Raw genomic sequence first — 263224 nt, 5'->3', positions numbered from 1 at the left:
CCGGGCATGCAATAATTCATGAAGGCAAGTGGGGTTTAGTTTTGATCTCTTTCCTTATGTAAGCTATGTGGGTCAAATCTTTGTTACTTAAGACTCCTCTTATTTCCTTGTCTACATGCGTTATGATGAGAACAACTGTTTGGAGTAACTAGCAACATGCAGCTCTGTAATAATTATAGCAACTTAAGAATATTACGTATGGTATATGACATAGTTAGTGGTCTTTATGTTGTTGCGCATGCATATGATATGCTAGATGCTGTCACAAATATCATTAATCACTCTTCCTACCGTGCTCCTCCTGGAAATTAGACCGTCAGAGTATATCAAATGACCCATTAAATATCTTGCTTTGTTTCTATCATGTATGGTGTACAAAGACCAAGACATATCAAGAATATCAGCAGATAAGCAACTCGCTTGATGTGATAATGATATATTTGGAAGTCTGTCTGACAGTTAGGCAGTGGCATGGATAACCTGTGTAAAGCAAGCACTCTAGTTTACAAAGCAGTGCACCGCTCTAATTAATAGTATTTTGTATTTCTCTGCAACATGTTGAATGAATGTAAGCAATGGGTGTCACAGCAGTCTTCACAACAACAACAAATTTATTGTTGTTATCATTTTTTTGGAGTGGTGTTGTTGTTATAATTTTATCATAATTGTTATGCCTCCGCAACGAAGTGGCCGGAGGCATTATGTTTTCGGGTCGTCCGTCCGTCCGTCCGTCCGTCCGTACGTCCGTCCGTCCGTACGTCCGTACGTCCGTACGTCTGTACGTCCGTCCGTACGTCCGTCCGTCCCGTTTTGTTTTTGTCGATATCTCAAGAACCGTGCGGTGGTTTTACATCAAACTTGGTATGAGGGTATATCCTTGGGGGATAATACTTTGTGTGGATTTTAGGGTCACAGGGTCAAAGGTCAAAGGTCACAGGTTATTTTGTGAAAAAAAAAATGTGAAATTTCATGTTTTTCTCCATATCTCGCAAATGGTTCAAGGTATCTTCATTGAACTTAGTATATATGCTTGTACCGATGGGCAGTGATTATCTAGGGAAGTTGGGGGTCATGGGTCAAAGGTCAGGGGGGTCAAAGGTCAAGGTCAACTCCTAAAAATATCACTACTTTCCTTAAAATGCAATATGTCTGAAGGTTTTTTTTTTAAACTTGGTGTATGGCATGTATTACCCAATATATATTTTGGGGGAAGTTTCTTGCCAAAAGGTCAAAGGTCAAAAGGTAAAAGGTCAAGTGAAAGTGCTAAATTGCACTTTTTCCTCCATATCTCGAAAGTAACTCAAGGTATCATCATGAAACTTACATATTTATGCATGTTCAACCTAACAGTGATTCTCTTTGGAACTGTGAGGTCAAAGGTCAAAGGCCAGGTTTAGATAATGCTATTTTCCCATTTGATACTGAAATTATACTTTTTCTCAATACCTTGAAAATTACTCAATACATAAACTTATAAAAGGGTCAAAAGTCAAGTAAAAATCATAAGTTCCCCCAAATACCTGCACTCTGACATTTTAATCATTCATCCAATTGAACCTAGTTCTAGGAAAGTGAACATTCAGCACATTTGTGGCAAACCTGTCATTTTAATATTTTGCCAATTGTGTGAAACTGTCATCACACATTGTCAAGACATTGTACTATAGACCTATTAGGAGAACCATGCATTATGGCGGAGGCATATCAGTAGCCGTAGCGATATATCTAGTTATTGTTGTTTTAAATTGTATTTTTTATCTATGTTGGGTTTTCATGAACAAACAAAACATTACTACATCAATAAAACATAATCAAGGCACTGATCTAAGAATGACTTGTTGAGTCATGGTGCTTTGTGTGCACTTGATGAAAGTTTCCAGGAAGAAAAGTAGAGAACTAACTCCTTACATCCATAATGTCTTTCTCCCCCCACCCCCCCCCCCCCCTTGAGAAATGTACCTAGAATGATTACACATTGCAGAGAACTTCTGACAGGTATGCCTTGTTAGTACTGCACACTGTAAAGGCCATTGTTGCACCAGTACATAAAAATATGAAGTTCTGTCTGCTATATACATTCAGCCACTTTTATTTGTTACAGCAGTTGGGAATAATTCATGAAATGAGGAGCTAGAAGTACTTCAGTGGAGATGGTAAAAAGATTAAGGACTGAGCGCACTGATGAATCATTTTTTGCAACTATGTATGAAACTTTCAAAACTTGACAAGTGTTACATACCTCGAAATTCCCACCATGTTTACAATGCCATCCACTGATTGATATCTTTGGTTCATCTTTTTGATAGTGCATGTCCTATTAAAATGTTTGCCTTCAAGATGCGATGTGATTACACTCTGAAGTGAATTCAATCATGATACCCTATTCTTTGACAATGGACACGCCTTCCATGAAATAAGCCGCAAACAACTTCCTGCAGTTATTACCCAGAATATTGATAATTTGAGTGCTAATGACTTGTTCAAAAAGGAAAACACAAGAAAATAGCATTGTTTTCTTCCTGGGTGTTTGGTTTGTGATTTTTTTTTTTTTTTTTGGGGGGGGGGGTAGGGATGGGGGTGATTGGTCAGTTTTATATTTGATTGTGTGAGATCAAGAAGTGCTTGTATGTCTTTTCATTTCTTGGACTGCATGATTGAACACAGAAATTTAATGATTTACATGGTAAGGGTCATGATATCAGACTCCTCCATCATCAGGTTTGAAGATGAGAAAGTGGCAAAGATGGCAATTACTCTGGTATCTCATTTTCTCTAGAGGCTCTTCAAACTCTGAGTGGTCAACGAAAGTGGTTTCGTACTGTAGACTTGAAGAAATGGCCACGCGATATCATATCAGTAAAGCAATGATGTACTGTGGTCATCTTTTTCAATAATGTGTACTTTGGTTATTTTGTGTGCTAAGTTTGACAAGCAGTTACAAATCATTTCACCATTTTGTGTAAAACCAGCAAGTTCATTGTCACCGTGTGTGACTGTCACCTTGATCTGTTGAAACAAGTGGGATTGAGCCTTGATATCAATGTCTGGCATATTTTCAAAGGCTGGCATTATTTGACGTCTGGTGGCAACTCGTGTCATCTCTGTAAAAATTGTATCAAAAGACCAGAGTTACACTGGATGCAAGCTGTGTAAAGCGGATCACACGAGTGCTGCGCTACAAGACTACCGCTACTCATGGCAACCGATTGTCAGAAAAAGAGCAAGATTCCTGCTAAGTTCTACTTTCCCCTGTTTGTATCGCTTATGTAAGCTGTTACCCATTAGAAACTGAACAGCCCAAAAGCGCCAGATTACTCCCTAAAACCGCTCTTCTGCTTTTTTCAGTTTTATGCTTTACCATTTTTATTGTTTTCATATAAAATGCATTTATATAATTACGTAATTTGAAAGAGGTAACAGGTTAACAAAAGTATGTCAGAATTACTTCTGTGACACAACAGTCTCTTGGTAAAGTCTTAATAGGCTTTCAAATAAGAATAACTTATAATGGACAAAAATAAACGTGCAGTGATCTATTTTGCATAATGTAGAAAGTCATCGAAATGAGAGCACATTGTAATATTGATGTACCTTCCAGAGAACAATGGGCCATTATGTATGTAACTAGCAGCACCCGTGGAAATCCACGGGTCTGAGGGGTTTTATTTTTTTTTTCTCATAATACGATTTTGCACATTTTTATTGAAGAAATAAAAAGAAAATTCTTCTCATTCTTTCGTTAATTGTGCTGTCTTCTAAATGACCACCCTTCCCAGAAATTTTATAATACATTTTTGTAGTATATGCCAGGCGATCCGGTCCATTGGTAGGGATCATTCCCGCCACTACTTGGTTTTATTATAGAACTTGAGTTTCGAGGGGTTATTTGCACCCGTTGAAGTCCAACAGTTGTCTTGTTGCCCCTCACCCCTCCCCCCCCCCCTCACGCACACACACATTTCCACCTCCGCAGGGCAAAAAAAAACAAAAAACATTCAGGGAAAAATTACCAAAAACGCAAATGAGATTCCCCGAAAGTTCTGCCCACAGGTTGTTCCCGTCGAAACGGGAAGATATTAACACTATGACTTTGATTACCCCCTGCTCTTGCATCCACGCGGGCACCCGCGGGAATCCACGGCTGGTCTCAAGGCCTCGGTTTGTTTTGTGTGTTTTTTTTTCATGTTTCTTTTCCCCACGTTATGAGAGAAAAATAAGATATTTTCGTCTTCATAATTTTGCTCCCTCCTTTTTGTTTTTAATCACCAAAACTTGGCTTGATATATCATATTAATATAGAACTACATCTGCTTCAGATTGTACATTATCATAATTAATATTAGGCAGGGCTCGACACTAACGGTGGCCCGGTGGCCCGGGGCCACCAAAATTGAAAGTCGGGCCACCAAATTTAAAAAAAGGGCAAATTTGGTGGCCCGCCTCGGGCCACCAAATTTTTTTGAAAAGTACGTCAATTAATTCGTAACTTTTTGCGCCGGAAATTAGCAGTTATATTTGTTTAAAGGATGGATGAAAAGGACTGAATGAGTGCCTGAAAGTGAGTGTTGCGAGTTTGTTGAGGTTTATTTATGAGTAGATGTATGTCCAACTTCCAATTCTTACTATGACTGGATAAAACTTAGATATTTGACTCATTAAAAAAAAAACAGGACTTTTAATGTTTTTTTACTGTTTCTTTTTTCGGGGCCACCAAATTTTTCTCTCGGGCCACCAAAAATTTGAAATTGAGGTTTTTGGTGGCTCCATCGGGCCACCAAACAAAAAAGTTAGTGTCGAGCCCTGTAGGCCTATTAGGCCTACAATTATTGCTCCTATTATTGTTATTATTATATCATTATTATCATTATCATTATTATTATTATCATCATCATCATTGTTATTATTTGGGGAGGGGGAGATCATAGTCATCAGGTTTAATAGGCACCCGTGGGAGTAGGTTCTCACGACCTCGTATTTTTTTTCTTTAATATTTTTCCCATGTTATGGAAGAAAGAAGAATATATACATCACTGCATTCGTCTTCATTTGCTCCCTCTTTTTTTTTTGTCACCAAAACTTGGTTTGATAGACCATAGAACCACACATTCTATTTCCACTTGCAATTTTAAAAATAGGCGGTCGGCAAAGCGAGGTTTTCCTCTACGTCCGCTCATCTTATGAATATGTATGATTACAGCAGCTCTGTGCACAGTAAACGAATGGACACAGCTGCGCGTGTAATCTGATATGTAAGGGTACGATCGGCAAATATATTTAGCCGCGTCCTAAACAGTCTGCGTACAATGACACCGGACTTGAGAGCAAACGGCGAGCAAACTAAATGACGTACCTGAGCTGCATATAGTATTCTGCAGTTGTGCAAAATACAATTACATAACCAACGTTCGTTGTTTTCATTTGGGGACGCCAATAATGGCCAACTGTACGTAAATGCCCTTGTAGTCCATATCACGCACACACAGATTCGTGTAACCATCGTCGCGTCAATACATTCAGTACACGTAACAGGCGGAGGCAAAGGTACATCACAGAACTATATACACACAGTGTAGAGTGTGTATAGAGTTCTGCGAGGTACATTGTGTGTGTGCGTGCGCGTCCGCCGGAAGATGTCAGAGATTTCGCTGCACCATCATCTTTAGTATCCCCCAGTGTCTCTGCAAGCTAAAAGATGGAAGATCGAGAAAGCAGGAGGCCAGCGCAGGTGCCGTGAATATTGAAACGCTCGGCTCTTTCGTCACGCACAAAAATGCATTATGCATGTAGCTAATTAATTTTTCTTTTTCGTCCTCGACGTCGACACGGAGGCGGAGAGGGGACGAAAGCCGCGCCATTCGATGTAGGATACTCTCCTGCGGCCGACGGCACCGGTAGCAACTGCCCGGAGCCGACGGCTCGGGAGGAGATAGAGAAACCAGCAACGCCGAAATAAAACAGGAAATACATAAGGCCGCGACAACAACAACAACTTCGAGTATTATAGTATAGGATCTTCAGTTGCTAAAGGTTCAATAAAGTGATACCATTAAACACTGTGCTTGCCGTGAGAAGAATGCAACCTTAGTTCTTTCCAACTTCTCTTGTGAATCTCCCTCTCTTCGAGGCTCATCTCCTTGCTGAAAAATTATTTTGTATGTCTTTACAAGCGGTAGACCTAAGTTTTTGTTCTGCATGATTTTTTGCCAAATTTTAGCTCCCCTGCTCAGTTTTTACGCTGTGAGTGTTTTTCCTCCTTAGCTCTCACACCCGTGAGGTTAAAACAAGCACTTTCTTTGAACATTTCTGTCCCGCTTATGCAAAGATGCGCGATGACAATTACGTCCACATGATTACATAATCACAAACATGCTGTCCAATACTATCTTTGTCATCAGTTTTGTAGAAATTCCACAGCAGACTATGGATGCCTTCTTGCCTTTTATTACTGTGCGTCGTCATACCGTTATTTTCTTATGTAATTACTCCACTATATCATTAAAAAATTAATTTACCATATCAAATATTTTTAAGTTGTAAGGCTTCTTCTGCTTGCCTTTGTAGGAGCCTCTGTCTGACTACCGCCGCTTGGAAAAGAACACCAGTGGTTAGGGGTTTATCAGAGTACCCATGCAGAATTGATTCACAATTACACGTTTCCAAATATTCCCGCTGCACTTTTCCACGGAGCGGGTTCAATATCATTTCTGTATTCACTCCCGAAGTTCATTGAACAGCGAGACTTTTATGCACAGCCTTGTGTGCCAGACAGGCGGCCGAGCGGCGGCTGCCTCGTGAGTCTTAATGCATTTTCATCCTTTCACAGAGCAAATGCCGGGGTGGAAAGAAGAAAAAGGCAATGAATGGAAAGACTCCCGAGAAATATCGGTATCACAGCCAGGTAATACCGAAAGGGAGAAATTGTGTGGGGCTGTCTGTGTTTGTGGAAAGGGGAGGGGGGATCAGAACAGCAACAACACAGAACATATTAATGCATGTATAAGATTACAAAGCTGCTTAAAGTAGTGGCTTCCTGCTTATAACATTTCAAGAACTTATAGTGAAATGTCAGTATGTCTCTTAATGTAATATGTACCATGTAAATCTGTACTCTTTAATGTGACTGTAATTTTTTCTTTTGTAAATACATGTGTATCTTAATATCAGACTTTCCTCCGTGTACATACAGGAATGTAGTAATACGTGCATTTAGCAGCAGAATGATTGACCAATGGTGAATTGAACTATACATAGATGGAGTATATAATAATAAAACCAAGACAGAGAATCACCATTTGTTGATGTGTTACTATGTCTGCATTGTTTGTGACTGAGATTTCTTGTGTTCTACAGTATGTCCCCCCAAAAATGTACAATCTGATTTCTGCATTGATGACTTTCAATATGATTAAACTGTCTGAATGCTATTTCAGGGTGTAAAAATATAACATCTTACCTATATTTGGCAAAAAACCCCATTCAATTCGGTGAAGTGGTCACAGAGAAATGTGGAATGTTGAAAAGCATTTCATGGGTCTGTTTTTTCCAAGTTTAGCACTTGGATGCTCTTGGAACTGCATTAATATGTGAACACAATGGACAGAACTTAGAGGGAAGGGATTCCTGACATGCTCTGCAAAGATCCTCATTTCTCTTTGACCACTGAAGCAAATCGGATGGGGGTTTTCTGTAAGATTTGAGTAATAAGTTCAACTTTTTTTCAACTTTCAACTTTATTTCCATTTCCATTGAATAAACAGGGAAAATTATACACAATACATTTACAGAACATATTTGTAACAATTTCAAAGAAAACGTACATGTGGTCACGAGTAACAACAGAAATTCCTTTCTAAGGTATATACATATACATAATACAAAGATTAGAATGGAAATGGAGGGTCCCACTAAAAAGCAAAGCTTGTAGGGTATGGGACCCTCTGAAAATACATACGCAAAATCAAAAAAACCAATGTCAACTGACAAAAAATTAACTTAGGAAGGGAAAAAAGAAAAAAAAAGGAAAAAGAAGAAAAAAGGGGAAAATGAGACCATGGTACAACACACGCCATCGTGGACACAAGCACACTGGACTTCATGATATAAGTGCAATGATAAAACGCTCCCTGGGTTAATATTACGAAGGATTGGGTGCATATACTGGTATGAATGCATAGGAACGGATATAAAAAAGAGAAATAGAATAGACACACTGTTGTCTGGTACAATAAAAGTAATATCTGAGGAAAACTTATGTTTGACAGATTATTTCCTTAAAAAGACCATTTCTGTATGATATCTTAATGCTTGTAAAATAGATTACTTGATTAAGACAATAGAACTGAACCTAATTTGGTTGTATATCATAAGATTTCAATAGAAATAATTTTAATTTGTTCTTCAAAGAATTCAAAGTTTGTGCTGATACTGTGTCATTGGGAAGTGAGTTCCAATACTTTGGCTCCTCGTAGATGAAGGTGTGCTGAGCCAGCAAAATCCTAAAAAATGGCAAATGGAATTAATTGGATTGCCTTGTAGGATAATTATGAACGGATTGATTTTTTGCAAACATTGTTTCAAATACATATGGAAGATTATTTTCATTATGATTAAACATAAATTGTCCTAAATTAAACAAATACAAATCTTTAATTTTTAATATTTTATTTTCAAAAGACAACAGATCATTATGAGACAAAAATGCAGTGTGACATACAATACACAGTGACTTCTTTTGTAGCAGAAGTAATTTATCCAAAAGTGTTTGATATGTATTTCCCCATACAAGAATACAAGTTATAGTTTCATACCCTGAAATTGTATTTGGATTGATATACTGTTCTTAAGTTATCATTGCAGAGGATCCATTGTATTTTTTAAGGGTGTATACAGTATATCCTCTATCTTTTCTGCAGCCAGTGTACTTTTAAACATGGATATAATCTTTTAGTTTTCTTTTTGTTTTTCCTTGTTTCCTTTTTTGTATGTTTTGTTTTGTTCTTTTTTCCATTAATATTAATGCTTGACCTGAAATATCAATGCCTGTATTATCACGATATCATTCACAAGATTTGGTCATTAATGATGAATTATGACAGGGTAATATCTGAGTTGGATATTATACATCCATTGAAAGTTTTTTGTTAAATAGTGATAATGATAAAGTATATTTGTAATGTGCTGTATTTATCATTACCGACACTCTCAGCGTATGAGAGCCTGCAAGATGTAACACATACACATACACATAAACAGCTAATGATGCAACCCTTCAAATCCAATCCATATCCAGCATTACATGTATGTGTGTGTGTGTTTTGTTTTTGTTTTTATTTTGGTGGGTTGTCTCTGATAGTGAAGATGAACAGAGGGATAATAATTTTGAGCTGCATGTGTTCACATGATATAGTAAAAGTCAAAGTTTAAATTTTCCTAATTACTCAATTCATTTCAATTCAAATTAATTTATCTCTCCATCATTATGACTGCAAGGTAGAAAGCAAGCGATGATGGTTATACTACCACTACTACTGTTTTACACTACTACTACTACTACTACTACTACTACTACTACTACTACTATACTACTATACTACTACTACTACTACTACTACTACTACTACTACTATGATACTACTATACTACTACTACTACTACTACTACTACTACTACTATACTACTATACTACTACTACTACTACTACTACTACTACTACTACTACTACCACTACTACCTACTACTACTACTACTACTTCTACTACTACTACTATACTACTATACTACTACTACTACTACTACTACTACTACTACTACTACTACTATACTACTATACTACTACTACTACTACTACTACTACTACTATACTACTATACTACTACTACTACTACTACTACTACTATACTACTATACTACTACTACTACTACTACTACTACTACTGCCACTACTACCTACTACTACTACTACTACTACTACTACAAATATAAGAAAATAATGATGATGATTGCAATGATGTTGATGATGATGATAAAGATTACATTGATGATGATGGTAGTGATTGTTATTGCTATCATCATAATTATAATTACTGTAATGATGGCGATGATGATAAAAATAACCAAGACAACACAGTATCACAATAGTTTGCTGTTTATTGTGCAAGGGCGCTGACGGAAGGTTGAGAATTACTACAATACATTTTCATAGCTAGTAGGAAGCATCAACAAATGGCACTCTTAGCTTTTGAAACATTTCGCATGCAGATTATTTCGCGCAATATGCTTGAAATTAGCCTTTAAATGACTTCGGATAGATTTGCAGGTAAGTCTATTAAGTGTTGTGGAGCAACCAGTAGGTTTTGTGATGATACCACTGACGATCAGGTGATTGTTTATGATAGTTACTATGGTTACGACGACCATCACGACGGTCAGAAGACGGTGATAATGGTGGTCATAGCAACCGCGGTGAAGGAAGTAGCAAGAGCAATTTTATTATTACTATTATTTTTTAGGCGATGGCTATGATGATCTTGACGACGACGATGATTTGGAACTTGATCACAACGGCGACGATCTCCATGGTCGCTGGGATGGCTTGGGTTGTGACTATTGCTCGTGATGTGAACAGGTTGTTAAGGACAGAGGCAAGAATAACGTAATCTTCAGCTGCTGCTGCTGCGAATGAAATACTCGCACAATCACAAGTGTGGTAATGACGATGGCAATTACAAACGACGATTTTTGTTGATGTATTACATTCGCACAAGTAAGATGTCTTCACAATAATAATGGTTAATCGCTTTCCGTCGATACGTACGTTTAGCGTCAGCCAAACATTTCAGAATTTGGAAAGGCTCGCATTTCAAATTCTTGCTTTGTATTGTAATGCCAAAAATGCAAATATGAAAAAACTCGAAATTCAAATTGTGTACAGATCCAAGCAGTTTCGACTACCCACCGTGTGATTATCCACTGACATAAGACGAAGAGAACAATTTAGGGGAATAATATTACAAGAACAGATGACGGTACTTGCGACAAAGCCATACTATCCACATGTAGATATCATCCCTATAGATGCAACCATTGCTACACGCCATTTTCCGCACGTTATTGTAAACATTACCCCCGCAGAGAGAAATAAAGTGAGCCAGAAAAGGCAAGAAAATGAAGGCAATTAGCTTTCCTTCTGCCGGGAAATTTAATGCGAATAATTCTGACCTCCGTACTAGGGAGTGTTTACCGCTCTTGGGTGAATCCAGCCGCAGTCCTGGTAAATAGCTGATACACTTTTGATTCGATCGGGATCAGACGGCAAATTTTACATCCCCCCCCCCCCCCTTTAAAAAGAAGAAGAAAAGCGTAAAAACGTAAATCACAGCATGACTGGAAAAGTTGGAGGTCTTCAGCAAATCGTTTTTTTTTTTTCATGCAACTTTTCTTGAGGACCTTATTATCAAAATTTCATCTAAAAGTAGGTGATCTCTTTGGACTAATCACCAACAGTTGCATCTTTCATTTCACTTGCTTCTGCCGGTTCTCATTTCGTAGCAGGACCTACTTTGCCTCGAAATCAGGCAAACTGGGGGGAAATAGCTGTTCCTAATACATGACCTAGTAGGAGTGTTACGAAATGAACGTGGTAATGTGAAGTCCACCTTCTCTTCTCCAACTTCTCGGAATAAGCTGTTTACATGTGTGTGAAAATTCATCAAAATCCCTTTTGATGAGGCTTCACCTGCTAAGGATCTGCAAGCTTCATTTTTTTTCCACAGTTAAAATTCTGATCAGACGAGTCTCTTCAGCGATTTGAGCTACTTATTGTATCATTTTGTTTAAATATATCGATATTTTACTAGACCGCCTCTATTCCTTCATGGCGAACTTTCGGAGTTGTCAAGTATATGCAAGGGCGCTGACGGAAGGTTGAGAATTACTACAATACATTTTCATAGCTAGTAGGAAGCATCAACAAACGGCACTCTTAGCTTTTGAAACATTGGCCTGATATTCATATCAGACATGAGTACATTTATGTTGGTAAAAAGCACTGGTCTGCGAGCTGCAGAGAAAACAACGTTCAATGTCACGCAGAGGTGCCACCATTCCCTTGCGTCTCCTTTTATGCATGACACCTGCTGTACAAGACATAGTATACTGTGAAGGGATGACACATGCTAATTGTAATTATGTTATTTGCAGGTAGAAATTTCATCTAAGTGGCGACGGTATTATTTAAATATGTTATGAGTTTGTTTCAACTTGCTCTGCTGAAATGGAGTGGTATTGAACGGAGAATCGTTCGTGTTTACCAGGGGTGATGTTTCTGTCAAGCAAGAACATACAAATGAACAGCCAGATATTCTGTAAGTTTCTTTTCTTTTTTTTTTCTCTCTTTTAATTATGGGGCTGTGTTTTTGCAGGGTTGGCAGGGACAGTTTGGTTTTTAACACTTGTGAAAGTTCATACAGGTTGGTTTATTCATGATTGGGTTGCATACATGTACACGTGTACGTATGTACATTGTATGTGCATGTGTGGGTACTGAAAAGGATGTGTTTCCATGTTTATAGAATACATGCATGCATAATATGTACATGTCTATGACATTATAGTAGTTTGTTTGGGGTATTTTTCAGGGTTCATTTGGCATGATATGCAAAACAGACACTAGCATTTTGGTAAAAAACATAGGTCTTCGGGCTGCAGAGGTGTAATTGAAAACTGTGTACATTCTAATTGTAAATGTGTCATGCAGAGGTGCCACCATTCCCTTGTCTCGTTTTGTGCATGACACCTGCTGTACAAGTGTACTGTGAAGGGATGACACATGCTAATTGTAATTGTGTTATGCACAGGAAAATATTCATCTAAATGGCGGCGGTATTATTTGTGGTCAGTGTGATCAAGACAATAATGGATGCTGAAGTTAATAGTGATTTTAACATGTTAAGAGTTTGTTTCAATTTGTTCTGCTGATATGGAGTGGTATTGAACGGAGAATTGTTCGTGTTTACCAGGGGTGATGTTTCTGATACAGTATGCATGAACGTGCAAATGAATAGCCAGATATTCCGTTTAAGTTTCCTGTTTTGAATATGGGGCGGTGTTTTTGCATGGTTTGAAAGGACGGTTTGCTTTTGAACACCTGTGAAAGTTCACACAGGTATAGGTTTATTCATGATTGAATTCCAAATATACGTATGTATGTGCATGTGTGGGTACTGAAAAGGATGTGTTTCTATGTTTATAGAATACATGCATGCATTATAAATTTTTGTACATGACATTATTCTAGTTTGTTTGAGGAATTTCTCAGGGTTCATTTGGCCTCATATGCAAAACAGACATTAGCATTTTGGTAAAAAGCATCGGTCTGCGGGCTGCAGAGGTGTAATTGAAAACTGTGTACATTCTAATTGTAATTGTGTCACACAGAGGTGCCACCATTCCCTTTGCGTCTCGTTTTGTGCATGACACCTGCTGTACAAGACTTAGTGTACTGTGAAGGGATGACACATGCTAATTGTAATTATGTTATGCACGGGAAAATATTTCATAAAAATGGCGGCGGTATTATTTGCGGTCAATGTGATCAAGCCAATAATGGATGCATAAGTTAATAGTGATTTTAATATGTTAAAAGTTTGTTTCAATCTGCTCTGCTGATATGGAGTGGTACTGAACGGAGAATTGTTCGTGTTTACCAGGGGTGATGTTTCTGTCATGCATGAAAGTGCAAATGAATAGCCAGATATTCCGTAAGTTTCCTTTTGTTTTTGAATATGGGGCGGTGTTTTTGAACGGTTTCAAAGGACAGTTGGGTTTTCAGCACTAATGCCTCTTGTGAAAGTTCACACAGGTTAGTCTATTATACGTATCTACATGTGTGTGCATGTGTGGGTATGGACAAGGATGTGTTTCTATGTTTATAAAACACACGCACGCATAATGTACATGTATGTGACACTATTGTAGTTTGTTTGAAGCATTTTCAGGATTCACACGGCCTGATATGCATGTAAACAGGCATGAGTATGTAGGTAAAAAACATATATCTGCTGGATGCAGAGGTGTATTTGAAAACTGTGTACATGTACATTCTACATTTGTAATTGTAATTGTGTCACGCAGAGGTGCCGTCATTCCCCTGCGTCTTGGTTTGTGCATGACACCGGTTATACAAGTGTACTGTGAAGGGATGATACATGCTAATTGCAATTGTGTCACGCAGAGGTTGGTATTTCTTTTATGGGTGGATATCACTTGGGGTCAGTGTAATCAAGACAATATGGATGCTAAAGTTAATAGTGATTCTAATATTATGTTAAAGGGATAGTACAGTGTTGGTGGAGTTGAAAATTGGGCTTTTGGCTTTTTGTGAGATACCAGGAAGACTCTTGGGACATAGTACAGAGCGTACCATTTTAGGAGGAATTCGGGGTTTGTTCGGTGGGGATCGGGTTTGGAATGGCTGGGGCATCCAAAAGCAGAGTGAAACACAGCAATCGTAATAAAATGTGGGTCCCACACTTTATTGGAATCGCTCTGTTTTGGATGTCTCGGGCGTTTCGGGGCCGGTTTTCTTCGGATAGACGTTGAATTTCTCATGGAATTACATGCTTTTTCATATTTCATAGGAGGTTTCTCATTATCTCACCAAAAAATGTTGGAAACCTGAAATTGGGTCTCAACCAGAACTGTATAATCCCTTTAAGAGTTAGTTTCAGTTTGCTTTGCTGATATGCAGTGACATTGAACAGAGAATTGTTCGTGTTTACCAAGGGTGATGTTTTTTGACATGCATGAACGTGCAAATGAATAGGCAGATATTCCTCATGTTTTCCTTTTGAATATGGGGCTATGTTTTTGCATGGCGGAAAGGGATAGGTTGGTTTTCAAAACCTGTGAATGCTCACACAGGTTGGTTTATTCATGACTGGGTTGCAAAAGTGTATATCATACATGTATGTGCATGTGTGTGTATGGATATGGATGTGTTATTATACATTATATGTCTATACATACATGTATGCATAATATATACATGTTTATGACATTATATGGTAGTTTTGTTTGAAGTATTTTCAGGGTTCCCTCGACCCGAGATACATGACAGACACGAATACGTTGGTACGAGGCATACGCGGGCTACAGGGGTGTACTAGTATTTGAAAGCAGTGTGTACATGCTAATTTTAATTGTTTCACGCAGAGGTGCCACCATTTCGTGGCATCTCGGTTTGCAAACATTTTTTCTAAGTACTCTGGGGGTAGGTGTTCCCATGGAGCTTCTTTTGGGGTTTTGGGTTTATTTTATCTTTAATTGTTGTTGAGGGGTCGCTTGAGACTCTTCGGGTAAGCAACCGAGTTTTGGTTAGCACGCCCTCTCCCGTGTGTGTTTTGCTATTTGTCTTTTGTAGTCTATTGTGTGTAATTCATTTGAAAACTACTTCCACAGGTTGTCCTTTTGCACGTTTTCTGAAGGTATATTTACCTAATGCAGGATAATGTAAAATTTATTTCGATGAATTGTCGTGGCCTAGCGAATAGCCAAAAAAGGCAAGATGTTTTGTCTTATCTGAAGTCAAAAAAGTATGATGTTTGTTGTATTCAAGACACTCATTTTATACCGAGCACTGAGGCAGAAATCCGTAAGGAATGGAAAGGTGAATGTTTTCTTTCATGTAATACCTCAAACTCAAGAGGTGTCGCCATATTATTTAAAGACACAATCCCAGTAAAAGTTAATAGAGTTATGATAGATAAAACAGGAAACTTTGTGATATTAGATTTGAAATTATATGAATATAATCTGACATTTATATCTCTATATGGTCCGAATACTGATAAACCTGATTTTTTTGTTGACCTTCAAAAGATTATATTAGAATTCGAAAACCCACATACTATCCTTTGTGGTGATTGGAATTTAGTTCAGGATACAACCCTCGATACATATAATTATGTACATGTAAATAACCCTAGGGCCAAAAAACAATTAGACACAATGAAAAATGATTTAAGTTTATGTGATCCATGGAGAATATGTAATCCGGATGAAAGATGTTATACGTGGCGGCAACAAAATCCCTTTAAACAAAGTAGATTAGACTTTTTTTTGATATCCTCCGAATTGCTCTCTTTAGTTTGTAACACTGATATTTCTTCAGGTTACCGTACTGACCATGCTAAAGTTTCTCTTAGTTTAAATCTTAATGAGTTTAAACGGGGACCAGGGTTTTGGAAATTTAATAATATTTTATTGAAAGATGAAATATATGTTCAGAAAATTAAACAAATTATAAAAGATACAATTATATTTTATGCAAAGGGAAATGTCCAGTTTGATCACAGTGACAACGTAATTGGTGAATGTCAGCTGACTGTTAATGATCAGTTATTTTTTGAAACTTTAATGATGATAATACGTGGGGAAACTATTTCTTACGCTTCTTATATTAAAAAGCAAAATATTGATAGAGAAAAGGAATTGGAGAAAAATATAGAAAATTTAGAAGAAAAATTATTACTGTGTAATGATAAAAGTGAAATATTAGATGAAATAAATAAACAGAAAGAAGAATTTGAAATATTACGCTCAAAAGAAAATGAAAGAATCGCAATGAGAAGCAGGATTAAGTGGATGGAATTAGGAGAGAAGCCCTCAAAGTATTTCTTAACCTTGGAAAAACAGAATAATGTTAATAGACAAATTCGTCAGCTCTTTTGTGAAAATGATATTATTATGAATCAGTGCGATATACAGAAAGAAGTGTTTAAGTTTTATTCCAGTTTGTATGAAGAAAAAGAAACCACAGATGTAGATTTAGACTTATTATTGTCATCTTCTGACATACCAAAACTATCACAACAAATGTCGTTATCATTAGAAGGTCCCTTAAATGAAGAAGAGGTATACTCTGTGTTAAAAAATATGAAATGTAATAAATCTCCCGGATTAGACGGTTTTACCGTGGAGTTTTATCGTGTTTTTTGGAAGGAAATAAAATCTTTTTTGTTAAATTCCTTAAATTATGCTTATTTTTCAGGACAAATGTCGGGAGCACAAAAAATGGGAGTAATCACATTAATTCCAAAAGTAAATCAACCCCGACAGTTTCTAAAGAATTGGCGTCCAATTTCTTTATTGAATGTAATATATAAACTGGCATCTGGTTGTATAGCAAACAGATTTAAGACATTTTTATCATATTTGATACATGGAAATCAAACCGGATTTTTGGAAGGTCGATACATTGGTGAAAATATTCGTTTACTGTATGATATACTTTTATATACAGAGTTACATGATATACCAGGTTTGTTATTTTTAATTGACTTCGAAAAGGCTTTTGATTCTGTGTCTCATAAGTTTCTTTTTAAAGTTTTAGATTTTTTTAACTTTGGCCAATCTATGAAAAAATGGGTTCAGTTGTTTTACAACAATGCTACTTCCAGTGTTTTAGTGAACGGTTATTTTACAGATAGATTCAAAATAGAACAGGGCTGTCGACAAGGAGATCCCTTGTCACCCTACCTTTTTCTGTTGGTCAGTGAAATTCTTGGAATTATGATTAGGCACACAAATTCTGTGGTTGGGTTGCAAATTAATGAAAAAAATTTTAAAGTATTACAATACGCAGATGATACACTTTTAACACTTAACGGATCAGATCAAGATCTAAAAGATGCTCTTGAGATTTTTGATACTTTTGCTAACATATCGAATTTAAGAATTAACCCCAGAAAGACTAAAATAATATGGATAGGAAAGAATCGGAATTGTAGAATTAAATTATTGGAAGATTGTAATTTTGACTGGATTTTTCAGGGTAGGTACTTTAGGTACCTGGGAATAGAATTTTCAGTTAAATTATATGAAATGGTTGAACAAAATTATTGTGAAAAAATGAAAGATATTACAAACACAATGACCTCCTGGTCTAAACGATCACTTACTGTTTTAGGAAGAATTACTGTAGTTAAATCATTATTGATGTCAAAATTAAATTATTTGTTGTTATCACTTCCTGAACCAAATTTTAAAACATTGACAGATATAAATCGTTGTTTTTATTCGTTTATATGGGAAAATAAACCTGATAAAATAAATAGAAATCAAATGTGCCAGCTATATTGTCATGGTGGTACTAAAATGATTGATATTTTTATGCATGCTAAATCTCTTAAAATATCCTGGATCAGAAGGTTTATTTGTGATCCGCAGACTGAAAATTATACGTTCCACATGTTCCGTTCTTTCTTGCCCCAACCAGTATCGTTTCATTTATTTATGGGGTCACTGTACTACAAAAAACTTGCCAATGTAATGTCTAATGATTTTTGGAAAGAGGTACTTCTGGCTTTTTCAGAATTTCTACAAATCAATACAAATGATAATTGGGCAAGCCAGCCTCTTTGGAATAATCCTTTGATTAAAATGAATAATAACACTGTATATTTTAAGTCTTGGTGTGAAAAAGGTGTACGTTTTATAAATGACTTGTTAGATAATGATGGAAAATTTCTTTCATATTTTGAATTTCAGAGGAAGTTTGATATACAAACTAACTTTCTTCAGCACGGTGGACTGTGTAATTCTATCCAATCATTTGCAAAAAACCGCATGTCGAAAATAGCAGACCCTTTTATTCCTCATGGTTTAAATGTAATACTGAAACATAAGAAAGGTTGTTCTGATATTTATCAAACGTTGTTAAGACACACGTCAAAACATTGTAACAGTTTTGTTAAGTGGAGTAGCATGTTGGATCTTGATGATGAAACATGGTCTTTATACTGTTTAATTCCTTTTGAATCAACTATTGATATTAATATGAGGTGGTTTCAATTTAAGATTCTCAATAGAATATTATATATGAAAGATGCTCTTTTAAAATTTGGTTTTGTAACAGATAAAAAGTGTACGTTTTGTAATGACAGTGAGGAAACCATAATGCATATATTCTGTTCATGTCCTTATTCAAATAATATATGGAATAAGTTTGAGCGATGGTTACTTTTGAAGATAGATAAACAAATTGTATTTACAAACCAACACAAGTTATTCGGATTATATGGTCTCAATAACAGTGCATTAAACTGTATGATGATTGTTATAAGAAGAGAAATTTTTTCAGCGAAATTAAAAAAGACCGTTCCGTCATTCGAACATATAATATCTGAGATAAAATGTTATTTTGAGATGGAAAAATGTATAAGTCAAATGAATAGTAGAGAAAAAACTTTTGTGAAGAAATGGGCTTTATTTATTAAGTGCTTTTGAATATTAAAATTGCATGATATTCATAGTGTTTTCAGGGTTATTTCTGCCAATAAAATAAAAAAAATGATATAAGTTATATGTTATATGTACAAGTGCAGTAGGCCACTCTTTGTCGATGTTTTGTATTTAAAAAATTATTTGTAAATGTGACTTTCCGAATATGTGTATGAATAAAACACCCTGTGGAAGGGAAAAAAAAAAAAAAAAAAAAAAGTATATGCCTACATAGTCACGCGCATGGGAACTTCAGCTTTGTAAGCTTTCAGGGTCAGGAAATGAATTTGAAAAGTCTGTTGCATTCCCCATCAGCCTTATGTTGTTATTGTTATTCTTATTATTGTTAATGATGATGATGATAATAATAATGATAATGATAATAATAATAATAATAATAATAATAATAATAAGAAGAAGAAGATTATTATTATTATTATCATCATCATCATTATCATTAGTAGTAGTAGTAGTAGTAGTAGTAGTAGTAGTAGTAGTAGAAGTAAAAGCAGTATTATTGCTATTGTATCAGTATTGTCACGGTGATAATAACAATAATGATTAAAGGGATGGTACAGTATTGGTGGAGATGAGAATTGGGCTTTTAACTTTTTGCGAGATACCAAGAAAACAGTTATGAGATAGTACAGAGCATACTATTTTAAGAGGAATTCAAGTTTATTTGATGAAAATCGGGTTTGGAATGACTGAAACATTAAAAAACAGAGTGAAACAAAGCGATCGTAATAAAAGGTGGGTCCCACTCTTTATTAGAATCGCTCTGTTTTGGATATCTCAGCCATTTCAAAACCAATTTTCATCAAATAAACGTTGAATTCCTCATGGAATTACATACTCTCTCATATTTCATAAGAGGTTTCTCATTATCTCACCTAAAAATGTTAGAAACTTGAAATTAGGTCTCAACCAAAACTACACGATCTCTTTAAAATTATTATCATTACTATCATTATCATTATCATTATCATTATCATTATCATCATCATCATCATCATCATCACCGTCATCATAATCATAACAGCGAATAAAAGGAGAAGACGAGGACGATGAAAATGACTTCTGCGCTGTCAAAATCCAGCTATTACAACAAGGCCGTTTTGGCATTACTACCAGGAATTTGTACATTTGTCATACAAAGGTGTATATCTCTATGAGTTGTATACGTCTTCTGTGTGTATGCGCTTCATCTACCTCTGTGGTAGTCATTAAATAGCTCAACAGCTATCTGACTAGATCAACAGCATTCAGCATTTCTATTGTGAACCTTCCCGAGGACGTCTGATAATCATGATTATTAGCCGCTCAGCGAGAAAAATAATGAACCACAATTTTTCTGTATAATTTTGTTAATCTCAGCTACGCCACCTCCCGTTTTCCTTGAAGAACAAAAGCCACTGGCAACTGGGAGCTGATAACCAGCAATGAAGGCGCCTCCGGGTATTTTATCTTGTCTGTGGGCTCGCGAGCAAAGACATGTCTCTTTCATAAACGGCTCAGTACAGCAGAGGTGAACGGACAATGGCGTGAAGACAAACGTTATGTCTCGAAAGAACACATTTTGTCTTATTTCTGTCATTTGTATGTTTGTTCATTTGTTCGTGTGTTTGATTATTGGTTTTCGCCATTTTTAGTATAGTAAATATGTGCCATACTGAAGTTTTGATCAGGAAAATACTTGAATTCCTGCATGACACTCGCGAATAATAAATAAACCAACAGGTAAAGAAGAAGGTAAAAAATATGAGAAGTGAAGTGACCCTCGATGCCTTCAGGGCCAGTGGAGAGCTTGTAATTACTCGGGTAATATTTTCGTGTTTCTCTATGATTCTGGCACCCTATTCTCTCAAGAAATCTTTTGTGTACCTCACTGCATTATCTTTAGAAAACGGCCGTGTGACTTCCGTAATCGGGTTAGTGAAGACAGATTATACATGACCATAACACTTCAAATGATATAAGCAATGCCTTTCAAAATTTTATTTCTGAAAATAAATGCTCTTAAAAAAGTGACTTTTACTGTCGGCTAATACGGTTCCGTGTTATTGGCGTCTTTGCGCCCGGTATCGCATTAAGTTTTTGTTTTTGTTTTTTCAGAAACCTTGCTCTCAAATGACTACTATATTCCACAGTCCTCGAAAATCTAAGGTATATAACCGTGACACTTTCTTTAAAACAGACAAACGCCCTTCACGATATCTATGCCAACATCAGCGCTTTTGTTTTCGTTGTTCAGCGTTTCTGACCTAAACAAGACTTCAATCTTAGTTTGTCCATCAGGGAAAGAATGTCAAAGATACTGCGAGATTTTTTATTCTTTTGGCGCAGTTTGTTTTATCATCATACACTTGCTGTTCAGGTTTCTGCTGTGAGACTGAAGTATGGTACAGTTTACTTTAAATATTATGCAAAGGCTATAGATCATGATAATCATACCTTGTAGTTCCAATACTCCGTCTTGATGAGTAGCTCCTGAGATCCTACATTACTGTCACAATGCTACGTTGAAAAGAAACAGAGTGATGGATAACCTTTGTCTTTCCCTAGCTCTATGTTGTTTTGTGGATTTTTTATTACACTACAGGTTGATGATGTGATTTGCCTCCCTCCCAATCACCTAGACTGTAATGATTGCCAATATGATTCTATGAAGCTCCTATACTCATGGTGGCTTCAGCCTTTATCAGAGATAGACAAGGAAAAAAAACTCATTTTCTCTTCTCTCTTTTTTCTTTCTCTTTTGGTAACGTCTGCCCATCTCTCCTCTTCCCTCAAGCCTTTTGCCTCCCGTTTGTTCATTATCTGAAATTATCATCTGTTGCAAGCTCATTTTAGAAGTAATACAATCATCTTTCAGCATCTCTTGGAGAGAGAGAGAATGTATGTGTGTAGGGAGGGAAGAGCTCTCGAAAACATCACAACTGAGAGGTTACGTAATACTCAGCAAGAGGCTTTAGAATAAATCCATTTCACTATTCGGCTAGAGAGTGCAATTGATGGTAGAAATGATGATAGCAATGTAAGTAGGCGGAAAGACCATTAAAAAAGGAGTGCCGTATAATGAGATCGCGAAAAACGATATGAGGACAACATTTTTTTAAAAAGGCGAAGAATATCTACACATAATAATGCTAGAAAGATTTTAGAGAGGACTTCGCGAGGAGAGAGTCTGGCTATTAAACTACAAGAATACGAATATCAGGGTGATTATTCCGAAGGCTAGTTGATTATTGCAGAAAATGAAAAAAAAAAGTATTTGATATTCCGAAAGTTCGTTATTCTGAAACACAGAAACTCCTTATACCTAGATGTTCGTTAATCCGAATATTTGTATCATTATTCCCAGGGTTCGTTGGTAAACCGAAAAAAGTGGGTACAATTTAATCTTTGGAAATTCGAAACTTATTTCGTATTCAGATTAACGAACCTTCGGAATGAGAACCATGGGAATAAGAAACCTTACTAATATTTCACTTTCGGATAAATGAACCTTCGGAATAACGAACTGGAGCCGAATATCAGCACAAGCATTGGGAATTTTATGCCTGCATTCTACATCTCTCGCAGTTTATTTTATCTCCTATAAAAAGAGACAAACAGATAGAAAGGCAAAGGCAGATACAGTTTTCCAAAATGATAACAATGTGACGTGCAACGTGTTTTTCAGGTTTGTCTTGTTTTGTTTTCTGTAGTTTTGTTGCATTTTTCGGAGTATAATTTGACTGCTCTGGCCAAATTTTCAAGATACCATACAAGTTCACAATGTCATGAGCTCAAAAAAAATATCGTATTCACATGGCAATCTGTACGCGTAGTTTTCCCAAGGTCTCGTTTGGCTTGACATATTATACGCAGGGACCACTGCAAGATAGCAAACAGGGCACAGCCAGGAACAAAACACATCTACACCCAAACACATCGTTACATTCTACTGCTAATTAGGAGATGCCCATCTTTCTCTCTCCCCTCCCCTTTTCTCCTTCCCTTTCCTTCTCTCCCACCCCCCCCCCCTCTCTCTCTCTCCCTTCCTCTGGCAATAATGTCACTTTATTTTTCGAACATATCGTATAAATGGTCGTGATCATTTATGAAGCCAGCGTGTCCTGTTTTTGCCTTAATGATATTTTTCATCTCGTGCACATACGAACATGCCCAAAATACACACACACACACACACACACACACACACACACACACACACACACACACACACACACACACACACACACACACACACTTTACTTTCCGTCCCTACAATTCTTCAAGAGATATATCGGAAATGGGAGGTATTAGAAAACACGCATTTGAAGTCATTTATATTCAGTGATACCGGCGTTGAAGATTCAGTGGTCTTCGAGAGAGCTTATTTTCCAGAAACTCTGCATTAGCATATAGATGACGTGAAGCCTAATCATGATCATCAAGGGGATGATATGATATTCCCAGCAACAAAATTTACAGGGGGATGGAGAAACCGGAGAGAGTGTAAAACATCTCAATGTTTAAAATCATGTACAGCACAGAAGAGATATAGAATGAGGGGGACAGACAAAGACCCGCACAGAAAGATACAGAGATTGCTAGGTACAACGCACATATAGATCTTTACATACGAAAAAAAAAATGAAATAAATAAAGATAGATAGATATATGCATAGATAGAAAGAAATATTGATTCATATAATGTGATAATCAAACGTAATGACACCAACAATGTGGTTTCCCCCGCAGAAGTGGAAGAAAAGAAAATGGAAAATATCAGAGATGCTAATGCAAAAATATATATAAAGTATATAATATATCACAGTAAGATGGAATAGTTTTGTCCTGAAAAAAAAAAATCGTGAGTCAATATTTGTTGGGGAATTGTGGACAAAAAGTTACAGAAAAGGGGTGCCGTAAACAGGTTGGGATCATCGTAACTATAGAGTGAATTTTGTTCATTCTTTATTCTCACTATGCAGTTCGCGGTCCATGTTTTATCAGTAGCTTCATTACAAAGGCCCCTGTTCAACGGACTCAAATGGAAGTTGCAATAGCAGGGTTATACGAATGAAATTTTGGGAACGTTTGTATCAATTACGTTTTCTCTCTCTCAAGCCGGTTTGAGGTGGTTTCTCCGAAGCAATCGTAAGAAGAAATCGTTAATATAAGATTCCTAGCTTTGATTTTTGAATTTACACTGAGAGTGAAGGAAAATTATGAATGTCTTATGATTCCAATCATAGTAACTGTACCATGCATATTACGTCATATTCATGGTATAGTCATCGATGCCGTGTATAAAGTGCTATCGGTATCAGCTTCGTAGACGACTGTGCATAATCACGTCCACTGCATGTACGCTGCACACCGCATTATCGTCTGTGCTGAAGTGTTAAACAACAAAGCTAGAGGAATATCTTTGCAAGCGAAAAAGTCTCGCGCTCTTATTAATATATATATATATATATATCAGGAAATAAACAAATTTATCATGCATTTTTTCGAGCCTCTAGTAAAATAATAGATTCCTCGGTGACAGAAAATAGCATTATTCCTAGCTGCCGAGTGGGGACCAATAATTTCAACTAGCCGCTCTCATTGCATGACAATTACATTTGCTTAATATGATATAATGTAACATAATATGATATATATTAGTGAAAAATTGAGCAAATAAAATGGGGTTCTATCACGATGTATGGAATCTCATTTTCTTTGCTCAAATTTTCACTAACAATTGTATACATTTCTGGTCAGTTTCGTTTTTTTTAAACATAATATGAAATGGTACAATATGATAACATGATTGTATAATTTTTTAAACTTGTGTTAATGAAAAAGTTGCGAAAAACAATTAATGAACTGAAATGAAATAACAGGATGTGCTATATACTGTAAAATATGATGTAACATAATGTGATATAATATGATATAATATAATAATATTATATTATATAATATAATATAACATAACATAAAACAATGTAATGTAATACATCATATAACAAAACATAATATAAAATAACGTGGGATATTGTTTTATGATAAGGATCGAAAATTATCTTGAATTCACGATATTAGATTATGTGCACGTCAAATGCATCGGTATTGGCCCGAGTGCAGTTTTATTTCACCGAGGCTGAAGGTCGAGGTAATAATTATATAATAATATGATACATGCATACAATATAACATGATATAATAACATGATATATATGTTATCTACGTAATCATTATTTTCCTTTGCTCTTCGACCATGCAATAAAATGATTGATATGATGTTATAGACTGATGTGGTATTCAACATTGATAAATTTTTGATTCAAAGCCTCGATGAGTGGCAAACTGCAGCTTTTAAAGGAGGGATTCTCATCAAAATACTATTTCCATTCCATTGCATAATCACATGCAGAGAAGCAGGAGTGGTTCTCAAAACAGTAGAAGGAGCATTTAGCAGTATTTGTAATTACATATATATATATATATATTATACATATTTAAAATATCAAGAACGGTTATGTGTTTTCTTTAATATTAATCATTTGCTTCTTCCTAACTCTTTTTTCTAAGCTCTTCTGCTGATGATGGTACATGTATTGTTTAATATCATTAGATAAGATGACAGAATGTTTTGCGAATAAATAACACCTGATTGGAATTTTTGTGGCTTTATCAAATGCATTTCATACCATCCATCACGACGATATTGTAAATTTATCTTCGCTTCTTATATACTTTATGCAGACGATACATTTTTTTCAATTCTCATAAAAATTTTGAAACTCTTATCACCACACTAAACTTAGAAATATCTAAAGTATTTCCGTGGTGTCTTTTCTATAAATTATCTCACACAATCTTTTTTTTATAATCAAGATCTCATAATTCTTTGAACGTTACATGTAATCATTATCGTATTTATGTTGACAGACATTCAAGAATGTTCAATTGTAAAAAAAAAAGAAGAAGAAATGTACTATATCTTTTCGATGTTATCAGTGATTCAAATTTGTCGTAGAATGATCACATACTCCAGTCTCTATCATTGAGGCATCAGAAGTTTATACCGTCTGAAAAACTTTGTTTCTCAGAAATTCCTGAGAAGTTGGTACAATGACCTATGAAATATCAGTACGTTACCTATACTGTTATAACATTGTGTGGAAAATTACGGTTCAGAGCCCTGCGGTTGATCACAAACTCCCATTATACGTATCTCCCTCCAATCTATTGTTCTATCAATTGAAAACTCTCAAGATTAATGACATTCATACTTTTCAAACAGCGATTTTCATGCATAAATGCACTGTTTTATCAGCTTCCTTCGGTGTCCAATGACTTCTTAATCCATAACTTCATTGTTCATTCCTACCCGACTCGCCGTTTGTGCGAGTATCATTTAGCAAACCCAAGAATTGCAATCAGATATATATTGGAAATGATTAGAAGGAAACTAGACATATGGCTTCAAGCGCAAAATGTACTGACAAACAAGGACATTGTCTTTGGTCGACCACTTTCGACTTCTTATGTAGCTATGGTGTTGTAACTCGTTGTAACTATGTTTTGGTACACGTTCTCTTATCATCATCAGCCTATCATCATGCTGTAATCCTTCGAATATGAATAACGTACTCTCCAAACAAGCATAAATCCAGCGCACAACGTACAATTCGCGCATATTGGACATAAAATGTTTATGTCCGAATGACGACAGTCGTAAAGCTTTTCATTTTTTTTCCTCGTTTTTTTTTTTTTTTTTTTTTTTTTTTTTGTCGTTAAGCACCTTAAACCTCCTTCACCATCATACACGCCAGACGCATAAACAAGCTACACGCTTTTTCAAGACGGTAGGATAAGCAAAACAGTCTTTGGAAGCATTGGATGGGTTTTTCTCTTCCCGTCCAGTACGGTGCAATCATGCAATATGCATGAACATTATTACGGCAAGAAAAGAAAAAACTCCTCAAAATAATCCCTTTTGCATTAAGCAGCGGATGTAGATACCAGGCACTAATTCCTCCATCTCACAATGTCATAATTTAATGTTGACTTGCTCATATATTTCCTCCATATTCATATTGTTAGAGGGTTATTTCTTTTTTTTTCATGAACATGCCCCTTCCATTAATTTCCCTTCTTTTACTTGTCATGATACAGAACACACACCTTGGCTGGATTTACTCTTCCAGTATCTGGAGGAGAGGGTGGATTATCAAAGTGTCAGTACCAGACGAGCGCCACGAGATGACGCTAAGCTACATCCACAGAGGAGGGAGATCTCCTTCTGCATCCAATCGAGGCTTTAGGCATACGTTTTGTCTTTCTTACAATACCTCCTTCCCGCGTTTTTCCCTATATATTCACATTTTCTGGTCTGAAGCTGCCTGAGATGTGGATTATCTCTCCACTTCGTATCTTCCAGAGCTCGATTCGTAATAGAAAGGTCATCATTAGCATCACCTCCTCCGACGTTATCCTATTCTCGTTTATGAATACTGCTGCTTATTAATTTCCCATACGTTGCCGTCTTCTTCGTCCTCCTCCTCTTCCTCCTCCTTCTCTCCCTCCTATGATCACTTCTTTCCTTCATTTCCTTCTCCCACATCAAGGTGATATGCACTATAGTGCACGTACACACACAAACACACACGCACACACACACACACACACACACACACACACACACACACACACACACACACATACGCACAGGTATACTGTACTTCATGGCGTTGTATGGTATCTGCTTCAGTATGGTAAGAGTAACACGCCCGTTAAAATTCATAATATGAATGTATATTAATATGTAGTTATATGATGTCATATATATATATATATATATATGATGTCATATAGATGTATATATATATACATATTTATTTATATGATGTTATATAGATGTATATATATATATATATATATATATACATATACATAATGTATTATACATGTTACTAAGTATCATAATTATGTATGTGTATACCTGTGTATGTATGTGTACACACACACACACACACACACACACACAAACAACGCATCATTTTTTATATAGGAATGTATAATACGCGTGTTTTTTGTGTGTATTTTGTGTTTTTCGATTATGTGTCACTTCTCAAACATAGTGTACACCAAGAGAGAAAAAATAGAGGTAGGAGAATCTGATATACCTGCAATACATGACAAGACAAAAACAAAAACAAAAACAAAAAAAAACCCGAAAAAACATTATGAAATTCCGACTAATGTAGATTAGAAATTGCGGTCCTACAATCTTTCCCCTTTCGCGCGTATTTATCTTGGTTTTTATTTCTTCATTTATTCACTTCCTCTTTTCTACTTTCTATCTTTCTTTCTTTACTCATGCATACAATCATGTACATGTGTCTGTTCATGCAAACACTTTTTATCCCAGCCTCTGTCTCCCCGTATCTCTCTCTCTCTCTCTCTCCCTCTCCCTCTCACTTCTTATCTCTTTGTAACTCTTCTTCCTCCTTCTCTCTGATTCTCACGCCCACTTTCTCATTTCGCACGCCAGTAGAAAGTGTCTTGTGCGAGCACGTATAACAATGCGCACCACCAGACGGCTTCCTCACTAGGTACACCTACCACTTCGCTACCAGCATCTTCGCGACCGCCTCTCACCGTCGACTCAGCACGAAGCACCCCCATCAGGAGTAACTCTGGCCACTTTTTCACCGCTTTCTCACGTCGTCAGATTGTCCTGGCTCGATTCGTCAACAGTCACGATTAACTGATATCCCAGCTACCAGCATCTCTCACCAACGGCACTGTCATCTTCATCAGCATCATCATTACCATCATCATCATCATCATCATCCGATTATCACCATCGTCACACCAACACCACCACTAGAATCATCAGCTTACCAGCCTCTTCATTGCTGAGACATTCCGATCTGAAACTTTTTTTGTAGGTTTCAGCCTGTCTAGAAGACCAAGTGACGGTAAGTTAGACACCATTTTGTTTGTTCTTGCCCTTTTTGCTGTTGTCGTTGAATTGAAAGATGTTGTTCCTTGTGTCCACCACACAATTCATTACGCTACGTTCACATGTTTCTAATAAACAGATCAACAATCTGAGGAATCTCAAAGTTTCCTCCAGCTCACCTCGTCACCCGACCGAAATGTTGCTGTGAATGACTTTAAGTTGTGACAACTTAACATATGGAATACATGGCTGAAAATTTTTATTCAATAAAGCACTAGAAATAGCACAACTTTCCAGGTAATTACAACCAAAGACTGTAACTGAAATGTATACAAGTTAGTGTACTATTTTTTTAACGCTGAATGTATGTATTTTCTTCAATACGTGCACTAACTCGCACTGTCGCACTGATTTTGTCGTTGTTTTCCGTCGGTTTTTTGCATGATGTTATTTTCTTTCGATATGATTTCTTCCAAAGGTGATTCATAATGGTATATTTTGGAGGGATTAACAACCTTTAAGAGTTGCTGTTACGGTGAAGTTACTGCATATACTTTAGTAGCATTATTACAGCGATAAGCTTTCAAGAAAAACGTATAACCTCCTGACCTATACAAGCAACGTGTTGTCGAGTTCTGACACCGTGCACTATCTATTGCAACGGAAGCGACAGGCTTAAATCTCACTCTAACCCCTTTGTAATCACCCAACCAACTTCAATTATTCAAGACGAAAGCACGAAAAACTGGCTGTCTCTAGGTAACCGCGCGTTTTCCCAGTCCTCCTCTATGGCTTCTTGGTTTCGTTGTGGTGTTTGTTGTTTTCACCAAACGAGGAAACGGTGTTTTCTTTTTTTTTGTGCTAATGATCATAATAAATATTCCTTTCTGTATCGTATATGAATATGAAAAGAAAACAAAACAAGCAAACAGGAGAACCGACATTGCAAAACCATGCTTCAGACGTTTTGGATAAATTTCCATTCGCCACGACAATATTTAGGGCAAGTTTTACGGAAGTGAAAACAGTTTTCCTGAGACATCACTCAACAACCATAAATACGGTAAACAATGTATCCAAACCAGAGATCCGTTACTACTTTATAGTTCAAAGAATAGCATGCTCAACACTTTCCCCAGCTTACATGCACTTAATGCGCTAAGTCTATCATCGATTCGTTGTCATCCATTGGCTCTTGATGCAGAAGACAGTTAGTGTCAGAGCAATGTATTGCACGGATGGAAGCACGTATTGACGCCGCGGTGTGTGGCTCAGTCGTCGTCGCAAACCGCTCAGCCTCGGCGCGGCGGCCACACGGAGGAGCTCGGCGTCAAAACGCGTATCTTCTACTGTATATCTGTGGCATGGTGAAACCACTTTCAGCAGAGAACGCGTCGTGATGACATTTTGACTCCATCTCGTACAGAAAATGCACTTCTTTTCGTTACAAATACATGCAAAACGCCCTGATATTCCTCTCATCTGTACTATTTATTTCTCAACACTTCTCCTCTTTCTCTAGCTTCTCCCTCACTCTATCCCTCTCTCGTCTCATGTTGATTAAGACAAGTTAACAAGATGATAGTGTCTGTAGTTGTTTTGTTTGGAGCGTCAGTATAACTAAGCTGTCTAAGGAGAGAAAACTAAAACTATAGTGAAGATTTATGTTACACTTTGACGTTGTGATACATAATTCAAATTCGGTTTCTTTTGTGTTATGTCCCTGAAATTAATCTTTTTTTTTTTTTTTGGGGGGGGGGGGTCACGCAAGACGTTTGGACTTTAATCTCTCCGTCCCATTCTCTGTGTCTTTCTCTCTCCTGGTTAACCGCATATCGAAATTTTCTGATGAAAAACAAATCGCAACAGATTGAAAAATTGCCCTACATCGACGTAAGTAAGCACTGAATTGATCGGAGTTATAGTAGAGCCATGACAAAGAAATCATGCATGTGCATACATACTCGAGCAAGATTCGAATCTATGAGTCGTAGGTTGGTTAATCAGTTGCAATTAAAACAACTCGATGCAAGAATTTCATCATTTTGGAAAAACAAATTGTAGTCATGTTCATTTAATCTTTACGTTGAGTCGGTCTCTGATACCAGTGTTTAACATAAACGGTCCTATATTCTGATATTTTTTCAATTTCTCAACAGAAGTAGAAACGTGAAACACTAGAGAGTCATTCTTTCAAAATATTCATGATTTAGTGATGAATCAGCAGCTTTCGTTTCAAGGTTTGTTCGATTTGTGTTCGTTTACTTGTTTATCGTCTAGAATTCAGCCCTCCACAACATTTTGTATGTGATGGAATATTGAGGGGACTCTGTAGTACAGGTAGGGGTATTGATGATCAGGCAGACAATCTAGGTGTGAGACATTTATATCCAGATCTCCTTATGTTCCGGGCAGTTTCTTTCGATTTCCTCTGATTTCTTTTCACCTACCACTGCTATTCTTCTTCTTTTCCTGGCTGTTTTGTTTCAGTTGTTATTCCTCTTAATCTATATCTCTTCTTCTCCATCCTCAATATATTTTCTTCTAGTTCGTTTCATCCATCTGTTATTAATTAAACATTTTTGTTATTTGTCTACTCCTTTTCGCTTTTCCTTCTTCTCCTTCGTCCCTCCCTGTTATTCTTTCTATTTATTCTCATCCTCTTTGATCTTTCATCTTCTGACTCTTCTTCCTGAACTGTCTATCTCTTTCTCCTTCTTATACTTTCTTTTATTTCGTCTTCTCCTCCTTCCTGGTTTTCATCTTCTTTGTCCACCCTCCCATATTTCAGAGTCTTGTGAGTTTCTATGTTTTGTCACGCTGGTATGCGGCTATTTTTCCCTTATATCCGTAGGATGCTTGACGCCTCTTCGTATATTGTCGTATGACATGGATAAAGCAAGCAAGATAAGTTGGGATAAAGGGTGTAGTGCGAGTGGACACATTATCACCTAAAAAATAGACATATCTTATAGGAATGCTCATAATCAATACTGATATCAGCAAGTGCAGTTCGATTGAATTGCCATTTAAAACCCCACTCACTGATTACCAAGACTGAAATGATACTGGGGCATGTGCACAACAAGATCATTGGTGCTTGAAAACATGGTGCACTCGATGTCGTAACAATTGGAACATCGATAATCTCATGTTCCGGTAACACATTCACTCTCGTGAAACGATTACTAACACCGACCAAAGATTTCTCAATCTTTATGTTCACCATGTTTCTTTCACTGAGCGGTTCATCGAAGATAAATAGGGAGAGAGAGGGAGAGATATAGAATAGAATGCGGAAAGAGAGAGAGAGAGAGAGAGAGAGAGAGAGAGAGAGATGGATTAGGCAAAACGGCGGGAGAAAGAGATAATTCCGGGTCTTTCTGCAGGAAAAGGGAACCTTAACATTTGTATAAAGTCAAACTTTAAAACAATTTTCTACCTTGAGTATATTCATAGCTGCGCATACGTATCAGAGACTCCACTATGTTTACTGGGACATTGAGTTGCCTCTCATCTTATGCCCCTAACCGTGGTCGCTTGCGTCGATAAAGATAAACAGATAAAGAAACAAAAAGACATCAAACAAATTAATGATTCCTTTTCTGTGAATCCGAACACATACAAAAAGTGCGATACAGAGTTCCATGACATGAGAACCACATGAATAATGATAATTAAAAAAAAAACTTAGAGGTGTGTTTCCTTCAGATTTCTTACACGATGTTTGGAGATTTATGACATTTAATTGTTAAAAGTCATGTATTTCTTTTGCAAACGCCACAAAATTTACATGGTAAGGTTGATATCTCCAAACATCGTGTAAGAAATCTTAGGGAAATACACCTTTAATTTAAAGAGAGAGATAGAGAGATGAGAAACTAACCCCATGTAACTCGAGAATACGTTCTCCTTTTGTACCAGATGGATTTTTTTTTCGGGGTCCGGATAAATTCACTGGAAATCTGTAGTACTGTTTTCCCATCCTATCAAAAATCTGAATTACCTAACTTTATACAGTATTATACCAAATTATGAAAGGAATCTAATTTACAGGATTGCAAAATGGACACACGAGTTTTAAAGTCTCGGGATGGGATGTAATACCATTAAGCTCATGAAATGACCAAGTTAAATTCGGATAACAACGTTGAGGAGGAAAGCTCTTCTATACTCTTTCGAAAAAGCAGGTTATAAGATTTAAATTGTTCAAGTTAGAATCAAGTTACGAACTTTCCTACCTTCTTTTCAAACAAGCAAACAAACAAACAATCAATATATCACTATTGTAATGCGTCCATAACTCTGTTAAAACAGCGAACATTATACTAGGTGATAAAGCACCTTTTAATTCATGTACTTGTATACAAAACACATTTGACAATGATAATGAGAATGGTAATTAAATGATGATGATAATAACAATAATGATAGTAATACTACTAATAATAGTAATAATAATGACATTGATAATATCAATAACAATGTTAGCAGTAGTAGTAGTGGTAGTAGTTGAAGTAATAATAATAACAATAATAACAATATTGATGAATGATCTAATCATTTCTACATTTATTAATCTATCCATCTATACCTATATCGAAATAGAATTGGGATTACAAATGTAATAGTATAGGCGACAAGACTCTGGACTTTCAATCGTAAGTTCAGAGTTCGAATCCTGCTAAGTGCCTATGTCCTTCCACAATGTGTTTCTTTACCCATCACTCCACCCAGGTGTAAAAATGGGCAAGTGTAAAAAATAGCAGGAACCTCTGAAAGAGCAGTACTAACAGTGAAGAGACTGCAATGGTTAAGTAAAAGACCATAAATTATATACATTTGGATATATATATCATTCATGATTTGCTATTCATAATTTTGTTATTTAAAAATGTCATTTAAGAGAGATACGGGTATGGTTTCTTTTCATTCGCTTACAAAAATGATACGAGGGTAAATGGATATCTTAAGAATTTGTGATGTCTTCCTGTTTTGACACTTGATGTGTATATATAGGAAAGGCATAGCTCTGAAGTTGATAATCATCTTTTGCAAGGATGGTATATATATATATATATATATATATATATATATATATATATATATATATATAACATATACTTGTATACACCATTCAATATTACGAGTGTGACTATGTTAAATACAACAGAAATAATACATATCTTTGATATTGCAAATGTTGCTCCAAACAATGAGAAGGCTTTTGCCCAACGTAGTAATTTCTACAAATATACGTAAACTGGACTCCAGGTATCAGAATACATTTATTAGTAAAGAGTGAACTGAATTGCTTCACTAGGTTTAGATGGAAAATATCACCAGCCTTGAATTAATAATGAAATTATTCAACGGCCTATCATAGCATTAGAAATTTATTTTCTGAATCTGCTCGAAGATCAATTACAGAAGGAGCGCGCATTTCAAAGGCGCTGTTACTATTCTTTTTCATCCCCCCCCCTTTTTTTTTTTTTGGCGGCAGACTGTGACATCAAATAAACTATGCAACATTCTCTCTTACTTTCTCTTTTATTTATTTATTAATTTTTTTGGACTTTTCAGTGCATTGTATACTGGCTCATGAATGGTGCGTAATGTTCAGAATACAGATGAAAAAAAAATCCACAGGTGAGTTGACAGTCTTCCAGGAAACCGTCGAGTCCAGGGTTATTTCCTCGTGCCGCCACATTCCAGGCAATAGCCAACCGCGGCTCCCATTGTGTGACGGCTTTCAAGACGTCAAAGTCCCCACAGAGAGACAGCGAAGCGTTTGCATTTATTGTTCTACTTCTCTTCCTTGTAAAGATCAAACGATACTATAGTCCCACACGTCAGCGCAGACGTTTGGTAATACACACGCCACAGAATGCTCATGTGTGAAGCTCTTTTCACTTCTCTTCTCCCACCCTCTCCCTCTTTATTCATGTTATTATGTTCATCATAATTTTATTTATGATTATATATATGTCGCCAATACCATGCATTCGTGTATTGAACTTGAAATCAGCTTTCGCATGAGCGGATACTACAGTTGAACAGTAAAATACAAGGAAAATGCATTTACACACGTTGACACGCCCAGGCAAGCACACTTCGATGTGTGAGAGTTATTTCGATTCTTGCGTGTTGTTATTTGAGTTAAGGCGGCTGAAACATCTGACAGAAAGGGGTGGGGGGGGGGGGGGTGGGGGGAGGGAGACAGACATGCAGGCAAGAAGAGGAAATGATGTAAGAGAAAGTTTTTTTTTCTATTCATATGTTTTATTAAATCAAATCAAAATCACATTATTTGCACAAAATTGGCAACAATTTGAAAAGTGACAAGAGAAACATTTGGGGAAAATCACACACATAACAACTCTTAACCTATGAAGACACCAGGGTAAAAACCATTCCATGGTGAACCCATATGACACATAATTATTTAAACTCTTATGAGTTATGAGCATGACATACACTGTATTACATTTTGAGTGCACTGATAGAGAGATAGTACATGTATCAAAGTACTGTCACTAGCAACAAGAATCTTGATAAGTACACTGATCACCAATAAAATTTCAACTACATGTATCAAAAATCAAATCTCCATATTCTAAAATGAATATGAAGCTTATTCCTTTTTTTTTCAAGCCAAATGATATTCTATTTCTTTTTGTTTTTCAACAAATGATCTAAATGCATTAATATTTGGTATGTGAGAGAAAGTTATTGCAACCTGTTTCCTATGATAGGAACCTTCATCTGGGGTTTTTCTTTATTTTCCATATTTGTATTTACTCAAGTTCTTCACTTGTAAATATTGGTCTTGTCTTCTTCTTCTTCAATCACTTTCATTTTCCCACTTTATACCTTCATTCTGTTTTACATAATACAACTATAGTAATAATCACAATGATAATGGTAAAATTATGATTATGATGATGACAATAACGACAAGAAAAAGAAGGTGATGATGAAGGAAGAAAAAGAAGAAAAACGAGAAGTAAAACAAGATAATGATGAAGAAGAAGAAAAAAGTTACGCAGTCGCACACATATTAATGCAGCGATGATGAATGCAATGCTGAACAGTCATACTGATATGCTAGCAAAGAGAGAATACAGACCCACACAAACAATCAAACACACAATCAAAGATTAATATGTCTTCCGATCGCCGTAGATGGGGTAGGTTCAGCCACCTCCGAGTAGCGCAAGCCAATGGGTGTTGATGGGTTGCCAAAAGAGATTCTGGTATTTCGATAGAAGACGTTGCCTCTATGATTCTCATGGCGGCAGATGCTCGTGGAGACGTTTGCGTCGCTCCCTGCACACGAGTACGTCTGAAATAACCAATTCATGTTCCCAGACCAATTACATTGTATGTTGGAATTCACCCCGAATGTGACGACATGGGTATAAACAGGACGCGTTACAGTTCGCCACTTTGTGAATGATGAAGGACTAACCTTCCTCGCTCAGACCCCTCTCTCTCTCTCCCTCACGCATACGCACACCACCACAACCACTGACACATACATTCTCTCGCTCTCCTTTTGTGAAGTTACGCTAGTTTTAAACCTCACTAGTCAGTAGAGTATGAAGTGCCATGAAATGGCTTGAAGAAACGAAGCCTCGCAATGAAAACAGTCTTACGATCCAGAAAGATATGAATGTCTTTGTTTGTAATAAGTTCTTCCAGCAGTGTCCTGGGTTCTTTCTGTTTTAATTTATTGTCCGGATACTCCCTCCTCCTGATTCATCCATCGTCGATGTGACTTAATTCCTTCTATCCTTTAGTCATTCCAGTACCCTTCTTTCCATTTCTCTTCTTTTTTCGGTTTTCAGCTTCAGTTTGTTTCATTTGTCGACCTGTACAGATTAAAAAACGTGATACAGATTAACGACAATTCAGCTATATAGTGCGAAAATAATATAGTGATAACTAAACGTACTCATAGCGTGTGTAGACATACGGGTATATAAAAGAAATGACATATTGTAAACATTTACATATTTTGAGGTACAAGTAGAAGAGACGGTCAATAAGTAGTGTGCTCGACTGAGATGACGGCCTCCCCCCCCCCCCCCATGTATTTTACCAGAATTATCAGAGGTGTCGAACGACATCATCATCATTCTCTCAGTAACCTTCATTATACTCTTCAACGTCAATATCACGCACATTTTCCTCCTAGCATTTTGATCAACGCTGTCGTTGCTGTCATTTTCCTTGTAGCTAACGATATAATTCTTGTCTATTCTGATATTGCCATTTTCGGTACACCGGTCATTAATTGTCATCGTCATCACCACCACCACCACCACCATCACTGTCGTCACCATTATCTTCATTATCATCTCCATCATCGTCATCATCATCTTCTTCTTTTTCATTATTCATCATAATTCTGAGTCTCTCTTTGGGTAGACTAGTCATCACCTATACTTAGGAGTACACTGTATATAGTTTTCGTCCATGTCGTCTTGTCGTCTTATTGATCCAGGGGGTAAGGTGCGCGTGACGCCGTAACAAATATCCCTCGAGACATTTTCCGGGTTTTTTTTAACTTTGTAAGTTTACCCATATCATACACCTTGACCACATAATGACGAACATAATGAACCTCTTCACTTTACCAATAATAATGATAATAGTAATAATAATGGATTGGTAGCTATTACCATTATCATCATTAGAGCAATGAGAATAAGAATGCGACTACTACTACTACTGCTACTACTACTACTACTATTACTACTACTATACTACTACTACTACTACTACTACTACCACTACTACTACTACTACTACTACTACTATACTATACTACTACTACTACTACTACTACTACTACTACTACTACTACTACTACTACTACTATACTACTACTACTACTACTACTACTATTACTACTACTACTACTACTACTACTACTTCTATACTACTACTACTACTACTACTACTACTACTACTACTACTACTACTACTACAAATAAGCATAATATATAAGGGTGTGTACAGTTCTGGTTGAGGTGAGGATTTAGCTTTGTTTTTGCAAGATATTCAGAAACCACTCTATGAGATGTCAAAGAGCATGCAATTCTAAGGGGTATCAAAAGTTTATTTGGGGGAAAATCGGTTTTGAAATGGCTAAGATATCCAAAAACAAGGTGAAACAAAGATATCCTAATAAAAGGCGTGGCCTGTCGCCTTTTATTATTGCCACTTTTTTTGATATCTCATCCATTTGAAAACCGATTTTCATCAAATAAACATTGAATCCTTCTAAAAATTACATGCTCTTTCATATCTTATAAAAGGTTTCTCATTATCTCACTTAGGAATGTTCAAAACATGAATCCCCGCCTCATCCAGTACTGTACAGTCTCTTTAATTGACAACAGTCATATGAATAGTGACTTCGTGGTAAAAAGACTAAAATTTGAATGACATTATGTAATTCATTTTCATGAAGTTAGAGATTCTCATTCAGAAATAAACGCTATTGAGAAACAAAGTTAGGACATGAATAGAACCATTTACTGTCTCTGGTATGTCTGTCTGTCTGTCTGTCTGTCCCCTCTCTTGTACTTTGTTTGTCATTCTTTGTTTAACTTACTGACGCGTTAACAGATGGAAATAAAATTACCACCAACAAATCACTGATTTATTTCGGCGGCAATAGTTATATATTTCCTTCAACACCACATCGTGTCATACCCTAGTAAGGGTATCTGTACGTATTCTAGCTCTCCATTGATGACCGTGTCTTAGCCGAAACTTACCACAATATTAATTGCCTCTCCACTTTCCTCGTTAACTAGATTTCACTTTCATTTTACACAAAAAGAGAAGAGCGGTGTGATTTAGCATGGACTAGCGAGAGACTAAGGTTGCGTACTGGTGTAAATGGATAGCAGGAAATCGGCCCGTTTTCTCACCAATCGGATTGGAAAGCAGCCTTTCTTCGGGCTAGAAGAGGAAGTGATTTTTGTGCTGTGAAGAAAACAAAAGACAAGAAGGACAAGCTAGTTACGTGCTGCGTAAGGGTGCCCAAATATTTTCGAGAGTTGAGAAAATTGATCGATCATATAAAAAACAAACAAAACCCAAGCCTCCCTGACTGACGCAGAATCATTTTCACAAGTGTCTCAGAATATGAGCTGCGCGGGAAGATTGGTGGTCACGTAGTCATCGCCAACTGGACAATTCTCTTGTTCTTTCTGAAGACCGTGATTCCTGCACCTCTTGATCTCCAGACACAAATAGGCTTTGTCTTTTCATATCACTTTTGATATTTGCTGACAAGTGAAGAGAGTGTGGCGGCTGTTTTCTTCCTCGTGACCGATTCTTCGTCTTAGTGAGGACCTAGAGAAGTGGAGACGACGGTCTTGGGTACAGCATTTAGTGATGGCAAGTATTGGAATTATTTGTGCAGAACTTGACACTTTTCGATCTTTCGTTTCGACTACACTGACAAAAAGTACTTGACCTGGCAATGGTTATTTCAACGCTATATAAAAAAAAGAAACCTCACACACATGCCACAATGCATTCCAACTACTCGCGAAAAGGGGATGTTGTCAAGGTCAGTATTACTTAGCTGTCAACGTGCCTCTAAGTTTCATCATTTTGTTTCTTTATTTTTATTAACGTTCTTATAGGATGTAAGGATTATACCTCTCTCGTTTTCTTTCGTTCCCTTCTATATAATTCATTGTGTGCTGACATAAAAGCGCGGGGAGAAATGCCCCTTTCAAATAGAGAAATCAAGAAACGAATCAACCCTTCGATATCGTTTTTTTTTTCCTTCATATCTTTTAGAGCTGGCATGGGAGTTCGCTGACTGAATCCACCGTGTAGGGACGCGAACAATGCACCGCGAAAATCAATTCCGTCTCAGCGCGCATGCTTGATACCGTCAACGGCGCTATCCATCCCACTCGATTCCGCCTCTTTTCACAAATCAAATGCAAAGATTTCAGACTATTTCTAGCGCGAGACTTTCCTCTTCCCCTCTCCCTCTCCTTCTATACGTCGCTACTACCCTCTCTTTCCATTGCACTGCTTGTCAACCTTGCTGGACTTCAAGTTAATAATCACTAATATTTGGCCTGAACGATCGTGCATGGTGTGCATCGCATTGTTGAGGAGGGCTTAGGGAGCAAATAAGGGGAGCTACCCCTCGTGATATCGGAGGGTCTCCGCCCGGGCGGTGGAGGCCGCCCGGTGCGAAGCGAAAGACGAGTGAACACTCCCGCAAGCATTTTTTTCCTTCTTCTTCTTCTTTTCAGTCTTTAGTGCTACATGCATTATTTACAGGCGAAAATTTGACAGAATTTCATTTAGGCGCTCGCCTGGGTTGACGTTTCCCCGTTGCAACCTAATCAAATGAGGGTGACTTGTGTAGCTTCAGAAGCACGACGGTGGAACAGAGGCTGCCCCACCGCTTGAAGTGCATGATCCTCGCGAAAAAAAAAAGAAGTCACATGAAATACAATAGTATTCCATGACACTTGCAGTGTCCTCACCAGATCAATATTCTCGGCATAGCCTCGATAACCGTCTTTGCTGTCATTTCTTCACTCTCGATATTACTTTGATCTTGTTTAATGTGATACGAGCACACTTAATGTGGTAGGCTTCAGTAATTCATACTTAATCTGTGCTGGACGAGAAACTTTGCAAAATCGAAGTTCAAGGCATGTTCATTCGATGATGTACAACATTCTTCACGATTTATGGCATCTACTTACCTGCGAGATAAATTCACTTATAAAACCATCGGTTTAGGCCTATATACTCTTAAGCGAGAAATCAACCTTACCGAAACCTAATTCACAAAACTGCAAACGTTTCATTACAATTCTGTATTATGGCAACAATTTATACAATAATCTGCCTGTGTCTCTTAGACAGTCCTGTAGCCTGACTGATTTTAACGAACGAATCAAAGAGTTGTATGCTGATTTTGAACTGTGTACAATGCACTTGTATAAGGTACAATTAGGAGTAGAATTATTCAGAATCAATTACCTATTTTGTGAACATCAGGGGGGTGTTTCATCAACGTTTGTCAGCGCTAAAAGTTGTCATCGCTGACAATCACCATAGTAACAGTCAGTGACCAGAGCATCTCATCCAATCAAAACCAAGGATTTTGCTGAAATTGTCAGCGCTGACAAACGTTGATGAAACACCCCCCAGCTTTATACCTCGTATTATCAGAGGCCTACTATGAGCACCTTTAAGGGAAGGGGGAGGGGGTTGTCTTTAGTATTCTCTTGAAAGTGGGCATTGCGTGAATGTGATTGTAAAATATGTTTTTGTTAGTTAGATTGAAAGATATATTAATTGCTATAGGCTTATAGAAATCATGGACCCCTTGAAAGAATAGATCTATCATGTAGTAGATCTGAAATGGGCTATCCGCGGTTACAAATAATTCACCTTTGATTCATGTTTCTATTATGTCATGTTCACTAGCTATTCTTTATGATTTTACTGTTTCGGAAATACAAACAAACAAACAAACAAAAAGGCTGTCTTGATATAAAAGCACACTGTACACAAACCATTACTCGAATTTCCGAGCGTTCGTTCTCATATCCTTTTGAAAAACCCTCCTTTACAAACATTTTACAATCTTGCTTCACCTTAATTCTGAAATCACATTTGTTCACAAGCAAAACACCAAATACTCTCTAATTTCCACCTGTGTACATTATGATCGTTATATTATTATCGACTAGATAACGCCCAGAAAATCTTGTATCTAACTTAATCATTCGTACGACGGTATTATGCACATAATTAAATCGCTTTTTTCCCGAAATCAATACATAAATCATGCGAAATGTGAAATAGATGTGAGATCGATGTCATAGGCATAGGTAAACACCTCTCTTGATTCATTTGTAACGTGAATTGTTTCTTGAATGAGAGACTAAACAGAGATCTCTACAGCGTCGAGCGAGTAAATTTTCAATGTTGCCTGATATGACATATCGAAAATTGAAAATGAGCAGTCACAAATATAATGATTTATGAACTTTGAAGAAAGAAATTGCACAAGTAGACACGAATGGAACAAAGAGAGAAGGAAGATATGGTTCAGATTGTAAGCGACATGAATACATTATTTCTAAAGTGTACCGGTAAATAAATCTCCGTTACATAATGACTGCAACAGCCCTGCTGTGTAATACTGAAACGGTCATACGCACATGGGCAGGTTTGGGGACCACTTTCCCGCGGCAGTCGCCGGACATGTATACCCTTTGCAGGGTGGCAATCTGCAAGCGAGGAGAGGCATATGAATTAGACAGTTGTATCATCATCTATACTAGCTAGCTGTCTTTACTGTTGCAACATCCTTGATGTAAATTTAGACGCTATCTTTATGTCAAGAGTACGGGGCAAACGCATTAGATCGCGCTTCATGGGTCTCTGTCACCATCGCTTGTCTGTCGTATACATGACTCTTTATCGGTAACTGACAAATACTAAAAACAAGACCGCGAGAATAAAATTTGAAGGAATGAACTACATTTGGTTAGACATGCGGTTCCTTCACAACATGAAAATAAATTCCCTACACTGCTAAGGGTATTTTAAGCATTTCTAGTTTGAGGGCCACTCAAATTTTCTGAAATTATTCAAAATATCATTACTATAATATTTATGTTATGTTATATACCATTTTGAAGAAGATAAATTGAAATCATTCATCAATAAGATTTCATTTTGATAAACTCCACTTATCATTACAACATTTCATGCCCAATGTAAAATTTCGTATTTGAAATATACAAACCTGTACATAATTTTTGAAGAAAAATATGACAAATAATGATAATTTTCTAATTTTACTCTTAGGCTTTTCCAAATTTTACATCTGATTGTGTAAACTGATATTGTAGGAAGCCAATACAGAAATGTCTAGATATTCATCTCTTTTCATTTCTAAGATATTTGAATAATTGTGAAGCATGTCTGCAATGTCCTTGTACATAGCCCATATGGTCCCTTTTCTGTGGTAACCCTACTTTGTGCAAAAACGCATATTCTGACATCATTTTTTACCTGTGGAATTGCATTTTATGATTAAACTCATTATTTTTTTTTCTGCATAGCTGTGATGAACATAGATATGCTCCACTGAATGTATCATGAGTTTTCGCCAAAATAGCAGCTGATATTATCAAAAAAGGTACAAAATGTACCGTTTCAGCCACTGAAGTGGCCGACAGCATGTTTAACATCTTGCAATGATGTTCTTCTAGCAGTCGCAATGGCAGGTGAGGGGTGGGGAGGGGGCACGAACATGACAGCACGAATGTATATCAAAGTGGTTGCTAGAAGACCCTATTCAGAAAAACCATGCATCCATCCACCCATCATTGCGCATAGACTGGTCTATGAATATAGATAAATAGCAGGCCTATATAGAGTTGTCATTTACTGACAGTCAAGTCAGGACAAGTTCAGTGTATGTATAGCAATGTAATGTGGCCAGTCTGCGAGAAATAGAGATAGATTAATGCATAATTGTATAGACAAATAGATGAATAGACAGACAGACAGACAGACAGAGGAGAAAGGGAGAGAGCAACGAAAAAGATAGATCAACTCCCCTGAACAAAGAACCACACAACTGCCATCCCTCGTGACCAATTATGGAAGCGAAACCGGGGAATTTGAGCGTGGATATAGGCTAAAGACGCGTAGCCTTTGTCGTTCGAGAGTGAAAATTCTGATGGCCGAACAAAATGAATGAAAGATAAAATCTATACCTGCGAAACTGGTTAATCACGCATTGTCTTGCATAGACTTAGACAAATAGTTGGGAATATAGCAGGCTTTCTCTCGGGTACCAATCTGCTGCATATTTTGAATTGAACAAATTCTGTAAAGTTTCGGAGTCTTTGTTACACCAGATAAGATTCACCAAAAGTGAGAAGAAAAGGAAAACGCACTGGGAAAGAACAGAATAACCAGATCATCTCTTCTCACCAAGAACACTGTCCTTTGGAGATGGAAGTTGCTAATTTTCCCTCTCTCCTTACAAAACCTGATTTTGGGGCGAAAATGTAAAAAGGGAAGGAAAAGATACATAACACGAATAAAGTGCTTGTGGATAATAAACCTGCTAAAAATTCGTGTCGTTTTTGCCTTTGTTTTCTTTTTCTTTTACACGCAGTTACCCAACACAACGTCTGTCGCACATACCACTTCTTATACTCTAAAAGTGATCCCGTAAACGTGAGTGAACGTTGCAAGCCACAGGAACGCACACACGGTTCAATACTTAACGAGGAATTTACTACTCGCAAATTGTGAATTCAGTGAATGCAGAAAGTGAATATCATTAATACACAGTAGTGTATAATTCATTAGTAATATTATATTTATGAAAATTACACATCTTGCATTCGAAATGTTACGCACAAGACATCTTTTAAGGGTAATAATTTCCTCCGTCTTCTAAAAAAAGTAAGTCAAGCTCTCTTTTACCATGCTATGAAAATGAAAATAATGTTGAATTTTCTTTATATCATTATCGTTGCCCTACTGTGACACCCCCGAAAAGGAGAATGGATGAGTGAAAACAAAGAAAAGAAAGTTCACACACAGACACATACATGCACCTTCGTATACACATATCATATAATTTACAAACAAAATTACATCCGAGCAACAAGGAAAATAGAGAGAATCTAAAAACCACTGACAGATTGATGGCTTAGAAAGTTGTTTATCAACGTGGCTAACCCACCATTTTTCTATTTTTACAGCTATTTCCGTTCTTAACTTCCAGAACATGAATAAAAAGATGGCAGACCAATTCTAGGCTCCTTAGCATTGTAAAGACGACAAGTCTTAGAGCGTTGACGACAATGAGGAAACTATGTCAACATTATTTTAGAGTACTTTTTTTTCATTTTTTCTCTACCCAAATGATGCTATTCATGCAACTTCATTTTCTGTTATCATTATTGCTCTTAGAATGAGCATGAGAAAAATAATAAACTTAGAGATTCTGCTAGATAAGGATGCAAATGACTTTATTACGCATACAAAGATCGGAGCGCCAAGGATACTAAAGATTCATTTGGAGAAGACATCTTTTAATATGACTGCATATTTTTGATTTCCAATTTCCACTTATCTTTAAGGGGGAATTTTGATACACTAATATCGCTGAATTTATACCCTCACCCGGCAAGTGCCCGGCAAAGTTCATACAAGAAATGCACTACTACAGGAAAAGCAATTTAGAATGATATCCAATTTGAAATAATCCAATCGAAAGCAATAGAATATACCAAAAGAAAAAAAAAGAAGGTGAAATTGTCTTACGCATAAAACGCACAAAAAGCCAAACTTCTGTGGCGACAGAAAAAAAAAGTGTAAAAGCAACTATAAAAACGACAATAGTTCTCAGCAATTTTGATACTGCATTGGTGCAAAGTTTGGCATTAATAATTGCACGTGAGATTCTGGGAATGGGTGTTCATGAATTATAAATCAAGGTGTGTTTTCTCAGTAAGATTGACAAATGAATTGATAACTCGAAGAGAATGTGTTGTTTTCATCGGTTTGAAATAGTAAGACTCATTCCTACCACAGCATACGAAAAACATAGCAAACAAAAGCAATAGGTCATTGAGAACTGACACAAATCAGACCACAAACAGGCAAACCAGAGTTGTGACGATTTACATACTAACATCTGATATGTTGCTGCAAGATCTTAACGAAGTGTCTACGGAAACACTAGAAGGAGATATAAGTAGGCCTATACATTGAAGTTATAGATAATAATCAAAGCTCGCGGGCATGCTTGGGGTTTGGGATCGGAGTGTAGTTTGTATTGGTTTTCAGAAAGAATGTGTACGGTAAATGATAAATACAATGTCTTAAAACAGTTGTGAGCGGCTGACTCTTTGCTATGTGTTATCCATGCTGGATACTTGCCGTGCTAAGTAGCATGACTCCCCTTTATGTATTTACCTGCTGTAAACGTATTTCTTTGTTTCCGTTATAGCATACGTTCGTTTGTCTTCCTTCGTTTTGCTGTGTGATCCTACTAGCACGATATCTTTCAAGTCATTATGGTGTGGGCTCTAATGTGTACTCTTCCCAGAACAGTCCGTTCGGTCCCTTGCAAATCCGCCGTTATAGGGCTCACACCTGTAAATAAAATGGAATGTCCCAGACCCCTTCACAAATTCGTACCAAAGATACCAAAATAAATGAAGATAAAAATTAATTAAAAATCAGTGATGCAGTTTGGCAAAAAACTAAATAGCTGTAGATATTGAGTATGAATTCCTCAACAAACTGTATTTTTGTTGGAAGATGAAAGCTTTTCTAATGGAATTTAAGGGGACTATATTTCACTGGCTGCATGTACCGAAAATAGGTGATTTTTTGAGTGACAAGAACTCGTAGTCTGGCTTTGCGGACCCTTGGACAGAGTTTGAACCGAAGAACCTGCCTTGAAAATTTGATGGATGAAAGGACATATCTCACTTATACAGGTTAGTGAATATGAAACACCTCATTTCTCCCAGCTATTTTACAATTTTTTTTTTGAAATTTGAATTTTAACATACGTCTCTATGGGGAATTATTTACCCGTGTGAGCCCTTTAGAGAGAGAGCTGCGTGATACCGCGACGCAGTGCAAGGACTTCAATGCTTCTGCCGTTGAGGGGGCAAATTCAATTAGAGACTCGTTGATGGCAGAGCAGAGCTGAGGAATATATTGTGCATCAGTTTGGCTATTTACACCTGCGTGAGCTTACTCTCAAGCAGGGGACTGCTTTGCTCATATAATTTTGTTCTTTCGTCTAATGCTTATTCCGCCTTGTTGCAACTGGGTCTACTCTCACATTTTGACGTATTTGGTTTGAGGTTTGTTTGTTCGTTGTTTATTCTTACCGCGCCTTCACAGATGTATTATATCAAATTTGTTTGATGCCCCTTTTCTGTTCATTCGAGCTGATGTCATACCACGTTTCATTTCCTTCAGATATCGTTGTACATTACTTTGATTTATGAGTTCCTTGCCTTGCATTTCTCCTCGAAAACGCATAATAGCCTTTACATACTTCAACCGAGCTTTGTTTATAGTTGGTTCATATTATATAGGCATCAGCTGGTGTTTTTCTTTGTGTTTAGTCATTTCGTCTTTTATTCACCTTTCTAGCAAGTTGCACTTTTTATAATAGTGAACCTGATGAAGTGCACTTCTTAATTGTAGCTGCAATTGCAGTTATGCTTCAAGAGTGATCGACATTTGATTAAATCAGAATATTCTTTGATTGAGCATTCAGCCATATTCTCATTGAATACGAAACTGCCAAGCGCCAAAATTTTGTCAGCAGAGATATCGCCCCTATTTTTACTCCCTCTAAAATGACATTTCAAATAAAAGAATGTATGGAGCAATGCAGGATTATCTAAAAAAAAAAAAAGTGGCATGAGATATTTGCGAAAACAAAGAAGTTGATAGATACGATATAACGGTGACATTTGCAATGCATTAATGGCTAGCTAGTTAACCTCTGCTAAAATTCGACTGAAACGCCTGGAATGGAGAATACCATCTTTTCAGATTACCCTGACAAGCCATCTAGTTCGTTGCTCAATTAGACAAGTGATTCCGTAGAATTCCTTCGAGACCCAGATGTACTTGCTGATTGCGTAGAGTCAAACCACAATATCATACTCTAACGAAAGACATTAACAATCACCATCGCTTGTGTAATTTTAGTATAAATGCGTCTACTATTTAATCAATTTATTATTATCATGTGATCGGACATCAAAATGTTGGACGGGAATCATTCTTCAAGCAAGTGATCGCCTCGACTCCAGTTCGAGAGCGCCAGATAGAAGACAAAATGCCCTTGTGACCTTGAGATGATCTCGCTTGCCCTGAGAAGAGTTCGCTGACTCACACGATTGCTCATCTACCGCGTCGATTCTGCTTTCCACCTCTTGTCCTCGTATCCTAGCAACGCCTCATCTTTCACACGCTCGCCGCGTCGCCATCGCCGAGTTTCGCGTAACCGTATCTCATCGCTCGCTTCGTTATTTGTCCATTATGAGGATTGCCAAGGGGCTTGGGAAATTTGGACCGAAACATGACTACAAATTTAGAATAACAGAGAGAGATCGAGAGAGAGAGATCGAGAGAGGGAGAGATGATGATGATGATGAAAAAGAAGAAGAAGAAGAAGAAGAATCAAAGAAGAAAGAGAGGTGTTGTGTGCATTTGTCGAAGCAGATTGAGCTTGCCCCAAGAGGAATGTGGATGAGGGAATCAAGGCATCCTTCTTGATCACTTCCTCATTGCATAACGCATCTAATCTCATTCTTCCTCGTAGTCAACTTAAACGGCACGATTACCCCTGGTCTTTAGGCAAACAAAAGCGATTGTATTTACACCGTCAACCTGTGAATCTCGGCCGCTCGTCCTTAAAGAGCTTAGAGTGTGTCAGCGATTGATGGTACTGGAAACTAAAAGTCTTCGGCTCAAACCAAACCAATTGGACACACTCGGAATCATGTTAGAACCCTTAATATTGATAATCATTTATTCAGTTTTCTCTGTTTTCACTTCCGGTGATTTTAAACAACATAGTTGCGACTCAACCCTCATTGTTTCTATATTGATATTAAATGATATTTTGCAGTAGGGTGAGAGAAAGAGAGAGAGAAAGGAACGATCCTCTTTAAACAGTTAAGTAGAAATCTCTTAGCAGATGCAAAATAATTAGGGAAGACATTTTGTTTGTTCCATCGTGTCTTTGTTTGCTGTGTCTTTAATTGTCAAAGTGTAAATTCCCCGTTTTAGAGTTCTCTTTCGTCACGCTACTCCCATTGTTCTATTTTGTCTCTGTTTTAGTCTTGTATTATGAAAGTGTGCTTTTTTTTCCTGGCTGCTACCTTCTACTCTCTCATTGTATTGATATCCCATTTCATAGATCATTCCACCCCTTCCTGTAGAGCGCTATACTCACTGGTCCAAGATAGTGACCTTACGGTTTCCTTCCCAGGCGTTGCCCTAATTTTAGGGCATCAGGGCAAAAAGAATTAAAGTCAAGATAATGTCGACGTAATATTGTTTGATTCATTTTGATAATGGCGTTATCAAATGGTGGAGGGTATGAGCTGAGAGTTGAACCCGGATGGGACGTGGAAATGCTTGCCGAGTGTATAAGGCGGCTAATACATGATTCAACTTATCAAGCTCTTAAACCATGAACAACCACAGCAGCAAACAATGATACCATGGATACAGAAAACCAAATATTATCTGATGTATTTAACCAAGGTGTATCCGAATTAAAAATAAAGAATCTGCCATGTGTCACCCATCTCAATCACAACCTGAAAATAACAACAACAAAATAAACGGAAAGAACGGACGACTCGGAACCACAGTGGCATCGCCGTTTGTCAATGGCGATCTCAGGGAATGAGAAATTTTTGATAATGTTTTGTCTACTACGGCGATTTGTTTATAAGGATGATCGCGATACAGTTAATTTTCCTATAGCTCGAGAAAGATGATCCTCTCTAGGTCCCGGTAGTTTTGTCTCATGCATACAAAAAGTTGAAACATGATTCTAAGTCTGGTTGATATCGGCAGCAAATGATATTATCAGAAAAGGTGAAACAAGTATATGCAAGGGAGAAGCGGGGTCACTGAAATGATAAAGAGAGGATAAGACAAAAACAAATAAAAAGGAAGATAATATGGTGTTATATTGTAATTGTGGATGTTATATATAGTAGTTGTAGAAGTAATAGTAATAGTAGAAATAGTAGAGTAGTAGTAGTAATACTGTAGTAGTGTTCAAGTAGTAGTAGTAGTAGTAGTAGTAGTAGTAGTAGTAGCAGAAGTAGTAGTAGTAGTAGTAGCAGTAGTAGTATTAGTAGTAGTAGCAGTAGTAGTAGTAGTAGTAGTAGTAGCAGTAGTAGCAGTAGTAGCAGTAGTTGTAGTAGTGGTAGTAGTAGTAGTAGTAGTAGTGGTAGTAGCGGTAGTAGTAGTAGTGGTAGTAGTAGTAGTATAGTAGTATAGTAGTAGTAGCAGTAGTAGTAGTAGTAGTAGTAGCAGTAGTAGTAGTAGTAGTGGTATAGATTAGTAGAAAACAGTGAGAAGGATCTGGAGAAGAAGAAACGAAGAGGATGATGATGATGCATAATGTCGAGGGGAAAAAGCAGACAAGGAATCCTAAGAAAGAAGGTTTGCATCAGTGTCTTCGACTAGAATACAATTTTGTCGTCTTCATGAGAAGTTGCTCTATCATACTTGATCTGATGCTTTTACATGAATGATTTCACCCAAACTTCTTGTTTTGTTTTGTGTTTTTTTATTCCGTAATTGATTTCACTTTTGGGTGGATTACCGTAGAAAGACAGCTGCATAAGGATGTCTGACAGTGAGAAAGAATATATGGCTACTTATACACGCTTGCTCCACGAGTACCCACGCAATTTGTACATGGATGCGCATATCATGAGCGAGCGGGGGAGTTAAACAAGCTTAGTATGTCTATTTTAAAATCTAAGGGGATAAAAGGCATAAACCCGGAAACGATTGAAAACAAAAATGTAATAGGCATTACACATAAGGAAATGAGGAAATGCTTTACACGTGTTATTGTCATCGTGTGTGAGCGTAATCCTCCCTCTCGCTTTGTTTGGGGTGGGGTGGGGTGGGGGTGTGAAAGGTAAGCGTATAGCGAGATGATGCGGTGATCCAATGTACATACATTATGTCCGAAACGTCGACGTTGCGATGATCTTTACGTTTTCTCCGTAATCTTGTCTCTTAAAAGGCACGTGGAGATATCAAAATGGGGGCGAGGTGGTGGGGGACTTTTCAGAGCCTCCCCACCTCCTTCCACTACCTCTTCTTTCGGGATTCCGCTCCGCGGGGCGGAGAGGGAGTAATTAACAGGATTTAAATATTGCAAAGACGACTAAGCCACATCTTTAACATTCATTTATTCACTCGTTTATTATTTTTTCATCTCCAACAGAACATATAAGTTGTACAGAAGTGTATAAATTGACATTAGAATGTACAATAAACTAAACAAACTATGAAATTGATACGGAAAGGAAAAAATTTAATGGGCACATGAAAATGCTGAAATTGAGGGGGGGGGGTGAAAATGAAGGTGCACTCATCCGTAATACAAATTACCCAGTCGATTAGATACATACATAAAATGTGGAATTATAAAAACTCATTTACATGAACTTAGTAGGAATAGAAACATATCTAGCCCTTAACAAATATTCCGGACAAATCCAAACAAACACCCTCTGCCATGCAGAAAAGAAGGGAGGGAGAGGGAGAGAGGGAGAGAGAGAGAGGGGGGGGGGGGGGAGGAGAGAGAAAACTAATGACGTGGTGTGACAGTGAAAAGGACGATGTCTATATGTAATGGGGATATAAGACAATGTGTATATAGTGGATGATCGGAGCCACTGAGCAAACGCCTGGTGCTCTTTAAAAGTAGATAAAAATTAGATGTTTCTGCCCTTTTGCAAGCATAAACCAGTCAGTAAGGTTTAACAATTTTAGAGTACACACAATTAACAACAAAATAGTCATACCCCTGGGAAATTTTTAGTTTTGAGCAGATTTCTTCCAAGTATAAAAGGATGGAGTGATGGTGACTGGGTGTTATATCTCAACATTTCTAGATATTGTTTTGCAAATGAGGTGAACTGGAATTAATGTCAATTCATAGAGGACAAATAAGGGTAAAAAGTTAACACCCAATCACCAGCACTCCATCCTTTACTTGTAAAATAATCTCCGCAAAACTAATTATTTCTCAGGGGTATGAATAATTTTGTTATTAACTGTATGTATGAAGTGTTAGAGTAATATCAGTCCCCTTCGTGAATGGTATCTTGCTTCGGGTGATGCTCGTTATTCCGAAGGTTCTTTAGTCCGAAAATGGAACAAGGTGCTTCCTTCTTTCCGAAACACACATATTCCGTATACCTATATCGATATCTTAATGTGGTTAGTTGTTAATGTGAACATTTGTGGCGTTATTCCGAAGGCTCGTTAGTCCGAAAATGAAATAAGGCTTATTAGTCCGAAGGTTCGTTGACCTGAAAATCAAATAAGAATTGTTTTTTCCTCCGAAGGTTCGTTAATCTGAAAAAGGGGGTTACTTACGAACCTTATTTCGATTGCGGATTAACAAACATTCGGAATTGGCAACTTTTTTTTATTTTCGGATTAATGAAACTTTGAAATAACGAAACTTATTTAGACTATTTTCAAATGCAACTTTTTGAATATCGGTTCTTACTCCATTTTCAAAATAACGAACCTTCGGAATAACGAACATCATCCAAAGTTATATATCTATCTAAAACACATACATGATTGCATGGTGCAGAAAAGTAAGAACATGATAATTGCTATTTTTGACGAGTGATCTTTCTTTCTTTATGTTGTTCACTTTCGACAAACGTATACCACAGTCTGTTATAAGATTGTGAGTTTGATTCTTGATTGATTTGAAATCGCTACACTTGTTAGCTGTTCAAGTAAAAATAGAAAGAGAAACAAAAAATGGAAGAAAAAAAAATCTTAAAGAGTGAATACGATTTCATGACTTTTATGCCAATAATGTCATCAAGGACGCTGACGTTCATCCTGAGTCTACGTCATAAACGTTTGATTACGTTGATCGCGGTTTCATTGTGGGTGGGAGAAAAACCGCCGCGACATTTAGCACAGGTCTCAATGAGGGGTACTCTGGAATCAATAAGTCTCGGGTGAGCATCTACCCGGGCGCCGTCCTCCACTTAGTGCGTACATGCGAACGCCATCACAAGCCACAGACTTTACAAAAGCTCCATTTCATGTGCGTGTAAATGATCCATTAAATTAGTGTTCAGCGCGGAGCAAAGCAATTCTGTGAAGTGTTAAGATCATTTTCGAGAAGAAAACAGAAGTCACGAAAGTATGCGCCGTCATATGCTGATTATGCGTTCGAATTCGCGCTCCCGGAAAGGCGATGTTAGAAGAACTATTGATGCGAGTGAATGAAAATCGCAAAGAACATGCTATAGGCACCTCCTTTCCATAATACCATCACGAGTGGCACAAGCAACCATTTAGCCATAATGCGGAGTGGAGAAATTTACTCACATAAAGAATGACCAAGCCATTTGGGGGAGTCATTTTGGGGTCGACATCTTGTCGCGGCTGTCCTTGTCTGTTGGGAATATTGCTGTAATATAGGATCACTTACCAGTCTTTGCGATCTCATGGAAGCCTCCGTAATATACCAGGACAAAGACCCTGAAAAAAAGTAAACAGAAATAGACAACAACACAAAACAGCAACAACAACAAAACTTAACAACTGAAATGATCATATACTGACAAGCTATTCGGTACAAGGAAGACATCAAGGCACTGCATTTGGTGCGATATTACACATGTCGTCATCGCCTGGTATTAGTACGTTGTAATATGCTTCTTAGACTTGTGAGCACTCTTCCAGCTGGGGGCAACGACATGTTCATGGTTATTATCTTCTGCCGACTTTCACTACGCCCTAATCAGAAGCATTGACATAAATATTACGAGCAAATGATGTAACATTAACTATGTTAAAAGCATCATATATTTCTATTCAGCTTTTCACCCCTAGAAAAGGAACTCCGTTTACCCCGTTCCTTTCCGAGTAAAAATATCGTGCTACGCACTGCAAGGATAAAAAGTGATATAAGTGGTTATTGAGAAAGTTGCTGTCATGCGTAGATGTAGATGTATGTCAGTAACCAGCTTCCTGCGATTTATGTTTGATACTGTACAATCTCTATCTCTCTCTTTCCCCGTATCTTTCTTTACCCAGCACCAACATGATCATGCACACGCACGCACACTCACACACACACACACACACACACACACACACACACACACACACACACACACACAACACACACTCACACACTAATATCCTGTGCGTTACGTGCGTTTAAGTATCCGCGGTCACACTGGTAAAAGATCGAGAAGTTTAGACCTCTATCTCTAAAATCTCGAAGTTTTGCCAGGGTGACCGCTAAAAACTAAAACTTTGCGATCTTAAGCTTCTCGATGTTTTGCCATTGTGACCGCGCCTAGTTACATTATCGTTGTCGAGTTCGTCCTCCAAAGTGATATGACTGTGTGGTCGATTACAGGGATTGACGAGTGAAAAAAAAAATGACAACATATATTCATAACGCACGTTGCCGCACGGGGGATGGCGCACTGCCACAGAGTGAAATAAAAATTTGTCGAATGTGAAATTAATGTTTATGCCCGTGCGAGAGACTTCAAACACACCATGCATGAGCTTAATGGTTTGTCCTTATTATTAGAGATTGTTAAATGATAACTTGATTTACTAATTCAGCTTCAATCTACACTTTAGAGCGTTGAGGTTCATGTATGTTCGTTGCATAAAATCAGAGAGGTGGGAGGAGACCTCCCTGATAAAACTGTCTGTGCATATCGCATACAAAGTTTTAATGGACCCTTATCATGCTTGCTTACAGCGTGAAAGATACACACGTGAGAGACAGCCATTTGCGCCTGAAAATAATCAAAGTTGCATAATGATGCTACGTAACGCATCCTGTTAAAGTGTATTAAAAGTAGATAGTCCACTTTTATATGACCAAAACAACGGAAAAAAAAAATAAAAAAAAACAGAAAAGGCTAGAGCAAACGCTTTCTGAACGCTGTCACGTTAGATTAAACCGAAAAGTGAGTAATGCAAATATAGTTTCTTATAGATAGTGAGAAGCAAGATACAGTGAGACCATTAGGTTATGCGAAGTCATATCATACTTTTTTTTTTATCGCATCTACTATCACGCTGATGTTATGGAGGTCGCCGGGTATCCGCGTTTCCATGGTGACACACGTTCACTGCCCCCATCTCAGAGCACTGACAATGGTGTTTCGACAATAAAATGCGGCTCTTACGCACTTTGAAATCAGAAACCTCTTACAAGGGGCAGGCCGGGTCATCTGAGTGAGCCATTAGTCAAGAGAGTCTCAGTCCGAGTCACAGCGGGGGGCGATTAAGACCTATCAGCCCCATGTCCGAACTGATCTATATAGTATCGACCGTAGGCGGCGACAACGCGAATCGATGGCGCGTTCATGTCGCAGTGTGAAAATAGAAATCAATGAGAGGAGAGGACAACAGTAAAAATAAAAATATGATTCCTCCACACAATCAAGTACATCTTCACCCCCTCAGTTACGTTTTTGATTGGTTCAGATTTCTCCCTCGCATTTCTATTTGTAGCACATGAGAGAGGGAGAGAACATAGGGGAAGAGGAAGAGAAAAAATGGAGAGAGATGTAATAAAGGACAAAGATAGATATCGAGAGAGAATAAAAGGAGACCTCCGGATGATTTTCAGATTTTTACATTTGAACAACTCTAAATTAGTTATACTAAGGACAGAGTTTCAGAATTTGTGATAATCGGGATGAAGAATAAGGATATTTTCAAAATTTATAACAAATTGCAATGAACAAGGATGATGACATGGCAGAGTCACCATAAGAATGCATGAGTCGGGGCACAAGGAAGCAGAACAAAAGAAGAAGGCATGCATAGATTATACACAGGTGAACTCGCAAGCAAGCGGTATTGTAATGGAATTGCACTGCTACAATTCTGAAATATGTGAACCTCCTATGTCATCATCCTTGTGCAGTGTAATTTGTTTAAGGTTTTTCAAACTATTGTTTCTCTGCTCAAGAACCACAATAAATTCCACAAATCTATGTATGGAGTTGTCGATTTATGTACTACATGATGTGAAATTATGAAAATCGTCTGGAATGTCCCTTTAAAGGGATGGAGACTTGACGTATATTTATAGAGGATAAACCCATGGATGTGTATGGCAGAATGTAGGACAGATCGCGCAAAAGTAGCAACAACAGCGACGACAACATAGAAGACACTGGAAATGAGTATAGGGATCATTTTTGTTTTTGCCACTGCAAAATTGCAATTCTTTAACACAAAAACGGCGCTGCAGCACACTGAGGCACGGAAACTGCACGCGTATTTCGCGGTCGCTGTCGCTTTTGAGCCGTCTGCGCACACGACGTAGAGCATTGAATTCACCGGCGCGTTCTTTCTTTTGTCCGATTCCAGTATAACTTAATTACTTTTGCTCGCGCTCTCTCTCTGCGACGATATTATTCGAAAATGATTGCTTAGCTCTGGGAGACATGTATTCCATCACATATAGTAGCTGGAGCGCTGTGTGGTCTTAAAACAAATTCTTTGATTCTATTACGAGTTGTGAGCGCTCCAACGAGACGGAATTGTCCTCCCACGTGCATGCTATCACCACGACGCCTTTCGACAAGTTACCCAGAAAATTCACAGGGTGAAATAATCGTTCATGTTTGCGAATAATTATCGGTGCAGTACTTTTTTGGCACGGAAATTCTATTCGCGACACGTTATAGACCGCTCTGTATGTATGTCGACCAATACTGTTTAGCAGGGAGAAAGACACAATATGAATTCTTATGTTACATTCTGCGTTATGTTATGTTATGTTATGTTATGTTATGTTATGTTATGTTATGTCATGTTTTGTTGTTTTATGTATTATTATTTTTAGTTTGTCATGTGATGATGTGTCATGTATAGATAACTTCTATTTTCAAGAAAAGGATGCCTGAGCACTAACAAATCCGCCTCCGGGGAAGCAAAAACAAAACAAAACAAAACAAAACAGGATAATTATAATCAAATCAATTGAATTGACATACATGTTTTCCTCTTCTTTTAATCCATTGATCCATTGATACTCTGAATTATAGATCATGGAATCCACGATGGGATTGTTGCCGAAATACCTCCGGGTATTACATTAGTCGCACAATCTCCCTTTCCTGTATGACAACGTACCTGTCTCTGCTTTAGCTGAAGCACCTTTTCCCTCACCTCCCCCTTTCATGCACGACGCTACGGAGACCGTGATAAAAACACGCTTTACCTAACCTATAAATGTCAACCCGTGAAAATGAGACTAATTTCATACTGAAAACAACAATCAAACAGACAAATAGACCGACAAACAAACAAACACAACAAAAACACATAAACTATATAGGCGAGATTAATCCAAAGCTATACTTTAAAGGGAGCGGATAGTTTTGGTTGAAACCTAATTGCAGGTTTCTGATATTTTTTGGTAACATAATGAGAAATCTCTCATGAAATATGAAAGAGCATGTAATTCCAAGAGGGATTCAACATTTATTTGATGAAAATCGGTTTTAAAATGGCTGAGATATAAAAAAAAAAGCGCTATCCTAATAAAAAGCGGGACCCACCTTTTATTAGGATCGTTTTGTTTTACTTTGTTTTTGGATGTCTCAGCGATTCCAAAACCAATTGTCATCTGATAAACTTTGAATTCCTCTTAAAATGGTATGCTCTGAACTATTTCTTGAGTGGTTTCTTGGTATCTCACAAAAAGTTAAAAGCCTAATTCTCATCCCCACCAATACTATATATTCCCTTAAACGCACATGATTCTGGCAAATGCATGAAAAAGCCTTCTGAACATATAGTTTTAGGCAATATTTCAATTACAGGTAAGAATTGACACCATGCTGAGCCCTTATCTGTTTCAATGTGACTGGGACATGTCTCAAACAGATATACGATATCTAATGATTGGACAAAACATCTCTCACAAAAATACCTTATAGAAACTTTAACATGACATATGTTACCTTATTGCAATCACGATATGACAAAATGTTATCATCACTGACATTTACTATAAAATAAATGTATTGGGCTGGCTTGAGGTCCGTGGCGAACCAAATTTTTCTAGATCATATATCGTAGATATTTAACTGTGACAGCATCGAGGCGTCTTTCGTTGTATACGCACCGCCATTACGAGACCAAAGCTGAAAGTGTTTTCGCCAAACCAAAGAATCCTTGTATAGCGCCATCTCAGGCAGGTACTAACCCTACGGCAGGATCTCACAACTTGTTCTCTGTGCATCACAGAAAGCGTAGCACTGAATCATCATGCATATGGCGGGCTCACATACTTCATACTCGCGCATCCGCATATGATACTCAGATACCTTTACACATACACACGCACAAAGTACATAAGTACAAACAGACATACAAACATAGAGTGTCATGTAAACATAGCATTTGTGCATTCACAGGACCAGTGCACTCATGCATCTTTTTTTTTAATACTTTTATATCCATGTCGTCTGAACAGCCATCAAGCATGCAAAATGCATTAGTGCAATATACTTGGATCACAAAAGTATATCGTAATAAACAGATGGACCAATGAAAACACGTTTTTCTCTCTTTTCTTTCCTGTTAGTAAGATTAAAATTTCACACACCTGAAAGAGTTCATGTTCATCACACTGCGTTGCTGTTTTGTTGCAATAAAGTGGTGTAACACATAAGTACTATCAAAGCCAGCATTTTTAACATTTTAAAAAACATTTATTCATTTCGCAGTTTAATGACTTTTAATCGGACAAAGAACAGTGGACATGATCTCACTTTGAAAAAGAGATCTTAATAATGTCGTGGCCATTTGCATTGACGCTCTTTTTTCTTTTCTTAATTACTCTCTTTCACTCTCTCTGGCAAAATAAAAGCCATGCAGGTGCAGGTTTAAAGTTGTTTCGATGTACTTCCCTTGAAACTGTCGTCATGGGATATGTAAGCCTATATATATATATATATATATATATATATATATATATACTTACACATATACATTTACATATAGCATGCGTTCCCACGCATTGAGTGCTACATCAAACACGCTTAGCAGACTATGCATAGTGAAGGACTGACATCATTACAAGTGTGTGGAAGATGTGTTTCGAAACGACCTCACACGCTACTGTCATTATTTCTCTAGACCTGGGGGCTATCAACACGATTATAACGGCAGTCTGCTTCTATAAGATGGAAGCCAAATTTCATGGTGCCATAGTAAACCGCCTTGACGCTTTGATGCTTATCGCAAATTGCCCCGCATAAATTTTCACGATCGTCCAGAAAGAGAAGAGAACTGCAAACACAGAGTGACAGAAGCTGCAGTTAAAAAAAAAACACCAAAAAACAACAACAACAACACACAAATGTCTTAAAACCAACGATAAAAAACCAAATACTAATGAGAGGAGGTTGTGATGATTTCCAGCAGTCAAAAAGAGGCGCTAACCAACTTTATTTTAAAAGACATAACATAATAAATCAACAATATTCCTACTTCTTTTACTTCTACTACTGATATCATTTGACATTCTCAAAGAAGTGTTATCACAATACTATTGTGACTTTATTTTAGAATGAGCTTAGTTCATTTTCGATTTTTTTTTCATATAAACCTCAAATATATTTCAATTTACATCTCTAGTTTAGCAAGAGATGGAAAGAACAGTTCTCCACCTGAAAAAAAAATTTCAGTGAATTTTTTCTATTATCATTGTTTTTTAGAGAGAAAAATGAACATCGACACAATATGTCATCTAGGCGGAGGTATCGTGTCGCAATGCTTTCTTATTATTTCGAAAGCTGTACTTTCATTGGTACGAATACCGATACATGCAAAATATAATTTCGTTTAAAGGAGATCTTGGGGGATTTCCCATTTCATGAACACTGTATTGCAGCGGAGGTGTACATGCCTGTGTTCAACGCAGTTTGGCGATACGGAAACATTTAAAACACACAGCGAAAATATGTCTGGCGAAATCATGAACGGCTGATGAGAAGCAAAAAAATCACAATCTAATTTTCGTCGAGAGAAAAATTACCTCGTTTTCACCGATGAGTGCGCCGTCTGCAAGGTAACTCCGTCTAACCTGCCCTGTTTCGACGGGCATAACTATGACGTCATGATGAAAACTCAAGCTTGCTTGTACTGGAAACAAAGCATACGTATGTCTCTCAATCGAACTGAACGCATAGCGCAAGATAGGCACTCAACAGGCTCGACGAGCAATCCGCAGATTCAAAACCGTTCATTCACGCACTCGTAAATTATTGTCGAGCCCCGATGTGAACCGCCTGGCGCACGGCGCACGCTTTTCATCTGTAGCTCTCTCACACATCGCACCCTCGCACACAAACACACACACACACAAACACACATCGAAACACGCGTGCAACGCACATGACAGAAGCTGAGCCTCTTAGCGTACCGTACCGGTACTCCGGCCGCCACAGACGACGTTTAACTTTCTCCGTGTGTGTAGTGTGCTCCGCACCGCATCATAGCAGTAGATATGAGCACATAGCAAAAGCACAGGCATTTCTTTTTTGTTTGTTTTTATTAATTTTTGACATTTCTCACCGATAAGAATGCCGCAAGAATGATGCACGCATGTTTGCTTCACACGTCTCAACGCCCAGTGCTTCTTTTGACTGAACGGTATTTCAGCAGTCACAACCGGGAAAATTTCCCGATGGTGTGACCACAGAACCCTGTTTCAGGAGCACAAAGCGCACTCGGACAGATTATTTTGTTTCCTAAAAGAGCACAAACTCGCCAGCACCGCATGCACTTCATGAGAAAAGCTCACAATCCGTGATATTTTTAGTCTGGATGCAGTATTATGATGAATCGTGAAATGGTAACTCCGAAAATCAACTTTCGATGACCCGTTCTCGTTACATTCCTCCGCAGACGAACCTCTAAAAGACGCCGAGCGCAGAGCGGATACAAGCCCGGACTTACTGGCGTATCTAACCTGCTGTTCCATATTGGCTCCACGCGCAGTCTTCACTTCGAGAAACTCAATTCATTTCAAACCATAGAGTCAGCTGCTTGTCGTGTTTGCAAGGTTGTGAGAACTGCTGTCAGCTACTGTAAGTAGACGACAGCAACGACTTCGCTTTCAATCATTCCGCCAACTGCAGCAGGAAAACTGAAGCGGGATCACCGAGACCCCGGGACCGCGCTCCTGCCGTCTGCCCTTACGCACCGCCTGGACGCAGCCACCGTGGGCAGCTACGCCGAGTTGGAGGCAGGGGACCCTCAGGTCTTGGACGAGCCCAGTAGGAAGCGACTTAAGATGTCCACCGTTAGCATGGATTCGGGCAGCACCACGGGTGAAGAAGAGGTAAGATGCAAACTTTAACTCTCATTATTTCAGTCATTGCTCAGTTTTCTTGTTTGACCCTCTTTAAAGAACATCTCAATCGAATGATTACATTTCCAGGAGAAAATTAATGGAAGATACTGGTATACCGTATTTAACTTTCTTCTTTTCATGTGTGTGTGTGTGTGTGTATGTGTGTATATGTATGTATGTGTGTGTGTGTGTGTGTGTGTGTGTGTGTGTGTTATTTCTTTGTTTTCAGTGTTGTTTGCTGTTTATTAAACCTATAGTGGATTTGGGGGCCTTTTTCGTCTGTATCAAGTTTGATGTTTTCCGTTGTGGATCTCGACCTTTAAGGCAGGAGTTTCATGTTGAAACAATATAGTTAGGCCCCCTACTTTCAATCAACTTTAATTCTCTCAAGTACCCATTGGATTCAACTTAGATTGTCTATTCTGATGTTTTTTTAGTAGCACCTGCTCTACTTGGACAAGTTTAAATTGCTAACGTGAATTTATTTTGCCGTTTTGGTATCTCCGTCTTAATTCATCCCCGTGCTTTTAGAGGAATACGAATAAAATCACAGCTAGAAAACAAATAGACAATAACCAGGTAGAATCAAAGAGCCGTGCAGGTAAAAGTGACATGCAACCCAGCGGTATTTACATCAGTAATGGTTCCCTCGAAAAAAAAAAGCCACACACACAAAAAGGTTTTAACGCACGCCACCCACACCCTGCCGCCAAAATTAATCTAAGCGTGTGGATGTTGCTTAATTCAAAGTGCCTTAAAAACTTACAAGAAGGTCACGTGGAGATACAAGAGAGGGATTTTTCACAGTCATGACAGTCAGCCACGTGGTGGAAAATCTATTATTATCATCATACTATTAATATCATAATTTTCAAACCACTGCAAATCATTTCAGTCCCAGTCATTGTACAACGAAGCAATAACGATCATACTCCACAATTTGTAGTACAATTTGTATTGTAATTATTCTATATCATATTACATGATTATACTTGTCAATGTGCCATTAGTACCGGTAATACACAGATAGGTATTGTTATCGTGTGTGTGTGTATGTGTGTGTGTGTGTGTGTGTGTGTGTGTGTGTGTGTGTGTGTGGTTGAGATGGTCGTTGTCATTAGCGTAGCGCTTCTCTTCCTACTGAAACGATCGCGTGGACACAGAAAACAACACTTGTCGAACATCACGGTGATTGAAATCCACTTCGCCAAATTGAATGGATTTTCTCCGAGTATATCGCGTATCATGAATAATTCCGTCGGACACATCGCGTTGTGCAAGTTGATGATTATCAGCTGGCCAAGTGAGCCGTGTTTTGGCGGCATCATGTGAAGCAAAGTCCGGAGATTGTTTCATGCACCTGTAGCGCAGAGCCGGCTGGTATCGTATTCAAGACGCGACAAATATTTGCCCATTGATACAAGCTCTTTCTCTCAGTTTCAATCCCGTTTATTTCCCAACAAAACTGCAATATTCTAGCTATATTACTATCTTTTCAAAGAACACGGAACTGCTTTAGTAGCTCGTTCGCTTGACGAGGAGCCGGTTGCCTTGATAAAGTTTTTGGTATAATAAGCGAGCATTTTGATATTAAGTTTTCATGATATATCTGAGTGAAACACAACACTGTCAAGGGCGAGAATGCACGACACAATCAATATGGAATGTTTATATTTCAATTACATTTTTTTTAACCGCCCCTCCAACAAACACTGATATCAGCTTCGTTTCATTTTGTTATGAAAATCACATCACTTCTTTTGCCAGTATAGGTACATCACGACTTTATTTCACGGCTTTATAGTTTATACTTTTGTTTACTGGATGTTTACTACCACAAGCTTTTTATTCACTTGTTAAATATATATATTTTTTTCTGAGTGTGTATCTCATTCCACTGTATTTTGTACATCACGGGAATTGTGATACATTCTGCATTCATTTCAGTGGTTGTAAACTTAGAATCTTATGGATGATCTTCATCAATTTCTGCGTATATACATGTATTATTTCCTAATCGAATTTTTGACCGTAAGATGGCAGCAAAATCATTTGAACCAGTGAATTATTTAGTGATACAGAATGATAATTATTTATTATTGTTGAAAACTGGAAAACTTTTTGAATTTACATCTGCTTTACCTTGGAAGTTCACATGGTAAAGTTGGTCCACGTTTTGTACGTATAATTTACAAGGATAACCCGCTCACTCATCGATTCGAGTGCTGTTATAGAGGAGAGAGAGTTACGTAAGCCGTCCTTTTGTTCGTATATAATTCGCGCAACAATTGTGGCATTGAGCCTTATACGATCCTCTTTTTCGTGTAAGCGCAAAGGCATTCGTCACACTCACGGTCTCCGAAAAAAAAAAAACACCCAACTTAGATCCTCCATCTTTTTGTTCTTTCCTACCAGAGTTGTCTGCCCATAAAGAATATACGCCTCTCTCTCGTCTTTACGGCTACACGGAACTACATCTCGCGAAGTTCTGTTACGGCGACGCTAAAATCGTCACATATTGGATACTGTTATGAGGAGGAAGTTTGATATTTCACCTAACTGCAGGGTTTCGATTCCCTTGGACATTGCACCATGAATCACCCGCATTTGCTTTTGTGGTATTCACGTGAAGCCTTGCGTCATTAGGATTTTCCGTGTTTCGGACTTTTGTTCAGAATGTTAGGAGCCTCTTGGAACACGCTGCGATTCAGCGCTCCCGAGTCGAGGATGCGCCGTGTTGCCCAGCCATTGTTGTGGGGCCAATGAAGCGCTCAAGTCTTAGCCGATTAGCGAGGGGTTTAGGGGACGCAGGAAGGGGATTGCCACTACTCAGACCGGCGTGAGTGAAACCATTCGGTAGGCGAACCTCTTCCCCATGCAACAATCCGAATTCGAGGGTCGATCTTCAGCACAATCCTGCGGGGGATCACGGTGATTAGGACGTGGTAGAATCGAGTCTTTCGCGCAAAGAATTAATGATCAAAAGGTCTTACCGGTAACGGTACATTTGTCGAAAATAGTGGTGATGTGGGGAGGAGGGGCTAAGAGTGGGGACTTTTTTTTCACCTGATGCAAAAAAAGAAGAGTTTTTCAACTGCATATATCGCTTCCCCTTTCAACAGCATCCTTCGCTAGGAAGCCCCGTAACAAGCCCCTCTTGTATATCTTTTCATGAAGTCGCTTGTCACCTAGGAGATAAGCGGAAGTAATTAGGTTAATGACACGGTTTAATTGGTGCTCTCGGGATTTATGCAAGAGGCGCTCATTGGACTAAAATCTCTTTGTTCTGGGCGCAGCGTCCGCTTCCAAACATCCTGATAGTTTAACAACTCAAATTTCGTGACAATTCTTGAAGTGGTGAATTTTTCTCTTTATTTTTTATGGATTTCATTTGTAGCTTAACGATTATGACGAGTGAAAACAATCGTCCAAAAGGAAAGAAAAAGAAAGAAAGGTCAAAGGAAGAACGACTCAAATTATAGTTAGCCATAAAACGAGATTATGTGAAATTACGATCAGAATACTAAGAACATGTCGCAAAATTATATCTGTTAGAGATGCCATCGGGTTTCTTGTTAATGACTGAATACATTTCATGTAGTCATCCGTCAATATGAGTTTATACTCGCGTGCAATGAATAACGAATATGAGGTGAACCCAAGGATTTTCGCGAACTCTGGATTCCTGCGTTTCATATCTTATGCAGAAGGGTGCTAATGGTGATAAGGAGGTAACGATGATAATGGTGACAATTACTAATGCATTTAATGTTATAAGTTGCATTTTTATGAAAACACTATTCATGGCGATTTCTATTATCATTAAATCAAGAATATTTGCTTTTAAAACTCCTATTTTGGCTGATTGTCATGTCATCACCATCATTATCTTCATTTTGTAGTAGTGTAGGTCGCATAACCCGAGTAGCATAGTCCCCCCCCCCCCCCCCCCCCCCCACCCCTCTTCCGAGCAAAGTTTGCCTCGGGCGTCGCAGGCTGTCCGTGTTTGATTGACTCGTCAGACCGTGCAAGCCAACGCATAACTCCTAATTCTTAGTCGTTTCTCGGGAAGTTGCATGAGCGTTCGCGTATTAGTTCTCGTCTCGATCACTTTACTGAGGATCGAAGCCAAACAAATCCCATGCAGTTGTCGACACTTCATTTTGCCGTTATTTGTAGATACCGTAAAACGGGGCATTCCCGCAGATTTGCATCAAGCTTTACGTGTCAAAAAGGTTGGCCCCTCTGTATAAGACTACTGGAAGCTGCAGAGGCGCGTTGATATCGCGCAACACGCAATGTTATAACTTGCGTATTTCTACGACCAAACGAGGCGGTTTCTTTTCTTCTTCTTCTCTTTTTTTTCGGTGAAAGCATGGATGCGCTGTAATCGCGTACGGAAATGGGAGGCCCGCCGACTTCCGCATTAGATGAACATGGATGCAAAGCAGACGCCATTCTTCTATGGCGCCTCGCCCCTCTGTTCGGGTGGTGTTTCCAAGTCAGCGCAAAACATCACCCTAGGGCCATGAACTAGCGGGTCTATTTTTGGCAGTTAACAGGTGAACCTTTCAAACTTTTCGTGCGTGAGAACTGTGCAACCAGTACCGGAGGAACAAGTGTTTGCGTTGCTATACCTTTCCTGGAATGTCAAAACAACATACTTAAGACAAACATGTAGACTCAAATCAACACCAAATGACAATCAGATACAAAAAAATCCTCCTCAATTTGGTCAGATGCACAGATATTGTATCTGTGATTAAAAAGAAAAATGAAATAGTAGTTATGCTCTTTAAGTGAAAGAGCCTCACATTATTTGAATGTGGAAATTACATTTGTCTGACTGTCTTCTTTAATTTGGCTATTTTATTTTTCTTTACATCAACTACCAAGAACTTAACCTTGAGCATAAGGAGGTTGGATCCACCATTAACAATCTTTATCCTAGTTTTGTGAGGGTTTGGATAAGAGTAAAAATTAGTAAATGAATGTATTTGTATAGTTGCATCTTTCAGAGCAGCATTCATCTGTTATAAATCTGAAAAAAATATTTGTTTTGTCTTATTTTTTATTGTGTTTTGTTAGCCTTTTTTTAGGGGGGAAGTGTGACAAACCTTTATTACCCTACATTATTCAGACAGCACCAAGAGGACTCAAGTCTGTACAGGGATATTTCTGACGTGCAAAGAGCAATGTACTCTCTGACAAGGGATGGAGAAAGGAAGAGAGAGAGGAGGAGAGGGGAAGAGGAGCAGGCAAGCATAAACTTGTCCATCTTCATTTATCTTCCCCCTGTTTATACTTCTACTTCCATGCACATTTCTCCAGGTACCGTTAAAGGAGACAGAACATATTTGAAAGTCTAATGTGTGTGTTTTGTCAGCAATCTTACACGCATGGACACCCAGATTTACATGTTGGCAAGCAAGTCTCACCGTCGCTGGTGTCTGTCGACTTTTATGGTGAATAATTTACAGTTGATGTGACTCCTGGGAATGGCTTCCAAATATTTTTTTTTCTCTTTGAAGCGACCATAGATAAATGGAAGAAAGTTATTGTTTGCTTGTACATTGAGTGCCATTTTGGCGCTTTGGTTTTGTGAATGTTGTGCTTTGTGTAACATTTCAATTGAATTTTGATAAAGTAAGGGATATTTTCTTTGATTTTCCACAAAGTTCAGATGTAGAAAAGATGTGGCCCCCCATTCAAACTTTTAAGTAGCTATCTCAAAGATCGTCAATAGTTAACTGTAGTTAATTAAATTGAATCTGATATCAAAACAATTAATTGTGGTGTTCCACAAGGATCGATTTTAGGCCCTCTTCTTTTTCTTATATATATAAATGATTTATCTTTATAAACTCAACATTTAAGTTATGTTTTATTTGCTGATGATACAAGTGTATTTTGTAAAGGCTCAGATCCATGTAAACTGTTTGATATTGTTAATAGACAATTGCATAATATTAGTGATTGGATGGAAGCCAATAAGTTGATTTTGAATATAGATAAAGCTCATTATATTTCATTTGGTATGCAAATTATAACAGACCACAATTTGCAATTGTATTTTAAGAATATGAAAATAGATAGAGTTGTAAGCACAAAATTCTTAGGAGTAATTATAGATGAAAGATTATCTTGGAATTATCATATTGATTACATAGCCAGTATTTTATCAAGAAACATAGGGGTTTTGTATGAATTACAGTATCTTCCTAGAAATGCCCTTAAAATGTTATACCATGCTTTGATTTCAATACATATTAATTACTGCAATATTGTGTGGGGATTCACTTTTAATAAGAATATTGATCGAATACATAAATTACAAAAACGGGGAGTGCGTTTAATAACCAATTCAACATATGCTCACCCCAGTTTACCTCTGTTTTTAGAAACTCAAATATTACCCATTTAAGATTTAATTTCATTAGAGTCTGCAATATTCATGTTTAAACTTAATAATAGTTTTCTCCCTGATGTATTCTCTAATTATTTTACCCTCAATAGTTCAATTCATGATTATGATACCAGAAATGCTCAGAGTATTCATCCCCCATTAAATCGCACACCTTGTACGCAGTCGTCAATATTTTACAAAGGTACTATTTTATGGAATAATTTGAATATCGTTTTCATGATCAGTAAGAACGTAAGACAATTTAAAAGATTATATAAACAACATCTTTTTGATGCAATTAAGTTACAAGTTGACGAATAGTTAAATATGGAGTTTTCTTCTTTTCTTCTCTACTTTCATATCTACACGTATCCATTTTTTTTATTGATTTAAGTTGTAAATCTTATCGTATTTTGCATTCATGTTTGTTTCAATTCAGTTACAAACCAATGATTATATATATTTACATCACAATATTTCTTAAGGGATCATTTTCAATAAGCCTACTTTGTGCTTCTCATGATTCCGCCACTATCATATTTGACACCATGTATTTTTGTTTGTTTGTTTGTTTGTTTTTAATGCAAAGTTTGTAAACCAATTATGAAAGTGGAAATAAATGAAATGAAATGAAATGAAATGTGTGGACTGCTCTGAAGGGCAGTAGTTAGATAATTTATATCATTCCATCCATTGAGGACATATTTTTATTCTTATTATTATCATAATATATTGGTTATAATAATAATAATAATAATAATAATAATAATAATAATAATAATAATAATAATGATAATGATAATAATAATAATAATAATAATAATAATAATAAATAATGATAACAGTAATAATGATAATAAAAATAAAATAGTAATGATAATAAGTAATATTGTATATTTAGTATAAACTAGCCTGGGCAATTTTCTTTTCAAAGTCAGTGGCTTTCAAAATCTAATCTGCTCTGTTCTTTGAAATATTGCAACTTTATTTTGCTGTAAAACCAGCTTGTGAGCATCCATTCCACAGATGAAATTGACTCCTCATTACGTTGTCTTGCACACTGTGATGTCTGGTCGCAAATGTTGTATTCACCAGGTGCAAGCATCCTCGGGAACAGGCATGAACAATGTATGTAGGATGAGATGTGCGGCATTCATGGAGCCCATTGTCTAACACAGCGGTTAGTCCTCCAACATCTTGCCATCTTCTCTACCTTTTAATCCAATGGTGCCGTGAAAGGCGAGCTTGCTTGAGAGGCTTCCTAAGAGGATCAGTGGAGAATGGAGGAGAGAGGCAGAGTGGGAACTAATGCAAGATTAGGAAGGGTTTCAGACTACAAAAAAATGTGCCTGTCTGTAATCATGTTTCTGAAACACAATAGAAAAAAAAAAATCATGTTCAGAGTTACAACCCAGTCAGACACTGAAACAAGTCTTCTTGCTGACGGTTAACTGCATGCAACATCTCATACACATACTCTTTGGCCTGTCAATAAAACATGAACCTCTAAATACGCTGACGCAAAAAGAGTCGGCACAAATATCGGACACATTATAGCGAAAGTGAATACACATAAAATCTTGAGGTATACCCAGCCCCCTCAATTATGTTGTAGAGGACAAACAATTTATACTTCGTTTATAAATATGCACATGTGAAAGTAGGGAAAGATTAATTTCAAAAAATGCCTCTGGCCCACAAATTGCCAAATGTAATCAGTGGAATATGTTTATACAAAAACATGATTTGTGTATGTACAGTTCTACAGTTGCAAAAACAAAACATGATTACCATGAAACATGTTTTTGAATACATCCTTTAAATGAATCTTTTTGAGTTGGAAATTGCTCTAGGATAGTTTGACTTTGGGAAGAATGAGGTTGAGAGAGAAAGACAGATACATCGTAAGTAAGATAGACAAATAGATAGAGAAAGAGAGAGAGAGGGAGAGAGGAAATATATGACTAAGAACAGAGAGCTGTATGGGCGATCTTATTAGAGATGAACCCATTTGTTTTGTAAGGAGATTTACACAATGATTTATAGCTTAAAGGAGGTCGTTGGCACCACTGGAAGGGACAGTTTGACTGAAGAAAAATTAGTCCAGCTGAGCAGAGTATCAGACTTAAGATTGTGATAAAAGAAGGAAAGAGAATTGGAGAGAGAAGTTTGAGTGTGGGAGAGAGAGGAAGAGATGTGATGTGAATTTTGCATGTTGCATGCACTGCCAGGCTGCTCTCTGCTCACAGCAATAAGGTGGCTTGCAACTTGTAGAACAGACAAGAGCATCTGTCCCTGGATGTGAAAATGAGGATTTTCTCGCCATTCTGGCTGGAAAGAGAGAGTTGCACACTGTAATTTCTTCCCGTCCTTTTCAAAGTGTTTTCATATTCTTTGCCTCAGATGGATTTTCTCCATCAGTGGATGCCTCTCAGTTTGTGATGTTTGCACATAGATTTGAAAACATGGTGGGTTCATTGATTCCACGTTATTTGAGTTTGAATACTTCTACATTGCAAGGCAGCATGTGGGACTAGTGAAATCTTCTTAAGATTGGTATAAGAATAAACGATGACATGATTGACATTTTCCGCCACAGGACTGTTTTTGCACAATCTCACAAAATTCCCATAAAAAATGTTTGGAATTAGAACACTCCATGCAGTCTCATTGAGCAAGTATACAGTCTGTAATCTTGATTGAATGGATGACATTAGGTCGGAATATGATAATTAATTCTTTCAAGTCTATGGAGACTTTGTATAAGAAAAAGATAGTATTGATTTCCACATGCTTCATTCTATCATGAACACAGCTTTCACAAAGAGGAGAAGAAAAAAAAACCGAAGAGAAATCATACACTCATGCTCAATACTATTTATTGCAATATGTTTATGCACATCGATCTTCCTAAAGAAAAGGAAATTATGATGATGATAAAAAAAAGAAACAAGGGTTGGCTTCATTTAGGGATAAGATGTTCTTTCAAAGAAAATGTGTTGAGTATGATTTATTTTACACTGGTTGTACATTCAAAATGCATGATGCTGGACGTTAGCTAAGATATTTTGATTTGATGCAATCTTATTCAAACATGCAGAACTACCTTTTTTTTTTCCTAGAAGCTTTGAAAATCTAACACAGATACCTCAATTTTATTCTGTGCATTGCAATAGAGATGTTTTGAAGAGGTAATGCCTATCCATTTCTTTTCACATCAATGGTTAAACCCTCCTTACAGGCTGGTTGTTGCTTACAAGCTGCTTACCTGCCACATATTGTAGTGGATCATCAAACACGTATGCAGCCAACATAGTAATGTATGCCTGGGACTGGATGATTTGTTCGACAGCCTTATGGCAGTTATGATTTTGCATTTCTCAAGTTACAGTCTAGCTCAGTGTTATTGGCTCTGGCCACTGAATGTCTCCTGCCTAGAGGAGCTCACTCCAAACAGGAAATGAGAATTTTTGAAAGGCGAGACTGAAGGCCTGAGTGGCTGGTATAAAGGAACTCTCAGTATCGTAGCTAATTGCGACCAAATCTCTTTACCAAACTGTAGCACACCATGTGTATGATGCTGCAAAGCCAGCCATGCTCTGATACCTTTAGAGCAAAAATAAAAAAAGATTGAAAAAGAAAAAGATGGTTTGAACAAAGTCAATGAAACTGGAGATGGTGTATCTACTGTGTGAGGTGTGCAGTTTTATAAACTAAAGCTCCATAACTGTTTTTCTCAAGATGTAAGTCTTTAGACCTTGCATACTTTATGCAAGTGCGCATGGAATAGTGCATGTAGACATAAACCTAGAATAATGTATTGCTTAACCTTCATGAATGATAGGAAAGCAAACATTTACCTTTACATCTGAGAAAAAGAAGTACATGGACCAATATTTAACAGTATTTAATGCTCAAGGGTATCATTGCAGCATGTATTCCAAATTCAGAGGGTTGCTTATCAAGGTTTTTTTTTTTGTGTGTGTAGCACTACTCACAGATGATCAAATTGGACAATGAGAAACAGAGCTTTTGTTATGGTGAACATTGATTTCTAATTTCCTCTTTATCATTCAGATAAGTCAAAGGATCAAGGTGTGATAAGCTTGGATTTAATATTCTCTTTTGCTGTGTACAAAATAACATTTGATGAGAGTTATGTTGCCCAAAAAATAAGAGGAGAAGACAGTACTGCTAATGCCTGTAGCAATGTCATAAAGTCAAGTTTACTCTTTGCCCTCCTTTAAGGAGGTTTGAGTATAGCTGATCGAGCTTTGCTTTCACCAGAGCAAGGCAAGAGTATCATATGAACTATTGAAAGAAGATCGACACAGGTGTAAAGAAGGTGGTTGTTCTGCAGGAGGCGCTGTCTTTTCGCAATCTGTCGCAGTGTAAACACATTCAATGGGGTTACTCCTCTGTTCAACAAGTGAAGCAGTAGCTGCTCTGCCATACCCTTCTCAAATCTCCTTAGCGCTAATCCACATTAGGAGAGTGCTGCAATGAATATGTTTACACTTGCACTGAGCTCACTCTTCCGTGAGCATTATTCTGCTACAGAGAGAATTGGACGGCAGCTGTGGTGTTGAGGCATGCAGTGTACTGTGCCGCCGCACCGAATGCGTGATGAGCAGGCAGCCACGTGAATGAGGCATCTCTGTGTTTACACAGCATAAACACTGTATCAATAGCATACTTTCTTCCAAGTCCTCACAGCTAACACAGTACTGAAAGCTGTATGTATACAAAGTGAGTTTAATAGAGTATCTTGTTTCACACGTTTGCTCCTTATTTAGGAATCTGCTCTTCCATACTCTGTGCACCCCTCTTATTCCCTGTCCCCTAGAGAAGGGGATACTGCAAGTCCACACTGACATTTCTTATTGTTTCTTCATGTGTACTGAATGCACATCGCCTGGGGGCCCGGGAGATTTGCAATGAGCAAACTAAATCAGGTTACGCACAATTGTCTTGAATACATAGTCTTGTGAGAACATGATGTCATCAATGCCTTTTTGTTGATGTAATTTTACAGATTACTGCATATCCACAAATACCCTATTCATGCCCCAAAACTCACACCACTTTACTGTGTCTAAACTGCATTTTTTTGCTGCCATGATTGCTGCTACACTTCTGTGATTGCCTTTACAACAATTGCTACTCTTTATTGCTATAGTACTTTTACTCTCTCTCTCTCTCTCTCTCTCTCTCTAGGCAGCCTATACATATGTATATTTACATATATATATATATATATATATATATATATATTTACATATATATACATACGTATATATATATATATATATATATATATATGTATATATATATATATATATATATATATATATATGTATATATATATATATATATATATATGTATATATATATATATATATACACCTAAATACACACGTATATATATATATATATACATATATATATATATATATATATATATATATATATATATATAGGCCGATATGCACATACTCACGACTTTTACCACCACTGCTTTATGATACTACCTATATACACTGCTGCCAGTACCAACAACCAGTGCTGCTGTTGCTGCTTCAACCTGGCTTTGGGTTCCTGTGTCCTCTCTCCTCGTCTGATTTACCAATGCCCATCAGTCTCCTTGCCCCAACATCCTCGCTCATCTTCTACTCCACTCTGAGCTAGAAGCAAGAGTCTACTGATTGTGATCCCTATTATGATAGTTTCTCCCTTAACTCTATCAAATTTTGCTTCTTCAGTATGGAGCAGGGGTCAATTGGGTGTCACTTTGATATATTTTATCTGGGATGTTTTCTTTTCTAAGTTTTGAAGACACTTTTGCAACATTTCTTTTAGGTTTTTGCATGATTTTAGGGAACTGTGAACAATCAGTAGAGATTTTGTCATAGTTTGATAATCATGGTGTCATGGTAATCAATAGATTTTTTTGTTGGTTTTGCTCATGATGTGCTTTTCGTATATGTGTGTATGTTTAAGTGTATATATATATATACACACACACACATAATGTGCTTTTCATGTACGTGTGTATTTAGGTGTATATATATATATATATATATATATATATATATATAAAGGATATATGCAAAGCACTGAGCATATCAAGGTAACTGCTGAAATGAACACATAATTTTCATTTCCACCAGCATGGTATGATTGAGTAATACTAGTTCGACTACTTCCTTCAGGCTTGTTTTAGACATGTATCTTTAAGTCTTTGTAGTGTGCAATGCTGCACGTGTGCATGAATAGCATATTTAATCGTGGAAATGAGCGAATTTGCAACAATAGCAAGTCAACCATTTGGTGTTTTTTCTTTCACAAGTGCTTGTTTCCCTTCGACATGAAACTAATCTTGGGTATTTCCTGTGCTCTTGTTGGAAGATGAGGAAAGATGATCGAAGAATGGAAGAGATAGTGAGAGAGATAGAGAGAAAGAGAGACAGAAAAAGACACAGAATAAAAGAGACAGTGATTTCAGATGGAAGGGGATGGGGTATGGGGAGGAGACAGCAGAAAAAATAATAAAAAATGAAGAGGAAATGAAGTGAGCTGAGATGGTTGGAGAATTGTTCATTTCATGTGCTACGTGGGATGAAGTGTATGCTGGAGATGAAGATACTTGATATGGTGTCTGTTTTCTGTGTATACAAATCTCATTAATAGACAATACATCTTGTTCTCAGAAGATTGTTTGAATTGATGATGAAAGTGAAGTGAAGGGGTTTACTCAGGTTACCTTACACAAGGTAGAAAAAGATCCATTGTTTAACTGCTGCCGTGTGGATCAGATTGCCACGGCTGGAGAGCGAGTATACGCAAATTTTGGACAGAAATCAAGCTTATGATATGCTGTAATGTCTTTTTGTTATTGTCAATGGGATGATACTGCAGATGTCGGATTTTAGCACAGTTGATCAAATTCTTTTTTTTTTATATTATAGTTGCTTTAATCTTGTCTGCATGTTCAAAGTGGATTTAATAATTGTAAAAGAGTAAACATGTCCAATTGAGTAAAATTTGTAGCATTCTTAGTGTTTTATTTTGATCTACATATTGAATGAGATTCTTATAACTCCCCCAATTTTACTAACTGACAATTGACAGAGCAAAGACCATTGCTAGCTAAAACCAATACATATCCTTACAGTGATTTGACTTATATTATGACATATATTACATAATATGTATATATCAGATATCCCTTCAGATAGTGTTATTTGCCCCTTGAGAATTCTTGATAATAGCGTGTAATAGGATGGGATGGTGTCATTTTTTCATTTAATATCAGATACAAACTTTACGTGGACAAATTCGATATGTCAACAAAGTCCTGAACCCCCCCTCTCCCCCCTCGCCCCTCCCCCAACCAAAAAAAAAAAAAAAAAAAAAAAAAATGAAATAGAAAAACAAACAAACAAACATTGACGTAGACATTATGCAGTGGCCAGTGAGACATTTGCCACCAAATACAGTAAAAATGCTCTGTGGCTATTCCGGCAAGAATGAGTTATGCCGAGATAGGCAGAGTGAATGATTTGATTACGAAAACAACAGGTCGATCTAAAATGGCATTATATTTGCATGCCCGTCGCGCGCGAGCACACGGACATGTGGGGGAAGTGGCTGAGCTGATGGGATGAAAACAGAAAGAGCACATATTCCAGTGCAAACAGTGACGCAGACACTCTGCCATATTCCACAGTCCCACACCTATTCAGTTTCCATTCACACAAAGAAATTACGAACAAAGGAGACGGAGTGCATTACACATTATTCTCGGATGTATCGGGTAACACATTTTGCTTCCAGAGCTTGTCTTCGAGCTTTACACTTATTGCTCACCAGCATTACAAAAAAGAAAGGAAACGGAAAAAAAAAAACACACACACACATGGAGAGAAGGAGCCTCCCAATTTTAGTTAACAACATTGCCCAGATGTAGAAAGGCATAATATGCTGATGCTAGGTATAAATGTGTGTGTGTGTGTGTGTGTGTGTGTGTGTGTGTGTGTGTGTGTGTGTATTTATACATAAGAACATACATGGCTGTGTGCAGTATAAATGTTTACCTTGAATGCAAGTGAAGTTTGCCGGGGCGGGGAAGGAGAAGCGTGGACGGATGGATGGAGGGGGCGGTATTAATATTCATATGGGTGCAGAACTTGTACCTCCCGCAGGGCTTAGGGAAACTTGAGTGGAGTAGAATCCTCTTGAATAAGAGGACCCTGGAGGCGTGCTGCAAGGTGCCAGGGGTGTGTGGTTAAAGGCTGGGCACCCCTCATTTGCAACCGCTCCCAATTTCCATGTGATTTCACTTCGGTTGCTGTGCTTGTGGAAAACCTTTCATCACACATTGTGACCATGAAAAAAAAAATCTCAACTTTTTTTTTCCTTAAATTTAAAGCAATATTGTTGTATAGCTCTAAAATAGATATTTGTTTATCACATGATAGCATCATTAAAAGACTTTGACCATAATTCACATTTTAATGAATTGCTAAAATTATTACAAAAGTTATTAGTCTTCTCATTTTCTGACAAGTTTACTAAATACTACATATTTTGGAGAATCATAAATGGGAAAGGAGAAGTAGTCATACCAAAGTGTATCTATCTGTCTGGAGAAGTGCATGTTAAAGTTAACTTCTGCAAAGACATGTTATCTAAACCCTTATTTATTTCATCTGTTATAAGATTGAATTTGCACAATTCCTCTGGTACAATTCCACGTTGGTAGCAAATGTGTGAAAATTTAATCGTAAGTGCTGAATGTGATTGTTTCACATTGTAGCCGCTGTATGTTCTTCCTCTGCTTATATGAAAAAATGGAAAGGTAATGCACTTCACATATGAATACTGGATATTCCCATCTCTCTCCCTGTCTCTGTATTTGTATACATGTGTGTTTGTGTGTTTGTGTGTGTGCCTCTCCCTATATATATATATATATATATATATATATATATATATATATATATTATGTGTGTGTGTTTTTGTTACTCTCTCTCTCTCTCTCTCTATCTATATATATATATATATCTTGGAATTTTCCATATGTTGGACTTGACTTCAAATGTTAATATTATAAGAAGGAGTCTCAAATACGCCATCACTACACTGACGAAGGCCCTAGGTGGGTTGAAAATTTTGTGAATAAAAAACCTTCTTGTTGGATCTACAGATGGTGTACGATTTTGAGACGCATTCTTCTTACATATATATATGTGTGTGTGTGTGTGTGTGTGTGTGTGTGTGTGTGTGTGTGTGTGTGTGTGTGTTATGATGAATATCCTTCCAGTCGACTACATGTTGCCACATCATAATAACTCAATTAAGCTTAGGTAGTGTTCTCTTAATTTATCCCAAAATAAAATCAGCAAAACAGAACTTAAGAGTAAGGCTGTGGTTTGCCAGGAAAACATAAAGCATTCTGCAGCTGAAATGTAAATGTCAAAGTTTGAACCCTCATTCTCTGCTAAGCTCCCATTCATCATGACATCATTGTAATTTTTCAACAGCTATACATCTTCTTTTACAGTGCATCCAAATGCCTTTATCACAGTGACTTTCTATACCATCAATAGTGAATGCTAAAATCCTTTGAAATGATGTAAGTACTGCACACTCAGTCAATGTCATGTGCCAGAGGAGGATGTGAAAAGGGAAATGATATTCAGAAGTAGCTTGTGCTGGCTTTATATACATTGTTCAGAATTAATGGACGTAGATGACAGCATGGACTACACTGGGGTGTTTTTTTTTTTATCATTACGGCAAGAATCTGAAGCTTTCTTAAGGGAAATGATGATTTTCTGTTTTAAATTCTACTTTAGTCATCTGAATGAGGAAAACATTTCTAGCCTACATGTCAAGATGAGGAATAGGTCTAAGATTTGGTCCAATATTTCTGTTACTACAATATCACTATTGAGAATAATTGCAATTTTGCAGGCTCTCCATTTGTCAAGCTTTTCAAAAGTGATATCACATCTACCCCTGCTGTTTTGTTTTCCTTAAAAGTGATCCATGTAGATTAGGGCATACATCTTTAATCTGTCACCCAAAATGGGGCTGTCGGCATTTTGAAAGGAATGGTAATGAATGAACGAAATGAGTAGATGAATTCATATGTTTCCATATTGTTCTATTTGAGATGTCCGATGGACAGATGATATTTCTCAGGACACAGTGTGCTATATGCCTCACATCACACTCTAGAGTGTTTTGTTTATGGACTAGTTTCTCAATCAAGAGGAAGAAGATTTGATTATCATTTGTCTATATTGCCTGTTCTCCTTCACTGCCGGCAATGCAGAAGAGGAAATGCAGCGGGAAAAACAACAAACACAGAAGAAAACAAAGAAATATTATCAAGAGAGGCTGCTGGCTAAATTTGCTGGAATTTCTGCCCTACAAGGAGAATGAAAAAAAAAATTAGGGCAGTATGATGAAAATAATTAGAGAATGAAAAAAAATTGTTCCCCCAGTATGATATAATTTGAGGGACCAACAAAAAAAAACGAAACCCAGTAGATATGTGATTAGATTAGGGTTGATGTGAAAGAAGCCACAAGCAGTTCAGGTGTGGTTCTGTGGTGCCCTCAAGAATGGCTCTCTTGGGTCTGTGTGGAAGTCATCAAATATCAGCCACTTTTGCGATCATGGTGATGAGGTACACTCACCACTGATCTTTCATGGTTGTGTATCCTTAAAAAAAAACCAAGGCAATAATCATCTATCGGACTCAAGTACGTACCAAGATACATCCTTAATGTCTGTCAGTGCAAATACACATCTCTCTCTCTCTTACTCTGAAAAAAAATCACATTGACATGAATAAATATGTGATGACAATATCTTTGTTTTTCTTTGATTCATCTTCAGTATGAATTCATTTTTTTTTTTTCTCAAATGAAACTTCAGACTTTTAATATCAAGTGTTTGTGGATGGTACGATACACTAATTGCTATAAATAGACTGATTTCCCTTCCAAAAGATTTCAACACATCTTCTTTAATTTCTTTTTATTTTGTTAGTAGAAGAACTGATGTCTATGAACACTTAAATGTAAAGTATCTGGCAGCTATTTTGAAGTGATGTAGACTCTGGGAGGTAATGACATGGGGTGTAGCTTGGATTTGAGAATCAAATTTTCACCACCCGAGAGCTGCCATAAAAAATCAGTGTGCTTGCCCTATTCCTTCCTCCCTCTTTTCCCAACCTCCTCATCAGAGAAGAAAAGAGGATTTGTGCCACCTAACCAGTGGTTGCCATGGCAACCAGTGCAAGGACGACAGCCATTCAGACCCAGTGGTTTACATAGGGGCATGTGGGTTTTCTCTTTTCCGTGTCGTGTTGGTGGATGAGTTCAGACTGGTGAAATGGAGGAAAGCACTAAATAAGTCTGAAGAGTCCATTTCAAGCAGTTGTCCACTGCAGAATGCTTTACCATTTTGAACTCAACTAGTGTCTGGCTGTGTGTGAGTATTGGAAAATTGAGTCAACTAGTTATTGTCCACAATTAAGGGTTCTTCTATGTTGATTTACACCAGCTATGATTGTGGGGTTTGGATGAGGTTGGTTACTAGTTGTGATTAATTTGCACTATCAGCTTTTGTAACTTAAATGCTAATGAATGCAAATACAGAATTGCTTGTTGAAGTGCTTGTTGTTTAATGGTATAAAAAAGTTTTATTCTAGTAGTTGAAATGATATAGAAAGTTTTATTCTGAATAATTGAAAAGAACTTTCAGATTACAGCAGCAAGTTTAATCAACTTTGATACAATAAGAACAATCAAGGTGTTCATATTTTGTGTTCATCACAAACTCTCTGCCACCAAGTCAATTTACAACTGGATGAATGTTCTCCACTTTCATTTGGATACCATCCGCTTTAAACCAATCTCTTCATCTTGGTGATCAGAATAACCCAGCGGGTGTGAATGCACCCCCTCCCTCACTCCATTGTTGAAGTAGTGCAAATTGAGCCATTTGTCAAACCTATTTAGCATTTGATCCCTGATGTGCACAGCATTCTCCTGTGGCCCAATTCTCATTTTCTTTTTGGGGTGAAGTTACAGCATATCTCAGGGCCCAAATCCTTTCTTTTCTGGTGAACAGTTAAAGGGACACGTACCCACTGCTACACATGGTGCTTTAAGTTTGTATTACAGCCCCACAATTGTGAAATCCATTAGGCCCTATATTGTTAATGGTGTAAGAGCTGAAATACTGTAAAATCCAAATATGATGTATGAGTGTGACCATGATGCAAGACTTGCTGACATGCTTTTTGTTGTTGTTTTTTGATATATGCTTGGTTTTGATTCGACAACAACATTCAAAATCATCTTGACAAAGCCAGAAGGAAACTAGCTATTTGAAGTAGGTACGAACCCTTTCAGTTTTCAACTGGCAAGCTAAATATTGCAATGTAACTGCTACTCCTTTCTGATGTAAGTTTTGCTTTGATCTGCTGTGTAATGAGACAAAGAAGAAGGCAGAAGAAAACAGACGGACAGAGAGACAGGAAGAAAAGAAATACTAACCAATCTTGAGCGAGGTGGGGGTGGCCTTTAACACTTGGGGTTGCATGGGTAATTATCCGAGGAAGGAAATGGAATATGCCATCTTGTCATTTGTGAGTATTATCTCTGTTGGACGTCTTATTGTTTAGAGCCTCCCAGAGAGAGAGGGTAGCTGAGAAGGGGGAATGGGAATCAGGAGTGGCTGTAATGGAAAAGTTATTTTCAGTAGGAAATGGAGGATTTTTATCTTCTTTTTTTTTTTCTCAATTCCCACAATAGTTTAAAATCACAGTTTGGATCGAGAGTTCATGACGAAAACAACGAAAATAATAATGTCTTGCTCTCCACAAGGAAGTTAACACAAAGTGCTCTCATCAGGTTTCACCGTGCAGGACGCATTCTCGATCACTTAGATTGAAATTCATAAACACATGTTGTGGATGGGTAACAAGAGAATGTCCTTGAATTCACAATCAATGCATTTTTCCCCTTTCCCCCAATGAAATCATATGTTGATATCATGTTCAAATCAATGTCCAAGTGCACTACAAAGTAATTCTATTTTGAGATGTTTGAGGTCAGTTTTGTCCAGGAAGTTCTCTTTCACACCACAAAGCAAAATTTTTTTCGAGCAAAAAAAAAAATAAAAAAATAAGATAAAGCGAGTGAACTTCATGTAAAATTTGTGTTAACTGCACTTTTTTATGTGTTTTATCTTATGTCACAAGAATTAAGATAAGGAGCATTCTTTTGTCTTCAAATATGTATTCATGATAGCCTAGCATTAAGTAGGAGCTTATGGTTTTACTGCTAATACACAATTTCTTTATTGAGTTCACTTAAAATCTCTCTGTGGGCACCCTCGTTTGATACTTTCACTGAGCTGAAAAATTCCCTTTTAACTCATTCCAGACTGAGAGAAAGTATAGATGCTCAATCAAAAGAAAGAATGATTTTTGAATTTAAAGGGAGAAGATGTAATTTAATTGATTAGATGAAGAAAGATGAAAAGCCTTCTGTCATGTGAACACAATGTTGTGGCTGTTTAGAATTGCTGTCATCTATTGGATGTGCTTTCTACCGCCCGGTCAGTGATTCAAATAATGATGATGTTTGCTAATTTGACTTGGGACTGTCAAACAAGGAGTGCACTGCATCATGGATCGTCGTTGTCTGCAGCTGCAGGCCAGTCTTTGTGTGGATAATGAAGTCTGATAATTGCTGGGAGGTGATGATGAGGGTGATGAAGATGTTGAGAGGGATGGGGGGGGGGGGGGGGGGGGGGGGGCTCTACCCCAACCTTTGGGAGGCAGGAGAAAGGAGGAAGGGATGTTGTCAGACCAGATAGTTATCTGTGCATCATCTAGCATAGCATCATTTGGATAGCTAGTGCTTTCATATTGAGAGAATTTTTGCCAGTATTAAACAACCAGGATATGTCACATATATTTTGTCTGATTTGATAGAAAGCAGAGAGTACATTTGACCTTTTTGATGTAAAATTCAATGCATTATGTCTGTGGCTTATTGGCATAGAATGTAAGCAATTATGATGGGCTCACATGATTACATCAAATAATTCAAAAGCATGAGAAAGTACTTCTGAACATCACTCAAAATAAATGGGAACACAGACTCAATGATTTTTAGATGTCTTTCCAGTATCATGGTTTGCGTATCTTCTCAGGACTGCATGTTACACTGAGTGCATTGCCCTTCTGTAGAACAACACAGACATACAAACTAATGTCTCAGAAGAAATGCAAGCAATCTGTGGATGGGCTTGAGTGATTACTCAGTATGGGATATCAAACTATGCACCCTTGATTGATGGAGGATAATACTCCACACTGTGTCACTGGGTGCTAATTGCGTCATCTGGTTTCAGAGCTCGTGGGGCACCCTCACAAAGTTGTACCATTATCCTTGCTGACAAGTCAGAGACCAGCCGTGATAATGGCCTACAACTAACCCCCTTCCCTCCCACCCCCCCTTTTTCTTGCTTCTCAGCACACTATTTTGCTGGGACTATTGTTGTTAATATCTATGCTCTGTTGCACTTTATAGGTGTCACTGTCTTGATAAAGAATGCGGCATGCGAATCACACATGCAGATGTTTGTTAGCAGCTCACAAATTTCTGACAGCTATTCTTTTCCCTTGAAAAAATGATAACTGACCAAACAATTTTAAAGTGATGCAATATATTATTTTATCTTTTTGATATCATGTTGACCTGTCATGTAGGGCCTGTGGCTGCCAAAAATAAAACATGGGTATTCTTTGATAGCCTGTTATAATCTTGGGTGCCTCACCAGACTGTATCTTTTACTGCATCACTTTGCACATTGTTACCATGGCAACTAAAGCTGCATGACTTCACGCTGCATATATATAGATATATAGAAGAGCAGGTTGCATGCGGGGCTTCATCCTTTCACTTGTTGCTGACAGATGATACAGTTGCCATGGTCGCCCAAACCGTGCGATGATAGAAAGCATGCCAATATATATATCATATATATATTCCACTGCTGCATCTGTCACCGGCACCCCTCCTCATCTTTGCTTGCTCTTCCTGGATGCGGAGCACAGTCCATCTTGTTTGGAGAAGGATATTGCTTTCTGGGGGTAACTGCGCTCTTTCAAGGGGAAGGGGACAATGGCGTGCGCGATGGTCGGTCCTTCCATTTGCATGCAGATGGAATTCTTGATCTTGTCCTGAAGTTTGTGGGCAGTTTGTTCCACTTGAGGAGGAATGTTAATCAATCCCGCCATCATTTGTGTGGAGATCTGTGGTATTCTTTAATCAGATTTGGTTTGAGGTCAGGTGTAGGACAGAAAGACCCCCCCCCCCAAAAAAAAAAAAAAAAAAAAAGAAAAAGAAAAAAAGACTGTCAGTGAAAAGAGAGAGAGAGAGATTCAGTAATTATTTGATTTCAAGACTACAGTGGGGAAAAAAATAAAAAAGATGAAAAGACAACAATGCAGTGATGAAATGTCACACCATTGATAATGTTTCTGTAAACATGTGGGATCATCTATGATGTGTATTTTCACATCAAATGAATATAAGTGAAGTGTGACATAGGATTATAATGACAACAAATCTCTGGAAACATTGCAATATGTGAATATATCTTGCAGCTGCTAACTATATGCCAAATAAATACAAGAAAATATGTCATGTCAGTATGTAATGAAAAGTGATAGATACATCAAGCATTTAAGTGGGAGACATACAGTATATTTATGCTAATAAAAGTGTTCAACCAATTCTAATTTGCGAAGAAGGACAGGTTTTTTTTTTTCATTAAGTCTGTTACTTTTAATGAAGATATGACATTGCACGAAGATGTAAGACTGGAATTTATGTAATGAGTATATTTTGTCATATTGTATTATATCATACAAAGCAAGTTATAAATGACTGAAGAAAAAGGAAGATAATAGCACTGGGAGTCAACTTTTCTATGTCTGTCTGAAATATGTCTTAACCTTCCTGAAGCAAGATGGCAGGATGGAAGACATTCTGCAGAGAGCCATGGAGTGTCATCAATGGCGGAGACTGCGGAAAGTGTGGAAAGTGTGAGATATTAGCCTTCTGCTTTTCAACTTATAATGAGAAAGGTGAAAGAGGATACAGGCATGTGTTTGTGATGGAACATGAGTGAGAGTGAAGAAAAAAAAAGACTGGAAGAGAGAGGGAGAGATGATGAAATTGAGGAAAAGCTATAGGGGAAAACTGACAGACTGATTGTGCAGTAGGGAGGCAACTGTGAAAATGGGCAATAGATTGGACTTGAGCCTGGTGCGAAGTTCAACATTTTTCAGGGGGAGAGAGAGTGTGTTGTGTGAGAAGGCAAGGAGATCGTTGTTTGGATCAGTTGAGGTATAGGGAAAGGGATTGGAGGGGGGGGGGGGGGGGTCTTGTGGCATTTAGAGGAGCCAGCATTGGGACCCATTTGTGGTTGATAGATTGATCAATTACCAGCTGATTTACACTGACTGCTGCCAACGAGCTATCCAGATGCTGGACAGAGAAAGAGAGACTTGCAAACAGACGGACAGACAGACAAACAGTCCAACACATCATCACGTCATTGTGAACTTCACATTTGCATGGTGTGTACATTCCAAGATCCACTGTATACATTCCCACACATGAGCCTTGCCTGCAATGTTCTCAGGAATGAGAAAATCATCAGATCAGATTTTGCCTTTCACGTCAGCAGTATTTTACATGTTTTCTGTCATTGTCCCCATTACTGGCAGAAATCGGCTTATTTGATAGTGAAAATAGACATCAAGATTTAACAAGTGTTTATTTTTATTGTGGAGTTCATGAACATTGAACTACATAGGTCTTCACTGCTAAATTGATTGAGAATGTGACCAAATGCGTATGAGGAAATTAGACAATGGAAACGATGGAATTTTTGCAGCCAGATGAGAGTATTAAAGGTATTGTTTACCATTGGGAGCAGTGATTTAAAAAAAAAATGAGATATCACATTTGATGCATATGTGCAGGTCAGTTGTGTCACAAAACATCCTACCATATAAGAATTTTGCAACAAAGCCTAGAATATAATGAGATTTCACTATTTTTCTTAATAAACCAAAACTGTAGATGGTTTAGTCTAGAAACTTTTTTTGTTACATCTATTTTTCACAGTTTGTATATTTCACAATACTTACCACTGATTATACTGATTCAAATTTTGACATTGGTTGTTTCCATCCCTAACTTACGTTTAAGAACTATTTTGAAGCACTAAAGAGTGGTTTTTGTTTCATCTGCAAATGGGAAATAATGCCTTTAAAATCTGAACTTCAGTGAGAGTATTAAAGAGACTGGGTCTGCAAACAAAAGATGATTCTCTTTTCATTTTGATTCTCTCATGGAATTCTTGTCCGGGCTTTCATTTTCAACAAGTGTTGTTTTATGGCGAGTGTGCCCTTCATGAAGTATGATGGCGCAGTAGAAGATTTCACATAGGGGAAAGCGTTACTTCGTTTGCAAAAATAGAGTTTGCTTCTTCCCTTCCTCAGGCTTCGAGGGTTTTCTGTTGTGTCAAGTTACTCAATTTGATTCATTTCCAAGTGCTGCTGCATCTGATTCCGTGACATGTACAGCTTTCGCTGAGTAGAGTTGAAATTCAATGTGCTCTATGATTTCTATTCCCATGTTGATCAAGGGGACATCAAATATTGTTCCTTTGTTCCTTTTGCTCGCATAAAGTGTCTGGCTTTGAGTAGGTATTTCGCAGAGTATGATAAGTTTTGGATTACTTTGATAGTGTCAGGCCATTTCCGTGTATTTTGAGAGTGATGGTCTAATGAAATTTTCTGGATAAAATGAGAAACATTTCATTGCATGTAACCACAACTGTAGTTGTGTTTGTGTTCTAGATATTTCTCTGATTTTAGGCAGTGATAACCAATGTTGTTAAAAAAGGGTCTTTGTCAATAACAAGACAGGCTTTTCCATGGAACCTAGGGTCCATGGTTTTTCTAAGCGTGGAATTATGATTAATCTTAGACTACAACTTAAGAAAATGTCAAGAGGCATTGAGTGTAGATTGTGTCATGTACATTTTAAGACAAAGAAGGTACTACCTATCATGTCATGAATGCATAGATCTGCACCAATGATAGCCACATTCAAATCTCTTGAGAGATGTACAGGCTATCATTGGGATGTAATGCAAAACGTAGCTTCTTTTTCCTTCGTTTTTCTCCTCCCCCTCCCCGCCATTCTCCTAAATACCCCGTTGGCTTTTGGAATAACTTCAGTCGTGGATGACAGGAAAGGCTTTGTGTCTGAGGAGACAAAAATTGCAAGTATGCCATCCCCGGCGCAGCCAAGATTGTGTGTTTTTGACATCAGGCAAGGGCCAAGCGGCTGTTACTGGACTGATGATTATTAATGAGTGCCATCCTTAGCTGTGTCAGGTCAACAGAGAGCCACTGCCGCCGCCGCCGCTGCCTTGCGCTATGTTGCCTGCCCGCCGTCGTCGAGATCCAACGCCATGAGTAAGGGAATAATTCTGCATCCACACACACACCAAGGCTAGCTGTGTGTTGACACTGTGTGCTCCAGTGCAGTCTTTGAGGGCATTCTCTGTTTTTGGCGCTTATTTGTTTACGGTGATCTTTAGATATCTTCCCTCTCATTTGAATAGTTCCATTTCTTCTCATTTTTTATTGTTAAGACACATGCACTACACATAGCATGCAGTGTTTGACATTATTTTGGCAACATGCATAGATGATGGGAGAAAAATATCTAACATAGGAGGTGTTTTTCTTAAAGAAAAACAACAAAAAAGCAAAATAATTGCCAAAATATGCAAAATCAGTGTAATATCTAAAAAAAATAGAATGATCTCTAATTGCTGTAATCTCTAACATGCATCCCCAAAAGCTGCAGTTTCATAATATAGGGACACTACAGCTTCATCTTTTTCACAATATTTTCAAAGATATTGTCCAGATGCTTCGTTGAGTATAAACTTTATAGTGGACATTGCTGCCCAAATTTGCTTCTTTTATATGTTCTGTTATTGCCTACCTTTTTAATTTTTTTTTCTTGTCTGAGAATGCAAATGCAAAAATTTTCCAAGATTTCATCTTAGTCTGATATCTAGAAGAAGGTTATTGATCCTTTCAGCCCCACACAGTTTAGTTAAATTCTGTTTGCAGTTGTCTAGTTTGCGGTCAGTGATCCTGCTCTGTTCTGCAGTGGGAGGAATTTTAAATCCCTCATCACAGCCAACGCCAAGTCCTTGCAATTTTGGACACTATTTCTGCCAGATACGCATGCAGGCCTGTGAGTACATTGATTTGAAACCCACACACGCCTACACACGCATACGATATCGTGGTCCATACTAATGACAAGTTAAGATTTACGCATGGTCAACCCCCTTACCCCCCCCCCCCCCTTCTTCCCCCAATCTGATCTGAATTGGGGAAAAAAAGAAAGAAAAAAAGGTGGAATCATCATAGGGTATGTGCATTTATCAACTCATTTCTGGTGCAGAATTACAGTTTTCTAATAATTTTTTAGGAGTTTGGGGCAGTTGAATAATGCAAAGCTGTTTTGATTATGGGGTTACAAATGCATTTCTGAAATGCCAGCCCCCCAGAAAAAAGGGTGATGGCAAATGCGTTTGTACCAGAAATTCATTTCTGTAGAGTTGGTAAACACAAAGTCGTTTTGAAATATGCTTTTAGCTCACACCTACCCACACCAACCACTGCCTGCTACACATCTCCGCTCATCAGGTCAAACTGCGCAATGAAGCTGCACAGCGACAAGACCTCCAAATCTACTCTAGACAGAGTTGATAAATGCATCAAATCAATAAACGCGATCCAGAAGGCATCTAAAAATGCGTTTTGATAGTGGGTATTGAAACACATTTCGAAAACGGCAAAGTTGATTAATGCAGCCAAGATATGCCAGTCAAATCATTGCTCCCATGACAAGAGTCATTCAGATCCCAATGGGACTGTTAATTGGCTAGCCAAGGCTTCTTTGACCCTCCCTCTCATTTGTTTCACATCAATGAGCACCTGCTGAGTGTCGGTGGAACCATGGACGTAGGTCCATGGTGGAACACCCTTCCCTGCTCTGCTCCATCCATCTGACTTCATCTTAACTTCCAGTGGATTGTATAGACCTCTTGTAGGTACTTAACAGAAGGGGGTAAGGGTGATTAGATACAAAGACTGCAGTGATTAAAAGATGTGCTAATCTTCCCATACAGGGATGGTCTTACAAATGAATCCCTTGTGATGAATTGAAGGGTGTGAATGAGAAAGAGAGAAAGGGAGAGCTACTTTGGGTAGAATCACATTGTCATGGGAACAAAACAGCTAGTTGAAGACTCTAATTGGTCTGGGGGTGGCATTTCTAGGAACTTGCAAGTCAGCTGTTACATCTCATTGTTTTGTCTCAAATGTACATATATACATGCATCTCTGACATTGACATGTGTTGTCAGTAGTCATCACTGAGTGTAGCGTTGGATCATTGTATGAAACATATTGTGAAAGATGTGAACAAACTGGCAAATTATGCAATTATGTCATGAGCTGAAGGCATTACATTACTATGTGCCCCCCAAAATGCTCATGATTTATTTGATATCTACCCAGTGGAACTGGCACAAAAACTACTTCCTTTGAGTTGTGTTTCAAGAGAAGAGGTTATCTTATAGATCTGTTAGATTTGGATCTGTTTTTTTATATAGTAATGTCTATTGCAGCCTGGGGGGGGGGGGGGGGGGAGCTTCACTATGTCCAACAATAGTTGATTTATGCAGTGACAAAGCGATGCACCCGACTCATTGCATAACCCAATGAACCATCTTTTCTTCTCATCTTAGAAGCCACCCAGTTAATGGTGACATTGAATTACAATGTTTTATAGCCAAATAGGTCTATAGATACTTGCAACAGGTGATACAGACATTAAATTTTTATTGTATGTATATAATCGAGAGCTGACATAGTTGAACTGACATACTAATTACAAACCCACAGTGAAGTAGGCTGAGGATTATCATAAGTGGTTTTTTTTTTTTTAGCTGTACTTTCTCTCAGCTTGTGTTATTCCATGTCTCCCAATGAAAATGTAAACATCATATGCAAGGGATTTTGTCAAAGACTCCTGATGTATTATCGTGATGTCAAAAAAGAATTGAAGAGTTTGTTCGCAAAAACCGATAAGTCCGTTTTTGAAGATTTTGAAGTACGGTCTCTGTCATAAAGTACAAAATAATACCTTTTGAATTATATATTGGTCACTACATATAAAGGTACATTTTTGAAGTTATGGTCAAAAGAAGCAAAAATTTTCTTCTTATTCTCTTTATTTTTCTTGACCTTTAATCACAAATATCTCCATTTGGCAAATATGGACTTATCGGTTTTTGTGAACAAACTCTTCATTTCTTGCCCCATGTATGTTTGTTGAAGTGAATGTCTTCCAGCCAAGAGAGAAGAAAAAAATTGGTCATGATTATCTCCCATTTCTTTTCTTATTTAATCTATCATTTTTTTTTAATGTACAGAGGAGAAAAAAAAAGAAACTTGTTTGGTAGCGATCACATTATAGAATATACTGATACGAAAAAAGAAGAAGAAGCAGAAGGAAGAATTCATGAATGCTTCAAGGTAATATGAGATCCTTGTGCTCCCTGGGGTAAGTGGGGCACAAGTTATTTCCTTGTGACAAGGAGCTCAGACGACTGGACGAACCGATATGATTGCATCCATAATGTCCATCTCCACAAACATCTTTTTCCCCATTTGTCATTAAGGTAAGGTTGTTAGTCTGTTACTAGACATAGATTGGTTTGGGGCTGATTTGGCGTGAGGATATATTTGCGGCGCAAAGTCGCTGGATGTAGGTTTCTCATTATCCGCTAATGAGGAACGTACTTTGCAGCTGCGAGTAACCGGTGCATGAGCTAGATTGCACAAGGCGGTGGGTGGGGGGAGGGGGGGGGGGTAAAGGAAGGAGATTGAAAGTGTTACAGAGAAAAATAGTGATGGCTCAAGACTGCCATGATATTGATGACAGTTTGATGATTCTTCTTGCATAATTTATCAAGATGTAACACTTGACACTACAGGTATGTCAGTGATTTTTTTTACATGAATATACAATGATAGCAAATGGTGGTATATGGAATGGGTGTATACATTATATAGATGAAAGTATTATCAGTAATGTCATGATGTTATAACTCATTTGTGTTAAAGATGATGGACAGTATTCAAAAACCAGTTTTCAATATTGATCGTTATTCATGATTCAAAGGTGCTGAGAAAAATTGATGAAATAATGTTAGAATGCAGATCAATGTATCCTCAATGATGAAGGCACTTGCATGTGCTTAAGTGTGCGGATACCTCATAAATGTTTGTATGTGTGTATTATATGTCACATATGTGTGTGTCTTAATATCATTCAATGCAGCCATCACAAGAAAAAAAAATCTGTCTGCATCAATGGGCAGTGTTGTCGGTTGTATATATCCTTATATTCAAACTAGGTTGTGAAATATCTGAGAATATATGTGGGGGGGGGGGGAAGGAGGGGTGGGGGAGGGGTGGGTGGAGGGGAGGTTAGCTCTGCAGCGGAAGTGAAGGAGAATGCTTTCCCTTCCCTTCCCATCACTGCCAGCCCTTCAGCATGTACGACTTACACGCTTGCATTCGGGATTGGATTTGTTCTCTGTTCAGTCACATGTTCGTGCAGTCGGTAATGAAGTGGTCGGCTGCATTCCCCCCGCCTGCCGTCATCTCCGGGCTTATCACTACCTGTGGATTTCTTCCAGACTGCTAACCATGAAAAGGTCAAGACTGTCCTCCCTCTCCGCACGGAGAAGAGAGAAAAGTTAAAAAAGAAAGGAATGAAAAATTACCAAACCCTCAGAGAACAAATTTTTCTCATCATTTCTCCTACTGACTACATGGTTCATTGAACTGGCCCCCGCATTTAGAAATTGCACAAAGAAAACCAACAACCCAAAGGTTTGTGGGCAAATGTTTATTTCTGTTGATTCTGTGGGCAAAGAGGTTGTTTTGATCAATCCTATCTTAAAGGTCCAGTGCAAAAGGGTTAAACCTAAAAAAAAAATGTCTTGCCAATTGCAAATTGCCATAGTATTGCTTGTAAAGATTATTTGTCGTAATGCAAAGAAAAATTGTGAAGTAAGCACTGCTTTCTTTATTATTGTGATATGACACCAGCCACCTAGTTCTTTAGGGCAAGTTTCAAGAGTCAATACTGGAGTACAACAATTGTATTCCTGCTATTTCAGGGAGCACTGTACATTTACATCAGGGTACTACAAATTGGGAAATGGCTTGCCAGGGGCAAAAAGAAAACAAGAAATAAAATTTACTTTTTGAAGGTAAAATGAATAGGCTCTTGGCCTATATGTATAGTAGGAATTCAAACCCATAAGTCCAATTGGCAATTTGGAGAGATATATTTTTATGATGTCCTATATATGTATTATGCATACATACATATATGTACAAGATGAATATATCTTACTGTATATCAATTTAAATGAGTGCACACAAGCAATAATCAAATCTCTATGCAATAGATAAAAGGGCCGACTGTCTCAAAACCAAATTTTGTTCTTTTGTGTTCTTTTTCAATGTATAGGCATGACATCCTCATGCATACACCTGCCAACATGGATAAGTAGGAAGTAACACATGCATTACTCTGTGACCTTTAGTGCTAATTGCTGGCGTAGCAGGGCTGTGCATGCAAATGATAGCATCACATCAAACATAATGACTTCATGCTGTCGTTGACAAGTATTTATCTCTCCATTTCGCTCATGTTCTACAGGAATTCAAGGATGATGGTCAAGGAAGGGATGTAGGAATATCTCTACACTGGTGTTATTTTTCTTTTTAAGCATGTGATGCATGGAAATGGTAAACAAAAAATGCAGAATCTTTCGAATGCAAGCAAAGAGCAGATAATTTATGGTGATATATGAAGACAGGGGCTTACTAATATTTTTGTGGTTGTTTAATAGCATGATGTCATTCAACCTTACACCCTTCCCAAGAACTGAAAGGAGGGAAAGTAATTGTTATTCACGCCATTGTGCAGCCTGTGTGATGAAGTTTCTTCATGTGGGCACATTATACGATGAAGTGTGTTATTTCTGCCAAGACTAATGCATCAAAGAGATGTTCTAATGGAGGATGTAACAGCTTGACATTATCTCCACACGATGCCCAGAAAACATATGAACTGCAGAGCAATGACTCGCCCACCCAGTGTATGTACGACACTCATTGACAGTGCGATTCTGTGTAGCCTGTTGTCGTTGTTATAGATGATTGTGTAAAGTGTAGCGTTTGCAGACAATTGTCTTGAGTTGTGGGACACACAGGCATATATAGCTGTCAGACGGTATTACTTCAAATCTACCCCTGATGTGTCTGTAGCGCGTCCTGAGTACAAGTGTCGACTGTCTCTCCGTCCCTTCACCTCTTCTTCTTCTGCTTCCAACTCTTGCTCTATCTTGATCTCTCTCTCTTTCTAGTTCAAATGCAAGGTCACATGCACATGTCGTCCGGCCGTCTTGGTAAGGGCATCAGACTGTCTTCAGGATGTCCTCATATCATTATCAAAGTCAGTCTCGTTTACTCCCTTCGGTAGTCCCTGCCGCCAAGGCAATGCTGAATTCTCTCATTCACGCGCCCCTCTGCAGATTTATGCCTCCGCCCCGACATTCAGAGGTTCTGCTTATTTTTTCATATTCTCTCCTTTTGAGTAGGGCTGTTAATGTTGCATGCGATGCAGCGCATCAATGGATGATGATAGTGTTGAGTGTTGATGCGCTGACGCGAGTACGCTGCAAGATAAAAAACTGTTAAATCGGCTGACATATGTGTGTGGAATGCCATTAAGGATGTTTTACGAGGTATGGAGGTAACTTGTAGATTTATGGCATTAGGTAGTCTGAGGATCAGCTTCATATTCTACCCACTTATCAGCATTGCTACAGATTAAAAAAAAAAGGTTTCATTTTGATTACTATTCTCCTACTTTTGCAGACATAAGAATATGAAGTGTAAATATTATCAGAAGCTCATGGTTGGCTTCATCTAAAATAATTTTTACATGAAATTTTTGATTGAAAGAGAGGTTACATATTTGATGGCATGACATACAAAAGTACTCAGAAAATGATTACCCGGTATGCAGAGACCGCACATGCACAGCAGCAAATAAATTGCGTGAAATTGCAAAAAGGCAGATACACATGCAAAAATACAGGATGAACCAGTTTACTGGCGAGTTCAGATCGCTGACTGTTCCCGGCTGTAGTGACCTGTGATGAGCTGGATTTTGTGCTGTGCTGGATCTCTGAGCTCATTTCTTACACAGAAACATCGCTGTGCCTCCTTTAGTTGCAGCTGGGTCAAATGTGTTATACGGTCAGAATGTGTCAGCTTGTTTAGGGAGTACACGTGATATATGTGTTTGTGTGTATGTGAGTACATCACAATAACCATTAGTTCTTGCTGTAGCTCATATGACAGACACTTTGAGATATTGTGCATTGTGGCTTGGGAGTTGGGACATTGATCGGCATATCCGCAGGTGAACATGCAGCATTTAATGAATAGTAAACATTGTGTTGCCATGTGAGGCAAGTGTTATGTTTACTTTGTTTGTCCTGCAGTGAGTTGTGATCACTCCCAACAAATGGACAAGACAATTTGGAGCACCCTTTGCTGTTTTTATGTAAAGAAATTATTGTACCAAGAATTTTATTATGTTTTGTCATAAACATATAATGTCGATAGATTTTACTTTAAGCCGTTGAGGACGAGTCCCCAGCATACTTGGGCAAGCATTTATGGGAATTGCGTGTTGTAGCATAATCAGCCCATCCTCAACGGGTTAAAGGATGATGCTCATGGCAATGTCCTATTATTCTTAGTCTCTGAAACTGAAGGAAATTCAAAAGCAATATTTTCATTTTGTAGTGATAAGAGATAGAGGCATGTATATCTTTGTGAACATTTCCTGTTAGGTGTTGAATATCACATATGATAAGGAAATTTACTGACCAGATTTGCCTTCTCCTACCTGTGGGATTCTCATTCACTATGTCTAAATCTACTGTAGATAGGTCTTAGTCCCACCCACCTTTCTTTCCACCTGTCGAGTCAATAAAGTTGCAGGCCTCAACAGGGCTTACATAGACTGCTTAAGGGGATCTGACATGCTTCATTAAAACACACACACACACACACACACACACACACACACACACAAGTCAGTTGATAGAGGGAGAGATGGATAGAGAGAATGAGAGATAGAGATGGAGAGAAATTGGATGGAGAAAGAGAGAGAGAGAGAGAAGAGTGAAAGTGACTTAATATTCAGTCCTTTCTTTTGAATATATTCATAGTTGTTTCTCATTACTATTCTTTAAAAAAATGTTTGAAGATGGGCTATAGTAGTGTTGACAATATTAACTGTGCCCCATTTGAGATAGGGAAGAGGGAACGAGGCTAGTATATTTGGGAAGCGGTGAATATGTTTACGGTAGATTTTTTATTTCAAAATGTCTATGCCCTGCTATTATCAATGTTATGAATGAAGGTTCAGGGAAGAGTTGTGATATTCTTTGACTGCTGTTGCTGCTGCCCTTACTGCTGCTTGGCACACTTTCAAGATGGCGTTTTCTCTCAGGAAATATGAAATGCGAGCAACATACAAGAGTTGAGACATGGCAAGAGGACCTCAGTGTGATCGCCGGCAACTGGAAACAAATCGGTATCATATTGCGGATCGTCCCCAGCAGATGGGGCTGCTAATGATGCAAGGTCACATGGTGCTTACTAACTGCCGCATCTGTTCTAGTGCCCGACAATGTTCGCTGGCTGTGAAGGCAGAAGACCCAGCTACTTACATGATGAGGCAATTGTACTCTCAGCTCAAGATGCACTTAGTCCCATGTATGCATGGCTGTGTGCAGAACCATTGTATGTCTTCGAGATGAATTCTTCTATGTGGGACAAGGAAAAATTCAGGCCATAGGCATTACTGTGAGAAAGATATCAATGTCAGTGTGTTAAGATGACAATCACCTGCATTTGTATCACACACACCTTTGGCTAAATTCAGCCTATATTTTTTTAATCTTCAAGAACCACACATGAGCTGACGAGTAGAGCAGCCTTCATAGTGTACAATATCTCTGAATCTAAAAGCTCTTCTTCCTCTCACAGAAAGCCTTTGAAGTAATGCTTAGATCAGTCACAGCGTCAACGGCAGGTGTTTTTCGACGCCAGAGTGCGAGAGTTTCTGCAAAAATTCTCTGCACACTAACTTGAGCAGGAATATGTAGTCGTGAGTTGACTTGGGCAGCAATCCGGAGGGAAAATGTGTGTGAGAGCAGAATCAGATCATTTAGGAATGGGTAGGGAAAAGAAAACAACAACTTCAGCTTCATACACATGCTTGCACAATTGGATATTTACGCATGATTGATGTGACAAACGCACTGTACGGATGCTTTATGACTTGAGGATGGTTTAATTGGCCTGTGCTCCAAACTTTATCATATTTCAATCACGTAGTCATGTTTTTGGATTATCTGAATGGGGTGTTTATGTATATTTGCATATCAAGATGTTATCAACTAGTGTAAATGTTATTTGAAATGAAGCAAACACTTTGTTTTCACATAGAAAGTATGTCAAATTATGGTAATTAGTGGTATTGTACAAAAAGATGAATATATTTGTTTACAAGTTAACATGATTAAAAAAAGGTTAGGTCAAATGTCGGATGAATTTTCGCATTTTTAGGACTAAGAGATAGCATGATACTTTGGCCCTGGTTAGTTCAGTAGTTTTGAGCATTGTTCTTAAAGATTGCTGAGTCTTGCATGAAGACTATCCCATAGACAGCTGTTCGACATAGTAAATGAATTATGTGGGTATGATCCGCCGGAGTTATACCCACATAAATAAAGAGGAAAGGCGGCCTGCTTCAGGAGTATAGCTTGTGTGCTGCTGTAATATAGGAAAGCCATTACGGCAAGACGAGATTGCCCAGTGTGCCATTTTGCAGCATCCCTTTCTGAACACAGAAGGGTGTTATTAAGGGAATCAGCATAATCCGCTGATGGACTTTTATAAATCACTGCCAGTGATTTTTTTTTCTTCTTTTTTTTTTTAAGGGGAGAGGGTAAAGGGGGAGAAAGTTGATGCAGGATGCTGCTGAAATATGCAGTTAAACACCCGAGCCTTGATCTATACAGTATAAGAGCCTAATTGTGAGGTGTGTTGGGAAGAAACGGGCCTCATATGTCCTTGGAGAGTGAGTGTTGTCTGTGTGTGTGCGTTTTTGTGTGTCTGTGTGCATTTCTCAACACACAAGAAATGAGCAAGATTTCATGAGGTCATCTTACACACAGACAGCCATGTGCTTCGGGTACTTATTAGAGAAGGCATGCTAACGGTGAACCGGCAGCTATAGAACACTCTTTCTATCCTGGTAATGTGTATGTTTCTTGGAGGAGTTTCTTTCGCCCGCCTTAAACGTTGGCATCAGATCATCTTTCTCAAACTGCTGACAGGAGCATTGATATCCTAATGACAGCCATGTGCAAAAGCTTTGTAGAGGAGTAGTTCTGCCTGCCATGTCTGCATATATCTATCTATCTATCTATTTTTGAAATACATGTATTTATATATTTGTATGTGAATGTGTGTAAATATATTTGCACACATTCACATACAAATATAAATATGTATATATACATATATCACTCGTGGCAATTAAAGGATTACCTCAACCTCAATTGTGTGATCTTCAGGCATATCATGCTCTTCAAGTTTGTGAATTGACCTCTTCCATTGTTTCGTTTTCTGTCAATCATGCCTCAATATGCATACATCATGATAGTGTATGTTTTCATTGTTGTTTTTGTGTGCTTTTTTTCAGTGCAATGCGTGAGACTATTGATCATCTCTTTCAGTGTTTGTTTAGTCTTGAACGTTGGCAATCTGTTGTTGCCGGGGATAGTTTGGTCTGCAACCACCACCTCCTCCAGTCCACCCTCTTAGCATTTCGGTCACCTCCTCAAGAGTCTCTTAATTACTCCACCCTAGGTGGGACAAGAGAGTTATGCCGGCTATGTGGCCCGGCTCAAGATCCGTACAGGGAGTGACACAGCTGTGATGGGATGCTGATTAGGGGAGATGAACCAACGAGTGTGATTTTTATGTCCGTAGGAGTGTATGTGTGTTTGTGTATGTGTGTGTTTGTGTGTGTGTGTGTGTGTGTGTGTGCGTGTGTGTGTGTGTGTGTGTGTGTGTGTGTGTGTGTGTGTGTGTGTGTGAGTGTCTGTTGGTTGTGGGCCTATGATATTCTCTAACTCAATTACCCCCATATTCTGACTGCCCTGTGATAACAAACAAATAGATGAATGAATGACTGCGTCACAAACTATCAAATGCATTGCTTCTCCGTGTCAAACCATTAAGCATTAGTGTTTCTGGTCTGCCACTTTTCATCTGTAGGCCTAATGGCATGATGATTGTTGCTATCCTGTCAATGCAAAGACTTCATTGTCAGTGACTTTAAATGATATTCCTTGTATGCATTATGACATTTTTTATCAATGGATGGAATACCAGCAATATCTTTTCCTTAGCTCTATGAATTGGACAGGAAGGTATCTAAATAAATTGATGTAGGAGTCAAAGATACAAGTTTTTCATATGATATTTCTTTTTCTGTTTGTAAGCAACTTGATGTGTACTTTACTTTCATGTACTTGTATTCTGATCTTATCAATGCTAGTTAACAGAGCTGGAGAAATATAGCTAACTTGTACACTCTCAAATAAGAATGAATCAGTATTACTGATGTACATTATCATGATTTTCATGATCAAAAGCATCTCATATTTCTCTTCTTGTTGGATAACTTTTAATGCAAAAACAATGTGCAAGGCATTCCTAAGATAATGTCAATACCCCTGTTATTGAAGTCAGCCATATATGTCAATTCAGGAAAGAATGATATTACTGTCAGTAATTCCAGTGCAGCAGTAAAGGCATGCACTGTAATTGCCATATATTTCATGGTGTTTTTATTTTCCTGAATCTCATGAGTAGGGTACTATTCACAAATTTAAAAGCACGCAAAAATATTGATATATTAATCAATTTATTAATTTGTCTTAACATAGTATTTGTAATTTTATACGCAATTTAGCCCCTTGGCTACAAGGTACGGGGTTTTTGTATGATACGAAAAAATAAACCTTTCTTTCTTTTCTTTTCTTTTCTTAATTCTGATGCCAACATGATTGTGACATGCTTTGGTACATAAACTAATACCCAGTACACAGTACATTAATAAGGTAATTAATTCTGTATTCCATTATTGCAAATTTAAACACTTGCCAAATTATCAGGAAGTCCTGATATGTAAAAACTTATAATTTTACACTTTAATACACTTGGTAGGGAGTAAAATATGAAGTATTTAATCATTTTTAAAAAAGTGACAAAATTTTCACTACTGTATTTTCCACAGTCACATGCAGTCTGTAGTGACATATTGTGTATTTTCCATCATTTCACAAATTACTAGCCAAAGTGCACTGAATGAATTGCGTACACGTTAAATGATTATGGGGAAAAAATATGTCAATCCAATTTCTTTTTTTAGCTTGTCCCTAAATATCCAGAAGGTTATATATACATTGCGAATTTAATCTTGTTATTAATTGGCTATGACTAATAGCAAACACATAATAGCACGCAGAATTGCATCCATTCCCCAAACTACATTAGCGCTCATCCTTAAGTACCTGTAGCTGTGCTGGGTTTTCACTGCAACCGATTGCAGTGTATGATAGAGCCTATTCATCCATCCGCCAATAAACATCAACACTTTCTGCAACCACCTCAGAGCAAGATGAATTTAGCTCTCCAGTCTCTGGAAACTCTCAAGAGGCCTTTTGTTGTACTCATTTGCTTTCCCCCATCATTTTTAAAGGGTGCAAGAAGCGGTACCAAAGAGGTCTTTTTTTCTTTAAAGAAGGAACTAGAGTAGTATCCAATTTCAAGCTAAACAAAGACAACTAACAGAAAATTCCATGATTTATAAAGCGCAATATTTACTTAACCCCATCAATTCCATGGCAACCTCTTTGTATACAATATCAGTGATAAGTAGACTGTGGTGGTTGTGCAAGGGTTAAGTTAGCCTTTGTGATCTTTCTCAGTGGCTGAGAGATCTTCAGGGCTTCTGATGATATTCTGGGTCAGTTTTGTGTGTTGCATTAAGCTTTACCTGAAAAAAAAAAAGAGAGGTCAGTTAGAAAATATGATATCTCTACCTTTAACCTGCCCCCCTCAGACCGTGAGATACGACAAATTTAATCTAGCTAATTGAGTTGCTGGAATGACATCGCTCTAGTGGCAATAAAGAGGATGTGAACTTCAAATCAAGCCCCAACAGATTTGAATGGATGGGACTGAGTACAATGTTAAATGTTTCACAATTCACTGGAGAAATTTCATATGGAATTTTTGTTTTGTTTGTTTTTTTGCCTGTGGTTGCTAAAGAGCACTTGTCCAAATTTATTTCCCGTTTAGGTAAAATTGAGACCATCAGTGCTGCTTAGGAGATAATGAATAGTCCTGTAGTCATACAACTGCCGTAACAGTTTGGCAAAATTAAAGCCGCCTGAGGGGGGAAAAATGTAACTGCTGCAACAATGTAACATGGTCTTCAGATGCGTTTCCCTTCCCACAGGCCTTTTAAATGACATTTAGTGATGTGAAAGATGGGAGCTATCACTGATGAATTAAATTGCGCTCTCTCCGCATTAACATACCATCATGCCGAGGAAGACAGTGTGAGATCCTGGCTGCATGCATGCGGAACTTATATAGAGTAGGTTGCAATAAAGCTATGATACTTGTGAACATCTTGGCAGCCATGCAGCAGTGCAGGGTGATATGATCAGAATAGATATGCTGTGATCATTCTGACACAACACTTGCAGTAAGTTGTTGATGAAAAATAATGATGCAGAAATGATGATGACCTGGCTGAAAAATCAACTTAGTACCAATGTGACCTTCATAGGAGTAATGCTAATGACAGATGATGACGACGATGATGATGATGATTATAGTGATGGCAATGAAGATGATGATGATGATGATGATGATGATGATGATTATTATTATTATTATCATTACACTGATGGTAATGATGATGATGATGATGATGATAATGATAATTATGATGATGATAATGAGATGACAAGAACATTTCAGCAAAGTGAAAATTATCTGCTGCCTAGTAGAAGTGAGCTGATACTACTGGTTGAATGCTGTAATCCACTGATTCATACAACATCTGTGGAATATAATAAAAATAAATTATATAATGCACTACATTTCTGAAGATATTCGAATTTGGGATACTAATTAAACTGAGTGAGAGTAATGGTGGAACCAGGGATGATGAGAATAAGGGTAGGTGAAAACATCATTGTGATAAGATATAGGTGATGGGTAATGATGGCTGAGTTATGATTAATAGTGCTAATGTGTTTTTGATTACTCATATGACTTTTTCATGCTTGTGCCATTACAGGGACATTTTCTTCCCGCCGCACTTATCTCCCTTCTACTTGTATGCACAGTTAGACCCCATTGTTGGGCTTTGTACATGTATATCCTCTGGCGTGGGACAAGCTCGATCATGATGGCGAAGATTAATTGTGTTGCTGACAGTCAAAAATTGGATGGCAAAGCAAATAAGGCCTGAGGGAACATGTGTAAGAACAGTACATGTATACATTTACCTTTCCTGGGATTAACAGAAGAAAAAAATAAGAAGAAGAAGAAGATAAAAACACACACCAGTGTTTTGAATGCGATAACCAATCCGGCTGTAGCATCACAAATTATTGGAATGGAGGAATGCCCAAACACTACTCAGCTACAGTATAATGACAGCTGTCAAGAGTCTGCATTCATTGACATTTAAGGTGATGCACAGTGTTATTCTGAGCGAAATCTTTGCTACTGTCCTACTGCTTCTGCAAGGCTACTCATACGCAGTAAGTCGGGGGGGGGGGTAGGACAACTATTATGAAGGAAACAGAAATGCAGTTTTCAAGTCTTCATATGTCATTTGACTGTCGGTCATAAGATATCACATTGCGTACCTGTGGAAGTATCATGTCACAAAAAAATGACCCCTTTTTGTATGTTTTTGTTTGTATTGTTTTTTAAAAGGCAGATGATTTCAAAGTAGGCTGTCTTGCTCCAAAGTGAAATCTCATCACGCGTCACCTGGCCGAGGTTGTTGACACAATTGATATTCGAGTCAGGCGTGAGTCTGGCTCTAGCTGAGCAGCCATTTTAGCCAGATTTTAGCTGGCTGAGCGGTAATTTCTGCTCATCAGTATTCTACAGGCAAGGTGCGGGGTATTTGTCTCAGTTCAAACTTGTGGTCTTAGCATGGCAACACTTTTCACGTCCGTGCAAATCAGGCCGTTGCCATCAGGGGATTTTCTGGTCAGAAGAAAACTGATTGAAGAGAACACCAGAAAGTTTATGCAAACTTGCCTGTTACATATCCCACGCAACCCCTCCACAGATGACGAGTCCAGTCATTCCCGATACTCCAATTGTTGTGACAAGTGTATTGCGTTTTCGATTGTTGCACAGAATAATTGATGCGTCACTACCTACGTCTTTCATTTAATGTATGGGTCCAATTCCTTTCACTGAATTAACTAATTTTCTCTTATTTCTTTCATTTCTTCTATGTGCTGCCAATATTCATCGTGGTCTCTTCATCACTACTGTAGGTAAGTCACATTTTATTTCTCGTGCTTCAAAATTGAGATGAACTTGGTAGGGTTACATACCTTTAAGTTATGCTACGTTAGCTGGAGGTTATTGAAATATCAAAAGTTTATGTTAAAGCATTTAAAAGGATACATTTAGTGTTCAAAGTTTTGCTAGAAATTATATATATTATATGTATTCGGGCAGGAATGATCTCTCGCAATATATATATATATATATATATATATATATATATATATATATATATATATATATATAACGTATATACATTATGCTGTTATTACAAGATAGAAACAAATGAGTACTTTAATTATGACATGTGTTGTGGAATGTAATGGCACTTGATTAGACATTATTTATACGAGCAAAGCCTTTTTTGTTAACATGGAGAAAGAAAGTGAAATTACTTCCTTGAAGCTGAGTCCTGTTGTCACTCCTTATGGTCAAGTTATGGGTCAAGTTATGGCACAAAAATGAGAAGCAGAAGGGTCATTTCTGTTGTAGCACATAGGCCTATCTGATTTCAACAATGGGCTTTCCTTGCTGGATTTGAATACTGTTGTTATCCATGCTAATGGTAAGATTTCCCTGCCAGCAACACAAAGAGCCATTCTCAGAACTCCCAATTAGAGAGTCCCTTTGGGTTTCGATACCATGTTTGTTCACGAAACATCATGGACGAGCTTCCTGTGTGGACTCGTTATGTTAACGATGTGTGAAATATTAATGAATTTTTTTTCCCTTTATACAGAGTACAGCACTGATGCAAATGAGAACAAAACTAACTCTAATGTGGAAAAAAAATAACCTGTTAATATGAAGCCTATATAAAAGCATTGACATTATATTTCATACTCATATTGGGTTTCAAGGGAAGTTGGCACATATTTTTCAGCTTCACAATTTCGATACAATATTTCTCTGCATTCTGTATGAAGGGAAATTACGTAGTGCAAAGAAAGCACTGTATACCATTTGCTTCTGAGTGAAATTGAAGTGATATTCAAGTTCTCAGTCACTTGGGATAAGGGCCTTGTTTTGTCACTTTTAAATAGGGCATCAACAACACTTATATTCTAGGTGTACCTTGCAGTTTGCACCACGATGTGGTTTACAAAACAGCATATTTGCAAGCATATTGCATGAACTAGAATATTTATGTGTGCGTATACAGTTACTTGTACTATCGCGACACGATATCCTGATTCCCAGACTACTATACAATTCATGATTTTAGAAAACCACAGCAGACCGCATGATGAGGGTTCTCGTTGCATCTCCTGCCTTCATACATACTTGTACATCCCCAAGAATGCACCGCAATGGGTGATTTATTTGGAGCTACGTATAACATGCCGACAAAATGAATGTAACCCGGCTATTACAGTGTCCTTTGCAATCATCGTGTAGTCTTGCATATCTAGACAGGAACTAATGCAGAGATGCCGACTACACAGCTTTCTTTGAGATTCACGTAATTGATCATGTTGAGCTTATACTGCGTGGTGAATTACCCTCAACAAAATACCAGTATACCTGTAGCTTATGAATGATGATAACTTGAGAGGGTGCATGCCTGCTCCCCTAGTTGAGACCAGATGAGTCTGTCCATCCTCAATACCATCTCAATTGCTGCTATAATGTCATATCATTCCAAGTAGGGACTATACAAGCTCGAGGTTAGTGAGAGAATATCATATCTGTCTCTTTTATTGATATTATACCATTCAGCAAAAGCAGTCATTCTAAAGATAGAGTTTCAGTGAAGCATATTATGGTCATGAATACAGTGACATCTCTACAAATGTGATTAAAGGGGATGGCTAGGAACTGATCAGTGGGAATCAGTGGGAATGCTGGAGGATGATTGTTCCAATCCTTGTGGGATTCATTTAAAAGTACATTATATATCTATTCTTGTGTGAAAATTATTTGCTTCAGAATGGTCTCATATTCAAGTAATGTGCAGTTTAATGTTTCCAGGTAAGCGTCCCTGGTCAGTGACGGGGCATTAATCTGCACATTACTTGAATATGAGACCGTTCTGAAGCAAATAATTTTCACACAACAGTAGATATATAATGTACTCTTAAATGAATCCCACAAGGATTGGAACAATCATCCCTCAGCATTCCCACTGATTCCCACTGATCGGTTACTAGCCATCCCCTTTAAGGGCATAGTAATCATGGGATTGGTACTTGCTTCAAATTATAGTATCAGCACACTTGGGGGGAATAAAGAGATAGAGAAAATATATGGTTCTATATATTTCTTTCTGATCATCCCAACAGTGTAGGTTACTTAACTAGGAGTTAATAAATGCTACTGTAGCTGTCACTACGCAAAATGTGCATCTGCCAATGAAAAATGTTGGATGTGGGAATGCCTGTGAATGTAAGCTTTTTACATCTGGTGTGCAGTTATCACGTACTCTTTGAACTTTGTTGGCTGGCTGTATATTGCAAATGCCTCATGTTGAGGGTATATTGAGAGACCAAATCTTTCTGTTCCACCTTTAAATCCATTGAGGAAATGCATCACACAAAGAAATTATGGTTTATGGTGTACAGTAGATAATGCTTATACAGGGGTACATCGGTCAGACTTGCATATTGACCTTAAAAAAGACCCCCCCCAAAAAAAAAAAAAAAAGAAAGAAAGAAAGAAGAGAAGTAGCATTCCGAAAGTCACTGAATTTAATCATAAAGCATGTATGTCATTATTGTTGTTGTCCTGACAATTTTGCAGAATGTGAAGTGATGCTTTGCTTTACAGAGCATCATTATTAGTGTTATGAATACTGATATTATCTTGGCAAATACATGTATGATTTATTTACATCTTTCAAGATGATAATGTTGATGGACAGTGTGCATTGGCACACATTAATTATGTACATGTATGGTTGTTTGGGAATCTATCAAATTTTCGGAGCATGAGCACACATACAATACACATAATAGGATAAGCAAATGCACTAGCTATATCAGTGCATGCCCAGGAAAGTCTGTATTGACATTTGCTGTTTCATGGTGCTATGCTGTCTTCTTTCTATCCAACATTATTTTATGTGTGTGTGTATGTTTGTGGAAGGGGGGAATGCAGATGATTATTGATGCTTTTTTTTTGGAATAATGTGGTTGTCACAATCACAACCTCATCCTTTTGAATCATTCAAGGAAAAAGGTGTGCACACCATTTACTAATGGACTTATGCCCTTTTGTGTACAGCCTTCACTCTTAGAAGGATTGCTGATATGTCCTCAGCATTCAGCATATAACTCCCTATTAGTCCTGATGAACCCCACATGAAATTAAGCACACCGCATCTTGGCTGAGTAATGTGAGACGCATTTACGGTCAACATCTCTCGCTGTGGAATCTTTACGACAACGCAAGGATTTCTTCATTTTGTCACAAATGTGAGTGGGCAAAGAGATGCTCCAGAACGATTTAGGTACTCAACCTCTTCCATGCGTGTGTTTCCAAGACTGGTGTCTTCGGAAATGGTCATCAGCAGAGTGACAGCCAATGTGATGTTGCTCCATGGGTACAGATGAAGCTTGAAGTCCAGATGTAGAGGGCAATTTGGCCAGAAATGGTACTTATACCACATCACTTTTTCACTCTGGTGATATTACAATTTTCACCATCACGTCAGGTGCTGCAACAAAATGAGAGATGGAAATAGGCATCAAATTTATTATTTCTATATTATATAAAGAATATTTTACTCCGTAAAGAGAGAATGTGATACATCTTAGTGCCTTTTCCCCCCAGATTCAAAATTGCCAGCAAAAGCATATTATTGTAGTGCCAGCTAGCCATTCACCAGAGGGTTTGTGGATGGTTCTATCCAACTGAGACATTAACAAGAAATGCCTTTCATATGATTATTAAAGATAGTGTGAGGCATATTCTTAATGTGTGGTGGCAGGTGTCTTGTTGTGACACTTGTCAGTGAGTGGAATCTGTTCTTGAATGGTGATTTGGTTAAATAAAGGGATAAAGAGGGGGCAGGACAGGGACAATGACAGGAAATTCATGAAAATCTTTACTTGCTGTCAGGTCAGAATCATCTCTGGATTTAAATGATTTTGCTCAGATTTGATCAGTTTTACGGCTTGTGATAAGATATTTGAAAGACTTGCCCAATGAAGAGAAAATGCATATACACTTGCATCAAGTTATAAATGTGTTGGCAATAACTTTGTATCTAAGCCATGCTATCATCCTTACTAGTGAGTAATTCTTGAGACAGTGAATGTCAATAGTATTTTTAACTCTACAGGTGTTTGCAAGCTAAAAATAAATATCAGTCTGAAAAGACCCCCAATATGCAGTGTTTCCAAAGTGAGCATGGAAAACAAAAGTTTACTGACCCAGAATCATCATCTCCACACATGTTAGGCATGCTGCATTCAGAATGTATGGAAATCATGTTTGGTGTTGAAACGTTAAAATGCTGACCTGGGCTGGCCCGATATCCCTTTGTCCAGAAATGTCTCTCTTGCATAATGGACGAGCGAGAAAGATGCAGCGATTGCATGCATATTCAGGTTGCATGTCGCGGCAAAGGTATAGATGGGAGAATTTGTTTTGGTCTTGGCAGAGCAGGTTGCTCGTATCAATTGCACGCAACGTCCCTTCAGGGTCAAGTATTGTGTGGCTGTCTCGCGAGCTTATCATTTTCCGCCCCCTCCGTCAAACAAGAAAAATCATCTGAATTAGGCGTCGTGCGATTGCACCCGGAACTGCAGGGCAGGTGGTTATCTTGGGTGGTTATCATGAGCTCAATGTCAATAACATACATGTGATCCTGCTCTCTCGTGGTTCTTGATCCCTCTCCCAGATACTAGTATATGGTTTATCACGACGTCCAACATGCTGTAGAGCTCAAGTAGGTGCAATCAGTGGCATTCCAACGAATGAAATTGCATTGAAAATGTAACAATTCAACCCACCAATTGATTTTGTGCAGTGCCTTTGTTTTGAGATTATGTTGCAATTTGAAATCAAGATTAAAAACCTGAAGATAAAAGTGAGATTTTTGTGTTTCTGGGTTTCTTGAGCTCACTCAAATTGTTATACCGGTACATGAATAGTCTCACGTATTCAAACTTATATGAAAAAAAAGCTTACATAATTCAATCTTTTTTTTAGCATTGAGATGAAGGTGCTATCTTATACTTTTTCACTCTTCACATGTGCCTGTGAGTAGGGACATCTGTTCCTAATGTAACATGTATAATCAGCAATTTACAATGTATCTTAACTTAAAAGCTTACGAGAATCAGAATTTTAAGCGTATTGTAGTGTATGAATGCATTGGTATCTGCAGATGTAACATATTTTCATCACCATTGTGGAAGGGTTATAACCATGATGAACTGGCTTAATATGAGTGTAGTTGTGTGCATTTGCAGTAGTTTCTTCTCATAAGAATTAAACCTTGAAACCTTTGCATGTATGCCATGTTCAGGAACTTGTGTGCGCTGTATGCATATCACTACACAAAGCAGGCGAAACACATCAATACTACTAATTCCTTTATTGAAAGCAGAGGACTGGTAGAGTGTCCGTGCAAGTGAAAGCGAGTCTGTGACTCTGTCGACTATTCTATTTTATCACGGAGCTTAGAGAAATGCTGACCAAGCGTCTATTTAGCTTTCAAAGGCAAGGGCAGAAAATCAATAGTGCTATTATTCGGTTTGGTGCTATATACGCGGGAGGTGCACCACAGCACCGTGGCCACCCCGCACAGAAACGCATGGAACAGTTGTATTTGCGGCCCTTCCTCATTCCCCCCTTGGTAAATGGACGGCCATGATTTTTTTTTTCCCCTGTGCTTCTTCATCTCTGAATGGAGGCCTGGCGACATGTGGTCAGATCCCGACAAGACGTCAGAGGCCCCACCGACTGACTGAGCTGGATCTTGCTATGGGAGTCGCACATACATGCAGATGAGAGCACCCTCTGGGCAATGCTTAATCCTCAAATTATATCTGCGGGTATTCTTGCCACAGTGGCATTGGAAGAAACTCATTGATTGCGGACACAACAAATTATGTCAAAAGTCTTCCCCATAGTCATCAATGACAACATCACAACAGGTCCAAACCACCAAGAGCAGATATAAAACCTGAAATTTAGACACAATATACAGTAAAAATATATTTGTTTAATCTGATTTTCAGAAAATATTGCAGGTGAAGTTTTTGTCATTTAGATAATATGTGTAGAACAGACTAGGAAAAAGGACAACAAAAGCTTTCATAGCTTTATGCTTGAAAGGAGCTTTTTGCAACAAAAACCAGCATATATACATGTACAGTCAGAAATCGTTGAGGCCATTGTCACTACTGCGATATATGGTACTGATGATAATTTTGATAATGATAATGATGAAGACAATGTGACCATGAAAACATGGGGAATGATCGTAAACATGGAATTCATGATCTCAGTTTTTGAAACTGAAGAATATCACACAAAAATCTGTATCATTATCATAATCATAGCCATCGTTCAAATCGTCTGTAGATCATGGGGTACATCACCCTTTAAGTCTGACAATTATGAATGGTCAAACTATTGACCAAAACTGTGGACATGCAGGAGCTGTTGAATATACTGCCACCATTCAGTTACTATGGCAATGGAGGTGAGGTTGCCCCACTGACCTGTCTCTGGCATCAGTTTACTTTGATGATGCCAGGTGATCCAGGAAAATAATATCCAGTTGCCAAATTCCACAATCCACACATATCAAGTCGGTTTGATACAAGGGTGCCATGAATGGCATGCTTACCGTAACACACAAGTTGGAGTGAGGAGATTTAAGTCTTCCTGTTCTCTTCAATCTCTTGAGGGTGAATCTCAAGTATGCTTGAGCAAGTGTCTATGGGAAATGCATGTTGTAGCAAAATCAGTCCGTCCTCAATGGCTTTAGGCTGTAGAAGTTATAATGCATAACATCCTATGAGCAGAGCATTATGGGAAATTTTTACATCTGCTTGAACTACTACTGAAACTGAAAGCTTGTGCAATAAATAGATCTCAACATTCACTTCGCAATATAAAACACTAACCTGACAAATTGAAGATATACTGTCATTTCTTCTTCTTACAGTCTTTTTTTCTTTTTAAATTTTAGATGATATCATTAATACTTACCAGTTTGATACGTTATTTCTCTTTACCAAGTGATTCTTCTTTTTATGTTGAAAATTTTGCCCTTTTTTTTCATTGGTATGAAACACACCTAATAGCAAGGAGCAGTTTATAATGAATACATTCATAACGTGTCATGAATACTGACACCACAAATTTGGTCTTCAAAATTGATGATGTTGGTAAATGATGATGACATGCGTAACCTCATCAATGAGTTTAGACAATTTCCCCCATCTGGGCTCTGCATAGTGAACCTGAATGAAGTGCATATCTTTCCCAACAATGCACAATTTGTTTTTGCCTGTGCATGCTGAATTTGAAAAATGGAACAATTATTTCTGCACTTATGATTTGGCATTGTTAAATGATGTGCCTACTGCATTGTGTCAGAGAGTTCTCAAATGTACATAGATTTTTTTTTTTTTAAATAATATAAGTCCTACCCCATCCCCTCGAACCTCCCTCCCACTATTCATCCAAGTTTCATCTGGCAAAGCATTAAAAGTCAGAACGGCTAATAGATCATCAAATTCACAACAGCTTCAAACACATGGAAACAGAAGTGAAGCTCGCTTGGTTATCAACATTCAGGGAATGTTTTGGAGTTGGTATAGAAAAACAAACTAACTTCAATTCAGTATTAAAAGATGAAATGACAAAATGTCAATGATTATATGTATAAAATATGTGATATATACGGTATATGTTGGTGTATGTTTGTATGAAAATAGGTTTGAATGTATTACATCTCTATCTGTCTATATCTATCTATCTGCATTCATGTATGTATATATCATATATATATATATATATATATATATATATATATATATATGCACATATATCATTTTATTGATCAGTTTTAATGATCATGATAAAGAAACAACTATCTTCCCTTTTCCCCCTCCTTTCTCCTCTTTTGCATATAACTGTAGGCCACTGCCATTAGCGCAAAAGGTCTCAGGGCTACGATTCCCTAGCTCCTAAAAAGGTTTGATGGGGGGGGGGGGGGGTGGGGGGGGTGGGGGGGAGAGAAGTGCTAACTCACAAAAAAAAGGAAGCTTTTCACCCTTCATGTGATGCTTCCATTGTGTACAGGAAATATGCTTGCAAGTGAGGATTGTTCAAGTGTCGGCATACCCATGACAAAAAAGTAAGTAATACACACCTCGCCACATGCATTTCTTAAAGTGAAATGCACTTTGCCGGTCATCTTTTGGATGCAGACTGGCCGTCCAGTCATTTGGTCAGATTGTCTAGTGCATTCTGTTTGTGGCCGCAGAACTTTCTTCTCTCTCCCCTCCCTCTCCATACTAAGTGACAAGTCAGCCGCAAGATTCTGTTTTCTCTACATTTTTTATGATGAGATCAGATTTCGTCGATTGCATAGCCTGTTGTCATGGATACCGCCACACTTGCAATAGTGAGAGCTCACAGTGGTCGTGTTGAGGGGGGGGGGCATGGTGGAGGGGGGGGGAGACAACCTGAGTCTCCAATCTTTTTCTTTCTCTCTCTTTCTTTCACCCTAGCTTCCTTGATCAAAGGCCAGTGAATAAGAAGTGGCAGCTAGTGTTGCTATTTTATTTAGAAATGTGTTTCACATTCCCACTGTTGCTCCTGACACTTTACCCCAGTGATGCGCTCCTTGGAGGAGCAACATGTTTCCACAGGAGAAATCATCTCAACACAAGGCTGTACTGGAAATACACCATCTGCTTACACTCCCCATACTCTTCCTTTTGATTCTTACAGGATACTACACACTTTCATCAAAGTCTTGTTTTCACAGAGCCTTTCAAACCAGAGTTTCCCTGACAAAAGTCCATGTAATCTTTTTTTTTTTAACCTGCCTGTTGAAACTGTCTCCACAAGATGTTGCTCAGACGTTGTGGCAGTAACGTTTGACAAATTCTACCCTAGCCAACTAGGGTAACTGCCCCCAACATTACCCTGACAAAACTTAAAAGGCTCTCATGGTTACATTCCTTTGATACACTCAACACACATGCCCAAAAGTCCAAACAGAATGACACACCGCTCCTGATCATGTGCATGGATAGTTACCACATCCCCTTCGCGCATATGAATCGTAGGCTCTTATGGAAACCTACCCGAAGAAGGTTTTCAGTGTGTGTCTGTTGAAACGTACTTGCTCTCTTCTGTGGTTTTATTGCCCAATTTATGTCAAGGAATTTTGTTCTCCGGATGCTGTCCCGAAGTTGTCAGGGTAAGGTCTGTTCAGACAGGGCTTTAGACTTGCAGATGAATGTATCACATATATTATCTCCAGACATCTGCATTTACATTTAATATTCACTTCATGATGCACAAATGAAGAAGCTGTTGCTGCAGTAAGGCATAATGTTGAATAGTGCAAGTGTAGGCCAACTGTACCATTCTAGAAATATTCAGGATAAAGAGATAACTACAGCACATCTGTCTGAATGACAATATATGTTATTGAGAAACTAGTGAGAAGTGCAAATGACCCATATCATTTTCCCAGTAAATGTTTACTAAAATCATGAACTCAACATTTGTTTTACTAGTTAAATTCTAGTAAAACTTCAACTCAATCCACAAGTGCATCTGACTTTTCAGTTCTTGTATATGAGATATATATATATATATATATATATATATATATATATATATATATTCATGTCTGTGAAGGAAATGAGAGAGAAATCGGATGATACTTCATTATAAGTTGTCATCACAGAGTATAATACCAGTCGATATAGATAACTACACACTAAGTCTGATGGCAATCACCAACTTTGGATGTCAGTGGGCTGTCTTCCGTGAGGAGACTAGTTTACCGCTGACGATTCCTACCCTCCCCCCTCGCCCCCCAAATTAGCACGCATGTCTTCAGAGGGCATATGCCTCTTATCCTCTCATAGCAATGCCAGGTGCATCTCATGATATGGCCAGGAGGCATATAAGTATGCAATTTCACCCCAAAAAAGTCAGGATACTCAGGATTTGCCGGCCGATGATCGGTCGCTGAGAAGGTCACGGGAGTCAATCATCTAGCTTATTTTTGACCCAAACTTCTTTTAAAAAAAGCATAACATCCTGCTTGTCCTATCTCTTCCTATACTGTGGTTGGCATCTTTGGAAATGGCAAACAGAATTGATGGAAGTGTAGCGGAAGGTGATGGAGTCTGCGTGCCGCAAGTGAGCATTTTTTGGCCCCCTAAGGCAGAGAGTGATTACCAATATTGAATCATTAACTTTGGGGGATGGAGAACCGTGGAGAAAGAGAGTGAGATGGGAAAATTACAGAGTATTCTGGTAGTAAGTCACAGCTTTTGGTAAAAAAAAGTATAAAAAAGTATGTACATAGAGAGTAAGGTTTGATTAAATCCCAAGTGTTAAAATCCATGGTTGAGATGCAGAATGCTTATCATTATATAATGGTTTTGGGACAGGTTTTTTGTGTATTTTTTGTTTTAAATGAAAATGTTATGTATGAGGTCAACAAGTGTTATTTTAAGGAAGCATTTTGAAGAAGCAGTTTCATCATATGTAGTGGGAAGTAACTTATGACTATACTGCAAAAATCAGGAAATTCCAAGTTTCACCCATTTCATCTTATTTCCCATGGCTTATGCAGTATCTATCCTTACTTTCTCATCATTAGACAGAAGCTGATTGTCTGTGTGAATAAGATATGAATGCTCTATTTTCACATACTGAAATAGTTGATGCAACTATGCTGTAGCCACATATCTTGTATTTCATGCATCAATGGGCAACAAATTGACAAAATTACATCCTTGTGTGAAAGCCTCGTGTACTAATGTTCTTGAAAGCCATGTGTTCATACAGATATAATATTTATATATATTTTCAGATATCTGTTGAAAAATTATTTCAGTCCTTTTATCACCTTTTTTTTATGCATTGAAAATTGAAGCAAAATGTAAAAATTCTTAGAAGTCTTAATAATAGAAAACAAAAAACCATATTAGAACAAACTCCAAATCTCGTCCAGACCTCTGTGATTGACGTTAAAACCTGCACATACGGTACGCGATTTGCAGCAATCTGTGACCCCGTTTACAGTGCGAGGCGAGGCCGCGGCTGAGCCGTGGCCGAGCCCACCTTCATTTCAGTGTAAACGCGCAAAAGGCCAAATGCAAGGCCAAAATTGGCCGCGCATTTGGCCAAGCTCTGGAGGTGGTCTCGGCCGAGCCACGGCCGAGCCCGGCCTTTTCTCAGTGTAAACGCAAACTGGGCCAAATGCGAGGCCAATTTTAATCTGGCTTCCAAACCCCCTGCCTGTACTATTTTGCTATTCAGGATATTAACCCGCTCAACCTCGAAAACTAGTATAATTTAAGGTGGCTTTGTCCTGCAAAGGATTTTTTCTTTTGGAAAAGGCCTTTGCCCGAACGGCGACTTTGTCGCCACGGAATTCAGTTGGCAAAGGGTCTGAAAACCAGACGATACCAAATTGCATTTGTTTACAAGCAGAGCGCCACTACGACAAAATATTGAAAGGTTTGAATCAAAAGCGCGGCCGAACCCCGCACTGTAAACGGACAAAATTGCGGGGCTCGGCCTCGCAATTGAGGTTGGGCTCGGCCATGGCTCGGCCGCGGCTCGGCCCAGCCCCGCACTGTAAACAGGGTCTGTGTGCTGGATATGACGTTGCGTCACAAGATGCAGTCCTGATAGGACAATACAAAGAATTTTCATCACTATGCTCTCTCTCTCTCAACAGTATCTTCAGGGCCAATTTCATCTCATGCTCGTTATGTTATAAAACATTTAACCCTGATTTTCCCATTGAAGGATTTATGTGCCTGCAAACTGTCCGGAGGGAGAGAGTAGTTTCAGCCACATCAAACCTATTCCCAACTTGATTGATGAATTGTGCAGAGAATCTGCTCATGATTAATGGTACAAGCTATTGCTGCTGAAGTGCTCTTGTTTGCCGAATCAATTAGTGGGGGGAAATATTTGCAGTGAAAGTTGTTTCAATCTCATGTTAATTACTAAGACAATACTGTTGGTCAAACAAGAATTGATCAGTACCCACATCTTGTGCTGGAGAGCAAACATTGTCTTGAGAGGGAAGGCTTTGAAGACAAATGGAGAAATCGTCATGTTCATGTCAAGTGCATGTTGTAATGTGTGAGACAGTTTACCTAGGGAGGTGAATTGTTTCACCTCTCTGGTTTACAAAGGAAATGAAATAGCGGTTTCGCACTTAGTAAATTTTACATTTTTTTTTTGAGGCATCTACATGTTTGTAAATTATGTCTTTGCAATGTCATTCAACAAGTAATTCAATATTGACAGTCTGTTATAGCCCATTACACATACCAGAACGTGAATAAGGATCTGTGCTATTCGTGGCATGCTAGTTGGCTGCAGTGGACACGTCTATTTTAAAGTGTCGATGGATGCCTTTAATCCCGTGATGTTTGCCATTCTTGTGAGAGCAGTCTCTTTGTTGGAGACTGAAGAGGTTTTCAGTGTTTACGACTTTAGGTCACTAAGGAACCATGGTCTAGTTTCATGTAAGTTAACACACATAAACTTCCAACCTGGAAAAACGTTGTTTTACTTTAGTGTGATAGTACAGTTGCTGAAGTTTGATACACTTTATGATTGCTGCATCATTTACTGTGTCTGTGTTCTTATTTTCATTACGAGTGAGAAAAACTGTGTGAATAGACTTTGGGTAATCAATTGACATTTTTAGGGAATGATCTTTCACACTTGGAGGTGGGACGGAGAAAGGGCTGGCTCTCTTGTGGAGCCATGAAGCGCTCACTCAATCCTACAGCTTAGTGGCCTAGTGCCTCTTTCCGAGACCGTTCCCACTGGGAAAGCTTTTTGCCATGGTTGCCCCCTCTTCTCTCTCTTTTCTCTCTGGTAACCTCACCAACCCATGGCTTCTACTGCAAACATTTTGAATGGAAATCAATATTGAGGTAATGAAACCCGTTGAAGTATGCAGGAAGCGCCGGCGCGGATCAATGAATTCTGTTTAACCCTTGGCGCAAAGACAATCTGGAGACGTAGAACCAGCAAGGGATTATTGATTATCGGAGGGGAGGATGAGTGGGAGCTGAGGGTGTGAACTGGAACTGGTACAGCATTTTCAGGATTTTCTTTTTGTGTAAATGTGACAAATTTGTGACACGTTCGATGAGCGCAATGAGGCAATCTTTTTTCCCAGCTCTGCAGGGCTGAACTTGCTCTTAAAGAGGAAACTCCAATCCAGGTACAAGTTTGATGTTAGTAAATAGAATTAAGTGAAAAAAAAAACCAACAACAACTTAACAGTGAATGTGTCATATAAACTGGACAAATGATTGGAAGGTTCTAACATTCTTCAGCTTCACTTATTTTCACCAAACAGTCACTTTCATCACAGTCTTATGTGCAAATCAAGATGAAGTTAGGATCGTATCATCTCAGTAGTCTTTTAATTGCTTTAATACACATGAATCTTCACTAAACTTCCTTTAAAAAAAAGTTCAAGCCAATGATTCAAAATATATCTACAGTATCAAATGACTTTTAATTCTGCACCATTATGAATTCACAGGAATAGTATCCAAGTAAATGTACCACAGTGTTGGTGTAAAAAAAAATGACATAAGATCAGAGATCAGAGTCACACTTTGTTTAATTAGTGGCCTTCAACTTTTCTTACAGAAGAGAGATACATTAGCCATATTACTGCAGCTATTAGCAAAATGACTTTCATTGCTGCTAGTAAATAAAAAAAGGGTGTGCATGACATACTTCTGCTCAGTGACATACTTTCGCTCCACTCGAATGTCAAGGACATTTTTAGAAGGATTTAAACTCTGAAATATGACTGTAAGCCTGACAAAGTACTCCAAGCCTTTTCAAGGTACATTTAACCAGCGATATTTCTTTCCTCCAAGATGTACTTGAGGAAAGAAAAAAATAATGTATCTATTTACCTTTTTTTTGTTGGCAATGAATAAAAATGGCACAAGGCTGGAATGGATAATATCCAGTGCATTATGGCATGCTTTACCTCGGCTGGACAATTGGTTGTGATAGTGGTCTAATGGAGACATCGCAGGGAGATATGTGAGTGAAATAACCTCATACGACAGAGCAAATTTAGCGTTGCATTCATTAGCTCGTGAAAGTCTTGCAACGTGGCATAGTGAATAAGCGCAAATTATTCTGATCTTCTTTATGCCTGGATCTTTTGCCTCCCTTCTCTCCTCCACACACTCTCTCTCATCTCCTCTGTAGACTCTTAGTCCCTGTCATCAGATAATAGAACAATGTATGATAGAAGAGTCAGCTCTTTGTAAGTTACTTTGGACATAATTCATGAAACCTCTGATGATATCACAGGAAATGGCATATGATGAGCAATTCCGAGGAGGCGTTTACTGGAAGTGCATGTCGTGCAAAAACTGCTCTCAAAGTTACTGAAAAAAAATCATTGAAATTTCCAGATCTTCATGAAAAAGTGTTGTTTTAAGAATAGGCAATGATTTAAATTTCTTTCTCAGTCATTATCTTGCATCATTTTATTCTAAGTTTCTTTATCATATCTCTTGTCTTTCAGTTTCAGCACATCTTTTGCTTTTGTTTTGTTGCTACTCATTTTTTTTAATAAATGAGACTGTTTTACAAGCATGTATTACGAAGCCTTAAAATGTGTTGATTTCTTTGTTCGAATGTTTATTTTTTATTGTTTGGGGTAGATCGTTTAAGCTTTATGTTTTCAAAATTATTTCAATTGCTTGGTTACGTGATTTTTAGCTTTTGTTCAGAACTGCAAAATACGAAATAAAGGTAAACATTAAAGCTTAGGTATGGAATTGCAGAAGAAATTTCAGAGCTTTTTTTTTGTGTGTGTGAGACAGACTGAGTAAGACTTTAGACCTGTTTTGTATGACAAGGTATGTGTTTGCTTTGCTGTCCAAACTGTGTAGTAATTTCACATCTCACCTAGATAGAAGCTGTAGTCCCATCCACAGTTGTGTAGGCTGTAGTCCCATCCACAGGCTAACAAGCTGCACCTGTATCGTCCACATGTTCTCATCACTCTGCTGCTTACCCCCTGCTGAGATGCACTGCAGACACGGGGCATGTCGGGCACAGTCGATTTAGCAGCTTCTAATGGGAGTTATGGAATAACAGTCTTTACAATACCCAAAGGGGCAACCGTGGGATTGGGCATGGGGCAGAAAAGAGGGGGAGAAGCTGAGGAGGATGATGGGGGGGGGGGGAGGACAGGGGTATGGGGTGGTGCTTCTAATTCAATTGGCTGGTAATGCAATTCAGGATTGTTTACTCATTTGTCAGGAATGTCAATAGCATTGGCTTTGGCGGGGGAGGTAAACATGAGTATTGATTGAGCCTGTTAGCTGACACAGATTCGGGCCAACTGCACTTGGGATGAGTGAAAACAGCAAGCATGTGGTATTTGCTGGAAAATTGAGTCGTTGGCTTTGAATCCTGCAGAGTCGCTAATCTCAGTGTATATGAAACACTAATCATACTGTTGTCCCAGAAAATGAATGGTATTAAGTGTTTTGCTGTTCTTGTAAGGTAATCCCTCAGGGTAACCAGTCACCACTATTCGCTGCCCTTGTGATCAAAGGCACAAGAACTGTAAAATTTGTTCTTTTTTTACAAATGAATGTTAAAGGTAAAGAATTTGTTTCTGTCTAGTAGAAACTGTGTATCCTTGGCTAATGAGATGGAATGTGTCAAAATGGCAAATAAACACTATATTTTGTGCATTTTTGCATGAGCATACTTGAGTTTGCAACTGATCTGGTATTATGTATGTTTTTAGCAGAAAATGTCAGTGGCAAATTGGCAGCTGGTGATATAGACCAATCTGTAGTCATTGTAAACAGTTTCTGTGCATTCTGTTAGTGTTGCTGTGAGTAATGTACATACACAAGCATATTATGAATGAGGATTCAGATCTCTATGATCTTTGTCTACATGTTTTGTTCTTGAAAATGCTTGGGAATTGTCAAGAATCCTGAGTCTTCGGGTGTACAGTAGACAGTCAATCTGTCTTAACTAAAAACAAAGTAAATACTGTGGAATATAAAGATTAGAGGTTGACAACAAAAAAGGGGAATGTGTTCATAAGTGACGTTTCATTTTACAGTCCTGGTTTGTTTGTTTCTTCTTTTTTTTTTTGCCAGTGTATACTCCTTAAGGATTATGTCTCCTCAGTGATCGAGAGATGGAAAGATAGACAACTGGATGGATAGATGGGAGAGGGATGGGGAAAAGAGAGAAGCCATTTGCCTCCGCATAAAGAGCAGATAGATAAGGTCAGGTGGGAAGTGGCAAGAATATAATGCACTGAGGCAGAAAACAGGGGCATTGAAATACCTAAATTGGAAATGGCATTGAAGATGAAAGGGGGAAAAAATGGCAAGAATCTTAATATTTCTTCCCTTCCCTGTTTCTTTTGCCCATGTCTGGCATATAATCTCATTTCCATTTCAGCCCTACCCCTCCTCCAGCTTGCGCCCTATGCATCTGTTCAATTTGAAAAGGCCAAAATTCAGTTAGCTCCGCCGGGTACAATGCCAGTTTTGATAGTTCCCCCTCGTCACTGCCCACCCCTAGCACGGCGCGGGTTTTCTAATTGGCGATGCTAATGTAGGAATGACTTTAATGCTCACCGAGGCAGAAGCAGAATATATGCCCCACAAGCATATTCCACTGAAAAGATGGTTTTTTACCAAGAGCTCTGCATTCTAGAAGGTCTTTCTCTTTTTTCCCTTTTTTTGTGGCAGAGAAGAGGGAGGGAAGAAATTGCAAGGGAGAGAGAGAACAGACGGGGGGGGGGGGGGGGGACTGAGGGGCAAGGTCATGCAGTCATTTCTAAGAACTTTTAGATGAAAGCTGAAACAGAAGTAGAAGTAGAATGAGAAAGAGAGAAAAGATGGATAGAAAGGCAGATCATTCATTGAATCAAAGAACTTTCAGATTGGAGAGAGACATGGACATTCTTAGAGAAAGAGGGAGCTGTTAGTCATTCCTTTATTCAGAAGAACTTTTAGGAGGGGAAAACCAAGAAGAAAAGAGCATCATTTGCTTCAGAAGCTGAGGAAAAAATGTTCTTTGTACGTCAGGAATTCAACCAACCGCTAAAATCAACCTTCTGCTGTCAAGCTTTTCTCCCCGGCTCCAGCTCTCCTGAGCTTTGTTGCAGGCAGACCTGTGCAGAGTTTGCCTTTTTTCTGTGTAGAATTACTTTGCTGCCTCGACCTCAGGGAAATACAGACATAGGCTGTAAAGTAAAGAGAAAGAATGAAGATGAAAAAAAAAAAATAAGTGAGATACTTCCTTTCTGAACATGGTGTTGGTGTAATGCCTTATTTTTGGATTTTTTTTTTAAATTCTATATCTTATACTCATTTTCCAAGGTTTTTTCCTGTTTATTTTGGTGGTCATATATTTCATCGATTTTTAAGCATGCCTTGTCATGTGACTTTGGCAAGCCCAGCTATGTACAGTAGGCAAAAATGAGAGTAAATGGAGTGGCTACCTAGTTGGCCATTTCTCTCCTGTATGGTGTGCTCCATTTCAGGTTGTTAAAGCCACCAAAGGATAGAAAAAAGGCATGACTGACCACAGGTTCATGGGGAGACATCATATTTCAAAGCCAGCTAGTCAAAGTTTGCGGATGCCGCACTGACATTACGGGAGTATCATCAACTCTATGCCAATATTCACTCTGTTTGTATAGCCTGGATTGGGAAAATGCTAAAAAGAGATCTTTTGCAACATCAGCCTCTTTTTAGCAAGGATATTCTGACAGGTTGTCAGAGGAGAAGTGGTTAATGTAATTTCTAAACAGCAACAAGAAAAATTGTACAAAAGGTAAATATCTGGCAACATGGTGTCACATTTGCAAGACAAACTACAATTGTAGAGTAGTTACATTAAGGTAACAGCAGTATGCTGTAATCATTGTAGAAATATGGATTTGTAAAATATGAACACAATTCTTTTGATGAGTAGTACTTTAAAATCTTAGATATGGCCAAGATGCTTTGCTGCAAACTTGCCATCTTTAGAAAACAATGAATTGAAATGTAGAATAATGGTTAGAATAAGGTTAATTTGCTGTGAAAACAGAGAGCATATATCATTTTATCAAGTGATTAGATGCCAGTCTCATTCTTTTTTATATATCCACTGAGTTTTGAATATGAAGAGTTTTATTCTCCAAGAAGAAGAGTTTTATTGCAAAATGAGCAAAGTGCAGTTTTTAAACATTTCAAAATAAGTCCATCATCAGATAGAGCAAAATTATACCTTTCATGTAATATTTCCTCACTTGTGACACAACAAGGAATATTCTAGAAGTTATGATTATAAATATCCTGTATTTTCTAACTATTTTCCTTGTATTTTAGCAGCTTTAATCACAATTATCTCAACTTAACAAGAATGGAGTTAGCTTGTTTTGCGATAAAACTCTTTATATTATCTCAATGGAGGATAGCTCTTGCTGTAATCTTTCATATATCATGCTGTTCATTTGTGTGCATTGTGTTAGCCCATGGCCTATGGAAACATCTTTAGGTATGTACAAAGCTAATGGAAATATACAATAAGATTTTTTTTTTAATGGAAAGGAATAGATACCAGTAATTTTCCCTGGATGTGTGCGATTCTAATTACAAGATAGGAGTGCCAAGATGGAGTAGTTGAACTGCCCATGACAGCTGTGTGATTGAGTAAAATAAAAATACGACTTGAAGCAAAAGAGGTGTGTTGATTCATTGACACTATTCACAAATATACATTCAATGCATACAGAAATAAGAGCATCCGAGAGAGAAAGAGAGAAGGAGAGAGAAAGATAGATAGAGAAAGAGAGAGAGAGAGATAGAGAGAGAGATGGGAGGGGAGAAGGAGGAGGTGAAAGATGATATCAAGTAGATGGAGGTATGATTAAAGATAAAAAGTCACAAAGTAAGCTTTGCGTTTGATGAATGCTTATTGGGGATTGATCCAGATAAAATTTAGAGCAGTCAAGCTAAATTGTCTCAGTGGGTAAATGGACCTTTCTTGTTACAGAAAGAAAAAAAGTGTCAGCAGTGTTCAGGGCAATCTCAAGAAACAAAGAGATGGGAGAGGAAGATGGGGGGGGGTAGGGGAGGGAGAGAGAGAGATAGAGAAAGAGAGAGAAGATAAGAGACTCAGAGAGAGTATTAGGATGGAGAACATGAGGCACAAGTTTATTTTATGAGTTCTGGATGTTGAATGACTGATCATCGGTTAAATATTTTGTCATTATCCTTCCCCTCAAATAATCATGAGTGGGGGAAAAAAATCCAAATATTTGTCCCAGATTGCTAAATCAGTCTTGATGAATCCAATGTTTGGTGCAAAGTCACGTTTGAGCTGGCTAGGTCAAGTCTGGGTAATTGTGCAAGCGTGGGGGTAAAAACAATGAGGACTGGATTGGGTGGGGGGGGGGGGAGACTGGGCGGGTGGTGGAAAGTGAGTAAAAATACCTTGAAAATGATATGAAACTAATCAATGAACATATTATTTGCATTACTGTGGTATTTGTGGAAAGCAGATGCCAGCTGATGATTCCAGCTGGAAGCTCACGCAGATATAATTCGGCCAAATAGCCGTGACCTTTTGCGGAGTTGTCACAGAGTCATGCTCACTGCATTGGGCCACATTCCGCAGGAAATTTCATCAATTGGATAAGTGAGTCGCAGATGATAGCACAGTGGTGTCGGAACGGGATAAGCTGTGATCAATTTGGGGGAACGCAACAATGTAGCGATGTGCCTTTACCAGCATCAGAGGTGGATGGATGTAAGAGGCATGTGCGAGAGTGAGGGAGAGATAATTACATTACAGCAAATATATGATGATTTATTAGCTCGATAGAATCGCTTGGCAGAGCACATCAAGAATTGTTAGTGGAGGTGCCAAAATTGACACCTATAGTGTACAGTCCTTCTCCCCCTCCCCCCCCCCCCCCCCCCAAAAAAAAAAAGTCACACACACACATTCATGAATACATATAAAATTATGGCAAGGAAGCTCCCCCATGCTTGGATAATGTGGCCAAGATGGGATTGAAAATTGTAAGTGGTTATACAATGTTTAGCATCAGCAGAATTTTTGCAGTGGCACTATAAACTGTCCCCATATGGTTTCAAACATCTTTGATTTAAAATTTTAAATGCTGTTGGTGCAACAAATAAAGGAAAACCAGAAGGAATTCATGTGTAACTTTAGTAAATCTGCAGTTTATGGGCATAAAAATTATTTCTTGTAATACATTTTTTCTTTCGTAACTTCTACCAAAGAAAAAACAAACCTTTAATCCCAACATCATGATTAAAATTTCTCATGTCTTTACTGTTTAACAGCTTTCTAAGTAATAAAATAATGCAAATAATGCAGCTTAGGTAGAGCATATTTATGATATTTCAATATTGTCCAAAAGGACAATGAGATTATGACAAATAGCCACAGTGTGATCTGATTCCTAAAGATACTAATTATTTAATTTAATTGAATCTATTTACATATCATGGAGTGGAACACTTTCCTCTGCAAAGCCGGTTTCCATATGGGTGCACAATTCTATATGATGCCTTATAGAATACCCAAGTAGATGCCAATCGAGATGGGTGTGTGGAGAAAGGGCAGTGATAAGTCAAGGAAATGCAGAATATATATGAGATATTTTGCCTGCAAGGCAAAATGGCTGCCATATGAAACGAATGCTATGAAATTAGTCAATACGGACTGAAGTCCTCTCTCGTTTTAAAAACGAGATAGAACAACATCTTTCGGCCTAACTCTGGAATCACGTTTCTTTCTTTGAGGCTCGATTCGTTGCCTCACTCCGGAGAAGGATGCCTGCTATTGTAATAGGCAGAGCTGATCTGTGTATATCCAGTCCAGTGCATTCCAACAAATCAAGGCATATCCACTCCTGAGCTGATCACAGATAGAAATGACCCAAAATGGCAGCAGACTTAATTAAAAGGTAGCTGCACGACCTGGATAAAAAAAAAAAGAAGAAGAGAAAGACAAGGAGATGGCTTTCCCGCGTGTCATTTTTTTTTTTAAGGTTAACCTACTTCGTGTGAGCCTCCAAGATGGGTATTACACCACATCGCTTTCCCAGACTGCCGGCCTAAAACCCACTGGCTTTCTGCTCCATTAAAAAGGAGCGGGCTGAAAGTGCAGTGTTTAATGTCACAGAGATGATATTACCAAAGTGACGTTGCATGAAACAGGAAGCAAAAATTTGATCTGCACGTGCCAGATTTCAAATAAAACGAACTTCACACATTTGCGCAATCTTTGCGCATTTCAACAAGTATGATCGCTGACTTACAAAACCAAGAGGATGAAGACCTTCCTCAAGTCTCTGAGACACCGACCAAAGTGCATTTTGATCTGAAGAAATTCAATATAGTGAGGTTTAGTTACCTGCATGAAACTTTTTTTTTATCAGATAAAAAGTTAAAGATGCATAATGTGACCATAAATTGTCAGTGCTTAAGCAATGTTAGCTTAAGAGAGAAAATGTTAAAAATGTGAAATGACTGTGAATTGGCAGTACTAAAACAAGGCTTGCTTTAAAATTAATATGTGATTAAAAATCATATTTGCATTTTCATTCGTGCAAAATCTGTTGGTGCAAGTGACAGAAAAAGGAACATAGACTAAATGCCTATTTTTGTGCAACTTTTACTGCGATATGCAGATATTCAAAAGTCATGCCTGAGTTATGTCCCCCCCCCTCCTCCCGAGTTTACTTGCTATTTCTCTGATCTACTGTCTTTATTCCATTGCAGACATTCAAGTATATTTTGCTCTTGGCTTATTTTCCTCTAGGGAATGAATGACTTCCTATTGTGTGGATTACTGTGGTATTGTATGATGTCTGTACTGTGATTTCAACAAACTTTAAAATGATGTCAACTTGACTTGAAATTTGTCAGGCCTGGGATAGGACCTTTACACGCAACTCGTGCAACTGCTGTTGGCAAATCTTTTGTTCTGCCTTGACGGCATCGACAGGAAGTTGATCAAATAAAATGCGAATCGCCTCGGCAACGACATCTCCAGGATTGAATTTCAAGCCTGGTGCATCGTCTCCAAACCCCCAATGCTCTTGTGTGCCCCGGACAGATGAAATTGCACTGCGAAAAATGTTATCATGGGCCTAATGACTTCACAGCTTTCCCTGACTGTGTATCTTGAGTAATTTGAGTCCCTGGCTTCTATTTATCGCTGTTACGATACCTAGCTACCACCCTCTCCCTGAAGTCACCCCTTCTTCTCAAACCCTTCTTTCTCCACCCCCCCCCCCCCTCCCGTTTTATACTTGTACTTGATGTGGTCTGTCAAGTAAGAAATTCAACGTATGTGGAATGAAGATGTATGGGTAAAAATGCATGCTGCCATAATTTTGTGATTCCTCCCTCCCCCACCCCACCCCACCCCCCACTCGCAAGTCTACATCAAGTTCCCTATTGCTCACTTGGCATATTACATTTCTGTTCATAATTATGTTTGCTATCTGTGTGTGCCTTGGTTTGAGCACGGAGGTTCTAGTGAGAGGCTGCGCCCCATCTCTCGCTGCCATACGTAGGTGTGAATGCCGTGTTTGGTTTGCTAACATTACATTTACAGCTTAGGCGGTGTGCTGCCATCCGTCGGGGCACTCTTTTCTATCCCTACTCCGCTTTTAAAGGCAGGTGTAAATCTCTCCTTTGCCTAACAGCTCACTTGTTCCATTTTTTTTCTTTGCACACCATCCTTTGGATGAGACTGACATGTGACAAAATGACATCGTATGTCGTAATGATTCTACATCTTCCTTAGATCCCTACAATGTAATCTCCCCCCCCCCCCAACAAGCAAGTAAATTTAACTACATGAATGTGAAGGTGTCCACTCCTTCAGTATCACCACCAACAACAACAAAACAAACTGACAAACATACAAACAGCAACAACAACATAGTTGCATTTTTAGATTAACCAACAGCGTAGAGATTTGCCTCTATAATTGTAAAATGCTTTAACTACTTGTTGCCTGCAGACAGACACTAGGCAAGTCTTGTTTTATAATAGTTGCATTTAATAGACAATTGCCCATGACAGTTGTGGAATATGATCTGGCTACCGTCAGGACTAACTTAATCCTATCGGGGCAAATCCTGTGTCATTATGTGCTATAACAATGGAATTTTGGAACGATTGATCAAATGAGGGTTGAATTTCCTGCTTCATGGCTACTTTGTGTGTTTATTGGCTAGTTGGTCACCTCTTACAAAGGGGGAGTTTTCCTTTCACCAGCATTCACTGAAAAGCAGTATGTGTCTGGGAGGAAAAAAAAGCCAGACAGAAGATGGAGAAAAAAGTGAAACAATCTGTCTAAAAGCAACAAGAGTGCACCAGTGTTTCCCAATGAGAGATATACCTTTTGTGTTCCCTTTTAACAATCTAGTTGTAGGAATGTACCTCCTTACGTGATGTACCCATCATAGGGGAGCAATGTGTTACCCCTTTTCATACAAATCTTCCTTTCCTGTGCCTCCCCCTTTCTACGCTCTGTAGCAGGGCAGTGCGCATCTGTGCATTTGTAATATGGAGTAGGGTGTCCGATGTTACCCTTCCAAGGAACTTCTTGCCATCCCCTCGGAATCTAGATCGGCAATCGTGAAATGTACACTTGCAACAGCCCCAGCAACAATCGCAATGCTAGACTCTCCAGGCTAAACAGCCATTTTTTTTTTTTTTTTTTTTGGGGGGGGGGGAGGGTCTGCAATGCAGAGAGCACATTTATGTTGTCTTTTTGACAATATTTATCTTATATCCTCTATCTCTGTAATTTGTCTGAATTATTGCTGTACTTCAGAAGTCTCAGAAGAAATGCCTTCCCTCATAGCAGTTCTTGTCATTTGTTTAATATGAACACTGTATGTGTGTGCTGGCATCTTAAAATGTGAATATTCTGCTGCATCATTTTTAACTGTTTGAGACCAAAGGCCACCATCTACAGTGTATATTAACTGGCTTAATAATAGAATCCAATATGTGAGAGACACATTTTGCTGCAGTACTTGGCCCATACATCTTTAAATTGCACAAGCTCATTTTTGATACTAGGAAAGAGTAGTCACGACTCCTATACTGTCTGATATCCTTCTTGCCTTATTCTTGATAATTCCAAGAATTTCTGAGGCACTGTACAGAGACATCTATGTGATATAGCACCAATGCATTAGCAGAATAAGTTTGCCCAATAGAGATTTGTGTGCAAGTGGAAATGTGTTATTCCTTACTGATGAGACAAATTTAATCATGTACGAGATCATTTGCTATCTCATATTCAACCAGATAAAGAATGCTGCCTTTTGGGAGAACATCATGAAACTGGGGAAAGAAGAAAATGAGCAGGGGGGGGGAGGAGGAAGGAGTGAGATGAGAAATACATCGAGATCCTTACAACCACACGCACTGAATATGCACATCAATTTATGCAGCGCGGTTGCCGTGGAAACCGAGACTGCAACAATGGCTGCGTGCCTCGGCGATGGCAGAGTGGCCTCTTGACTGCGGGTATCACCTGGAGATTGGGAGAATGGATGTCTTGATACGAAGGCACGAGAGGAGCCAGAGGGCGAGGAGCTAACGGTGTCGGTGATGTTTTGTGCTGGTATTGGATAGCCACTGTGTCCTCCTGGGCAAGGATGTTGTGGGTGGATCGGACAAAACAGTCCAATATTTGTCCCCCCTTCCATGCTTCCGTCGAGTCGTTGCAAAGGCTTTACGGAGATGCAGGTTTCCACCATGTCTCGGCCAACAAAAGCCCACCTCGATAGTTTGCATCCAAGCTTCTTTTTTTTTCTTCCATATATACAAACTTTAAATATCAAGAACATAACTGAACTATTAAGCTGATGAAAGGGACCTTTAATTTTTTTCTTTAAGACTAGTGTAGCTGGAATTAAACTTTTGAGAACTGATTTCTTAGTATATACAATTAAGAATACTCTGCATTTAGCAAATAGTGTTTGCGTTGGTGTTATGGCCATTTTGGCCATTTGATTAAACTTTCAGATTCTGGGACAATGAGGGTTAATCTTAAGCTTCCTGTCTCGCAAACAAAATTCCAAGATGCTTATCTGATTTTCTGGAATGGGGCATGAGCTATACACCCACATATTATATGCCCCACTCCTTGCCCCCTTCTTATTTCTGCAAAGTGTACAATCGACTGCCCCCAGACAATTTGGGTGCTAAATTTGTCTTGTTGGGGCCAGCAAAGCAGGTCACATTCAAATGTCAAACAGCAGTTTGTAAGCAAAATGTCACTTTCCCATACGCCTTGATGATTCCTCCTCTTCAGGCAAAGGTCCCTTTACAGTTGATGAACTGGGCAGCATCGAACACCAAAACAAAAAAGGAATAAAAAAAAGAGATAGTCATCATAGGACACTAATGCGTAATGCTGATGATGCTAATCTATTCAATTGTAGGGATGATGTTGGCTTTGGAGATGCTTTTGTGCTGTGCTGTGTGTGTGTATGTGTGTGTGTGTGTGTGTATGTGTGTGTGTGTGTATGTGAGTGGGATGAAGTGTAATATATTGGTGGAATGTAGGATTGCACTCATGCTTTTAGTGTAATGAATTTCTCAGTGGGACAACATATCAAGCGCTCATTGATGTTGTAATAAGAAGGACCCAACGGGGTGAAGTGACCTATAGGAATGGTAAATCATGTCTTTTGCTAAACATAATGCATGTGGACAGACTGATGCACAATGCCATATAATGCCCATATAATGCCCATCTTGTGCTATATAACCCCCATCCACAACCCCCCCCCCCATATTCAGCACCACCAGATATGGTTACATCTCAATCAGCTCCAGGGTGCAATTAGAGTATAACTTGGTCTTCTAAAAACATCTTATTTAATTGTGGTGAAATTAGTGGTCTTTATTTCTCTACATCTTAGCTTTACAAATTCACTATCCTGCAAGATGTACTGTAGCCTCCACCCCCCCCCCCCCCGAAAAAAAAAGGATGGATAAAGATATGATGAAAATATCAAGAAATCCATTCTCCATGATGCCATGGAATATTTTCCCCACATTTAACTTGCATTCAAGCCAACTCCTTGGTCTTTTGACACATGAGAATGATGTTCACTTATTCTTCATTGATGATTACTTACCGATAATCAGTCAATGTTTTAAATTCTGAATGATGTACAATGTTTGAGTTACCTCTTACTTCAATATCCCAAATATCCCAAAAGAAAATCAAGAATTCAAGTCATAATGCACCATTCAGATTCTTATATCCCTCACTAGTGTTATAAATGTTAGCAAACATCAAATTATTTTGTAGGCAAAATGTATTGTAGCTGTTATTTTTTCGTTGTTTACATTAGGTGCAGTGAACTTTCCCTTTACTTTATCTCTTATACCATGGTACTGTATCTGACTACTAGAGGAATACATAAGGCTTTTAGGATTCATTTTTTTTCTCACTCGGCCAAGTGAGTGGTTACAACAAGTAACAAAAATGACAGTCCTGCTTTCTTACAAATCCTAGCTCTAGCCCATATTCCGCTACAGACATTAACGCTGGTCGAATAAAGGCAGGACCTAGATATTTATTTACAAGCACTCTCAAAGTCCCAGAGTGATCCTGTCAAAATCATGTGCACCAAAGCAAACCCTTTGTGTTTGCACTTAAGCGACACAGAAAGGCACCCTTCCAAGAGTCTTAGGGATAACGAGAGAAGGGGAACCCCGGCGTATATATGGGACTGAGCTGACGGTGGTGAAGTGTTTACCCTCAGCCGTGGTGTTGACACAGGGGTAATAAATTGAGATTTACATAGATGAGGTTTGTAGGACGGGGGTGGGACATTAATGAGGAGGTTGCCACTTCAGTGTTGCTAACTGCCTCTCACGCGTGCCGACCCGAGAGTGCCTCAAATTTTCAAACGAGGCGATCAAAGTGACATCACATTTGAGCATCTCCCCATGTCCTTGGCTAGTTTTTTTCCTCCTCCCCCTCCCCCCCCCCCCACCCATCAGACTGTCTTGAATGGTACCATGGTGTAAAAATGCTAATTGCTTGTATTTTTCTTTCTCCCCCTTCTCTCTCTTCTGCTCTCCATGTGATCATCTGGAATCTGCCATCTTTCTCACGGTCATGATCGGCTCCTCACAGGTAAGACAAAGATGAATCGTCATACTTTTCATCGTCAAATGAATATTCATATTTTGGTGTTTCCTTACTTAAACAGAAGTAAAGTAATAAATATAGATATAAGACAAGGCCACACTCTTTTCCATATCAATTCCATTGTTTCATTGTGTTCCAGACAAAATTTTATCTGTGTGGTCCTACTTGCTGCAAATGTCTCTGATGTGGTGTGAGCATGCAGTGCTATAAGAGAGTGCTGTCTCAAAACCATCATTCAGTGCATCAGAAAAGTGAAAACCCTTGAGTGACCTGACAAAACCTATTCAATCTTTCTACAGACAGAAGTAATAGAATGAATCATCTTTAAATTGAAAAAAAGAATTACTTACATAGGAATGTTTGCTGATAGATTTCTTGACAGTGTGATGTGATTATCAACATTTTTAATCATGCTTGTATGTTTTTTAAGCATTTAAATATAAAGTCACTTCAGTGTTCAATAATTTCAGGAATATAGTTAAAATCAGTATTAAATCAGTGTCTAGTGCTGTGCCCATTCATTACATAATGATTTTTCTCTAAACATTTCAGTGATCACAATTTTTTCTGCAGATATATTGTTCCCAAATTCTTTATTCATTCCATATTTATAAAAAGAAATCAGTATGTCATGATCAGCATACTGACATTGTTTTAATTGAACCCTCTGCTGTAATGCGGAATTTGATTCCAACCCTTCCCCTACCTCCCCCCTCAGCTTCCAAGAGAGCGCCACAAAGTCCCCCAAAGTGGCCTGTCTCTGCCACAAAGGCGACCAAGTGATCAAAGAATTGAATTAGCCACAGATGTGGAATCAATGGAAGTATGGCAAGCCATTAGTGTATTGAAGTAGTAGCTAATTATATTGATTGAAGTACGGTGCCTCTCCCCTTTCCCAACCAAGACAAACTGGACTGCTTTGATTTTGGACAATACTGCATTCATAGATTTTAAATGGAAGATTCTTCTCTCTCTCTCTTTTTTTAGAGTACATATATGTAATTGTGTATGAATTTTGTTTACTGTGAGGAGAATTTCCTTATGAGGACACAAAACATGAATGCTTGACTTCATCCTGGCTGAAATGATTTGAGAATATGGTTCAAAACAGGTTTGCCATATTGCATGTTGACATTTTCATGACTATTAATTGGAATTGAAGTCTGTTTCCATTTGTCATTGTGATTCTGGACATGAGAGATAGAGAGAAAGACAGAAAGAGTGAGAGAACGATACAGACAGAGGTATATATCTCATCAAGGTTCCCACTGAATGGCTAGCTATTTGAAGGTTTCTGTAAACCATTAAGAATATGACAGAGTGGAAGAAATTTGTGATGCATCCTGGGTGAAGGTAAATCAAGGTTTTGTCTTGCAGGCATCTGTGCTCCCATGCATACATTGTGAGTGTATTTCTGTCTGCCATAGCAGTAGCATTAGGACTTGGTAACCAGCTCTAAGGGTGTAACTTCATGCAAAAAGGTTTTATGAAAATGGAATTTCCCATATCCTTATGAAAGATGATCTTCAGTAGTGTATATTACATTTTCAATGAACATATTTGACTTCTAAAAGAAAGGGGTTTTTCCTCAATGGGCATGCTATGCATATCTAGGTCAATGTTTCTTGTTTTGTGGGGATTGAATTAATGCTCCCAGCTTTTGGATGAAACCTAATTAGGCCATTTTAACCTTTTGAAGTCAAGCTGCCTTTTGCTACAACACACATATCCCATAGACACTTGCTCAAGTTTACTTGGGACTCATCCTCAATGGGTTAATGAACTCAGTGTAAAACATAGCCCTTAGTCTTTAGTTGAAAGTATAAATTCCTCAAAACAAAATAAAAAACCCACAAAATCATCTGTTGTTGAAGGATCTTATGTACCATCATGTCTGTGCAGTATAAAAAATAATTAACAAAATATTCCTAAAGATCTACTAAAAATTCCACTGCATTAGACAGACCAATGCTGGTAATTAGTACCTTTAATTTCGATGGTCCCCTATACAGTCTGGCCACCCCTGCAGCCAGCCGCTATCAGATCATTGCATAGACAATCCATGTCTCCCAGCTGTATTTGTGTGTTCTTAGGGAATGTTGTGCACACCCTGGGTCTTCCCCACTCCTACAGAGACTGTAAATATAAATAAACAGAGCGACCCAGTTGTCTCATCTTCTGCCTGCATTCAGTAGCCAGTGGCACACCGTAGGCAGAGTTGAGTTGTTCGGTGAGATATAGAGATAGATATGTAGATAGAAGGAGATAAAGAGTGAGAGAGAGAGAAATTAGAGAGATGAATATTACTCTTTTGTGTTTGCGTATATGTGGGATAAATATATATGTGGGCCAATCTAGAGAGAGAGGGGGAGAGAGAGAATAATGGTATGATTAATGTAAAGTGTGTGTACATTGTATATCTGTGTGTGAATGTGTGTGTACATTTGTATGTGTGTGAATGAGTGTATATGTGAGACTGAGACAAAATGGGAGAGAAGGGGTAGATAGGAGGAGAGAGAGGGAGAGAGTGGGAGAGATAGTGAGAGATAGTGAGAGATAGTGAGAGATAGTGAGAGATAGTGAGAGACTGAGGTCAGATGATGATTAAGGTGAATCAATTAAATGGAGCTCATTCTGGAGAATGGCTGGGGCTTGGGCTAAATTGATTCCACAAATGAATTTGCACAAATGGTATTGACATGAAGTGTCCCCTCTGTGCACTTGTACGTATGCTGTTATAACATGCCTGGCATTCCAACAATGTGCACATTGTGAGATGAATGCATGGATATTTTTTCCCCCACTCCAAACACGATATAATTTGAAGTGTCAGTCTTCCGTTTCCTCTCAGAGAATGGCAGATCTGCATTCAACGAGGCACTTGTCTCCTTTATTTTGGGATTTAAAATAGCGGCTTTAATCCCTTCCGTTACTGACTCTGATGAAAGCACTTTGCCAAACTGGAACGTTCGAGGAAGAAGCACCTCCGCAGTTCTCCAGCGTTGCTTCAGAAGTGCTGCTCGAATCAGGAGGTGCCGTGTGTGTCGCGCAGAGACGTGAAAGAAGATTATGCGAACGGATGAAGTAGATATATAAACAAGATTCCGTCCAACAGATGTATGTCATGGGGTCGAACCCACAACTAATTAGCGTGGGATATTTGCTTTCGAGGTACCCAGGGAATGAGAGATGGCTGACGCGAATCCTCGGGGGGGGGGGGGGGGGGAATGTAAAATAGAAATGGGTTAAAGAAGTGTTTATCCCCCAGCATTTGGTTTGTAGCATGTGAAGCTATGACACTTTCAGCAAAAACAGTTTTTGTTTCCATGACAGTTAATCCACTTTAAATTCTTTATTAGTTTCATTGCAAATGTCAGGAATCCATAACAGGAAATCAGTCAGCTTAATGCTGTTAAGTTTGCAATAGTCTACATTTTAGATAGAACAAAAAATATTCTAGCTGTACCAGAAAGGCAACACATAAATATTGTGCTAATGCAATGTCACCCTATGTCAGTATTACTTGAAATGTGTATCAATGTATTACCTGGCATCATTGCATATCTGAAAGAAGTCTGCATGTATATTATACACATTGATATAATGCTTTCTGTACTTTCCTATCACACACACACACACACACACACACACACACACACACACGCACACAGGATATCAAAATATTGCATTGTATCAAAATATTGTATAGTTGACATGTCTAAAAGCTCTCTCCAAATGTACTCCAGGGTGATGTTGATGGGATGCTCTGAGGATGTCGATGAGATGATTAAAGTGGGAAGGATGCATTCCCACAGGCCCCCATCCACCCCACTATGCAAAGGTACACGATGCAAGAGCACCTTATCGAAAGCGCCCATCTTGCGAGGTGTTGAAAGCAGGCTGGCATGCTATGCCATGCCATGCCATACCATGCCATGGCTGTCTTTCTGGATGCAGAGAGGTTTCAGCATCTCCTCCACACCTCGGTTCCCTGGTATGCTCTGCCAGAGGAGGCAGCATCCTACCAGGGGAGGAGGTAGGGGAAGATTTGACCGTGAGATAGAGAAGTGCTCCTAGCATGTTTCTTTCTGTGCTGTTTGTGTATTTTGCTCATCACTTCTCTTCTTTTCTTGCTCTCCTTGAAAAGACAGAGAGAAAGAGGGAGAATTAAATAAAACAAAAATGACAAAATGTTGGCGAATGGTGAGAGCCGTAGCCATGAAGAGAAGCTGCCTGAATGACAAGTTCACGTGCTCTTGACAATAACCAGTTATTTCTTTCTAGAAACGAGAGAAACGTCTGGAATAAATTCTGACAGAAAAAAAACCCCACCAAACTATAGATGCAGAAGTAATAGAGAAAAGGGGGGGGGGGGGGGAGCAGGATATTAGGTACCATCTATTATTGGCAGACTGAAATATTTTTGTGAGTTTACAGAATTATTGGTTGACGTAGGACCAAATCAATAATCAAGTAAAACAGAATGAGAGACATCAGACTGTAAATTTAGAAATAAAAGGTATGTTATCCATAGACATGGAAAAGTCTAGAATGCCCTTTTGGTTCCAAGATGATGAACTCTCAGAGGGTCATAAACTCCTGGTCTATCAAGTGAACTGATTTGCATCTGTTAATTCTTCGGATAGTCGGCATGACATCCACCAGATGACTGCAACCTCCGAGAATGAATTAACATCTGAGAGATCAAGAGTAAAACAAGAGAGGGCTCCAAGGTCGCTGTGCGCACACAATCTTGATGAATTATGGGATTGCTGTAAGCCGACTCTCTTTCCAGGTTCCTTGTCGCTCATTCAAGCTACACATCAGTCAATCTGTTGAGCTCGGGAGGACGCATGGCGTAATCTCCTCTATCTTCTCCCGCAAACACTTGTAACTTTATCAGCATCCTTGGAGGGAAGAGCCCAGTTCCCCGGCCCAGCTTTACCCGTTGCCCCTGCTCCAGCCCACCCCATCCCATCTCATGCCATCCCATCTTCCCCCTCATCACTGCATGGGAGTCTGAAACAAAAAGTCCAACACAAGGTCAAACCCATATGTGCATAAACATGTAACCGCAGAAGTTTCCCCTCTTCAGACATCGGTGCTGTACTGTCGCATTCAGATCAAGATATCAGTCCGCACTTTGGGCTCTGTTTGCCTACGCACATGGTAAAATGGTGTCCCATCTCAGTAAGCTGCCACCACGGGGAGATGCAGTGAATGGTTTCTGACAGCAGAGAGCATGCACTGAAAGCACAGAATGAAGAGGATGTCAAGCGCGAATGTGTCCCCTCTTGCGCAAAAAGCGTCCCCGCAGAGTGCTGGCGTGCAGCATGAAATTTGCAAAACGTCAGCGCAGGGGTACCCTCCCCGGTGCAGTCAGCAAATACTCCCACCGCAGAAAGGTAAAGGGCTTTGTTGACACTGAGCAGTACGCTCTTTGCTTCTTGGTCAGTTTGCATCCCCCCTTTTTTGCGCCCTTCGTAATTCTCACACCTCTTCTCTATTCCTGTTGCATCTGATTTCTAGAGGCTTTCTTTCTTAAGGTCAGGCCAAGGACACATCCAACGAACCGTTTCTGCAGAGATCTACTGACTTCTTGAGTTGAGGCTGACCAATGTAGATATAAAAACTGTCCTCATATCTGTTTAATTCTCCTTAACCCATTAGTCACTGAAATGCCGTAACTGCCCATCTTTATTAATCCCTAAAACACCCAAAACTAGTGGTCCTTTTTTTTAAAAATAGTTTTATGCTTTACAATTTTTTTCTTTTTACAATTTTTTGAAAAAGGTCAAAGGTCAACAAATGTATGTCAGAATTACCTCTGTGACACACCATTCTCTTGACCATTCTCTTGGTGTAAAGTCTGAGGCTGAAACATGCAGTGAGCTATTCATATCATTTAGAACATTGTCAACATGAGAGTAATATTGCTGTTCCTTAAAGTGAACCATAGGTCATTATGTACAGAATATTCAGTGGCTAAAGGGTTAAACCACCAGCACAAATTTTCCATCGACATTGCACACAAATAGGGCTGTTAGAGGAAATGAAAGATTTAGTTGAGAAGGAGGGAAGTGAGGTTATGATAAAAGTCTTCTGTAGTGAATGTCGGGCTTGCAAATACTCCTCTAGGGTCTGACAGAAGGCAGATAGTGAAGAGGGGGGGGGTATATTTGCATATTCTTCATTTTATGTTGCATTTCTTAAAGCATATACACCTATGCCAAGAAATGTAATTTAGATACTCATGCACACTTTTTTTCCAGCTTCCTTTAAAGTGATTGGCACAATTCTTTCATCATTTAGACTTAAGTAAAAATGACATTGATTGATTACAATAAATCAGCTCCTTACAATTGGTATAAGACTGAAATAGACCAAAAAAAAAAGACTTCATAATGAAAAGGAGAATAAGTGTGATGCAGTTGTTATTTTTTTTGTGTGTGTTGGGGTTCCAAATGATAGATCTGTAGCTAATTTTTGGCAGCAAATAAAAGTGTGGCAGTGTGCCGTGATGTGTCCTTCTCTGATGGTCAGCTGGATTGATTATGGTTTTGCCTTGAAAAAAAAATGAAGAGATTGCCTTCCCCCACCAAATGGCTCGGAAAAATGCTTTCTGAGAATTCTCCTGATCTGTGATGTCATCAGAGCCAACAGACTACATGTTACGGAGCTCTCTGTGTTACTTCACAACATATAGGCCTATATTCCTTGTTTGCTTAGAGGATGTCATCACACAATGCACTCATAAGCTTTCAGAGGCAAGTGACACGTATATCCTGTCTTTGCGATCATGACCACTCGTGTTAGTGAATATCAAAACATTATGCAGGATGACAAAGTAACTATCATATTATTTGCCAAAATGACATTTTTACTGGCCTCATTTTCTTCTAGAATATGTGAGACAGTAAAGATCCATTTTGTGGCCTTGTTAAGGAAGCACAGCTGCGATAATATGACAGTAATAACAATAATTGATACATACACACACATACATACTATTCATGCATTCATTTATTTATTATACACACACATATAAATCTGAGATAGATTCTTGAAAAAAATCACAGAATGGAGAAAAAGAGGGTTTTAATCCCAAAGTGTAGAAAATGTTATGTAAAGTAGAGTTCTCTACATGTACAGGTCATTGTAAGTATACTGCTAGTAGGTTATTTGTCAGCAAGAGGAATATTGTGAATTATATTGGCCAAGCTATCTTTCCAAGATATCTTATGGAGATTTCTTTTATGGGGAAAACCAATAATAAAGAGTATACAAGAATAAAAACAATATTTGAGCAGTCATTGAGTATTGTATGATCCATTTGTTTGAAAATGAAATGAATTGTTATATTGGGTGCTTGCTTATCAAGTATTTGCACAGCAAATAAGCTTTATCAGCAAATAATCTGTGCCATGTACATGAGAGCAAATTGCGTATGAAATCACTCGTGTTAGAAAAAAAAAAATCTCCTTTCAGCCTTGGCAAATTCTTGTACCTTGAAATGTGAGTATGTTGCTCTTGGCATAAATGCTAAACCTTCGCACAACTTTAGTTGAGACATCATTTGCTTTTTTGTTGTTTATTTTAGTGGCAAGCAGACAAAATATTCCCCCTCCCCTCTAAAAAAGAAAGGGAAAAGAAAAAGAGAGAGGAAAAAGTGAGATGACAGATTACAGCAAACAGGAATTTGCTGCTCAGTTAAGCATGATATGAGCCAGCCCCTTACATGCAAACTCTGTTGACTTTGACTTGGCCCATGATGCGTGATTGCCAGTGTGACCCTGGACATCGTCGTCGTCGGCACACACACACACACACAGAAGTGTCGCCTGTTTGTCTTTGGTGTGACAGACAGCGCCAGACTTCACGCTTCACACCCCATTAGCAGCGCCGATCCTTAAGCTGAATCGTAAACTCTATCTATCCACACTCCTAGTCAGGTCTCTCACTTTCTGTGTCAATGTATTTGTAAAACACTAATCACCTTCTGTATTTCATTCATGCATGTCTCTTTTTTGTCTTTGTTAACATATACTTCCATAATACTATCAACTTTGGTATCTCACCACCATTGCACCCTGGTTTTTTTTTTTATTCCAGCTATATATTTGTTTCTTATTCCTGCATTCTTACGCATACTCTGTTCCCTCAAATCTGTATACATGGGAGTTTAGCTATATCTGTAACTTGGATAAGAAAACTCCTCATCTTTGTTCTTTTTCTTCTATTTTCTTGTTTATTCCTTGCTTCTAAATCTGACCATGGAGTTATGCTTTGTGTCAATTTTATCTTTCTTCATCTACCGCTGCCTCCATTTAGGTTCTCTCTGTACAATGTTGTGTGCTTTCACGTGTCTCGTCTATCCATATCAAATTGGGTATTCCTCGTATTTTGTGCCATGAAACAAAAAAAAAACTAATTGATCATGATATGCATGTAGAAAGGAAAATGCAATTTTGGTGCAAGAGAAGACAGATGCCACTTCATAGATGGAATTTCCCTGAGGGCAATTAAAGCTTCATTCAATGTAATATTGACATCAAAGAGAATTACATGTTGAACACTTGTTGACAGAGTCTTCATTGCATCCTAGCTGCACATTCATGCTGTCTGGTCTTGTTGATAATATATCTGGACTCCATTCCATATTATATTACTGTACTACTTCTTCCACATCTTTGTGAGATAGCAATGTATGACACACACACACACACACACACACACACACACGCACACACACACACACACTCACACTCACACTCACACTCACACTCACACTCACACTCACACTCACACTCACACACTCACACACACACACATACACACACACACACACACACACACATATGCACAAAGATTTACAGCTAATGCTATCATACATAGCACAAGGATAATAATTTGATGTGATTACTTGTACTACTTTGAATACTGTTCATCTAACTTAGATATCCCTCTCATCACTCACCCCCCCCCCCCCCCCCCCCCCGTTTGTCCCGCTGTTTAAGAGTACATCACCTATCATCACCTGTTAGATTGCTTTAATGCCATACAACAAAGGTCAAATTAAAATAGCATTTAAATCTCTAGAATTTGATGCATCCCCCCTCCCTGAAATAAACTCACTAAATACAGATGTATTTGAATCTTGAGGTATTGTAAAGCAAGCAAAAATTGGAGTGATATGGGCATATGTTACTAAAGTTGTCTTATCTGCCTCACCATATGAAACTCGTGCCATCTTTACAAAGATGACCTTCTTTCTTGTGTATTCCTTCAAAGCCGGATCTGAAGGGGTCAAGTATGTAGGTGTATGAATAAATTATTCTTGTCTCTTGTCTCCTAATCCATACTTGACCCCCCCCCCCCCTCCCCATTTAACCTGTCGAGGATGGGCTGATTTTGCTACAACACGCATTTCCCGTAGACCCCTGCCTGGGTATCCTCGGGACTCGTCCTCAATGGGTTAAAGATGTACTTTCAGTTAATCATTTCTCCCCTGCAACTACAAACATACCACCACTGTTTGCATTATAAGTCCATTTCTCACCGCAGGTGCTCCACGTGCTGTTGTCCAAAAACACCTTCATTGCAGAACACGACCACAATTGTGACATTTCAGGAGAAGGGCATGCAGAATCGCCCGAGGGCTGAGGGGAGAGAAGTGGTGTTAATCATCTGAAACAATCACCAGGAATGCATCATCTGTGATGGATGCTGCAAATGGAAGGTGTGGACAATATGTGGATCTGACGGGGCCAGAGATGGATGAAGACATCAATGAGCAACCTGAGATGAAAAATGTTTTCAATTTCTCTTTGAAATCGAGTAACAAGTTGAAATAACTTTATGGTGTCATCAAGTTCTCAGTGTGTAGTGCTTGAATAAATAAGTAGATATATAGGTAGATAGATAAATAAATGAATAAACCAAATAAATAAATAGATAAACAAATAAATGAATAGATAAATACAATAATTGAATGATAGAATAAATAGATAGACAGATAAATAAATGGTTGGACAAAAAACCAATTAAGTAACTAACTAACTAACTAAATGAATAAATACCATCCCTGCAAACATTATCAAGTCTCTGTTTTAATGTAGGTCTTTGTAATAGTAGGCAATAAGTTGAAACTTACAACAAGTTTATGTCAAGCTGTTCTCCTACAGTTATTTCATCTGCCAGTAAAAGTGGTGACCCAATGTACTGTCTCCATGTAATATTATCCCATGTCTGATTGTCCCGGCTCCAATTAGCCCTGGCTCGTATTTCATCCTCCGTGACCCTCTGTTCGATTCATCACATCCGAATGAGACACAGCTCATATTTTTTCTCTCCCTCTGTACTCCTTTGGAACTGTTAGGAGTTGTTGGATGTACTGAGAAGGGTGACAGAATGTTTGCACCACGGATGACCTCTCAGCTCATCTCGTGATCATCATCGGTTGCCTCTGCTCCTCGTCAATATCGTATCTCTCTGCATCACATTCCGTATCCATACCAACATGGATGCTACGGGATGCCCTCCTCGAATATATGGTTGAGGTGATATGCTGTGACTGCGAGGAATGAAAGCGTAGTAGAGTCTCCATCAAATCACACTTCATATCCCTTAGATCAGTGAACTCTGACCTTGTGGCAGTCCTGTCTTAGCTTTCTCCAAGTTCTACTCATTTCAGTCAGAGATGCAATACGAGATAGCAGGTAACTCTTGTGTGATTAGAGTGAAAATGGTTGTCACTTCTGACTTCTTTTTTTTTTTGGGGGGGGGGGGCAGTTGCCACAAAACCACCATAGAGGAACGTGTCAGATTACTCTGGAAGTGACTTCAATAAGAAGTCTTTTGCACCTACTCCTCCACATTGCTAACACCAGCAAGGCATGGTGTCCTCTAGTATTTGCTTCCCAATAGTGTTCAATCTACCTGCACTTTTTATGTTTTAACCCATTGAGGATGAGTCCCGAGTATACTCGGGCAGGTGTCTATGGGAAATGCGTGTTGTAGCAAAATCAGTCAGTCCTCAATGGGTTAATGAGGAGTACACAGTTCATCATTCATTATGTTTAAGCTTTTGCTAAATACGGGTGTACTCTTCATTCCCCCACCCCCACCCCCACCTCCACACCTCTCAATTGTTCTATGTCCACACTCTTCAGTTTTGGACAATTCAACATCCACCATTCTGAATAGCTATAATCTTGCTATATCCAAGTACCTTATAAATGATTCCTACCTAGACTCTTAATGTTTCAAAAACACATTACACCCATTCCTCTTAATGTCTAGATATTTTGTGCTGTATCCAAGATCAGCTCCAATCCTTGCCCCACCCTCCCTCTCTCTCTCACCCCCTCTCTCATCTCTTCCCCTACCCCCACCCCACCCCACCCCACCCCCTGTGGGGCACGGTTTGATTCATGGCTGGCCATCAAAGGGCCATGCGACAGACACAGAGCTGGAGGTGCGATCCATCAAGCCAGCAGCTTTAGGATGTCCGCATCACCTGCAGGACTCCCTCAGTGACATTGAACCCACCGGAAGAAATCCACAACCACGAGAGGAGTCAAGGGAGAGAGAGAGAGAGAAACGAGGGCCGGTAAAACGAAAGAAAAAAAATGATGAAAGTCAATCTATTCTAGACTGACCTTTTTCTCTTTGGCCAGGGTGACATTTGTAGCACATCTCCAGTTTGGTAGAGAAATTGGGAGGAAGCGATTCATAAGGTATCATGCCGTTAGGACTATGAAGCCTACATATCGAAAACAAATGAAGAAAAGTTCATTATTGGGTGATTTAAATGTTTTCATTTTTTTGGAGAGTTAGTTATGGCCCTATATCAATGACTGATGGTCAAAGGAATAGTAGTGGTGTAAAAACTAGCAAACTGCTGTCCTCAAATTGTGGCTGGCTTTATTGACTGTAAATGTCTGTGCCTTGATGGATGTTGGGTGGAAATGCTATTGAAATTTCCGCAACAATATCACTATTTGCAGTAGGGACATGACAATTAAATGGAGTTTTATGTGTGTTGTGGGTTTTCCTCTCTCTCTATGAATATGCCATAGTTAATTTGTCAAAAAGATATGTGGTGTTGGTTTCTTGCAGTTGTAAAATGATTTATTGACATTTTATTTTGTGCTTGATTACAATCAGTTTACAGCGATTCAAAGACATAACGATATTATTGGACGCTGCGGTTTCTCTTCCAAATGGACCACTTCCTCTCAATATAACAGATTGTTTGAAAGATGGAAAGTTGGGTTTCGTAAGGATGGAGGGTACTTTTAGATTATTCTGTACTTTAAAGCCATAATCATTGACTAGTTGTATGTTGGTATGTGAACAAACAAATGAATATAAACTGAATCATATGGATTTCTGTCCAAGACACTTGGAATGAATAAAGACACAAACTACAAAACATGTACCACAATGACAAAGACAAAGTGAGACAGGGCAAGTGAGAGTTCCAGTGAACTTTGCCCTCATCCCCAAATCAAGTTTTGAGAAGCACTGACAGCAAAAACTTAGGTGCATAAAAAAAGTTGACAGGGAGTAGTGCTGATCAGAGATAATCTTCGGACATCAACCTTTTCAGGAAGCATTGCACAAGGACTCTTGACAACACTTCAATGTACCTGCATGTGAGATGCACAAGGCTTGGCTCCGCTTCCAAGTCACTTCTAAAGAATGTGAGCTGAAGTTTCTGTCTATATCATCCGTTAGCATCTCAAACAATGATGTGTCAAGTGTTTGTATCGCCATGGCCAACATTGATCACATTGGAATTCCTCCTCCCCCCCCCCCCCACCCGCCCTGTGTTCGAACAAGATTTGGAGGTGCTCCGCAGCCCACAGTGGGCTTGGTGTTAATGAAACACGTCAATGCTGCCGCCGTCCTGGGTGCTTTGTAGGCATCATCACCATCACCTGACGCCCCGCTGCGTATTGTGGGAGAGCTGATGAAATCTACTCTCTATTTAGCCGGGCCGAAGCTGGAGCTGGGCTAAGAGCCGACTAATCACCGGTCTGCCAGATGGCTTTGCCACCACAACACCCCAGCATCCACCACCCAGGAAACGGGATAAAAAGCACATACCTCTCATCTTCTCTTCTCTCGCTTGTCCTCATCTCTTCCTCGCACAATCATCTGCACTTACAACAAGTGGACAACTTCTAAAACTATTGCTTTACACTTATCATATTTGAACATCTTTTGGCCTGTCAGTTTATTTTTGTTACGACTGCCGCAGAGAATACAGTATCATTCACAAGAGACGTGATGAATACTCTTTTGCTTGTTATTTCCCAGCAAAACATCTTTTGTCTGTACTCAGCTCTGATTAAAATCCATTTGGAGTCCAAGTGTTATTTCCCTCACCATCACTATCCAGATCTCTATTTACTCTTTAAATTGTTTCATTTTCTTATTTTTCTTTTTTTGCCATGCTGCTTATCTCATTTTTTTTCTAACACCTCTTTGTGTTCATAGAAATCCATTATGATTTCTGATATTCTTTTTGTGTTTTATTTCCTTCCCCTCTCCCTCATCCCTACTCTTGATTCTTTCTTCTGATATTCTCTAGAGAGTGCACAATATCTTTACCTCTGTATTTGTCCGGTCATCAGTCTACTCGTCCATCTTTTCAATCATCTCTGCTGCACACATTTTTTTTTTGGTCAACCTCTGACATTTTTCTTGTCTTTCTCAAGTATCCATTGTACAATTTCCATCCCTGACAGAGATTGTAAAGTTGTATATTTCTCCCTCTCTTTCTCTCTCTCATGCTCTTTTTCTCCCATTGCTCTTCATCCTTCTCCTCCCCCGCTGTCCTCCGATTTCATCCTTCTCCGCGCCCCTCTCCTCCTGACCAGACCAGCTTTCGGAAGGCCCTCAGTCATCCAAACAGCTTAATTAAACACCCCCAACCTGCACTGAGGGTCACAATAAAGTGCAGATTGTATTGTGATTTACACCATAGTCCCTTTAAAATGCTGCCAGATATCGCACCAAGCACATTTGGCCCAGTGTTATTGCAACCCCAAAGGCAGGTTGGAAATTTCATTAGGCTTCAACACGCATGGATAGCTTGTTTATTCTCCCTCCCTCTCTCTCTTCAATGTCTGTAAAAGTCAGGAGTGTCTTCATTTGCTGATATGTCGTACAGTATGTGCAAATGAATTATTGGTTTAATATGGTGACTCCACTCCTATGATACCGTTTTTTTATTTTGATTTGTTAACTTTTGAATCCATCTCAGAATAAAAGACCATGAGAGTGAGAGAAAAAAATACTGTTGATAAGATTAACCTATTCCCTGCTAAATGTGAAATCTCCTTAGACTTATTTGTCAAAGACCAAGAGATAATTTGTTTGTTGTGGGTTAATTTCCTAGAATATGTTCACATCAAGAAAGCATTCCGATATTATAGAGTTTCTATCATGTTCTTTACAGTCCAATGTACTGTATAATCTGTTATTTTTGTTGATTTTGCGAATCACTGTTGGACTGCAAATTTAACAACACATGAAAATGTCACAATGCACTAAAGTAATAGTGCACTTACAATAGCCTGAGTGTCAATTTTGGAAAACAACATCTCAATGAAAATGTCTGTAATCTCTTTTGTGAAAACGTCTGTACGCAAAAATTACAGCTTACACTGTAGCATCATCTTTCACAATTTCTTTTGTTTTACCCAGCCATTATTAGATGTTTCTTGTTCATGCTCCGATACTCTCCATCTCATGCTATCTCTCCATCCCGTACTGTACATAAACATGTCCATGTAGAACTCTGGAGATTGAATAACACATATGCTAGGCTCCAAGAAAAACTTCTGCATTATAAGTGTCTTTAGACCCATTCATCATATTTAATAATTATGGTTTTTTGGAACATGATGCTAAAATTGATTTTGTTTGCTGTTGTTCACATGTGGCAAAAAAATCACACTTGGCTGCAAAAGAAATACTTCAAATCTCTGAACAGCACATGCCTAAACAAGGACTAGAACAGTACATTCAGTAACTAGTGTGGAAAGTTGCATCATGCGGTTGGAAAAAAAATATAGAACCGATTTTTCCTCTATGCTTTTCAAACTGCACAGAGCTCATTAGTGTGAGAATGTGAAATAAATATTGAGATGTACTGATTTTTGCATTACATTGCAGACCATGATAGTTTGCAAGTTTTGTAGTTTCAAAACACTAGACTCATTGGTTTTTTCAATTATTGCAGAAATCTGTTGTTAAAATACATTAGTTTCAGGTGTGTGTGAACTATCCTCTTGTTGCAGGAAGGCACTTTCCCTTCAGGCATCTCTTCCTACTTCTAATAGGGAAGCATGACAATTTGTTGTACAAAGTGGAGCATCTTAACAGCCTTTCCCCTTTACACTACACAAATTCAGGGATTATTCAGGGTATTAGTGTCTGAAGTCTAATCTCACTAAGACTCTTAATCCATTTTAATCCTCTTGTACCAACATAATCTCTTACAATCTCACAAGAATCAAATACCTAGTGATACTTGTCATTTCCTTTAAGGGAGAGAGAGAGAGAGAAAAAGGAGGGTTTTTATCTTTGAGTAAAGAGGGAGAGAGGGATGGAAAGCTTTAAGACACTTTTTGAATAGCAAACTGCTTTCTTCATTTTGTGTGGCATTGATGGAGAACTGGCCAACTTGGTTTTAAAGAGATGGGCTTCTATGGTTTAGCACTGTTCAAAGGCAAATTGATGTCCTTGTGTAGTCAACTTTTTACAAAGTGCTTTAATAGTAATAATGCTCATAGGCTAACCTATTCCAGATAGATCTAATACCTTCAGATCACTTTATCTTCTTATATTCCCGAGTATTTTACTCATCAAAACTTTAGTTAAAGTAAATGCCACGTGAAGTTCTTTCAAAATGACTCCCAGGAAATGTAACTTGACATACATCGTGAACAATCCCTCTAATTCAGTGCTTCTAAAGGATTTGCCAATATTTGTATATCTATTTGTTGCATTGTTAACCCGTTGAGGACAGACTGATTTTGCTACAACATGCAATTCCCATAGACCCCTGCCCGAGTATACTCAGGACTCGTCTTCAACGGGTTAAATGGTAAGAGAGGTGTCTACTTACTCAAAAGTACGAAATAGGCCTGCAAGACATTTGCCCGACATTTTGTCATCATTCAAATTTTCTTTAATCAATAATGCCAAGATCTATATTGTCCCCATTCTCTTACCATTCTTCTATGATTGTATCGATGTCCCGTCAGCGGTGCCAATGCATGACAAAAGATAGCTTACCGCTTTGAGCATATGTTTGCAAACAATGGCTTTTGTGTCGCAGTTGATATAAGTGCGGTTTGAAGTCGATCTCATGGTAGATTCGTTCCATGATAGGTGCATGCATACTGAGCTCATTAACATGATGGCATTGATATTTTGTTGTATCTATTTAGTTATTTCATGAAACTCGTGTCTGTTATATAATGTTACACATATTTCCACTCCTACATTTCAAAAGTAGAATTTTCTCATCTTCCCCTTTGCTGCAACGTTACAATAACTGGAAGAGATTAAAATTATTCAAAGGAAATTAATGACATTTTTCAGCACAGATTCTTTGTAAAGAGTTAAATTAGATCATGAGGAGTGCCACTGCTTTGTTGTGCCCTATCTAGAAATGTTACTTTTTACCCGGAAGAGATAGTTTTTGTTACCATCTTATCTTACTGGGTACTGGAAAGGTTCTGGTACAAAGTTCTGAATGGGCCGATGATGTGTTGGGGCCAAAAGTAGAGGAAGGCTACTGTCCTTGGGGCTTACAGGTACGTGGGGGCGGACTGGAGTCAAATTCTTGCAGAGTCTTAGCTACAGAATCCATCGATCCGTTTATATGATACCGTCCCAGTCCTCCTTTGTGTGCCATTGTCAACTCTCTGACCAAGAGAGTCTGGAATATTGAATTTTCCTTTGTTGACGGTGGGAAGGGGTTCCTTGCGACCATCAGGTGAGGTCTTCATTGAATTTTAAGCTCTTTTGTTCATAAGCCAGCATTTTAGTTTAGGAGTGGGGGGGGGGGGGGGTAGGGTGGTGTGGGTGTTGCCCGCTATAACCACCTACAGCAGGTATGTGCATTCAGACTGTTTAACTTAAGGGATGTAAGAAAAACATGGGGTGGGGGACATTGGACAGACAATAGTAACATTGCCATGTCCTGTGTCTAAAGAAATATAAGTAATCAATAAACATTGATAAACAATGGCCCTTTGTTCTTGATGGAGACACACAGTGACCTGGTGCCGTATTGTTTTTGTCATTTCAAAGCAAAAGAACATCAGATGACCTTGATTGTCCATGTAATGCTAGCAACAGATGCATTGCAGGAAAAGTTGTCGATGACACCTGTTGTTGTTTTTTTTTATTTATCTTTTTGGCTTGCTCTGGTAATGTTAACAAAACTTAACGTTGTTGTTTTCATCATTCCTTTTTAAAGTCCTTGATTCCTTAAGTGAAAAAAAAAAACAATTAAAGAAAGTGATACTGTTGCTGATGTGTTTATTTTCTTTTTTTAGTTTTACAATACTTACAGTAATATGCAAGTTACTGCATTATGTCCAATGCATGCTATTGCAGTGCATTACAGACTATTAGAGTTTTAGCTGTCTGTGACAATATACCATTGGAGGCTAAAGAAAGTTAGTGGGTGCTTGCCTGGACATGCATGAACTACTGGTAGAGTCTTTACATTAGAGTATTTTCAACACAAATTGTGGACACTCGGCTGCTTTTCTTGATAGGTAGAAAATTTTATGGCTTCTTTTCAGTTTTGCTTGTTTGTTGTGTATTCTGCATCTTTGAAAACACCCTGTGACATGCTACAACGCTTTTGCTTTGATTCTGCGCATCTCAGCTTAATGCTGCAGAGCATATGTATCTCTGAACGACTGCACTGGATAAGTGTAGATTGGAAGATTTTCGGGAATACGAATATGGCAAAGATGAGCAAATAGCTCTCATTTTTCACTGGTGCGTGCAAAGAGTGTCTTTTCTCCTCCTTTCTCGCGTTCACCGGCAACCCATCTCAGCAGCTAGCACCACTCAGCGTGATGGCACTGGAGCGAGCTGCCACACATGGACTCACACTGCCTCCATTACCACCGCAAAGCCGGTGATGCCCTCCAGTCGTTTCCATGGCGACCAGGAAGTCAGAAATATAACCTGGAGGGTTTTCTCTCTTCCTCCCCAGTCACAGGCATTGACATCAAGATGATGTCTGTGTATATATGTCAGTTTATGTGTGCGAGTGTATGTGTGTGTATTGGATGGACCTCCACATCTGTTTCTTTTTTTCTTTGTTGGGGGGGGGGGGAGGGGGAGGTTTTTGATTCATAAAAGAGCTAAATGGTTTCCAGAAGGGTTTGTGGAAAGTAGGTTGGTTGATGGTTGCCATTTTGTTCATGTGATTGAGATCAAGAAATATTGTGCAGATGTAATGGCTAGAATGGATGTACATTTTTAGTTATGCTGATTACGCAGTAGCATTTTATTTCCAATACCAAGAATGAATATGTAACAGTGGAAGGAAAAGACAGTAAAGTCTCTTTTGCTCTCTATCTCTGACATCAGTCATCTTAAAGACTTCAGCATTAAACCTGGTAATGGAACTGATGAAATACTCTATAGGGAGTAGCTGGATGAATGGGTTACCACTTGCTTGCCAAGTATGGAATCTTATGGCAGGAGAATAGGTTGAAAAGCATGGAATGGAGGAATACAAAAATAAGGGGATTTCAATGGAATAAGAAAGTTGGGGAGAGGGAGATACACAGAGTGAGGGAGAATGTAGCAGAGAGAGGATAAAAGTGCTACAAAGCCATCTCAGCCTTTCTAATGATAGGAACACAGTACAGTCTCTTCTTTGTATACAGCTGCGTATGTTTGTGACCATGATGGGTTTATAAGTGATGATAAAGTGGTATCATCTGGTGCATGATAAAATGACACAACTAAAATGTGCATTACTCAATATAGTTTGGACAATAATGAAAAGGTTCACAACTCAAGTTGTTTTGACTATGCCCCAAAGTGATAACAATGATAGATTTATACTTACCAAAGTCATGATATTATCTAATGATGAAATAATGTTCATGTAATTTTACATAATCTCTGTAAGTTAAAAAATGACACTAACTTACCACTATTTACTATGCTTAAAGTTAAACTGTAAATGTGTTGGTTTTTAAGGAGGACTTAAATACTACCTGTATAACTTATTGCGTGATAGATTTTCAGTATTTCAAACACTTGCTTGCATGTTATCTTGAGCTTGGATTATCACTCCATCCATTTCTTATATTCTCTCACTCTTTTTCTCTCTCTCTCTTTCTATCTATCACTATGTTTATCTAATTTCTTTCCATACATGTATGTGTGTATGTATACAAACATACACATATGTATGTGTGTATTTGTGTGTATATGTGTGTGTGTGTATGTGTAAACATATATATCTACCCAGATAAATTTATGGAAGTTTATGGGTCTTCAGAAAATATTGTGTGTGCATATGGGTATGCACACATGCATTGAATACATCAGCATAAGATGCCTATCTTTTATGAAATGAAACTCACTGAATATTTCATGTTGACCTACCCTCCTCTCAGTGAACAAGAGAGAGGAGGAGGGAGAGAGAAAAAGGGGAGAAAGGAGAGAGAGAGAGAGAGAGAGAGAGGGAGAGGGAGAGAAACTCTAATCAAATATTGAGCCAAGAGCTCCATGGATCGTGAGAACATCTGACCCATGAGCCACGTCTTAGCTCTCAGAGAGTGGCGCAAAATCCTGCTAAAGTACACTGATTGCTGCATAATGTATGATTATAACTCCCTCGCATGATTCTAGTCAGGTGGAGCCATGCTCACAATCTGTCAAAATGCAGAGAGAAAAAAAAAGGAGATTTTACTCCAGTTTTTTTTTTCTTCTGCACATCAATTTTTAGATCAGTAATCTATGATGATTTTTATATGCAATGAGTACTCTGATCACAGAAAACTTTAAGTTGTTTGGGGAAAGATTTATCACAACCAAACATTGCCATCTATTGATAGTTACATTCAGATGGTGATCCTTAACTTCAAGGATAAGCTTGTAATTAAGTATGGGCAACAAGTGTTTCATCGTCTTTGTGAGGAAATTGTTTATTCGTTATGACAAGTGACAACGTAAATTTCGTCACGAAACTATTAATTTTGTCTACGAAATAATAATTTCGTTGAAGAAAATAGCAATTTTGTAATGAAATTGTCATTTCATGATGAAAGAGACACATGCAAAACTTGGCACCCCATACATAATTATGAGCTTATCCCTGAAGTTAGCTTATCCTATCCTCTTAGTTAAGGAACACCGTCTGAATGTAACTTTCTTGCTTCACTGATCCCAGAGCATCACCAGACATGCAGTGAAGGCATGAAAAGAACCTATACTGCTCGAAAAAGTCCACAGTAGTGGACGACGATAGCTGGGGATATAATAGTTGGTTGAAGCTTAATATTTTTTTTTCTTGGTTGTTGTGAAATGAGTGAATGCTCTTGTTTTTCAGAGAATGCATTGCCAATTATCTTTTCTCATTTGTACACCAATTTGGTCTTCTTTATATTCCTGGTTATGTGTTTGACCTCTATTTGCAGTCTTTGAGATTCAAATCTTGCCACATTGTTTGATATGATTCAGGTGGGCACAGTAGTCTCAGATGGAAATTATGTACAAACATCCTCTTGTCCATACCTCCTCAGTTTTCTCCTTCATCGTGTCAGCCCACCTTAACATAATACTAATCTTGGCAGTTGTTGTAAAAATGATTACATGAATCCTTTTGTATATTTAAGTGAAGCATCTAATCTTCTTGTATGCAAAGTGATAACTTTCTCCCATTAGGTATTGATCGTTTGAGTGGCGCCAACTCATTTAAACTTTGTCTGGTGCCATTGTCCGACCCCCACAAACAACCCCTACCCCGTCCCAAACTCATGACCCTTGCCCCCCTACTAGTCAATGACTGAGTGTATAGTGTAGCCTCTATATTCAGACCTTTATAACTGCTGCTGCATGTATAAACTGGGGAAAGAGTTAACAATATGTGACATTGAAGAAAAGGCAATTAGTACACTGAGCTGGTTTTATGAAATGAAACTGCTTCTTCATCATCTCCACATTTCTTTGTCTTTTGGGCAGAACTGGAAGCAACAAGCATGATTCTGTCTGTTCACGGCAATGAAGTTAAGATTTGAGTCACACTGGGGTTGCTGCTTGTTTGAACCAAGGTCTTGGTGTCAAAGACTAGTTGTGGGTGGAGGGATTTGTCAATGCATTATTCATTAATCCCTCAACCATTAGGGGTCAAGATGAATAATTAATGAGGTCATTGAATGGACGACGGTCTGAAGTGAAAGGAGAAAGAAGTTTGTGCGGCCATGCAAGCTACAGTCTTTTAAGCACAGGTATTGGAAGGGGAGGGGGTAAGGGGAGTCTGTGATCTTATTACGCCTCCTCTCTTCTTCCCCCTGGTCCTAGTTGTAGTTGGTACCATTGATGCCTTGTGAAAGCAGCAGGTGGATGTTAGAGATGAGCCACTCCATTATGCAATGACAACAACAACAGCAGTGCTATATGTACTCATGAACAGATTCCAATGGATCTCATCACCTCGTATCAACCAATTTGATAAGCTGTTCATATTTATGAACACTTCCCCCCTCCCTTTTTTAGTGTACTCAGGAGTACCTGGTAACAAGCTGCATTTCATGAAATTTCTTCCTGACATATAATCTGTGACTCCTTTACTCCAGTTTGCATACATCAATTACTTCTTGCTATGACCAGCATTCTTCGATCCAGCCTCAGGCAAGCTTTTTGAATGCCAGGAACAACTTTTATTTAATACAAGAAGGATTATTTTCAGCATAATATGTTTGTTTCTCAATCAGCATATTTCTCTAACATTCTAAAAGACATATAAGTTCGTGTTTTGTCAATCTACAATTTTGCATCAAGCCTTGGTGTCAATACATCTTATTCGAGTTGTTTCATGATCAGTTTCTTGGAATGAGTGGACCAGGTTTAGAGAGAGAAAATGAAGGAAAGAGAGAGAAATAGGGAGATAATTTAAAGTTGAAGGAGAGCTTTTCTAGTGGAAGTAACCAAAGTAGCACACTTCAGATCAATGAGGGATTTTCCCCTTTTTTAACTTACTGCAACCTTGTGCCCTGCATGAAATTAGAATAGGAAACTTGCACCCAGAAAATTAGCATTATTTAAAAATCCCTCCTTCCAACATAGATCCACAGTGTGTGTTTGCTTGTTTTATTTTCAATTGAGAAGGCATATTGAGAATATTTATTAACCTCTAGAAGTAGCTCACAGTGATGACATTTGACCTAGTTTTGTTCGGTCGTTATATTTAATACAATTTAAGGAGAGGAATCCCCCTGTAGGTATGAACATTGAGTAACATAATCTTAATTCTCTGTTTGTGGTATTTTATACCTGTATCTTGTCCTCGTCTGTTGCGCTGCTCATTTTTTTTTTAATCTTACGTATCAGGACTATCCTGATATTGCAACGTGATGATGTTAATGTGATGATATTTCCTGATGCCCTAAGGGGAGAAAATGGCTTTTTTTCCCTTGCTTGTAAGCATCGGAAGGATGGTCTGTCTCTCAGAGATGCTTTTAATCTGACAAGTTTGGAGAAAAGATACCTTTTTGTACTATATGAAAAAGCATTACACAGGCAGAAAGAAATACGCATGAGATCTTTTCCAGCTTCTTTGCTTTGAGATACCTGTATGACTTGATTTTTCTTTTTTGTTTTGCATCCAACCTTCTACTTGGTCCAGCCATGTGTCCTGAATTAGGGTCATCCCAGACTGAGCAGATTCTTGCCAGTCCTTGGGGCCGCGTTAAGTGCAGTCCCGTGTCCCGGCCGCCGCAGAAACGCAACGCTTGTGTGCAATATGTGACGGGAGTGCAATCAAATACCCGTGGCATAGTCGGGACAGTGATTGACAGCATGCATGGGGTTACGAGCCAGGCACTTAAAGGAGCTCATCAAAGTTTCACACTTCTCTAGGGGGCTTGAATACTTTGAGCATGTGAGTGTCATTTCACAGGATAGAGAGTGACACTTTTTTTACTTCCCAAATCATGTCTTTCAAAATTTTGGGAATAGCAAGTGTGAGGCATTAATCTGATGTATAGCTAGGTATGCTGACAAATGATGATTGTTAAAAAAACACACAAAGAAAAAGACAATATTAAGCCTTTGATGCAGTGTTTGAAATAGAAAACTACCAATGACACATTTCTGAAAATGTTTGTACGAAATCCAAGATTAAAGGTCAACAGCAGGCAATGTTCAAAGGTCCAAGCTGTTGTTTGGTAGAATTTAATTGATTTGAATCAAACTGAACTGTTTTCAATGCAATGCAGAGATATCAAACAGATTGTTTGTACTATGCACTTAACATGCAGATTAAAAACAGCTTAAAGGCATCTGAGGATTTTTTTTATACACTTAAGCTGTTGATCCAGCGCAGTGAAAACCTGAAATAGGTGATCTTTAGTAGATATTAACAAAGCGTGCTGTAGCTGTTATTAACATGCTGGTGTGGATATGCATTTTTGAGTTTGTAAAAACTGCTATATCTCATTCTGCTATTATGTATTGCCATGTTGCAATTCAGTGCATGCGGTATACTTTCCACTGCTGCCCTTTTTCCATGCTAGCGCACACAGGATGCATGCTTACACATTCTCATGAAAAAAAAAGGGAAGAAAAGAAGGATAGGCACTTCTAAAAAAAGGGGTACATTTCCAAAATATCACCCCATAAAATCAATCATAGAAAATGTCATGGGTGGTGGTGTTTACCCGTGGTGTCTGGTCCCACACTGTTTGTATGAATTATTCAGAGCAGTGACAAGCGGGAGCGGGGTAGTGGTCGAGCTGTGACCGTCTCCCGTGGGAGAGGTGTAAGAAAATGCCCCAGGATATTCAGGGATAGGTTTCGGAAGAAGGGGTGCCCAGTAGTGGGACATGGTCGGGGGGGGGGGGGGGGGGGGGGGCAAAGAGAGGAGGAGGGAGAACGAGGGAAGAAAGAAATTGAGAAATTGCTCTGTAATGGTTTCCTTCCTCTTTGACTGCTAGTATACTCTCCAGAATAAATTGTCAGTGTATGTGAAATAGCATTTTGTAAAAACCTTGAAATGTAGGAAGTGCAGTGCTGGTCATAAAGGGGGCATGCTCATAAAGTGTCTTTGCAGAAGAGTTTTCTTTGCCATGGGATGTGTGCTATATCAATGTGCTCATAGCTTGGAGTAGAGTTGACACATATATTTTGGTGTGCAAAAAAAAAAAAAAATCATCTGTTGCTCGATTAGTGGCTGTCAGTAACTAAGTTCTGTATTCTTAGAACTTTGTGTGACCCTTTTGTCCCTCTCTTCCTCTCGCACTCTCAGGATTACCCCCCCCCCCCATCCGTACCTGTGCCAACTATGTGATGACAAGTTTTAGATCATATGTATTTATATCAATATCTTGGTAATGGTCACCAGCTATGAACCCTTAAGGTCTGTACATTCTTGAACCTTGTGTTTCTGGATGTGCTCTTAGGGTGAACAGTGAGAAAAGGGACATCGATTTCCCCGCAGCCTCGGCACTTAAAAAGTTTGGTAGTATTGGCCAACATCATCCCTCATATGTCCCGGCAGACACAATGGGGAGTTGGAGCATGCAGCACATTTGAATGATAAAAGGCTGGGTATCCAGTAGAGTGCAGTGCCTTACACAGTGTCACTATGGATTGGTTGCTCCATGGAAGAAAAGGCCTATTTACCATATATTGACTTGGTGCACCAGGATGGAATGGAGGACCTTGATACAAGAGGGTGGAGATCGATAATATATGGTGGAGAGGGGCAGGGCGCGGTCTGCTTCCCTGACAGTGTACTACAACCGGGTGGAGCTCTTTCCATAGTCTGGCACCTTGAGGACTGAAATATGACTCACAGAAATAAGAACTCTTGAATCTATGCGGAGAGTGTAAATGGCGCCCTCTTTCTTCTCTATATATCATTCTCTTTCTCTCTTTCAGTTATTCATTCATTATATATGGATTGATGGATAGACAGATAAGTGTAAATGAATACTGTAAAACGAGGAAATTTCACGTGCATTTTAATTTCATGAATTTCGCGAGCGCCAAAATTTGTGAAATTAAAATGCACGCAAAAGTTTTTGTCTACACTACATGCATTGAACTTCAGTGGCAATTCGTGAAAATTTCATGCCACGAAAAAGGCCGTTGGCTCCAATTCGCGAAAATTTCGTGCCGCGAATATATCATGTTTTACAGTAAATAGATTATGTCTTTGTGACGTCATGATATTCAGCATCAGAATGAAAATGGAGTTTTTCAGTTTTAGTGTACTGGTGTGCTGGCTGTTTCAAATACCTCAAAAGTTTGGTGTAGAATTGATAATCACAGTCTGTCTTCCTTTTAAATTTAGTGCATCTCATGGATATTGAGAAACTATATCTCTCCCTGGGAGATGTAAGTCGAACCGCTGTCCCAACATGATGAGTGAATGTTTTGAATAGATTTGAGTACCCGGTATAATATCCCATCGTGCTTATTCTAGGATGATATATCATATCAAACCATCAGCAGATTTCCACACTCATTCATAATATGCTCTCGTGCCTGTGTCTATGAACTTACAAAGTACTCTGGGTTCACACCGACCAACAACATACCACATTCAACCCATGCTGCCTGCTCCCATCCCACAAGACATAATATAGATCATGTATCGCAACGGAAAATGGCTCGCATCATTCCATCTGATATGTGTCATTTGAGACGCATCACTTGCCTTATGTTGCTAAGAGCTATCACTGTGTAAATGCTTAAAAAAAAATCTTCACACACACACACACATTCACACACATCATCATCATCATCATCATCGTCGTCGTCTTCAACAAAACACACACACTTACACACACACACACACACACACACACACACACACACACTTAATATCTATTTCACACTATAGAGTTCTGCCCTTTGTCTTACTATCTCTTATGCCCCGCTGTTCTCTCTCATAACCTATATCGTGTCTCACAAGCATCATATCCTTGATTAAGTAAAAAATGTAGCTATCTTTGTCTTGGGTTAGATATTATCGTCACAAACAAAAACATAATAAGTTAAAAAGATCATACAAATATCGCAAACAGGTATATACTTAGTAGACAGGGGCATGTCTGTATTGTCACATGGGTTTTTGAAAAGAATACTGTTTAATCTGAGTGTATGTTTGTTTACACTTAAAAACAACCCACTGCAATTAAAGGTTTCCATGCAGTTCACACACATGTGTAGAAATATGCCATATTTTGATATATCTATTGTATCACAATATATTATAATTGCTAATGTTTTGGACATATAACAGACTCAGGATGAATCAACAAAAATGCAAAATACACTTAAATGCATACAATGATTTGAAGTCTGGAGAAAGAGAGGTATTTTTGTTTTTAAAGTCCACATTATGAATGTAAAATAACTTTAAGTTGCTGCTCCATGGAGTGGTCAAGGACTTCTTACCTTTTTTTCCTTATCCACTATAAGACTATTTCCCTGAACACACACACACACACAAAACAACAACTGTGTTTTCTATTGAAATATATACAGGAGCACTTTTTATGAGGTAGTGCGGCAAGCTAGGCATATTAAGCCCTGGGATGCATTTATCTGGTTGCCATGGAAACATAGGAGGCCCTGAGACATTCTTGCCACGCGAAGAGTAATGAAGTGTAAGACCGGGATGCCTTTTAGCATCGTAATGCTTGCATTCAGCACCCCATTTGCAGGCAGCTTCTTGACTGTTTTCTATTTGGAGGCGGCATTAAGGTGGGATGGGAATGAACGGGAGGATTACGATGGCGCTGTATCCACATCGTAAATTTCCCTTAGAAATAGTTGCAGCAAGTGACAGTTATGATGTTTTTGTGCTAGGAGGGAAACAATGGGAGGAAAAAAAGTATTTTGATGACATTTTGCTAGTGAGTGACCGACCAAGTCAAGTAATTTTTTTTTTCACTGACTGATGTTTATCATTGTTATTGTCATTGTATCTATCTTGCATGACGATTGAACAGCTTTGTTTATTTATATCTATTTAGCTTATTTCAAATCTTGTGTTAGGGAATGACCAATTACTGGACTATGAAATCCAAAATGTTGCATACCATTTGTAGAAAATCAGTTTGTCACAGTTGTCAGCTGGCCATGGACATATAAAATTACAGGTCTACGCTATTTCAAATTTCCAATTGATTCTACTCATATATATTTGCAGAACTCATGAGTAGGGTCAGCCAGGTATTTGCACTTTAAACTAAATTATACTCCTTTCATTTGGTTTCTGCATTTGTTGTGACGGATCTAGTCTTTCCCTTTATGTCCATTGCCTTCCGCTGTGCACCCTACACCACCGTGGAAGTGTGTCTAAAAACGCCCCAGATCCCCCGCTGCGGAAAATGTGACTTGATTAATTCTTGCCCCGTCGAGAATACCTGGTTCGCTGCTCAGCTGGTTCTGTTGACAGGAGAGAACAAAAGTAAATCAAATCAACCCAAGTGTGATTTTCCTTTCACATTAATGATTCAATTACATAGGAAGGAGCTGATGGTTTGAGAGAGGGGGTGGGGGCAGGGAGACATTTTGCATATAATGATGCCTTTGCTTCAGAGCCTGAGGTCTGTGCATTGTATGTACATGTACCCTCCTTGGTGGCCCTTAATTTAATTTCTCCCCTCCACTTCGTATCCCATTCTTGCCGATCTGTACCTCCATCAAACACACATTACACAACTGGGCTTGAATTTGAACAATCAAGTTTGAGATGACGTATCTCTCAAGGGTTCACCAACGTACACAGCTGGTGAGAAAACAAGAGACGGAGAAAATACGATCTGAAGTCATTATGCCCTGAGAATGTATTGTTTTCCAAATGAAATTTTGCATCTACATTGCAGATGCTGGTATTGGAAGTGGGGCATGAGACCTACAGACACCAGTAGAAACGAGATGGAGATATGGCGAGCGAGAGAGAGGGAGAGGAAGAAGTGGTTATCTTTAGATCATCTTCCTCATTTCCATTGCGTCTGTTTCTATCTATTTCCCCTATTCACTGATCTCCTGACTGCGATGAATGCAAATATCTGACAGCCAACTGTTTTCATTTTCTGTCTGTTGCTATGGAATTTTTGAGTGTTTGTCCTTTTGAATGATATGTTTCCTTTATATATATCTCTCTCTCTCTGTCTATTTTTGCCACTAGGTGCGAACCCTGTTTGTTAGCGGCCTACCCATGGATGCCAAGCCGAGGGAACTCTACCTCTTATTCAGAGCCTACCAGGTGAGCCTTAACCCGTACTGTGCCATTGAATCCAATGTGCACAACTCTCACACACAAACCTATGGGCAGGTAATGTGATGTGGAATTCAGATGGTTAATAAAGGAGAAGTCCAGACAATTTTCATAGTTTCACATCATGTACTGGATAAGCTGTTATTTTCGTGAGGGTTTAATTTTCGCGAATTTTGCGAATCACAGTTGGATCGCGACTTTAACAGACACGAAAATGTCTTTATGCCTAGGGTAATAGTGCATCTACATTAGCATCGGCATTTGTTTGTGAAAACTACATCTTGTGAAAATGTCTATTACCTCCTCATTCTCGAAAATATCTGTATGCGAAAATAACAGCATATACAGTAGTACATATATTGACAGCTCCATGTATAGATTTGTGGAATTCATTTTGGTCCTTGAGCAGAGCAACCAATGCTCTGAAGCACCCAAAGCAACTTTCACTGAACAAGGATGATGACATAGGAGGCTCACATATTTCAGAAATGTAGCAACGTAATTCCATTACAATACCGCTTGCTTAACAAGTTCACCTGTGTAGAATGTATGCATGCTTTCCTCTGTTGTTCTGCTTCCTCGAGCCCCCAATCAGGCATTTTTATGTTGAAGCTGCCATGTCATCATCCTTGTTCATTGTAATTTGTTATTACTGGTAATCTTGTTAACATCCTTATTCCTCATCCCAGTTTCTATAGATTCTCAAACTCTGTACCCAGTATAATCAATTTATAGATGGTCAAATATGTAAGTCTGAAGATCATTTGGAGATCTCCTTCAACCCTCTGTTTCTCAAACTCTGGTAATTCCTGTAGGCTGTCATGCTTTGTGGACCAGTGTCCAGTAAGCAGTAGGTTAAGTAATCTTCTTATCAATTTGAGAACCAGACAGTCTACATTTGACCAGAATTAAGGTCCTTCTGCCTCTCACCTTATGCATTTTGAGATATTAAAGTCTTTCTGCTCTTAAGCCAGCAGTTTTGGTAGAACTTTTGAGATTAAAGTCTTTCTGCTTTTAAGCCAGTAGTTTTGATAAAACAAGGACTGGAAAGAAAATGTTAGAAAGATACAAAAAAATACATCCCAAATCATCAAGTCTGTATACAGGCTTCTATGCCAATCTCTGCTCAGTATTGCTTTGGAGTAGAAGGCTTTTATAGTCAGTTGCTTTATATTGATTGATTATATCAAATGTTGCTCGGTGTCAAACAGTATGTTCTGACAGCTTGATCGCCTGATTTATGTCTGAATTTTATGTCTGAAATATGTTCCCGCTTGCAAGAAAGGAATTTTCATTAAAAATTTTGATATGTGCAGAGGTGTTGTGTGATTGTATGTGTGTATCCATCCATGTGTGTGCATGGGTATATGAGTGTACACATATATGTGTATTGATGCATGTGTTGATATGTTAGTGTATTTACGTACATTTATGTACAAATTTATCAATATCTGTTTATAGTTTGCTCGTGTGTTTTCTCTTTTCTAAGGGTAGACAAACACTTAAAAGAGCCCTGCAGTAAATGCTTAACCCATTGAAGATGGACTGCTTTTCCTTCAGCACGCTTTTCTAATTCACCCTAGCCTGGGAATACTCGTTACTAGTCTTCGACGGGTTAATATTTATACAAGGTAATACTGTAATGCTGCGTCTCCCCCACAGCATGGTGCTCTATGCCCTCACAATGTGTAGAGCACAGGTTGCGAAAACATTTTATTTTTCTTGTGTAAATCTTATGGATGGTTCAGCCATTCCAACTAGCGTACGTGGTGTTAGCTGTAGATGCTTTGCATCAATTATATATTCATCTTTGCCACTGCCCGCTTGTTGCGACACGAGCGAGTGGAGTGTATCTCTTTGAGGCTGCATGCATGGGTTTGGTTGAATGGTGTGTAACTTGGGGAGAAGGTTCCCAAATGTCTTTGAGGTTGACATTCCTTGGGGATTTGGGATGCATACCAGGAAGTCTGTATGGTATGAGTCCATCTAGCCATCTCAGAAACCATCCTTTTTTTTAACTCTGTGATCGCGCTCCCCCCCCCCCATCTTATTTTTTTTTCGTGGGTTGAAGAATATTGGTGGGAGCCGTACATTGTTGTGTTAATACTTTAACCCAGATTAGACGGGAGCAGGTCTTTTGAGTCTCTGATGGTTGACATGCATTAGGAGATGGAGGAAGCAGGGAGCATCTCCCCCTTTGATGCGCATTCCTAGCAACAGGATGGCATCAAAAGCCCTCTCATCCGCGGTCCGATCAATGGAGCCTTCCTCCTTTTGTTGCACTCTGAGAGGAAGTGCTTACATTGTATTCAGGAAAGAGAAGTAGAGGATGGGGGAGGGGGTAAGAAGGATAGGGAGAGAGAGAGAGAGAGAGAGGTAATCGAGAGGAGAGAGTGGGAGTGAGGTGAAAGAAGAGGTATGAATGGAAGGGGGAGGTGGGAATGGTAAAAGGAAAGAAAAAGACTCTCATAGAGATAAGGCTTTCATCTTACAACTATGCATTGGGCATGATACTTCCATGTATCAATATTTCTATGTCTGGAAAAAAGTGTGGCATGTACTGATATAAGGTTCACCTTTGCCATTGGCATCTCAAACAAATAATATTGATCAATTCATCTCTGCTCCTGGTGTATCTGAAAAATATGTGCACACTAGAAGGCACTTAATTCTTTGGTTTTCTTTTTCCTACTCAAAATTTGTTTTGAAGAAGCATTTGCGATGAGGCTTATGCTTCTGTGCTGACTAAGTTCATTGCACACAAAAATGGGAGCTAAATATTATGGTGTTCTTCTGTTGGCTCACTGCTGTTGCAAAAAAAAAAAGAAATGAAAAAAAAAAGATGGCATGGAAAAAAAGATGGCATGGAAAAAAATATGGCATTGAAAACTCTCACATCCTCATTTGCCTGGCTTGTGAATGCAAGCAACCTATAGGAGTTTGAATGATGCCCTAATCAGACATTTACAGTCATAAAGACCGGAGCCAAAGGCATGACGTAGCTGTGACATTTAAGTGCAAGTAAGCTGCATTATGCTCCCAACCAGCATTGAGATAGAAGAGTGATGAGAGGAAGAGAAAGAGATAGATAGAGAGATAGAGAGATAGATAAATATATATATATATATAGAGAGAGAGAGAGAGAGAACTATCAGAGAGCTGCCAAAACTTTCTACTGCTGCTGTTGCTTAGTATTTATCAGTTGTTAGAGCGATGCATTTGCGTCAATTTATATTTTGAGTGATGTCAGACAGATGCATGGTGCATTAAAGCCCACTTGATAATAGCACATGGAGGAAATAGCATTAAATGTAATCATTCTCACATGAAATTGACAGATCCTAGTTGACATTTAGCGGTAGTGATATTTCTTAATGAAAATTTGAATGCAGACTTACGGCGGCGAGAATTGTACCTACACCAGGGAAGAAGTATTGAATGCACCAATTAGCTGCATGGGAGACGTTTGAATGATAATGTGAACTTCACAAGAAATTCTTCCCTCAGGCAGTTGCACATTATATACGTGATATGAGATTTTTTTTTTCTTCTTTTTTTTTTATCTACCACTGAATTTGTAGAAACATGTAAAGTCAATTCTGAGTTGTGCTTAGTGCTCTTCCAAAGTACAGGTAAACCTGCTATTGAGAAAGGGGAAAAAAGAACAATGCCATGGAAATAAATAGACAAAATGATTGAAAAATAACAGGAAAAGGCTCTGGAGAACGATGGAAATAAGATTAGAAAGAGGGGAGAAATTTGATTTTATTTTTCGGGGGGGGGGGGGGGTTGGAAGGAATGTTGATACTTGCAAATTGCATGAGAGGCAGAAGCACTGGGTCAGGTTATTTTGCCACGTGTGAAAGTTGCCTTTAGAGAAAGAATAAACATGGAGGAAATGGAGTGTGGTAGGCGTTGACATAGTCAAATCACTTTTATCTTCTTTTTTTTCTTACTTTAGAAAGGTTTGCGAGTATCTTGAACTTTTTTCCCATTAATCTTGTGTTGATTTACAAATGAAAATGCAAACAATACCTTGATTGAATGGGTGCTGCCGTGGACTACGTCGCGTGGCAGAAGCAGCGAGCAAGAGGCCAGAGTAGAGAGCAGAGCCTCGCGCAGAAAGCCCTCTCGGGCGAGCTGTAATTCCTCGGTTGCCATGACAACTGGCTACCTTAGGAGGCGTGATGTGGTGTGATTATTGGAACCAAGGGAGCAAGGGGAAGGGGAATGTATATTCTCGGTGGACTGCAATTACATGTGTCTACAGCAATATAGCGAGGCAAACTCCACAGTTTTTCCCCTCCCCACCCTTCCTCTTTGTTTGGGGGCGGGGGGGGGGGGGGGGGGAGCAGGGTGTTAAGGTAGAAGAAAAATATGTATTGACTCTCTTTGTCAGATGTTATTGTATTCATTGCATTGGTAAGAAAGATTTTTTTTTTCTAAGAGGCAATATTTAGACACTGAGATTGTATGAGTTTTGGTTCAAGATTTTCAGTTTGAGATGAGTTTGATATTTCCAGGAACCGACTAACAAACCAACCACTTCAATTATAAGTTGGCACATCAGTCAGAAAAAAAAAATCACACGTTGATACTTAATAATTCATAACATAACATGGCATGCCAATGCCATGTGTGTGTATAGCACATTTTCATTGATAGTTGCTAAGCGCCTTGCATAGGCAGAAATACACACATTTGCAGCAAATATTTGCCTTTCACATCAAGCATGTCGCAACAACCTATTTCTTTTTTTTTAAAGGTATTGTAGATGCATGACAAACCCAGTGCCTGATTCGAAGTGCCAGTTCCTATCTTTATAGATTGATGCAGAGGGCAAGCATTAGGTGACCTGTGGTAAGACTAAGTGAAAGAGCGGGGAGGGATTGTCAAAAGTTGGGCATTTATCAACTTCCCCCTGTTTGCAACGCATCTTGATACCCACTATCAAAACAAGTTTGCAAACACCTTTCGGGTTGCATTTAACGAGTTGTTGCACGTTCATTATCACTGTTGGGAGTCAATTGGGAGGTATTGCCACTGTGCAGCTCCACTGCGCAGTTTGACCCAAGGAGCAGAGATGTATAGCTGGCAGTGTTTGGTGTGGGCTGGTAACAGCTATAGACATGTTTCAAAACAACTTTGCATTTATCAACTACAGAAATGCATTTCTGGCTCAAACACATTAAATTCGCGATCACACTTCCTTCAGGGTTTCAGAAAGGCATTTCTAACTTCATTTAGTAATCAAAACAGCTTTGCATCTATCAACTGCCCAATCCTCTCTGAAAGCTGTTTGGAATCCTTTATTCTGTACCAGAAGTGAGTTGATAAATACACCAATTGAGAATTATCATTATGATCCTGATGAGAAGATGCTATAGAGAACTCTGTCATTCCAATTTGAACTTCAGAAATCCCTTGGTTTCTCCTGCGGTGTCCATATCTAGTTTGAGATTCAATATATTGCGCATTTGGTTTGGATGCATCGTGCAATCTGTAGTGCTCTAGATGTCCTAATTCTAAGACTTAAGTCGCCCCCATGCAAATGTCATCGTACAAGCTTAATGGTAGTCGTAAAGCACAGAACAGTGTTTCCATAACCGAGATCACATGATGGGCGAAATGTTTTGTCTCCGCCTCCTGCATCGAAGCAAAATATTGAAGCACCTGATCCACAGGTTGAGCCACAGACTGATGATAACAACGATAATGGTGGTGGTGGGAAGGAAGGTTTGTGGTTATCTGCAGGCAGGTGGATCGGGTTTCTTCTCCCCTGGTCTAAAGTGTCCTCCGAGGGGAAGTTTGTAATAGGAAAACGGGCACACCGATAGCCAGCAACCACAAGAGTGTATAAATGCATATCATATAGGAGAACTACACTGAGAGAAATTTATTCATTGCCTCGGAAAGGGACATGCTCATTCTTGTCAATGAATATGGTGAATTTTCTCAATTTTCATTTTCTCAATAATTAACCACTGATGCATGTAGGTATAAATTATATTTTGCAGTCTCCTGTGCCCAAGTGTTTTATATATCCCATCAAATATTTACCACACTGTATGACATATATGTATACATATATTTTTTTTCTTATAAAATAGCTAGCGGATTTCAAGCATGGTAATTGGTCAAAACGCGTCACGTGGCATTCAACTTGATAGTGATATACCACGCTCGTGATATTGCGTTGAGTTTTGTGTATCATTCATCGTGTATTTGATCTAACGTAACTGGCATGCAACACTTGCGATGCTAATTCCCATCGTATCGCAAGCATCACAGTGTGAGGCGGCCTTTGACTGCCGTTACCTGGCGTTATCACGTTGAAATTTGTCTATCATTCATCATGTATAATGCCATTTCTATTTCTTTTTTGGGGGGGTTTTCAGAGGCGGCACCTATCTAAAGAAACCTCGCGTTCACTGCACTTACACTATTGCACTCAGTGCCGTGCGCTATTTCTATAATAATGTATTAAATCTAGTTCTTTGCAGTTGTCATATGTCATGTAGAGTAAATATGTAACGTTTTTGCTATCCAAAAATCTGTATAACTGTGCTTTATTTTGCAAAAATACCTGTACTGTTAATGGTCACAAAGAAATCAAGTGTGAATACATGCATCTATGTCTAGTGTGTGCAAATGGATAGTGTGAGGTGTGTTTCATTAAAAAGAAAAACCTCTACGATTGCACTTGTCTCTTTGGAAATGTGCGGTGCATACCTGTCCGTGCTCATGTTTGCATTAGATATTCATCAGAGTGCTTCATTCTCACTAATGGGGGCTTACAGCTTGGTGAAATGCAGAGACAAATTCAGCCAGAGGCAGAAAGGCATGTCATCTGTGTCCTTACTAGTCAGAGCATACGATATTGACTCGATCTCATATCTCCAAATAGTTGTAATTTCCATGTGTACACAGTCCCCCATTATCAAATATGATAAATAACCACATCAAAGTTCTCCTGCTTCATTGTCTACATACAGTGATATCACAGAATGGCCAAATTTACATGTGATTCTAATTCAGTCATTTCATGAATTTGTGTCACTGTGCTAATATTCTTGTCCCCTTTCATTCGGTCGGCAAGCTCCCCAAATGGGGGAAAATAATGCAAAATGTAATTATCGAATAATGCCTGACTACCCATATCTACACTTATGTCATATTTAGTATCACTGCCTTTTTTTTCATCTGGATTGTTACCAATACCTATCTTCACTACGATTCGTATCACTGCGATCATCTCGGGGGTAAAAAATCATGGCCTATACTCCCTATACAGGGCACAATCGCTGGTGTCATTGCCACCTCAATGTTTTGTTTTCTCAGTTCCCCATCACTTAATCTGAAACCTTGATACTGAGCTTACGATAGTGCATTTTGTTTAAGCTTGCCCCGTTCTTCCTCTCTTGATCCCCTCAAGTACCCTCCCGCTTTTCGCCACCCTACCCCTTAGAACCGACACTGCTGTTGACAGCGTGATATGAGGTAATCCGTGGGGGTGATTATGATTCCAATGTTGGTAATCATCCGTCCTCCGATGACAGTGGGGGGGGGGAGGGAGGCCTGATATCCGAGGCAGGACCCATCTTCCATATCCCCTCCCTCACCCCTTCCACCATCACCACCGTCCTCACACTGCTCATATTACCAAGTAGATAACCCTTGTCTGGACTTGGTACTGGTGAAGAGATGTTTCAGTAGAAGGATGCTCTTACATCAGAAAGCTCTGTGAGAGGTTAAGAAGTCCATCAGCAAGCATCTCTTCTCTGTCTTTTTTTCTTCCAAAGTTCAGTTAGTACAAAGGAACATTGATGTGTTCAAAGAGAGTTGACGTCATGACAGGCATGAAATTAATAACGGGGTGCTCACGTCACACTCCTGTAGTGGTGCAACTAGTGCTCAGAAAGTGGCAGAGAGTGTGTATTGCAAACATCCCTGTTGCTTGTAAGATAAGATTTAGGTACTGATGACACTCTTATATGACATGCATCCAAACAGCCAGCTTATACAGTATCTAGTTGCTTTGTTAAGAGTCCCCTCAGCGTTTTGATGATGATGTGATTAGATAGGAAACTGCCTGAATTCTTGTTTTGTTCTGTTTTATTTTGTTTTTTGCTAACACAAATTTAAGGGGAATCTTTAGTTGTAGTGAGTGCTAATCATATCATTCAGGTCAAAGCTGTGTTGGAATCTGATCTACATATTGTAGTGTTAAGTCATCTGGGAATAATACAGGGAGGCTATAGACGGGTTTTGTAATGTATTCAGATTTTATGCATACTTTGTGCGCAAAAGTTGCCTTTAACAACCGCAAAGCTTGCTGTAGGTTTGCCAAACCTATTAATAACTACTGTAAAACATGATATTTTAGCGACATGAAATTTTCACGAATTAGAGCCGACGGCTTTTTCGGGCATGAAATTTTCACAAAGTGTCTTTGGCATTCAGTGCCTATAGTGTAGACAAGAGCCTTCGTGTGCATTTTATTTTTGCGAATCTTGGCTCTAGCGAAATTTGCAAATTTAAAAAGCACGCAAACATTCCTCGTTTTACCAGTATGAATAGCAAAGTGAATTCCTGCCTTTGGAACTTCATGGGAGGGAGCAGGTGAATGAAATTCTTTTTTGCTAGACTTTAGGAAAAGAAGCATCTATGAATTGTGATAAATTACAGGAAATGGTTGATTGGAAGATGTCCTTGCCTGCAAAAAAAAAAACAGTCTCATCTCAGGATCAGATTGCAAAAAAAAAAGAAGATATATTGTGATTGTGTGTATATCCCCCAAATTATTGATCTTGGTAAATAGATGCTTAACAGAGTGTTGGCAGAGCTATGATGCAAGTGATTTTTACGTTTGTGAAATGGTAATTGCCTGGGTGTCAAAGTACAGGTGCAGCACTGAATGACTTGTCCATTTATGTATACCAGCTAGCATTTATCTCTTTTATCACTGAAATGATGTATGTCACAGAAGTTCCAGTTGGCCTTATGAACATCTGGAAGTATATTATTTTGGATTTTTGTTGGCGGTTTTTGAAGTGTCATGTTGCTCAGGCTTGTCTTTTGAATGCATGCCAAAGAAAGGGAGCCAGATACTATATAGATCTGTGGCAAAAACTGGGTTTCATGTTTGCAGGTAAAAAGAGGATGAACTTGGGTGACCACCTCCCCATCCCCCCCCCCCCACCCCTGCAGAAGACTAGTGGAGCTTCTACAATGGTTTAATATCGTATTCCTACTTGTTGTTTTACTTGTGTCTATACAAAGTGCTGAAATAAGAGAACAACTTTTCTAAAACTCGATTGGCACTTCTTCAGTATTGGGAATGAACACCACTAATCTGACTGCTTTGGTAATAGTCTTACTCGATAGGTAGACTTCTGTCAGTAGGAATGCAACGTGAATGATTAGCTGTATGCTGCCATGATGTGGTGTTCACATGTTGCGCACACAGAATGTTTTTGTCATCTTTTCTGACGTTTCTTTTGCACGTTTCTCTCTGTCTATCTTTTCAGGGATACGAAGGCTCATTACTGAAAGTCACCAGTAAACCGGGAAAGAACCAATCGGTAAGGACAAATCTGCATTGATTCCTTTCGCACACACACTCAACTGAACGAGGTAGTGAGAGCGTTGACAGTGTCGAATCTGATGGAGGCAACAGCCGTAGCATGCTTGCGACCTAGATTAATTTTGCGTCATTTTAGGACGGATGGCACTCTTGATTGCAATCTTCAAAATAGAATCGAGTCATGTCCCAGATTTATATCGGTCGCAACCTCCCTACTCTTTCCATACTATTGATGAGAGAAAAAAAGGGGGTAAATAGGAAACCAACATGCTACGCATTTTGTCTCCGAGAAGAGTTAATCAGCGTGCTCTCACTATATTTGTTACACCTTTCCACTATATCGCACATGCTCTCTGAAAAGCACTGTATCCTTCCTGTTTTGCTCGTCCTTGCCTCCTTAAATGCCAACAGAGGATACAGGTTTTTATGCAAGTTAGTACTTGATACACCCTTTGCAAGAGATTATGTCTGTTGCTTCAAAAGTGTGAGTAGGATGCTCTGCTGAAGTATTGTGTCCCATTTGCTCACACACGCACGAGACATTTCTTTTTTCCTGAAAGCCTGCAAGGCTGCAGCTTTCACGTAGCACATTTTCTCAGCATGGTGATGATAAAGGTACATGCTTGAATCTAAAATTCTGATAACTTTATCTTAACTAAAACCAAAGTCTCAAAGAACTTAACTTTTCCAGAATACTTCCTTTCTGCCAAAATACAAAATCTTTCCAGAATAGACTTGTCTGAAAAAATGGCAATATTTATTTGCACAAATCAGACAATTTGGAACCAAAGAGCTATGTAGCATTGCATTTTGAACTTGTCTGTTCATGACATTGGGTCATAATTTATCATTGAGAAAACGTTTGAATGAGCAAATCAATTTTAAGGTGAAAGTCTGGATCAAAAGGCAATGCTGTTAATTTTCCATGAATTAACTGTAAAGTTTGAATCCTATATGAACCTAGATTGTATGAAAGAGAATGATATCAAATATTTTGAGAATAATATAAAGTTTTTAAGCTTCATCTTCATTTGAGTGGGGTGATGAAAATGGAAGTATTGATAGAATACTAAGAGAGGTCCCTTTAATCTATATGTCTGAGTGATAATAAATTCTACATGTTTCCTACCCCATGAATTACACAATAACACCCCAAAAAAGATGTCTTTTTTCCAATTTTATGATCGATGTAATAATTATCATACTTTCCTATATAGGTGATGTTTGACCAGAGTCAAAATGACATTTGAAGCAACCCTAGTAAAAATTAATTTGATCGCAAAATGTTCAATGAAAACCTGTTGTCAGTGCCAAATGAAATACTGAAACAGCTTTAACAAAACTCAAGAGAGGTTGTGCACAACTTTTTTGGAAAATCAATTTTACGTACTGCAGTGGAGAATGTGTGGCATCAAAAAAAAAAAAGAAAAAAATTCTTAGCAGAAATAAATCTGGTCTGGTAGTGTTGCACAATCCTCATCCCCTAAAACTTCAGAAATGAGCTTTGATCCCCTGCATATGAACTGGGTACCACTGCACTTTTCCCCCTCGTGCACTGCACCAAGATACCTGGCATACCGCACAAGGGTCGTAAGTGGCCGTAACACGAGTGACACAATTATTAGTCGGCATACCTGGGATTCCTCGCAGACAGAGGGCAGTGTTTGGCTCAAAGCTGCTCCTGTCTTCTGTTTACGAGCTTTCTTGCTGCCTCGGACCCTGTTCTCATCCGAACACTAGCGGCTCTGATTATCTGACTTTGTTCACACAACTTGGAATACCGTGGTAAAATTATTTCTATGTATGTGAACAATACGGGGATAAAAGAGTAGTGTAGTAATAAATTTGTCTCTGGTTTTTTCTGATTTGACTGATTATGCTTTCACCTAGCTTGCAATCAAATAATTTGAGTCCTCAGATATATGCCCGAGATTGAAAATGTAAAATTATGAATTGCCAATAAAGATCTAATTGCTGAATATCTTCTTCTTCTTTTTTGCAAGCTAAAAAGATTTTGTGTTTCATGACACTGAAATCTTATATGTTTTTCACCTTGAACTTTGGCTGAAAGTTATTATTTACTTGACTGTGCTGGCATGTTACATTTGATGTCAGCTTTTACATTAGTATTCTGTCAAAGGCTAGATTCAGAATAGTGCAAAAGTTCTGTTACATTCCTTAAAGTCACATATATCTGGCAGTCAAAGGAGCTGGTGACCAATTCTTTAGCCTTATGTCTACCATAACACTCGTGAATCACTCACTGTGGTACTTGAAAAGGGGTCGGCAGTCAGGCTGTCTGGTTTGGAGACACATGGTTAGAAGTGCGTGTGAAATACACAAGAGTGAATGCAGCCTGAACCAAAGTAGAAACCAATCCTGTTTCATTGTTGACTCGAGCCGTGCAGCCAAGCTACAGCTCATCAACCACACTAGCCTTATTGTTTTTTAACGCAGTGCACAAACAGTCTTAATTCTCAAAACAGTTCCCCCATGATAGATTCCTCTGTAGAAATACTACTGTGCCCTCCATTTTCCTTTTCCCATCCAATTATAAGGACAGAAAGAAACAACAAACAAGTCATTCATAGTTTATCCTGTTGTCAGTAAAAACATTGCCCCTTTTTGGCTGCATAACATAAAGAGAAGTTGCAAAACATCAAGAAAAAGACGTTGTAGATGTCAGTACTTGATTTAGTGATATATCTGACATATTAACTTTATAGTTTCAAATGTATCACATAATACATGTTTGTTAAAATATCATCATAAAGATGTTATAAAACATATAATGAACAATTCTCTCATATAACTTAATGCCGCGTACAGGGTTCTGTATGCAAGAGAGGCTTGCAAAAACTCCTAAACTGAAGAGAATTCCACAAGTTTAGCACTAATGATCTCTGGAAGGTGATCTTATCAACCGAAGGTTCTCATACAGTGAATGTAGTTCAACATCTAACCAAGATAGCATTGGATGGCATTGACGCTGTAATTGTGATCTCAGGTTGACATCTGCCACTCACATTTCTCCTGTCATGCAGGAATTTGAATATATATGGACTTGTCCTCTGGTTTCATGATTAATGATGGTCATCTCATTTTTTCCCCCCATTTCATTCTCTCTTTCATCTCTCCCCTCTGTATATCTTCATTAATGGTTCTCTTCCATTATCCTTTCAACTTTTATAATGCCTGCTTAATTTTTTCCTTTCCTAACACTGCCTTGGCTATTTTTTTCTGTTCATTTGGCATCTTTTCTCCATCGATTTCTACGTTGAGGACTGAACTCCATTCTTCCTCCTCTTCTTCTTATTGTGATAATCTGTCTGTCTGTCTGTCTGTTTTTATGTTTTCCTTTTTGCTCTCTGTTCTTTTATTTACTAATATCTGCATCTATTTCTCTCTCTATATCTCTGCATTATGTTTTTTTCTCTTCCAATCTTACTTCTCTCTCTCTCTCTCCATCTTTTATATCTGTCTGTCTGTCTGTCTGTCTGTCTGTCTGTCTGTCTGTCTGTTTCTCTCCTTCAATCATCTGCTCCCATACTTCCTCTCTCTTTCTATTTCTTTCCATCTTCAATCTTTCCGCTCCCCTCAATCTTCCACCCTCAGCCTGTGGGATTCGTCACGTTTGAATCGCGGGCAGGTGCAGAGGCAGCGAAGCAGGCACTTCAGGTGAGTAATTGTCGCCCCCTATAGGCAACGCTTTTTTAATAACAGGTTGTTGCACGTGACAAGGCGTGATGCCCCGTCCTTGTTTCAGTGCAAGCCTGATATACTCGACAGTTAGAACCAGTAAAGAAAAAAAAATTGAAAAAATGAATAAATATATATGGGGTTGCCTAGTGTGACATGCCCACTAGTATTTGATATACTCCTCATAATTTTCACAGTGCCTTTATTAAGGGTGGTTGATATTACCATCTTGCCCTCTGGGGGCATTTCCATATTTGTTCGGAGAATAGCTGTTTGTCCTCCAATCTGATATTGGATGCGGGGAGAGAAATCTCAGGTAAGGGGAGCCTCTGAAAGCCATCTCACAAGAAGGCAAATTGCTGTCAGAGGCTGTCTTCAGAGACCTTTAATCATGAATGTTTGCCGAGGTCCGCCTCTGTGAGCGGCCTTTCTCGTTCCCGCCGGGCATCATTTTTTTCCCCCCATTTCCCCGGTCGTATGTTCCCAATGACTTTTGAAGGCAGCGTTAACCGCCAAGGGATGACCATGAGATCTGTGATGGGTGTATCTATTTCTCAGATGAGTAGCTCTCTGTCCCTTCCTAGCTCCCTCTGAGAAATCAGCCTTTGTCTAACAAAAAAAGAAGGGAGAATAAAAAAAGGAAACAAAACAAACTCCACTTCCTGGATCTTGATTCCATCGTTGCAGATGGTTGTGTAAGCTGATGCTCCGTGTTCCGTCAGCCAGAAAAACACTGACACAATTGGCAAATATCATCCCACCCCTTGATTGAATGGTCGGGGGTCTCTATTGACTCTTTGGCTCTCAGTGCAATATGTAGCAGTAGTGGCTAGTCTGCATGTGGTATCTCCTCATCAGACAAGCTCAAGGGAGCACCTTGATAAGCTAATTCAGAGAAGTTAACTCATTATGGCTCTCCCCTCACGTTTTCTCACACTGAAGTGACTTATTACTGGTATAATCGACGTGACTGAAATCATCTAACATCAATCAATTATTTGTTAAAAGCGTGTAAATAACACCTATTTAAGTACAATTGTCCCATGTGACCTAATCCACTTTTCAGCTGGAGTGGTCGAACAATCTTATGTAGGGGTCAGAGATGCCAGTGCAAAGAAGGTGGAGGAAGAACATTTTTTGCAACTTAGAGCACATCATCGGAGAGAAAGTTTGAGAATATATCAAATACAGTTATGTGGCATCTTGTCTGTATGTTATAGTATATAAATGCAAACAAATTGAAGCTTACCAGAAATGTATATTATCTTTATAAGTGAAAAATTAAGCAAAGAAAACAGGATTCCATCATGATGAAACTTCTAAAATGAGATATATTCATAACTTATTCATCCACTGTTCAGTGTTTATGTCAAACAACTACTTTATTGTGTTTTGCAGTATAAGTAGATAAAACTGGTAATGGCTAATTTTGTTCAAATGCCAGGTTTTTTTTTACTCCAAAGTTGTGATGACCAAATCCTTTACCCCAAAGTTGTGATGACCAATATCTTTTCAAGTGGGATATATCCTTTGTTTTGTATATTTTATCACTGCTGGTGAAGCAATTTGTAGGAATTTGAATTGATGCTGATTTTAAATGTCAGTGCATGAATTCAAACAAAGTCAACTACTTTTCAGGTTGGTGAAATTTGCATTGCTAAGTACCAAGTATTACTCATATCCATTACAACATTGTAACAGGGAGTGCGCTTTGACCCGGAGCTACCGCAGACGATACGGCTCGAGTTTGCCAAATCCAACACCAAAGTGACCAAACCTAAACAGACATCGCCTTTACCTGCCATCAACCCAGTGGTGGGACCCCCTCTCACACCCAGAGATCCTTGTAAGTACTGAGCAGCTCCGCCCATTTTCAATTTTCTCCATCCGTTTCATTTCCGTTCATGAAAAGAAAGACAAGATAAAAAAATCCACGTTTCCTTACTTCATTTGCTCTGATGCCCTGTTGTTGAAAGTAATGTTGGCAATGTCTTCTTGGAGTGGCTGCTGGTCTAACATTATTGGCAATACCAGTTAAGACTGAAAGCATCACTTACCGTTCACTTAACTTAATGCAATATTACTCTTTCAACAAGATAAAGACATCTCTCGAGCCACTCTCACTCCTCCCCACCCACCTGCTGTGTGGGTGTATTATGGAACAGAAATAGCTTGTGAAGCAGCCAACATAGAATCATTGCCTTTTAATGTGGCCATTTTCACTTTGCGATTACCATTCATGCAGCATTTGTCTGCAAGGAAATTAGCATATGTGCACATTTGAGGGCAGTTAGCTAAAAGCTACTGATGTACTTTGGCTGGTATATCCTTTTGAGAAATGAATGTCATAAAGTCATTGAAGATTTTGTTGTGACACAAAGAAGAGGACAAAGAGAGAGAGAAAGAGAGGGAGAGAGAATTCAAATGATCATAACTTTACGCAGCAGCAACCCATATTTCAAGAAGTAAATGGACAAGCAAGAAACTGATCATTAACTGACATGCCACCCGTAGCCTTTTATATCCTGCCTGTAATTTCTTCCTTTTTTTCCTTCTCAACTCATATCAAGAGCAGAGCTATTTACCATTAAAATAACATATTAAAACAGATGTTTCCATAGCAACCAGAGTTCCTGTAACCTTGGTTACTGATGTCTTGTAAACAGGCCCGTGTTCATTGGAAAATGTGTCATTACCAGACAGAGAACAACCAAGCCCTCTGCTACCATGAAAGGAGAAAGCATTGTTCAAATTTCTTACCTGGAATCATATTGCTGTTAAGGTTTTAAAGCCTCAAAGGGGAAATACAAACAAAATTCATTCCAGGTGTTTTTTTGGCATTGTTTCTTTATATATAGGGGCCTAAGTAATAATGAAGCATTTTACCGGTACGGAGGAGCTAGAGACTCAGTACTGCGGAGAGATACATACCCACGATCATAATATTCATGGAATGTCATGTTTTGAAGCCTTTTTCCACGATTAGTCATAGTTGTAATGATAGATCGGCTAATGACTCGTGCAGAGATGGTGACAAGCAACAGCTGTTATCCGCTCCAGATTGACTGACTGTCGAATGTTTTTGTGGGTGGTTGCAAGCATGATGCATGTCTAAGTGTCCTTGTTCTCTTCCTAACTCTGTCATTGCAGATGATATTGGAACCGTTTTCCTACCTGGTGCACCGGAAAATTGGGCTCATCATCCGTAAGTCAGCTGATATTTTTGTCTCTTGGACACCGCGATGTGTACTCGTTATTCAAAATGAAGCCAATTAGGCAGTGAATTTAATTTTACCTGATGTTTGTGTTTTTGTCCATGCAAAGATTGACATAACAATGCTGGAATGTTAGATGTATACAGTATATAATAACACCCTAAGGGCCTATTGGATATATTATGTCAAATAAATGTGTTTGTGCAATGAAGTTATTTGTTCTAAAATGGCAAACATCACATTCTTTGATCGTACTCCCCAAATGAAATCACAGCACGAGAGTTTGTTTTTCAGATATTACTCATCATATTGACGAGGGGGTGAAGACATGTAACAGAATGGCACAACAAATCTATCTCAGACATATTGTTGTCATGACCTTTGCAGTGACACGGTACAAGATTCCTCAAAGCATGAAGGGACTTTGTAGTGCCGTCTGCACACCTGTTTCTTGCCAATAACTATGTGATAAGTAGGAAATGGCAGGTGCATGGTACATTATGAATACAATATGGGTAGGTCATGTAAGCTGGAATGCCATTTTGTGTGAAGTCCATATTCCTCAAGAGATGGGTCAAGATTTCCATGGACCAATTTCATGTGGAAGTGAAAAAGAAATTTCTGTTGTCATACCTGAAATAGATCAAGAACTGTATGTGTGATCTCAAAACATGGTTTAAGTTTTGACATCCCACAGCAACCTGTCTGTGTATAATGTTACTGGCAATGTGAAGTTGTGGTGCTAAAAGGGGTATAGAGCTTTTAGGCAAGAGTTGGGGGGGGGGGGGGACAGGTGGTGGTGTTCCCATTTTAAGTTTGCATAAACTGTTCTAGCTCTAGCGCTATACACATTCATGATGTTCCTGCAAATACAATGTATGTTGACACCTGAAATTCCCTTTTGTAACTTTCTTCATGGAAGTTGAGAAAAATAAAAACATGCAAATGGAAATGAAGATCTGAGAATTATTTTAAAATGGAAGAACAAGAAAGAAAACTACAACCAGGTTTGTGCAACCCAGCAAAATAATGACCAGTCTGCTGAGCTTGTGTTGCCATGTTTGGACTGTGCAACCAGGCAGTTCCTATTGACACACAAGAGAGTTGTAGGAGACATGCATCCTTTCCTAAACATTTATCAGAAATGCATCTCTGTCGACACCATGATCTGCTGGGGCAGGCGGCTTGACAAGAGGCTGGTTACACAGGCTTATAGAGCTCTCTCATTCTATTTGTCAGCCCACTCGAGCATGTGAGTGCGATGGCCATGAATGTGGAGTCTGACTTGCTCGGAGTGAAGTTAGTTAAGTAGAAAACGGGAACATGATAAGAACAATCAGACGGAACATTTACCTCCCCCGTTTCTACTTGTGGTCTTCCGATTTGTTCGGTGTATTTCTTTTGCCACTTCCCCCCGTCTGCGGTCGTGGCGCCGAAGGTTGCTTGTGGAATCCAATTGAGCCCTCGCTGCCACGAATATGGCTCGTTGCCCAAATCGGCATGGAGTGATGTAGCAGTTCGCGTCAGAAGCCGCGGAATGCTTCACTTGTAGATGTGCTGAGTGCCAAATCAGCGGCAATGGTGTGACAGCCATGACAGTAATGTTCCATCTGCAAACAAACCACGGAGACAAATTGAACTATCTCTTTCCCTCTCCCTCTCTCTCCCTCTCTCTCTCTCTCTCTCTGTCTTTCTATCTCCCTCCCTCTCTTTTTTCTCCCTCTCTCGTATTAGATTCTCTCTTTCTCCTTATAACTTTGCTTCTTTTTTTTCTCACTCTTTCTTCTTTTTCTAAGGAGAGCTTGAGGAGGGTACAGAAAAAGGGAAGGAATAAGATTCATCTATGAGGAGATTAAGGTTTTCTGTGGACACTAGGGAGAGATCACTTACCAAGTGCCAAGAAATGATGGGCATGGCAAATGAGTGTTTGAAGCAAAGACAGGTCATTTCACCCATTGTCCCTATCTCTGCCACCAATGGTGTGGCAGTGAACTTCATGAACAGGACAATGCACTTAATCCCGTGGGGGGGGGGGGGGGGGTGGAAGGAGGGGGACTGGCAATGCTTGGGCAAATCACTGTCTAAACCGTACTGTTAAGATTCCTTGCATTGAAGGACATGGTAAGTTGTATGACGACAGTTGTTAACCACACCCCAGCTCAAATGACACCTCGCTCTCTGCTTCCCTCTGCCTATCCATCTGGTTATCAACCCTGGGTGTGCTTTGCTAGTGATGGGTACTATAATAATGTCCTCTGGCATATGTTTTGTTAAAAGCTGATTCTGCACAGATATCCGGAATATTGCTTGATTATTATGGGATCAACTTATCTGTGTTGTCTCTACAGTGTGGCAGTAGCCTTTGTGTGGGAGTGTAGCATATGTGACCCGCGACAACGGTTTCAGGCAAAAGTCGGGTATTTTGAAAATTCATGTTTTCACTGAATCACATTGCCCATTTCCTAAGCTTTGCATTGATATAAAACACTTTTATTCTTCGGCACCATAAGTTGGCATGGAAAGCGAAATAAAATGCACTTTTTAAGTTGTTAGCCAGACAAAATTGCGAGAAAACGGGCTTTGAAGTTTCACCTCTTACTCAAAGACAATGTCCGAGCGGCGATGCGAGGTGAGAATCACCCATCCGTACGATGGTGCCAATCGATGTTAAGCTCCGCCTCTAGCAACCACATCGCCTTCTGATTGGCTCACTGAGAGAGTCAAATTTCCCGGGCACCCTTCCTAGTAGCTCAGCGTGAGCCGAAAAACAATGCGGTTCGCTCGGGTTTGTAGATACCAGTACGTCTTTCAAGATGGCGGATACGATAATTTCACGTATTGTGTACATTGTGTATGGTATACGCATGACGCAATGGTCCACACGCCATGACCATGTGCATGTAAACGGGAGCGGGTGGCGAATCCACACATTTACAAATCGCGTTTTCATTGTTGTTGACTTGACTTTATCATTGACGACCCTTTTGAAGGCAGAAAAATGCCAGTGCTGGCAAGGGTCATGATTCTTGTTTGTTTTGCTTTTACAAACAGTGCATATTTTGCCTTGTTCGGTGGTGTTGATTATATCAAAACAAACAAACAAACACGTACGACTCGTTTGGTGCGATCTTGATTTGAATATAACTGGTTACATGTGACCTCTCCTTTCCTCTCATCATCCTTCCCTTGAGTCAGTCTGCTGTCATAATTCTTACTACATGTACAAGTAGACTATTTTTTTTTCTTTTCACACGATTATGTTGTGCTACATGATTTTTGTTTCACTTCCGTTGTCGAACAATGCGGTAGAATAGTTTGGATAGAAAGCCAAACGAAGAGCACGCACTATGACAGAGCGAGCGTATAAACCACTATAACAAGAACAATGGAGCATGTAATCATGCACGCGTGGACAAAGCACTCCCAAAACGCTGCAACTGGTGTCTCCGAAGGCCGAATTATGTAAATGTGTGCGACGCACCAGCCAATCGCATGCGAGACCATGCGCCGTAGCAACGCTGCGGATATTGGCGCGGCGTTCGAAAGAAGCTCGAAACTGACGAGTGCGATCCAACATAGGGTGCTTAAAATTCCATTTTCGATAGGAAAAATGTAGTCTTATGCTATGAAATTTAGTGTAGATGTAGAAAACATATCAAAGATTCGATTTCTGCAAAAAACCAAAATCGACAAAAATAATGGTAAATATCTTTGTACCCCGCCTAGGAGGGAATTTGCTCTTGCGACTTTTGCCTGAAACCGTTGTCGCGGGTCACATATGCTTCATCTTCACTAGAGAAAATTTGGTGCTCACTTGATTTGGAGGAATCAATCTCATGATGTCGTCTGTGGCAAGTTTTGATCAAGTGCACGGACATGTACATGGTTAAGCTTCTTTGGGCACCTCTATGATGTGAATTGAAGAATTTGATAGTTGGACCATGCAGCAAATTTTGTCAACATTTGCAAGTGTTGCTTGAAAAAATGCAAAATGGAAAAGGGCTACCTTAAGTTAGGAGCCTGATTACTGTCTTTCCACGCTGAAGTTATTCACTGAGTAGATGTTCAGCAGAGGGGAACTTTACTTTAAGTTTAGAGAGTCCTACATGTACCTCTCATGTGAAGATTACAATGGTATGTACATCAGATGTCTAAAAGTTTTCGGTGTCTGCTTACATTCCACCAATCAAATCTCATGTTTACTTTCCCCTCAGGTTGTCCTACACGGAGTTGACACCCTCGACGGGCACAGTGCACCACCCCATGCTGGGTCAACCGGCCATCCACGCCCAGCTCCCCATCACGGATGGTGCCCGGCTCACCTACGTCCTGGTAAGGAACCAGCCCCATTACTCTTCAGCTCCCACCAAAGGACCTCACCATAACTGACTCCCCCTCACTCTCTCTATATCTAACATCACTTTGTGTGGGTTCATCATGTTTACCGCGTTTCCATTTTTTTTTCAGGAACACTATAGAGTCCTTTGACTCGCATCCCTAGCCCCTGCAGTTATTAGTTTAATTTGACTCTTTAAAGACACCATAGCAATGATTCTACCTCATCTATAGTTCCAATATTGAAGAGCACTACTTTTGCAGAGAAATATCAATAATTAAAGGCTTTTCTGCTTCCCAGCTGATCATCTTATTTCACACATAATGTCCAATAAATGTAGGCTTAGCTTAGCTTCACAATGGCCAGGAATATGCACTAAATGCCTGTAGTTGATTATAAAGTTTGGTCAGCACATCACAAAATCCTGGAAGTTCAAATAGATAGAGTCTGATTAATCTTTGTTAATGTCGCAAAATGCTATGTAGGTGTGACCAGATATCAGCTTGGAATTTAACTTTTAGTCAGCTTTCCAAGTTTCAAGAAGGGAATTTTAGGGGCTCCATGATACAGATTTGCAAAAGGTAGGCTACAATTCAAGAACCAAATCATGACAAAACACCCTTGTTATTGGATAAGTAGTGATATTGTATCATAATTTTTCTGCAAACATGCACAAGCAGATATGATAGCTCATGACACATGCCTCCTGTGATGCTAATGTCTGTCGATACATGGTTGGGGAGTTGCTTCAACATTGCAGAATATTTTCGTGACTATTCAAAGATGATCAATATCAGAAGTGTTACCACAGGACTTAAAGGAATATAGCCAAAATCTGACAAATACTTGATGTGAAAGTGGCATAAGGGTGATGAACTTAGATATCAACTGTATGCATTTCCATTTATGAAACATGCTGTTGTCATGGTGATTAGTGCAAAAGCTAAATAGAGTTGACATGGATGTGGAAACTAGGTTTCAACTGAAAAGATATATGTTTCTTGAAACAATACAATATGCTGATAATTCAGTGGATGTTTGGATAGCTAGACAGATATCTGTAAGAACTAGGCACATGCAATGATTTTATTGTACCAGAGATTAATGACATGTAATATGAGATGTAAAAAAAAATAAAAGATTTTTTCTTTCCTTCCTCTGTCAATGTAAAATACACATTGTATGCGTGTAAATCGTTCTTTTGGTACTTATGTGCAGCATGTGATGCGTGGATAATGAGTTTTCTTTGAAAGTATTCTTGACTAGGCAAAGTAAGGCTGGGTTGTTCCTCTGAAGGGTTTTATTTACTCCTTTAAGTACTGCAATATTTCAGGTAGACCTATTCATGTCTTGTTTTTGCTGATATCTTTGTTTTCATTGTTATTGTTAGAATAATTATTATATTTTTTCATTACTGTTTTAATAATGATTATCATAATCATCATCCTTATTATTATCATTATTAGCATTATGATATGTGGGGAGGAATGCACACTATCTTGTTCTCCATCAATGTCAAATGACATAATGAAATGATATGATTGGGATCTTTAGTACAGATGCCTCATGTCAAGTTACCTTGAAAATCCTTTGAATCAGCTGGTTAACTGTCAGCAGGAGATTGCATAACTGGATGAAATCTGCTGATATACTGATTTACTTTTTTGCATTCAATAAAGAAATGGGTTAAACAAATGAAAAGGACAGAAAATAGAAAAGAGTTGACCACTTTGCAATTCAAGCAATTATCACGTACACACACATACACTGTAAACACCAACACTGACACAAAGCATGTGATTACATGGACACAGCTCATGCACTTTGCCCTACTTTGTTAGAAAAAATATATATATACTTCCAATTCAGTCTCCGCCTCCCCCCCCCCTTTAATTCTCTCAGATCAGATTCCTTGCATTTGGTTGTCAAACAGTAAGATTTCTGGCTCTGTTACTTTCACGTCAGTTTGGAAAATGGAAGAGGAGACACATCATTATTCTATTTGTGTTGTGAGAGCTTCCCTCTTTGTTTTTCTTTTTCTTTTTACAAAAATCACCTACTGTCACTGCATTTCAAATTACCAAACTTCAAAGTCTCATAAAATGTTACATATTCTACTTACGTTGATGCCCAGAAGAGTCTTATATTTTCTTCGCATCTTATTTCTATTTTTATTTCAGAATGAAGCAAAAATGGACATAGTTTTGATGGTGAAGGCAAATCTTTAAATCTTAAAACATTTACAGCATGCCTGCATATAATGTAGGCATAAATGTAGGCTTAATGCAAATTGTCAAAGAGAGATTTCCCCTCTTCAATAGTGGCATAGAACTTACTCTCTATGTGCAAGGTGTTCTATTTGATGAATACTTCAATTTCTCTTATGTTGCCCCATTTCTTAATTCCTCCAAGTTACCTATATTTATGCATAGCTGTGTATGAGCAAGGTGTCAGATGATAGTACACAAAATACATAAAGTGTATTAACTGTTTAAAAAAAGGTGTATTTTCCCTCATTTTTCCCAGTTTATTCTGAATTTTGACTGTCCACATATTTTTAGTGTCTATCACTTTTGATTTATTGCTCTATATTAGATCAAGTTAGTATGCTTTGTCATTAATGTTAAAATATCAGGAGTGCAAGATGAGTTTGATGTCAAGAATTCTGGAGGGACTTTAATCCACTATAGCTTAGTTTTAGCAATGATACCCTCAATATGTTAGGATATTAGTTCTGTCAGTTGATAATCTGAGGTAATTTCTGCAGATATGAATCGTCAAATTTTGACTTGTTTCATTCTTGCTGACCAATGATGCAATGCTTATGATGAATATTGCTTTGGAACAATTTTTTTTTTCACACTTTATTTGTGAATGTAGATGTGCTAATGTGAATCACTCCGGCACCCACATTTTAAGATGTTGTGCATCACTTGCAACCTCTTTGGTAACCATGGAAACACTGCAGTGCCAAATGTGTAATCCCACACAGGTCTCCTTTCTAAATGTGAATCTACCTGTATTAAGCTGGATGAATGGGATTAGCTTCATTCTATGCTCATCATCACCTTAACTCATTGCTTGCAAAGTGTTCTGTAATACTTTTTTTTTCCTTTCACCACTTTAATGGTATCGTTGTTTCAAAGTTTTGAAATGTTTAGTGTTAAACCAAGTCAGCCACTTTCATGGGCACACGGGGTTTGTTCCAAACTTATCAAACTCGAGTATGACATAGCCTAATTTTTAAATTCCTCCCCGTATCTCTTGGATGTCTGTTTGTTTGTCTCCACATATTTGCAGCCTCACCACACCCCCCAAGCCGTCGCACCTACCCCCACGCCACACACACCCCTCCCCCACCAAACCGCCATCCCAATCAGTATGGCCAACGCAGCCACAATGGTTGCCATGGCGAATTCAGGGGCGGCCTGCTCGACACTGTTTCTGGCCAACCTCGGGACGAGCACAACCGAGCAGGAATTACGCGACACACTCAGGTGGTGAGTTCTCCGATCACACTCTCTTGGGTCCCTTCTGCGGTAGAGCAGCAGCACCAGCCCCTCCCCACCTCCTTCCGAGGATCACTCGACTCTTCTTTAATTCTGTCATACAAATGCATCACGAGCAAAAGCCACAGCCAAAGAATAAAGACTGAAATATTCACCTTAGGTGTTTGGCCAAAGAGCCCAGGGTACATTTCCAGATGGAACTTATTCTCTCTTGTATCATTATGTTAGAATTGGCTTAAAACACTTTCTGTCTGGATGAGTGTATTCCCATGTAGAATCTTTGGGTCACTTTCATTGTCACTATGAATTAAGAACCACCTGCAAGCAGCGCTTAGCAACAAAAATAAAAAAAGGATAAAGATAAAGACAAAGTAGGGGCAACTACCTCTTTCCACTTTGATTTTGCCGCTTAAAGCTGTAAGTACTTCTACTTTCTAACCAGGGTATATGAGGAAACAAAATGACACAGGCTATATGAGCACAAAGAATATAATGTTCAGCAAGGCTCTCAGTATCTTTGCTCTAAAATTTGCTTATATTTGCTCATGAATTGTTAACTGGAAGAAGAACGGCTCCATATGAGAGAGAGGCCAAATGTCAAGGTATGTAGTGTCTAGTCCGATGAGGAATGCTGCATTCAGGGGGCCCCAAAGCTGAGGATGTGTATGATGCTCACCCCAATCCTAAAAGAAACCAACAATGCCAGCAGGTGCATGTTGCTCTACTGATAGAAGGTTCATATGCCAACACAACTACAAATTTTACCACTGGTATCTTACTCATAGTAAGTTATTTATCTCTTCTTTCTTTTCTTTCCTTTTTTTTTTCAATTTCAATTTCTAATGCCATGAATAAATAGGGTCTAAAAGGCTGCCTCCTTTTATTGTCACTCTCCAAAAGACATAGCAAGCTTGTGCCGCACATCTTGCCTGAGGGATTCATGAATGTGGATGAATGTCATTTGTCATGATCACTTGTAGTCAAGCAGAAAGGGGTTGCTTTCTTTTTTGGTTTTTATTTTTGTAACAAAATGTCTCCCCCGCTGACAGATAGGAAAAGGTATGACATTCTGTCTTCCATAACCTCCGAGGATCTTAGGTATAATCTGTATATTGTACAGGTCAGTGTCCCTGGCTATAACATTGAAACCCTTTCTGTGGAAAAGAATGTAATGATGAAGAAAACAGGAGGGATATTCTTCTGTCAACTACAGATAGATATAGATGTGAAGGATATGTAAAAATACTTGTCTGTAGAGCATAAAATATGAAAAAGATTTATCTTTGGGTCTCATGTCTTGACAATTTTGCATTTTTACACTGTACACAGTTTGGGACATTGTGAACAAAAAAACGAAGAAGAAATGTTTGTTATGACAGTTTCCAGTGTTTTGAAAAAATGTGCTGAGATCTCTTGGTTTTTGCCTGGGATTAAGGACGATTAGAAAAAGCAACATTTTCATTCGCACTCATGGACTGATTAAATGCTGGTGATGATGTAAATACAGGACCTCTTCCCATTTTGGCAGTCACATATTTTGTCACAGCAAAAAAGACACTAACTGTTACTGACCCATGCATCCTGTTGTAACCACTTCACCTAGTTTGGGAGAGTTTGCAATTATTTGCTGACAGCAACTCTATTATTCCGTTGCAAGAAGTGTAACTGTAACACGCACACTACCACATGACCATCATGGGCACAAATTCATTTATTTATTTTTTCTTCTTTATTTCTTATTTTGAAATTCAATATTTCTAACTCTAGAATGCAAGCCTCATTTGTTACCTTCGGTCATTTCTTGATTTTGCTGAAGCGCAACTTAATAGAGCCCGCTTTGATTGACTGATATTCCACCATGCACGTCACTTGTACTGTCGTGGCACCAATAGACAGACATCATCACAAGCCATTCTGCCAATCTTCTTCTACTCCATTGTCTGAGGATGAAATTCATCAACCTCCCTTTCCAAGGCACCACAGTGAATTGCCCCGAAACAAACCCACCAAAACAAAGCAAATAAAACAAACAAAAAAGGACAGCTCTCTGTATGATATATGAAGCAGTGTTGCCATTATACTGTTTCTGTCTTATATCATCATGCTTGAATGACAGACATTGTGCAGAAGAGGGATGTAACTTCTGTGTACTGCTTCAGGTATTTTATCACCCGCTGTCAGGAAAACTATGGAGCTTGTACATTTTGTCTTCTTTCTTTCATCTAAACTTGCATAGATAGTTAAATATGAAGAGGTTATTACAGATCAATACAGTTATGATTAATGTTCCTGAAGAGATATTCTCCCCAAAGCGTGCAGCGCTTGGGAATAATATTGTCTGGCAGGGGAAAACATAACTTACAAGGCACTGTCTAAATAAGTGTCATATCACGACAGACAAAGCAATATTTTTTATACCATATGGTCTACACAAATACACATTTCATTCTCTCAATATTCATGTTTTCAAAAGCAGGAGAGCTTGTCACTTCCTGCAATGTCCAACTTCTGGGGGGGGGGGGGGGGGGAACTAGACAAACATCTGCTCAAATCTTGCGATGAAATGGCAATTTGGCCAGTACACTGGCTCTAAGATTTCATGTGTACACTGCTCTAGGAGGAGAAGGCAGACACAGTCTTCCAGTGACTGCACTACAAACATGTATGTCTCCCTCACAGTGAGTTGTGGGAGGTCCTTTAGGATGACTAGATGATGATGATCAATGAGACTGAGTGATGCTCTTCTCCGATGAACTCGCCTTTCCTGGAAGAGATTCCGCATCAAAACAAGATCAAGACGTCAGCGGCCCACCCTACAAGGCCTGTCCACAGACATCAAATCATCCCGCTGCTGTGGCTACGCAGAAGATGCCGAAATGAATGACTAAATAAACGGCGCCAGATGCTTCACAGCTGGTCTCCTCCTGATGCCCACTTTTGACGGACAATGGTCGAGCTCGACCTTTCCCCAGAAAGTACAAGATCATCTTACAACTTTGAATATAATGGTCACTGAGCACAACTGTGCACATCCCCCTCCCCATTAAACATTAAGATAACCAAACTGTGCACACAGATTCATTATTTGCTGACAAGACAACTTAAAACAAAGAAGGTTAGCCTCATACGACAGCCAGGGAGACAGATGTAGAGCAAACCAAAATAAACAGAGACGGGTAGAGAGTACTAGACCTTCGCAAATGAGTTCCTCAACTGCCTCTGTGCAGTGTTTTGTCATTACCCTCCATTCTTGGATCTCTGCCTCTGAATTTTCCACTCTCATGTATAGTCAACTCTTACACAGGCCAAAGTCAAACATGGTAAAAATTTTGCTCTAGGTGAAGTAACTTTCCAGACTAAATTCTGGGGAAAAAGAGTGTTTTAAATGTCCACAGTACATCAAAATCCATCTGAAGTCATAATTCATTCTCCAGCCCAAATAGATTTGACTAAATGCAGAGTTAAACATACAATTCATTTATAAGTTTGTGAGGAAAAGACCTGATTATACTGCAACCCACCGTGTAAAAGAAATACTGGTAGCTCACACGCTAATTACTTTTGCTGCATGACATTACTATGGTAAACGGCGCATGACTTTAATATCCACACGCTCATTATCCAAGCTGAATAATGTTGGCGTAATTAATTAAAGCTAACAGGAATGTTAGTCAGGAATCTCATCATGTGTTTTTTTTTCCTTCTCTAAACACAAAATAATATGGAACAGGTTTATCTAATGATCATCAGCAGTTCTATTCTCATATTTACTACTAATTATCATTCTTACAATCTGACAATCATTTTGTCTATAACTGCACCACCATGTCAGGCCAGTGATAAAACTCATCATTACCCAGAGATACTTAATTCACCTGTATGGAATCTGAAAGCCACTCTTTACCATGAGGAGTAGTGATTACAAAATGTATGAGCTATCACATTTGATGTGTATGCTAGTTCAGTTGTATCATAAAACATTTTACCATATAAAAGACTTACAATAAAGCCACAAATACACAAAGATATCAATAATTTTCTCAATAAACCATAACTGTATATGGTTTATTCTAGAAACGATTTTAATAAAAAAATTTAATAAAACTATTGTTCACATTTTGTATATTTAACATTAATTATACTGATGAACATTTTTACATTGGTTGTTTCTATCCCTACCTAACATTTTAGAACCATTTTGAAGCAATAAAAGCTGTTTTCTTTTTTATCTGCAAGTGATAAATAGTGGCTTTGCTAGTTTTTCATCAACAGCACGGCTGTCTACACATATTTGTAACAAACTCTTGGGAAACCCCACTGAAACCAACATAGAATCTGAAACAACCAAATCCACAACTGCAGCATTCATCCTTCCTGTGACAAATGAACATACGGAGACTATAAAACAAACTGTCTGGATCATTTATAACAATGCTGCAGAGATATAAACAAATCAACTAACAAGCCCAATCAATATTAAAAGAAAGCAAACAAACCCATCACTGCAACATTGATAATCATTCCTGAAGCAAACAAACGAGACTAGAAATACACAAACTCAATGCAGTCATACAAACAGTCATAACTCTTGTGGATTCAATACTCATGAACCAGACGTACATATCATAGGTACAACAATCTGTGAAAATTCAAAACGTAGTTCAAATCTCTTCTTCTCAGACATCATACTAAGTTTAACTGGGAATTATTACTGCTTGAATGGCATGGGACACATTTGAGACACCTTCTTACATACAGCATGGTAACATTCATATAATTTTAAAGAATTCAAGAAAGAATTCCCAAAAATTATAGACTGAATATTGGCAGTGCCCTGGACTTCTTTTACTACTACTACAGCTCAAAACAAATCTGAGGGTTTGTAGCATTTTCCGCCAGGGTAAACTTGCAAAAAAAGTTTTGTCAAAGTTGAAAGAAAACAAATGTAAGCTTGATAGGTGCAGTAAAACTTCAGACAAACATATCCATGGCTTTGAATAACTCAAAGGGCTCCTCTTGGTCCACACTTTTTCAAACAGGATGGTTCTTAGGCAAACTGGATTGCCCCAGGCCAGGTATGGTATGACGTCACGCCAGGCGGGAGAATGGGGGTGTAATTGCATTAGGGGTCGCGAATGCTGGAACTGGCCGGGGGAACAGCGCGCTGGCTTGGCAAAGGGCCCTGCATGCAAGTATGTTTCGCCGCAAAAATGTGGCCGTTAACGAGATGTACTAATCCTGGGTAAACCAATTTAGTCTCCCTGCAGACGCGTTCCGTTGAGACCGGGTCAAGCAGATTACGGGGTAATTACCACTCAGAAAGACCTCCCTTTAGGTGACAAGGGGGTTATTTGCACCAATATATGAACTTACATGTGAAATAGAAAAAAAGACAAAAGCATTGTGTGAAAGTAAAGAGAGGTCAAACTTGATAAGATATCGATATATAACAAAGGATTACAAAACATTTAAACAAATGTAAAACAATTTGGAAATGCCAAAAAAAAGTTCACATTCTAGAATCACAAAACTGGGTCAAATATGTGTGCAAGGTAACTTTGACACATGGATGGAAGCAGTCACAGAAAAGTTGGCCAGATGTTTATTTTTTGGGATATAGATGTTTTTCCTCATTTCAGAAATGTGCTTCTCACCCCATAATCAAGACAACTTTGCGTTTATCAACTGCCCAAAACTCCAGGGCTGCAAATTGTTTGGAAACCTTAATTCCGCACCATAAGTGAGTTGATAAATGCACCAAGTGTCAGAATCACCTGCTACAACCTACACTACAGTGAGGGGAAAATGCCTTTAAAGGGTGAGTACAGTTCTGGTCGAGGTGAAGATTTAGCTTTTAACGTTTAACGAGATATTCAGAAACCACTCTATGAGATGTCAAGAGCATGCAGTTCTCAGGGGTATCAAAAGTTTATTCGATGAAAATCAGTTTTGAAATGGCTGAGATATCCAAAAACAAGGTGAAACAAAGAGATCCTAATAAAGTTGTGGCATGTCGCCTTTTATTATTAGCACTTTTTGGGATATTTCAGCCATTTGAAAAACAATTTTCATCAAATAAACGTTGAATCCTTCTTAAAATTACATGCTCTTTCATATTTCATAAGAGGCTTTTCATTATCTCACTTAGGAATGTTCAAAACATGAATCCCTACCTCAACCAGTACTGTACAGTCCCTTTAACCTTTTGTGTGCTTTACTCAAAATGGCACAGAAAACCTCATAAGAGTTGTACACATTGTCCAAAGTCCCTGGTACAGAAAGGATTAAAGAGGCAGAGGGTGAGGTTGATTGAGCAGACCATCTCTGAGACTGACCTTGAAGTTTCTTGAGGACAGCCACCTCCATCTTGAGCACCTGTTTGGGCTGGAGGGCAGACTCCAGTTTGACGGCGACCAGCTCGTCCAGGACCTGGTCCAGGGCTTCGTAGATCTCACCTGTCGGCAGGGGAAAGATGGGATGGTCATGTGACTGTCGTGCAACTGCTACGATCAGCCAGCTGTTTGAAACAGATTGAGCACATCGCTGTTCCATCTTCATTCACAGCAGACTAAGTAACCAACGACAAGCTCATTGCTCGTTTAAAGGCCCTGAACTATTTTGAGAAAAACCACCAATGGTTCTCCTTATACTGCAGAAGAGGTGATTTAACTACCGGTACATATTATTCATCATATACATGAGGGATGGTACCAACAAATTTTCCTCCATAGGAAGAATAAATATGTGTTGATAAACACATCATTGATTCAGGTATATAAGGTATGATCTCACTAGCAGTTTATCAAAATCATGTTTGTGAGTTTCACGCATATGGTCTTCATTTCAAAAGACAATGAATAGTTCTCAAAATTTTGTACGACATTCATGTACTAGCCCACCACTCACTTAAGTTTGCAGTGTCTACTAAACTCGACACCTATGTGGTTTTCAATCACTCTGCCCACATTGAGAAAACTGCACTGTCTTGAAGTGGTGGGACGTGAGCCATCTGCGGCCAGGTGAATCTCGAAGGCAAAGGTTGCAACTCTATTACTGTGGGGGCGCTTCACACGACTAATTAGTCCTCCCAGGAATACTATCAAGGCTTGGGTCTTGAGTGGAGGCTAAACTGTGCTCGCAGTCAGCCGAGAGACTGACGTGATTGGGCGACTAATGACTTGAGCAGTTGTTATTCTTTGACTTAATGAGAAGATGAGGATAAACTAGGTCTTGGGATGCTCTGATGCTCTTTGTAAAAAAAATAAAACATTTTTAATATCTCTTCTCCAGACCCTGACTAGACTACATCCTTTTAGCAACTCTCCTACAACAAATATTGTAGGCAACAAATTGCCAGTGATAAATAACCAGGTCAGGAGCTGGTATAGTTTTTTTTTTTAATCTTTTTAGCTCAAAAGACTAGACAAATATCAATATATGCATTTAGGATTCATATCACATTCAGAAAGCACAAACACAAAGTCATCTAACTTACCGAAGCCACCACCGCCAACTTTTCTGGTCTAATAGATGAAAGGAAAAGAGGAAAGAGACAAAAAGGGTGCCATTAGTTGTGTACATCTAAACAGACTAAAAAACACACATTGCTGGTGTGTACTCTAATTGTACCAGATGAGATGAAAAGCTGTTCTATGTGAGATATTTGCAAACTAGAATACATCGTACATTGATTGGGTTCATCTTTGAATTGATTGTACAAGGCTTACAGTTTGTACAAGGCTCTGAACTTACTGATCCAAACTGTCATATCAATATTTTTGTTGTATTCCTATTAAACTGCAGGCTGCTGCCTCAATCCTTTGACTCTTTATGAAACATCTACTACATGTAAGTAAATCTGAACAAATATTCTCTAGGCAGGCAATCCAGTATACTCTTCATGAACACAAATATTAACCCTTTAAAATTATAAAATTACTAAAGAGTTTCCCTATGAATCAAACTGCTGTTACTATAACTGTACGCAACAACTTTGGGAAGATCACAGTAGATAATTTGTTGCGAATGTTGATCACATGAAATGTTCTGCTGATAACATTTATAAAATGCATAAAAACAGTCACAAGTCCTTTTATGGGTTGTCTTCTTTGCAACGATTGTAAGGATATCACACTGCTTAATGAGTGCTTCTTGAGTTCTTAAGTGTACACTAGTACTATTCTGAACACGGTTTGTGAATAAACAGAAGGTACTACATGTAGCAGTACTTCAAAGCACATCACAGCTGAGCTTTGCTATGGGAAACTTCACTTGCCGTCCATCTAACATTTAGTGTACATGAACATGACATTTTTGATGCATTTCAGAGTAAATTATTTGTCATACACCAAGCTGTTAACTTAACGACAGAAATTCATGTGTCACGCATCCTGTGAGTGAATTTGTTATGCCAAGATGAACACATGTTTTCTGTTTTAACCGCAGGATGCTACTCTTCTGGGAGCTGCAACTTTAAAGTGATATACAATGTATATTCAACTTCATCACATGTTCAAGCTGGCTATGATAAAGATGGCAAAATATGAAAACACAAAGAATGGTACATGTTTAACTGAATGGAACATAAACATAATCATGGAACTGATTTTTATTTCATGAAAATGTGCTGTACATAACCCAGCTATGATGGCCATTTGGGGAAATTAGGTAGTCATTGCTGAATAATTGGCCAAAATCATGATTTTCACAATATCTATAAGTACAAACAGATTGGAGAGTTTCAAGGTTATGGCATCACACCTCATATTTTCTTGACCTCAATGATTTGTAAAGACGTACCCACATATAATTTCTCACATTTTAAAAATAAAGAATTGACATGATTTAAAATTTTCCTCGCTGCAAAGGAACTCAACTGCACATTCGGCGTATGTAGGTACTACAAAGACGGTGGGAGCTGTATGCCTTATTTTATACAAGTTGTGTATGCCTACTATTACCCACTGGGGAAATAGTAACGTCAATGTCTTCCAGCATGGGGCATACAGTGTAGCATAGCCTTATTTCTATGCCATGTGCTACAATATATTCTCTCTTTGGATCTCCCTCCCCAGTACATCTGCTGACATTTACATAGTGCTGTGTAATGTTCATGGCCACTGTTGATCGTTCTAGCCCTTCCTATGACCCCTGTGTGTTAGACTGATTCAATCCTCACTCTCTCTACCAATCCAATCTATACACAGAGTACATCAAAGTCATCCACTGAAATAGGGCTTGCCTTACATAGCTTAGCAGTACTATCAAATCAACAATACCCCCCATAAAAAATGAATTAAATAAAAACCTCGCAAAGACAGATACAATGTAAGTTGTAATCTGCTAGCAGACGAATATAGAGGGATACATACACTAATTCCACACATAATACAAACCTATTTCCGACACCATCTTAAAAAGAGCACTATTTGTCTACAACATATCAAATCAGAAAATTGTCAAACAAATCCCCCCCCCCTTCCCACGGAAAAAAACCCCAAAACAAACAAAAACAAAAACAAACAAAAAACAAAAACCAGACTAAAGGAATAGGTTTGGATGCAGAAAAAACATGAAGAATACCAACAGCAATAAAAATTGCAGCACAGGGTGAATGGTTTGTGGACAGGTACAGAATGATACCCTACTGTCCCTAAAACTACTGTCAATTAAATGTACAATATATTCATTCTTTCCATCTCTGATTGAAAGGATGACAGCTCCGATTATGACTGAACATCAAAGATTCCATTAAATACACTAAAAACTTACACTAAATAATACTACTCTCCAAAAATAGACAAATAAACATGATATATACGGGATGAACTTGACATGTGCATTGGATTTATGCAGACACTTTCCCCTTCTCCCCATCCTCTCGCTATGTTCATCCAATGTTAATACGGCTGAAAGAAAAGAAAGGTCGATTAATCTCTCTACCCTTCTAATTAAAGCAGAAACAATTTAAACCTGAAGATGTCATTAAAAAAACCCCAGCAGACTGATTACTTGTTTTTTGGTCATTCTGATTTTTATCTAGAGCTGTCTTTAGTATGCATATCCTCTACTGAGCAAGTACTTGTGAAATAAGGTCGGAGTCAAGCGTGCCATCCTCAACCATCGCTCCTTGAATATTCGGGAGGTTTGCATTTGCACTGCCAATAACACGGCAGGCATACAAAATGTACTGGATGAGGTAACTGTACTGGTTATCACGGGCGCACGCATCTTCACATAGGATCTGGCTGCCTTGAACGTTTGATGCACCCTCCTTCATAAACAACCGACTTTATCTCAACTGACAGATTCTGAATGTAGTCTCCTATCGACATTCACCCATCCTACACTGTCTACAGTCTGCAGATTATATTCAGCAGAGAGGTGTATCTACAGGATACATGGTGAGGTCGACCACACCACCATATTGTTATCATCTGAATCATGTAACACAGAAGAACAACATTCTACTCTGTGATAGTGTAAATGTACTGTACTCTTACAAACTGCAGGACACTACAAAAGTTTAATGGCACAATAAAAGATATAAAAAGTAAAGATTAGGCCTATCTGTTTTTGTGGCTATGTCCCCCACATCTGCCTCAGGCAGTGTGCATATTTAGAAATAACATGCAGTGTTGTGATATACCAAGGGCAATCTCACATATGAAGTGGCTGATACACCATGGAAAAAGTCAAGTGCATCCCTTTATTTGTCAACCTGGTTCAACCCCCTCCCTACCCCTCCCTTCCCTCTCTTGTTCACACAGATCATGACCTATCGTTAACATGAGCATCTAGAAACTAGTCTAGCCTGCAAGACTTCCTTCTGCACTGAGTTATTAACCTCATGCCTTTATGGCTTGTCATCCACCCATAAACAATTATAGCTCTCAGTGCTGGTACATGACGAATTTATCAGCCCTGGGGTGACAAGACCTCGTTCCTCAAAATCATGAATTTTCAGGAGAGCAAAGAAAACTTTTTATTTTCACAACATTCTTGAAAAATAGCATCAATGCTGCTGTCACATAATGTAATAAAAAATGGTAATGGATTACATAAATACAAGTATAGGGTAATTATGTTTTGTTTGAAGAGTCAAATCAATATTTTTTATATGATATTCAAAATTGGATCAGAATTTTTTTTTTTTAAAGAGATATTATGCCATTTGAAATATGAGGTCTTTAACCTGAGGGATGTTAAGAACTACTGTATGCAGAGTAGGGTCAAGACTCTTCCATACTGTGGTTGGGTGTGATCATCTTTCAAAAACAAACGTCCCAGGAGTGGCCTTGTACGTCAACAAGTTGAAAGAAAGAAAGAATCTCCTAGAAATTTTCTACGCAGAAAGGTTTTTACAACATCCAAACTTGGAAAGGTCTTACGACATCTAAACTCATGCATATACATGTATATAATAGGAGAGTAAAGTGCAGAGGCCGCGGTCTTAATTCAATCCCGAGCCCAGATGGGGCTGGAGATTGCGTCGTCACAAACTGGCTGTGTGCTCACACTCTCACTCTTTCTACATCGCCCAGAGCTCTGCCACGCAGAGCCAGACTATCTGTGTCTTATGAGTCATGCAATTAAAATCTGATGTACGTGCTTATTGACTCTCTGTGTGGCCTTTTGTCTGTGGGACCCCTTATTAAACAGCTCATCACTACATACCGGTACTTCGTGATTATCATGGTCCGTACTTGAGCCATGTTTCTTCCTTAAACATGATTACTGTCTGAACTTAAATATCATGTGTGGGAGGAGGGTTACACTGGCTGTCCCCTTTTCTAGAATTGCACGACTTCAAAATCAAATGTTCACTCAAAGGTGCAGCCTTTTATATGAGATGATTCTCAACAGAAAATCACGATGGTAAACACATTATGGTGAAAATATGCTCATCATTGAGAAATGGTGGAGTTGAAAATGACCAAAGTTCATCATTACATTTCCAACATCATTCCGATCTAAAGAAATTCAGTTAAACCCTCACCATAGAATATTGCAGAAAATGTTCAGCAAAACATTTACAATGAAATGTCTGAAAAGGAGACTAAGATAGCTGCCCATCCTCAGGCCATTTTTGTCTGATATACGTTTGCTAGTTACCAGTATCCCCTGGGTCTGGAGACAATCCAATAAGTGTGCACAACTAATGTTTGAAGATTGTGAAAGACCAAATGTTTAGTATGACATTAGAACATAACATGCACATATATACTGGTAGTAAATATGCACGTGAGCACTAGACAGAGTCGATGGTCTCCATGTGTATAGTGCTGAAGTTTCCAGTAAACCGGATGTACACAGTGTCGGGACAATAGAGGGCTTCTCAGTATATTGAATGAGAAGCATATAAATACTGTACATACACTCATGTTATGCTTTGTTGTGCATCAGATGGGTAATCTTACATGTATGTTCATGTTTACTTTAATAGCAATGTGTGACTGCACTCTGCACTCTAATGTCTAACCCCACCTGGGGCTCTGTGATCATTGACTGCACATTGGTTTCCAATTATATCTGGTTGTCATGGTAGCAGAAGTAATTGGGCTGCAAAACCTGAACCAGTTTCTTGATACATTGTGAAATATTCCTCCTCGAACTGCAACACTGTAGACATCTGCTGACAATGGATGTGATTTCTCATGAGAAGCACAGTATCTTTTTTCCTTTTATAATATTTTTGTAAATTCATCACTGAACATCTCCGTAAATGATCAATTTATTTGCGTTACACATCCCTCTGTCCTGTATGTGATCACATATAGTACACTGTCCAGAAAGGAAACTCTATTAGGCTATGCTTAAAAACACAGCACTACCCAACTATTTCTGATTTGCATAACATGTTCACAATAAATGACCACAAAAGAAATCATGTCACAGTACAGCATAGCTGATGAGTACTCAGTAAAATAAATATTTTACATACTTTGTATGTGATGCAGGAAATTTCTTTTCTGTGAAGAGAACTGTTGCATATTACATTATATGCAGTATCCACGGTCACAACTGAAATGCTCTCAGATGATGATTGGTTCTTGCATGGCTGTTGCCATAGTAACTAAAAATAACGCACAACTGTACCTTGCAACATCAACAAAGCTCTTCATAAAGATGATCCCAAGATGTGATTCAAACTTGCCCTAACACACAATTCTAAACTTTATTTGTCTACAGACAACCTGATAAGGTACCACTTTCTGTCACATACTCGTATTCATACTGCACAAGGCATGATTTAAAGGTACAGTTTACTTTTGGGAGCAGTGATATTAAAAATGTTCGAGATATCACATTTGATGCATATTTGTAGATCAGTTGTATCACAAAACATCCTATCATGTAAAAATTTTGCAATAAAGCCTAAAATATAAGGAGATATCACTATTTTTCTCAATAAACCATAATTGTAGATGGTTTAGTCCAGAAACATTAATATCATAATCGTTGTTCACATTTTGTACTGTATACAATACTTAACATCAATTATACTGATTCAAATTTTTACATCGGTTGTTTCTATCCCTAACTCACATTTTAGAACTATTTTGAAGCACTAAAGCTGGATTTTTGTTTCATCTGCAAATGGTAAATTATGCCTTTAAGCAAACTCTGCTCCATCTCTCATTGACTCTGGGGTAAGTTTGACCTCATTGCTGTTCTTCGGCCTGATAGTTCTCTTTAAGAGTCTCGCTGCGATGCAAGGCCAGGCGCTGGAAAATTTCTGCCGCGCTGATAATGTGTGACATTTGTCGTGAGCGCCACAGATGTGCGGGAGAGAAGTGCCAAGTGTAACAGGGCTCGGAGCAGGCCACAAATAGACATGCATCTCCGTGCATGGATGATTGCAATAGCACCTCGCAGAATGTGAGTTCAAAAGCATGTTGTCATGGCAACTTAAAGGTGGTCCTGACCCTCACAGAATATCATTTTGAATATAATGCCGTAACGTGGAAGAAGCAGATCAGTGACATGCGGGAAAAGATGGAACACACATTGTATGAAAGAGCTGACCAGCCTATAGTTAGTACATTGTGTACCCAGTATATGTCATCCAACTTGGCTATGGGCATCTTGAAATGACCATTCTGTTCTTGTCACAATAGCAATTCCTTACATTTTTTTTTTTTTTTTTTTTTTTTTTTTTTAGGGGGAGGGGTTCTTTTATTGGCATACACATATATCATACAATTTTTCTGAAATCAAGGGGAAAGGTATAACCTTCCTACATTTGGAAATATTTATTATTGTATATCTTTGGAAAAATCATCAAGAAGTTGCTTGTTTTTCATTTTGTACTCTTTGTACCAATAATGAAGTTGAAAGGTTTCTCCCACCCTGTTCTGATGTTGACTGCTCGACAAATTGTCAAGACAACATACAAACAAAATGTTACACCTGACATATCAGTGGCTGCACATCATGCATAATACTAAGAAAGTAGGGCAAAATATTACATAGTCTTCAGAGCTTTATTGCTACATATCATAAACTACAAGCAAACAGTACGGATGTGAGTAACATCGATAAGGACTTTAGGAGTGAGAACGGTAAGGGTGGTGTTTGGGGGTACTGTAAAAAAATTACAGTCAACCTCGCGTAAGTCGACATAATCGGGACTGAGAAAAACACGTCGACTTACGCGAAAGTCGACTTACGCGTAAGTCGACATTTTGTCGACTTATAAATGAACACAAATTTCCCCTATACAGAGTGAGATTACGATGCGGATCGCTACCCAAATCTTACTCCTTTTGCCGCCAAAACATACCTACTGACATTAACAATTATGTTTTATATCATGCATAAATCTCGCGTGGATTAGTAACGACAACGCACAATTCCAAAATCTTTAGAGAGATTTTGAGAGAGCAGGATCGGAAACCTGGGCCCGTTTCTAGACACTGCACGTTTTAAATTTGATTTGAAAAATCAAACGCATATCCCCCAAATTGCATGCAACTTTTCGATTTAAATTCAAATGCGTTGCTGCGAAGATATGCGTGTGAATTCTGTCGAGATAACTTTTCAGTGCCGACTGAGTTGAAATATGATGTGTGATTTTCCATCCCTACGTCGCCATATTTGTTTTGCTTAAATTTCTATTGCCATACTCTGAAAATGAATTGTTCTCGCACTCCGATTCGCAACATTACCGTTCTGTATGGCGTATGCCAGTCTGAAATAAAAAGAAGAAGAAAAAGTTTGACAAAAAACGACATCTTTCGGATTACTAACCTTCGTAAAAACAAATCACTTCCCAACGTCGGACTAATTTAACTTTGGTCTGAGATTCAAACCTTCGGCATAGCGAACTGTAACAATAATTTGCTACAACATTCATTGACATTTCGTGAAGCAGCATGCGTTTCGGTAGTTTGAAACATGTAAATGTTGCGATGTCTTTCCCCTGCTAGTGCAGACTAAGTTCAGTCATGGCGAAAGTTCCGTTACGAAACAAAAAATAATGCAAGTCTTTTCAACAATAACGCACTTCCGTAGAGATTTTTATGCGTTTAAACGCAGTTTCTAGTTTCGTCAAAAAACCGCAAGTCTTTTCTGCAACCCTCTTGCGTTTTAAATACAGCGTTGCTTGTGATTAATGATGGACTTGCATTTGATTTTTAGAATTGCGTTGAAACGCAATTGAGTTTAAGTTTCTTACAATTTTCTAGTTTCATATGATTATCAAACGCAAGTCTTTTCAGCGTTCCGTGTGATTTGATGGACTTGCATTTGATTTCCGGGGTTGCTTTCAATTTTTAATTTTGCGTATATGAAATAAAATGATGCAAATCTTTTCAATAATAACGCACTTGCGTAGATGTTTAGAGATGCGTTTAAACGCAGTTTCTTATAGTTTCGTACAAAAACTGCAAGTCTTCTCTGCAACGCTCTTGCGTTTAAACACAGCGTTGCGTGTGATTTGATGGACTTGCATTTGATTTTTAGAATCGCGTTTAAACGCAATTGAGTTTAAGTTTCTTACAATTTTCTAGTTTCGTATGATTATTAAACGCAAGTCTTTTCAGCGTTCCGTGTGATATGTGTATTTGATTTTCAGAGTTGCGTTTAATTTGTAATTTTGCGTACGAAATAAAAAATAATGCAAAACTTTTCAACAATGACGCATCTCCTTGGATGTTAAGAGAAGCTTTTAGACGCAGTTTCTAGTTTCTTACGAAAACCGCAAGTCTTCTCTGCAATGCTCTTGCGTTTGAATACAGCGTTGCGCGTGATTTGATGGACTTCATTTTGATTTTTAAAGTTGCTTTTCAGCAACGCAATTGCGTTTATGTGCAATGTTGCACGTGATTTGATACACCTGCGTTTGATTTTTAGTTGGATTTAGTTACATGTAGTTGCATTTTAATTTATTTTCTAAAAATGGGCCCAGGTTTCTAATACGGTTTCGATATACATGTAATCAACGTAAGAATATTCGGATAAACGGAAACACCTATTTTATGTTCTGATAATGATTCTCTACTAGGACCTATAGGTTTACAAAATTTGTGCATTTTGAGAATAACGAGAAGGAGAAAAGGGGGAGAGTGAACTACTTTCGGTACCACATGTAATTCTCCAATGTATAGACTAGTAAATGAGTGTATGCCCTTTCTATTTTGGCGTACAAGACAATGGACGCGTGGCGCGAACGCTACCGCGCCGTACACTAGCAAATTACCGAGTAGAAATGCTGCGAATCGGAGCGGGAAAACAATTCTTTTTCAGAGAATGGCGATAATATTTTGAGCGAAAAAATTATGTCGACTTAGACGAGGGAATTAACACGTATTTTAGCTCAGTTGGCACTCAAAAATCAGGTCGACTTACGCGAGTTGTCGACTTATAAATGTCGACTAAGACGAAGAAATTTTCAAGGAATAACAAAGGCAAAAATCGGGACTTTTTTATTGTGTCGACTTAAGCGAGTTGTCGACTTATGCGATGTCGACTTACGCGAGGTTGACTGTATATCATTTTGTGTTCATGTACAGTAGAGTGTATCCCTTTGTAACGTTCACTCTGTTTTTTGTTTCATGTTTGTAAGGTTTATGATCTGTATCTTATGCTCCTTACCTGGTCGAATAAATAATAATACTAATAATACATTGTAAATGTGGAAATTCTCGCAGTAATTTTTTTTTGCGCTCGCCTGGATACGATGAATTTTGTGTTTTTAATTTCATGGATGGTCAAGACAATTGAATGAGCACTTCAAAGAGCTCACAGCTGCCACAGCGGTTAAAGGTTTTGGCGAGACATACTTCAGTAGAAAGTACATAACTAGTCCGCATTACGAATGCAAATTCACACGTATTACAGGACTGGCAAATGTGCAGAAACCTACAAATAACATATCGATGATACCCCTTCAATGTATCTATGTTGATATCAAAGATTTTAAAACTACAAATAACATATTAAGTTATACCCCTACAATGTACCCACCTTGAAATTGAAGATATGAAATAACATCACGCATATAACAAGCAAAAAATGTGCACGCTTTAATTTTTGTGCTAGTTTCATGTTGCAAGAAATGTATGTAATTTTCCACCCCGTGAAAATGTCCACTTTACAGAAATTGAAGTGTATTGGGTTTAGTAATATTTGTGGATGCACAGATTCAAAACCTGCTATTTACTGATAACAGTTAATAGGTTGGATAGCTTGTGATGAATCTTCACTACACACTGGATAAAAAGTTTAAAAGAATGAGGTACAGGTAGTAATCTAAGCTTGATCCAGTAGGGCTTTTCACTGGATGAGGTGCAAGCGGTGAGGACTCGGTTACTCACAACTTTCCATCGATCTTTCACGATGGCCCCCGGATGCAGCAGGTCCTCAGCCATGGCGACCGCCGCTTGGTATCCAGGTGATGGGGGAAGTTACTGCTACGTATGGTCCTCACCCCACTCCTCTCTCTGCATCCTGGAAGGAGACGGAATCAGGTGGACCAAAAAATGAGGATTAGATGGGCATTCATGACATGTACTCAAAGTTTGACAATATTTCAGCAGACTGGACACGTTTCTGCATCACAGTATGGTTCATCTTAAAACAGTCCATTCCTTTACGCCTATTCCTTTAAGGCGATTACTGCAAACAGCTGATCTATCGTGTAGAGAAACTACATTATACTCAGCTATGAGACACTGATAAGGTTTGACTTAAACAAAAAATATTATGCTCCTTAAAGCTAATGGCACAAAACATAACTTATCAAGGACTAGGGTCCCATTTCATAAAAGATGTTAGGATGGCAATTTTTGCTGGAATGGCAACTTCCCATAGCAACTAGGATGCTGAATTCTTATCATTACCATGACAATTGCCATTCCAGCAACTTTTTATGAAATGGGGCCCAGGTACCTTCATGAAATAAGACAAATTAATGCAAAAATCCAAGGTCTCATTATTTGGTTTTCTTTATATTCACCATCTTGAGTATGCCTACTACATTACCTAAATATGCATACACTACGAAATGTAATGTCATAGTGTGTACAATCATGTGCAATTACACATGTATTTGATATAATAAAAGGCTTAATCTGGTTACACATTTCATGCATTCATAAATCAGTGATACACAATAGTCCAGACATTATCCTCAAAATGAAGATCCCTCATCAGAGGCAGTTGAGGAAACCATTTCAAAATCAATGCTACAGTTGTATCAGAAAACTAGAAATGTCGCTATGGCGACTGATGCCTCTGCCATAATGCATGATTCTCCCAATAGGCGTACAGTACAATGTCTTCACATGTGTGATCCATGACAGTTTCACATAACTGGCAAAATATTGATATGACAGGTTTGTCAGAAATGACTTGAATATTCACTTTCCTTGAACTGGGTTTGCTATAATTTTCGAAGAGTGCAGGTGCACATATTTGGGGAATTGAGAATTTTTACTTGAATTCTGACAGACCCTATAAGTTTATGCATTGAGTAATTTCCAAGGTATGAAGAAAGAGTTAATTACAGTACAAAATAGATTTTTTTTTTTTTTTTTTTTTTTTTGGGGGGGGACGCATGGAAACCTGGCCTTTGACCCTTAACCTCTGACCTTTGACATTCTGGCTGGAAATTTCCTGGAGAATCTCCATTAGGTAATGCATGTATATATTAAGTTTGAAAACTAATAATGCAAGCATTTCATATATTAGTGTATGAGGGAAACAGTAAAATATTGAGGAGTTGACCTTGACCTTTGACCCCATGACTATTGACCTACGACCCCTAAATTCCCTAGATAATCTCTGCCAGTCAGTACATGTGTATGTACCAAGTTCTATGAAGATACATTGAACCATTTGTGAGAAAAGTGATATTACAACATTTTCACCTAACCTTCGACCTTTTGACCTTTGACCTTATGACATGAAACTCTCTCTGGAGAATCTATATGCAGTAGTACATGTCTGCACCAAGTTTCAAGAAAATACCTTAGGGCATTGCATAGATATTGGGGAAATAGCAACATTTTTAGCATTTGACCTTGACCTTTTGACCTTTGACCTCTTGCCAATGTCACTAAAATCTACTCAACTAATTGTCCCATCATACATCATCCTTGGACCAAGTTTGGTGAAAGCTGCTTCATCCAGTTTGAGTTATCACGTAAACAGATAAATTTCAGGATTTGACCTTGATCTTTGACCTTTGACCTCAGTCCGATTTCACTAAAAAACTAATCAAGTAATTGTCCCATCATACATCATCCTCCGACGAAGTTTGGTGAAATTTGCTCGATCCAGTCTTGAGTTATCGCGTAAACAGATACAATTTCATGATTTGACCTTGACCTTTGACCTTTGACCTTTGGCGGATTTCACCCAAAATCTAATCAACTAATTGCCCCATCATACTTTATACTTGGACCAAGTTTGGTAGAATTCAAGTCAATATTACTCAAGTTATCGCGTAAACGAAAGCGGACGGACGTACGGACGTACGGACGTACGGACGTACAGACGTACGGACGTACGTACGGACGGACGGACAACCCGAAAACATAATGCCTCCGGCACCACTTCGTGGCGGAGGCATAAAAAAAAAATCGGAGAAAATTGAAAATTCTAACGTCCTATTACAATGATATCAGTGATGAGAGAAAAGATAACCATGAAATATAAATATGAATAAAATGTACCTCAGATTCTATGCATGCCCTGACTGTTTGCAGCTTGAATTGCAACACACTTCACTACATTCCAAAATGATGCTTTTCAAAGCATTGCTCAAGAATGAGTGCCTTTTGCACAACTTGACCCACACCCTGTGTTCTGTCACTTTAAGTCTCTTCCTGACATTAATTATAATCCATCGGACAAACACGGCTCATCTTTGGGCGGTACGTTGTCTCGGGCCTACAGTGATGTAATCTCACTGAGGCTGATGTATGAAGAGGCTTATCAACTTTTTTGACGTCAAGTAATCGGAAGAGAAAATAACGTGTCTATATGTTCATTCCCGCTAGAGTACATCTGATCCGTTCATAAATGTCGACGGCAGCTGTCTCCTTTACTCACAGATGTTGAAGACACGAAGCAGCCAGCGGAGATTTGTCTTTCAGAAGATAAAGATGTGCGTTTTTGAATTCCAAAGGGCAATATTTCATCATACACATGCTATAACAAGGACAAAGGGAGGCTTGAATTGCATATTCACCGCAGCGTTTTCACTTTGGCTGGCTTGAATTGCATATTCACCACAGCGTTTTCACTTTGGCTTTGAAGTTTGAAGTACAACTTATATGCATCGTAATGATGTGACCTATAAAGTGGGAAAAATAATGTCAGTTCCACCATAAAATATGAGCATTTTAATGCAAATTTACATTTACACTACATAAAAGAGTAATCTGGCGTTGAATTTGTGAAGATCAATTTACATAATGGTAGGTTGTAGCTCAGCATTGAATGAACCTCAATACAGTAACCAAATCACTGTATGTTTGTTGAACTACACGACACACGTCGACAAATACAATAAAGTAAGTTGGTAAACAAATAGTATGTGTGCTTTCCAACTGGTCAGGATAATGATCACCAGGAGTGGTCAGCCTCTGGTCATCTTCTCCAAGGTGGACAGGCAACCACAGAGGCAGTGGACTAGAAATCTGCTTCCTGATAGAGTAAAATATCCCGTTTGCGGCAGTTTAAGCATTGTTTAGGGTTTTTCCAACTTGTAAACAAATCAGGCAAATTATTTTCAACCATTTCATGTATCATAGACAAGATTATTCATTAACGCAATTGTTTTCATAAAAGAAATTTACAATTGACCAACGCAGTTTTCATGATTTACCAGGGCAAAACCCGGCACAATTTTCGCCGATAAGGGCGATATGCGACGTAGTATTTCTGCTTGCGGCACGATGTACAATCCCTATGCAATACGCGCGTGCTCCGCGATCTTTAGCTGCACGCCTTCACATGTCTCGCGAACAATTGCGTAAGCGCCAATTCCCATTGCGAAAGCACATGAAAATAGCGGGCGCATATGCATTGGCCGCAAACAAGATCGCAATTCTGGCGGTGTTGTTGATGTCTTTCTCGTGTTTTTATCATTTTTTTTCGATGGTAACATCCACTTTCCGAAAAAAATGGCGGCCCACATCGGCTCGCGAAAGTTCTATTTTACGTGAGGATATGTTTTCAAAATCCATGAACATCGAGAAAACGACAAAAAATCAAGTTTCTTGGACCATTGTTTCTTAACTGTTATGTTAAGAAGTACCGAAAATTTCATTTTGGATGCGATATGTTGTCATTTAGGTGAGAAAATTTCACTTTCGTCAGAGATCGTGCCCATTTTATCGGTTGGTTTTTGTTGATTGCTAGTGTGTTAGTATATGTGTAGTGTGCATGTAACAGTGCAATGCAGTGTTTAGCGGTATATAACCGTGTATGTTGTACCTGCCGCGAACGGCTGCACGGCCGCTTACTGACGCAGTTACTCTATTATTAGGTACCATGTATGTTGTACCTGCCGCGAACGGCTGCACGGCCGCTTACTGACGCAGTTACTCTAGTTCTAATTCACTTGGGACCATGGGATGTCCAGTGCTTGATTACTCCTAATCTGCCACAGATCTGACATCTACTATATTGTAGAATGTGACATCCATTGTATCCACATGTTTGCCACAAATTCATTGCAGCTGTTTTAGTTCAGTTGGACTTTTCCTCTTTTGGGAAGGGAAATTACCAGTAATACTTTGTTCCTTTCTTGCAATGATTAATAAACAGGTTACTTAAGGCGGAAGAAAGCTGAAGCTATTAATTTCGGCGACTTTGTAGATTGCTGTCCTGTTCATCATGGCAGGATAGATATAACAGATGAGGCATAACAAAAACTAAGATGAGAATAAGAGTGATGTGAAATGAGAGCAATCTTTTGTGTGAAAAACTTGCCAAGATTGCAACATTAGATCCCTCAAGTCGCATCAAACAGTCCAGCTTCCTAATTAAATATGATTGAGTGAACAGGCTTCAGCCGTGGAAGTCGCTATTTCCAGTTTTATGTGAGTGTTTGTCAGAAAGGAAGAAGCCGCGTGGAGAGGGGAGGCACGAGGAATCGTACTGTTGGTTTGTTTGGAAGGAAGGCATCCATAGAATTCTTGGGCCATATGTCTGCCATCGGCCACGCAGGACTCACATAAACAACATGTCTGGCTGACTGGAAGCCTTCAGCCTCTCACACCAGGGCCAAGTTAGGCTGAGAAGGGCAATTAATATAGAATTCGTACTAAACATACCAAGCATTTGATGACTTCCTACAATTGGTGTTTGATGTCCCAACTGAATAAACCTTTGCAAGTCAACATCAAAGCCTCCCACCTCTTAAAGTATAAACAAAAGCTAGGACAGAGACCTCTTTTCAGACACAACGGTACAAATGCATCTACAGTATGTCCCCCCAAAAAAATTACAATAAGATTTTTGCATTGATAACTTCCAATATGATAAAACCAAGGAGGTACTAGTCTTGCCCAGTACCTCCTTGATTAAACCGTCTAAATGCTACTTCTGGATTTTACATCATAGCTATATTATGCAGAAAATCCCATTCAATTTGGTTAAGTGTTCACAGAAAAATGTGGATCATTGTAATGCATGTCATGGGTCTGATTCTTCCAAGTTTAGCACTTGGATGCTCTTGGAAAGTCTGCATGACACATGCATGTGAACACAATGGCCAGAACTTGGAGGGAAGGGATTCCTGACATGCTCCACAAAACACCTTATTTCTCTCTGACCACTCAAGCAAACTGGATGGGGATTTCTGTAAGATGTGGGCAATGAGTTATAGTTTCATACCCTGAAATTGTATTTGGATTGATTCGCTATTTTTACAGTTATCGTTGCGATGGGTCCCGTTGTAATGTTGTATTTTGGGGTTTTTTTGACATACGGTACAGTGAAAACTCAGTGTGGCATACACATTGTAAAGTGTGACTTTTATCATGGAATTTGATGTTCTTTCTGTGCATTTATAATGATGTGATGTTTATTCGAAAATACATGAATTCAGACACTCGTGTCATTTATGTCTAATGCTATGTGACTCACATATGATAGCCTACGGATCGTCAGAAGACAATCCTTAGAGTTGTTGAGACAGAAGTCAAACGACACAATGGCATCTACACACAGTGTGGCAACTTTCTCATGGAATCCAATATTCTTGCTGTGCATGCAATGATGTAACGTTTACTAACTTGTACCACGACTGTCAATTGCTATGTAATGCACATTGATAAAGCTTATATAAGGATCATCAGAAGGCAATCCTTATAATTGTTGAGACAGAATTCAATCAAAGGAGGATGAGGGAACACTGAGAGTCAAACAAGAAATGAGGGTGGACCGTAGGCAGTGAGGGTGTTGGCTTTCATCTCCTCAGCTGGTAGGATCCTGCCGTAAGGGATCCATGTGATGATATGGGTCACTATCATCACATCATTACCCTGGTTACCTACGGGGGCCAACGGCACTGCTGGATCACACAAAATCCATTGGATGCCTGCCACATACGTCCACACCAATCAAGATCTCCGAGTCGCTGAAAGCACATCGCTCATCGCCCTCTCTAGGCTTACTGTGGTGAGCACTGTCTCCAGACCTTTCTTCGTGTTTTCTGCTCATCAGATACATGTATCTCATTATGACTGACAATATTTACCAGCATATTTTAATGCTGAGTACTTCATAGCAGCATCGTATGATATCAGAAGTAATACACAAAGAAATTGGTGAAACACTCCCAGGTGCTACATAAAGAATGCTTGCCTGAATCGGGCAAGCACAAGTGATAATGACTGTTTAATGATGCAATGCACTTCAATTTTATTTCAACAATTTTCCAACACTCATGTAAAGAAACCCCAATGCAATGCAACACCAACATTCAATAAGACCAAGTTTATTACTTCACTGTGTTAAAGCGTGTGAATCAATGTGTGCTGTTTATTTAAATGAGTGCATGCATTTTATCAAGCCCTTGACTAAAAAGAGATTTTCCTGTATTTTTGGACTTTCTTTTCGGGCAAGTAAAATTCACGTTCGGGCAAGTGCTCTGCAACAATTTGAAAATCTGCTTGCCCGACGGGGCAAGTGCCCCCCCCCCCCCCCCCCCCCCCAAAAAAAAAAAAAGGAAAAAAAAAAAGAAAAAAAAAGTTATGTAGCAACGTGCACTATTAGAGATCACAAGGCTATGACTTTGAGACAGTCATCTGACCTTTTTAGGAGGTCACTGTCTTCAGTAGGGCAGCCAAAATGGTCATCATCAATGGTCACTGCCAATGGTCAATGACTTGTGTCAAAAGTCCTCAAGCTTTCAATCATCATGATTGGGGTTAAAATTTCAAGGACGCTTCTACATACTCCAGTCTTCCAGTGGAGTAAGGTATCTACCCCCAGTCAGAAGAAAATTATGATGCCCCAACACAGAACTCCTTCTGATGATCTCTCAGTCCAGTTGGTTTATGAGACGGAAAAGAGGAATGCTTTGTTGGACTGCAAATCAACATTTCTGCATAATTAGCCAAACATATTCACAGCTCACCAGATTTCACCTCTACTAGTCTAAAGGGATTTTGACCAGCCTATCATCATCTGATTACAGATTTGCCAATGGGCGGCAGACTGCTATGTGATTCAAATTCTGTAAAATGCCAGTGTAAAAGAAGAAAAGATAGCTGAAAACAACATCGTGGCTTGTCTGACTTAACAACTAAAACACAACATAACAAGGAGAACTTTAACAGGGCTAGAATCACAACTCAGCATCTATGTGTGATGACTTTCTGGGATTGTTTCAAAGTTGTACAATTTTGACTTAGAAACTATCTAAAAGAATTTGAATAAATTTAATTGATGTGAATAATTGCATGTGCATAGAATTAGCGAGAGGTAATTGACCTCTGCATGTTTGTGCAATCGATGATGGGGTTTAGCTATGCCGGTGACATATGACAGACTTGCCAGAGAGAACACAGAGGTATTTTACTAGTGTTACACTTCCACAGGCGTGACAATTGGCAAATGATTTACGGCTCTCATAAATACACTGTGTGGAGGAGCGAACACCAGCCTTGCTACTGTAGGTACTGACGTACTTTGCTGATCCACATTGCTCCCTACATCATGTGTACCTACGACAGAGCATTCTCATTCTATTGTGGAAGTTACATATGTTTACATTAAGCATCATTCTGATGTTCAACCTATATCAATCAATGTTAAACCTTCAGCCATTCTCAAATTAATTTCTGTCTGAGCAAGAAATGAATTTGCATCAAAAGATCAAACAAGGTTGGTAGTAGCATTCTGAATATTTTGAATTCTGCAAGTATAATCATCCAACTGAATATATGACAAATGAAGGACATGTTTCTATGCTTGCATGAATAATAACATGCCAAATACCGATGTACACAGCTCAGTCACCAACAAAGACAACTTTTGGTACTTCTTCAAAAGATGATTTACTATCCAAGGATAATATTGAGACATATTATCCAAATGATCTTACTTTCTTGTTGTTTTTTTATGGCTGTACAACAGGGCTGCCAACCTTGAGTGAGAGTTTGGCGTGAGACACTGCGAGGGAGCGGAGCGACCTCCTGGCTAGCGCCTGGCAGCCTGCTGTGCGGCCGTACGTACGTACGTACTACGTACACAGTCAGTGTATGTAAAGCGATGTCAAGCACACGTCATAGCCATACATTTAATGTAATTTGCCAAAAGTACAAGCTACGCTCATGTGGTATAGGTAGAAACAAATCGTAATCCAATAGCTTGTCTTTGCGCATGAACCGAAAACGATTATTATTGGTTAAGCTTTACACCCGCGCGGGAAAATCTCGAAATTTTGGGCTTGGGCATATCGATATTCGGAATATCAGAGAATTTAGAGAGATATTTATTTTTGTAGTCATGTACATTCCATTTTGGGGGTTGAGCGTGAGATTTCGTTTATCAGAGTGAGACAGTCAAAACTGGTTGAAATGCGTGAGTCTCACGCTCAATGCGTGAGAGTTGGCAGCCCTGCTGTACAAACACAATTCTTCTGCTCGAGGCAAACTGCAATCTACATGTACATCTATAGATAATTTGCAAGACACAAACATTTCATGAAAATGAGCCTCGAAATTGAGGCCCAGAGAGCGATCAGTCGATGCAAGGTGAAACTAGCTTCAGTAGATTACGACTTAGTGGGACTGGAGAAGTCCTTTGTTGCTCCAGCTCCATGCATAAGCATAGGTTATCGCAGCCCCCACCACCAACTGTCTGCTATTCAACACACATGGTGCCTGTGCCTGCTGCTTACTGGAGGTATAATGACACCCAAGGTCAAATGGCATAACATCTGGGCATTTGATTTCTGCCCAGTATAACATGTACAGTATGTCTGCATATTTGGCTGTGCAGACAGCCAGACAGACTACAGTATTCACTCTATCTATGGTCAGGGGGAAAATAAAAGGACCATCTGTGCCTAAATGGCACGAATGGGTTAGTCAAAACAAAAAGAGGATGTAGAACCGCGTATCTTCTCTCATTGAAATCTTGTAAAATTCACAGCAAAATGCTCACTGTGTAATATGAGATCTATTATGAAATCAACCTATAATATCCACAATTACCTTTGATAGACAGCTCTGTCGATATAAGTTCTATGGATTTCTGTTTGTTGGCATAGTAACTGCAATGAGCCTTCATTCAGAAAACCACCTTTGCATTTTGTACACTAGCAACCAGAGGAGTATTTTTTATAATTTACTCCCACTTAGCTTGTTTTCCTCTATATGAGTATATTTTTCCTGAAGTACCTGGTGTTTCTAAATCTTCTCGCAAGATATAACTGGAAAAATCTTTTTATGTTAATAATTCACAAAAGATAACACAGGTGTTGACCTAAGAGTTTACATTCGAGTGAATCTAGTATTCAGCTGACATTTCAAAGGAAAGAAGGTTTTTATCATGTGCCCCCATTCATTAAGATATCTGTAGATGAGATTTATACTGAGTAATATTAATGTCCTTGCTTCCTCCATAATGTACTCTCACTTTTCCAATTAACTGATTGTGAAAGTAAATGCATACTAGTGTGTATGACACTGACACATTCACTGAACAATCTTTCACTTAGTTATTCATTTACATGTACTGTAAAACTGTATCTCTCTGTCTTCATCTTTTTATATTACAGCATTGGTTGAATTAGGGGATTTTTTTTTTTTCTCAGAGCTGCATTGTTCTCTACACTTCATGCTCTTGTTATTAATCCACAACATTACTGTATAAGCTGTTATTTTCAGAAAGATTGGATTTCTGTGAATTTTGCGAATCACTGCAAGGCTGCGAATTTAACAACACGCTAAAAATTTTGCCATGCAATAAGGTAATAGTGCACTTATGATAGTCTGGTTGTCAATTCACAGAAATATCTCACAAAAATGTCCATGACCTCCTCATTCGCGAAAATATCTGTATGCGAAAATAGCAGCTTATATACGCATTCATTCTGCTCAATGACTTCCAAAGCGAGCACTTCCCCCAACTAGTATCGTACCTTCACAAAATATCATCGCTCAACAACAAATGATGCAAAGATTTCATCTGATAAAATGAAAGTTTCGGACAATACTGTATATGCCGCATATTTCATGAGGTTTTTGTTATTGAGAATTCTGAGTGTTGAGTACTCTTTGTGAATTCAACAACACATGAAATTATTTACTCTGTTCTGTACAGTGTTCTTGAATACCAAATGAGTGATAATCCATTCACGGGAGAAAACTGATAAGAGTTGTATCAGTAAATTACCATGTACAGACTGTGATTTTTTTTTTTTTTTTGGTAATCTTTCCAGATGTAAAGAATTCAATGTTTCCTGAACAATATATGATTAATAAATTCTTCATCATTCAAACCCCTCTGAAGATATGACATCCTCTTGAAGAAAGGGGTACCTTTTTACATTTTATCATCATCTAAAACAATTTGTAATTAATGATAGAGCAATCTCTTTTAAAATGCACTGTATCTAATGACAAATTATTTTGTTTACGATGAACAATTCCTTCTGAAACTGCCTGGATGGAGGAACTACAGCATCTAGAGAGCTTTCTCATCTCATATGACATCAACATAAACATGACTAACCTTACAAGTATTTACATCAGACAAAATTAGATCACATCCCTCATAAATGTCTATGAAGAATTACGATGTTGACAACATCTTGGACAAAGTGTCAGTATGAATTCTTGGCTCCGGACAGATGTCCCCATTTACAGCAGTCACAAATTGCTTAATTTTCTAGCACTTATCTGTCATAAGCCTTCCCTCGCTGGGATCCCTGATTGCATAAAACATGGTATTCATTGGAGTGCATCATGGCATGTGCACATCATAATTGGCAGCCTCAACAGTGAACTTACAGATATAGTGTAGTGGCATGTATACATTGCATGTGTCAGTATTCATTCCATACAGCGTGGGGATATCAACATGGAAGGAAGCATCATGCACAAGACAAACATGACATATAACAGACACAACCACAACCACACACACACACACACACATACACACACACACATACACACACACACACACTTTTTTTTCAGTAATCTTTATTTGATTTCTGTAATTTCACAAACAAAAACATTCATCTTGAATGTATAAACACAATGTATAAACAGCAATATTTAAAAAACAAACAAAAAACAAAAAACAGACACAGACATAGACACAGACACAGACATAGACACAGACACAGACATACACACGCACACACACACACGCATACATTGTGACGGGATCTAGACAGGCAGGCTTGCAAGGAAAGGAAACATACATCAGAACATTATCAACCAAATAACTATATTTAGCCCAAGTAGGAAGCAGACCTAACACGGACGATTAGATTGACATTGAGGTTTGAAACATGGTGAAAATTCATCATTAGCAGCTCAAGAGCATAGAATAAGCAGAGGAAAGTATCTAAAATATCTAGTGTGTGAATACAAGATGGAGGGCAAAGGTGAGAGGTTAAATGTGTTCACAGAGATTTAACACTGTGGAAGAGTATATCATCAACTACACGAGGAGACAGAACGCAGTGTGTGTCTCAGCATAAAAGGCATCTATTTTCAAATCTAGAGAGAAGATAATGAATACAGCTACAGCAGACAATGTACTTTGGGAAGATACAGACTTGAAAGAAGAGGTCCATACAGAAATAGAGAGTAAAGAGAGCTCATAGATAGAAAGAAATAGAGATAGAGGGAACGAGAGAGATGGAGGGACTGAGAAGTAGATGGAAGGAAAGAGGGAGAGATGGAGAGATGGAGATTGCTGTGGAAGAATGAGAGCAACTCTCGCTACACTGGGCCTCCAATAGAAAGTCACATAGCTGGCATACCATTGGACTGTGTTGTCTTGTCCTACACCACACGGTTCATGTAGCGTCGCGTCTCGTCGCTGGATGAAACTTCACAAATATTACAACCCGACACACAGCACTATACTCTGAGGTGATATTATAAGCAATGACCAGTAGAACAGTTCCTATACAGCTGTGTGACATTCCCCTACATGTATCACACACACTCCTTTTCAGAATCTTGTGTATACTCAGAGTGGTATTCAATCTAAAAGGAGAGTCTGCACTCCTAACTATGTTTGTAAGTTTCAGCACTGTATAGATGTGATTTCGATATTACAAATGTATCTTGCATTCACTTTCATATCCACAACTATAAATCATATTAATGGTATAACAAACTGCAACAAAATACCGGAGAGCTCTACAATGTACATGTGTTGCCAAAATAACAAGTGAAACTGAAGGTTGGAACACCTTTAATTCAGTGTTAAATTATGTTTTAGTCAGTTTAAGGGCATTAAAACTCTTCAATTTTGCATTAGTCTCAGGAATGTATTCTCCTTTGAGGTTGCCTCCTTTGCACATTGATACAAATACATCCTTCCCATATGCTCAAATTTAACGAAATTATCATTTCGTGGACGAAATGTTCATTTAGTTGCAAAATGTTGTCATTTCGTTACAAAATAATCATTTCATTGACGAAATGACTGATTTCGTAACGAAATATTCCATGTGACACTTGGCGCTCCATGATTTTTGTCCATGGTTTAAACCATGGTTTCATTTGTACCACCTTCGTGAATTCGGGCCATTATGTTTAAAACTATGAAATCATGACATGAGACAACAGCATCCAACTTGGGGGGGGGGGGGGGGGGGGGGGGGGAGAGGGAGGGGAAGGGGAGGAGGAGGGACAACTTGCACAGTGAATTGCCAGGGACTGTAGAGTACACACAATCAAATGATATGGGATTATGGGAATGTGTCTTCAGAGATTTCTTAAACAGGAGCCGAGGCATGCTGCAGATTCTTTGTTGGGCAGAGGAAGATTATTTCATGATCAATTTTATTCACTGAATGCAGCTGCAGTAAAGGTTCTGCAGTACAATGTATGTGTTTTTGTGCCATTTAGGAGGAGACAGTGACTAGAAGGCAATGACCAGGAGATCTGTGATGTCTGTTGGGTGTGTATACAGTTTAATAAAGCAATGATCTAATAAAGCAGTGTTTTGACAAACACCTGACTTTTCTGGAACTGAGCTATTGAGTATGAATGCACATGTATGTATGTACGTGTGCCAATAGGTTTAAAAATTGTATGTATCGCGAGGCAATCATCATTGATTATCAATTGTATTTAATTTGTATTTGTGTGTACGTAGAGTTTCCAAAGCTGTTATTTTATATTTGCTTGTGTGTACACTGTGCATGTATTCAATTATTGTTCATATTCTCATTTGTATAGTGATCCTTTCAGTCCTTTACTAGGTACTGCCGATCAGTTTTTTTTTTTATACAGCAATGAATAAATAAATGAATAAATAAAATAAATAAATAAGTAATTTAAAAAAATGCACTGTGGATAGGACTAGATGCTGCTCCAGTATGATTTGATTAACTTTATTTGTTGTCAACAAAATTAAATTCTAAGACTTTACCCACAGTGACCCAACACTGTCAAAATATTTGGGGTTCTTGCCCTATAGATATTAAACCTTTTCACATGATGTTAATTGGTTTCTTCTCTAATGGAGTTGTAAATAAAAGCAGCTTCACTACACTTTCTCCTGGTGGCTCCCCCAAGCTTAACTTGGCATTTAATGCTCCAACATCGCTCTTAGTAATGAAATTCTGTGAACCAAGACCTTACTAAATTATGCACCAACAGTTTTATGTCTAACTTCCCACGCACTTTCAGTCAAGTGAACTAATGCAACAAATAACAGACTAAAACAAACTTAGTTAAAATCAGATATAGGATGCTACTGCATACCGACATCCATAAGAATATACGGGACTGGTCTGATTATGAATGAGACATTGATGAAATCAGCAACTTTCATAACTGTCACAACTTTGGTCTCACCTGGAGCAAATTTACAGCAAAAAACAAATACTTCTTATGACATCTGCTCTCAGAAAATGGCTAATGTAAGATAAGGCAGACCTTAATGGGAAAAAACCCCAAGAGTACACATTTTAACACTTTCTTTTTTGGTCAACAACGCCACAAATTGGAAAATTCATCAGTAGCAAGCACTCAAATACCATTGTTATTTTCATATGAATTCAATAAAGCACCCGTGGGGATAAATATACCCTTGCTTGTTTAATGACTCCAGTAGAGGTGTATGGAGGCACTCCAGTGGGCACTAACATTCTCTCAACCCGCTGGATAGCCGATTTCAAAAGGTCACAGCTATATTTGAAGTCTGAAGGCCAAGGGACAACTTGTAATAGAATGCAATTATGCCTTTTCAAGCCTACATGTACCATGTTATTGTATACTCAACATACACCTGTAGGTAGCATATCACTGTCACGGTTAACCCATACCTTTTTAAGATTTCTGTATGTAGGTCATTCACGGGTGATTCCAAACATTACAGCGTGTACATATGATGGCCCATATACATGGATGGGTTAAATATTCTTTCCTGATTTCTTCATTTTCCTTAAATTTTTTGTTAAAATGATTTAGATTTTATATACAAAGTTTACTGCACACTTAAAAATGGATATTTCATGTCACTTCAGCGTAAAGTCACTCATAAACAGAAACTACGAATGTACACATTGTATATACATATTGTATTTAAAGCATTTCAACAGTTTTAGGTTGCTGCAATACTGTATAGCATAGTTACATTGTAAGGCATACCAGTAGGTCCAAACAATCATGTGATATAGATACTGTAGTTGAATGGCTAATTATTTCATTTGCACAAATACTACGACAAAATTCATTTTCGTTTTTACTTTTTATTACATCATCCCATAAATGGAAACGTATAAAAAGTCAAAGCGAAGTAAACATATCCCGACCAAAAATTGCTTTAATTCTGCAAGCATCAACAACTGAAAGATGAATGTATATATTTTTTTCAATCATCAAATTGTACTAGGCAAAAAGGGTTCTCCACCTACATAATACATGTACATCTCCATCCTTGACACATTACATGTGAAAACTGTAATGTGACTGATTTACTGCCACAACAAAGGCATGCTTTCCAATTTCCATTTTTAAGTCCTCTAAAAATGTCTGTGATCCTGGTTTCAGTTTGGAAATGTATGCAATCAAAGCTGTCAGCAGTTGAAACTAGGTTAAAGTCCCAATAATCATTTCTGAGGAGCCCATTAGGATTGATTGCATTTGTCTGCTTTGAGAGAAAAACTTAGCAAAGTTGATTTCATAATTCCGGCATACCCATTAAATTATGGCCTTGCAAAGGTAATGACCAATAGTAATGTGGAAATATAGAGAGTGTTCTTGGAACTTAAACACAAATACTGAATGAAATGAGTGAATGCACAATATAAAATGGCAATGTGGCTGAAATTCTGTCTTTAAAGGGATAGTACAGTTTTGGTGGAGATGAGAATTGGGTTTTTAACTTTTTGCGAGATACCAAGAAACCACTTATGATATAGTACAGAACATACCATTTTAAGAGGAATTCAAAGTTTATTTGACGAAGATCGGGTTTGGAATGACTGAAACATCTAAAAACAAAGTAAAACAAAGCGATCGTAATAAAGTGTGGGTCCCACACTTTATTAGAATCGCTCTTTTTTGATATCTCAGCCATTTCAAAACCAATTTTCATCAAATAAACGTTGAATTCCTCATAGAATTACATGCTCTTTCACATTTTATAAGAGGTTTCTCATTATCTCACCAAAAAATGTTAGAAACCTGAAATTAGGTCTCAACCATAACTGTACAATCCCTTTAATTCATTTTCTAGAACTTTTGCATTATGTACTAATGTACTTGGATTATGTTATTTATTTTACACACAACTTTGTACAAACAAATGTGAGGATAGTAAATTAGACTCTTTGTTTTGGTGACTTTTATTCATTACAATATACCGTACAATACCCGGTATGTTCTAGGACTTAAAGTTTTCATGCCTGAGCTCCTTTCATTCTGCCAGCTCTCTCATTCAAATGAACAGCATGCTTGTGTGCCAATTGGCAACAGATAGTATGTGTCCAAGATAATCTTAAAAAAAAAAAAAATGTTCTTGATGATGAATAATATTTCCTGTTGATGAAAATGCTAATATCACCATAAATTTAATGTAAAACCGTTTTCCCAATGGGCTTTTGCTCCAGTGTATGTAATCTATCATTATATTTTTGGTTGAGAAGTCTACAACAGACAAGCAAATAAACATACTTGTACACGGAATAAAATTTTTTTGCAGACATTAATATGGTATCTTGCAAAGAAACAATGTTTAAATGTCAACAGGCCAGGACATTCTCATCACAACTGATATCATGCTGTGTAGGCCTACATATCAGTTAAGTAGCATCTCTATTCACTCCTCATGAATGTCCATACTTCAACATAGAGGGCATGTCACCTGTCCTATGTCATACGACATGACTATGTGAAATATTTCCGCAGTTTCAGAGGCACACAGAAAACGTGTTGTGCACTTGCCTCGGCTCAGGGCAATGTTTATGTATGGGATCCAATTACTGCGACGGTCAGAGTCGCTAGATACAGGAATCTCCCCTTAGAATACAGAAAACCATTAATCAAGGGATCCATATCTCAAAGGCCTAATTAAGGGAGTACACCATGAATACAAGATGAGAATTGTATTGCATTTGGCACAGAATAAGAAAGAAATAAGACATTGAATACACTGGCAGGATTTAGATGCTCTATATTTCAATATTCTCCTCCCTTAGGAGTGGCTTTCTACGTTTACAGTATATCCAGGCCAACACCAGATTCTTTCCAAACTTTCCGAACTGCTGCGGTGTCATATTTCTCGTCATATTTCATATCCCTTGGCTTGCATTCTGCCCGCCACACATGCCATTCCATCCACGGACAAGCTGACTCTCTCACTGAAGAAGAATCACTGGAATTTGATGGACAAGTTCTGACTACCCTACCTAGAGTTTTATCTGCATTTAAACAGACTCGACAGATACAATATGAACGTATTTCAAAACTCTCACTCTGATAACGAATATCCTCTCTCAACTCACTATAAACTCCTATATAAAGTGTCTACAGGTAAGCTAGACTTTACAAATAACTGTCTTAATTTCACAAGACTCACAATCTACATGTATGAGTCTACATAGCATATCATTATGGGGTAAAGTAAACCAGAAAGCAAAGCATTAACCTATGACCTCAGGGGATAAATGTATGTAAGAAATCAATAAATGGATGTAGAGTGGAAAACAGTGAGCCAGCTGGGTCATGCCAATAGCATGCATTCCCTGCTCACAGAATCTTCATTTGGTGTGTAGTTTGTGGGTGAATTACTGTAGATAATGTCTAAAATTACACAAACAAGCTTCATTCAAGGCTCACAAAAAAGGGAAAGGTATTCCAGTTACATAACTGGAGTATAGGCCTTGGTTTTCATTCTTATTTTCTTTTTGCATTGTTGTCATTCTTCTATTAATGTATCTTGTGAACATCCGATGCCATTGTGCAGGTATGTGACTGAGTTGTGGTGTGCTTTCAGAATCAATGTTAAAATGGAAGGCATTTCCTAGGAAATGGAAAACAGATAACAAGCAATGATAATGCTGATAATAATGTAAAAATGATAAAGCTAGTAGAGGGCTATCAACACAATGTACGTAGACAGTTCCATTGCCACTGTGTAAAAAAAAAAGTAGAGACATCTTGCAGTGTTGATGCTGCTATAAAGAGAGAGTTTCTGTGGCACTATCTCTGAAGTGAATAACCAGGAAGTGTGTACCGTTAAACTGTGTGTGTGTGTTTTTTTTAAAGCTGTCAGAATTCAACATAATGTACAAATGTATAATACTTCTGGGGTGTTTCAGAGTGAAGATACATGTGTGGCATTGAAAATTTCCATTAGCTGGCAACAAATGGGACAGATACTAAGTTGCCTGGGCCCTGTTTTATGAAGAGTTAAAATTGATTATAAACTTGATGTCAACTGTAAGTTTATGGCAGACTGTGTGGTAAGGAAATTTAAAATCGATTTTATCTTTTGATAAAACAGGGTCCTTGTCATTATCAGCTTTCCTTCACACATACATATGTACATGTACATGAACACAAATCTATTCTAAAACCGGGCAGAGAGATATACGGAAATAGACAAGTAGAAAGTGACATTGTCTCTCTACTTCCTGCATACTTCCTGAACATTCCAAAGAATATGTTCCAAATGTCTCAATATGGATTCAAGATCAATTGGATTATCTCATCTTTTGAACTGCTGGACTCCAAACAACCTCCAGACACCAGGCATTAAAGGAGGGTTTATACAGTTTAAAAACTCAGGCCTATAACTTTGACATGATAGTAATATTATCAAATCACCTCAGAGTAAACTTCAATATTTGCTAGTAGCCTTAGCATCAGGATATTTCACAGCACAAGTTGTATCCTGCTGTAAAGGGCTTTGTAGGGTTTAAATTTTGTCGTTGATGTCCAACGTGTTGTTATCACTTCACACATTTCTCTACCTGTACATGGTAACATTTTTCTGTACATTATTCATAATGGTTTTGGGAATGTATATCACATACTATGCTCTTTAGCTTCCCTCAATTTCAAAATTTTCAACATTATTTAATAAATATCATGCATCTAGGTTTCAAAATTTGTTGCACATTTATTTCATATTTTGATATGTAGAATATGTATTAATTGATTTTTTTCTTCACTTGTTTTGTACACTTACAATGTGTATATTCTTGGTTGAAAATCAAAGTAAATGAAATGAAATGAAATGAAATGAAATGAAATAAAATAAAGTGAAATTCATGAAATATCTCCAATCAACAGAGCATTCAGATGGGGTTATTTTGTGCACTATAGTGTGCATATTAACTCTGGTTTTAGTTTCTGAAAAGAGACTGAAGAATAATCAATTAGTGGAATGCACACTTGATACATAGACAAGACTCACAGTATAAAAGTACTGTGCATCGCATGTACAATGTATCAAACTAACCTTCGGCTCTGTAGTAGTCTACAACCGTACAAGGCTACGGAAGTCTATGAACAAAAGCAGCATCTGTACCAAAACTACAAGAACCCGACGCTGTTTCCATACACAAAATCATTCTTTCTGCGATTCCCCTGTGAACATATGGCATCTCAATCTCCGCAGCCTGCAATCGTACAAAGATAGTCAGAATCTCCCGATAACCATATGGGCTCACAGAATGATCGCAGAACTATACTCTGCACATGATTAAAGGTATAGAAATGTGTTAAAGGTCTGGTAGAGGTTGAATATCATGCCAAAGGATTACACTACACGCCTACTCGCAATGAATGCAAATCATATTGAATTCGAGGAAAAGTTCATTCATAGTCAATCCTTCCAACCTTTCATATATTTTACATATTGAATTATACAAAATAGTTCCTTTGACAAGAACTGGAAAACAAAGAAGTTCCAAAGTATGATTACATTATAAGAATATGAGATAATCATATTCAATGACTGATGATGTGTCAATATTTAACTGTGTTACATATTGTATTAATCTTTACTTACATGTACTGCAACTTTTGTTCCTTTTTATTTTATTCTGTCAATGTGTTGTATATCATTTTGTAGGATACTATTGTATTAACTTATCTGTTATAATCATGTACTACTGTACAACCTTGCTGAAAAAACAACAGCCATTTGTTGAAAGCAATTATTTACATGCTTAGGATAATAAAAAAAAAACGAATAATGAAATCACAAAATAAAATCGAGAAATCAATGCAATCAGACATATACTGTTTTGTATTTAGAACATTGCAGCCATTTACACTGTAAATCTCAGTACAGCAACAGCCATTGTATCCAATGGACATTTGAAATACCTGTCGTGGCAAAAAAAAAATTAATTTCTCTCACACACATTACTTGTTTTCAATGTGTATTTTTACAATGCAGATAGAATCAATGCTCTTTCTTTAAAAATACAAACAACAAAGGATTCATGGATCTAGATACATGAAAGATATTGCCTTAAAACACAACAGTTTTACTTTGTATGTAAAAGCAAGGAGCGTAAGAGCAAGAAAATCCTTATTGTTTATTCTTGGTCAATTTAGGTACAAAGCCAATTCAATGTATTTTGGAAAAGGTGTCCAACATGTGATAATTAACAAACAATGAAACAACTCACAGGACAGCACACTGGACAAAGTCCTGTCATTCAAATGGTCAGAACTTTCTCATCATTGGTCATAATTTGCTCTGATTTTCACTAATCTGCAACTTTTACTGTTTGATATCAAGATAAAATCTTTAAATGGTCTGGGGAGTGATATCATACTGTAATTTCAGTAAATACATTGTATGAAATGATCACCTGCTGTTCTTGCTCATAAAGACAGATAACCAAACACAAACCGCATACGACAGTAGGATAAGGCCAAGTAAAAAAAGAAAGTAGTTTCTCGTCCGGGTTTTTTGAGCAAGGCGATGAGGGAGGTCCTTACTATTTGATATCTTACTATTTTTTCAAGGATCGTCAAAATGAAAGTAATATGTGTTTCTCGTCCGGTAATTCTGAGAAAGGTAACGAGAGAGGGCTTTACAATTTCCTATATTCAATTTATGAAATGAAACATCACTCTGGTAGCTGTGTTATGAGACCAGGTCCCAAGTGTACGTCTTGCCTGCACTCTGTGCATTTTCAAACAAATAGATATATGTGCCATACTTGAAATGAAACTTCATGCATGCAGAAATACATTTGCTTTTTCTTTCCACTACAGATGTCAAGGGAAAATGACCATCTTAATACTGGTATTTAGTGTTGTAATGGCTTTTCTGATACCAGTGTACTTGCAATTCTGATGTATTGTGCTATTAATTGAAACAGGTATAAAACATGTCTTTCAACAAATGTACGACTGAAATAAATTCCATGATATTCAAAACACTAGCTTTATTTATTGGTGTTTGTGACTTTTTGTGTCCACACAGCTGGTATGTATATCTGCAGTTCTTCACAGTACAATTGTAGCACATTCAACTGGAAACTGGCTTGTACAATTGCAGATGGATGTCAAAATGATACTGATATGGCATTCTAGCATTAAACGTTTAAAGATGTTTCTTCATGTTCTAAAAAGACATTTGATAATCACTCATTATTTGGATGATGAATGATTGTATAACAGTACACACTACAGATGATACCACTCACGGCTGTGTCCGTGAATTTACATCGTGAAGAAAAGTATCCCGCAGAAATACGAGACAAACCAGAATCCGTGGAAAAGTTATTTATTTTGTAGATACACCCATTTAATAATTCTACATTTGCTGGAAAAGCGCATTCATTTTCTCTGCAAAATAGAATGTATCGCCGTGACAGACCAGGGGATGGGGACCCTGGACAGCTACAAAACACGCACACTTTGCCGATATACGGTGCGGCACGGCCACTGCACTGGCACCAGGGAGGTGTGGACCTCCCTGCTGGCACCGTACCTTCCGACACTGCACACACATGCACATAGTCACAATGACATGAAAATGTATACAAACTCGATACCGTACAATCCTCACAAGCATTTGTACAGTACAATTCATCCGCTTAGAATATCAGAAACGGGGAAAAATACGAACAACGCGCGAAATATGCGTGGAATAACAGCGATTGTTCGCAAAAATGTTGCCGCTATCGCGTTCACGACGTACCGAGTGCGCTGTACATCACAGCCCAGTAGGCCGGTCCGCCGCGCCGCCCATCCAACTACACACAGTGCAGTTCGACTGCTTTGTGGGTCATTCCTTCTTGCCGATCGGCCGAGCTCGCAGTGTGAAATGCATGCGTTATTACATACGCACTACACACAGAAGCTACAGCTGTACTACAGTCTACAGCTAAGTAGAGGACGCAAGGCGTAAAAATTAGAAATGAGACGTCACGATTGGTAGGTGAATATTGTCGATCTTCTTTTTTTTTTCGGCGGCCGAAAAAATAGTAAATATCAAAAAAGTCGATGCGGCAACTGAAAATCGATGCGGGCGGGGAGCGGGCTGGGACGAGAATTATGAATTTCTTGGTATTTTCAGCGCCATTTTGAAAATAGTAAATAGTAAAAAAATCGATGCGGCGGCCAAAATCGATGCGCGCGAGGACGAGAAACTGGTTTCTTTTTTGACTCGGCCTAATATCCTAAAATTCAGCAAACAACCCCCTCAAAAAACACACAACACAAAACACATACACACACACACACACACACACACACACACACACACAACACACACACACACACACACACACACACACACACACACACAGAGATAAGAAAGAAATGAAAATATGGACCTTTTTGCACTTCTGCATGACATTGATCCTTCAACATGAAATTCATCAAATACTTCTCATTTCTTCTTGCTCAAGCCATAAGAATTTCAGCTGTTTAAGATGTCTTCCTTTTCCTAGTAGATACGTCTTTACCTAAAGGAAACTTTGCAACCGCCCTCTTCATAGTACATGTTTTGCTGGTGAATCCTTGATTGATTTGGATTGTGACGTCCAAAGCTAGGCAGTGGATGAATGTAGATGCCTCAGTAATCACACCCTGAGATATGTGCACAGCAATGACAGGGAGAATATAAATACGGCCCTATCACCATGACAACGAGCTTATCTGTCGAGAAGTCAGTGGAAGCTAGTGAACATGAGTTAATAATGGGAAGAAAACAATAACAATTGTTAGGGATTGAATCACCTGCACATCACTTGCACATCTTATCAAATACACAGAGGTAAAAAAAGTGAAAGTGAGACTGTACCTCGTCGAAAGCTGCCAATTACAAGCACGATTAACACTGGGATTAATGGCCAGTCGACCGCTCCAACGCTTTATGTGTGTATAATCCAATAAATCCTTGTAATTCCGCAGTCTGCTGGAATGATTGATATGCGAGCACACGCCTCACGCTTTCTCTCTTATTTCCTTGTTCACCAAGAATCTTTGATCTCCCGCGAGACAGAAAAAAATAGATAAATATATACACAGACGGGGGAAAGAGGGGGGAGAAGAAAAGAAGCTATTGACATCTATCCCTACAAGCAACTGCAACACGGAGATGAAGAGGAGGTTGAGATGTTGAACGAGATGGACAAAGGCGATGTTGCGCCACTTCTCCCAGACACTACCAACTGTCTACTAAGAGAGGAGAGGAGAGACTGGGGTATTCGTCTCCCGGTGTTGGGAGGAGAGCATCCCGCGCTCCCACGAGCCAGATGTAGCGCGGGAAGATATTAACTGCAAGCACAGTTTTAAAAGAGTTCTGCCCCCCCCCCTCACTTCATCCTCATCATCTCCTCTCCCTGGAAACTTATACCATCAACCTCTGTGACCTTCGAGGAGACATTAGATCTGACGCAAGGACTTCTGCTGATAGTCAAAGAAGACCCCACTCACACAGATGCCATCTTCTACACAGTGTCACATGGGAGCAGGGAGGACATTCATAAGTGTCAAACACAGTTAAAACCCTTCTAGAGTGAGTCAAACAGTATCTATAAATAATACGCATCACATGTAGAATCAATGCAAAAGCTATAGGTCACCAACCAGCTGACGCATTTTTACAACAAGCCTTACGATCTCAAAATAGCTCAGATTAAGAATCCATTTGAACACAATATAATATACAAATGTAGTGTCCAACACATATTTGATTTGACCTTTCTACAGCTCAATTTTATTTCTCTTTAACAATAATGGCTAATCAAGGCATGAATTCAAAGTGACAGGAACAAATTCTATTAAGCTCAATCTTACCAGCTGAAAAAAACAAAAACATTAAAATGCTGTCTTAACTGCATCTTGCTATCACATCTGAGCATCTGTCATTTTGTTTTTATTGATTTAAGATGAACACCTTATCTCAAATACAAACATGTTTGCTTGTGTGTCTCGTGAGTTTCCTGCAAAAAGCCATAACCAAGTTTCCAATACAGAGGTACTCAAAGAATATCAGAAGGTAGCAGCCCTTCAGCTGCATGCCTTAAAGGACAAGCTCACCTTCATAGACATGTAAATTGAGGGAATACAGCAATAACTGAACATATCGGCAAGATTTTGAGGAAAATCGGACAATCCATTTAAAAGTTAATCTAAATGTTTGAAGTTTCTGCTTAGTCACTGCTGCATGAGAAGACTACTACATGTACAGCTTGTGATGTCACAAGTGTACAACAATAAAATCCACATGTATTATGAAGGTGGACTTGTCCTTTCATGGTGGAGGGGGGAGGAACAGAAACATAAGGTTGGACTGAATCTTGGCTAAGGAAATTGAACAACAAAAGACAAATTCCAGCTACAACAAGAAGGAAGGACTTTGCAATGGGGAGTACTGATCATTTAAAGTCTTCCTGCAATCTGTGAATATTCTGAAGAGTTTCCCAATCATCTCCAAGTAAAGCAACTGTTCTCAACTACAAGTGTACAGCTGTACCACGAATATTGACTATTCACCACAAACTTGCATCACTGTACATCTTGATCGTGTATGATTGCACTTGGCTCGTAATCCCTGTTATGAATTGCACAATTTTTACGCAGCAAAGTTGCAGCCGAAGAATCTTGCTTGCGCGAAGTTGACCATTACCAATGAGCATACGCTTCAGCGTACATATTCACTGATGGGCATTTCTATTCGAGCAGGCCTTTGCCAATCATGGTTTACGAATAATGACAGTGGGGGCAGCAACCTCCACGCATATGCAAAGATCATTTCAATCACAGAACCATCATATCTGACAACTGACTCTCTTTAAATCAATTTATCCTCATTGCTGTCAGTCATTTGTTTTATGATCCAACTAAGTCTAGCATTGGAAGAAGTGACCGTCGGTCAATCTGTAAGAACAAAAATGGTGACTACCTTGTCGCCCAGGCCCCAAATATCAAATTTATAGTATACATGTATGCCACAGATATACTTGCTTAGGTCTATGGACAGCGTCAATATCTTCATTGAGGTTTACACATATTCACATACTAGTAATGTTCAAAGTGCCCCATAATCCTCCAAGCCATAAATGAGGAACAGAAATATGAACAGATGGGACTACAGCATGGTAGAATACACAGTTCAGAGCTATGCAACATTCGCCCATCCATTATTGATGATGAAGCAACATAACTTATTGTCTTCTTTCCTAAACATCATATCTACAATGTACCGGTAATTATATTTTGTATATCTAACAGAAATTAGTTTGCATCACAGCATAAAACTTCTGAAACTTGAGCACTCTTGACAGCAATAGACATTGTTATTTTTCCAATTAATGTGAACACAAAATTGTGGCCATCTACAAAATTGTAGCAAATATTATAATCACTGATGGACCAAATGTATACATGTATCTGTTTGATCTCGCAAGAAAATTGCTTTTTATCATGATGTAAACTTGAGATCACAAAATGATGTGACATAAAAGGTGGTCAGACTTGTTGATGACACAGTTTCCTTTACTTTCTATCAATTCATGAAATAAATTAAGCACATATTAAGTACACAAATGTCCGATTTTCTTTTTTTTCATAAGGTAAAGTCAAGACTATTTTGCAACAGCTGTAAACAAGTCCAGTATTGTGTTGCAGTTAAAAAAGTAATATGAATGGAGTCCCTTGACTGAGACTAGCATCAACATCACTCTCCTCCTGCTTACACGTAGATGTATAAATATACCAGGAAGAGGCCCGTCTCCCATACCATATGATGCCATCCTTCCCTCCATCCACTGGTATGCATAGTTAATGAGCCAAGCCCAGCTCTAGCAGGACTGGAGCCAGGGTCTTTGTGCAGGATGAAAGATGCTGTCTTTACACTTGGTATGCAAGTGAAAAAAATATACCTAACAATATGTAAGTGAAGGAAACAAACACAAAAAAAAAATGACAACAGAACTGGTATTGTCTGCTTCTGAATTTCTAGTAGCCCTATCATCATGAAGACAATGCTGGTCCTGAAATTAGTAAGTTTGTTTCAAGTACATACTTTCAAAAACTTGTGATGATATTTAACAAATCTTTACATTACCCTGATGTATTTATTTGACAGACTGAAAACAGTCCCCATCCATACACACATCATTTTCTCTCCCTCTAACATACATGCACACGGACACACACACACACACACACATACACACGCACATACTCCCTCACATTAATGAAAGTATTTCAAAGCACTTCACCAGACCTAAAAGATCATTTCAGTTTCACTGGAAATTTTGAAGGCATCAAAACCAGACAGGCCATCATGGTATAAATATAGATTTGTAAATCACCAGCATGGAATCCATCCTGGTTGGCTTGCCATGAAATCTTTTCTGTCGTCAGATGCTATCTGCTACTAAATTGATGATGAGGATCCATTCCAAGTGCCCATCATATGCTCAACTCACTATAAAGACACATTTTGAGACATCCGCACGCAAGAATGTGTTTTGTTTTAGCACATTATATATCTTTCTTTGCTAATTCCTTTTTTCTTTCCAAGATCTGGGTCCTGTTACATAAAACTTGCTTATCAGTGACAACTGCTACATTTCTATGACAAATTTGCTCTCAGCCAATCAGATGCAAAGATTTCAGTAGCTTGTGACAACTATCACAACTTATCACTGATAGCAAGTTTTATGAAATGGGGACCCAGGTCACTAATCTCTTCTTCAATGTATAGTTCTAATCTCATTTATTTTCCTTTAATTTCCATGTCTTCATCTCCCTCACACGATTCTCTCCACTTACATCGTACCTATTACGATTTCCGATGTCCCTTTTCTCCTCCCCCACCCACTACCAACTTCCCCCGATTAAAAGATACATGTACAAACTCACATGTCATTATCATAATGTGAGCCATCAACTAAGTAATATACACTTTGTATATCATATTTAACACATCCTTGAAAGCTACATTCCCCTTATCTTGCTACCTACATTGGATTGTCTCGCACACAAAATATCCTAGCAATGACTTTTATGAACTGAGCACACAGTCACATTTCATGCCAAGTGCACAACATATCAAACCACTTCATCTGTGCTATCCCTATAGTGATCAGAAGCAGCAATGTATCATTAGATCACTAAAATGAATGGACAAAAAAAAAAACTTAGGGAAAAAAAGCAGAGTTCCAAGAGTTGATATGATTCCTATTTATGAATAAAAGTTATGGGGTATATATAATGAAAAAGAAAATATCAAATTCTATCACCTGTGCCAAGTGTTGAAATGGAACAGTTGTGACCTTTTGAACGATCATGAGTTTTGGACAGAAACTATTCTAGCAGTCCCTGAGACTACAACTAAACCTTTATCAATGGCTTTAACACCAACTGCCATTCATGCACTGATCTGTCATAGACATTCAGACTGAAGCAAGACACACTATGAGACCACTGATCTGAGATCTAACCATTTATTTTACAACCACACCTCTTTTTGTCAGGTTATATTCTTGTTTTAGATTATATCTGTATCACGTACACTCATATGTGCAATGTAGTTATTGTAAGATGACTCAGTCTGATTTAATCAAACACTTGACATACAGGATATGAAAGGTACTGTTTTAGTTTGTATTTCAAGTCTGTAATTATGGATATAATGTATGTTTTCTTGTTCATCAGTATTTCATGGACACTTATAGAAACAACGAACAATTCTTAGGGAGGATAAAAAAATGAGCAACTTTAAGTGTTTAGGTCCTGAGTACTTGGGCTAGATTTTCTGTGTATATCAATGAGCACTGTAGTTTAGTATGATCATAAAATGATACTTTTATTGCATAGTTAGGACATTTAAGGGATAAAACCACAAATTTATGAAATAAAGGAAGATTAAACTAAGCACAACAAAATGCTTATCCTTACCTAACTTCATACTGTTTTCTAAATTAGCTGCAGACATACAAATGTACAGCTGTACAGTATGAATGCAAACAAAGGCCCGAATTCACGAAGGTGGTACAAATGAAACCATGGACAAAAACCATGGTTTAAACCATGGACAAAAACCATGGAGCGCTAAGTGTCGTATGGAATATTTCATTACGAAATCAGTCATTTCGTCTATGAAATTATTATTTTGTAACGAAATGACAACATTTTGTAACTACATGTACATGTAAATGAACATTTCGTCCATGAAATGATAATGTTGTTTACGAAACGGTCATTTTGTCGACGAAATGACCAATTTTGTAACGAAATATTTCGTGCGACACTTGGCGCTCCATGGTTTTTGTCCATGGTTTAAACCATAATTTCATTTGTACCACCTTCATGAATTCGGGCCAATATGTTTACAATCAAAGCTATAAACCTTCACTGTACAAAATGTAGAATACAGAATATGTCAACAGGATATCTGTAATAATGTACATTTTTTCCAAGCAGGTCAATCTTATCTTCAAAACAAATAAGTTCATGCATGTGGAACGCAGAATGATGTGCTTATGGAATGTGATGATTTCAAAATATCATCAGAACCAACAGGTATGAACATTTTTTCTTTTAACAACTATGGATGTAACATAAATTTGAATACTCAAAATGCTATTAGTGCACTTCATGAACGCTGGACATGTTCTACGAAATTCCTATAACACAAACAATTTAGAACTTCAAAAGAAAGAAAGACATGTTGATGTTGCAGAAAGAAAGAAAGAAGTCTCCTCTGAGATTTATCACAGACATTTATAGGCATTACCAGGAGTGCTGAAACTCCAACTGGACACACTGTGACTATCTTACAGACTGTACATCTAAACACAAATTCTAACAGGCAAGACAGACACTCAAGAGTATTTCATTGTACCAGGTAGTCACTCTAGAGGGCAGCATACCATTAATAATTTAGTCTATGGCATCAAAGGGGCAGGCCCTAAACATTTGCATAGGTTGAAAGTTATCGCATAATGTATCTGAAACTTCACCTACAGTATGACAGCCCTTTGTGGTTCGTCCCAGGCGATGAGCCAAAGTCAGAAAAATATGATATCAACCAGGCACAGAATGCCACCTGAGTAACAGAAGACTCAGATGCTGACCCAGGGCTCAGCTCAAAATAAGATTTTTGAAGGTCACAGCCATTTCTAAACGGGCACTTTCAGCTTGGGTCAAAGTGGCCTTGGATACCCCAAAATTTCTAGGAGCATCTAAGGCCATTATAAAGGGCATTAAGTCTACTTTTGAAGGGCAGCTAATTCTGGTCAAAAAGGCATCAAGGCTATTTTTTCTTCTAAAATGACAAGTAGCACAATGTAAGGCACTTCGGTACCAGAGAATTGCAATATAACACACAGACACACACACACAATATATCTCACATACAAATGTACATACATATTACTGGTGATACCACATTGATTTAAGTCTGAATAAATTCACTGGCCTTTCGATTTGCATGATATGACGGAGCAACAACGGCCAAGAGAAAAGAGGCATGAAGACCAAATAAAAAAGGGCAGGTAAATTCATGGCCTGGAGAATAATTTTTCGGGGGGGGGGGGGGGGGGGGGGGGGGGGGGGCATCACAGCCAACCAAAGAGGCATCGACAGCCATGATGGCCATTGATTAATTTGGGCCCTGCTGACCAGTCCTAAATCATTTACAATCATGCGTACAGATACCAACATAAGTAATGCTCTGAGTATGTTGTTCATAAAAATACCTTTCAAGGGAAACTACAGGTGCTCACTGTCACATTTTGGCCATGATGTTGTAACTCTACTCTGATATGATAATTCTTGCATTAAATTTTTTGGTACAAATCTGCAAAATACTGTACACTGTCAACAAATTTGACTCTAAAACAATGTTGTTTTGGGTATAACCATTTTTTGTATAATACATTTCAGTTTTAAAATGAGAAAATATCTACCATCTCTATGGTGGTAGATCTACAATGTAGTAAGTATCCTTACTCTACAGTTTACTCATCTGAGTATTGCTGCTTTTGGCAGGGTGTGACAGGTTGGATTGTGGCTTTGTGACACACTTACTGTATCCATTTTTCTATTGGTTAAGAAGTTAGAACAAGCAATCATTTTAAGTCTATACTCCACACAAGCAGAAAACAGGACTAATGGCATTGACAACAATAAACTGAAGACTAAAATATCATCAGTATGTGCTTGGTATTGCTGTTTTTGTAGTCATCATCTTTACTCCACAAATGACTGTTGCATGTGCCACTCACTGGTGTTCTTTTACTGCCCATATATACAATGCAGATGTAGACAATGGTACATTTGCATAATTTACATAAATTCATTGACTATGATATGGCTACATATACTGCAATGCAAATGGAACCCCATCCCTACATCATCTTACTGTATCTCTCTCAATTATTCATCTGTATAAACGTATACCTTGTATCCTCTGTTCAGGTGTGATGAACTACAGCATTGTGCCTCTGTATGTACTTGTACACAGACTACAGTGTTTGTACACGTATGGAAGGAGAGATTGCAAATTTGATCAGAGAAGCAGTGCAGTGGTCATGACCACAGAAATTATAAGTAGAAATCTACAATTTACAAAATCATCATGCATTAATTCCCACATGACAGGTCACACGGACATGCTGTTTTGTTTTATTTTTTAAATCTAAGACAAAGTTATCGGTTATTCATGTTTGTAGCTAGACAGAAAGATCCATCTGTCCGGAGGAGTCTTTTATTTTTTTGACATTATCACTCTCCTCCCCGGGTATATATAGGAGGGGATCTGTGAAGCCAGAAGCAATCTCCGCGGAACATATCCCTGCCGACGACCAGATACAGACTGATCGATGATCTTTTCGGTCAACTTTGCGGCATACATTACATAATTACATAGATGTACATAAATTGTATGTTCATCAGGTCAGACACTGTTCATATCATGTCATTGTTGCAATGTACAATGATGTTGCAGTCTGTTCCCCATTTTGGAGGCCTACAGCTGAGTGACAATGTTCAGATCTCGATCGGAATCACTTCTGCCGACATTTAGGCCCCATCTGTTTGGACGTGTGATTCAATGTACACGTACGCGTGTGTGTTGAACACGTAACGTTAGGACGTAGACCATCGGTTATTGCCCGCGGTACCCAGAAATTACAGGATGAATTTACAGGGTAAATCGACTCTATAAAACATTCATTTAGTAGAATGACGCTGAAAACACAGCAGTTAGTCAAATCTTTGCTATACGATTGGAATGGGAGGGCCGAGTCGCTCAGCCACACAGGCGGATACACACGTCAACATGTGACCGCACACTGCTCCATTTACTAGCGGGGCGCACCCCGGTGTATGTTGAGGCGTATACCGCAAGCAGCAGCGATGGCATACGTTGCCAGATCTTTCACGACAAGCAACGTAGATACGACTCAATACCTCACCAATTATGAGCGTAAAATCAAATTGATGTAAATCCTGAACCCATCTAATATCATATCATGACTTGATACATACCTGCTTTCTCTTAGGTAATCGCAGAGAGCAGGAAATAGTATCCAATGTCGTCTTTCCGATCAATCACAGAACAGCGACGAAGACTACAAACACAACATCAGCGATATATCCCAGGATGCTTTGTACACAAAATGATCGTAATCAACGAGAATTTGATAGTCTTTTATTGAGCCCCACTAAAGCAAACGCTGTGTGGTGACTACAGGGCCCCATTTCATACAATTAAAAAGTTGATATGATAGCAACTCTTGCTGGAATGGCAATTGTCATGGTAACGACAAGAATCCAGCTTCCTGATTGGTTGTTCCTATGGGAAGTTGCCATTCCAGGAAGAGTTGCTAACCTAACATCTTTTATGAAATGGCGCCCAAAAGGTGCATACTTTCTAGCTTTGTTCTTCATCAACTTTTTGACCCCAGTTCTATATACCTATTAAAATTCAAATTTAAAGTAACTTGTATGTCCTCCAGTACCAAATAATTACAATGAAAATTTGCGTACAGTGACATTTTATGTACATTGAAGCAGGCGTGGCATACCCCCCCCCCCCAAAAAAAAAAAACCACACACACACACACACGCCAAAACACACACACAACTGTACCGGCCTACAGATGAACGACAAAATAATAATGATGATAATGATATTAGTAGTAGTAGTAGTAGTAGTAATAATAATAATAATAATAACGATGATGATGATGATAATAATAATAACAATAATGATAATGATAATAATAATAACAACAACAACAATAACAATAATAATAACAATAAATTAGTGCAGGATTATATGTATATTGTTATAGGCTATATAATACATGTAAACAATACATGGAAATATCAGCTACAAGCTGCATTCACGCATTGTAGAATTCTTTTATAGTTTTCAAATAATTTCGAGATGTTAGTAATAATGACTAGGACATTGCTGTGGTGGTTCATCACGGGCATCATTTGGCATGTGTAAAGAGAACATGATTTTCAGGCAAAAAAAAAAAAAAAAATATTGTGAACCAAAGCCAAGATCACCTCATTGAAAATCTCTTCATCTCTTCATTTAGCAACTTTGCCAATCCAGTTTTGTGTGGTGTAATTTTCGTGTTGAATCGTGTGACGGTGTATCATACTTTTGCAATTTAAATTATCTTTTTTTTTCTCTTGCTAATCCTCGGGATTTCACAATGAATGCAAATAAAGGGATAACTGTCTTGCAAAAGTACTTTAGAGTACAACTTATTTTGAAATAATTTGCAAACTCAATTCCAATTTAATATCTTTGCGTCTGTAGAGATCTACATGGCATTGTCCGCAGTGTCATAAGGGTAGTGTACTAGTAATATTTGTATTTCAACAACTTGTCTGGCTGAATGGTGATAATAATCATTTACTTGTCTACGTATTTGTAACATGAAAACATTAGTTCGATCTCATATTCTCTCTGTGTTCGCAACCGTGAGAATGAATATGAAATCATAAGCCTGTCTCGTGTGCCACTGACCGTATTATTTCAGTGAATTTGTTTATCGGGTCTGTTTCAGAGACTAGATAGAAAAATGAGTCTCGGACTTCCCAGCATCCTTTGCAGCACAAAATGGCCTCCTCCATGCGACAGACCACGATGTATGTAGTGTGTTGTGTGTGCGAATGATTGCTTGCCTCCCACAACGTGCACGATCACGAATAATCGTGAAAATAGCAAATCTCTTTATTTCTGAATAGATGCGATCAACAGTCATTAGAGCAATGAAGCTCATCACGCACAATATGCTGACATCACACGTGAAAGGTGTCAAAAATGGTTATCCACTAAAAATCGAGGTGAGTAACAATAGATCTAGATCTACTTCAATAAATTGAAGTTTTACTTGGACAACAATAACATATCCAAAATTTGGCAAAAAACATAAAATTTTAACACGTTACGTTACCTTGGATGTGGGCACGGGCATATAGTTAAACACAGCTTATTTGCCCCTCGGTGTCGTCATTAGATGACATAGATAACTTTTTGTCGGGCGCTGTGCAGAAATTGTGTAGGCCTACATCATCATATGGACAAAGAACCCTTCGAAGTTCGAGCCATCTAACTTAGTTCGGGCTACCCGGGCTGTATTTGTTCTTGTCATGACTCCAGAACCTCTCTAAGTTAGACTTGAAACTGTTTACAGATGGGCTGTCAACTACAAATGGTGGCAACTTATTCCACTCGCTAATTAACTCTTTGAGAGAAAGAGCACTGTCTCACTTTGGACTTTACATAACGCTACATGTTTCGGTACTTCAGTAGAAAATGTTCTATCTTGAATTTAGCTCACCCTCGATTTTCGAGGGCGAGTTGTCTTGGGTCCGAGGGCGAGTTGTCTCAAGTGGCGAAGGAATATACCCCAAATGATTGATTTAATTTCAGACAAAATAAAAGCTGCTTCAAAATAATATTGTATTTATCTCCCTAAGTTGAATATCAGAATGTACACAGTTTCTATTTTCTCCGATTAAAATCATTGTTAAGATGAAAATTATGGCATTCTGAATCGCATTTTCCCTGCCCTGAGATCACAAGAATTGCCGAATCGTCCATGCCCGATCTCCTGATCTCCATGCTCGCCTCCTGATTCCCATCGGCAAACTGCAGTAGATTGTTTTACTTTGAATGCACCTCTTAGACTTCATTTATGATTCAGGTTTGTATTATTGATTAATGATGCTATATAGTAGGTTAAATTCGATTAATATTTTACTGTCTTTGTTTATTCAGCAGAAGAAGAAGTAGAGTCGATCTCGCCCTCGCCCCTTTTTCTCCGGCTAGCGCGGCGTGCATTGTGGGCTGCATTGTGCTCCCGTAACCGCTCCCGTTATGCAGCCCACACAATGCACTCCGCGCTAGCCGGAGAAAAAGGGGCGAGGGCGAGATCGACTCTACTTCTTCTTCTGCTGAATAAACAAAGACAGTGAAATATTAATCGAATTTAAACCACTATCTAGTATCATTAATCAATAATACAAACCTGAATCATAAATGAAGTCTAAGAGGTGCATTCAAAGTCAAAAAATTTATTGCAGTTTGCCGATGGGAATCAGAAGGCGAGCTCAGATCGGGCATGGACGATTCGGCAATTCTTGCGATCTCAGGGCTGGGAAAATGCGATTACAGAATGCCATAAGTTTCATCTTAACAATGACTTTAATCAGAGAAAATAGAAACTGTGTGCATTCTGATATTTAACTTAGGCAGATAAATGCAAAATTATTTTGAAGCAGCTTTTATTTTGTCTGAAATTAAATCAATCATTTGGGGTATATTCCTTCGCCACTTGAGACAACTCGCCCTCGGACCCAAGACAACTCGCCCTCAAAAATCGAGGGCGAGCTGTCTTCGGGGTGACTTGTCTCGAGGGCGAGTTGTCTGGCGCCCTTGAATTTATGACCACGCGTCCTTCCTCCAGATTATGAGAACTCAAAAAACTCTGAAGACTTCATACATGTATCATCGATCCCATTCACAATCTTAAAAATCTGTATCATATCGGCTCTATGCCGTCTGTATGCCAATGAAGACAATTTAATAACAGATTTGAGTCCATGTAAATTTTATTGTACAAATTTGTCTCTAACAATGGTTTCCATTAACTTGCAAATATTACTAGTCAAAGTACAACTCGCCATCCGATAATTATTTGGTTTCTTCCTATCTCCTTGACCTTGCTTGTAAATTGGAGAAACATTAATTAGCATTCTTCCATGCCTTTGGAAGTTCACCTTTTGACATTGACATAGTAAGTAAATCTGTGAGTGGTTTCGAAACGCAATCTACAATTTCTTTCAAAATACGATTCTGCACATTATCTGGACCGGGGGATTTTGTTTGGTCAAGTTTCAATATAACTTCTTTCACAAGTTGTTCTGTAAAAATGACTGCATCTAATAATTGTACATCATGAATCGTGGGATCCAGAACTGGAACATTTGATAAGTCTTTGTCAAGTTGTGTGTAAAAACAGAGGCAAAAAAGTTGTTCAGTGTTTCTGCCTTTTCTGCATAGTTTACTGCTATACCTCCATCTGGTTTCTCCAAAATTCTTTAAAAGGGTTTAAATTTGGTTTTGCTTTGCACATACCTCCAAAAACTCATGGGGTTACAACTCAATTCAGATATCAGTTTGCATTCAAAGTCCCTTTTTGCTCCAGATACCACTCTAGTTACTTCATTTCTAGCTTTTCTGTAGCAGTCTCTGTCTTTCTGACTTCTTGTCTTTTGATAACAATTCAAAGCTTTATGTTTTTTGACAATTGCTTGCTTAACAGAACTATTCAGCCATAGAGGTTTCTCCTTCACTCTTGGTTTAACTTTTGGTACAAACTTATCAGTAATCATTCCAATTACTTTCACAAAAACATCATTTGAAGTGTCCTTCTGTATCCAACACATCAAAAATGTCATACCCGGTACCATCATAATCTCCTCTAAAAAATTCATAACGTTCAGGTTTCTCAGTAGATAAATAGCAACCTGGCAAATAAAGTTCAAATTCGAGGACTAAATGGTCACTCTTGTCTACTGGGGAAGATGTGTGTAAGGACTCTACCATATTTTAGGAATCTACGCGTACAGTAGATGTCTACAACTTGTAGATCTAGATGTGTCTATGTATTTACATCATTGTACATTGCATTGTACTACCATATGCGGTACGCTATGAGATGGATGCGAGATGGATGCATATGGTATGCATGATTGAATGTCATAGATGGCATAGCATAGCCTATAATTTATATAGAACTTAGGCCCATTTAAAATGAAATTACATGAAATGTATAGCATGGTACCAGTACATGTGAGTCTACAGTCAGTCTAACTAAAATTAGCCTGTTTGTAGATCTGTGTAGTATGTAGACAGATAGACTCTAAATTTTGACATGTTTTATGATGTGAAATTGCCAGGGTCCGTGGAAGGATACCATTTGTACATGCTGATACGCGTGTGGCTGGATGGTAAAGAGTTAAGACACATGCGTGTGGCTGTATACGCTGCCTTGATATAGACATGCACCATCATCATCACAATTTAGTAGTCAATTTGAATTACACATATGTACTTTTCATCATTGTGCAACAGGCTGAGAGCACCAGAACCCTGGAGGTGGAATTCAATCCAGACTTTGTAGCCAGAATGATCCCAAGGATTGAATGGGCTGTACTATACGATGCTGTCAGCAGCGTGAGTGTATTCAAGTGGTCTGTCACTGTCAGACAGATTTATACATATTCTTCCAACTGTACTTTGGTAAAAGTATCAAATATATGTCATATTCTAAGATAATAAAAATGCTTGCTGTCAGTGGCATACAAATTGCATGTACCTACACGTAGTAGTATTAAGCGCTGTGCAGCTGTACAGTACATTTATGAGGTAGAAAGTCTCAAATCAAGAATTGTCTGCATAAGTTTCCTTTCACTGCCTAATTTGTAATTCTTGCCATTCTCTATGATTTCTCACATTATAAAGAAAATAAAATTAACATGTTGAATTGTGGACAGTTGAACAGATTAAATATGTGCACTTAACTGAGCAAAAATGTGTGCTGAACTGTTGATCCCTCTGCATGGCACAATGTTGCTAATGGACACTCCTGTCTCAACAGAACTCATCAGACTTATTATAAAATCCACAAAGTTTCTGTGATGACTCTTAAGGGGTTAGAGTTAATAAATTTGTGTATTTGAGGATTATGTAGAATTGAACCCAGCCAGTCTGTCTATGAATCAAAGGGGATCAGCAGATCTGGAAGAATTATCTGATTCAGTCAGTAAAAATTACAGGAAAAAGGGACGATACATTCAAAACTCAAATGAAATTAATTAAAAAATTGCAGGTAAATATTATTGCCCTCCCTGTATGGAGCAGCTCTACGACAATTTGGGATGTCACTGTGTTAGAAATATGAAATGAATGTCCTAAGTATTGGGGTCATTAATGGAAAGTACACAATCCTTTGACCTGTTACTGAAATACTCTATGTGGAGGCAAAAATTAACTCGCCATGCCCTCTGAAGCAGCGTAGTAAAGGCTGCTTTACTGTCCAAGAAAAATGAACTCTGTTTTGGTTGATAAATCCCCACAAATGTTTGGGGAAATGTTCAGTCTAGTGTGAAATGTGCTCTTTTATGCTTCATTCTATAGCTCAACATGACGGGGAGTCTGCCAGCTCAACCTGTGGAAAACTATGAGAGTGATGAAGAGTTCTTGAAGGAAGCACATAGAGCTATGTTGGAGGTGAGATCTCACATGGGAGTGTTCTGGAGCTTACACACTCTCAGTCAATCAATCTAGGTGCGATGTCAGATCCTGACATTTGCTGCAATCATGTCTTCCTCTCTATTCTTGCTGCACTTGATGAGCTCGAGAGGGGTAATACCAGTAGCCTTATTGATACTATCCCTAGGCATTGCCGTCCATGTGATCTTCAGTCTTAGTTTCCTGTGTGGGCCTTTTGTCCTCAAGCTTTTCTTTTTTTTCAAAACATTTCCAAGATAATAAATCCTTCTTGTAATGATAGTGTTGATGAGCTGTCTGTTCATTTATTATTCTATCGGTCCGAGATATCCTAAACATTCTTCTTGGAACCACATCTCGGCAGCTTGAATACAATCCTTCAGGATCTTGCCGATTATCCAACTTTCGGCTCCATAAAGCATCTCACTGACCATATGTAGCACTTTAGGCTCAACAGCCCCTTAGAATTGGCACAAGTACTCTCAACTGGCTCAATAGGATATTCAAATTTCCTGGATGCCCTCACAATTTAATGAGGATACTCTGCTGTGGAAGTGTAGAATTTAATTCTACCTCGAGTTGACTTTAAGTTGCACCTCAACACTGTTCAAGTTGGCATTTATGAATATAGTTGTACAGTTGTAGTAAACTTTAAAGAACAGAATGATGGAAGTTCCCTCAAATTAAACAAAATGCAGGGTTTTTTTCAGAATCGGACTGGAAATTAGATAAGGAAATTCAGATATTGTGTACACTGTATTTTAATGAAATGGTAATATGTTGTATTAGTAACAAGTGTTTAGATCAGATGGTCATGTGATTGCTTCACAAGTCTCACACACAAAGTTCACTTTTTTTTTCTCCTTTGACATCAAAAAGAAAGATTGGTGTCCTTCAACAAATCAATTTTAAGTTATTGCAGTAAAAAGGCAATACTGGCTTTTAAAGATAGAGAGTTGTAGTAGCTAAATTATGTCCAAAAATAGTTTTTATTACCTCCGCCAAGGGAGGAGGTTATGTTTTCGTTACCGTTGATTTGTTTGTTCGTTTGTTCGTTTGTTAGTTAGTTTGTCGGTGTGCAAAAATAACTCAAAAAGTAGTCAACGGATTGGGATGAAACTTGCAGGAAAGTTGAGAATGACACAAGTAACAAACGATTAACTTTTGGTAGTGATCCGAGAAATTTTTGGGAATGTATGAAGGATTTTTGATATTTTGGCAGGTAGGGTCAATGAACTTGGGAGTTCAGGCTGCGAGTATTTGAGGTTTGCATTAGTGCACTAAAGTGCGTGCTCTAGTTTCTGCTAGGGCGAGGTGCACCGTGCAGCTGAGGGTTTATGGCGTAACAAAGGCTTCTATATTGGGAAATCGGGCGGCTTTCAGCACACAATGCTATAAGTACATAAGGGTAGAAATCACTGATATCTCTATGGAAGAACAAGATCAGTGGTGGAAATGAGCTGCATGCTTTGCGGAGGTCTGTGCTCTCAAAGTGCTTCTCTAGTTTATTTATTTATTTATTTAGTTTTGTGAACAAACCAATTTGAGAGTTTTGAGTTTACAATGTCATCGCCTCTTCTAATGTGTGGTTGACACCAATGTCACTATTTGACGAAAGTATGTCAAAGGGTAAAATTCCATTACTTTGTAATCCATTCATTCACTCACTCACTCTTTCAATAATTCATTCAGTGATGTTTCACGTATTCATTTTTGCATTTATCCATTCATCCATTTATTTTCTCATCCATTCATTTTCTCATCCATTATTTTGACCCGTTGAGGACGAACTGATTTTGCTATAACATACATTTTCCATAAACACCTGCTCGGGTTTTCCTGAGACTAGTCTTCAACATATTAATCATTCATTCATACACTCACTCATTTGCTCACTTCTGTATTTATTATATCAATTATTTAGTTATTAATTCATTCACCTTTTCATTAAAATTCCAGGAGGCTCATTTTGCCTCATCTGCCCTGTTACAATGTCCAGGCTCTATACTGTGTTATGGGTAGAGATTGTATTGTGTGCAAAATATGGAGGGAGCCCTCTTGAGTTCTCTGCAAGGTCATGGGCTAACAATCCCACATGTGTACTGAAGTGTTGTTTACAATGAAGTGAATACTCATGTTTTGAACATCCACCAAATAACCAAAAACCATTGTGAAAATGGTAACCCCTTGAAAATATCGTGCTGCAACACATCAGCTATCATCTGTCAATTCTTCGTTTGCTAAAATGCATACTACAGTAGTACCCTCTATGAATATCAACCAAATATTTTGATCAGTTTTTCCTATTGTCAGAGTGATAGAGTGGGAGGAATAAAGTGCATTTGTTGTGTCAAGATAAATTTAGAATTACAATTACATGCATTTTGTCACCTGCTTTGCATTTTGTGTGTTTTTCTCTTCAGATTGAAATAGTGGAGGGAAATCTTGTATGTCCTGAGTCTGGAAGAAAGTTTCCCATTAAGAATGGCATTCCAAACATGCTGCTGAATGAAGATGAAGTATGACGAGGTAAGCCCATTACATTGGTGTCTGTTCATCTTTCTATTTGTTTATTTGATTTTCATGCAAACTTCTAATGTTTCAAACAGTTTCCCCTGCTTTTGCACTCTTCTTGTAACCTCAGAATGTTTTTAATTCTCAGAATAGACATTAAACTTATCTAATTTTGCAGCCCTTCTGAAAGTCCTGATAGATGTTGTACCAAATATTACATTCATTACTTTGTTTCCTTACTCAATTTAAATACAGTATTTGCAGTTTTATGCCCCTGCACACCCATGCTTTCAGAGCTGATTAGGTTTAGGATTGCCTTTCTACCCTTTCATCATCCATAATCATTTCTTGTCTCCATGATAAGTTTGAGAATAGCTTGTGGTATCTAAATGGCAGAATAGCCACGGATTTCATGTTTTGTTGATGCATTGTTACAGTAGCTTTTTCCTGCTGATAAATGTGTAAAATTTAGCTTCAGGATATGCGATGATATTCTCTTCGATACTTTACATCAAACATGAGAGCTAAATAGCTGTGGAAATGTCATTTCGTTTGCTGCAGAATTGTCAACAGAGACTACTGTGGAAAAGTCCAGCATCACTCCCAAGAAATTCTTTGTGGACATGATGAATACTGGACAGGGTCTTTGTGATTCAAGTCGTGAAAATGTGGACTTATGAAAATTGTCAAGAGGAGTCATCATGTGTCCTTTATAACTGCACTGAATGTCTCGACTGGTAGCATTGCCACTGTGTTTATTTGGTGTAAAACACTCTCATTCACATACATTAGACATGTGTGTTTTTTGATACAATGTGTACTGCACACTCTCAAGCCCGATTCACACTCGTAGGATGAGTGTGTTTTATTCAAGGGGATGTGGGAACTCAGTTTCACTCCAGCTATTACTCCCTCCCCACCCACTTTTTTTTCCTGGTTTAATTACCATTGGCACTATACAGGTACAACTCTCCATTCTGCTTGGTGAAGTGGTCAATGTACAATAGGCAGGCCTGCTCTGATGTGAGCAATGAATATTGATACATTCTCTCCTTCTGTCATATTTCTTATGGAAATTTAAGCTGGTAATTAGCAGTGTGATTTGACTAGAACGGTTGCAAGAAACACTGAATGCCTGTCAGTGCATGTGAATGCACTAATCGTGTTTGAGAAACCAGAAGGTACTAACTCCATGGACTGTGTGCATTGTTACATCCCTTCTTGTTCTCAGCTGATGTAATTACCAATGTAAGCACTAATTGAGAAGCAGAAGGACATTACCATCAAATGCATACAAAGAGTTGATACTGCCCATCTAGTACTCAACTATTCTGTATCTTGTTTAAAAGTGGATGATGGCCATGAACAGAAATGCGTAACTACACTGTAGTCAGAGTGTTTTGATCTTGGAAAAGAACATTAATATTATGAAAATACTGGTACATTTCCACTGTTTGCATATCCATCCAATAGAGTTGTCAGCCCCGCTATACAATGTATTTGACAGCTCCTGCTCTTATCTCCTGTCTGCAAATATGAGTTATTTGTCAGTGCTGGCATCTTAAAAATCCATGCGCTGAACTTTGTTCAAGAGAGACATATGATATCATAGTTCTTACAATAAGTTTTATGACATTCAGTGGCAGTTCATGTTATTTATTATTTATGTACCTAGAAAGAGATCATTACTGTGGTTTTTTTTTTTTTTTTTTTTTTTTTTTTTTTGCTGTAAAGGGTATGAAAATCAAATGCCTGTTTGTCTGAAGTTTTATGTCTTGTGCAGCCCACTGGATCTTTATCCACTGCAACAGCGTAAAGCTTTGCTTTAATTTTGTGATATATTGTGTACATATGTTTAAAGGACATGCATACAATCGTAAATACAAATTTTGTACTGTAGTCAGGAGGGATCTACTGGAAAGGATCTCACAATTATGTGTATGACTTTGTGTGCTTGTCTTTGATGATGTGATCACATACAAACACAGAAGATTTAATATTGTCAGATCACATTTTATGAAGCTTTCATATCTATCATGTGCTTTATGACAAGATATGTTGTATATATATGTCAAGATTAATCTTTTGAGCATTCTTTAATCTTAGAATGACGGCTTAGTTGTGAGTTTAGTTAAAATTGCCATGATACCAAACAAATACTGAGATGGAGGTACTATACAGTGAAAACACTGCTAGGTTTGACAGGTACACAAAATTTCATTGCTTTGTACTTGCCATTGCTTTTTGGAATAATTTTATGCTATTCAGGCTATTGTATAGACATTGTGTGTATTGATAGAATGTCTGAAATACAAAATGTACATGCAGTATGCAACATTATCTGTATATGTGACAAGGAACTGAGTTGTTTCAAGAAATTTTTAGACTCATGCAAATGATACTTGAATTCTTCTACATAGATTTGTGATAAATCTGACAAGAGCTAAGTATATTGTATATAAAAACATGTATTTTGGGGATTGTTGAAATTGTCCTCTCCAGTTGCATTTAGGACGTACACCGTAATTATACATTTTATATGCATTTATATGCATGTTCTTTTCCTGAGACTGAAGATGAGGGGATTTGCAAAAGAAGTGAAATGTTGATTACTACATTGTGCACTTTAAATGTAACATTGTTCTTCAGATTACACTTTCTCTTTAAAAAAAAAAAATCAAATCCTGAGTATCTTTGTTAACTGTATACTTGTGTTTATGTCATATGATACTATAGAATCTTCTGTTCATATACAGAGTATTCTTTTATTCAACACAGTGTATTATTTGCTCAGTATAACCTCTCCCACTTTATTTTCTCATTTCCGTCTTTTTATTTCATTTTCGTATTCTGTCCTTGTCCGTTACTCCGACTGGTCAAACAAGGTCTCAAATATCTGTGTAGTTATGTTTTGACTGATAACAAAATAAATGTCAGAGTATATTTCTTTGTTCAAATTATTAGGTGTATGTACTTCGTATTTCCATGTACAATGCAGTGTGCAGTTGGTACAAAATTTAATGTGTACACCCAAATTCCCTCTGGATTCTTATCTGAGCACAAGGCAAAACTTTTGCAGGATGAAGAATACTTTAGTATAAATTGGATACATCATAAAGAGACTTAGTAGAGTTTCATTAATGACAAGTACATGACACCACTTATACCAGTATACTTGTATTTCACAATAAGACATTTTCCAGAAAGATATTTCATGAATTTATTTACAAATGCACCAAACAGAAAAAGGTATTTACACACAATTGTTTTACTTGGCTGAGCCACACAACTGAAATCGACTACCGAAAGACAAGTCTGACTTGAATTTCATGTACATAACATGAATTTAACATGTACATATTGTACTTTTACAAAAAGACTTGGTAAACACACATAGATAGTATACAGCTGAATAAATACATGCTGCTGTTTTTTTCAAAGGAGAGAACGGCTCGTGACGAGAGGGAAAAAAATCATTAAATGATTGGAATCATCTCCTTAAGACAGTTTTCCCCTGTATACATCAAGGTCAAGGATGCTTCTAGGGGTAGTAGGTCACTGAGTCTCCTATTGCACCAAGATAGATCACAATGATTGCAGAGGAAACTTTGTATTCTCAAAAGAGATAAATCAGGGTTCACATGCAAAGAAAAAACATCTACAATTGTATAAAAATGTATAATAAATCACCACCACCGATATCTGGGCGCTTGAGTTGAATTCCTAAAACGACGATATGCAGAGCTAAATTTCTACAAAGTTCACATGCCCCGGAGGAATAAATCTGAGTAATCATCACCTTACTGCGCTGCATGAACGAATCTGAGTATCTACTACTTTTTATCAAAACAACGGCAAGAAAGCCGAGTTCTATTAATACTGAGTGTGTATTCATATCTCAACAGAACTAATCATGGATCACCAATGTTATCTTTAGTGTACAAGACCTTGAGGCACCTGCAAACATCATTGCTTGGGATATTCTCCATTTTATTAAGACGCGTGGATCGCACGCGTTTACAATGATTATACGTACTGGCAGGTAATGATAGTAAAAGGAAAAAAAAAACCAAAAAACGAGATAACAATAATCATTCTTATGAAAATAGAGATTTCTTTTGCATAACATTCAACTTGGGAAGTGTCGAATGTGTTTTGGTTGAAATACCGAAAATTAATACAGTGTAAACCCAATTTTCCCGGTTCTCTTCGATATCGAGAGTGACGGTGACAAACGTTACTCTCGGAACTCCAGCTGAACCAATAAAAACACGAAAGTAATTCTAGATACAGACAATACATGTAGGCCTACTGTATCACCTACATGCATGTTTCACCTATATGAGCTCTTATTCTATTTAGCCAAGTACACTGTACAAGTCAACAGTTAATGATTTAAGGCTAACGTGATGCCTAAATACCAGTCTTAATAAGTGTTACGATTGATATTATTCAAGGACACTGCAGGTGCGTACAGAGATCCATTATATATGATTGAAATGCATGAATCCCAACCAGACAAAATTGCCATACTATATTCCTTTTTTGACAAAACAAGAGAAAAATTGCCAGAGGAGGCAAATCTGTTATCACAGGAGTGAAAGATGAATATTCAAGGCAGATATCATTAAATGACAGCCAATGTTTAGTATTTCAGTCTTTTCTAAGGAAGATAAGAGAAGGATTGGCAAAATTCAAGCATATAAAAGAGATTAAAAGACTCTTTGGTCGCCAGACTCGGAGAAGATACCCTCGCCTTCCCAGGTCTTTTTGAATTTGACACATTCTTTTATCATAGCTGTCGCAATGATACAGTATCTTATCGAAGTTGAAAGAGATTCCAATAGATTTTGTACTGCCTTGATAAATAGCAGCGAAGAAAAATATTTTTTCTCAATGACAGAAGCAGCAAGCAGGTTTAAGTTAAATCACATGATCATATGAATAAAGTATTTTGCTGTGTTTTATGTTTTACTTCCACTTTTTTCCCGTTGGCTTCGCTAAACAAACATACAAACAAACAAACAAACAAACGCAATGCTGGAATAGATTTCCCCTTCTAAGTACAACATACACACAAGTTCTTGACACTTAACACTTCATAAATAAAAGAGTGTCAACGTCGTCGGATGTGGAAAATGCAAAATTGTAAGATCGAATTCATCTGTGGCCACCGATCTCACGCTAATAAATAAATTGATGGACATCTTCAAACGTCCTGCTAAAGTTAAATAAGGCAACTACCAGCCATGGAATGAACGAGATATGATTGTAATTTGGCAAGCTATATAATAATAATGTACTTTACATGATGCTATGACTGTGTTACATTTGGACTGTCTCCCGTAACGTGTCATAATATTTTTTAAAAAGCCAAATTTTGAATGAACGTCGTCATCAATGAAACTGAACAATTTTCAAAGCGAGCAAAATAATTCTCTTACAGTCAGACATTCAAAAAATAGACGGCAAAGTTAAGCAATGAAAGCTACGACACAGTCGATCATACAAATTGAACATAAATATGACTTATGATCTTATTGGGTACAGCGATGACATAGTACAGATGTCATGGCACGGCGAATTGTGGAGCTGTGCAATTAGTAAGGACTACTCCAATGTACAAATTGACTTAATAGAACGATGAAAGAAGGTACTGTCGGTGCCTTAGTACGGTATATAAATAACTGAAATGTAATTGCGTGTGTGTCAAGATGATGTGGGTGGGTTGATATCGTTTCCCGCTTTGTGATGGGAATTTGATACGAGGTTACCATGGCAGCCGATTTGTTCACTCTGAACTGGAGCCTCGTATGTAGCGCCCTCTGCGGTGAAACTCTCACTCGCAAACGGGCGACTATCGAACAATTCAAGGTCTATTGCACTTGTTCCTGGCGATGGTACATCAGAGTTTTCTATGATGACCCAGTCTTCTGGGGACGAGACACCCAAAAGAGCTGAGAAGGAGAGCGTCAATGGGGCCTCCTCTGGCTCGTCAGAAATTTCACCACCGAAGCCGCGGCTGAGATCGGTGCTCACCCCAGTCGACTCCCCGAGTGATCTTCCTTGTATTGGTTCCTCAATCTGAGGAGTGCCCGAGGTCTGGTTAGGGATGTGAATGTCGTGACAGTCGGCAACCGGAAAAGAAAGATCGCCAGGTCCGATATCACCGTCGCCGAGGTATTGCTTCACAAACGACGACGAGAGAGGATCCTCGTCGTCATCCATTTCGGGAGTGGGAGGAACCAAAGGAGGGAATACAGCCTGAAAGACATCGGTGGTGACGTCCGTCGTGTCGACGCTAATCGATGATGCCATGCAACTGGCGACGTCATCGGAAGCGTCTAACGTGGGTATGTCCATGGACGTCATTGAGGTGCAAGGATGGGGGAATATTGGTGCGTCGTTCAAGCTCGTGGGTGTTAGCAAAGCTGGCGTCGACGGCTCCGTACTGCTCTGACTCCACGTCGTGGACGGCGTGGGGGACACATGCGATACCGAAGCATATCCCGATGACGATGCTGTGCTGGCCGTAGACGTTCTCGCTATCGTATCGCTCGCGACAGCTTTCGTTGACGTAGACAGACGAGTTCTCTTCGCGTCGGATGCCTCGACATCCAGTGACGTTGTCATCGCGGATTGCTTAAGGCAGTTTGGCGAGTGCATGTCGAGGAGGAACTGAAGCTTCGTACGCTCCGCTTCCAAACTTTTCATCTCACTGCGGAGCTGGGCGTTGGCCGTTTCAAGCTCCTGAGCTTCCTGGACAATTCAACAAAAATCAACCAAAATGAAGGATTTGCCGGAAGATCGGGACAACAATAGCAGACATCAATCTAATTACGTTTGAAATGGTCTCAATTGAAAGATTGTTTTAATTCTCCAGACTTATTCATGCTGTCAATTGACTATCTCGCACAATCGTGGTTGCATAGGTGTACTAAAAAAAAATAATTCGCATTGAATTCGCTGAATAAATTTTTGATGCGGAGTAAAACATATCCAGACTAATGAGACACAATGCACACTCTCACCATGATCATAATCTGTGTTAATGTTGTAAGTAAAATATCGTCGTCTTAAACAAGGACACAATCATCTCCCATGGTAGCATTATTCGTCTTTTTTTTTTTCTGTCATCAAACAGCAAGAGAACAAAACATTTCATATCCAGCCTTTTTAAATACTAAGATTGGAGAAATGCTGCATCCTTCCTTTCATTCTACGACTTAGAATATTGGTTGAACTTTCAAAAATTTTGTCACAATCAATTGCAAATTACCTGTTCTTGCAACTGATTGTGACAAAATGAACTTTCAACCAGTTGATATTCCAATCAGATGAATCTTTTGGTGACTTAGAATATCACGATACGCCATGAAGGCATGATATAAGCAGTGTTCTTGTCGCAGTTTGAGCAGTGATTCCAGTCAAGCCTTTGTCAATTCAAAAACAGAAAATCTTCTACAACATAGACAGCCAATAAAAAGTCGGTGCTAAGTACTTTTCAAGTGACATCACAACTATGAAAAGGACATGTTAAGAGGTCCAACAGACGCCATATTTGACGATGTACTGGCAAGTTATCCTACAACTGAGATCCCTGCTCCATCACTAGTGCACCGATTTTGTTTCAGTGCTTGCTTGTTTGGGTTTCGTTTGTTTTTACGTGAATGACTTGGTGAGTAAAAAGAAGTTCTCGAACCTATGGCTATGTCTAAAAATACGTACTTCAACCAGCCTCTCCACAGCATGTCGTTTCTTGCTCCGGCACTTGGCAGCCGCCGATCGATTTCTTTCCTTCTGCTGTTCTCTTCTCGTCTCTTCCTCTGGGGTCAACTGTGTGCAGAGGGAACAAGAAAAAAAAACAACAAAAAATAGATAATAAATTGGTGAACTCATGATGGTAATCAATGGGGGAATTCCCTGATTTTGTGTTGTTTGTTTGTCTGTTTGTTTGTTTGTTTGTTTGTTTTGCGATAGGACATGCATGGAAAGTGCTATCGTGTTGTAGTTGATGACAGAACGTCGTAAATGACAACTACCAAAGGTTTAGGCCAACATGGGGAGATATAAAACTTTGATTATCATGGCAATACCGTGAGTAAGTGCCACGATTTTATATGTCATGTACTGCCTACGGAGGCATCGCTTGTCCAGATATCCTAGATTATAGAAATGCAAATCGCCGCAGTTTACGTCGAGTATGAAAGATATCTTATTGTTCATATCAACATTATATGCATGTTATATAGGGCGACCCTTTCTGTGAAAAGGTGCTGCTCATAATATATTTAATGGCTAAAATATAACGAGCTTTTGAAACAAATCAAGTTAGGATAAATGTATCAACCAGTGATACACAATAATGCCCAGTTTTCTTCCTGTCATTCTTATCCTTCTTAACATGCAGCTGATTATTTTGCGTTGCCTCATTAGAAATCTCAAACTAAGCTTATTCCTGATTTTGAGAGTCCTGCATTTCCGGTTAACTTTAATGGGTGCAATCATTAGGCCTACTTAGCTTTAACCTGATTCTTCATTCTACGTAATATTATAAGAGGACACGTTTGCTTCCATTGACATAAATGTGATTGATTCAGATGCACAGCGTCGGATAACACCTCACGACACTCATTGACACCACCGAGACACTATGCACCATGACATCAATATCGTGGTATTACACCGGTGTCAGTTCACTTAACACCACAACACCATTTTATGGTACACCAATTTCTACACCTGTGTGGATACAGTGATCACTATAATGACTACAATGTCGGTGCTGATAAAAAGGTGCAACATGCCTACACACATTATGGCACACACACCATGTCACTGGTTCCAGCCCACCATGTACCTCGACAACGCACTCGTCTTTCGCACACACCGGTCAGTCTATGGTGTTTGGTGACAACACTGCACGGTGTAAAATAACAGCAAAATCTTTGAACCACCAGGATAGAGTGTTTCGTCATGATCACTGTCATCATAATAGTCATCTATTTTTTTACATTCTTCTGAACTGCTGTCAACACACCTCCCTCAGTTTTTGTCTGTCTATCCATTTGCATCTCTCCCCCTGTAGATCCCCCTAGATCCCCCTCTCTCTATCTTTCTCTCTTTCACACTCTGTTGAAGGTATTGTTTACCATTTTGAACAGTGATTTAAAAAAAATGTTCGAGTTATCACATTTGATGCATATGTCGGTCAGTTGTGTCACAAAACATCCTACAATACAAGAATTTCGCAATAAAGCCAAAAATGTAAGGAGACGTCACTGTTTTTCTCACTAAACCATTTAGTCAAGAAACATTTTTATTAAAACCACTGTTCACATTTTGTATATTTAACAATACTTAACATTAATTATACTGATTCAAATTTTTACATCGGTTGTTTCTATCCCTTACTCACATTTTAGAACTATTTTGAATCACTAAAGCTGTGTTTTTGTTTCATCTACAAAAGTCATCCTCTATACCATTTGCCGCCAGGCACATGTTGACCTAGCCCGACCAGACGCCGTGCGCAGCACGGCGCGACTTGCCGTGCACCGACAAGGTTGTGTATAGTTAGTGTAGATGCAGTCCGTTGATCACCTCTCTGTTCATCCATTTACCATCTCTCTTTTCCAGTAACAATTAGTTCCGTAAATATAAGTGCATATATTTTTTTAATACATTGTATTGTTTTTTTTTTGAATCTGTATTGATAACAAACATGTGTTATTAGAAATGAAATTTCATCTGATTTGAATTGAATTGGTATGTATTATTTCAGATTCATTCAGATTCAGATTCAGATCATATTGTCTCTCCAGTTTGATAGTACAAGCTATATTCTGAATGTTCACATGGTGGAACTGACAGTATTGTTTCAGAAACAACTGAGGATAAAGTTTAATTCATCCGGAGCAATCCGAACCTTTTCCCACCTGATTTTCGACTCTCGCAGTTATAACACGGCAATTGCAGATTTTTTAATTCTAATCTCTGTATATCATTCTATTCTCCATTTTACTGTATTTAGATGAATTATATGTATAAATGAAGAAACAAACTGGTAATGTATTTTTGGCCAATAAAGCATGAGTTTATTCGACTCAAATCTCAAGTCTTGACAAGACTCCTGAAGAAGGCGTAGGACGCCGAAAATTTGCATCGAATAAACTCATTCTTTATTGGCCAAAAATGCATTACCAGTTTGTTTCTTCATTTCTTCGTGGAGCCAATACGTGATATCTCAATATATATATGTATATATATATATATATATATATATATATATGCACATAATATGTGCATAATTGTATAATTGTTTATGAATATTTGCATATTGCACATGCTATTTCTTTCTTTTCTTCTTTTTTTTTGTTCTGTAACCCCCTTACCCATGAGTCACCTGGTCTATAAAAATATTTCCGGTATCAGTCCATCGGAATTAGGACCAAGAGTTTCTGAAAATAGAAAGTAGAAGTAGGCCATGGGAACGAATTCCTCTTATTGGGCTCAAAACAGACTGAGAATGCATTCGTTACCCAAGACACTGCTAATACTGTTTATTCTCTATTGAAACGGCTCCTCCGCAAGCGACTGCAAACAATAGGTACATGGTGGTGATACATTTCGGTTTGACGTCACCCTTTTGTCGGCGTTTTTGACGAAACCTGTGCTAGCCCTCGAAGAGTGGTGTGGTCTTACGTAACAGTACAATACCGCTCGATCAACTTGTCGTCACATCTATAGATTGAACTGTCTGTCAGTTGGACTCTAACAGCAAACTGCTGATATCCAACTACAATAGCTAGCTACCGGTAACTGGTATGCGCCAATACATGACCTGAAAATTGGAATACATTTATTGATTGTGCAGAGCATGACAGAGTGTAACGGGACTGCTTTATTTTTAGCAGTCGGCAATGATTTCAGATTATACAGTGGCCACATAAAAATCATCTGCATATAGAACAACGATTGTCAGTCATCTCTGGATACAGTTAAAAGCATTATTTACCATTTGCAGATTAAACAAAGACCCAGCTTTAATGCTTCAAAATAGTTCTAAAACGTGAGTTGGGGTTGGAAATAATCAATGTAAAAATGTTAATCAGTATAATCAATGTTAAGTATTGTTATATATACAAAATGTGAACAATAGTTATAATGAAATTGTTTCTAGACTAAACCATCTATACAGATATGGTTTATTGAGAAAAACAGCGATATCTCCGTACATTTTAGGCTTTAGTGCGAAATTTTTATATGGCAGGATGTTTTGTGATACAACAGACCTACACATATATGCATCAAATGTGATAACTCGAACATTTTTTAATCACTGCTCCCAATAATAAACACTACCTTTAATCTTCGTTTCCTGTTCTGGTGAATGAATTGAGAGACACGCCTTCTTTTTAGTCTCCTCATACCTGCACTGTTAATGGTCTTCATGTACCTCACTGGTTTAGATTAACTTATCCAATATTAGTCGCGATCCAATAAGTGTTGTGTCCTCTGCATAACTTTTTTCTCTCTCCTATTAACAATTTGATGGCAGGAAAATTACAGAACATCATTCTGTCCTAAATGTCCATAACGGTCGAAGGCTCCTTGCTTGATAATCAAAACGCATTTTCGGTAGGTAATTTTTGAGAGTACTGTCTTTTTATGACACATAGGACATCATTATCTCATCCCATCGTGCATTTCAATATGGCCTTCCTTCAATTTGACTGGATTTTGCCTTTGTTTCTGCTTTTTGTGAAAGCTGCCTCGTATGAAAGTTGTCACATTACATTAACAGCAAAAGAAAAAAATGCACACACACACACACACACACACACACACACAGTGATGACGTCACAATCTCCGGGTCATGTCTACTATTGTCATAGGTTTGGAAGACGTAATCTTTAGTTAGTACTGTTACCAGACATTCATTAAAATTCTTGATATCTTAACTATGATGCATGTATCTAATTTCGTAGTTTCGTCAATAAATATCCGGAAAATCCTTGCGTAATACACTCAGCAAAAAAATAAAGTAAACACTTTTTCGAGGTCATATTTTTCATAGAAGGTTTTGATGAAAATCAATGTATTATATACCATATTAAAGGTAATTTAATTGGCTATTAAGCTCATAGGTTAATTAAAAGGGAAACTTTACGCATGAGTGAGCACGTTCGTTTTTGTCCTCCAAGGCACAAAATTAAAAATTGCAAAAATTGACATGTTCTCTTTCATTCGCAAATGACCTTCACGATATAACATTGACAACAAAAGACCAGTTTAACACAATGAGAGACATGAATGAAATAGGAAAAATAAATTTTTGTTCTCTTTATTTCTTTATTAACACTAAGAAAAACAATCTGGGAAACTAAAGGGGAAAAACAAGAATTTTCTGTCAAGTCAAACTTCAAATGACATAGGGAATAAAAAGCATAAAGATGATTAGATGAGCAGAATTTCTTTATTTATTTTATTTTAGTCTAGTGATTTAAAATCCATGTGACAATTTCAAGAACCAAACATTATTTACAATTTCCTAATTTGAAAAAAGGCTCAAATTTCTACCATTTTTGTTAATTTAAACTTCTTCTCTTATTTCATTTGAATTTAGATTTGACATAAGAAGCGTTATTTTCCTCCATTATTTTTAGCCTTCATTAGTCTTTTGGGCTTTAAAGATATCATAGAGATCAAAGGTTTGTTTTTTGCAACTTAATTCATGTTTCTTTTTTCGTGAAATTTGTTGTTTGTTCTTATTGTTTCATGGAAGAGCACATACGCATGAATGGCAACTTGTTCAGTTTTGCAATTTTTACTTTTGTGCCCCGGAAGAGAAAAACGATGGTGCTCACTCATGCGTTAAGTTTCCCTTTTTGTTGACCTACCAGGTTGATAGCCAATTAAATTACCTTCAATATGGTATATAATACTTTAGCTTTCAGCGAAATATTCTATGAGAAATCCAAACTTGAAAAAGCGTTTACTTTCTTTTTTTTGCTGAGTGTATAATTCATTTCCTGTGTATTTAGACTTCGTTTGAATCGAGAAACGTCATGAATTTTAGCACAGCCAGTAAGATAGCATACTCTGCAACGTGTTGTCTTTACTTATTTTCAACACCCCAAGCTTAAGTTCGTGTGTCCCTTTTGTAACCCTGAAAATTAGATTCCTTTCACAAGCTGGTATATTGCAGAGGTAGGTGAGTCAGACCTTTCCTCAGAATAATAAAACCGGAAACTCCTTTATGATGGAGGGGAGAGCACCACTATTAGTCTATAGATTTCCAGTGAATTTATTCGGACCCCCCCCCCCCCCCCCCCCCCCAAAAAAAAAAAAAAAAAATCCAACCGTTATTCTTGGTACAAAAAGGGAGGGTATTCTCGAGTGGCAGGGGATTAAACTGTTTTATATTTCTTCAAAAAAGAAGGGGGAAAAAACCAACTCGAAGGTGCATTACCATCAAATTTCATACATGATATTGGGAGACATCATTTTTTTTCAACCATGCAAAATGTCATGACGCTTCCAAAAAGGATATGCGACCTTTGAATGTCAATGCATGTAATAGAATAGAGCTGGAGACATATCTTAAAAAAGCTTTTGACTAATCTGAGCAAACACGTGCATCATTCTGTATCCTATTGTGACCTCATCTTTTACATGATATTGTATAATCACCTCACTGTCTTTCTCTCTCTACCTATCTATCCACCAGTCTACACGTCTATTAATCTCTGAATTCTTTTGATCGTTTTATAATCTAACCTGGCTAGGTGGTTTTGGCTCAAAGTCAATTCGCACGTCTGGTAGTCCGTGTGTCTTTCTCCTCGACACGATAGCCTGCTTCAGCTCTTCCTTCACCAGCGGGCTGATGTCGAAGTTAGCCCAGTCCGACCCGCTGCAAACTGAAGCAGAGTCGCTCTGCTGGTCCGATGCAGAATCCGATTGTGTGAGGACTGACGACTGCGAATCGCTCTCCGTCAACGAGGGCATGCGCGTCCGGTACGGGCCGGGGTTGGTTGGAGTGATGGGAGGGCCGAGGAACGAGGTGGGGGTGTGGGGAGTTCCTGGAGTTATGGGTGTGGCAGGGGTCTGTGGAGCATCAGGTGTGGTCGGAGTATGGGCGTTGCTGGTGCTTTGGACATGATCGGCAGCCTGAGATTGGCTTAGACGCCCATCACTTCTTATCATGTCTTCAAACTCTATGGAGAAACGATGAGATCGGAAAGAAGAGTACAATATTTAGATGTCTTGTTTCTCCTTAAAACACGATGTAAAACAAACAAGCTTTATCCAGGCAACTCTTTTAATCTCGTGGAGGCCTGCTCATACACAAGATCAATAGGATTTTAGGATGTTGGGTATGAGTGCCTTAAATGAAAAAAAAAAATTAATGGACTAAGACCTTAACCAATGTTACTAAAAGTTTGAATAGTGCAAATATATCGCTCTTTATCTGTTTCCTTCAATTATTCTGTCGCTTGCAATTTCGCTCCCTCACCCCCCCCCCATATCTCATCTCCAATTTGGTATTCACGTAGGCCTATATTATATCCGCCCTATCAATGAATAAAATGTGACAGAATTCAGAGGGCGAGTTCTTAGTGGGAGAAACGAGTGTAACGCTTTGCAACCACAATTCTTTCTTTCTTTCTTTTTTTTTGTCATCAATCATAACTTATGAAATGAAATGGTCCATCCATGGTTTCGTTTGCTTTCTTCAGACTCTCCTGCTAACGGGCTTGTCCCCTTTATCTGACCTCCGACCTCCCTTTCTCATACTCAAAGCAAGCTTCAAAGCGCAAACAAATGGACGAGTTGCCGGAAGTCGGCGAGTCGACTACAAGGGAAACCGTCGAGTCGATAAATTGGGAACTGCAGTATCGGAACTATTTCTTTTTTATCCCCATTTTCTCCAGTTGATGAAGTGGACAAATACTCTACCAATTTTATTACATCTTTAAAAAAAAAGATCCCATCTGTATACTCTGAATAAAAGTAAAATTAGACCCCATGGTTTTGATAGAGTAATATTAAGCAAACTAAAAAAAAAAAGAAGAAGAAAGAATCGAATTGGGCATGAATAAGTACGATGTTTCACAAAGTCAAAAGTGTTCACAGGACTATACGGTCACAATTACATTGTGCAAACTAGTTGATATCATCGACCATTTCTTTTGTTGACATGTAAACAAATATTCGTTAATTTCAATTTTTAATGGAAACGGAATGGAAGGAGTGACGTGTAACATATTACAGAATGCACCTTTTTTTTTGTAATGAGCTAGCAAGGGTATCTCTAAAGATTTTATCTTTTAATTTTTGTTTTGTTTTTGTGTTATTGTGCGGCGATAATATCGTCAGTTTATCTAATTTGCATAAGAGGTTGCGACCATTTTCAAGAAGTCATGAATACTTTGGTAGTTCATGGCTTTAAAAAAAATCCATGAGTTTTGAACTTTCTTTTCCAATTTAAAGATTGCAACAACAACAACAAAAAAAAGAAAAATCTTTTCTTGTGAAAATTTTACTGCTCTGGTTGTTTGATTGGACCGTGGTTATCAATTTCAGATCGAACGCAGAATGGATTTTCAGTTTAATTAAGCTCCCTGTCTCAGCGGGTCTTGACCCTCGATCACCTCACCTCTTAGGATGGTTGGTCGGCCGTCGGGGGATACGCAGTGGTCGATCGAATCTGGCATCGAGTACGGCCCCATGAGGTCACTTGGACGAGGATTGGGTGACGAGGGTCAAGGGTCAAGGGTCACCGAGAGGAGTTAACAGAACGCCTGGAAACAAGATTAAAATGATGACTATGAAAAGTATATGATCATTGTCGCTCTTCAGCAAATTGCCATTCTCTTTGTCTTCTTTTCTGCTTGTAATTATTATCATTATCAATATCATATGTATTATTTCAGCGTCATCACTATTGGCAAAGGAAATATAAATCATTATCATGGAAGTCACACCAATAAGTAGCAAAAATAAATCAATGACTGGTGAATGCAGAGGTGATTAACAGCATCGATGCTTTGAATGATATTGACAAAGAGCTTGTATTTGTCAGTACATAATCATATGGTCATTAATATTGGTTTTGTATATAGGGCCTTCGTGTTGTTTGTTCACGCATTCCTTATGCAATCAAATTTCAAAATCAAATAGCTTTGCAAGTGAAATCGTGAGGCACAATGGCCATATACTAGAATAACTTGGTACAGAAGTATTCGCCTTTAAAAAATTGCAGTATAATGACTAGTCCATAAGAAAATAATTTCAAGATTTAAACTGAAAAACTGTGAACAAGCAAAAAACAAAACAAAATAAAACAAAACAAAACAAAACCAAAACAAATGAAAGCACTGATCTAGGCATTGTAACACATGGTTATCAAACCAGGCGAATACATGAATGAATTAAGGTGGAAAATGGAAAATCAATTGTAAACCATTACGTATACAGTCAGTACAGTCATGTTGATGACTAGTATTCAAATGTTTTTGTTATCAACAGGAGCGAAAAGACATACATGTACAATAAGGCATTAACGTAACTCCAGAGTCCATCTGACACAGAGCAAGAGTTAGAAGATGTTCTATATAGAATATACAACACATTGTCTTTATCTTTTACAAAGTCAAGAATATATTATATCTGACAAGGGGTATTACGTATGTATATATATATATATATATATATATATATATATACATATATATATATATATATATATATATATATATATATATATATATATACAGGGCTATATATGTGCCTGGCCGGGAAAATATACATAAAACAACACGAACAACGACTTGCTTGTATCTAAATCAACATAATGTTAATAATACAAACAGAGTTTAGAGTTGCAAGGCACATTTTGTATGATATGGATATCGATATCCAGGCTAAATGTGAGATACAGCAGTTGAGTCCCATTTCTGTGATATAAAAGGTATTGATCACATGATTTATACGCGAAATCGTATCATATAGCATGAGTGGCTTTGACCCTTTAGAGTTGTTCGTATTCAATCTGTGTTTAAAAAAAAACACACATACATATTTGACTTACAAAACGTACATACCGAATCATTAAAATAGCTCTGGTCACACGACGATAAAGGGTGGCGACTAAACGCATTTGACAAGCACTAGTTGGAAAATAAACTGATCAAGGCAATCATCGCGGTTTATTATAGAGTTGTGATCTGCGGGAGAATTGAAACCATCATCAATCTTCCCACTCTATGCCGCTGCATGGTGACTCGCGTAACTAATCCGGGTGGAAGGGATGATATCGGGACTACTATGGTATAAAATTTCACAACACAGGGCCGAGTTTCGTTGCTATAACTATTTTGACGTCATAATGTACGAGCCCGAGGCACACGAAATCCTCTTGCTGGCAGCCACGTGACCTAGCCTGCGGGTAGCGAGGACGGATCACAATGTGACGTCATGCCGGTAAGCTGGTAGTATTCCACTGTCAGAGTCGCGTCGGTTACTCACAATCGTTGTCGTAAGGATCCTTTGACGTCACAATATCCTTAACGAGGGCAACGAGAATGAAGGCAGTTTACAATCACCTTACTACTGAATGAAAGCTTGACATACTCTCGGTAGTATTCCACGTGCGATGCTGTTTTCAGAACTGACATGTGGGTAATAAGTACTTTGTCTGCCTCACCCAACCCAGTCGCTTTCAATGCATGTGCATCGATCGTCCTGGGAGTTTTCCACGCATTTTTTTTTTTTTTTTGTCACGTGTCTGACAAGCTTCTTTTGATGAACTTGAGAGGGGATGGAAAGAATTAGTCACTTCACTTCTCAGTATTGACAAAGTTTTGGGAGGGGGAATACATTTTTCCACCCTTATTAAGTGTGTTTAACAGAAAGACCACTTTATACGGGTGAGTTAATTCTTCCACCTGACAACGTTCATTTGGGCTTTTTATGGTTGGTTTTATTTTATTTTCCATTCCCATCGACAAGGTCATTGCATAATTTTATTTCATCTCATACTAATCTCTTGTATGAATTAAGGCTTTATCTATTTTATTCAAGAGGCAAAGCTTAATTCCTAACAAAGGAGTGGTCGCTCTATCTCCTTCAAATAATTAACAAATTACTCATCTCAAATGTCAGATAAAGAGTAATGGACCTTTCGCACTTATCATCCTTAAGCACTCAAATGATATTTCCTTCCTTAAATGTTGACCACTTGATGAAAAATAGAATTGTTCAATCTTGTTTTGTCTGCTTAGCCATAAACGATCCTGTTTGTTGACGTTTCTGTGAAGTGGGCTAAATAATAACATAAACAACATGAAGTGGGCTAAATAATAACATTAAAAACTATATGTATACTTGAAACCAATAACCCTAAATTACATAGATTTTCACAAAAATACATAAGTAAACATTATGAGCAAGCCAAATTAGACTTGGTTTTCACTGTACTCCAAAACATTGCACTTTCAAAGTTGAGTGTTTTATTGAATGCTGCGAAACCGAGAGAGTCATTAAAATTTGAGAAGTCACCCGATGGTACATTCATAACTTTTTTTTTTCAGCAAGTGTCATAACGCTTTCATTACAGCATGTTGACTTTACACTCGATCCAAGAATAATTAACCTAATATTTTGTAACACAGTAATAAAGAAGGGTTATATATGGTTGTGCCCTCCAAGGAGTATGTCCCCTTTGCATTCACATTGTTTGAGAAAATAAGTCTGTCGATAGCTAAGTTAGTGTTGGAAATACCGATACAAGTCTGATCAGACAGCCAATGCAGCAGCATGCATACAATATATTTCTATACTTGCTCTTGTAGACCTCTCTATGAAATTTCTTGCAACATTGTTGTATATAGTGTATATAAGTGAGCATATTTTGTAGTTCAGCAGTGTTACATCCATTTAAAACAGTAATGATTTGTTTTCGTAGCAGTAGGACTAGCCCTCTCCCCATCCCCTGCCTGAGCTGTGGTTAAAGCCCCCTGTCTCTTATCTTCCTTCCTGTTTATCTTTGTGGTCATCGCTCTACTGGTGGAGGGCAGTGCAGAGTGCTGTGTTGTTATCTTTTATGTCTTTCTTGGAAAATTTAGGGGGAAAAGGGGATGGAGACCACTGGGGCTGGAGAATATATAGCAGATGTAAAATATCGAGACTCTCTCTCTCAATTCTGGTACCAGTGAGGCAGCATGTCAGTGCAAGAAACGTGGGGTGGTTCTGTTTTAAAGGAGTCTATAACTAGTGGCTTCGACCTGTAAATATGTCATTATTATACCTGTACTGTATAGTTTGTGGTGGTTTATTTGTGATTACCGACCTGCTTGGTTTGTGAACTGGCGAAGGAAGGAGAAACTACCTCGGACGACATCGCTTGCATATAAACGCCCTTCAGACCTGAGGCTAGAAAATCACATTGCTCTCTTTCGCTATACTCGTCCTAAATCATCATATGTGTGAAAGATATGTGGGCACATCACGTTATATTGTCTTCACCATTTGTATCCTGCTTGCTGTACGTTGGAAATTGTGTCCTACTTTGGAATCGCAGTTAATGGAAATGGAAAGTATCAGCTTTATGGATGGCTATGACTGTGTTTGTACTGTTTACCGGAGCTAATCAACCCAAGTGAAAGTGCATTGGTATATGGTCGCAGAGTGCCACCAGTCGCGTGAATCTCGTGTCATTGTATCCCCAACACTGAACCGGTCCCGCGGTGAGGAGAGCTTTATGTTTGACACTAGTCATCGGCGATAGTATAGAAATCTGCCGCGTGGACTGTGGAGGACTCTCTATGAGAATGTGAGTCATATGTGCCTTATAATTATATTACATGATCACTGATTATTGTGTATGAGCCCCGTTGTACTATACAAATGTGTAGTATAATGTATATAAATGTAGACAAGTGAGGTTAATGTCATATCCCTCTTATGAGATTCTTGTAGTATATGGATTGTACGTTGTGGGAGTAGTCAAACACATTTGGGACCTGACGGTATTGTGTAAGATACAGGAAAAAGAGTTCCAAAGGACTGCAATAATCCTCTGCATGGAAATATCGGATATTGATTTCTGTCATGTTATATGTCACCCAAAATTTGTGTATAAAATGATCCTGTAGTACCCTCAATGGATGAAATATTAAGTTAAAGTGCACAAACAAATGCACGTTCACGATTCTGAGCATTTAAACTTGACACATGAACCGCTAGAGGCCTGTGAAGTGGCCAAAACTGTGTTTTATACACTAGTACACTATGAGCTTAGTATAGGTCGACATGCCGGTGATACAAGAAGTTTCTTAATGTATGTTGTGATGTTATAAGAAAAGCTTGTAATTGCTTACTGGCTCCATTATCATTACTCTATGTATTAAACCACATTTATGAGTTAAATTGGTGTTCAATCGATTCCTAATTGTGGAGTGACGTGTCTTGTAAGAAGAGCTATCCCTGATACGAACATAAATAACGGTCGCGTTACAATTTCATTATCTTCTTATGACAATTTAATTTTATTAACATCTTATAATGGCCAAATTTCAATATTCTCTTACTTCCCGTTGTAGAATGGGTTGGCACACCAAAATACAAGTAATTATCTCAATTTGATACTTTATTTCCATCCAACAAAAGGTAAAACATAATACAGAGTATATACATTTAACATTGTATTGTTTGAACAATTTGTTAGACGTCATAATCATAAATCATAAGTCAAAGATGGCAACTGCGAGAGAGAGGAGTAATCTACCGCCGATTGGATCTTGTAAGAAGTAGATCTATCTACGAACAGCTCGAGTATTTGATAATTGCTATATATGATGTAGGTAATATATAAGCATGGTATTGTAAACAGTATTTGTTTTAATGAAATACGTACATCTGAGATTTCTATAACAAAGAACAACCACCGATTCAAAAAAAAAAATATGTACTGAAAACGTAATATACTCATGAACGTTATTGAGCACAAAAACTGCCCCCAAATGGATTTAAAGTCGAAAAACTTTTATATTTGCAAACAGTTTTTTCCCAGCATACTGTGTGAAAAACGTCGATTTCGAGGGGTCAATGAGTTGAAATATTGCTGCAGTAAATTATGGGACATTTTTTCTTGATTTTAACCATAATGTTCTATCAAAATCAATTTCAAAAGTTGATTTTCACGGTAATTTTACAGTTTCATTTTGTTATGTTTTTTACATTTGTACGTGATATGTACGTGAGGACGTAAATTTGAACAATAAGCTACAAAGAGCTACATAAAACAACGACGTACCAAATGGAGCAGATTGGATAGTAATGATTTTTTTTTTCTGCAGTGCCATTTTGCACTGCATGGTAAACACAATCATAGTAGATACTGTACACAGCTGCATGCAGGCATACACACAAATGACAGGGTTTGAAAATGCAGGGTAACAAACGGTCGTGAAATGTGTTTTGTACGGAGTAGACTCCGAAAATGTTTCCCTGGAAAATTAGTAATCCCCTATAGCTATTAATCCACATTCTGACCAAAATATAAAAAGAAAAATCCATAACCCTTTATTTTTCAGAAATAGAGCGTATCAATTAATTCAGTGATGACAGAATAATGTTACTATATAGCCACCAGAAGGTTTTACATATAGTATTGTTAATGAGCTTTGTCCTCTGATGAGCGTTACTGCCCCCCCCCCCCAAATACCACATTCGTGGAATTCACGTGAATTAAGTTCAAAACCACTTTACATAATCTCCCTCCGTGGTTGAGTTACAATTGTTCTCATGTAAATGATCACGTCGTAAAATTTATCAGAGTACCGTATAATTCGCGGTTTTTCATTTCATATCGTTAATGGTTACAGTTGCATGTGACTGATGATTTTTTCCCCAAGTTAATTTGATTTTTGTGGAAAGTGACACTGAAGGTAGGCACTATTTACGCTCAACTGGAAAAATGTACAGTATGTAAAAAGACAATCATAGAGTGCAATGGGACACTAAAAAAAAGTGATTGATCGTTTGGCTATACTGAGAGAAAAATGAAATGAAAAGCATGAATGGACATCTACGCTGAGAAGGTTACAAAGTTTTACTATCATAAGCTGCGATAGTGACAGGAAAACAGATTTTTCAAACACTGATAAATCAAATTTTCTTCGCACTTCTTCAAAATAATTGATTTCCAACTTCAAATCCAATCAGGGTCAAATTATTCAAAGTTAACTTGTGTTTGTTTATGTGTGCGTTTGTGTGGATGAGTGTGTCTGTGTATGTGTGTGTGTGTGTGTGTGTGTGTGTGTGTTGTGTGTTGCCTTTTCTACATTCTCACACAGCTTCTTTAAAAAAAAGGAATCTGCCAATCATTGTCTCTTGTAGTGATGTCTCGTTTCATACTACTTTGGGATCCCACCCCTGTGTATGGAAAATAACTGAATGACTGTACGGAAATAAAAACTATTCAAAGTTCAAGCAGATAATCTCCCGCCCATGTTGGAATGTGATTAAGGAGACTTCATTTTAAAGCTAAAATTCACCTTGTGAAAGGGCTAAATTCACTCTTCATAGAG

At 38.4% G+C, this 263224-nt stretch overlaps 4 protein-coding genes across 5 annotated transcripts; 2 read left to right on the top strand and 2 right to left on the bottom strand.

Annotated features, from left to right (window-relative positions):
• Positions 1–28867: 28867 nt before the first annotated feature.
• On the top strand, positions 28868–182384 carry LOC139737549 (RNA-binding protein, mRNA-processing factor 2a-like). Its single transcript, XM_071648227.1, has 9 exons — positions 28868–29249; positions 61028–61463; positions 157755–157832; positions 167375–167428; positions 171046–171108; positions 172831–172975; positions 174280–174334; positions 178559–178676; positions 181981–182384. Exons 2-9 carry the CDS (start codon positions 61416–61418, stop codon positions 182182–182184), a joined length of 765 nt encoding a protein of 254 aa, XP_071504328.1. The 5' UTR covers positions 28868–29249; positions 61028–61415; the 3' UTR covers positions 182185–182384.
• A 4802-nt stretch (positions 182385–187186) lies between these two features.
• LOC139737606 (tau-tubulin kinase homolog Asator-like) lies at positions 187187–231932 on the bottom strand. 2 transcript variants are annotated; one of them, XM_071648286.1, is made up of 4 exons: positions 231842–231932; positions 200009–200141; positions 189685–189712; positions 187187–188644 (listed from the first exon to the last, which is right to left on the bottom strand). In XM_071648286.1, exons 2-4 carry the CDS (start codon positions 200060–200062, stop codon positions 188364–188366), a joined length of 363 nt encoding a protein of 120 aa, XP_071504387.1. In that variant the 5' UTR covers positions 200063–200141; positions 231842–231932; the 3' UTR covers positions 187187–188363. The 2 variants fall into 2 exon arrangements, with proteins under 2 accessions (XP_071504387.1, XP_071504388.1); XM_071648287.1 differs by lacking the exon at positions 231842–231932 and adding an exon at positions 223137–223456.
• A 1599-nt stretch (positions 231933–233531) lies between these two features.
• On the top strand, positions 233532–241289 carry LOC139737605 (multifunctional methyltransferase subunit TRM112-like protein). Its single transcript, XM_071648285.1, has 5 exons — positions 233532–233662; positions 236958–237059; positions 238023–238115; positions 240539–240644; positions 241191–241289. The coding sequence occupies exons 1-4, from the start codon at positions 233564–233566 to the stop codon at positions 240638–240640; spliced, it is 396 nt and encodes a 131-aa protein (XP_071504386.1). The 5' UTR covers positions 233532–233563; the 3' UTR covers positions 240641–240644; positions 241191–241289.
• Positions 241290–246338: 5049 nt separating this feature from the next.
• On the bottom strand, positions 246339–256367 carry LOC139737577 (uncharacterized). Its single transcript, XM_071648259.1, has 4 exons — positions 256291–256367; positions 254412–254848; positions 248358–248465; positions 246339–247388 (listed from the first exon to the last, which is right to left on the bottom strand). Exons 1-4 carry the CDS (start codon positions 256361–256363, stop codon positions 246339–246341), a joined length of 1668 nt encoding a protein of 555 aa, XP_071504360.1. The 5' UTR covers positions 256364–256367.
• Between the last annotated feature and the right edge of the window lie 6857 nt (positions 256368–263224).

The sequence above is a fragment of the Diadema antillarum genome, unplaced genomic scaffold (genome assembly GCF_040938485.1).
Source record: "Diadema antillarum isolate AM-2024a unplaced genomic scaffold, OU_Dant_1.0 seq00000696_RagTag, whole genome shotgun sequence".
Classification (NCBI taxonomy): Eukaryota; Metazoa; Echinodermata; class Echinoidea; order Diadematoida; family Diadematidae; genus Diadema; species Diadema antillarum.
The sequence above is the reverse complement of the archived record's forward strand: the minus strand, read 5'-3'. Positions and strand labels throughout refer to the sequence as shown.

Coding starts and splice junctions, on each gene's coding strand:
- LOC139737606 (XM_071648286.1), bottom strand. CDS start 200,062: ATGGCTGAGGACCTGCTGCATCCGGGGGCCATCGTGAAAGATCGATGG. Junction 189,713..200,008: donor TGAAAGATCGATGGAAAGTT/GTGAGTAACCGA, acceptor TTCATCTATTAG/ACCAGAAAAGTTGGCGGTGG. Junction 188,645..189,684: donor AGTTGGCGGTGGTGGCTTCG/GTAAGTTAGATG, acceptor CCCTGCCGACAG/GTGAGATCTACGAAGCCCTG.
- LOC139737577 (XM_071648259.1), bottom strand. CDS start 256,363: ATGGGGCCGTACTCGATGCCAGATTCGATCGACCACTGCGTATCCCCC. Junction 248,466..254,411: donor AGCCAAAACCACCTAGCCAG/GTTAGATTATAA, acceptor CTCTGCACACAG/TTGACCCCAGAGGAAGAGAC. Junction 247,389..248,357: donor CTGTGGAGAGGCTGGTTGAA/GTACGTATTTTT, acceptor TGAATTGTCCAG/GAAGCTCAGGAGCTTGAAAC.
- LOC139737605 (XM_071648285.1), top strand. CDS start 233,564: ATGCGATCAACAGTCATTAGAGCAATGAAGCTCATCACGCACAATATG. Junction 233,663..236,957: donor GTTATCCACTAAAAATCGAG/GTGAGTAACAAT, acceptor ATTGTGCAACAG/GCTGAGAGCACCAGAACCCT. Junction 237,060..238,022: donor TATACGATGCTGTCAGCAGC/GTGAGTGTATTC, acceptor TTCATTCTATAG/CTCAACATGACGGGGAGTCT.
- LOC139737549 (XM_071648227.1), top strand. CDS start 61,416: ATGTCCACCGTTAGCATGGATTCGGGCAGCACCACGGGTGAAGAAGAG. Junction 167,429..171,045: donor AACCGGGAAAGAACCAATCG/GTAAGGACAAAT, acceptor TTCCACCCTCAG/CCTGTGGGATTCGTCACGTT. Junction 171,109..172,830: donor CAGCGAAGCAGGCACTTCAG/GTGAGTAATTGT, acceptor ACATTGTAACAG/GGAGTGCGCTTTGACCCGGA.